This window comes from Onychomys torridus, chromosome 1 (assembly GCF_903995425.1).
Source record: "Onychomys torridus chromosome 1, mOncTor1.1, whole genome shotgun sequence".
Classification (NCBI taxonomy): Eukaryota; Metazoa; Chordata; class Mammalia; order Rodentia; family Cricetidae; genus Onychomys; species Onychomys torridus.
In genome coordinates, this window is record NC_050443.1 from 42,122,889 (window position 1) to 42,411,246 (window position 288,358).

At 42.9% G+C, this 288,358-nt stretch overlaps 1 protein-coding gene, 1 long non-coding RNA gene and 1 other non-coding gene across 4 annotated transcripts; 2 read left to right on the forward strand and 1 right to left on the reverse strand.

Moving 5' to 3' along the window:
• Positions 1-8,155: 8,155 nt before the first annotated feature.
• Atp10a (ATPase phospholipid transporting 10A (putative)) lies at positions 8,156-176,473 on the forward strand. Its single transcript, XM_036191110.1, is given in 22 exon segments — positions 8,156-8,908; positions 91,927-92,131; positions 124,513-124,598; positions 133,585-133,691; positions 134,053-134,184; positions 135,321-135,451; positions 137,024-137,276; positions 140,618-140,835; positions 142,273-142,467; positions 145,370-145,967; positions 151,225-151,328; positions 152,080-152,206; positions 155,716-155,900; positions 161,550-161,874; positions 164,226-164,302; positions 166,780-166,905; positions 171,124-171,324; positions 174,384-174,464; positions 174,551-174,655; positions 175,075-175,203; positions 175,205-175,263; positions 175,394-176,473. Coding segments are annotated over 22 exon segments (4,527 nt in total). The 5' UTR covers positions 8,156-8,444; the 3' UTR covers positions 176,013-176,473.
• On the forward strand, positions 68,146-68,250 carry LOC118576852. The gene has a single exon (XR_004944052.1). It is a non-coding gene; the product is annotated as a U6 spliceosomal RNA (small nuclear RNA).
• Positions 176,474-279,034: 102,561 nt separating the features above from the next.
• LOC118574459 lies at positions 279,035-283,555 on the reverse strand. Of its 2 annotated transcripts, XR_004943734.1 has the most exons (4): positions 283,475-283,555; positions 281,125-281,228; positions 279,429-279,599; positions 279,035-279,259 (listed from the first exon to the last, which is right to left on the reverse strand). It is a non-coding gene; the product is annotated as an uncharacterized LOC118574459 (long non-coding RNA). The 2 variants fall into 2 exon arrangements; XR_004943735.1 differs by lacking the exon at positions 279,035-279,259 and having other exon boundaries at positions 279,352-279,599.
• Positions 283,556-288,358: the final 4,803 nt, after the last annotated feature.

Below are 288,358 nucleotides of genomic sequence, written 5' to 3' on the forward strand. Positions count from 1 at the left end.
AAACTATATCAAAATGCCTTCTCACCCCAGTCAGAATGACAGCATTAAGGAAAAAAAAAATGTAGCTAATACTGGCAAAGATGTGGACAAAAGGGAACATTTACCCACTTGTGGGAATGTAAATTAGTCTGGTCACCATGGAAACTAGTATGGAGGTTTCTCAACAAACTATAGATAGATCTACCCCACAACGAAGCTATACCACTCTTGGGTATTTTCTTAAAGTTTCAAGTCAAGATCAGAGAGATGATGTGTACATCAGTATTTACTAGTGTTTGCCATTATTCACAATAACTGTGCTATGAAACCAAACAATAGAGAAATGGATAAAGAAAAAATTGGTTTATAAGAGAAGCTTTCAGCCATAAAGAAGGAAGACATTACGTTATTTGCAGCAAAATGGGTGCAACTGGAGACCATTACGTTAAGGGAATCATGCCAGTCTCAGAAAGACAAATATTCAACGCTTTCTCTTGTTTGTGATTCTTGAAAATAAAGTCTGTATGTATGACAGGAAAGTCAAAGTGAAGCTTCTGGAGAAAGAAAGGGGGCCAGTATGAAGTACCAGCATTAAAGGGAAGTTAGGGTACAGGGTGTCAGTAGCAAACAATTTACGCTTTATGAAAATACCATTGTGCCATGCAAGTGAGCATGAACAATGGTAAATTTTAAAATTACAAATTGAGATGGCATACATGTTCTTGATGTTTTTCATTTTAAAGAAAGCTGAATGTGGTAGAGGATTCTTGTAATCCTCCAACATAGGATGCACAGGCAGAAACTGTCCTGAGTTGTTCCAGGTCAACCCTTTTTTAGAAAGGGGGAGGGGAGGAAGAGCGATGGCTCCAAAGTTTAGTGTTGGCTGCTCATGAAGAGACAACCGGAATTCAGTTCCCAGAAACTGTATCAAGCAGCTCATAGCTGCCAGTAACTCCAGCTCCAGAGAATCTGATTCTCTCTTCTAGTTTCCAAGGCTATTTCCACACATGTGTACATGTCCACATACAGACACACAGAAACACACAGGCACACACACACATGCAGACACACACATACAAACAGACAGACACACACACACACACACAAATGCACATACAAATATACACACATACACACATAAATAAAAAATAAAAATTTAAAACTCACATTTCAATAACAAACATATCTGAAATGCAGAGTAATGATTTATTTACTTTCCTCTTGAAATGGAGAGTTTTCCTAATGTCATAACTTATTATTTCTTTTCTCTTTTTAAAAATTTATTCTTTAAGATACAGAGATGTTCCTCAGGGAGATAGTCTTTCCTCCTTTACTTGGAACTACATTTATCACAGACTGAATTTCCATATATAGAAAAATATGTTTCTGGGCTCTTTTTTTTTCCAGATGTATAATTCTGCCTAAAGAAATAATACCTTTATTAATAAAACATATACTAAGATATTCCCTTTATTTCATTATATATTGATAGTGGAATTTATGTTTCCATTTTTTGTGGCTTATCTTCTGAATATAGCATTTATCATGTGAACAACATATATTAGGTATCATTAGTTATGAATTCTAGCTATGATGTATGCAAATATACCATTCAGAAGATTAATATTGTTAAAATTAGTAAGTTTAATTATTAGTGGAATATCAGGTATATTATTTATACTTATATATTTTGCTCACATATTTATATAATTTTAATATAAATATTAGTTAAATATAACTTTATACCATATTTATAAAATATAAATATATATTTAAGTGATAATTAATGAAATCTATCAGCTTTATTTAGATGTCACCATTCACCCATATGTTTGTGTTTTGTAAATTTGTCATATATAGATTCCTGGGACAGCACCCCAGTTCTTACAATTAAATACAGACCAGCTCTATCACAAGGATGCTTTAAAGTAAGTATCTTTGTATAACTGCAGACGGGTCCATCCTACCCATCTCCATAATCACTGGCAATCAGCATGTTACTCTAATCTTTATTATTTGTTGTCTTAAGAATGAAATATTAATGAGATTACACATGTTGCCTCTAGAGATGGGTTTTCTTCACTCAGTATCCTTCTCTTGAGACCCATCCAAGCTGTGTGCATCAATAGCTTGATTTTGTAGCTGGCTAATTAATTCCATGGCATGCATACACTAGAATTTGCTGTCCACTAGCCTGTTGGAGGTATTTGATCTGTTTCTAGTTTCTGACTACCATGTTTTATGTGTGTAAGTTTTAATCTAGGATAAATTCCCAAGAGTGCAATGGTTCTATTCTACAGTAAGCATACTTTAGGTCATGAGAAATGATCACATATGAATAACAATATTCTTCTTAGTATTGCTAGTAATATCCTTGATCTCTAAAACAGTAATGTCCTGCATGTAGGCTTTTGAGAATTGTTTTCATCTGATGTTGGGTTTCAAGATTCTTTCATGTTGCTGCCTGTAGCTCCAGCTAATTTTTGCTGTGCAGTTTTTTTTAAATTTCATGAATACATTAACCACATCATTTTTATGAATAAAATGTACCACTTAGGAATGTTTTATTTATGTGTAAATTTCCTTTGTACATTTTCTTAGGAATGAGGATAATGAGTTTTGAGAATTTAATTTTCGAATGAACTATATCAAATACTAGCCAGGAAGTTCCAGCAATTTACACTCCCAGCAGCAGTGTTTAAGAGTCCTTCTAACCCATATTCTTTCAAGCATTCAGTATCAGTTAGGTTCTTAGTTCTTGTCAATGAACTATAACATTACTTTCCTGTTTCTAAGTAAATGTTGCTCATTTACCCTTCTTGTTCTTTGTCTGCAGAGCTTTGCTTCCCTGGCTCCCTAGTTTGTGGATGAAGCATCATCATCACAGCCTTCAGAGTCACATTCTAGTTCCTTTCAGTCCTTTCGAATATCCTGATGTATTCTACTGGTTTTGTTTCTCTGGGGAATTTGGAAGGTTTTTCATGTAACTTGTTTGAGACCCAGTTTCCAACCCTATTCTCTTTTCTCTTCTTTTCTTTCTTCCTTCCTTTCTTTTTTACTTGTTTTGAGTGTTTAGGGATAGGGTCTCACAGTTTAAGTCTTGAACTTGCTACAAATGGTCACTTAGCCCAAGCTGGCTTTGAACTGCTGGTTCTTCTGTGTCCATTTAGTGCCGGGATTTCAGGCATGTACCACCATGCCTTCTCCTCCTCCAACTTGAAATCCTCCTGCTGCTGTCACTCAAGTGCAGAGCTCATGGGTGTGTAACCTCTCTTCCTCACAGAAACTGTTCCTGAGGAATAGCAGTTGAAGGATGAGCTTCTTAAACTGTTTGGGGAGTTTCTATATCCACTCCCTAATCTATCAGAGGCAAAGATAGTAAGGCAGTGTTTCTCAATCTGTGGGTCTCAGTCCCTTTTTAAGGGGAGGCAGGGCTGAGTGACCCTTTCACAGGGTTTGCCTAAGACCATTGGAAAACACAGATACATTCACATTATGATTCATAACACTAACAAAATTACAGTTATGAAGTAACAACAAAAATAATTTTATGCTTGGGGGTTCCAAGCGTGAGGAACTGCATTAAAGGGTCACAGAGTTAGGAAAGTTGAGAAGCACCATGCTAAGGGCTCCATCACCAATAATGCAATAAGTATTGCTAGTTCATGTCATGAACTGTTTGCAGAGATAGAAAAATTATCTGACCTGATACCAACTGCTTATGAGAGGCAAGGAACTTAGCAACCCAAACACTTCCAAACATTTCTACCGTTCCTCATTTGTTCCTTTTCTTGTCAGCTTTGCTGATAAGGAGGAAAATCCCACTTGCATGAGTTTCTTCTATGCTGTCAGGTGTTCTTGAGAATCTGGTGATTTGACTGCAGTGCAGGGTCAGGCTCATGCAGATACAGAGCAGAAGTGACTAAATCTGGCAGCTCATGACAATCACCCAAGAAGTCTTTAAGAAACAGGGCATTTGTGCCAGCAGGCTCGTGTGACTAATTGCTCTAGTAGTGAGCCTCAAAATGTAATTCGGCAACAGTCAAAGCGCATTGGGTAACACTAATATGAAGCTAGTTTGGAGAGAAACTACCTGTAATTCTCCAGCTTGGATACTGGCCATGCCTTTTCAGGATGCTGCAACTCAGTGGCCTCATTATTTTTCCAGCTTCCCCAAAATAGCACAGGCCTACTTTCTCAAATTTTGAGCTTTCTCAAGGGACTGATTGGGAAAAAACAAAAACAAACCTGTGTTTATAAAAAGATCTTTGCTAACTTAACTCTATAATACGTAGTCATCTTTACCTATCTGTGGGGCACTAGTTTTAGGATCTGTCTCCTGTCTTCCACCTTTATGCAGATACCAAAGCCACAGATACTCAAATCCCTCATATTCAAAATTGTCTAGTAGTTACTTATAACCTATGCACACTCCCATATACTAAATCATCCTTAGATTTTTTTCTAATACCCAATATAGTTGAAATGCTGTATAAATCGTTAGACTATATTGTTCAGAGAATAACAGCAAAGAAAAATACCTGTACATGTTTAATGCAAATGCACTTTCCCCCAAATATTTTCTAGCTGTGATTGGTTGAATCCTTGAATGCAAAAGTTGACAGGGACAGGCTGGTATACTTTCAAACCAAATTTGCCCTGGTGAGATCCTAGTGGCCTGGGAGAGAGAGAATAGGATAATGGTGGTCCTGCTGTGAACTATTTAACCATTTGTGTTTTGCTTTTGTAAACTCCCTTATTGCTATGGAACTACTGGGATAAAGTGACCTTTCCTAGCTATATAATGGGAAACAGAAACAAGGGGGTGGGGTGGAGTGGGGTGTGTAAAACAATTGTCCTGTCTGGCTGTGGATTCCGTAGATAATTGTAATGTACACCGTGGATACCCACCTTTATAAACTCTGCCTTTAACCCCTTCACACAGCATGTTTGGCTCTAAGGATGCCGTCCTTTTGCTAGCAGTAAGAGTGAATTCATGTAATCTAATCTGAACTGAGACTAAGTCGAACACCACAATAGCCCCAACCTGCCACATCAGCAGATGGCAGCTCCATTTTCAGCAGTTTGGCCATATGCAGGTCTTTCCTTTATGTCCTAACTAACAGTAAATCCTCTGGCTCTAAGTAGCCCCTTTTCCCACTACATAAGCACCTGCCTAAGCCACTGTCCCCTCCGTGCACTGCAGTGGCGTGTTATATATATTGCCTTCCTTGCTTCTACTCTGGCCCTCGATTCACACAGCAAACAGAAAAATTGAAAACCTAAGTCAGTCCAATTCCATGGTTCCTCAGTGCTCAACACCTGCACCAGGATTCCCTTTTCATTCAGTATAAAAGTCAAAATTCTCACTAGGATTTGTACGCCTATGTAGTCTCATGTTTCTGCTGCCTCACTTAGCTGTAGACATGCAGGTCTCTGTGCTGAACCTAGACCCTTGTGGCCAGCTAGATGGGATGTCTGCATGGCTCTTAGCCTTTTGTTAGAAAGCCTCCTGATTTACCCATGCCCCAGCATGTCTATATCATCTTTGCAGGGATCACTACACTGGGATACTGTTGTGTTCCTGGAGAAGTTTCACTGACTCTAGCACAGGCTGGGGGAGTGGGGAAGGACAGTGGGCTTCTGAATGAATGACAGGCAGAGCTCTGTTTAGAGCTCACTTCCAGAGCTGTCCTGCTTTGGGGCCTTTGTGCAGACCGGTCATTCTCCTCTGCTGGCTCTTCCATACATCTTGCCTCATCCAGGTTTAACCTCCTGTTGACCCCCCTCTCTCACCTCTTCTTAACCCCTGCAGGGTTCCACCTATGACTCTTGGGAGGCTCTCAGGATTTCTTGTTGGTTGCCTTCTCTTTCTACTGGGATGTCAGTGGCCACAAGTGTGTTTGTTGACCTTGACAGTTTTTCTTTTCCTTTCTGCCGCCTACAACAATGCAGGGAAACAATGCCAGTGTTGAAAAGAGGCTTGCTGAACAAGATGGTTCCAGTGATCTGCCCAGGCCCCAGCAGTCTGCTGTCATTAAAAGTTCAGCCATATGGGTGCAAGCACAGTCTGTCTAGGCAGGCTAGAATCTAAGAAATAGTCTAGTGGGCAACATCTAAATTCAAAAGTCCTACAAAACCCGGGATCCTGTGTGTGTGTGTGTGTGTGTGTGTGTGTGTGTGTGTGTGTGTGTGTGTAGCCCTTCTGAGAGATGAGATGAGCTAAGGCCAACTGGAAATACTGAACTTGGATTGGTGAAGAGCATGGGAGAGAAGATTCCAGACTGGTGGGGCAGTATGACTCACAGAATCTTGGAACGTTAGCATGGAATGTAGACAGGAGGGACACGGTCAGTTCTGAGAAGGGTAAGGAGACCTCTCACCCTGGGGTGGGCAGGGACTAGCAGGGACAGAGTCAAACCAGCTGGTGCCAGTTCCCCTAGGGCCTCAAGGGACCTTTGCCTGAAGAGTTAGCATTTGACTTTGAAAGCAACGGGGGAATCCTAGGAGTTCCAGGGTAAGGACACAGGATGAAGTAACTACTTGGACAGTGTGAATTGGGTGAAGCAAGGTCTTTGGGAGGTGGTAAACCATCCTGAAGGCTTGAGGGTAGTCCTGGAATACCTGTAGAGACAAGAGACAGCCACGGAATGGGGGGAACAGGCGGGTCTTGAAATACCACTGAGTTGGATGATGAAACTGAAAACAAAGCCATAGGGGTTAAGGACTGGAAACCAGATAAAGGTGTGTCTGCTCACTCATTTGCTGCTAGTCCTTAGCCTAGAATGCTACTGGTCTACTGTAAGAGGTCTTTTGGGGAAATGCAGACACTTTATCCCAGTATTTTTCTGATCTTTTCTTTTCACCCTTAAAGTTGAACCTCTTACCGGAAGTGAGGGTGGGGGTATTTGATGGAAGAGGTTTTCTTTTTTTGGGGGGGGGTATCTGTTGCTTTATTTTCCTTATGCTGGATTCTAGTGAATAGTGTGGGTTATGGCAAGGATGAGACTCTCTTACTGCAGAGGAGGATGTAAATCAGGGAGCACAAAGTGGGAATCTTCCAAAGAGAGAGATAGGAGAAGATTTGAGTAAAGCCAGGACAGTGAAGGGTCAGCAGATACTCAGAGGAAGCACCCAGGGCCAGCAAATGCTGAGGTGGATGACACAATGGATCAAGGCAGCGAGAGAAAGGAGGGGCTCGCCTGTCACACACAGAAAGAGGTTAAAGGCTTCAAATCTGGACACAGAGTGCCCCAAAGTTACTTTTCATTTAGCCCCCCAGCCATGCTCCTCCTACCTCCCTCCAGACCACAATTATCCCTATTTCTCATCTCCGTATCTGCAAAGAGAGCCACATAGAGTGGAAACTGCGGCTCCTTACTTCACGGATAGGGTAGTCCCCCCAAAGTCAACTCCAATCTCCCAGTATTCACATACACAAACTCCTCTCTTTCATCAGTAGGAAAGGAGCCCTTTGCTCACATTTTCTCAGCTACCCACCAGCCTCCCTCACTGCTCAGTCTCTTTCTAATTCTCTAGATCAAAGCCCACACTTCAGAGTTGCCCTAGGGGATCTCAGACCTTGTCCACCAGGCAGGGAAACAATGACTCAAAAGACTCATTATAATCTTCCCGTCTTTGGAGAAAAAGAAAATGATCCTTATTTGGGGGGGTAAAGAAAGCTGATGGTGTTTCTAGAAAAAGAAAATATTTGATTCACCAAAAAATTATATTCAAAAGTAGGTGCGGGCTGGATAGCAGGGTAGGGAATTTTGTGAAAGGGCAGGAATAGTGACTTCATGGAGAGTTTTTAGGCGCCAATCCTCTCTTCAAAACGGAATTTGAAAACTGGAAAATTGGTATGCCTGGGACTCCTCTGGAGTTTAACTCCAAGTCCCAGACTAGAGGAGGTGCCTAAACCAGCTCTCCAGACACAATTTCCTGGTCCAGAATCAAGTCTGCCTGCTCCAAGGCAGAGCGCGCGAGGAGGGGATGGGGCATGGTGTGTCTCAATCCCGAAATCTCCCTCTCCTCTCAGTGTCAGAGTGCGTTTGTGAAACCTCTGGGACTGAACTGATGCTCCAGGGAAACGAAAGTAAAGCTTTCTAAAGTTTCCAGCGCGGGCTCTTTTTGTTTCCCGCTATCCGCCCAATCTGAATCTGGGCTCTGAGCTAGGGCGGGGCGCAGGAGCCACCTCGGCGGAAACCGCCCCAGGCCGCCCGGGTGGCGGGAGGGGACTTCGAGGGGCAGAGTGCCGGGCCCGCCCGCTCCCTCCCGCCGGGCTGGGACTGCAGACCTCGAAGCCAGGACGGGGCGCGCGGGCTGGGCGGGGCGCAGCACGCTGACCGCGGTCCCTGTGCGTTCCGCAGGAGGGGAGCCCGCGCCGCCGCGCCCGGGCAGCGGGCGATGATCACCTAGGAGGCTGGCGCGAGCGGCAGAGGAGCCGGGCGCGGCGACACGCGGCCATGGAGCGGGAGCCCGCGGCGGCCGAGGAGCACGCACTCCCGAGACGGCGGCGGCGTTCTCGACGAAGGCGCTGGGAGGACAGGACGCGCACGGTGCGCTCCAACCTGCTGCCGCCCCTGGGCACCGAGGACCCAGCGGCCGGAGCCCCCAAGGGGGGGCGGCTGCTAATACGCGGCTGCACCCAGCACCTGGCCGACAACCGCCTCAAGACCACCAAGTACACGCTGCTGTCCTTCTTGCCCAAGAACCTCTTCGAGCAGTTCCACCGCCTGGCCAACGTGTACTTCGTCTTCATCGCTCTGCTCAACTTTGTGCCAGCGGTGAACGCCTTCCAGCCGGGCCTGGCACTGGCGCCTGTACTCTTCATCCTGGCGGTCACAGCCATCAAGGACCTGTGGGAGGACTATAGCCGCCACCGCTCGGACCACGAAATCAACCACCTGGGCTGCCTTGTCTTCAGCAGGTGAGCCTCAGTGGTCCACTTTGGGGTCGAGCGCCTCTGGGGAAGTTGGTGCTGTGTGTAATGTGCGTGAGGCCAGGGTGGCCCAAGGAGCAGCCCGGGCCCTGTGAAGTCCTTCAAGTTCAAAGGTGCCTCAGCGCCCTAGATGCAGGGGCCACGCGGTGGGTCCTGTCCCAAACTGGCACTCCAACTTAGTTTCTAAGCCAGAACAAACTCATGATTGGCACATCTGGCAGCACCTGGGCAGCCTCATTCCCAAGTGCTCCTACCTTATGCTTAGACGTGTTCATCTGAAGTTCTTGCCTCAGCCTGGCCAACCACCATGGCATTTAACACACAGGAATCGGTCTTAGATAAGAGTTGTCTTGGGAAGAAAAGTTCTGATACACCTGGCACGGATCACACTGAAGGGCAGGGGCACAAACAACAGTCCATCCACTTATGTGAGCTGTGATCTGGCCACAAACAGGGTACCATTTCTGAGCCTCCTGGCTCCCTCTCCCCTGCCCCTCTGACTCCTCTCCCTCCCCTCTCTTTTCCTTTCTTTTCTACCTGCTCTCCTTCTCCCCAGAGCTTCTGAGATAGGTCTCTATGTAGCCCCACTGTTACTGAGCTGGTGGTGATGATCTTCCTACCTCAGTGCTGGGCTTAATAGCCACGAGCCACCACACTGATCAGTCTTCTTTCTCTGTGTAGCCCTGGCTGGCCTGGAACTCTGTAGACCAGGCTGGCCTCGAACTCAGAGAGCCCCCTGCCTCTGCCTCCCGAGAGCTGGGATTAAAGGCGTGTGCCACCACCAGGCTCTGGCCAGTTTTCTTTCTTTCTTTCTTTTTTGGTTTTTCGAGACAGGGTTTCTCTGTGTAGCTTTGAGCCTTTCCTGGGTCTCGCTCTGTAGACCAGGCTGGCCTCGAACTCACAGAGATCTGCCTGCCTCTGCCTCCCAAGTGCTGGGATTAAAGGCGTGCGCCACCACCGCCCGGCTTTTTTTTTTTTTTACCAGTTTTCTTAATAAGAATTTTGTTTCCAGATGAAAAGAGACCTTTGGGAACTGAGATGCTTCTAGGTTGGTGACAGAGGGTTACCTTCCAATGGAAGTCTCCTACTCTTCTGCTCTCAGAACCCTAAGGCTGGGATGGAAGCCAGGGTTTCCTGGTGCCCTTTATCCCCCACCTGGAAGTCCACATAGAGGTAGATCATCTTGGAGCACTCAGCTCAGCAGCTGGGACAACCCCGAGGAAAGAGATGTCGTAGCCTCCTTCTAAAGTTCATCATCTTCCTCTGGCTCACCTTGTTGGACATGGCTTCCTAGTTGGTTGACGTTCTCTGTGCTCTGCTTCTACCATGCCTGAAGGCACCCTAAGAAGCCCCTGCCTTTCAATTGCAAATTGTTGAACCTGTCTTTTGGGATAACTTAGAAGACAGGGAATCTCTTTCTCTACACGTGAGTTTTTGGTTTTTTTTTTTTTTTTTTTTTTGAGACAGGGTTTCTCTGTACAGGGTTTCTCTGTGTTGCTTTGGTCCTGGAACTCACTCTGTAGCCCAGGCTGGCCTCGAACTCACAGAGATCCACCTGCCTCTGCCTCCCGAGTGCTGGGATTAAAGGCATGCGCCACCACTGCCCGGCTACACTTGAGTTTTGATCTTTGGTTTTGATAAGGTTCTTGCTGTGTTGCTTAGGCTGACTCGAATCTTGACTCCCTGGGCAGTGGTTGAGGTTCAGAGAAGTTAAGTAACTAGCAGCTACTGCAGAATGGTGCTGGGGTGCAAACAGGCTTCTCATATTTCTATGCTTGTGCTTCTCAAACTTTTTATAAGAACCACTGGGGAGTTCGTTAAAGTATCAGATATCAAATGTGTTAGACTCAGCAGGTCTGGGAAGAGGCCCAGGAATGAGTGTGAAATAGCTAAAAGGGGTGACTCTTCCGTGATAGCCCACATTTGAGTAACACTCCTGGAGAGGTGCTCCTTGGCCAGTTACCAGACATGGTTTCGTGGGTGGCAAGGGCTGTGGAATTTCCTTTAGCAAGGGAGTAGGGAATCCTTTATACAAAAGCCCTCAGTGTCTCCAGCTCCTGGCAACGATGTCTGTCCTCGGCACATATGAGTCGGGGTTCTAACAAGTCTCTGAGTCTGTGTACATGGACTTCCTCCTTCCACCCAGCCTTTTCAGAAATACTTAAGCTTAGGAAATAGTTTATCTTTAGTTGACAACGTGCTGCCCATTTGTCATTTGGACCTCGAAAGCAGCCCTGTCTGATGGATGAAAAACACTGAGGCAGGGATCTGACACTGTAAGCCACACCCACCTAAGTTTTAGGATGCCAATTTGCTACTAACTGTCTAGTACAGCCTCCAGAGAGGCCTGTGATGTTCCCAGTACTCCCTGTCTCTCTAAGTTAAATTCTTGAATAGTTTCCCGTGGAATGAATAGCCGTCCCACCAGGGAAGGCCTCTGGGTAGTTAGTGGGTTTGAGAGAGGTGGTGGTTGCATGTGGGGGTCTCACCCCATGTCTCACCTCCCTCTCTGACCTTGTCATCATCCCAGTGCAGCCATTGCCAGTGGTTGGTTGTTTTTGGTTTGTTTGTTTTTTTTTAAATCAATTCCCAACTATGAGAAGGGCAGTTAATCTTATGCCTCACTTTGCTGCCTTGTCATGGGAAGACAGGTCAAATTCTTCCATTCCTAGAAACCTGGGATTGGTATTATCAGGCCCTTGGGGTGAAAGGAGGCTGAAGCTGGGTTCCATCCAGGGCTGCTGTTAAGGCCCCAAGAAAGGCCCAGGGCTAGGCTCCTGGCCCTGGTTTATAGAGTGGTTGCCAGGAGACACCTCTTAGAGAAGGCAGATCAGAGTTTGGGGTTGCTTGCTGGGCGGTGGTGGTACAGGCCTCTAATCCCAGCACTTAGGAGGCAGAGGCAGGCAGATTGCTGTGAGTTCAAGGCTAGCCTGGTCTACAGGACTAGTTCTAGGACAGCCAAGGCTACACAAAGGAACCCTGTCTCAAAACACACACACACACACACACACACACACACACACACACACACACACACACAGTTTATGGTTTCAGTGTAAGGACCAAAGGGATGTGACCAGAGAGCTGCAGTGAGGGTGGGGTACTGCAGGTATGGGATGGTGGAGATGGGGTACATATGCTGGCCAGGACACAGAGAGATCAAGAATTATAAGGCATATGGGGTGAGGATGGCCATGGGCTTTGGCTCATGGGTCACTGCACTGGGAGAGGCCAGGAAGAGACCTGTCAGGTCAGTCTGGCTAGAGCCTTTGTGAGCTTAGCAAATCACAGGTTACTGTGAAATGTGGCAGTCTGGCCTGTCTTGTGCCTCTTCTCGGTGCCATTGCTTCAGTAACCGTACATAGGGGAGGTATTTATTCAATTAGAGTAGCTTTGCTTGTTTGTTTGAGATGGACAGTCTCAGTCTGGAGCCTAGACTGGCCATGACTCCTGGCCTCAAGTAACCCCACTGCCTCAGTCACCTGAGGGACCCTGTCCTCAAAGGTGGATTAATGACGTGTTACTCTTTATATGGCCTTTTTTGGGGTTGCTTCCCAGTCACAGGCTCTTGAGTTCTTTGCTCTGAGGATCTTCTGTGGCGCTTGTCATGAGTGCAGCTTCCTAGGCAAAGCATTTTAAGCAGCCATTATCTGCCTACTTCTGAATACCTTTTGTCCTCCAGTGGATTGCAGACTCTATTTAGGAAGCTCCCTTGAGCCACACTCAGTAGCTGGAGAAATATCTGTCTCTAGGCCAGGGACTGAGAGTCCTGAGCTGGATAGCATCATCATTAGAGTGTCTTCTCGTAGGAGTCCAGGACAAGGGTCCCAGCACTGTATAGCTGATGGTAACCTACAGTAGGAAGTGTCCAGTGGGGATTATGTGGGAACCAATAACCATGCATGAAGCAGTCCCTATGTGAAGTGTGGAGTGATTTGCACCTTCACACATTTCTCCTGGGAACTTTAAATCAACTCCAGATGACTTGATGTCTACTATTGGAAATACTGTGTAAAGCGCTGTCCTTTTGTATTGTTTAGACAACAAGGACATGAAAGGGATACACCGACATATTTTACTTTTAGCTCAATGTTGGTTGAGGCCCTGGGTGTAGAATCTGCAGTATGGGGTGCTGGGTGTGCCACAGTAAGATGAGGTAAAGCAGCAGAAGGACCCAACCTTTCACTACTGTCTGGAAGGTGCTCAGTGTTAGTTTACTAAAAAGGGCCAGCTGAAGAGAGAGACCACAGTCAAAAAGAAAGAGGCTTTGCCTGACCTTAGGTAAGACCATGTTGATTCACAGAGAAGGGGCAGCTTGTTACCCATGTGTGTGGATGGCCAAAATGCCTACAGGGGAAGGTGGGAGGTGGTCTCTTCTTACGGGGCAGAAATAACTTCTGTAGTCTGCAAGGGATGCTGGGAAGTGTAGTCCTTCAGCAGGAAATGATCGTTGCTATGAGAGGATGTAAAAAAATGCAGGGCAGGGGTGCTATAACTATTTTCTGATGAGGAGGGTCCTTGTTGGAGTGAGTACTTCTGGGTCATGCAGTTGTGGGAGAGTCTTAGCTTGACCAGCTGTAATAGACCAGGTGATTGTGGTCCTATGTTCCTGATGAGACTTGGGAAATAGTTCTTAGAGGGCTGTAAGCAGATGATTGGCTTACAGAGTAAAACAGAGGTTTCCCAGGAAGGAGGGCTAGGGAGGAACAGAGGGGGGAGAAAGTGGGCATAGAGTTGATTCAGGGTGACAGCGACTGATTCCACGGCCAGGATCGTTGTACCAAAATTAGCTAACAGAAATAGCAGGGAGCTATAGAGCACCAAAGGAAGGGACCAGGATAAACAGGGGACTAATAAAGAATTGTTTCTGGCCCAGGGTAATAGGGATGAAGGTCCCTTTTAGGTAGAGTTTCTTCACAGCATCTGAAAGGTCTTTCTGCAGATGTATCAGGAATAAATGGAGTTGTTGTAGGGTGAGAACTAGTGGGAGAGCTGACATGGAACATTTTGTTTGGGTCTAGTCACCCTATATAGTTCAGGTATAGCTCAGTAAGTAAGACATTTAAAAGGCCAGATAAAAACTAGGTATGAGGATAAGAAGGAGGAAAACATGATCAAGGGGAAGAGACAGAGTAGGAGGGAACCAGAGGAATTTTTTCTGGTCCCTGTGTCTCTAGGCCCCATTTCAAATCAGTTAGGAGTTGTTGGCCTGCAGCAGCATTGTTTGAGGAGGGCATAGATCCCATCCCTGGCAGCAGTCAGATCTAGTCCTTTTTAATTTTGGAGTGTTGAAGGCTGCAGTCATGGAGTTGAGCTGGTGCAGAAGGATGTTAAGATGGTCGGAGCTCCTGAGACAGAGAGGCAAAGGAAGCTCCAGTTCAGCTACTTCAGTAGCAATGTCCATAGTGGCAAGAAGAGGGATGACCCGGATGGACCATGCCTCACTGGACCTCTTTTAGACTTCATTCAGATTGCTTTTAGGGGCTGAGGGCATTGGTCTCTTGGGAACAGCTTCAAGGTTGACAGAAGGGCAATGGGGGGGGCAGAAGTAAGGAGGGGGGCAGTGGTAAGAAGGGGGGCAGCGGTAAGGAGGGGGCCAGCGGTAAGGAGGGGGCAGAGGTAAGGAGGGGCAGAGGTAAGGAGGGGCAGAGGTAAGGAGGGGGAAGAGGTAAGGAGGGGCAGAGGTAAGGAGGGGCAGAGGTAAGGAGGGGCAGAGGTAAGGAGGGGCAGAGGTAAGGAGGGGGCAGCGGTAAGGAGGGGGCAGAGGTAAGGAGGGGGCAGAGGTAAGGAGGGGCAGAGGTAAGGAGGGGCAGCGGTAAGGAGGGGGCAGAGGTAAGGAGGGGGCAGAGGTAAGGAGGGGACAGAGGTAAGGAGGGGCAGCGGTAAGGAGGGACAGCGGTAAGAAGGAGGGGGAGAGCGGCTACAATGCCTCAGAAGAGGGTCCACCCCAGGGGTTATAATAAGACTCACTAGTTGTTGTAGATACATAACATAAGTCAGGAGGTAATAACTGTACATCTTCCAGGGGAATATGAGGAAAACGTGCACACCAAAATTAACGTAAGTTACTGGCTGGACCGTGTACCAGAGCTCTGTAGAAGGATAAGGTAACTGTCCTTCGCCGTTTGTTTACATCAGACTCCTGTGTAAGGAACAAGCACCTGGACACTTTGTAAAAGAAGTCAGTTAAAGTCAGCATCCAAGGAGTGAATCTGAACAGAAAGTGTCTATGTTGTATTCCTTGCTTTCACATATGATGAACTTCATATATTTGCTTTAAATATTATCAAATATGAACAATACCAGCTATTATTTAGTGAACAAAACCAGAAACAATTTGATAAGCTATTTTTTTTTAAATTTGGGACTGTTAATGACCATATCTAGTATTTGAAAACATGACAGTACATATGTTATGAACATCAAATTGTTATACCTGTATCCCAAAGTTATATAGTAAATTTATTTTATGTGTCAGGCTATGTAAAGAGACAATTTAATTCTAAGTTGTATTCCCCCAAAAGGAATGATTTTCAATTCCCAGTTTAAAAGTATTCTCCCAGAGATAGTGCCTACCTTTCTTCCTCAAGACTCCTTTCTAGGATACCCTAAGTTTCTACCGAAGTCAATAACTGCCATGTCAAAAGTAAATGATTCATTTTACAGTGTTTTCTAAAATTAACCCTACTAACAGAAGCTTTTAAAAATCTCTAAATTCCCATTCCATACACTCTGCCAACAGATGAAAGACGAGAGCAGTCGTTCATGTTCAAATCAGTAATAAATAATTTACAGTGTAGACTGAATTAACAGGGAAGGCTAAAGCCAACTCTTTTGTTCCTTGTGTCCATGTGACCCCTAGGTCCCCACGTACTGACAGCAGTAAGCATATTTCTTAACTTCATTCTATTTCAAAAGAGACATAATTTGTAAAGCAAAAAATAACAAAATGAAAGGAGCTTTAACAAGTATTGGCTTTGGGAATTTTTATTAGAAAACATCCACAAGCATCACTGCCAAAGCCTGTGCACGCCTTGAATCATTTATTACTCTACAGATAAAACCAACTCTCTTTGACACTACTTGGATACTCTGAAAACCTTCCCAGAGCTGTGAGTGTGATGACCAAGTATCTGGCATCCTCCTTTAATGAGGGAACATGGAGGGTTAGGGTGTAGTCCCTGAAATTAGCTTCAGCTAAAAGGAAGAATCGAATGCCAGGGTAAAGGGCATTACAAGTTGAACTATCACGCAGGTTCCATACCAGCCAGGTGGTGGCGTAGGTACAAGCCCTATTCACAGCATCCTCATCTGTCAGTTTGGGAGACACTGAGGGTGGAGTAATTGCTATTTGCCTGTCTGTAGTTTGAGAATTTAGGATGTGGGTGTAGATTCTGAGGTCCTTCATTGGACAAGAGAATCTGTCCATCTGCCATATGAGACATGAGGAGTAATTCATCTTTAGATAAGGAGGAGGTTTTATTTGAATTTTTTTCCCTGGTTTGGCCTACATGGCTGGAGCTTGTCAGATCTACACAGCTAGAGCTGGTCAGGCCTATGCAGCCAGAGGCATAAGCAGCAGACTTCTGGCAGGTCTTATTTCCCATGCATCCTTGTCCTGTAATGAGGCTATCAAGCAATGTACTCTGGTGGGATGGGGCTCCATCCAAGATAACTTGTGCTGCATCCAAGAGAACTGCTTGAACCTGGGAGTTTCCTGCCATGCAAGTGCATTGTAAATTTAATGCATTTTACTCAAGTATTTAATCTTTTATAACCACTTTTTAAAATATATCTGATTTTGAATATTATTTTACACTAAACAAACTTTAAATTTACTTTAAACTTGTTTTAGGCTTGACTTTGACAATATATACGGAATACTAAATGATGGGAGATAACAGAAAACTATATATATAATGGGAATAAAAATTGGTCTCCAAGCTCATCTATCCTCCCAAAGTTAGGAATGATAATTACCTGCTTAAGGACTACATTTCCCAGCTCCTCTTGATAAAGGGCACCTTCCATCTTTCCCAGTAGGCATTGTGGCCATTTGCACATGTGGGTGAAAAGATATTCCCTCATTGTGAATAAACATGGTCCTATCTAAGGTCAGACCAAGCCTCTCTTTCTTTTTTTTTTCTTTTTTTCTTTTGGTTTTTTGAGACAGGGTTTCTCTGTGTAGCTTTGCCCCTGTTTCCTGGAACTCACTTGGTAGCCCAGGCTGGCCTCGAACTCACAGAGATCTGCCTGGCTCTGAGTGCTGAGATTAAAGGCTTGCGCCGCCACCACCCAGCTCTTTTGTACTTCCATCCTCTACAGCTGCCTTTTGAAATCAATCTGACACTCTGGAGACAGTGTTCTCATCCTTTTGGCTGTGGGCAGCCAATATCGATAGTCACGAACCCCTGGTGCTTGGGCCCTATCTCTTCCTCATGCCTTACCTGACTTATAACATCCCTACACCCTATCCGAATTAATATTAATTTTCCTATTATAGGGGATTAAATCAAGTCTCAAATTCTAAGGCTTTGTTCTACAACTGAGATACACCTGTTTGACTTTGTCTTCAGTCTACTGACATACACTTTTCCCTGACTCTTCTTGGCTCCCTATGTGGATCTAAGTGTAGCCTTGGTATGTCTTCCTATCATCAGTTCGTTTGGAATTCTATCTTATCTATCTATCTATCATCTATCTATCTATCATCTATCTATCTATCTATCTATCTATCATCTATCAATCATCTATTCATCCTATCTATCAATCATCTATTCATCCATCCCCCTATCTATCTCAGGAATTGCCCTGCTTCAGTCCCTTTATTCTCTGTTGCTCTGGGGAGCCAGGGTTACCTCTAACCTGTGTTCCTCAATCTTCGTGGTTTGTTGTTTCAGGAGAATTGAGATGGCGATACTTTCCTAACCAAAGCCTCTGATTCTTTTTCTTTCCTTCCATGGTGCCCTGCCCTGTATCTTGCCTTCCGGCTGCTCTTCTGCCTTTGTGTGCCTGCCTTTCCCTTTCCAGCTGAGCCTGCCTCTTCTTCTCCAGAGCTTTGAGTCCCTGGGCCACAGTCCCCACCCCTACCCCCAAGCATACCTGCCTGAATTTACATTTTAAAAATGAGAAAATAGTGTGTAGTTTAGGGGAGGGGGTGAGGTAGACCTGGGATTGTATTCTTTTGACTGAGAGGAAGTAGCTTTGTCTTAATGGGCCTCAGTAAAGCCCTGATTCTCTTAGCTTTTTTATGGCAATTGAACTCCTAAGGTGTGGCAAAGCTGTTTACCCAACTCTAGTGTTATCCAGGGGAATAGTGTTAACAAGGAAACCGGGGTGTGGATTCAAAGCCTGCATGGCCTCTGAAGTGACTGTGGATGTGGCCAAAGTTTTGTCTGTCTTCCCACCTACCCTTCTCAGTTTTCAGAGACTGTGTAGAGCAGTGTGGTCTCCTAAGCATAATCCTCCGACCTCAGGTATGTAGCACTATCCAACTTTCAGTTATCATGATATTTCATCTGTAAACACTTTTTAAAAAAAGCTTGTTGTAAAAGTGAAACTACAAATACCATTATCCTTAAAATTGTTATTATCATCCTTAAAATTGTTATTATTTAAGTTACTAAGTTGCCCCGTCTGTGTTAGAATATCCACAGGTCTTATAGGTGGTTTCAATTTTCAATTTGTATGTTTGAGTCTGATCTGTATGAAGTCTATTGATTGCAATTAGCCGATACATTTTAAGTCTCTTTCAGTACGTAGATGTCTCTTATAGCCCCTCCCCCATCCGTTTCTCTTGTTTTGACCTCAGGATTTATTTTCAGCAGTTGGGCTATTTGTGTTCGTGCTGTAGGGCCTGTGGCTCGCACATTGCTGATGACACCTGTGGTTTTCTTAGCATGTTTCTATCATAACATCTATGAGTGGCAGGGTTGTTCTGGACACTTCCGAAGAGCTCCATCAGGCTCAGGTTTAAATTTGCTTTGGCCAAAACCACGTTCATAGGTGGTGTCTGCACTTCCTTTAGAGACACATGCTGTTTGCCTGTTGCTGTGTGACAGGACAATGCTTGGGACCATCCCTGCACCTCCTGAGTTGCTGGAGGGTGGAAATGGTGGTCATGTGATTCTCACTTCCAGGGAGTCCTTACTTTCTTTAAACTGTACAGCTCAAACAGTAAAAAAAAGAGACAGAGAAGTGCTTGGTGTTGTGCCTCTGTCCTCTTCCAACGAGAACCAGTTTGCTTGCTAAAGTTATTAACTTTACACTGAAATAATTTTAGACTCATGGGCAAGTTATAGAAATAGTGTAGAATCTTGTATACCCTCCTTCTCTTACTCCTCCTCCTCCTCCTCTTTCTTACTACCCTCCCTGTCTGTGTCCAGTCTGTGCCCCTCCCCCCATGTGGTGCTGAGTATTGAACCCGGGGCTTACTCTATCACTGAGCTTCTTCCTCAGGCCCCTTCATCCACTTTGAGCTAATGTTAATTAACATTTCCCCATGTCTCCAGCTTCACTACACAGGCCCACACTGGAAGCTAATATCTGTACAAAGCTGTGTGTTTGAATTTTTCTTCTTGGTGTTGGATGCTCCACCAGAAAGCTCTACTTCCAGCTTCAGAAACATTAATTAAACTACAATTTTTTTTTTTTTTTATCCCAGAACAGTTTTTCTACGGCTGCTTTAAGGAGTTTGGGTTGTGCATCCTCTGCTGTGGCACTTCGCTAACCTGTGTGATTTGCAGTGTTTGCTTTGTTAGGTGCCCTCTGCTTTTCTACATCACATTTACAAACAGGCCTACTTCTTCCTTTCCAAACTTGTGTCTTATATTTCTTTTTCCTGTTTCATTAGCTTGGCCAGAAGTCCAGGACAGTGTTGTATAAGAAATGTCAGGAATCGGCTTCTCATTGTCTTATTTCTGATCCTCCAGCAACTATTGTGTTTCATCATTAAGTATGGTGTGTGTGTGTGTGTGTGTGTGTGTCTGTCTGTCTGTCTGTCTGTATTTCATTGGGCACCAGATGTGCTCTGCATGTGTTAGGCAGGTGCTGTACCACTGAGTTAGAACTCTAGCTGTGGTTTTTATACAAAAATACACACACACACACACACACACACACACACACACACACACACACAGAGGATTAAGCTTAAGGAAGGCCTTTTGCACACAAAGCATGTGCTCCACTATTGAGCTATACTCCCAGCCCCCGCAGCCCTTTTTCACTATTCATAGTGGGGATACGAGGGAACTTCTGCAACACAGTAAATAGCATGTATAAAACCTGTGTCATACACACATTCACACACACATACACACACACACACATACACATTCTCACACACACACATTCTCACACACACACATTCACACACACATTCTCACACACACATTCTCACACACACATTCTCACACACACATTCACACACACATTCACACACACACATTCTCACACACACATACACATTCTCACACACACACATTCTCACACACACATTTACACACACACATTTGCCCACACACATTCACACACACACACACACACACACACACACACACACACACACACGGCACCAGAATGGAGGTGGTAGGTGTTGGATTTTTCTGTGCCTGTTGAGAAGATTATGCAGGCTTTGTCATTTATTCAATTAATATGATTTGTAGGTCACACTGCAAAAATATTTGCTTACGAACAACCCAGCATAAAAATGACCGTGTATATTAATACACTATCATTTTCCAAGTGCCCAAAATGTTTAAACTATAATTAGACAGTCCAATCCTCTGCCCATCTGTATTAAGAACAGTTCATTTCAACTGGATGGTGGTGGTACATGCCTTTAATCCCAGCACTCAGGGAGCAGAGGCAGGTGGATCTCTGTGAGTTCAAGGCCAGCCTGATCTACAGAGTGAGTTCCAGGATAGCCAAGAAAAGACAACAAAAAAAGAATTGTTCATCTCATGAAGTCCATGATGGAAGAACTGAAGGGGTGGAGTGGCTCTAGTGGCTGGCCGTGACTGCCGCCCGTAGACAGTGTTAGTGGCTGGCGCTAGATACTGCAGTGGCAGAAGAATCACGAGCCATGGTTACCTTCTTAGAGCTATATTACGAGAGAGAGAGAGAGAGAGAGAGAGAGAGAGAGAGAGAGAGAGAGAGAGAGAGAGAGAGATATGCAGAGACAGAGAGCCTGCGCGGAGGGAAAGTAGAGAGAGTACAGAGAGCGTGTGGGAGGGCATACAGCTTTTAGGCTGGATTGCTGTCGTAGGCTGATGACGTAATAAAGACAGAATCCTTAGAACCCTGTCTCTTAACACAGCGTTGAGGCTTGGTGGGCTGCCTGTAATTTCTCAGCTGAGGGTCCATCTGAGACTTCAAGCTGACTGTGGTTGCCCAGTGTGTACTTCATGGTGTGAGCCATTTTGAGGATCACACTTTTGCAATGTAGATGTTCCCAAGCATTTTCTTTATCCACAGGGATAAAGTGCTAATGTCTCAGTCTTCCTCAGCATGACTCATCAGGAATAAAAACCATCCTGAGCTGTCAATAACCACACATTTGATGTTCTTGCTTACAGGTCTGGGCACAGCGGCTTCCACCTTTTGGCTGCCCATCTTGAACCCCAGGCCAGACACACGCTAGAGTCTCCAATTTAGGTCTGAGCAGCTCCAGTAGCTGTGGGTGTACTGGGGCCTCTGCCCCAGCACTGCTTCTCTCTCTGCCTGGTGGTCTTTTCAACCTGACATCCTAGGGAGATATCACCTCTCTCTGCACTTGGGCTTTTCTTCAAGGGGAACTTTAAAACGGCTAATTCAGTCTTTTCTCAGACCATTCAGACTTTGTATTTCTCTCTGGAGGTTTGGTCATTGCACCTAACTCTTCTTTGTGTAGACTTGTTCATAATATGTCTTTTTTCCCAATAGTCTGAAAGTCATGTATCTTCTCTTATGAATTTTAAGTTTGTTAAATTTTGTTTTAGAATGTAAAATAGTGGTTTCTTTGTGACCTTTTAGAGACACATGTGATTAAACTTTGTCCTTACTTGTTCCTTGCCTCATGTCCTCCCCCTTCCTTTTGCTGGTCTCTCTCCTTTCCCTAAACAGTCCCAGCTGTCATGCCTTGCATATTCCATAACCCTCTTGTTCCCCCATTACCTTCCCCTGCAGGTCTATCCTTTCCACTGTTCCAGTTTCCTTCTCCCTTACAGCTAAAGAATACTTACATACTGCTTTTTTCTTTTTCCATTCATCTATTGGTGAACATCTAGGCTCCCTTGTTTTATTTTTTGTGAATAGAGCAGCAATAAACACAGATGTGCAGGTATCTGTATGCTGACTCAGAATTCTTTGGATGTATACCTAAGAGTAGGTAGCTGGATAGCACAGGTTCTCTCTTTGTCAACCTTTTGTGGGACCTGCATGTTGGTGTCCGTGGTGGCTGCATAGTTAACATCCCCCCAGTGGTATGTAAAGTTCCTTTTATCCCACATGCTCAGCAGCATTTGAAGTCATTCCTTTTGTTGATTCTGACCATGGTGAGATGGACTCCCAAAGCAGCTTTAATTTGTATCTCCCTGCTTACTGAAGACATGAGCACTTTTCAAATATCTATTGATCTTTTTATGTCTTTCTTTGAGATATGGTTATTCAGTTCATTAGCCCTTTCCTGAATGGACGATTTGGGGGAGGAAGGGGTATTAGTACTTAATCTTTTGAAGTCTTTATAGATTCTTAATATGTATTAGTCAGTTTTCTGTTGCTGTGATAAAACACCAGAGCCAAAAGCAACTTCAGAGAATGTTTATTTTAGCTTGTGGTTCCAGAGCAAGGGGAGCGGCAACGTCATGGCAGGGTAGAGGCATGGCAGCAAGCAGAAGGCATGGTGGCAGGAACTGAAACCTGGGAGATCACACCTTTAACTGTAAGAATGAGCAAGGACAGCCAACTGGAAGTGGGGTTAGATGATAAACTCGGAGCTTACCTGTTGAGACGAACTTCCTTCCAGCAACGCCAGACCTCCCTAACAAGCAAGACCAGGCACTTTTTACATCCTGTTTTGGTTTTATTTTATTATTTATTTTATTTATTATTATATTATTTATTTTATTATCCATGCAAGCATATAATGTGCTTAAATCAAATCCCTCCCCCATTTCCTCTCCTCCAACTACTTCCCTATTTCCTACCATTACTCCCATAGGATCCACTTACTGCTACCAGTGTAGTGTCGTTTGCTATACTCTGGGCAGGCTCTCAGGGGATGTTTCCCCGAAGAAAATTGATTCTGCCTCTCCCAACAGCCATCACTGGCCAACAGCTCCTCATCTAAGGGTGCGACTCCTTGCCTCTTTCCATGCTGGGAGTTTTGTCTGCCTTAGTCTTGAGTGTGCTGCCACAACTGTGGTCAATGAGAAGTGCAGTTGCCCTGTTGTGACTGGAAAACAGAGTTTCCATGTAGTCATCCACTGCCTTTGGCAGGTTCAGTCGTTCTGTCCTCCTCAGTGAGATGATCACTGAGCCTTGAGAGGAGACATGTTGTACACATGTCTCGTTTGCTGCCGAGCACTGTGCAGTCTCTTTTTCTGTGTATTTTGACAATTTGGGGCCTCTGTGTGAATCATCATCTCTTGAAGCAAGAAGTTTCTCTGATGACTGTTGAGAGATGCACTAGTATATTGATATAACAAGTTATTAGCAGTTTGTTTAAGACTATGTCTCTTTAGCAGAGTAATAGCAGTACCTTCTCTCTTAAGGTCTGTGATATGCCTGGCCTCAGATTCTTGGCCCCATTAGTAGTGGAGTGGGCCTTAAATCCAATTATAAAGTTGTTGGTCAGTTTCATAATGTTCATGCCGCTATTGCACCAGAGAGCATGTCTTGCCAGGGTGGTCATTATTATACTTACAGGTAGGTAAGTGAGCCTAACACCGTATAGCACTATGAAAACTAGCCTGTAGGCATGAAGCTTCTAGTTCAGTACCAGCCTGATTTCTCCACATTCTATAGCTTGAATGTGTGGTGTTTTCACAGTAGGGTCTTACCATCAAGTTTTTCAGTGTACTCAAGATCAATGGCACTAACCTGTAATTTGGGGGGTGGTCTATTGGATCCTACTGGCCAACGACTCCAAAAGAAGTAACCCGTTCCTGACATTTGGCTTTTTATTTGCTAGCCCATGGTGTCTCAGAGAGTGAACCCCCCAAGTAATAGGGTAACTTCACTTAAACCCTTTTAAAACGTGCGTTTCTCTCTCTGTATGTCTGTATGCAAATATATGTTAGGAAGATTCTTATACTAATAGGTTTCCATTAGGGTTTTTTAAGTCTTCAGTGTTAGTTATCTGGCCCCCATCTTTCCTCCACGCTGCCATCCCATCCTCCATCCTATGCAACCCTATCTACTCTGGTATTCCCCATTGCATGCCAGCTGCCTTCTATCTTCCCTCTCTTAAAAGCTCCCACCTACCATTTCTTACTAGTTTCCTGGCTTCTGTGGGTACTCCTAATTTAAACACGCATCTCCAAAGGTTCAAAGCTAGCATACATAGATGAGAGAACATACAATATCAGTCTTTCTGTGTCAGGGCTACCTCATTCAGAATCACTATTTCCAGCTCCATCCATTCATCTCTGAATTTCTTAACATCATTTTTCTTAACAACCATACAATGTTAAATTGTGTATATATACTACATTTTGATTATCATTCCTCAGTTGATGAACATCTAGGCTGTTTCCATTCCCTGGCTACTGGGAATAGAGAAGCCATGACCATGGATGAGGAGAAAAGTAGGGTGTAGAGTCTTTGCAGTATATAGCTGAATCATGGGACCTACTTCTAGCTTTCAGAAAACTCCACATTAATTTCCATAATCACTGGAGCAGCTTGGACTCTCACCAACAATGCCTGCTGCAGGATGTAGTCAGCCTCTTTTCTTGGGGCTATTTCATTTAAACAGAATTCATAGATTTAAAATAGTTGGTTTGAGTTAACTATTTATTTATGCATTCAGTCATTTGTTGATTTATTTATGTACTTATGTTTTAAGTTCAACCCAGTTAAACATGGTAGGCAAGCACCCTGCTACCTAGCTATATGCCTTCCCTGCCTAGTAAGTATTTTTGTAACTGATATCCTTGAGTCAACAGAAAACATTTGACTTCATAGTTCTTTTGGTATAACCTCCAGTCATTTCCTTTGGTCCTTATTTCAGGCTCATCTTACATATTTCCTACTCCATGACTGTATTAATAGATGGTCCTGTTATTTCTAATGCTTTTGTGGCTGAAGTTCCCATAGTCTAGCTTGATCCCATCATTCATTACAGTGACCATCACCTCTGCAGGTTCTGTCTTTCCTGATGAGAATTGTTAGGTGTTCTAGAGGGGCAACACTATCAGGTGTGTGGCCAGTATTTCATTATCACAGTGACTTCATAGTTCCTGGGACTTGATGCTCATTAGCTATGACTGCTGAACATGCTACACTTACTGTTCTTGTGACAGTCTCACCCTCAAAGACCATGCAGGCAGATGTTGAAAAGTATTTGTAGAAGAACATCTGGAGACAAAGCTTACTCACACATCTGGATTCCTTGGCTAGGGGAGATTGAAATGGTGGGACCTACAGGCTCTTGCCCTTCCCAGTTTGTTGGCTAACTTCTTCCTGTTGAGTTGCGGGAACAGGGAGCCAGAAGGCTTATTTGTCTATTTGTCCAAGACCTCTTTGCTATATATAGCTGAGAGAAAGAACTTACAGGAAAAATGCAGATGCTGTTTTTAGTTCTACATTTTTAGAACACCCATAGCCTTCTATGTTTACTTGTTTTGCATTTTGCTGAAGAACAGTTCTTATACATTGCCCCCCACAAATCCTCTGGCCACTCTTCCACTGGAGAAACTATATTTTGGAATACTTTGAAGGTCAAATTGGTTTTACATGGTAATGAGGAGTTATTTTACTTATTTTAAGGTAGCCAGTGATAATTAAAATCTCTATGAAGTGTAACCCTTGTCATAAAGGTAGGTGCTGGGCAGCTGCTGCTTAACACAGCCACTCTCCTCATTGAAACCTCAGGAGTGATACTGTCTAATCATAGTGCAGATAGAGGTCCCTCCAGGTACTGTGAGGAATAAGGGCTTGAACACGGAATGGGTAGAGAAGATCACCTGACAGGCAGGTGGGCGTTTGAAGAGGCCAGTGTATCTCATTATTGCTGCACTGCAATTTCCTTATTACTAAGACCTTTACATCACAGTGTGACTGGTCTTCAACGCTTCAACATGATGTAGATGTTCTTCCAGCCAAGACAAAGCTATTATCATTAGCTTATGTAATTTATCATGAGTACAGTACAGAGTGTGGATAGCACACAATTCCAAGATGACCTTGGGGACTGCACATAATCCCAGGATGACCATGGGGACTGCACACAAAATCTTTTCAAAAAAAATAAAATTAAGGCATTGTTTGGATTAAGAAGTTAATGATGTTGTGTTAGTAAATATACCTTTTTTTTCCCCACAATTTCACTTTTATAGTCCTGGAGGATGTGGAGCTCACTATGTAGTCAGTCCAGGCTGGCCTGGAACTCATAGTAATCTCTCTGCCTCAGCCTAATTGCTTTTGTTTTAAAAAACATTACATGATTTTAATTCACTGACCCACTTAATGATGCCTTTGAGATGGTCTTTTTAAACATTTATTTATGAGAGAGAGAGAGAGAGGAGAGAGGACAGCTTGCCTGTTGGTTTTCTCCTACCTCTTTCTACCATGTGGAATCTGTGGACTTGGGCATTGAATTCAGTGGCTGCTACCTGTATCAGCTGAGCCACCTTCTGGCTCTGGAAAAATAAAAATAAAAATAAATATATATATATGCCTGTGAACAATTATAAAGTTCAAAACCCTAAAATAGATCTCTGGTTTCTTAAAGGATTATAAATCAGGACCAGCCTTGCAGACAGAGAGCTTCCTCATAAAGATGCTGTGGGAAGCCTCAGGGAAGACATGCCTACTCAGGGGACCTGCAGCCTTTTCCATAGTAAGGAGAGGCCAGCAGCTCAGAGACTGGCCTTATTTGTAATTCAGTATTAGGCTTGAAGCATGTGTGAACTGGAGGGCTTTCCTAGAAGGTCCTTGGGGTAAGAACAGTTTTGGGAGGGTGAGCTGAGTGCCCAAGCCCCACAGGGAAACTTCCCAGCCTGCTTTTCTTCTCTGAGCAGTATTCCTCAGGGAGAAATCACAGCCTGTAAAAGAATTTGGCACTAGAGGAGTTAATGAGATGGCGGGAATCCCAAAGTGTCACATTTTGAATGGAGTCATTTGTAAGGTTTTAAACATAACAGTTTTTTGTTTGTTTTGTTTTGTCTTTTTTTGAGACAAGGTCTTGCTGTGTAGACTTGGCTATCCTGAAACACCCCCCAAGCTTTTGTTTGTTTAGATCAGGGTCTCAATATGTTGCACTGGTGGCCTCTTGATTCTTTTTCTCCACCTCCCGGGTGTGTTTACAGATGTGTGTGGCTAGGTCCAGTATTCCTATTTGTTTGTTTGTTTTTCTCCTTGCTGTACAGGGGACTAAACCCAGGACCTGGTACATACCCTGCACGTGCTCTAGCAGCTGAGCTCCATGCCTGCCCTGATTTCACTACGGTTAGCCATTTGTGTTTGGGCTTCTAGAAATGACTGTCAGGAACAGCACATTCAGGAGTTACATTTCGGTTCCTGGTAAGAGTCTTTGTCACATGGCCTGATGGACGTTGGTGGCAAGCAGTGTGTCTCACTGATGCTAAGAGGTGAGCTTTACCATTGTATCCCGGCTCTCTTTCCACATGCCTTTCCCATGACTGTCCACATTAAGCAAGCTGGCCAGCTGGCCAAGTGAGCCACAGTGACTCAGGAGGGAGGAGGGCAGAAGCCTTCTGGTCGGCTTCAGCCCAGATCCCAGCATTTGTTCTGCAGTCCAGTTCTCCAAACTCCTAAGTACATGGAAGAACAGTCTGGAGACTTCTAACTATTGCCAAGTCAGAAGGCGTGGCCGCATCCTTCTCTGGACTTTTCTCTCCATGGCTCAGTCAGAAATTTTACCAGACACTGCTAGGGTCTTTTCCTGCTGGAAAAAAAAAAAATTAATGTCGCTTCACTGACAAAATCCCAGACCTACACCTCAGTTGTCTACATCACACAGTGGCTCAAAAAAAAAAAAAAAATCTACTGACTCAGGTAATTAAAAACAATCTGAGGGAGAGAGTACAGGAAGAGAGTAGGCTACACAGAGGAGTCTGCTGCTCCCAGGGGCCGCCCTGGGATGTACCCTGAACAAACTTGGCATTTTACACAGAGCTGAACTTTTCTCCAAATGTTTTATGTAGAGAATACACAGAGGAAACATTTCAGGATGTGGGTTTGGGCAAAGATCTTTTGGTAAATGGCTCCCAAAGTGGGGCAACAAAAGTAAAAATGGACAAATAGGGTTGTATGAAGTCTGAAAGCTTCCACACAGCAAAATAGCAGTGAACAAAGTGAAAAGGCCGTATGTAGAATGGGAGGAAATTACTGCATAGTCGTTCTCCTCCGAACAGTCTTCAAGATTATATATGTGGCATTCATTTAGTAAACAATGGTGCTTTATTAAACTCTGATTTTATTGCATGTATCTTGTCCCTCAGATCTGTTTTGTAGAAACGTAAGTAATAACACTTCGTATTATAATGATTATTGCTCTCATTTTATTTACTTTTTTTTTCCATGACAGATGTGTAAGGTTTTTTTTTTGTCTGTTTTTTTGGCTTATATTTCTCAATACTACTCTCACTGAACAATTTTTACTTATAATTTGTTTTATGGGGGAGTATACTGGGGATTGAACTCAGGGTCTCAAATGTGTGTCAGGTAAACACTCTGCCTAGCCCTATAATCTATCTACCTTCCTTCCTTCCTTCCTTCCTTCCTTCCTTCCTTCCTTCCTTCCTTCCTTCCTCCCTCCCTCCCTCCCTCCCTCCCTCTTTTCCTCCCTCCTTTCCTCCATGCCTCCCTCCTTTCTTTCTCCTTTCCTTACTCCCCCCCACCTTTCTCAATAATTGCTTTTGCATAGAAAAGTCTGATTCATGGTTGGGATCGCATGACGTTGGTTTGTAATTGGTTGGGGTGTGCATCTGCGTGTGCATGTGTGTGTGCGGGCATGCGCATGCACGCACTCAGGATCAGTAGGTTCCTCCTATACAGGCTGTGTGTAGTTGGTGGTGTGTGCTAAGGGCCAGCATGTCCCCCCTCTACAGTGTGCAGTTGGAGGTATGTGCTCAGGGCCAGGAAGTTGCTGTTGTACAGGCTGTAGTTGGTGTGTGCTGGGCCCTGTAGAGGCGAGTGTTTCCTTACACAGGAGGAGAGAACGCTGGCTGTGTTTACACTCACTGCTTACTCTGTCAACCTCCCTGTTTTCTATTTTCCCCATTCAGCTTCCTCTTCTGGTGATTTCTCACTGAAGTGCCTGCTCCTGCACAGCAGCAAATGCTTCCTAATGCACCAAGGGAGTTAGAGAAAAGAGCTCTGAGTGGAAGCACATGTCTGTAATACCCAGCTCTATTCCCAGCTCCTGCCTGTGGTGACATCTTAAATCAGCTCCTTTGTACCATGACTTTTCATTTTGCCACTGATGCTGTGACATCTGGGACATTGCTGGCCTTGATAGCACTGCCCTTCCCAGGGCTCACGAGTTACTAGAGAGCAAACAGCTCTTTTGAGAACATGCTTTAGGGATGCAGACATAGGATCTGAGTTCATCCCTGGCCACCTTCATCAGGCTCTCTTTACTACCCCAGGTCAGGCACTACAAAATTAGATATGGGCCACATGCCTGGAGCCGGTTGGCATACAGGCCACCCCTAGACTCATTTGTTCTGCCTCTCTTGTCTGTTTACAGGGAAGTGATAACAGTGCCTTCCTCTCTGACCACCATGGCATGGGGGAGTAGGCCTCCTCCTCTTCAGAGTCACCCTGAGTTAAAAACTGTCTAACCTCATGGTTGATCGATGGACTGATTTCGAAAGTGCTGGAAATCAAATCCAGAGGCTTTCTTGTGCTAGGCAGGTGCTTTACCTCCTGTGTTCTCAGTGGCAGTTGCCTCCTTTCTGTCGAATCACCACACTTGAAAAATAAAAGGATGTACGTGTTAAAAGTGATTCTGGGTTCTGGTGGTGGCGCACACCTTTAATCCCGGCACTTGGGAGGCTGATCTCTGTGAGTTCGAGGCCAGCCTGGGCTGCAGAGTTCCAGGAAAGGCGCAAAGCTACACAGAGAAACCCTGTCTCAAAAAGAAAAAAAAAAGTGATTCTGGGCTGGAGAGATGGTTCAACAAGTACTTGACCAGCGATCATGAGGACTGGAGTTCGCATCCTTAGAATGCACCTGTAAAAGATGCCTGTAATCCCAGGGTGTCAGAGGGGGAGACGGAGAGTCTCAGGAGCAAGCTATCCAGTTGCTCAAACTGTGAGCCCTGAATTAAGTGAGAAACTCTGCTTCAATGTATAAGGAAGAGACCAGTTGAAATCTCAACCTTGATCCTCTACATACTCAACTATACATGCATGTACACCACACAGGCACACAAATACACAAAGACAAAATGAAAACAACAACCAAATGATCAGTTTTTCTTTTAAAGTTTCACTTCTCTGTGTGTGTGTGTTGTGTGTTGTGTATGCACATGCTGTGGTGCATGTTTGGAGATCAATGGAGGAAGAGCCTTCCTTAGAGTAGGCAATTCAGCTCCATTGAGGTCCGATAGAAAAGTGCTCACTCTGAAGGAGGAGCTTCCTCCTCAGTAAATCCCTCCAGGAGATACCCTCTCAGACCCTCCTGCCCAGAGGCCTGTCTAGTAGTTGATTCCAGAGCCAATCAAGTTGATAGCCAAGATTAAGCATCACATCCTCTCATCCTATAACTCATAATGTTCACACACAGGACTTGTCATTGCCACTGAGAGTCTGAGTCCTTTGAGTATGCTTTTTATTATGCTTTCCTTTAAAAGTTAATTCACTATAGAAGATACATAAACAGCACTTACTGTTTTATTATTTTTAATGGAAGTATATTCACATTGCTGTGTGACATCTCCACTATCCATCTCCAGAACATTTTCCAAGTGAAAGCCTGTACCCATTAAATGCTGGCAGCTCATTCCCACCTCTCCTGGTCCCTGTTAACTAAACTACCTTCTACTTTATATCTTTGTGACTATTGAAATACCTTGTGTAGGTGAAATCATACAGTGTCCACATTTTTTGTTACTGGATTATTTCATTTATTTAGCATAATGTCTGTGTTGTACATGTGTTAGCATTTGCTTCCTTAAGGCCAAGTAGTATTTCATTTTATGGATGTACCACATTGTCTGTCTACTTAGCTGAGTTGAGCAAAGCTGCTACTGATTTTTGACTCGTTATCAGTGCTGCTGTGTACATGCAATGCAAGCATCTCCTTGATTATCTATGCTTTTCATGCATGCAGACATTTTACTTGGATTTGGTTTTGATGTGATTTTCAGGGGTCATAGCTAGGATAGTGTGAGCAAGTTGCTTGTCAATACCAAGGGGACAGAGACACAGCTTCACACTGCCACCCTTATTGGTCTCTAATGTCTTCTAATCTTTTAGAGACTTTGACTTGGGCCAAACTGGAGCATATGGCTTTCATGCTGGAAGGAGTTTAAGGATTAACCAGTTGTGATGAGACAGGACTGAGAATTTTACTTCAGTATGTGCTTCAGCACAAGGATTAAGAGAAAGAGAAACACTTGGAAGAAGTGAGATACACTCAGGTTTGGGGTATGTGCTTCCTAAGAGAGAACAGGAGGGAAGATCTAGCCAGTTGTGAGTACACGCTTCTGCAAGAAGAGGAAGCCATAATTGTCTTTCCACTGGTGACTCTCAGGTTGTATCTCAAAGGGTTGTTAAGAAACCCCTTTTTCCCTCTGTCTCTCTGTCTCTCTGTCTCTGTCTCTCTGTCTCTGTCTCTCTCTCTGTCTCTGTCTCTCTCTCTCTCTCTCTCTCTCTCACACACACACACACACACACACACACACACACACACAGACAGGCAGACAGACAAAACCTTAGAACCAGGCCAAGGTACTCTTTGCTCTAAGATGCCAGTAGAAGGGATGGTCACACACAGAGGGAACGGCAATACTCAGTGTCACAACTTATGCGTGCATTACTTTGTATGGATAAACAGAGGAGGTGGGGATCCATGGGGTGAGGGCTTTTAGAGGAATGTTGGAAGCAGTTGTGTAACTTGGGAGTCTGGAGGGACCACAGGCTTTAGGAATGTGCTATTCCTGCGATGCAGGATACATTTGGCAGATCAATGCACAGAGAGGCATACCCACCTGCTGTCCTGAGAACCTCCATCTGTCTATGTGGAGCTAATTGTGAGCCACCATGTGGTTGCTGGGAATTGAACTCAGGACCTCTGAAAGAACAGCCAGTGCTCTTAACCTCTGAGCCATCTCTCCAGCCCCATAATTCATTTTTAAAAAGTATTTTATTTTAAATTTTGTATGTGTGTACATGTGAAAACTAGTGCCCACAGAGGTTAGCTGTTTAGGATACTCCTGGAGCTGGAACTGCAGGTGATTGTGAGCCACCCTTAGGCCCAAGGTGGACTTTGTTGTCTTCTTCTCTCACTCTCCACCTTGCTTTTCGAGACAGAGTGGGTCATTAAACCCAGAGTTCTCTGGCTGGCCAGAATCATCCCAGTGTGGGTGGTTTGAATGAGAACAGTCCGCTGTAGGATCAATGTTTGACTCCTTGGACCTCCGCTGATGAAACTGTTTGGGAAGGATTAGCAGCTGCGGCCTTCTTGGAGTCACTGGAGGAGGGGTTTGAAGCTTCAAAAGCCCACGTCATTCTCTGTTAGCTCTCTCTGTTTTGTGCTTGTGTCACAAGATGTGATCTCTCAGCTACTGCCTGCTGCAGTGTTCCTCGCTGTGATGGTCATGGACTCGAACCCTCTAAAACTGTAAGCCCCAAACAAACTCTTTCTTCCGTAAGTTGCCTTGGTCATAGTGGTTGATCACGCCAACAGAAGAGTAACTGAGACAACCAGTCTTCTGCCCCGCCATGCTGAGGTGACAGGTACATATCATCACGGTTACATGGGTGCTGGGGATCTGAACCCAGGTTCTCCTGCTCTCATAGCAAGTGCTGAGCCGTTTCTCCAGGCCAGTTTTCCACCCTACTTAAGTTGCCCGTCTTGAACTGAAGAGCATTCTCCAATCTCTGAATCTTAACATCTGTGGAGCTGCAATCCTTGGAAGCTTCAGCACTCCAGTGTGGGCTGGGGTGGTGATACTTGGAATGCAACTGACCCAGCCCAGACTGAGGTAGATAGCTGAGGGCTGGACCTATTATTGCTGTCAGTTCACCACAAAAAAATATGAAAGCAGAGACTTTTGGTGCTAGAACAAGATGGTATCAATTCACTTTAACCCGCCCCTCCCTGTAAGTACAACTTGACCTTGGAAGTAATTCAACCGTCTACAATAAAAAGCCAAGGGATGTCAGGGGAGCTGTAGGACCTGGGGACAACTGTCCAGGCTTCTGTTTTCACTCCAGGTGTATCCAGCCTGGGCACAGGAGGTCAGAACCAGAACCACTTGCTGGTGTAGACAAAAAGCTTTCACAGTGCATCTTACAGAAGGATTGAGTGGTGGCCCCATGGAGATCCAGGACACTTCATGTCACATTCCACAGCTAGGGCACCAGCTGGGTAGGATGACACCCTTGTCCTTCCTTGTCCCACCCTTGCCTTCTTCGGGGAACTATCTCACATCTTGGCTGCTTTCAAATTGTATTCTTCCTTTGGTTAAGGTTGAATTTTGAGTAGCTGTCACTATCTTCTTGTGTTTTACTGTTTTTAAATTTTTAAACCACATTTTAGTGTGCATCTGTGTGTGTGTGTACACGCACATGTGTGAATGAATGTTCATGCTCCTGCATACTCTACAGAGGTCAAGGACAACTTACTTGTTGTTCCTGTGGGTTCCAGAGTTCAAAATCAGCTTTCAGGCAGCTCCATAACCCCTGAGCCATCCCACAGACTCCGGTATGTTACCTTAATGAACAAGTCAAATCACTATAGTCTTGAGAAATGTGCTAATGCACACACTCAACACTGGTTATTATCCCTGTGTTGATTTAGAAATGGCACAGCCCTTTCCTTTGGATACTGGAGTTGTAACTGCAAATAAGGGAGGGCAATATGAACCACCACTGGTACCAGGTACACATCTTACACACTTACTAGGAGACACAGAACTCATTGAGAAATACTACCGTGCTATAGGATATTCCTGAAAGGTAAAGCTTATGGGTAGACAGACCTACACTTGAAGATGGATGTGTACTGCACACAGGGCAGGGTGAGGAAGTTCTCAGTGTGGATGTTTCTGAAACAATGCTGATAACAAGCGTGAGAAAGGCTGCTTTAGTTGGGGCAATAACCCTCTGTAGTAATTCCCGTCTTTCTCTTGTTTGTTCAGGGAAACAGTTTAAGGACATTCCACAGACAGTACTATTATCAAGATCCACAATTCTTAGAAAGATGCCTCTCCCCCAAACCCCTAAGGGCCTTTATTGCAAAGTGACTTTAAAGATGCTTGACATCAAGTTAACAGCCATAATAACGCTGTGAACTTGCCAGATTTTGGAACTTGCCTGCTTAGTAGTTGAATGAGAGGAATTAAAAACTTTTTTTGAAGTTGAATGGTAACAGGTGTTCAATTAATTTAAAAAAACCTCCATCCTGGACTGGAGTTGAAAAGGATAGCTGGGAGAGCTAAGCCAAGCCCTGAGGTTGTGATTTGGACACTATACAGTCAGGTGAGGAGAGGCCTCGTGGATTTTTCACACTAAAATGTGGCTAGGAGGTCACACAAGAGAGTGGCTTTTAGGTATATGACTGTCACCATCACTTGGTTGGATATACAGTGGACCCCTTCCATGTCACAGTCCAGCACCTATACCCTGAAGGAAACTGATGGCTAGGCAGATGACTAATGTTCCAGTATCTTCTTCCTGGGTTTGTAGGCAGGGTGATGAACAGTATGTTCCCCAAGCCTCTTGGACTCTTTCATAGAGTAATTCGGACTTTGATTTTTGAGTATGTGAGTTGTGAATTGCAAAAACGTCCAACTGTAGTTGAATCTCCTTAGTCCAAAAATGCCAAAGCATAACCCAAAATCCCTTTCCCCTTGAGATGCTGACAATGCAGGAGGCTAGTCTCAAACCTGAGCTCAAATGCTTTTCCTCTCAACCACACCAGTGCTGTGATTGCAAGCATGAGCTGTGGAAATACTGGGAGTAGACAATTTTTTTTTTTCTTTTCAAGTCAGGGTTTCTCTGTGTAGCTTTTGGAGCCTGTCCTGGAACTTGCTCTGTAGACCAGGGTGGCCTCAAACTCACAGAGATCTGCCTGCCTCTGCCTCTTGAGTGCTGTGATTAAAGGCGTGTGCCACCACTACCCGGCAGGAGTAGACAATTTACAATTGATCTCATTTAACAGACTCATCGTGGTCAAAGTGAAGGTGACTAAAATATTGAATAAAATAACCTCCAGGTTGTGTGTTTTTGGGGAATTAGAAATACCTTTGGAGTTCACACTTGGGTGCTATGCTGGTTAGTTTTGTTTGTCAACTTGACACAACCCAGAATCACCCCAAAAGAGCAACCTCAATTGAAGATATACCTCAACTCTATTGCTCTGTTGCCATCCATGTCCATGACAGGCTGATGTGGGAGGGCCTGGCCCACTGTTGGTAGCACCATCCCTTGGGCCTAGGTTGTGTACGAAAGCTAGCTGAGGGGTTGGAGAGGTGGCTCAGCGGTTAAGAGCACTGGCTATTGGTTGTAGTATTAAGGCAACTCCACGTAGTTAAAAGAGAGGTTTATTTTGTGGGGTAACTTACAAGTGAAGGGATAGTTTACAGGGTCCAGGAAAGGTGTGTCGCAGTCCTGCCGTCTTCTCTGGAAAACTCTGCTCGGTCTACCTCCAGTGTCCAGGATCCAGGAACCAAGAGAGCCAGCACATCCGGGTCTTGGGTCTTAAGGGCTCCTGTCCTGGCCCCACCTTGTAGGCGTGACAGTTACTGAAGCCTCAGTGGGGGTAGTACTTCCAGATCAAAGCTGGAACAGCTACCCACTACATCTGGCTGCTCTTCCATAGGTCCCTGGTTTTATGTCCAGCATCTATATGGCAGCTCACAACTGTAACTCTAGTTCTAGGGCATCTTTTGCCTTCTTCTGGATTCTGCACGCACATGCTGCATAGACATATATGCAGGTAAAATACTCATACACATAAAGTAAACTGAAGAAATAGACTTTCTACAAAAGAAAGAAATCTCGCTGGGTATGAGCCAGTAAGCAAGCCAGGAGGCAGCTTCCTCCACGGTTTCTGCCCTGCTTTTCCTCAGTGACAAACTGACATGGAAGTATAAGCTAAATGAACCTTTTCCTCTTCATGTTGCTTTTGCTCAGAGTGTTTACCACACCCATAGAAATCAAATTAGGATGGGTTGGGGATTTAGCTCAGTGGTAGAGCGCTTGCCTAGCAAGCGCAAGGCCCTGGGTTCGATCCTCAGCTCAAAAAAAAAAAAAAAAAAAAGAAATCAAATTAGGATGGATGGCATTCCCAAGATATAGCACAATAGTGTAGTGGCTACACACACATAAATTCCCACTTCTGGTTCCAAGCAGTCTAGGTAAAGGATACTCTGCTGTATCACAGTTTCTGTTAGGTGAATCGGGTCCAGTGAGTTAACCTCTGGAAAACCTGTGTGTCTGGATGGGTACACGTGTAAAGTGCTTTTCCCTGTGGTTAACTGCTTCTGTCAAGTGAGGTAGAGTCCTGGTAGCTCTAGATGAGGAACACGGTAGGTCTGCACTCTTACATGTACAAATCATAGTGATGCCTGTCTCTGTGGCCTCTGGGATCCTTTCCTTGGCTTTCTTTTTCTGTGGTTAACTATTGCAGGCTCTTAGTACCCTTTTCTTACTTCCCTTAGCCACCTTTATGCTATTTCTGTATATTTGAGTTTGGTTTATTTTTTAAATTCTACTTAGGAGTGAAATTATATGGTATTTGTCTTCCTGTGTCTGGCTTCATTCACAGGCTCATCTATTTTGTAACAAATATCAGGATTTCCTTCTTTTTTGATAGTAGATACATATTTATAGCATACCACGTGATGTTTTGACAAAACATTTTTCCATCTTTTTAAAGGCTGAGTAGTAGTTCACTATGCACAGAAGCCACACTTTCTCTCTTATCAATTGATGTTCACGTAGGTTCTTTTCATATTTTGGCAACCATGGATGGTACTGCATTGAAATGGGGAAGAGCAGGGTGTATAACAGACAACATGTGGGATTATAGCCAATATTTTAGTAATAATGTGTTATATAATGGAAATTTGTTAACAGAGCATATCATATTTGGGGAACAAAGCATAACAATAACAAAATGGGAATGCTGGATATGTTAATCTGCCTGTTGCTAGTGAAATCATCTTACTGTGTAGATGCATTATGTTGGATACTTTAGATATATATTTTGAGGTATTGGTGATTGAACCCTGGGCCTTCACATGCTAAGCAAGTTCTCTATCATTGAGGCACATTTCCAACCCCCTATTTACTTTATTCCAACATAGTTTCTCTGTGTTGCCCAGCTTGGCCTTGAATTTACAATCTTCCTCTTGGAGTCTGCTCAGTACCTGGGATTGCAGTCATCTACCACTGTACCTGGTGTATAATAATAATAATAATAATAATAATAATAATAATAACGAAATAAATATTTTGCTTGCTCCATGGGCTTATATAAAGGCGAGTCCCTGGCCTTTGTCATTGGGAATCTTAGAGACTGAGAGGGTGACAAATGGATGCGTTGATGGCCTTACCAGACAAGTGGGCCCTGCTCTCCTCTGATTCAAACTTTGCAGCGTTACCTCTGTTCCAGGGTTGCTGAGGGGAAGAGCACCCACGAGCCAGTGCTTGGAACGTGCTAGGACAATCCTGATGTTGAGATGGCATTGTGTTCATAACTGCTCAGTACATAGGCATAAATAAGACTGTCTGTGAGAACAGGAGGCCAGTAATTTTGGCTACTCTGCTGCGGAACATGTTCTGGGGAAGGGCGGTCTGTGCTGGGCCTTGGAGAAGTTCCAGTGCCTGAACAGGTAGGCAGGTCATGGTTGCAGTACATCCATATGTGGTGGCCTGGCTTCTGTGTTCCCACAATTATGCCTTATTTTGATGCTGGGCCTGTTACTTGTGTGGTCAGGAGCTTAGTATTTGCCAAATGAGACCCATTAAGTAAAAAATGGTCCAGAAAACCTATCAAAAGGAAGTTCAAAAGGGAAGAGAATTGACAAAGAGAAATGGTTCACAAAAAGGACCACAAGGAGATCTACCTGGGACAGAGAGAACAGGAGGAGGACAGGAAATGGGAAGGGATGATAAGGTAGAGTATAGAAGCCCCCTCCTATTTGCAGGCACATGTTCCAAGGCTCATAGCTGATACTTGAAATACAGGTAGTGCACAACCCTGTGTGTCCTGCATTTCTCCTATACACATATAACTATGATAAGCTTTCACCATTTCATGTAATGGACCATGCCACAGCTTGTCAGTCAGAGCTTTCAAGAGGACACAAGCTCTGTGATGTCACAAGCATGTGATCTGATGATTGACCCAATTGCTAAGTGACTAACATGGGTCAGCTCTGTAGAATGGACATATGGAGTGGGGCAATTGTTAGATATCATTTTACTCAGAATGGCATCTGATTTGAAATTTGGGAATTATTACTATAATTTTCATTAATTTTTTTTGGGCTGCAGTTGATGAGTAATAAGACAGAAGCAGATGAGGTTTAATTTCTGCATGTCCTTGCTAATGCTTACTCGACTTCCTGACTATAGGTATCCTCTGAGATATAAATTAATTCTTTATTGTGACTGATTTTTGCCATGCTAATGATATTGAGCACCCCATTATTTACAAGTCTGGCTACTGCCGACTTGTATACTTTGGAGGAATACCTACTCATTTCCCCCTTTTAATTTACTTAGTTGTAATTTTATTTTAGTAAATATAAGTCCCAGTTTAGATATGACTTGAAAAATACTTTCCTGGACTAATAGTATAGCTCAGTTGGTAGAGTCCCAGCCTAACATGCTGCTAGCCTGGGTTCAATCCCTAGTACTGAAGAAACGAGGTATAGTGGCACAGGCTTGGGAAGTAGAGTCAGGAAAATCAAAAGTTCAAGGTCCTCCTTATCTACATAGCAAGTCAAAGTCAACTTAGGATACTAAGATGGAGTTTCAAAAAAAAAAGAAAGAAAGAAAGAAAGAAAGAAAGAAAGAAAGAAAGAAAGAAAGAAAGAAAAGAAAAACTTTCATATTGCATGAATTGTCTTTTTTTTTCTTTCATGGAGTCTCATGAATTTGCTGTGTAGCCTAGGCTGCCCACTTTCAGCCTCCAGAGTGCTGAAATTATAGACAACACGCCTTCATGTCTTGCAGATAGTGTACAATTTTAAAATATTTTTATTAATTGATTTTTTTTAGTGAATGAAGATGATATGCAGCTTGACATTTTGAAGTAGGTATACATTGTGTAATAGTTAGCATCACATAATCGGTAACTATTTTTTTACATTGAAATTGCTAACAACAGAGTTTAAGTGTTTGCTCTCCCCTAAAATAATCTGAATTAGCCAGGTAACAGCATATATATATTTTTCTCAACTTCAAGGGAAGATGAAAGTTTGGCAGATGTGGTCTTTGTCAAATGACTGATTCTGTCCAGTTAGTTTCTAGTACTGTGCTTCCCCTGCTGGTTGCTAAGTGACATCACTGCAGCATCAGTGGTCCCATCTTTTGTTCATTTGCTTTGCTCCCTTAGGCACATGGGTAATGTCACTTGTGAACGATCTGCAGCTTCAAACTTTGCTGTGCTGTGCCTCAGCAAGGTGTGATCCAGGGCTTCTGCTGGAGTGAGGCCTGTGGTCTGGGTGGGGAAGTGTAGCACACAGATTCCCATCTACTGAAGAATGTGAGCCCTAGGGATGCCTTACAGCCACAGAAATTGTCTCTGTTCTGGAGGCCGAACCTCTGCAAGCCATTGTTGGAAGGACCCTGCCCTCAGAAGGTGCTCGGAAGAAACCATCTCTGTCTATTGGGTGTATCACTAGTTCAAGGTTCACTCACACTCGGCTGTTTTCTTTCTATGGGAATCCCTGTGTCTACATTATTCTTCTTGTTGGATTAAGGCTGACCATTAAGGATTAATCCATTATGACCTCATCTTAGAAACGCACATCTGCAGAGACCTTGTTTCCAAATAAGGTCACATTCTGATGTTCCAGATGAACATCAGTTATTGAGGGGCCATAAACAGCACAGCACAGTCACCATAGACTGTTATTGACACTTGAAAATCTCTACAGTGGGTCTTTTCTTTCTTTACCTTCTTTTTTTTCTTTCTTTTCCTTCCTTCCTTCCTTCCTCCCTCCCTCCTTCTTTCTATCCCTCCCTCCCTCCCTCCCTCCCTCCCTCCCTCCTTCTCCTCCTTTCTCTTTCAGTATTCCCTTTGGTAGAAAATAATGAATTATCAATGGCAGGTGGTTGGATGGTTATTTAGAAATACATGACATTGCTATTTTGTATACATACACAAGGATTTGTGAGTGCAGGCTACCTGGACCCAACCACTGGAACATCCTGAGAGTTCCAGAAACTCAGAAAAATGCCAGGCAGTTGTGGCACACACCTTTAATCGCAGCACTCAGGAATCAGAGCCAGGTGGATCTCTGTGAATTTGAGGCCATTCTGGTCTACAGGACAGGCATCAAAACTACATAGAGAAACAAAACAAAACACCCAGAAACTCAGAAATGGTATATTTGTTCAGTAGAGTCTATAATAACTATCATTGATTCAAGTATTTTGAGGATCTTGCACAGCACGCATGAGTCATTTAAACTTGATGGAAAACTTTCATATTTGCACCCAGAATGCTGTTTTGGATTGTCCTGATGTGGCCCCTCCCCATTAGAAATTGCTTTCCCTGAACATATTTATTGAGTAGATTAACTGTGCATGGATAAAGTCATCATTTAGTTCTGGGCAAGTATAAACACACAGAACCCATTAGAGTTATAATAATTGTCCAACAATGTCCAACTGCAGTGTGGAGAACCTTGTAAGGGAGGAGTCCCTCAGAGTCCTGAATACCCCAAACCACACACAGCTTTGGGATTAGAGAGGGCGTGTGCAGATGATCCAGATGGCTAGACACAGTGGAGGGGCTGCTGAGCCCAGTGTACACTCTGTCTGCTGAATGTGTGCTGGGGAAGGCGGGGTGGGTGTTTGGTGTTTGGTATGCATTGCATTGCAGATTCCTTCCTCATCCCAAATATAGTTTGGGTTTTGAATAATGTAGATGAAGTACAATCTGCTTCAATTCTAGGCTGCATTCTGGAAAGTACTGAGAGCTTCCTCAGAGCAGTATTAGCTCAGCTAACTGCTTCTCTGGTTTCATTGACCATTCTAGGAAGTGAATATTCTTACGTTTGAAGTATTGATTCTTGAGATCTCATTAGATAACATACTTACTTAGAGCTACTTGTGTCTGTTAAAAGGGTCTGATGGCAAAAATGGAAAGGAGTAAACCATGCTAAGGCTCCATTTCTTCATGGCACAGTGCAGATGTAGGAAAACGGTTGTCAGATTAGAGTTGGGACAAAAGACTCCAGGATCAAGTGAGAAAAGAAAGGAAAGGATCCTGTAGGCTGCTTCCTAGAGATGATGTCACAGGGAGAGAAACAGGAATTGCTGGAAAGAAGAAGCTGTGTCTGCAAAGCTGATTGATTAGAACTGCAGTGATGTGGAGGGGTTGGAATGTTGCAGGTCCAGCAACAAGTGACAGCTCATCATGAGCTATTCTTAGCCCCCCAAAGCCATTCTTTACTTACCTCCATGTTAGTCCTAACCCTACTGTGACTAACAGATACAAATCCTTTGTAATGCATAAACAGATCTCTGGTTTCTACCAAACAAAGGGTAAAGAATGCTGTCAGATGCCATCTAAGGGTTTTTCTCTGCTTTGCTATAACCCACCTACCCAATATACCCACCAAAGTATTTAAAATGTGTCTTGACTTATGGCTGTCTTTGTTCCATAAAACTTGTTTATATAAAAACTTCATTAAACTGCTTCCATGTTCCAAGCATAACATGAAATTTGGAATGATCTAAATCTGTGTTCCCTGGCCATGGCTATTCATATTTGGCTCCAGAATAAACTATCTCTTATTCCATTTGAGGTGAGAGTTGTGTTTGTATATAGACTGGAGGGGTCCTTCAGGGCAGTTCTTAGAGGAATCCCAAGGGCCAGTTCTGAAATCTCTAAGATTTTCAACTCAGTATGGTTTTCTTTAGAATTATAAATAATTATTACCCAAGCCAGGTTCTGACACTGGAAATGATGTAGCGCTGGATAGTATTTTGTTTGTTTGTTTTTGAGAAAGGATTTCTCTGCCTCCCAAGTGCTGGGATTAAAGGTGTGAGCCACCACCGCCCACTCTCTAGCAAACCATGTCATTTTGGAAGGTTTGTGACACTAAAGGGTCAGCCAGAACTTTCCATGATCACCTCGTAGGACAACTAGGTGTACTGCATGTGAGGGGCAGGAGAGGAGGACAAGGAGGGGGCTCAGGCTGCACACACACTCTTGCTGAGTTCTCCTGTGTCTGTCTGCCTCAAGCCTCATCTCTGTTGACCCAGCTGGGCTTCTGAGTTTTCTAGTCTTGCCCAAGCAGCCTTTCGCCTTTCACTTTCCTGGACCCCTGTACCACTGTCTTGTTCCTAACTGTGATAAGGCGTCTTGTTGGCCTCCAACCTGTCCTCACTGCTCCTACTTCCACAATGGAGGCCAACACACACGACCCTTCAGCCAGAGTGAGGGCTGGAGACAGAGAACACATCCCAGTACTCCTAGGAAGCTGCCAGGCCCATCTCATCTCCCTGGAATGAGACCCAAGCTTTTGTTTGGTCTACAGGATGTGGAACCTGACTGCCTGCTGCCTCTCTCCTTGCTGCTCACCCCACCACACTGCGTCCTCTTTATTGTGTGTGCTACTCCAAGACCAGCTCCATTTTAGAGTCCTGTGTGGCTATTTTCTGGAACCTTCCCCCAGCTCTTGCTTGACTCCCACTGCATTTCCATGTATCTCAATGTCTTGTCCTCAGAGGGACCTTCCTTTCTTACGTAATCTCTGCCTTTCTCGGTTTTATTTATCTTTATAGCACATACCACTACCCTGCCCTTTTACAGATTTGTGCACTTGGCTGATTCCCAAACCTCTCTCAGTGTAAGAATGTAAACTCACAGGAGCAAGAACTTTGTTTTGTGTGTGACTGCATGCCTGGTTGCTATAATAGAGAAACACCTGCCACATAAAAGATGGTATGTGTGTGTGTATGTGGGGGGATGTATGTATTTGAAAAACTAATAATAGTATGCTCAGTATTTATTCGTTCCTATATTTAATAATTTTAAAAAATGTGCGCATACAAGGGGCATGAGTGTGTGCGTGTGTGTGTGCGCACATGTGTGTATATGTGTGTGTGCATGTGTGTGTATGTGTGTGCGCATGCGTGCATGTGTGTGTGTGTGTGTGTGTGTGTGTGTGTGTGTGTACAAGGGGCGTGCATGCGCGCGCACGTGTGTGTGTGTGTGTGTCCATGTATGTATGTGTGTGTGTGCGTATGTGCATGCATGCCTGTGTGCGTGTGTGGTGTTTGCATGCTGTATATCTGTGTGAAGTGCAGAGGATAAGTTTTAGTTCCCCCATTTATCCACTTGGATCCAGGGATCCAACTCAGGTCATTTGGGTCATTTGGCTTCCCTGCAGGCGTCTGTACCCCTTAGCCATCTTGCTGGCCTCCATATTTGTTTTTTGCTGGGTTTCTTGTTTTGGTTCATATTTAAGCTATAGCTGATGCTATCTATGTACCTAATGTAAATTTAGGGGCACTGAGTGTGAAGTCCTCCTAGTCGCTGATCTGTCTGCGCACACTGGTAGAGGTGTCATCATCATTGGTGGCATTACTCTGTTGCCATGAGGACCTGTGAACCAGCATCTCTCCTTTCCATCAACAGATTTGATCAGATGTCATAATTTTTTCTTCTGTGGAAAGGCACATTTCACCGTGTCCTCTTGTAGTACAACAAGCAAAACTGGAAAGGCAAGAACGCACTAGTAGGCTCCATCTTCCCCTTTCCTATGCCTGTTTCTTCAGGCAGATTGGAGTTGCAGTACCCACAGCTCCATCCTCTTTTACAGATCACCAGAATGGTCTATGTTGATCATAGCTTTGCAGTCGGGGTTGCTTGCTACAACCAGCCATAGAAAGATCTACTTTTGTTGTTATTTGTTTTTTGAGACAGAGTCTGGACATGTAGCTGAAGTCGGCCCTGAATTCACAATGCTCCTGCCTCAGTCCTTTAAGTACTGGGATCATAGATATTCTACCACATCCTATAAGCCCTAGCTTTTGACTAAACAGTTCCATTGCCAATCTATCTTTGGAAAATAATTTTTAATGTAATCAAATATTCAAGTATCAAAATAGCTCATTTTTAAAGCAGCAAAAAATAGATGCTATGGAGCATTCATTTGTTGGGATGTCTTCTCATTATTAAATTACATTTAAATACTTTTTAATTACAAAGAGATGGCTTGAGATTGAATATGATAATACAAGTGATATTAAATCAGGATATTAATTTCTCTAGACACTGCTTTTGGCTGCATCCTGTTCGTTCTGGGTGTCACATTCTGCATTCATCTTTAACGTATCAAAATTTCTGTTGTTGGTTCTCCTCTGATTCACTGGTTATTTAATATGCCCATATAGTAGTGCTTTCCGCAAAGTTGCTATTGCTCTTGCTGTCTTTTATAAATCTATTTCAATAAAGAAGGTACAGGTGTGGCATTTGCCTAGTAAACTTAATGAGGCTGCTTTAATGCTCAGCGTGTACCGTGGGCTGCAGTGCTGCATGTGCCCTTTCGTGAAGGTGAATCTGCTGCTGTTGGGAGGAACAGTCGATAGCTGGACCAGGCTGACTGGCTTATAATATTGGTCATTCTGTTTCCTTGTTGAGTTCCTGCCGATTGGTCATTTTTAAAATTGGAAGTGGAGGTGTGAGAACTTCAGTTATTGTTGGAGTACTCCCCTGGTGATTTTGCCATTTGTTTCGTGTCTTGGAGTTTATTTGGTGCATTTGGTCTGTAATTATCATGACCTCATAATAGAGTGGCTCTTTATCATTACATAGTGGCCTTTGTCTCCATTATCAGTTTTCACTTTCACAGGGATGGTGTAGCTAACTTTGTGCATGTTGTATATGTTTTCAACCATGTGCCTTTAATTTATTTGATTTTGAAATACTGTCTTTTTTATACTGAACATATAGATGCATGATTTTTTTGTCTGTTTGTTTTTTTTGTTGTTTTTTTTTTTTTTCAAGACAGGGTTTCTCTATGTAGCTTAACTTTGGAGCCTGTCCTGGAACTCTCTGTAGACCAGGCTGGCCTTGAACTCACAGAGATACACGTGCCTCTGCCTCCCGAGTGCTGGGATTAAAGGCGTGCGTCACCACCGCCTGGTGCATGACGTTTTTTTACTCTCTGCTTTTTATCAGCATTTGATTCATTTATACAAAATGTGTGTATTAAAAACGTGGAATTTAAGTGTGCTGCCATTTAAGCTTTTGGCTTCCGTTTTGCCATGTGTTTCTGCTCATCTGTTTCCCTTTTCTTGCCTCATTTTGCTAAACACATGATTCCTAGAATACCATTTTAACCCCTTGTTATTTATTTTTTGAGTAATTTTCTTAGTGATGACTTCGAGAATTATAACTAACATCTTATTAATGTGTAGCAATGTAGTTGAGATTAATGCTGCTTGGATTGTAGTTCTGTGAAAGACTTTGCTCCTGGAAGCTCTGCATGCCAGTCCTCCGATTGGTCTGTCTTGTTGTATACATCTTTACACCTCTAGGCTTGCTGGCATGGACTTCTAAGTATCGCTTCCTACTGTTCTTAAAAGCTACATTTCTAGTCTTCTGTGTATGTAGCAAACAGTTCCTGGTGGTCAGTAGCTCTTTATGTTCAAATGACCGTCCTGTAAGCTTTCATTTTATTCCGAGAACCTCTTTCCTACTGCTTGTTGAAGCAAAGGTCTACCAGTGGCAATTTCTCAAGTTTTCTTTTTCTTTTATTTTCTTTCTTTTTTTGGGGGGTTTTTCAAGACAGGGTTTCTCTGTGTAGCTTTGAGCCTTTCCTGGAACTCACTTGGTAGCCCAGGCTGGCCTCGAACTCACAGAGATCCTCCTGGCTCTGCTTCCCGAGTGCTGGGATTAAAGGCGTGCACCACCACCACCCGGCTTTCAATTATTCCTTTATCCTTCTATAGTTGTATCTGGATGTAGACTTACATCCTACATTCCTACAGTTTTTCTTTCAGTATTTTGAAAATGCCACTCAGTTCCCTTTTGTCTTCCATTATTTCTGATCAAAAATATGCTGTTACACTTCTTGGTGCCCCTTGAAGAGGAAGATCGATTTCTCATGCTTTTAAAAGATTCTGGTACTGAAAGAGCAAGGTACCGAAGCTGTGAAGTACATCCATTCAGATGTTTTGTTTTTTACTTTCTCTTAGGTTGTCCACTGAGCTCTGAGAATTTCACATTTTCATTCCTTCAGACCTGTGTTCCTCCCAGAACTCTTAAATGTTCATGCATCTGTATGCACGATGGTATCGCATATACTTCCAGGGTTCTGTAGATGGATGGATTGCTCTCTGCAGCCTCAGACAATGGCTGGGACTATGTACTGGCTCTTCCCCATCAGGAATCAGCTGCTTTCCAACTACAGAACTTCCCCTTGGTTCCTTTCTATATTTTTGTCTCCTCACTGATACATTCTATTTCAGCAGATGTGACTCTCATGCTTCTTTTTAGCTCCTCAGACTTTTAATTCTTTAAACATAATTGTTTTGCCTAGTAAATTCAGCTCTGAGCTTGCCCATAGACTGTTTTTCCTATATGAGTTATACTTTATTGTTTATTTTCATATCTTATTAATGTTTTATTTTCCTTTTTTTTGTGGGGGGTAGGACAGGGTCCCATTATCTGGCCCAGCCTAACAGGCTTCTCAACCTCTGAAATTGTGGGAATTACAACAGTAGGGCATAATTCCTGGTTTTGTGATTTTTCTTTGTGGAAAATACGTTTAGGGCCAGTCTGTGTGGTGTATGCTTTTAAAGCCAGCATACTCAAAAACAGAGTTAGGTGGATTTCTGTGAGTTTGAGTCCAACCTGGTTTACATAATAAGTTGCAGCCCAGTGCTACACACAGTACATCTCTCTCTCTCTCTCTCTCTCTCTCTCTCTCTCTCTCTCTTTCTTTCTCAGAAAGGAAGGAAGGAAGGAAGGAAGGAAGGAAGGAAGGAAGGAAGGAAGGAAGGAAGGAAAGAGAAAAGAAAAAAGAGAGGGAGGGAAGGAAGAAAAGAGAAAGAGGAAAATAAAACGAAGGAACATTTAAATAAAGTGATATCTCGATTCTGGATACAGATTCTGGAAAGAGAACTCTTCTCTTTCCTGGGGGTTTGCTGTTCCTTTGTTGGCAGCCTAATGACTTTTCTGAACAAGTGGTAAGGATTCTGTATTCTCTCTCTTGTTACACAGCCACTGAAGACCCCACTTGGCTAGCACAGTGGTCTGAAAGGAACTGATGTCTGAAAGACAAACAAAAAACTGTTGAGATTTAAGAAAAGAGGACAGCCGAGGAAATTTTCACTTACATGGTTTAGTGAGCCTTTCCCTTTGAAAGCAGGAAGTACTGGCTTTGGAGCCTATGTGCACATACAAATCAATTTGCTTTGCTGCAAGGCTTTGGTTATTGGGTGCCAACAAACTGCAGCCCTTGTTTTTATCCATGAACTTTTGTTGGAATGCGCCTTTGCCTCTTCCTTCTGCAGAGAGAGTGGTGAACAGGTGCAATAGAAAGGCTTGAGTTCCTTACAGAAAAGTCTGTAATCCCTCATACACAACCAAGTGAATTGATGTTTAAATTACTTTTGTTTATGTGTTTTTTTTCCCCCTGATACAGGGTCTTGTTGTGTAGCCCAGGCTGGCTTCAAAACCTCTCTGCATCCCTTGAATCTGTGATCATACTGCCTCATCCCTGCCTCAGCCTCTGAGAATGGGAATTACAGATGTGCACCATCACTCCCACTGTTTGTTCGTATAGGAATGAATGGGAAATGTGTTAACTTAATTTGCATATGGTTACATTCAAGAATGAATTCATCAGAACATTTTTGATATGGAAATGTTTTGTTTTCCTTATGGAAATTAAGATCAACAGAAGCTGAATTAATTTGAGTAATGTTTTCTATGCTCTGCATATATTACAATTCTTTTTGAAAGCTCATGTGTGGAAACAAGTTGGTTTAGCAATATAAATTTTAACATTTGAACTACAATATGGTAGATTTTGAATCTCAAAGCAGGAGGAATGCCTAGTTAGAGACCTCAATACCACAGAAAAGTGCCAATTTATAGGGGGCATGAAGAGGCTCAAGCTTTCTGTCATCAATTGTGTGAACTTAAGTAGGCAACTCCACCTTCTGACCTTCAGTTTTTTCTTTTATTAGATTGGTAAAATACAACTCTTGTGAAAAATAGGGAGATAACCTGGTCATTAAAAGCACTTGCTACAGGCTAGAGATGGTTCAGAGGTTAAGCACACTGGCACCTCTTCCAGAGGTCCTGAGTTTAATTCCCAGCAACCACATGGTAGTTCACAACCGTCTATAATGAGATCTGGTGTCCTCTTCTGTAGGTAACAGGCTTTCATTCTTTATGGCTGAGTGACATTTCACACACTCTCCACTTTCTTTATCCACTCATCTGCCATGGACAGCTTGGTTAATTCTGTATCTTGGCAATTGTGAATAGTAGTGGAGTGAACAAGGGAAGGCAGGTGTCTCTTTGATATGCAGATTTCATTTCTTTTGGACATATGCCCAGAAGTGGGAATGTGGGATCATATGGCAAATCTATTTTGAGTGGTTTTATTGGGGGAGGGCACCCATACTTTTCTCATTGTGGTTACACTAATGTACATTCTCAACAACAGTATATAAGACATATTTCTCACCTCCTCCCCAGCATTTATTTATGTACTTGTTTGTTTTGATAATAGCCATTTTGACTGGACTTAGACGGCATCACTTTCTGGTTTGATTTGCATTTACTAGGTGGCTAATAGTATTGAACATTTTTCATCTCCGTTGGTTATTTGTATTTTAGGGAATTTCAGATCACTTGCCTATATTTTTGGTTGGATTACTTGTTTTGCTAAATTGTTTGAGCTCCTTAAGAATCCTGGATATTAACCCTCTGTCAAGTGGGAGGTAGTAGGACTCTGCCTATCCTGTTGATGTCTTTTCAGCCTCTCCTCCCTCGGCTGTGCAGGAACATTTCAGTCTCATGGAATCTCATTTGTCAGTTTGTTACTGTTGTTTACTGTGTTCTAGGATCCTACCCAGAAAATGTGAGCCGCCATCAAGATGCTGAATTCTTTCACCTTACTTTTTTTTTTTTTTTTTTAAAGAATTTTAGGTTTTGCATTTAGGTCTTTGAAGACATTCATACATATAAAATATATATTAATGAATCCTATTAATTCAAAATCAATACAGAATTTCTAAACTTAGGCCCCATTTTTAAGGTTTTGGAATTTAAAAACTGTGCTCTAATATGTTAAAAATATTATTTCCATAAATAGCTAGTTAACGTCTTTATGTTTGCACATTGCAGAAGCATCAGGAATGCTCATGGAGGCTCAATAGTTCATAACTTCATGGATGTGGAGTTTGTGACCATAGATGGAAAGTTAAGTGCAGGAAGAGGATCTCACAGGAACCTGACTTGTTTTTATTTTAACTTGAAGTAGCAATTCAGTTTGATTAGCATTGATTTACCACAGTCAAACATCTGTTAAGCCTGCAATCTCAGGGTCTAGGAGCTGTAGGGCAGCCTAGGCTAGAGTGAGCCGGTCTCAAAATGAACAGAACAGACAAACCATATTCAGCTGTGAGCGGATGATACACCATAGAAAGCTTAAAGTGTGTGTGTGGAAGGCAGCGAGAGTGAGAGAGAAAAAGTGTCAGTGGGAGCTGGAGAGAGCACTGTGGTTCCCAGTTGATGGGAGGCAGACCCGGGATTTGTTTCCAGGGCTGCTTTAGGTGGTCATTGTCCGCTGGGTATGAAACATCACCCCTGGGTTCCTCTAGAAGTTGGAATATTGTATACCTCTCACAGCTGTATTGGGTGATAGACAAAGATCATTCTGGCACTCTGATCCTTAGGTCAGCAAGGACAGGGCAGAACACAGGTCATGTAAATAAAATTCACACAGTTTCGCACAGCTATAATGCAGGTTAAAATTATAATGTGTTACTGAAATCAGTATTATTGATGGTGACTTGTTTTGGCAGCAGTTCCCAGCTTCAGACTTACCATCACACAATGTGAATTATAGTGTATGATTATTCCATGAAATAATCTCTACCATTGACTCCACCCCTGTCTTGGTGTATATGTATCTTTGTATCCCTCTCAATTCACTATGATTGTATTTCCTATGTCATAAAATACTCTGCAGAAATGTGGGTTTTTTTGCCCCCTGAGACAGGGTTTCTTTATATAACCCTGGATGTTCTGTCACTTGTTTTGTAGACCAGGCTGGCCTTGAACTCAGAGATCTGCCTGCCTCTGCCTCCTCAGTGCTAGGATTAAAGGTGTGCACCACTACAGTCAGCTAGAAATGTAATATTTTTAAAAAGACTACAAAGTTTCTGTTTAAAAGACTTTCACCATTACTTCATGACTGGCTAAGTGTTAGTCATGGTGGCCATACTCGATGACAAATTTGTGTGTGTGTGTGTGTGTGTGTGTGTGTCTGTGTGTGTGTGTGTGTGTGTGTGTGTGTGTGTGTCTGTGTGTCTTTGTACCAATGTAGGTATGTTTATGTGTGCATGTGTATGTGCCTATGCATGTGAGTGTATATGCCTGTGCACTATGGCGCATGTGGAGGCATATGGCACATGTCTGAAGACAACTTCCAGGAAGTCAGCCCTCTTCTACCTTGCTGAGGAAGGGTCTCTTGTTTTTGCTGCTGCCTTGCATCCTGCAAGCTTCTAAATTTGATCATCTGTCTCTGACCCTCACCATAGTAGTGCTAGGATTACAGGTACATGCCACTGTACCCAGTTTTTTATGTGGTTCCAGGGATCAAGTCTGGGTTGTCAGGCTTGCATGGCTAATGCTGAGCCATCTCCCTGGCCTTAAAATCTTCATGCTTTCTTGTTTAGTCCAAGCAAAGCTTACTCCCTTCAATATTCAATGTCCGAATGTTGAAATATCTAGAAGGCCCCTCCACCTCGGGACCTTTCACTAGCCTCTGAATCAAGTCTTTGCCTCCAAGACAAACAAGGTATTGTCTTCTATTTGTCTCCAGGCAGGGAGAGTGAACACTGCTCCTTTAAGGTTATTAGTCATATTTTGTTTTGTTTTGTTTTTTCTTTTAAAACACAACTGTTTGTTTGTCCTCTTAAATTATGAATTAACATTTTGGAAGGTGGTAATAATCAAACCTAAAGCTTTGTACATGCTGGACAAGCACCCATCCACTAAGCCACACCTCCAGTTCTGGGTTTTCAAACATGTTCCTTTTTGCTGTTGTGTTTTAATGTGTAAGTGGTGTAAATGTGTGGAAACAATACATCCAAGTTTCCCATGTCATCATTACCACCACTAAGTATATTTTTGACACACTTGATTATGCTCAAGCCTTCTATTCCTTCCCTTTTGGTACCTAAAAAAACCAAAAACTTGAAATATTCTTTGAACCTCTGAGGGATCCTTTTGTAGTTAGTTTGCTTTCTGTTGCTGTGATAAAAACACTCTGACCAAAGACAGTTTAGCAGAGGAAAGGGATTATCTGGCTCACATTTCCAGGAACTCTGGCTCTCATATGCTTCTGCTCAGCTTTTTTTATGGCTCAGGACTACCTGCCTAGGGGCAGTACTCATTCGGCCCCTCCAACATCAATTAGCAACCATGAAAATACTGCACTGATGTGCCCATGGGCCAGTATTATCCAGGCAATCCCCAGACTAAGGCTCTCAGAGATGACTTTTGGCTGTGTCAAGCTGACAGACACTCACTAGGAGAGATCCTATATCCGTCCTCCTGATCCTTACAGGAGAGTGAACACAGGACATGTGAACTCATGCATTCGAGGGAAGTTCTCTGTATTCCTAGCACCACCAACTTCTTTCTGTCTCATTATTTCATGTCGTAATTTGCCACCTTTTTTTGATGGTACTAGTAATTGAGCCTAGGAGTTTGAACATGTTAAGCAAGTGCTCTACCAATGAGGTACATGCTAACTCTGAACATCCCTCTCTCCCATTCTGAAACACAGAAATAGGGTCTGTAGTCTAGACTAATGCTGACCTCATTGTGTAGACCTAGGCTAGTCTGGATTTCTCCGATCCTCAAGCTTCAACCTCTTGAGTGCTGGGATTGCAGACATGAGCCATTAGCCTGGATCTCATCACACACACACCCTTTAAAGTTATATTTCCCCTTTCATGTAATGAATTATTCCACAAAGCATTTATTAAACTTTCTCTCCTGCATTAGTTAAAAATTCTTTCCTTCTGTTGTCTTAATCATTGCACATAAGTTTGTAAAACTTTTTTTTAAAAACTCTAGCCACTGATGTTGTCACACACAACTTGAAAATACATTTATAAACTTTGTAACGCATGATGGTGAAAATCTTATTACCGACATTGGGTCTATCTATTTTGAAGTATTGATTTTTCCACATGAAATAGCCACTGTCAAGTCTCCCTCCAGGTCTGATTTGATTCTCCCACACAAGGAGAACTGCCATCAACCTGGGGGAGAGAAGTGAGTGTTTCCACTCAGGGCTGTATTCAGGTTTTGCATTCTCCAATCCCTTTAAGCCATTCCGAAAGCACCTCCATTTTCTTCTTGTGGTCTTACGATTGTACCTTGTGAATTTCCTCACACTTGCTTTCCTGTTTAGGCCATAAGCACATGGCTGTAATGCTAGGTAAACATATTTCTTTATCTGCAACAGGGCTGTGTTATGAGCATGGGTCATGGTCATTTTCTGAGTGTGGATACTGCACATAAGCTTTAGAGTTATTTGTTTGATTTTTGTCATTTTGTTGTGAAGGGATTACTGTCCTTGGACCCCTTCAGAACCTTCTACTGAAGTTTGGAGCTAGTTGTTGCTGACGCATAAGAAGTTAGTCTGTGAATCAGGCTGTTCTTTTCTTTTCTTTTTTTTAAATTATGATCATTGTTCTACTTGCTATACTTTAAAAATTTGCCTCTATAATTTGTTATGTTCCTTAACTGTTTTCTATTTTTAGTTGTTTAACATTAATTTACTGGTTTTATTAATATTTTCTCCTATATAAGACTAATACTATATTTTTCAAGTTTAAAAATTGGTTTGAGTTTGCTGTAGCCCCATCTCTCATAGAGATTATTTTATGTATATTTTTATAAAGTAAGGTTAAGTTGGCCATTTAGAATTATCCTTAGAGGCACTGGAGATGTAGCCCAACAGGTAAAATACTTGCCTAGTTTGAACAAAGCCATAAGCTAACCTCAGCTTCCCATAAACCAGGAATGATAGCACATGCCTATAATACCAGCACTTGGGAGGCAGAGGCAGAAGATTCAGTAGCTCCAGCTCACCATGGGCTGGCTACGAAAAGACCTCACCTTCAACCTAGGATGTATGTGACCTTATGTAATATTGTTCTTTTAAAGATGGCTTTTACGAAATTAAAGAGCCACTTGGTGATGTAATATATGGGTTATTTGCTCTTCAAGGCAGCTGTTAGGTCTGGGGTCTAGAACGTCCCGTGTTTTGAGAGCTTGTTCCCCAGTGGGTGCCACTGTTTTGAGAAGCTGTGGAGACTTTAGGAGGTGTGGCCTGGCTGGTAGAAATAGGCCACTAATGGAAGCCTTTGTAAGATAATAGTCCTGCCTCTGACTTCCTTGGGGCTCAGGGGTGTGAGGAACTTCTATGCTTCTGCCATGTCTAACTTTCCCACCGTCATAGACTGAAGTCTTCCCGAAACCAGGAGCCCAAATTAGTCATTTCTCCTTTAAAATGTTGGAGATTTGATCACAGTAACAGCAGTAACTAATTCAATGTGTGTAGTGTATAGTGTTTGTATGCATACATGTGCTCAAGAACATGTGTCTCCCAGGTCTTTAAATAGAAGTTCGGTTAACTAGAACAATGAAATTACTTTCGAGTGGGAAAGAGAAATGAACGCATCTGTGTGTGCTGTCTATAGGAATGTACTGTACAAGTAGAATGTCAGTCACAGTCATCACCACAGCGCAAGATATCCTGGAGATTTGTGGGCACATTCAGTCTCAACAAGAGTGTCATCTCAGAGATGAGAAGTCTGACCCCAGGAGAGCTAAAAAACCGTGTACCAGCTGTAAAGGATGAGCTGACTGTGGACGTCACTGTCCTCTTAAATCTAGTGGTGGCTGCTATTCTGCAGCTGTGAAGTGGGTAGACAGGCAGTTCAGAGAAAGGAAGTGTAAGGAGCTTGTGTGCATCTGGCCAGCTGTTGTCTGTTCTCACATGTAGGTTACTGTAATTAGTTCATAGACACTTTTGTTGTTGTTGTTATTATTATTATTATTATTATTTTATTTTATTTTATTTTATTTTTGGTTTTTGAGACAGGGTTTTGCTGTGTAGTTTTGGTGCTTGTGGATCTCGCTCTGAAGACCAGGCTGGCCTCAAACTCACAAAGATCCATCTGGCTCTGCCTCCCAAGTATTGGGATTAAAGGCGTGCGCCACCACTGCGCGATCTATAGATACTTTTGTAACATGAAGTAGGCCAAGTGAGATTTTATTTCCAACCATTGGTAGTGTTTTTCTTCTTTTTCTCTTTTTTCATTCAGAATACTAGCTTATTCTTTGAACAATCTTCCTAATAGTGGAATTTGATTTTTCCAATTTATTTCAATTGATTATGGATCAGTTTATGAGACAGGTCCTCATGTAACATAGGCTGGTCTCTAACTTACTATGCAGCCAGTGATGACCTTGAACTCTTGACCACTGTTCCTTCACTTCTGCATTGCTGAAATTGTAGGATTCTACTACCATGCCTGGCTTTTAAATTTATTATAGACTGCTGTACATACACTTGTGGTATCATGTAATGTTTCAGTACACATGCACATTGGGTAATGTTGACTTACTTTCCAGTTGTGTGCAGATTTGCATGGTTAAAGAAAAGAGTAGAGGAAAATTTAGATTATAGGGAGTGCATTGTGTAGATGAAGTAAATTATAAATTTCAGGCAGGTTTTTAAAAAATCAAATTCTGTTATGAAATTCTAGCAAGGGCATATATTTTGAGTATTCTGAAACATGAACAGCAGGAGGAATTCAGCCTCCATTCTTCTACTAGGCCTTTGGGGTTCACTCACCCCCAGTGAGATGTCTTCAAGTGTGGCAATTGTAGATATGTTGAGACAGAGTTAAACAAATGCTAAATAAACAAAAGTAACACACCTTAAGATAATATTCCACAGCATCAGATCTGTGACCCATTGATACTAAGGAACTAGAACATCAACTGTGACCATGGTTAGTCTTTTACTTTTTTCAAATTGGACTAGCAGACTTGCAGCATTTTGAGAAAATGTTAAATACATTTTTACTGTTTTAAAAAAATACACAGGTTTTGAATTCTCTGCTTTTTGTTATTCTATCATCAACAGAAATTAGAATTTTTGCTTCCTATGCAACCTGCTTTATTCTCTAGGAAATATGCAAAGGGAACATCAAAGCCTGTGGCTTTGTTTCGGTCTCCATCCTTTTCTACTTTTGTTTTAAAAGCAAAGTAAGAAAGCCATATGAGTTTTATTTCATTCTCAATTTTCATTGCTTTGCAAATTCTCACCAACTACAATTATTTCAAACACTAAAATTTAAATGTATTGCTAGTAAAGAAATCAGTAGATGTTGCTTGAGTCATTTTTCTGATTTTCCCATAAATACATTTTAAAGGTAGTTCAGGTCATTTGCCATGAACTTATTTTTTACATCATTTTTTTTCCTTTTGTGAAAACTTTTCCACAATATGTGACCCTAAATTAAGTCTTGGATTCTCCTCTTGGAAAGGTAAAGTTTCCATAGATCTTCATTCAAGTTGGAACTAATACAAGTCAAAACAAAAGGTATTACTCCATTTAAAGCAGAAATATATCAGCCTAAGCCAGCCAGCCAGTTCCTGTTTCCCCTAAAATGGCTAGGAAATGAAAGAAGTCTGCTGTTTAACATGTCTGACAATTTTTTTTCCTTGGGAAAATCCATCTTTCATATATGCACTTTACTCACTTAAATTCAACAATGTTTCTTTCTTTTTTTCTTTTTTCCCCCCAAATATATTCAAGTTTGTTTTTAGCTTGTATTTCTGTAATAACCAGTAGAAATAATCCAATGTTTTGGGCATGATCTTTGTCTTTGATGAAGCTGATATATTTAAATTCACGTCCCTGGGGCATACCAGACAAGCACTTTATAACTGAGCCACACCCTCAATCCAAAATGTTCTCTCTTACTGACTGGTCATGGAAAGTTTTGAACTGGTGGGAGGTTCTGAGGGAAATAAGGACCCGGGAGGGTGTGTGACCTTGAGAGTCCAGCTGGTGTGGTACAGCAGCCTTGGCTCCTTGGTGGAGGCACTGTATGTTTGCAAAAGCCAGTTCACCCTGGGAGATGGGCCTATGTAGTGGCAGTAATGGCTGAGTTTCCCAACAAATTAGACATCTGGGTATGGAGATCTTCACAAGTATCTTTTTGATAACCATTTTTAGATGATTTTATCCCTTGTTGACAGCTTGTCATTGTGCTCCAGAGCCCCATGGGATAGACCTTCTATGGGGGCGTGGGTTAGAACCCCAGACTAGCTAGTGCCACCTTGACCCTTGTGTAGAATGAGAAAGCTGTGTACATATACAAAGAGAAATGTGCCTAGAACATGTGGATATCCTGCCTGTGGTAAAAACTCTTGCACAGTCACCTGACCTGAGGTTGGAAGTCATATTAATTGTTTAGGGCACTGCTAACCTCCCTTAGTCAGTCCCCTAAAACCAGACTCTGTGGGGGCATCTACCTCTGGCCTTGGTGTTTGTACAGGAGAATTGGGTTTTATAGCATTAAACCTCTGTGTGCCCTGTGGCTTAGGTAAGGGAATGCTAGAGGGTTAAGAGAGTGGAGGAGGGCATTCTGTCCAATTAAGCAGAACTAAACTATCTGGAACTCAGTTGTAGCATTATTTTCTTTAACAGGACATTCTGGTCCCTGGAGAGAACTTCCTTACAAACTCATTGTTCACAAACCAGATGCATATTTCTAGTTTCAAAGGCACATTGTGTACATGCAAAAGAAATACAAATAGTTGTGCATACTGTCATCTGTTTTCAACATTGGTCCCAGACAAGACAGACTTCATATACTGTGTGATGATATGGCAGGCTCCATCTTTATCTCCTCAGCTGGAAAATGAAAAAGAATTTTTCACCTTGCTTTAGACACAAAATGAGTTCTCAAACTAGAAAGAATGGAGCTGAAGGCAGTGTTCACTAGCCTGTTTGAACTAACTGGTTCCAGTCAAGCCAGATTTACAACTTGGAAATCCCCAAGGATCACAAGGAAATGGATACTTCACAGAGTCCCACTTACCACAGATAGTGATGATGAAGGACAAATGGGTTTGGATCCAGGTCCCATGGTGTTGATCATCGGCCATTGTCAGGGAAACTAGGTAGATGGCACCCTCTCCAACCTGGTACTCTGTGTTCCCTGGCACCCTGCAGATTCTCTCAGAGGTCTTTTAAACCTGCTTGAAAAGATTAACTTTACTACTTTCCTTCCTGCAGGTTTGCCCTTAATAAGTTACTTCCATTTTTGTAAGTCTAGAAATGTCTTTGTCTTTCACTTGATTTTCAAATACATTTTCCTTAGGTGAATTATAGGATTGATGATTTTCTTTCATTAAAATTTTTTTCAGTCTGTTTTTTTTTTTTTTTTTTTTTTTTGCTTCATGGTTTCTCATGATGTTTGGTCATCACCTATATCTCTTGTATATCATTTCTTGTAAATCATTATTTACTTGTTTGTTTACAATTTAGTCGTCAATTTTTTGGCAGTTTTGTGAGCCTGGTCTAGTCTCTGCTCCCTCCCTCTCCTGGCCTGGGATTCATTGGACATTCAGAATTTGTGGCTGTAAGTTTTTCATCTTACTTGGGAAAATTTGAAACTGACTTAATTAGTCCCACCCTGGTTTCTATTTACAGCTGCATTGCCCCACAGCTTACTGATGCTCTTTTCTCAGTCTGTTTCATATGGGATCTCATGTTGCTTCTTCAGGTTCAGGAACTCTCTACTTTCTTAAGGTTATATAATCTGTTACTCTCATCCATCTTTATTGTTGTTTTTAATCCTTTCCCTCCATTTCCTCTACATTCTCGAATCTTCCCTCTGACTTTTTGGACATGTGGACATACCAGCTGTTTTGTTAGCTCATTTTTACCATCTGTGTCATTTGGGGGGCTTTCTCACGTGTGATTTTCCTGCTTCTTTGCATGCCTGTCTTTTTTTTTTAAAGAGTCTCCCATGGAATTGTGGCCATGTCTTGAGTGGTTTTAGATGAGATTGTGTGCATTCAAGGTGGTGTGGCTGTAGACTTCCAAGTGGTTTTAGGATCAGTTCGTTTGCTCAGTTTGGTTTTCTGAAGAACTTCTTTTCACTTATCCTAGGTGGGATCCAAATATCCCTTTCCCAAGGGCTTTCTTTTCCCCACCACTGAGATGATATCCACCTGAGCACCTGTCAACCTGGGAACTGAGAGGTTTTTCTCCCCTGGCTGCTGAGAACTAGGGCTGTTTTAGCAGTGCTGAACTCAGGCAGTGGTCTCTCACTCCTGCCCTTCCCTCTGGCTGTGGCGGCTCCTCTCTTCTTTCCTCATGTTTCCTCATAAATACTTGGGCAACGTTCCAGGAGGACCCTCTGAAGACTCCTAGACTGTACTTTCTGGGGCTCCATCCTGCAAATTCTGGCTCCCTTGTTCTCTCTGAACCAGAAGCTCTGTGGTTTCCACATCGGGGACCAGGGCACTGTCAGGCTCCCTGTCTAATGCTGCATACAGCATGGAAACTGTAAGCAATGAATCTGGCCCGACAATGCTCTGCCCTTGCCCTTACCATAGGATCATTGTCTACGTTTCTACAGTTTAGTGTCTGAAACTCATTAAAATGTGTCACTTGTTTGATGTAGGTAGGTAGATCCTGAGTTTTAATGGCATCTTAGTCAGAAGTAGTGCTGTGGTCACTGCTGAAAAATAATTCATGCTGATTTGGGGATGTCACTCACTTTTTAGAGTCCTTGCAGCATGTTTAAACCCCTAGCTTTAATCCCTAGATTGAGTAAAACCTACTTTGGTGGCATATACCAGTAATCCTATCACTCTGAAGTAGAAGTAGGAGGACCAGAAGTTCAAGGTCATCCTCAGCTAGTAATGAGTTGGAGGAGATCCCTTCATGGAAAAAAAGTGGAGAGAATTATGCTTTGTTTTTTTCCAAAAAAAAAGTTCAGAGATTAATAATGTATTTGGCTGCCAAGAGAAAATAATACTAAGTAGTGTGTTCCTCTATGTTGAAAGAAAAATAAAGACAACCACCGAAGTAAACTAAATAAATAAATGAATGAATTTTGCTTTGATTTAGAGTGGAACAAATTGAGTATTTTTTCCCTCTGTTCTTGAATCAGGTTGATTGTAGATAATTAGGACTTTGATACCATCAGCAAAACATTCTTACAGGCTCTGGAACAAATGTAAAGTGTTCCAGGGAAAGGCCTTGTGGGTGTGCTCAGGGCACCTTGGCTATTTTCCCTCACTTTGAATGAAAAGAGAAATGTATTTATTTTTATAGTAATATTTCCTTCGAGTGATTGTGCGGCAGTGGAACAGAGCGCTGCCCATTACAAAGCAGAAGCAAACAGTTTTGTTCCGGGTACAAAGCGTGATATCAAACTACAGAAGTTCTCTGTGGCAGGCGAGAAGCTGAGTGCTGGTTCCTGTTTCCTGCATTGTTGTTTTTGAGTGTGATTGATACCCCAGTCTTCGCCAGAGAATACTCAGAAACTAAGAAAGCAGCTTTAAAAAAGACACTAGTATGAAAAATGAGTTTGGTTTTAACTCCTAGCTTTCACTTGTAGAGAGCCAAGCCCAGGCCATAGCTTCCAGCCTTGCTCTTATGAAACATTCACTCTGCCTCCTAATTGCATTGCTATAATATTAATATACATATTTAAAAATATTTTACTAATTATTTAATTATTTCATAGAATGTGTTTGATCAGACTCACCCCAACTCCTCCCTGTTTCTCCTTTATGTGCCCCTCAATTTCATGTGTTTTCTTTTAAAAAAGAAAATTAGTATCCCACTGGATTCAATTTGTGCTGTCCATATGTATACTTATGGATGTGGGACCATCTACTGAGATTGATGAATTAATAAGTAAGTAAGTAAGCAAATAAATAAATAAATCTGACTCTCATTTCCCTAGATGTCATCAAATGTCCATAACTCCTCAGTTAGGGGCTGGAGCTCATGGAATCTTGTTTTGTTTCATGCTAGAATACTGACCAGCTTGATCTTATGAAGGTTTTGGGTAGGTTAACTGAAGCTGCTGTAAATTAGTGAGGGTAATGGTTTTGTCATACCCAGAAGACACTCTTTCATTCTGGTCCTCCTCAGCCACTTGCCCTTATAATTTTTCTGCCCCCTCCTTCGTGATGGTCTTTGAGTCATTGAGCTGAGGGTGTGATATAGATGCACCGTTTGTGGCTGACACTTACTCTTTTCTCTCTGACTAGGGTATTTCTGGGCTAACCACTGTTGACTGCATTGATGAACTTCTCTGATGAAGTTTGAGAGCTGCACTAGCCTATGGACAGAGAGATAGGACTTTAGTGAACACTTGAATACCGGGACCATTTAGCTAAATACTAGTAGAGGGTTCATGCCGACCTGTGAGCTCTAAAATTATGTGTTATTGGCCAGACTTGCAGTACCAGGTATGTGTTTCCCCCGCTGTGGAGTAGGCTTTAATTCAATCAGGAAGTGGTTTGATCCACATTTGTTCCACTATTATTCCCACAGACACTGCTTGCCATGCTGGCGATCATTAGAGTTCACAGAGTTCACAATGGGGTGAGACTGTGGGTGATTCCCGCCCACAGCATAGCACCTCCCTAATTATGTTCTGATTCATTTCAGAAAGGAACAAGTGCTAAAGGAGGCTGTGAGAATTAAGTGCTGAGTGAGACTCTAGCATCCATGTGAGGCTGTGTGTCCACTGGGGCTATAGCACTCAGCCTGCCTACAAAACTTCCAGTAGCAGGCCTGTGTTTCCTCTGGCATGTCTCATTGCTTATGTAGTCACTGAAAGCAGGCCAGGTCCAGCCAGGGATGGCAGATGGGGTATCAGGTGGGTTAGATTGTTCTATGCATGTTGGGATGTCAGGACAACCACCACAGGTTACAGATGGTATCTCCCCATGATCTCACGAGTGCTTTTTTATTTCCTTTCTTCTAACTTTTCACATCGCTTTCCACCTATAGTTCTGCCACAAACGCTTTAAAAATAGCTTAAGTTGCCGGGTGGTGGTGGCGCATGCCTTTAATCCCAGCACTCGGGAGGCAGAGCTAGGCGGATCTTTGTGAGTTCGAGGCCAGCTTGGTCTCCAAAGCGAGTTCCAGGAAAGGCGCAAAGCTACAGAGAAACCCTGTCTTGAAAAAACAAAACAAGCAAACAAACAAACAAACAAACAAACAAAAAACAAAGAAAATAGCTTAAGTCCTAGGCCAGCTAGGGCTTCATAGTGAGACTGTCTCTGAATAAAAAAGTAAGTAAAAATAATAGAGTGTACACCATCTCCAAGGGATGCTTATCTTCTGCTGGGCCAGAGATAGCCAATGTGTAAAGCCAGAGGAATTCCTGAATTGTGGTGTCTCCATAGTGGCAGAGGTACTGGAGATCTCCCAGCATGCCTCACAATGCTGCTTTATGTCTTTTCCTTGTCTTTACCTCAGATTTCTTTCTTAGTTCTGTCTTCTCCTCTCTTCTTCCAACTGTGTCTTTTGCTTTGAGGAATTCTTTATTCTTGGTGGCAAGTTCCGGTCTGTAAGCAAAGAGTGTTCCCGTCTCAGAGGTTCCCTTATTTTTAGAGGCAGTGATCATTTTCAGAATGTCTCTTTCTACCTAGGAGAGTGTTCTGGATTGGACAGAGTAGCCTCCTTGAGCTGGTCTACTCACACCTGCTTCCCTATGACTTCTGTTTGCCATATTCCTGTTGTTGGAAAGGTAACTTCTAAGTATTTATGGGCTTTAATAAATACTGTGACACAAAGTCTTGCTAAGGCATCCTCCAGGCAGGCGGGTAGGTTATGAGCTTTGCCTGATGGTACCATTCCAGACGCCATTAAAAGGTACAGCTTGGGGCTCAGTGAGTAAAGGTGCTTGCCACCATAACTGATGAACAGAATTTGATCTCTGGGGCACAGTGGAAGGAGAGAATTTACTCCTGCAATGTGTACTCTGACCTCCACATGCACATTGTAGCACATCCATGCCCTCCTCCCCATATAAATAAACAAAATGTAATAAAAACATTTTTAAAGGCACAGCTTACTGGGCTTGTGAATGTGGCCCAGAGTACATGCCAGGCCTGTACAAGGCCTGGGGTTCCTTTCCCAGTCCTGCCATGATTAAATAAGTAAATATGGGCACCTTAGTTACAGTACGTTATGGCTAACTGACATTGTGACTGGGTCAGATGAGCATTGCGCCATCTGCACAGTGAGGCGGGGTAGTAGGGAGGATGCAGGTTGCCTTCTGCTTAGCATTCATGGAATTTACTGTTTCTTCACACTCTCACCTCCCTGACTTCCATGGTCACCACTGGACTTGCAGAGATTCAGAATCAGGTCATGCCTAGCCTTGTTCATGTGCTCCGAGTTGCTTACTCTGTGTTCTGTGTGCTTTAAACACATCCAGTTGATTTTGTGGTTGTTATAGGCAGCTATGCGGAAAACACAGTTGGACATAGGATCTGAGTTTGGTTTGGTCACTGTTTGCTTTAGCCAACTTCAATCAATGTATATTTTTAGCATTTGTGGAACAGCCAGTATACCCAAGACCCTATTGGCATCACTATGTTTTTAAAAATAAGTACATAAGAATTGTTTCTTAGAACATCTCTGAGATGTTCTAAATCATCAAAGAAATCATGTAAGAGACAAGTATAACCATCGAACTATGCCTCTGACCTCAGACTGCATTCATTGTACGTGCTGAGCATTGCAGGCACCTCAGGTTCCTTTGGAAGTACCAAGCTCCCATGAGGTGGGGGGGGACGCCCCCTATGGAACGGACCCTCAGCAGCTCCATTGTTCCTTATAACAGCTGGCCTATGCAGTGACCAGGATCTAGGTCCTTGGGTCTTCTGGCAGCAGATCATAGAAGAAGGTTTGGGGTGTGGAAGATCTTTGAGGATTTCTTCCTTTTCTATCACCATCTCCTCCCTCACAGTGCTGTGGATGGACCACAGAGAGTGATAGAGGAATCTCTCTCAGCCATCTTCTCTCATCTGATGACTCGACTTCTATGTGTGCCTGTCCTGAGAATTGAACTCAGGGCCTAACAGATGCTAAGCACTAATTCTGCTATTTTGTTACAGTCCCTGCGGATAATAGTGATTGTTTTAAAGACTTGTCTTCAAGATAAATGGCACTCTTTCTGTTGTTATTTTAAAAAGGGAATGGAAAGCCTCAGGATTAATTTTTCTGCCCCGTACTTTGTCCGCTGTGTCCTGATGCAGCTAAAGTGCCTGTCTTCTCTCGCGTGGGTGATTTGTCACAGCTTCCCGTGGTGGTGGAGGAGGAGCCCACCTTCTCTTTGGGTGATGAGCCCTGATCTTATCACCTGGTGTCTGGCTGCAGTGAAGAGGTGAAACTAAGAAAGGCCACAGGAAAGAGGGCCACCTGTTTCTTTCCTGTGTCTCATTGGTCCTCTGACTGGGAACTTTTGGGCAGGAAGCCTTCTTCAGTTACATGGTGTGGTTCCAGATGAGATGATTACAGATGGAATGTGGGGCGGAGGCCCCTCCCGGCCAGCCTTCCTTGCTGGAAAGCCTGTTCACAGGCACAGGCTGTACATACAGAATGTGAAGGACTTTGGAGTTTTCCCCAGAAGAAAAAGAAAAAGAATGAAAAGGAAGCATTTAAAACACAAATATCATTCTTGTATTACTTTAAATGAACTTTATTGCACACACAAAAAAGAAAAACTTGATTCTTGTCTAAATTTCCCACATGTTCCCTCTTAAAAGTGCATAGCAACTTTCTGGTGAAGTGCATGGATTTCTTCAGTTAATCTTTGACACTTCTTGTGAGTTTTCTCTTGTGTTTTAAAAGGAAGTGCATTCCTGAGGAAAATAAGAATGAAAAGCATGCTTTCCATCCCCTCCCACACCAAGTCTCCCTGAAGCTTTCACCCCTAGACACATGCTGTCTTCTATGCCCAGCTCTCCAGCTCTTCTCCACCTGGTACGCTTTGGGCCCTTTGTCGCCCTACTCTTGGCTGACTTTTCCAGTTTTTCTCCATCCCCACCATCCGACATGCAGCATGGAAGCCTCTGCAAAACACAGGGAACACTTGCAGCCATCAAGTATCCTCTTCCTACGGTTGCCTAGCTTCAGCTTGGGCCTTATGGTCTCTTGTTTTCTATTAGGGTTTTACTGCTCACTCAAGATCTTCATGTCTTCATAGTTATTTGAGGGCCCTTTTCAAAACCTGAGAGGTTTTATGTGTGACTGGAGTACTGAGGTCAAGCTTCACCTTCCACATTCAGGAAGCTTATTTGAATTCCCCCCAAAGTTGCACAATATTTGTCATATAAATGGAGTAAAGATGCAGGCTGGTCACCTAGTGGGTGAAAACGGTGATGAGTTGAGAGCCAGTGGTCACTTATGTGGACTCAACCGGAGGAGAGCTGCGGATGTGTTGAAGCAATCCTTTCTTACTATCTGCCACTCCACGATGCCTTGCAAGGTAGCAAAGCCACAGTGAACCTGACAGAAGCAAATGCCACATGGAGAATGAGCCTCAGGACTGGATGGCACTTTTGATTGCGAGGAGGCGTTGTCATGTTGTTGTCATTTGCATAATTAAGAGCTGTGCTTATTGTGCATGGTGGGGACAGAGTTAAATCAGAGGGAGCATGTCCTCAGTCTCTTGATGTGTTTGGCATATGTGACAGTAAGATGATATGCTTTACATACTTTTCCTTTAAAAAGTTAATAATGTTCCACCATGGAACAGTGCCTTCTGTACACTGTAAGGGGCTGTTTGTAACAATTGGGGAAACTGCTTCAGCAAATAGGAGCTGGGCCTGCCATAATGGCCTCTAGTTGCCAGCCTCCAGTCTAGAGAGATTGTGGAGGTTAGAGGTCTACCTTCCTTCTGTCTTTTACTTTTCTAATTTTTTTTTTTTCTGAACTGGGTCTAGTATTGTAGTCCAGGTGGCCTTGGAACTTGCCATGTAGCTCATGCCTGTCTTAAAACTCAAGACCTACCCTCCTCAGCTTCTGAGTACTGGGATTATAGATATGATCTGTCACATTCTGAATGTGTCCTCTCTTCTCTCTGTCTTTCTAAGTAAAAGTAGGTCCTTGTTTCAATGGAAGAAACTGTAAAGTGTTCAATAATCTCCAGGTTTAAAATGCATTTGAGACAGAAAGTTGTCAGGCCTTCTTTTGTAAAACTTGGGTTAAGCATTTTTCTTTTAAGACAACTGTTTCTTAGTATCTGCAGAGTTTCGTTCAAGGACCCTGATCCCAACCCCAGGTACCCCAATCCACAGAAACTGAAGTTGTTTCTGTGTATATTAAAATATTCCTAGGAGACTTATAACTATAGCTAATGCAATATGGAGTAGCACCAGGTAAAAACTCGGTTCTGGGAAAGCACACTAACACAATGCCTTCCAGTAGGCATCAGCCATGTCTTCTCAAGTGTACAGTACAGATTTATCTAAATCGTGCTTATGGTTCATGTTAGGTACAATAATGGCTCCCAAGATGTGCACATCCAGGTTTTTAGGAGCTGTGAGTGTCTTGGTTTGCATGGCAGAAAGAAGGAAGATATTAATGAAATAACTATCTGTAAGAAGATTGTTTTGGATGTCCTGGTTAGGCCAGTGGTCCTGAAAGCATGGAAGAGAAAAGCAGCTCAAGGAGAGACCTAACACTGGTGCATGTTAGGGAGCAGAGGTGTCCTTTAGGAAAGGGGAGAGACATAGAAAATCTGCCGGAGCACCCAGAACCCCGTTGGGATCTTGAATTCACTCATCTGTTGAGATTCTGGCCCATAGACTATAGACGGGTCATTTGTATGGTTTTGGCTACTGAGTTTATGGAAATCTGGTACGGCAGCAAGGAAGGCCAATGATAAACATTGAAGAGCTCCTTCAGGGATTCAAGCAGCAGCTCAAGGGTTCACAGCCCAGCAGCATGCTCCCTGTAGCATGGAGCAGCCCCAAGAGCCTTAGATGATGGGTGCATGCCATTTTCAGAGTGCACTTTGTAGTTTCTGTGCTGTTTTCCAAGAAGGAAAGTATCCAGATGGAGAGGTCCCAAACAGTTCTGGCCCAAGCAACGTTTTGCTAACAATACCGGAAGATAGTTTTACCAAGCCTTCCAAGTGAACAAGAGCAGTTTTGTGTTTTCTGTTGAACCTTGTGGACCATATGACCTAGTCATGTGGAGCACATGTCCTCTTTGTTCGTAAGAGTTCTGATGAGACCCTTCACTTTGGAGTACCAGGAAGTGTCCAGCCTTCTGCCCAGTGCTGGCAACCAGCTATTTAGTGACCTGGATTGATTTTGTGTCATCCATTAGGTAAGCAAAATAAGGTTTAGAAGTAAGTATGGGGCTTTTATCTGGGGAGCTATGACTTGCCTCTTGCCCTATTGTGTGGAGAACAGACAGAACAGACCAGCCTAGTTGAAGATGCAGTAACCTCAGGGAGCTGCAGAGAACAGAAAGGTGTGTTTTTCCCAGAAGCAGTTGTTCCCAACCAGATTGGATAAGTATCACTATGGGTAAATTTATGTCTGATAAATAGAAGCTCAGATATTGGCATTGCTGCCGGGGAGTTGAACAGGAGTGGGCCTCTTCAGAGTGGGTTTGTGCATCTTGGATGCTCACAAACTTCTTCATGCTATGCAACATACACCAAGCCATATTATCTGTGATGCAGACATGAACTATCTTCATTACCTGTTTTGCATTTGAGGATGCTTAGTTCAAGACTTAGTGGGCTGTGCAGCTCATGCTTTCCCATGCCAGGTTTAACCCAGAGAAATACTTCTATGTACTATGACTCTGGTTTCTGCTTTACAGTCTTTACTTGGGGCATGAGTTGCTATCAAATGAATGCCCTGCTCGTTAAAAGAATGCATTTAAATTCCATAATGTACTGGCCACAGTGTGGATTAATGCATACTTTCATGAAGACCGTGCATGTAGTCCTATATCCCTGGGGTCACCTAACTATTCTCTCTTTTAAGGTTAGTTATTTAAACTGGGACAAGTTTCCTTCCACCCAGTGCAGACTCAAGTCCAAGGTCACTATGAATAGATCTCCCCAGGCGGGCAGGACCAGTAACTCACTCTCCCATTACTTATTCTAGTCAGTTCAGGAATACTCTCATTTGTTAGCACACTTTCCCATGACCTTAGGTCCCACTGCCATCCTGTGTGTGTGTGTGTGTGTGTGTGTGTGTGTGTGTACTCGCACACACTGTCGGTGGCAATGTAGATTAGTTTTAGAGATTGGCAGGGCTATTTCTCAAAGGCGTACAATGGTGCTCTCTCTGGTATAACATGTTCCAAAATTGGAATAATGCAGGGAAGAATAGGATGACCTAAGTGTGAGGATGATACACCTTTTTAAGAATTATACATGTTCTGTCTCAACTTAAAAAATAAATAAGAATAAAAGAAGACAAAATAGAATTATAATATGACCCAGTCATCCCACTTTGGGGTGTATGTTCAAAACATGGAAATCAGTGTATGCAAGAGACATCTGCACCAGCCTGTTAGGGCACCATTGACAAGAACCAAGGTATGGAATCCGTCAGCAGCCCATGAGTGGGTGAAGAAAATGTGCTAGATATTCATGATGTCATGTTATTCTACTTTAAAAGGTCCTGTTCTTTGCAGCAACAAGCAAGGATGAGCCCAGAGGAGAATGTGCTAAGTGAAATAAGTAAGACACAGAAGGAAAATTCCCCTACTCGTACAGTCTCATGTATGTGGAATCAAAACTATGGAGCTCATGGCAGCAGAGAGTTGTATAAAAGTTAATAGAAGCTGAGGGCTGAGGGAGAGATGGTGGACAAAATTGTTAGAAAGAATCCACTATTACTATTAAGGTGATGGATATGTTAATTAGCTCGATCCTTTCATTCCACGTGGCACACATATATCACATTGTTGCATACTCTATAATTAATATAATAAGTTGGAGAAGTGGAGAGAGAGGGAAGGACACAGAGAGAGAGGAGAGAGAGAAAGGAAGGAAGAGTTGTCTGGTTGTGAAATTGTTGGAGGTCAGAATAAGCACAGAAAGAGTTCATGTGTCCAGGACTTCAAAAGTCTGAGAAGGTTATAGGAGCCCAAGATTCTATAGAGACTGCAGTGACGATCTGTTCTGTAAAATTTCAGTGTGTTCTCTGCCAGGGTTCTTTTTTTTTTTTACAATTTTTTTTTTAAATGAAAATTTTTCACTCAGTAATGTAATTGTTGCACCTGTGAGTGCCCTTTACATTTTCCCTGCCCCTGCGATGGTCTTATCTTCCTACTCAGGACCCAGGGAGCTCAATGTCTTACTGACAAGAATTTTTTTTTTTTTTTAATCTCTACAAAGTATTAGAGGTGACTTATTTAGTAAGTGTCCTGATTTAAAGACTTCTCAATGCAAATCTTTATGGCAACATCACATTAAACTGTAAATGGACAGGACGCCTTGTCAGGCAAAACTGTCAAACTGGCTGGATTCTCAGCAGCATGGCTGAGCATCAGTCCTTGAGCATGAAGAAGTGTTGCTGATCTTTTTTGTGGTTGACTTGTGTGTTGGGAGAGAGTCAGAAAGTGAGGAACTAGGGCTCAGAACTTGGAGTTTGTTTATGAACCTGCCCTTCCAGTTGTTCTGGATCAAACCCACTCACATTGCTGCTCCTGAGCCATGTCTTTTCGGGGAGTTTTACTTTTATTTCCTTACAGAGCGTGTTGATGTCACTTTGTTGAATGTTTTGTTTTGTTCTTGTTTTAAACAGAAGTTTTCTAAACTTTTGTGGTTCATCTCAAGTTGCTGGCTACCTAAGACTTGCTCAGCTCTCCCCTGTAAAGGATGGGAATATTTTTCCTTCAGGTGGAGCCAGTTGAAGGTGAGGCAACTTGCTGGTCCAAATGTAGCTTCCAGGTGGGATTATTCTTTCTGGCTTGTAGATCTAAGGGGACACACCAGATCTAAGAGGGGATTTGGCAGACTGTCAGGATGTCCTGGGGGCTGGACTGTGCCCCCACACTGCTAAGCATGTTCTCTGGCCATAGGAACCTGGAATCTCTTGAGCCAGATTGCAATCTAGCACTCCACAGGCAGAAGAAAGGCTCCTTTTTCTGCTGGTGATTTGAAGCTCCCCTTTGTTTTGATGTGCCCTGGTCATTCTGTCTGTAGACTGTCCAGACGGGCTGGAAGGCCATCTGATACCCTCACCCTCCATACCTTTTGATACTCAAGTGTCCTCCTGTGACATGTCACTCCTATGGGCCTTTTTTTCTACAGCAGATGACCTATACAGCTATCTTGAAGGGTCTTGGGGGAGCCTCCAGGCTTCTGGCCAGAGGTAGAGTGCTGGCCGCGCCTGTTGCCCTTCTCTCCACAGGAGGACATGGGCTTGATCTGGGTGTGGCCCTTACTGGGACTCAAGCCTGGAAGCAGGAAGGACACATTGTTCCAGGTGCTTCCAGCGTACAGTTTGCCCCAGAGAGGCTGGAATTTTTTTTTTAATTGGCTTTGGGGTTCAGTTCTTCCACTAGGCAGGACTGTTGTGGCCAAGTGCACCCACTGTGGGTGCCATAGACAAGTCCTGTCATTAGGTTATGTGTTGTCTGTCAGTGACAAGAAGAGGGAGGCAGCCTGCTAGGGGCCTTCCCTTGCCTTGTTAAGAACTCCAAATTTGTGGTCCAACAGACCTTGTAGGGGACAGAGGTCAAGCGCATCACAGCAAAGTCTCATACTCATTCTCCATAGAAACCTGTTGTGGCAGAGGGTGATCTTTCTGGACAGCAGACTTCCAGTTTGATAGAAGTCACTGGAGAGTGTGACCTAGACATGGAACCAATGCCCAGGGTGAAATGTGAGGCCTGGCTATGCTGTACAGTACAGAAGGGGTTCCTTTAGCCCCCTGTTTCCTGCCAGAAGACAGGAGCCACTTGTTATGGCTGCCAAGTACTTGTGGGTCATCTGCCCTAGGCAGCATACCTTGGTAGAGCCTAAGGTCCCACTTCCAGTTGTCAAATGCTAATGAGTCAGGTGCTAGACCAGACTGAAGACATCTCAATTCTGTAAGGGAGTCTTTAAAATAGTAATTTAAAATAAAAATAACAGCACAAACTTGAAAAGTAGGAGCAAGTGAAAGAAGGACTTGAGTTGAGGATAACAGAATCTTTGAAAGGTGTGTGCGCGGGTGTGGGAGGGTCCAGAGCCTGGATCCCAGCACTGCTGGTCAGGGCTCCTCCTCCTCCAGGGCTGGTCAGGGCTCCTCCTCCTCCAGGGCTGGTCAGGGCTCCTCCTCCTCCAGGGCTGGTCAGGGCTCCTCCTCCTCCTCCAGGGCTGGTCTAGTGGCACAAGGAGCCCAGAGACTTGTATTTTCTGAATCTTTTTCTGAAAACAAAACAAAACACTTACAATGTTCTATAATGTACAAGAATCTAGAGGACATGATGAGGTAATCTGACTATAGACAAACACTGCTTACATAGACTAGTTCAAGATCTATTCTCTATAGGACCAAAATTTTTCAGATTTTTTTCCCCCAGACTTGGATGTTTACATATACATAATGAATTGCACTGGGCTAGGACACAAGTCTAAGCAGGGATGTCATTATCATTTGTCTCTCTTGTAAGCACCGTGTACACAGCACAAAGGTAATTTCATGCAACGTTCTCAGCATACTTTCATTTTGGTAAAAACAGTTCTCTTGTAGCATCAGCTGGACACTCAGCCCCTTTTTTCTGTTCTGATTAAGGTACCTAGTATCAGTGTAGAACATAAAAAACCTGTACAGGGATAGGCACAATGGGGTGGCCAGGGACTGGAGGTAGCGGGGAGAAGAACTACCCTAGGAGGGTAGTTCTAGAAGTAAGGGTGCTTGCCTCCAAGACTGAGGTTCAATTCTAGGGAGAACCCACATGGTAGAGAGATCTCACTTCTCTCTCTCTCTCTCTCTCTCTCTCTCTCTCTCTCTCACTCACACACACACACACACACACACACACACACACACACAATAAATGTAATTATAGGTTTGAGACTATCTAGCTGCTGGTCAACGTATGCAAGGTTTCAAACAGACTGCACGAATAAGTTTGGTTATCTGTTGCACAGCATGGTAGGTGACTACAGTTAATATCTATTTCGAGATTGCTGAGTAGATTTAAAATCCCCCCCCCCCATAGAGACACGAAGATGTGTGGTGGTAGTTATGTTAAGTAGCTTGATCTGATCATTGCACTGTGTGTATAAAAATGTCACATGATTAATGTTACTCATCATTTAAAAATCTGAAACATAAACAGCTAAAGAATGTTTCTCAAGCTGTAGGTAGAGAGAAAACTGCCCAGTAGGAACTCAGATTCCTGCTGCCACTGCCTTCTTCAGCCACAAATTGTCCCTCTGCCTGGCCAGTCAGTCCCAGAGGAAGCAGGTAGGTTTGGGTTAAAGCATACCTGTCCAGGATGCAGGTGGCTATAACCATCTGCTAATGCCCTTCTGACTGTGACGGTCACTTGTAGATGGATCCGTTAGTACAGGCCATGTCCCCCAGTGCCCATGGGGTGACTCCTTCCTGGTGACTCATCTGCAAGGCATTTGTGCATATATAAAAGCATCACAGGCCCCCAGTGGAGCCTTCCATGTTCCACATATAGCGTAGACACAGAGTCACTGCGAGATCTATGACTTAACACAGATGCTGAGCCCATGTGGATGAGCTCTGAAGCACTATTGTCACGTGCCCAGTTCTCCCCAGGGCACATTATCAACCAGAGCTCTGGAATGAAGGACTAGAATAATAACTGAAAAATGTTTCCGGCTAAAAATTCTAGCGGTAGTACCTATCGCAGCACACTGTGGGAACGAACGCAGCTCCTGGCAGTAAGAGAGGAGAGTAACAGAAAACTGGATTTAGAAATCTAGTTCAGTGGCCATTCATTGTGATAAAAGCAGCCAGAAGTCCCAGAACACCCAGGCAATTCCTACTCTTGTTTTCAAGTCTTCACTTCTAAGTCACTGGGGAGAACTGAGAGGGGAATCTGTCTGCACAGCAGTCTGCAGTGAAGGCCCCAAAAGTCGTCATGATTGTATTTTCAAACAGACTGCGGGAGCGTGAGGAGAGGCAGAGTACGGGCCCCAAGTTGAGGTCAGGTAGAAGGAGTTGGTATGTGCTGCACTCTTCCTACGGAAATACAGCTAGTAAGAGTGCATGGCAGATTTCCAAGGAGCTGAGAGCGGGGGTGTTGAACATATTCACCATAAAGAAATGATTATTTTTGAGGTTATGGATAAGCTGTTTTTTCCAATTGTTGGATCATTACAAATGTATACATAAATTAGAATATTATATTGTGGCATTGTAAAATGGAGCCACATTATAAGTCATTTGAAATATTAGAATTAATAAAATAAAAAATGGAGCTGAAGGTGACTGGCAAGGCCATGTGGCCCTCTGTGGAAATGTCCTGAGGGGTTCCATGCAAGGCTCTGTCGTGTAGGTCCCATGTGTTTTGACATAGTAGGGGCTCCTGGTTGAGTCATTCCCTCAGAAGAGCCCAGGAGGAGGGAATAGCTTGTCTTTTTGTTTGGAGGACAGGGTTGTGCTATGTAGTCCAGACTGGCTTTGAACTCATGATCTGTCAGCCTCGTCTCCTGAGTGCTACAATTACAGGTGGGTACCATCACACCTGGCTTGTCTTTGCATTCCTGAGTGGTGACCTAAAACAGTGATACCTAACCACTTCTAACCCACCTACTTTCTCCAAGTAAGGGGAAATGTAGTTTTCCAAAGTTAAAGGCAAGAACAACAGCTTAGCCCCATGCATTTCTCAGCTTTTTTTCGAGTCGGATAACCTAAAATTAGAAGATGGGAGTTAATTTATTTGGGGGCTTTCAATGGCTCCTAGCTGGGTGCTGAATTATCCTCCTTTGACTTTCAGTGTCTTGATCTTTGGAAGGACAACACCACTTTTGAGAGGTCACAGTGAGAATGAAGTAGGAACCATGAATCTGCAGTAGCCATCTTGGGGTTCCCAGCTCATGGCCCCTAGTTTCAGAAGATGGCCACCAGCAGAGAGGGAACACAAAGTTTGTTGTGAATTCCAGTACCATTGCTTATTCTCTGCATATAATTGGTGGGCTCAATTTCTTTAGCTTGCTGTTGCTTCCCTTACTTTACTGAGGAAAGCTGGGAGGTGACCTCAAGCTTAAATCACAGGGGTGTCCTGTCACCCCGCAAGTGGTATCAGAAGGAATTGCATCCTAGTAGCCCGTTTCAAGTCATATGTAACAACCTTTCTTTCTGCTCCAGTGCCTGCACCCACCAAGATGTGCTGTGTTTATTTATGGTCCCAGAGTGATCATAATTGTGTAGCCTGCCTTGATTTAGCACATTTTCAGTAAATATATTACCAGGAGATAGTGCTCTGGTGGCATTTTTAGAAAGCCTTTTTGTTAAAAGAGGTTGTGTTTATGATGTCTAATTCTGCATCTTGGTGAGAAGGTAGAACCTAGACTGGTGTTATTTGGGGTGGGTTGAAAGGGGTGTCCCCCATCCCCGTGAGAGACAGCAGGAAGCCTCAGAAAAGCACCTCCATCACTGATCCAGGCTGCTCCCTTTGTGTGTGGGACAGCCCATTTTCCCTCTGGCTGGCAGCCTTCTTCTAAGGCAGAGGAAAGGAAGGGTCCCTATTATCATGAAGTCCTGTAACATAAAGTTCTGCTTTGGAGGAAGCAGGGTCTCTGGGGAAAATGGTGGTGTAAACTAACCATTCTCCCCCTTCCCTGGCACACCTGGGACCCATGTGTCCAATTGTCTGGGCCAGACCTTGCCTTCATGCAGGTGTGTGGGCAGCACCAGTCAGATTTATTGGTTGTAGACACTCGGGACAAACACACGAGGGGGAGCTGTGGTTTCACTCGTGAGAAGTAGAGCCTGCAGAGGTTAGGGGACCCTCACATGGACAGGTTCCAGGAAGGGTGGCTAACCCACTTTGTCCCTGGGCGGATTCCCCTACTTGTCGTGCCAGAGTCTGCCCGACAAACCTAGAGGAAGCTCTAGCTGTGTGTTCTTGGGAAGCTACTTCGTCTTGGTTTGGGAAAGAACCTGGCATTGTGTTAGAAAGCAGCCAGAGCCTGGACATGATAAGCAAGAACAATAACTGTTGACACATGGCTCCTGGCAGCTTCAGGAGAGTGTGGAGTCAGACAATGGAACTCACACCTAGGGAAGCCAAAGCTCCCGAGAATGTTTACAAAAATGCAGTGAGCACTTCGAAGGGGAAGCAGTGAAAGTGCTCTGGACAGAAAGGAACAAAAACGGTGCTCAAGAATAAATGCAACAGTTACAGTGCTGAGTGGGCCCACGTAAGGAGAGGAAGAGGCCTTGAGTGAGCTCAGTCCTGAGTGAGTGTGTGTTGTTGACACGGGCACAGCCATGTCCAGGACTGGAGAGCCTCAGACCCATGGAGAAAAAATGGCAACACCTTCTTCGGGGGGTGGGGTGGGGGGGGGTGGGGGGGTGAGGGGGTGGGTGAGGCTCAGAAGGCAAAGCCTTCCCATCTAGCCCAAGTGCGGGTGTTGCAGTGCATGCAGAAAATGTCCACCATAGCTTTCTCCTCCTGGGACGTTTATGGTCTGCAAACCACTTCTCCCTGGAGACTGCTTCTACAGAGATGAGCTAAACCTGCCTCCTTGAGCCCCCTGTATGTAGTAACCCTGCTTCCTTGTTTTTCTGAATGTAATAACCCTCTCTCCTTGATCCACCTGTATGTAATAATCCTACTTCCTGCTTGTTTTTCTATATGTAATAACTCTGCCTTCTTGTTCTGCTGTGTGCAATAACCCAGCCTCACTTGTTCAACTCTATAAGAAACACACCAAGCTTCCAGCGAGCTATGGTTTCTCCGGCAGAGAACACAGACCATCCAATCCCAGCTTTTCAATCTCTTCACTCTCTCACTGCTCCTGTCTGGTCCAAGCCTCTGGAAGTGGCGCAAGAACTCAGTAGACATCTATAAAGAGAAACTACATTTGTTTTCTTACAGTATTAGGGAATCCAGTATCAGGTTGTGCACCTTGAGACTATATTTCCCATTCCAGACTATATTCAGCCACATCCCATTCAATGACAAAGTGTATTTTAAGGAAGTGAAGAGGTATAAGACCATGCAGCATTTTCCTTGGCCCTGAATTGGAATCCACAGAGATGTCTTGTCACCCCAGAAATGGCATCAGGAGGAATTGTATCCTAGTAGCATGTTTCAGTTGATCTTTGACAATCCTTTTACTGGATCCAGTGTCTGTACCCAGCAAGATATGATAGTGTTTCTTTACGGACCCTGAGTGATCATGATTTAAGACATTTGTAATAAATACATTACCAGGAAATAATTGATGTGGTAACATTTTTAGAAAGTTTTTATTGTTGTTGTTGAAGAGAGGTTACATTTATGATGTCTAATTCTTGATTGTGTGGAGAAGGTGGCTCGCCTAGATTGTGGTTGGTGGATTGGAAGTGGGTGCTTCTGGTGAGGAACAGCATCAAGCCCGTACATATGCTATGTGGTTCCAGCTGGAAGGTTATTTAAAACACAAAGATGTTTAAAACACAAAGAACGATTTTTTTTTTTTTTGCACCACATAATTGGAACCAGTGTGACTCACAAATATTCCAAAGCAAGCAACATAGAAGTTTATCCGTCACATGCTCCGACTCTCAAGGGCACAACCTTGGGGCTTCTCTTACCCAAAGGGATTGTGGGGGACCTCAGTCAGTATGCAGGAAAGTTCTTCCCAATTCCCAGGGTAGTGGTGGAGCTGATCAGATAGCCTGTTTGGACAAACAAGTGTGGTGTTGACATGAAAACACAGAGAAACTACTAGAACACTGTAGACAGACAAGCCCACATCATTCTATACGGAGCAGAGGGTCATTTCCATTCACTGGGGAAAGGATGGCTTCATAACTAGCATTAAAAGGACTGGTTGGTAGGAGAAATGTGTTGGGCACTGTTGTGGTTTCAGTGTGAAATATGTCCTCCATAGGTTTGAGTGTTCGAACTCCTGGTCTTCAGCTGATGGTGCTGCTTTTGAACCTTTACTAGGCGGACCCTCACTGGAGAAAGTAGGCTACTGTGGGGCAGGCCCTGAAGGTTCTTAGTTCAGCCCCACTTTCTGTCTGCATCCAGACTGTGGGCACAACGTTACCTTACACACCTCAGGCCCCAGCTGCCCGTCTTTCCCCACCATCATGACCACACCCCTTTTCAAACCATGGGTGAAAGGAAAAACAAAAAACAAAACCTTTCTTCCTTTAGTTACTACTTCCTGTCAGGTATCTGTTGCTCACGTTGTAGCATAAAAGTATCACATGGTTTGAACATTTAAATGTGTTTAAGGCAAATACTCTGTACTCACCTCACAGTAAAGGAAACTAGGAACCACCATGAACAGTCCACTTGGCAGCAGATGCTTCCAGAGTTGGGCCCAGAGACATCAGCTGCATTTAATGGTTTACCAATGTAAGACCATGAGTCATGCCACAAGCACAAAGTACAAGAGAAGAGTGTGGGGTGTGCAGGGAGAGAGGCGGGGGAGAGATCATAGTTTGATAGAAAAATATCCACAAGGGAAAAAACAGAGAAAGACGTCTAGTTCATATGCAAATGCTTCCACAGGTCAGCTGGTCAAAAAAGAGAAGAAAGAAAAAAGAGTCACCAACATGATGAGAAGTAGCTTGTAGCTCAGAGCAGAAGCCACCACCTCCATGGTCCTGCTGCCACTGTTTGTAGATTGGCCTTGGCTGCAGCTTCTCCTCAACAAGCCTCCTAGGCTGGTCTCAAACTGAGATCCTCCTGCTTCCATATCCTTCAGTAAATCCAACCAGCATACACCATCACAACAGGCCAAGTGGAGCTCGGGCCTGAGTTGGGGCCTGCAAGGCCACAGGCAAGAGGCTTTTTCGTGAATTCGTACCACGAACGTTGAGTGCCAGATGTAGACGAATTTCTTAACAGTCTTTATTAATAAAAACAAACCCAGTGCCAGTTATTGGGGCGAATGCTGGAAGATCAGAGAAGCAGAACAAGCCACAGCCACCTCACCTTGCCAATTCCTTAGCTGATCCTGTTTCCTCAGACTGAAAGCCTCTGAATCCTCATCTGAGTGAATCTCAGCTGAACTGCTGCTAAAAGCCTAAAAGCTTAACAAGACTCTAGTTCCTGGTTTTCACGCCTTATATACCTTTCTGCTTCCTGCCATCACTTCCTGGGATTAAAGCGGTGTGTCACCAAGCCTGGCTATTTCCAGTGTGGCTCTGAACTCACAGAGATCCAGATGGATCTCTGCTTCCAGAGTACTTGGATTAAAGGTGTGTGCCACCATTTTCTGGCCTCTATGTCTGTATTGTGGCTGTTCTGTTCTCTGACCCTAGATAAATTTATTAAAGTGTACAATACATTGGGGGACACATTATCACCACATTTCCCCCTTTTTGTCTAAAATTTTAAAAAGCTTATAAGTAATGCAAGAAAAACTATATCCAACAAATATATACATTATACACAGTCAAGAATTACATAACCATGTCTAGTCCATTAGCATTTGACAGATTCAGACAAAAAACTCCATTATGTATATATTAGCATAGCGACAGCAAGGTGGTAAGCTAAGGCTAGTTGTGGCTATTTGCTATTTCTCTGATCTCTTTGGCGATTACCCCTGTATTTGGCTCTGTGCTTCCTATTTAATAAGATTGTTTAGAAATACGTCTACATTCAGTGTCACATTGGAGTGCATAACTGTGTTCTTTAAGCAATTCGGACTGCCCTCTTCTTGGACTGGGAAACTTGGCCTCCTAGCTTGCTCCCCAAGAAGCCAAGGACTCTCATGTCTGCTCAAGCTATGTCAAGCTATGCTGTGACATTGTGTAGAGCTTTCTGCCTTCACCCTGGAGTAGCAAGTATTTCCAATTATTTTGTTTTTTGAGTCATGGTCTTGCCCTGTAGATTAAGCTGGGCTCAGACTCAATAGCCTCCTGCCTCAGTTTCTCCATTGACTGTAGATGTGTGTTTCCATGCTCAGCTTTTCATTCATCTTGGTGTATTGCTTTTATAACACATGCAATAGAAAATAATTTAGGAAATGTGGTTTTTGTAGTTGGAGAGCTTCTCTCTGGGTGCCACCAAGCCCCCGCGGTCCCACAACCCACGTATAAAATAATCACTCAGCCGCTTATATTACTTATAAACTGTATGGCCGTGGCAGGCTTCTTGTAATCTACTTCTTCTATCTTAAATTAATCCATTTCTATTAGTCTATACTTCGCCATTTGGTCTGTGGCTTACCAGTACCTTACGTCTTTCTTGTCATGGTGGTGGCTGGCAGCGTCTCTCTGCCCCAGCCTTCACTTTCCAGAATTCTCCTCTTCCTTGTTCCGCCTACCCTATCCTTCCTGCCTGGCTATTGGCCAATCAGCACTTTATTTATTTTAACAAATCAGATCAACACATTTGACATACAGAACATCCCACAGCAGGTTTTATTCTGTATTTTTATTTATTTATCTTTAATTGGCATGTAAAAGCTGTACCTATTTGTGGGGTACCATCTGATGTTTTGATAATGAATATATTGTGTTCATAGAGAGTATATGGGTCTCCTTATGAACTTATCACTTCTTTGTGGTGAAAAGTTTAGTCCATTCTCCTAGCATTCTTGAAGTATGCGTCACTGTTATCCAGAGTCATGCAGCTATGCAATAGAAGACAGAATTTATTTCTCTTTCCTAACTGTAGCTTAGCACGTGTCTACCAAACTCTCCCTCCTCCAACCTCCCTACTGACTTGGGTCCACTGCTCTCCTCTCTGAGCTCCCTACCTTTCTCATCTGGTGGTGGCCATTTTTTTTTCTCCTCTCCACCTCTGTGAGATCTACTTTTAAAGATTCCATGTAAGATCAGAAAGTACATTTCATGCTGACGGTTTAAACAATGGTATTTTTAGCAGTTCTAAAGAGCCACTCCAAGCATTGTCTTTGACTGCCTCTGAGCTCATGTTGGATTCTGAATCAGTTAGTGCCTGGTGCTGAAAGAGCAGATGTTTGAGCTGTGGTAGAAGGAAGAGCCATCCTGGGTGTTACACAACACATTTGGCTCAGGTTTTTGCTTTGGCATTTGCCCATTCTGTTTCAGTGATGAGTTCTCACCTACATGATTTTTAAAATATGTTGCTCCTGTAAATATTTACTTAATAATTCATTTTCCAGAGTGTTTGTGTTGGGTGATTCAATGCAAGACCTCTCACGCAGGGCTGATTCTGATGTCCAGGGGACATTTGGCGAGTTCTACAGTTGGCTCCTCTAGTTAGAGGGAAGGGAGCTGGCATCTCTTAAGTGCTTGGGTGCTACTCAGTGTCCTGTGATGTGCAGACAGATTTCTGCAGCCAGTTACTATCTGGCTCCCAGCTACTGGGGAGGTCAAGGCAGGACCATAGCAAGTTCAAAAAGCTAGCCTGGGTAATTTAATGAAACTCTGTTACAAAATAAAAAGTAGAAAGACAGGCTACATTTCAGCAGTAGACTACCAGTCTAAGATGTATGAGTCCTGAGCGCAATATATCCAGTACTGGGAGTCGGGGACGGGGTGGGTGGGGTGTGTGGGTGAGGGTGGGTTGAGGGTGGGGTAGAGTGGGAGTAGAACTACCTGGCTCAGAACATCAGCAGTGCTGAAGCTGTGGAGCCTTTTAAAGCTGCTATGTCTTATTCTGGGCTTCCTGTTTCTCTGTCTATTGAGGAATGAGAATATATAGCATTCAGGCAATTTTAATAGTATAAATTTCTGTTTCTTTCTGACTCTATCTCTTTATTTCTGCTTCTTTGTTTCTTGGTTTTTCTCTTTTAAACATAGGTCCACATGCACATATACACACTTGTTTATTTGCCCATCATCTGAAAATAAATCCCATAAAAGGATTTTCTACTCCAAACACAGGAGGCCTGTTCACTAGTTACTTTATGAGGCTCACAGACAAGGATGAAATAGAGCAAAGACAGCTTTATTTGGGAGCAGATTAAAGTTGCAAATTGGGAGCACAATTTCAAGGAGACCAAACCAGCATCCATTTAGAGGTGTTGTGGCTATGGGCTTCATCAGGTCCGCAGGAGGAGCTGCGTGCTGATGGGGTGGTTGTACATTCTGTAGATCTATGAGAACTCAGCATCCAGGATGGACTGCGCTTGGCAGCCATTCTCACACCCTGCACTGCGTTGTCAGGCTCTGGACGATTGCTCCCTGTGATCTGAATTCCATTTCTGACATGTCTGATGTCTCCTGTCAGTAAATCTCTATGACAGTAATGGCTTTTTGTAAGTGTTCATCCCCACGCACATTCTGCAGCCATTTGGCTTTCTTTTTTTTTTTTTTTTAAATTTACATTTTTGTGTGTGTGTGTGTGTGTGTGTGTGTGTCAAAGGCTTGTTTTATTTGCTTAAAAATGATTATGCAGTGCCCTGTCAGTGAGCCGAAGGGCCAGTCTGTTTCAGGGTGCTTGGGAGGCCTGAGGGCAGCGGTTTGCCTGGTGAGCTCAGTTCTGTGCGCTTTCCCATTTCTTCAGTGCATCTTCCGTGGGTCTTACTAGATCCCTCCTCTTTTTTAACGTCTAAATTTGCATGTGTGTGATACACTTTGGAGACTATAAAATGCACCTGCCTGCTTATAAAACAGGACACATCCAGGTATGTGTGGCCAACTGCATTTTTGTTGGTCTACCGAATGTAACCACTTTAATGGTAATGCCCAACTTAACCCTGTATGTCTTAGCAGGAAATACAAGCTGACAGAGACCAGAAACCTCTGTGATGTCCATAAGAGATCCCTGCTTTTACATGGATTGTGATGAAAGAGAAAGAAAAGACACTAGTCATGTAGTCCCATGATTATGTTGAAATTGTACTTGTGTGCTTTATTTCATTGAACCCTGTGAGCAACTGCAGTGTCTTTGTCATAAACAATGTGCTAGCTAGCTTTTGTTTTAATTCCATGCTAGATGTCAAATGTAAGATGTAACTCATGGGGTTGGGAATTTAGCTCAGTGGTAGAGCGCTTGCCTAGCAAGCACAAGGCCCTGGGTTCGATCCTCAGCTTAAAAAAAAAAAAAAAAACCAAGATGTAACTCATGGCTCATTTGTGGTGTTTCTGACTTTATTAGCTAAAATGAAACCCTTACTTCAAAGGCAATATTGGGGAAAAGTCACACACAAAGCAGCCTGCAAGGTAAAGCCCAGCATGACTATGGCCTATTTAGTTTCCTGGTGGTGCCAAGAGAAGGTAAAGTGTGCAGGGTGGGAGTAAAGAGTTCTGGGGAGCCTGGTGGGAAGGGACAGGCTTGCTGGGAGACTGAACTAGCTCAGGAAGCTGAGGCATTCAGAACCCAGGGCCTGACACCAGCTCAGATGAGAATGTGTGTGCACCTGGGCTTTGTGACCTTAAGTAAAAGCAGGAGGCAGATGGGAGGAGAGGCATTGTTAGCAATAATTGATCGCTCCAAAGTCAGAAGCTTAGTAGGTTTATAAATATATCCCACAAAAGGATCGTATGAGACTATGTAAAGTGGCTTTGTGCCACACAGGACACAAATCTGTCTGTGGCTTCTTTCTGCAGTGAGATGTGATTTGTCTTAGGAGCAAGCAGTGCTCAGAGCTGCCACTCAGCCTAAAGCCAGAAAAAAAACAAGCTTTCCACCTCAGTGAGAACAACACCAGAGGGAGGTGCCCAGAGTCAGAGGCCACAGCAGAGCACCGTCCTTCTGTAACCACGGCTCAGATGGTTCTGGACACATGCGGTCCCAGGAATCATGGCTAATCTCTCAGTCTGCTCAGGCCTATTTAGGGCACATGTGCCAGTTCATAGCACAGCTATAATTTGGTGTCTTTTGACCTTGGATGAGGTCCCTCTGATGGTTTACAAATTTTGGCAGAAGGACTAGAAACTGCTGCTCTGTGCCTCCCAAACACTGCAGTGTCTGCTCCAGCTGCCTTTGTTCTTTAGCATGCATAACAAAATGTATTCTCAGACCACACCAGTCTCTGGCTGCACAATTTCAAATGGACAGGGCACTTAGAGGTTCTTGCATAGCGTTTTTCCAAAGTCTTTGTGAGATGTCCCTTTTTTAGGCCACCAGATCAGATGTGCTTTCAAGGTCAAACGTCCCTTGCCATTGTGGATCCCAATGTAACATGGGCTTTTAATATTGGACTGCTCAGTCTCTTTAGGGTCCATTTCTCTAACCAAAAGTTGGAATTTACTGGTAGGACCAAGAGAGAGCTTCCCAAGATGCAGGCTGGAGAGTACACTGTGTGGTGGCTTCCGCATGGTGTGGAGGGAGCTGTCTACTATATAAACCATCTAGACCAGCTGGTGCTGGCTGTAGACCACAAATAAAAGCACTGGCTGCTCTGGAGTACCCATGACCCTTGCACAGAGGGCTGTTTCTGAAGAACAGTTGTGTCTTTCCAGAGACTAAACAGGCTGAGGCATTGGAGTGCTGAGTAAGTCTCTGGGGAGATGAATGCATGCCAGGAATGTTTACAAAGATGACCCTCTGTGTCCATGGGTGAGCCGCTGGGAGTTACAGTTTCCAAAAGCGAGAGGATGTGGCAGTTCCATGCACACATTCCAGGATTGTTTTCCATCTGCATTCCCTAAGCTGGGTTTCCAGGCAGAAAGCACAGCACTAGAGTCCCTTGCTTTCAGTGGCCACTAAGCATGGGTGGGTACTGTAGAACCCTGCACTCACTTTCCAAATGTGGGCTTATCCCTCACCCATTGGGCTTCATTTGATGGTGTAGTGCTTCCCAGCTGCCCACAACCCTGGCCTCAGTGTGAACTTGCCTTTGGTCTTTCATTGCTCTGGTCTGGGGCTGTCCTCTCAGCAACCCCCAACCCTGGGCTCAAGGCTCACCTCTGCCTGTCTTCCCCAGGCATCCTGACAGTCTCACATACATGCCTGGATATTTGTAACCCCATTCAGTGTTTATGAGCATTCTCAGAAGTGTGGGCAGCATCCCATTGCAAAAGCTCATTACAAAACTTGAATGACTGTCATGTTATGAATTTAGACTGACTACCAAGTCAGAAGTGAGTGTGCTTTTTATTCTTACATCTTCCCATGTAGCCTAGAAAAACACTTAGAAATGAAGCCATTATATCCATAAATTCAGAGACCAGGTTAAATACAGGGATAGTGACAAGTCAAATAATTATGACTATTCATTTACATGCAACAGCAATAGGCCACCAAGATGTTAATTGGTTGTGAGAGACACCAGAGTCTGTCTCTCCCCACCCTACCCCCCAAAAACCAACCAAACTAAAAAACAAAACCAAAATCAAAACTTTATCCTTTGCTCTGTGAGCAAAGAATGAGCCAATAGCCTAAATGTAAATCTCCCGTTGAGAGCAACCCATTGAAGTAGGATAGTTGGGTAGTCTCTCATTTCTGTATTAGTTACTTCGCTCATTCCGGTAATAAACACCTGATAGGAATATTATGAGGAAGAAGGAGTTTATTTTGGCTTCCAGTTTGAGAGTATAGTCTACCCTGGCAGCAAAAGGACAGCGTTAGGGCAGCTGATCACATTGTGTCCACAGTCAGGAGGCACAGAGAGATGAATGCTGGGGCCGCTTTCTGCCTCTTTCATCTTACTCAGGCTGTGACTGCAGTCCATGGCATGGCGTCAGCCACACTCAAGGAGGGCCTTCCCTCCTACGTCTCTGTAGTGCCCCCACAGACATCCAGGCCTGTGTCTCCCAGCTAATTCTAAACCCAGTCACATTGACGATGGAGATGAGCCATCTCTCTCTCTCTTTTTTAAATATAGTTTCTTTCGTGTTCCCATTCTAGAAGTAGAACTTCTCTACTTTAGAGAGATGAGTAAATGCGCAGTAGAGATCCCTCCACCATGCAGACTCTGGAGAGCCATGAGAATCATACACTGGATGGAAATCCTTATGTATACATCTCTAATCAATACTTAAACCTGTAATTTATAAAGAACTACAAAGCAGGGCTGGAGAGATGGCTCAGCCGTTAAAGGCTAGGCTCACAACCAAAAATATAAAGAACTACAAAGCAGTAATATCAATTTACTGGCCTAAAGTAAAAGTGCTTTGTAGCTGGATAGATCAATTACTATAAATTCTGTACTACTTAATAATCTTAAAAGCAAGATTTCTATGAATAAAGTAGTTTTAACCAAGCTTAAACCAGTGGTCAAAATGATGAATTAGGAGACCGTGTTCTATTTTTCCTTTAATGAAATTGGTCATCTTAATTCTTATACAGTTTTCCTTCATTCCAGAGTGTCTCAAGTTAGACAATTAATGTTCAGAAGAGAACAGCAAGGTAGCATGTGCCCGATTATAAAGGGTTAACAAATTTTCTTCAGAAGAAAACTTCAGAAGCCTCAGATTCCCTCATATCTGTTTAACACCATCTTTCCAGCTGAGCAAACAGAGGCTGGGAAGTGATGTTGCAGGGACTCAGGTGATTTGTGGCTGGCCAGGCTTCTACACTATTCTTAGGGTGGCAGTGCTTTGCCTCTGACCTTAGGCCTGGCTCTTTTGAGCATAAGACACTTGTACTATTTTCTTCTTTGTTTCCTATTTTTATTCCTATTTTTCTTATTTAATTTTTCCTTACAATTTCATACATGAGTACTACATTTACTTCATTTCCACCCCTCCCTCTCTTCTTCCAACTCCTTCTGTGCCCCCTCAAATGCATCACCTCCTCTTCATTATTGTCGCATCTGTACATGCACACAAACACAGAACCAAACCAAAACACTGAACAGCAAAACCCCTACTGAGTCCATCTAGCCTTGTTCCTATGTGCATGTGTGTAGGGATGACCACTTGGGGTTGAATAACCTATCGAAGAGCTCACCACTGAAGAAAATTGATTCTCTTTCAGCTGTCACTGATTGTTGCTCTTCATCTTCGGGTGAGGCCTTGTAAGATTTCTCTTGTCTTCATTGGCTTGTCCACTGGTGTTGTCATTATGCAGGTCCTGTTTAGGCATTCATATTGTTGAGATGTAATGGGTGCAACTCCCTTGTCATGCTTAGAAGACCCTGTTTTGTAGCAGGTGTCTTGGCCCTCTGGCTTACTGTCTTCCCCCTTCTCTTTTCCACTTTCCCCTGAACCTTATGTGTAAGGATTGCATTGCAGATATATCATCTGGGGCTGAACACCCCGCAGTCACTTATTCTCTGCCATTTGATGAGTTGCCGTCTCCGTAGTAGTCTCCACTTGTTGCAAAAAGAAGCTTCTTGGATTAGGAGTGACTATCTATGGGTACAAGAGGAAGTATTTAGAATAGCTAGAAATTGTTTTGGATTAGAAAAGTGTCAGTAGGTTGTCATCTAGAGTCTATGGCCTCTCCAGCCACTGTTAGTTGATAAGTCTCAAGACCTAGACACATACATTTTCTCTCCCTCTCTGAACTCTTCTTGGGTTGATGGTCTCAGGCTAGTTCCTTCATGAATCCTAAGCTGAGAACTCAGCTAAGGGAAGAGCTGGCTATCATCCTCTGGAGGGACCATGATTTATGGTGTGTGACTGTATGCCTGCTCATACTCCAAGGGTGTGCGCTATCAAAGCCTTTTGTTTGTATGTCATTTCACCCTCCGGTGGACCATCCTCCCTTTTCATGAGGTAGCTCTTTCTCAGGCGTAGATATTGTAGAATAAAGTGCTGGGGAGATTTCTTGTTTACTGCTTGGTTTATATAGACTATGGGGTTTCCAGGGAGAGAAGACAGGAGAAGAAAGAGGAAGAACATAGAGAAGAAAGAGAGGGAGGAGGGCTAGAGGGCCCTGGCCTTTGGTGTAGGAATTAGAGATGACGTGTTGTTTTTTATGACTGTGTAATAATAAATGTCACACATATAAGCTGCTAAACACTACACAAACATGATCTCATACTTTCTACTGCCTGCAGGGATTAGCTGGATCCTCTGCTCTGAGTCTTGCCAGGCAGACAGTATTAACTGTCTTCACATAGGAGGTTTTAAGGCACAGATACTGCCCATTGGCCTTGAACCTCCTACTTTCCACAACTATGAGCTGAATAAGCCTTTGGGGTTTATATCCAGTCTGTGGTATTCACTCATAGCAACAAAAAAACTGATTAAGACAGTCTAAGGTATCTGATTATCATTCTGGCTGACGGGTGAGAGCTTCATCCTCAGTTCCTGGACATTGGTCCCTTCTTTTCCTTCTTATACATCCTTGTCTCTGATACCAGGCATGAACTCACAATACTCATATGTCTAGGTCCACCTCCCATTGGAAGTTGTCCCATGGGTCAACTTACAACACGAGGATTGATCACCTGGCTTCCTTGGGTATATCTGACTCCACAGAAGCCATGCATGATCCTGTGTACCAGTGTTACCAGTCTTACGGTCACCTTGGAATCTGCTGCTACATAGGGGTAAAATCTGTCCTTAAAAAGAATTCAATATGTTATTCTTTTTTAAAAAAAAGTATCACTTCTAAAATTACTATAAGCTCATCTGCTATGTTGAGGACTATGGTTGCTGTAAACCCTCTCTATTTAGCTTTCTTCTTTTATTTTTTTGTGGGTTAGGATCAAACCCAGGACTTCATGCGTGCTTGAAACATTCTTTACCACTGAGCTACATCACCAGTCCAGCTCTGTAGCTGTAGAAAGTGCAGCCCATGCATCTCAGGTGATCCTGATTCCTGGAAAGAGTGGCTTTCTGTGGGTGGGCTAGACGGAAGTCATCTGCAGACATGGAGTGCTATGGCCCCGAGATGTACGCTGTGGAGGAAAATGGTTGAACGTGTAACCACTTGAGCACTGAGCAGAAGTGTGAGGGAAGTGGAGGTAGAGCTCAAGAAGAGTGCTTCTAAGAGGTCCCTGTGCATCAGATGGATTTATTTCTGCCTCCTCTATAGTACTTTTCCTGTGCCCTGGTGTGGAGCCGTAGAGCACAAGCATGTGGGTAAATCACACACTGTGTTTTCTCCACCCAATCTGCTTCTTCTGCTCACCCTTTTTGACAGTTGAGCCTGAGAACTGCTCCTAACAAGAGACATAATGCTCAAGGTCATGAGGGAGGTAGTCATGCAATGCTGAACAGTGGGAGTGCTTTCCCACAGAGGCATCATCAGGCCATCTGGTTCTTGTGGGACCATTGTGGTTGTCCACACATAGTCACACAACTTGGGCTAGTCACACCATGTGGCGTCTTGATGCATTCGAGAGACACAGTGACCATGGGTGTGTGAATCTGCTGCCAGAGGAACCAGCTTTACTGTAAATATTATTTATAACCAGTGTGCTCTAAAATTATCAGGAAGAGGTCGGAAGGTTTAGCTCAGTAGTAGAACAGCTGTGGGCTTGGTTTCCCAGCACTAGGGTAAGAAAATAAAAACACATAACATGTAGTGGAGAAAGTACACAGGCCAGTGATGTCATTACCTACCATCTAATGTCGTATCCTGTATATGGTTGTCTGTGGTGTGCTAAGTGCAGCTTGCAGCCCAGCAGTTTTGTTTGTGGCAGCATCACTGCACACCTGAAGTTCTGCACTACATCCTGGTGCTACAACAGCTATCGTGTCATCATGTGATGGTGTCCATTTAGCTCACTGTTGCAGAGGGCTGGCATTGAGCTGACCTTGTTGAAATAGTTCTCTGCTGTGTTAATCTATGTGGGCTGCCAAAGCCAAGGATTCAGAGCTAAGTCCTCCAGAGGCATATATCCTTGATCTGTAAATGGCCTTCTCACCAGTGTTCTCATATTGTCTTGTGTGGCTATATCTGCTCTCTCTTCCCTTGTTGTAAGGATACAACTCAGACTAGAATAGTACCTCACCACACCTCCTTTACTCAATTCCTTCTAGATAGAAACACCCTTTCTTCAAATGTAGTCCGAGGTAGTAGGGGTTAGGACTTCAACATACCAATTCAGTGGAACACAGTTCAGTCCATAATATTAGGAAAGACTGATAAGAAATATGTAGCATCTCTTACTCTCCCCATAAGTGGAGGTTGTATGCTTAAGTATGTAGACATTTATCATGAAAAGACTACAACTTGCATTTTATGAGGGATCCTTGGTCTATGGCATCAATATGATGCCCTTTGTACTGTTTGTTTACCAATGATTTCCAGTATTGGGTTTCTTGGGGTCTGCTCAAGACAAGAATTCCTGCACCTGCAGGGCTTTTTCCTTGGAGCCTTATTTTTTTAGGCATCCTGAAGAGGGGCTGCTGTTCTTGCTTATTGAGCTGTCCTGTGGCTCATTGAAGACTGGCCTTAGGCTTCTTCTTGGTGCCCCTGTTGGCTAGTTCTGTTGGGAAATCTCCTTCAGATGCACATGCCCCTCTATTTTTCTGTTCTAAATAAAAGTGAGCTCTAATGGGGAGGCCAAGCTAAGTTTTTTGAGTTTGATACTGTGTACAAACCCACAAAAGATGGTGCTGCTGAGTTTCTCTGCCTCCTGTCATCACTGTCCTGGAATGGATCCCCAGACCACCACACCTGGGGGTCCCATTGGATCAAAGCCTTGCCCATGGACCTTAGGACATCTACTGTGATAGGAAAAAAAAAATGCCTTTCAAAGTGACTGGCTCTTTAAATTGCTTTGCACTTTCTGTAGGAATGGTGTTGATGAAGAAGAGAAATTAAAGGCAGATGCTTCTAATGATATAAGCTCAGGGTCTGAGCTTTGGAAAAATCATTGTAAATGCGTTTAACATATTTAACATGTTTGGTAATACAAGGTCATATTTCTCCAAGTTTGGAAGCAGTCAGACTGGTAATTAGCAAGCAAGATAGGTGATAGAGTGTCACTTCTGTGCCTTATCTCAGAGCTACCCACTTCTGGGGGTTGAGAGGGGAATCTTAGAGTTACCAGTGGGCCATATAGTTCCCTGGGCTAAACATAATATGTCTACATGATCATTACAGTGGATCTAGATGGAATCCCCTTTTGCTGTGTGGGGTGTATGGTGTCAACTATGTGGGCTTCATTGCCACAGCCCACAGGGTACTCTCTAGTGCTTGTGTCTTTCACTTAGCATTTATAGTCAATGATAGAGGCTGCATTTAGATCTTATTTTATGACTGCCAGTGCTGTACTTTGTATATATTTGGTTTGGTGGATCTTGAATTAGTAAAACACAAGAAAATAGAAGCTTCAAATAGAAGAAGAGTCAGGAGTGGTGGTGTGTACCCGCAGTTCCAGCTACTTGAGTTTCTGAAGTAGGGTCCTTTGAGCCCAGAAGTTTAGGGCCAGCTTGCGCAAAACAGCCTCTGTATCAAAAGATAGAGACATAGACAGACAGACAGACAGACAGATGAGAGGACAGAAAGGAAAGTGAACCAGGGAAGAAGCTGAAGGTGGTACTGGTAGCAGGCAGCCCTTGAAGTTTGTGGCGATTTCCTCCAATCCATCATAGAATCTAAGACAGTTGAAAATATCCACAGTCAGCTCTCCACACTCTATACTTAATGTCCAAAAGGCCCAAACCACCTTCAAGAAACTATTAAAAAACAACCTGTGTGTTGGATTAGTGGGTTTGTTTTCCCCGTGGCCATGTGAGGGACTTAGCCAGCAGGTTCTGAGGGCTGCTGAGGTTGGTGACTGTAGCTTGTGTCTTGGGCTTCACCTTGAGGTCTGGAGGCTGGATCTGGTCTCATATCCATTTTGCAGACTGGACAATGAGATGTGGCATTGCTTAGCAATCATGCCCAGGCCCTGCAGGAGCTCTAGTGCCAGCAATTTTCAGCACCCATTGCCACTAGACAGCTGCAATGTAATTCTAGTTTCACAGGGTTTAAAGTTTTTAAATTATGTTCTTTTTTATTTCAGGCAAATAAATATAAAGATCAGCATTTCAATTAAGTTACACTTTTGAAATAAAAAAAAAAATTGTGACACACAACAAAACCTGCCATTGTAAGCAGTTTTTTTTTTTCTTCTTTTGGTTTTTCGAGACAGGGTTTCTCTGTAGCTTTGGAGGCTGTCCTAGAACTCGCTTTGTAGACCAGGCTGGCCTTGAACTCACAGAGATCCACCTGCCTCTGCCTCCCAAGTGCTGGGATTACAGGTGTGAGCCACCACCACCCAGCTCATTGTAAGCATTTTAAGTATGTAATTTGGTAGCAATTTTGATGCTTTTGATAGTTAATGAGACTGTATAGTTCAACCATCATTCCTAAACTTTACCATCACCAGGTAGAAACTGTATCCGTGAAGACATTCGTTTTGTTCTTCCTCCTCTAGCCTTCCATAACTTCAGTCTCTTCTTCTGCACATGGACCTATTCTGGGTCCTTCTTGAGTGGAGGCATTGCATAGTCTGTCTGTGAATCTTCACCTCACTTAGCACATCTTCAGGGTTTACCTGCGTTCTAGCTTTTTTTCTTAAGGACTGGGTAGTATTCCACTGTGTGTGTGCTGTATTTGTCTACCTGTCTCTCTGTGGGAGGAGGGGCTGATTCCATGTTGAAGCTGATGGCATACATAATGAACATAGATAGTCTGTTTGAATCCTTACTTTCTTTTCTTTGGGAGCACACGTCTGGGAGTGGTCATTTTAACTATTTTCAAGTGATGAAGCCATTGGCATTTATGGTATCCACAGTGTGGAGTGCCTAAACTATTGTCTAGCTCCTGAACGTTTTGTGGGCCCAGAAACAGCCCCCTTGCTCATTAAGCAGTCAGTTTTCATCTCCCTACTTCCAGCCACAGTTGCCTGGAGTCTGTATTCTGTCCCTATAGTTATATCTATTCTGGCCATTTCAAATAGAGTTATATGCATATATAGCCTTAATCTTGTTTTTGAAAATAACCTTTTATTGTGATAAAGTAGAAATAACTTTTTTTTGAGCTGAGGATTGAACCTAGGGCCTTGTGCTTGCTAGGCAAGCACTCTACCACTGAGCTAAATCCCCAACCCTACACATAACTTTTAATTGACACTTAAATACTTATCAGCCAAATTCAGCATGATTGGATCTTGCCAACCATGTTCATCAAAATCTCTTACCAGGGAAGAAAAGAAGTATGTGATTCGATACTGGAAACAAATCCGAGTGGGCGACTTCGTCCGTCTTCACTGCAATGAGATCATACCTGCGGACATTCTGCTTCTGTCCTCCAGTGACCCTGATGGGTTGTGCCACATCGAGACTGCCAACCTGGATGGAGAGACCAACCTGAAGCGACGGCAAGTGGTCCGTGGCTTCTCAGAGCTCGTAAGTGATCTGCACTCCCAGAGCGCCCCTGGGGTCTGTCTCCGCTGCAAGCCTCTGTCGTTGGGCTGGGCCACTTTTTCTAGTAGCCAGGAACTGAGGGTCTGACAGCTCTTCCGGGCCTACGCCCATAGGGACGGGGCTCTTTCTGACTGTGATTTCTAGTGTACACTTAATAAGTTTCTCAGAATGCTATTTAGTCTTTGAAGAATTGTGAGTGAACATTCTGAAACAGTCAACATTTCCTGAGTCATTTTGCTAGGTCACCAAATAGCAGCATAGCAGAGTCACAGTCTGTTCCCACGCAGGTTGGGAACATTATCTCCTCAAGTGACTTTCTCAGTTCAGCCTCAGGGCTTCCAAAGTTGAGTTCTGTCTCAGATGCGTGAACCAATAACTAAGAGTAGGATTGAGTGACCAGTAGGTAGGGAGGTTTTACCCATAAACAGGCTAGGAAATGCAGAGTCCCCAAGGGGCTTTCCCACAGGTGTTCTTTAAAAAAAAGGGTTTCCCCTTCTACGTCTGTGTAAAGACATTCAGTGCTAACACCAGGTGAAATAATGAAACACAGTCCCCAGACATCAGGAAGTGTCTGAAAGGAAGTGAGGAAGCCTCCTCCTGACCCCACCTACCCTATCCTGCATTGCTTGTCTGAGTCATTCCTTCAGGTCTGGACATTTCATGTACAGAGGCTGCTTTGAAAAGTGACCCAAGGAAGTGAGTCCCTGCATTTGAGGGAGGATGTCATTGAGGATTTCTTCTGCCACTTTGGGTCATCCCAGCCATTTAACAATAGAGTTCTTTGGGGCCTAGAATCAGGGCCATGGGGTTGGCTGTAGCTTTGACTTGGTTATGGATCATTAATGGTTCCACATGAAGGTACTGCAGGCATTGCAAGTGAAGTGATTCTTGATCAGGATCGCTGAGGGGCTAGGAGCCCTGCCTCCTAATCTTGCCATGTCCTGCAACTCACGGCACTCACCATTACTGGCGGAGATGCCTCTTCACACTCTCAGAAGGCCACAAAGGGAGATGGTGAGACCGGTGGCTGGAGGTCTTGAGGCAGCTGCCACCATGGATGCCACTTGGTTACAAGCCTTTGCCTTACTGCCTTGCCCTTTCTTATTTCCATTGCAATTTACTCATTCATCTTTGACTAGGAAAAAACAAACACAAAACACAAGACAAAAAAAAAAAAAAAAACCCACCTGATTTTCTACCAAATATATTTTGTGGAACAATGAACTTCAAAATTACTTGTATGTAGGGGTGCATGTTTATAATTCCAAGCTGCTCTAGGAACTGAGGCAGAAGGTGGAAAGCTCAAAGCCCAGATGGGCTATGTAAAGAGACATTGCTAAAAACAAAACAACAATAACAGCAACAACAAAACTGGAACAAAGGATGTGATATAGATGCACAAACACAGGCAAAGTACTACATATGTGTGTATGTTTACATATATGCATACATTTGTCTGTTTAAAATGGAGCGCCGTCATCCCAGGCCAGGAAAGCTGCAGGGCTTGTTTTTTAGGGGCTTCATGCAGTTCCTGACCTTGCCTGATGACTATGCTTTCCTGAATTTGGTAGTTGGGTGGGTCCATGTGCAGGACAGTCTTGGCAGTGAGTCAGCCTTGTAGCTAGATTTCCCCACCTGGCCCACTGTGTCCCAGAACACGACACCTCTGCCTTCCTTCCAATGGACAAGGGTGTGTGTGTGGGGAAACTTACATTGCAACGTTGATAGCTGTAAGGGATACAAGTCCCCTTCCAGTTTTCACAGTCTCACCAGGAGGCAAGAAGAGGCGCGATGGCAAACAAAGACCAATACTGAAGTACAGCAATGTGTAGGGGATGAGGCTGACCTAAGTGAGCATGTGTGAGTACCCGAGGTTGAGGGAAAGAAGATGCTATGCAGAATCAGGGGTAGAGTGTTCATGTTTGGCAGGGTGGGAGGGATCATCACAAGACTGACTCCTTAGTTAACTCCCAAGGATTTATTCATTTCGTATTGTTTACTCTTCATCTTCTGAACTCACCTAACCCCTGCTTCTCAACCCTACTGTGACGCGTCAGAGCTTCATTGTGCTTTGTATAGACAAGTCAGATGTAAGTGGGATGCTTAAAATTCAAAGATGGTATGATGGATAATCTCGTTAATTTGATAGGATTTAGAATCACCATGGAAACAAATCTCCGGGGGATGTCTGTGAGGGATTATGTGGTTCATTGAGGCGGGAGACTCACCTTAACTGTGGACAATACCATCCCATGGCCTGGGATTCTGGACCAACTAAGGAGGAGAATGCAAACTGAGCACAGGCATCCGACGTGCTCCACTTCCTGACTGTGTATACAGCATGACCAGCTGCCTCACGTGTGTGCTGTCATGAGTGTCATGACTGTCACGGTAGACTGTATCTGTAGAAGTGCAGAAATAAACCCTCAAGCCGCTTTCTGTCAGGAAAACTGACACATACAAATGACTGTTCTCCATCACCCTCTAGGGCAGTGGTTCTCAACGTGTGGGCTGGGACCCTTTTGACAAACCTCCATCTCCAAAAACTTTGTAACAAAACTACAGTTATGAAGTAGCAACAAAAATAATTTTGTAGTTGGGGGTCACCACAACATGAGGAACTGTACTAAAGGGTCACAGCCTTAGGAAGGTTGAGAACCATTGTTCTCAGGAGACCTGAGGAAGCAAATAGAATTGAGTCACAATTTAGTGAAGCTGGGTCAGACTAACAACTAAATAACTGACTTTTTTAGTTACGGCTTCTTTGATAACAGTAAAGTTCTTCAAGCTGTATGCACATTTTGATTGTCATATTGATGTATTTTTTCATGTTTAGAATTACTATTTATATACTATACTAATGAAATTTATGTATTTATTTCCCATATGCAAAGTAAAAAGCCATAAATCTTTGGCTTCTAAATGCCCAACAGCTGACAAACCAAGCCTCTCATGGCAGCATTACAATGTAAATTCTCATTTAAGTGTCTTTTTTTTTCTATTAAGTATTAGAAAGATGAAGAATGGACCATGGTCTGGATCCTGATGCGTGTAAGATTCAAAGCAATATTTTACTAGCTTTATAGATGGTCAAGTGGAGGAAGCAGACTGCAGGAAAACTTAGAGAGGATTTTATGTTTGTACTTCTTTAAGAATAACAGATGACAGGGGATGACTATGTCATCAGTCCAGTCTGGAGATAAATCATACCACGATTACATCAGAGAAAGTCTCTTGAGGATATTTATGTGTTCTTGTGGTGTAGTAATGGAGCACAGGATGCCCACTCACTGAGCAGATGTTCTGCCTTGGACCTGCACCTCCAGCACAGATGTGAAGCAACCTTAATGTGAGATTAGGCGCCATAGCTGCTGTAAGCAGTAGGTCTGAGATAGACATGCCTTCTGCTCAGGGGACTGCCATAGCTTAGGGGAGGGAGCTGTGATTTTAGAACTTGCTGTGCGTCTATCACAGGGGGTCACTGAGAGCTGCCAAGCTTTGGAATTTGCTGGATGCCAGGGTAGTCCCTGATCCTTGGCCACTGGGGATGTACACTCGGTGTGTTGCTCAGGTGGACAGCCCTGGCAACTGCAGTGGACTGTAATGAAGATGGGTAGATGCCTTCTAGACAGTTGCCCCAAGAGCCCTAGCCTTTGAGTATGAGAGGCTAGGTGAGGTTGTAGGGAGAAGCAGCCTAACCTGGGACAAAGCCTACAAGTTTTTGCTTTTCATTGCCCTGAACTCACTCACTCACTCGCTCGCTCGCTCGCTCGCTCGCAGGCAGTCCTTTACTCCTCTATCTTCCACCAGCGCCCTCTACTGACAAAATAGAAGTTAGCACCTCTCCTAGACACTCTCATACATCTTGGATAAAGTGTTCATGTGTTTAGATACGAGTGAGCGGCTCATGCCCTGCCAGGCCTACTAATTTAAAGAAACAGGACTAACCCATGCCCACTAGCTGATGCTCCTGTTAGGGTCTGAGGTTGGAAAGTACCCATCCTCAGCTGTCAAGGGATGCTTCCAGAAAGAGGGGCTTGCACCTAATCTGAAAGCAAGAGTGAAGGTTAACATACTAGTTCTTTGGTACAGTCACACAGACCTACACACCCCCTAACTGGTGGAAATGTGTTTATTTAATGAAGAGTATTGGATAAAACTGTACGTAGTTGAGGGGATATAAGACAGGCAGGAAGTGATGGGCATATCCCACTCAGACCTCAGGTCAGGATCCAGACTGGGTGGATGGCTCCACCATCAAGCCTCTGTGAAAGGAAACTTGGAGTTTTTGACTTAAAAAGAAAGGCTTGGTTTAAAGCTTGGGGTTGAATAACAGCAAGAATTCAGGAAGGAGCCCCAGTGCTAAACATTGCATTCAGAGTTGTGAGTCACATTTATTCTGCTCTCTTAGGTGCCAGACCTTAACATGCCTTTGCAGTTGAGGTACAGTAAACACTCTTTTAAAAAATTTACAAAGAGGAGGGTCTGCAAGAGCGTGAATTGTTGAATCCAAGATTGCAAAAAGCACAGGGACAAATAGCCAAACGAATGGAAGCACATGAATTATGAACCAAAGGCTGTGGAGCCCCCAGCTGGATCAGGCCCTCTGGATAAGTGAGACAATTGAATAGCTTGATCTGCTTGGGAGGCATCCAGGCTGTGGGACCAGGACCTGTCCTTAGTGCCTGAGCTGGCTGTTTGAAACCTTGGGCTTACACAGGGACACCTTGCTCAGCCTGGAAGGAGGGGACAGGACCTGCCTGTACTGAATCCACCAGGTTTAAATGAGTCCCCAGGGGAGCCTTGATCCTGGAGGACATGGGAATGGAGGGGAGGGTCTGGGAAGAAGGTGGGGGTGGGTGCGGGAGGGGGGAGGACAGGGAAACCCATGGCTGATGTATAAAATTTAAAACACATAATAATAAGGGAAAAAAAAGAAAAAAAATTTACATATTTTAAAAAGAATCCTATGAACTAATGAGATTATCTTCTCACTGTGTTACCAGTGCAAAATAGATAAGGGCAAAGGCAGATGTTCTGCCTGCCATCTTCCACCCTGCTAGTCTAGCTGGAGCTGGAGCAAGGGGCTTCTGTCTGAACTGTCAGGGAGAGGTCGAAAGCATCCAGGTTTTGGCTGTGTTCACCCATCAACATTCAGGCCTGCAGGTCTGGCCTGAAGCTGTGTCCGCCCCACCATGGCCCAGGGAAGAAGTTCTAAGTCACCTGTAATATTTGCATGGACAGCTCTGTAGAATCAGGCATTTTCTAAGCATCTCAACCGATATACAGCACTCCCCTTTGCAAATTTTGATTCCTTCACCAGCTATTTATTTATTGAGCATCTGTTACGCATCAAAGCCACATTAGTCAAAACTGGGAGCTTTTTCTTCTCCTGGTACTCATATCATCTCTGTAAATAAGTGAACTGTGTGGAAGGTTGAAGTGGGAAGTGGTAGGTGTAAATAACAAAACAGAAATAGGGTCACAGAACGCCAGGTGGGTGCTGGAGTTGAGGGCAGGCCAGTAGTCTCCAGGGCAGTCCAGAGGCTGAGTTTCTGTTGGAGAAGAGCCCTCCATGCGTGGTTTCTTTGCCAGTTGATTTACTGAAGGAATGTGTTCTGAAGGTTGTTCTTGAGTGGATCTGTCCCTGTTGATTCTTAGCTGCTACTCATGAATGGGTGTGAGCGCATATGTTTTTGTGTGTGTCCGTACACAAGAATATGTGTACATAGGGATGTACAAATATGAGTGCATAGTACAAGTAATGTCTTGCTTCATTGGTATACAATTTTACATTGTTTTATTTCAATTATTCTTTTTAGAGAGAGGATCTGGCTGTGTAGCTCAGATCGACTTCAAGTTTGTCTTTTCCTGCTTTAGCTTTTTGTAGTGCTGGGATTACAAGCACGCACCGGCACGCCTGACTTGTGATACTTTTAAGTTTACAGAATTGAATTTCTGTAATTTTCTGTACTGATAACATTGTGTTCCAGAAGCAGCAGATTTCTCAGACAATGTTCTGAGGAACGGTGCCTCCAGTCTTGTCATTGACATGGCTGTGAGTACAGGCCTCAGGTCAGCGTGCCCAGATTGTCCATCCACTGCAGAGTGGACTAAAGAACACTCTGTCCGTTGCTGAAGGGCCCAGCCTGGTATCGTTTGTCTCCTGGTTGTTTTGTGAGCAGAGTGCCCGGGGGCTGCAGCTTCCCGGTGTCCACAGAACACAGCAGAGAGCAGCTCACTGTTTTTTAGCGATAGCCATTCTGTTTCTGAGATCTCCAAGCCCGCCTCTGCATTTCCCCATGTTTAGTTTGTGTGTGGCCTCCAGAAGGAATGCTGTGTGTCAGCTCTCATATTGGTGACAGTGCATCCTGGAGTCTCACCCATCCAAAGCTGGAGGAGATGGAAGCTATGGGAGGCAGGGGCACATTTATCTTTCCTGATGATGGGAATATAAACCAGACCTTACAAGCTATGAGACTGACTTCAGAAAACACAGTCACTGACTAGAGTGTGGATGGAACCATGATTTCTAAGATCAAAATTGGATTTAATCGTGAGAATTTAATAAATTCAGAACCTTTCACTTTATGTATGCTAACGAGTGACTCATGTGCTGAAAAGTGACTTAAGACCCCCTTGAGAGACTTAACTGAGCTGAGAATGGGACAAAACCAAGCTTCTCTAGCTTGTCATATCCAGTAAAACATTTTTCAGTCACTCAGTGTACACGTCAGAATGCCTTACCCCCCCCCCCACTTTTCCTCACCTAAAAAAAGGCCAAGAAATGTGGGTGTCACTGACTGTGATGAGAAATGTTCTCCCCCAGGCTCCAAATATCGGTTACTTAGGGACATCAAGACAAAGGCCCATCAGTCAGGACCTGGCCCAGAGCCATGTAAGGATACTCGGTCTCTGTCTCTGTCTCTCTGTCCCTCAGTCCACCCTTCCACCCCTCCCCCTCACTGTTCTTGCTAGTGGGTACTTAGCATGTATGAAGCCCTGAGATCAACAGCCAATAATCCTATGAGCCTCCCACCCCAAAGATTCAACTAGGCAAACATGTCTAATTGAAACTTTGTCTTTGAGTTGAAAGAACAAATAATTGTTACTCACCTAGACTGACTGACTTTCATCAGTGGCACCTGTCATGGGCGGAAAGTAAGCCTTCATTTGTGTAGTAAGAAGGGCTAACTTAGGTCAACTTCAAAGCCTTACAGATCTAGGTTTGTTTTGGACAAAACCTCAAATAGTTGGTTGGTTTGCTCATCCGGCTTTTATCAAGCATGAGAAGCCTTGACCACCAGGCAGGAAATTCTCCAGGGCAGACGCTGAAGCCTGTCTTTGCCTTGGCTCATGGAGAACCTGTGGACTGTGGACTATTGTCATTTCACTTGGAAAGCCTGGGAAGGGGTTATGCGGGGTCAGGTTCTGAGGCTAAAGTCAGACTGTCTGTCCCAGCATCAAAATCAGAAGGTCCTCCACTTTTTTACGGGGTGGGGTGGGGTGGGGAGAGAATCTGGAGTTCAGTGCCATCCTCAGTTACATAGTGAGTCTGAGGCTGGCCTGGGCTCCTTTTCTCTCACTAGAACAAATGTCTCAGATAACCAACTGATGAGACAAAGTGACCTATTTTGGTTCAGAGCTCGGCAGGTGGCAGTGCAGCGGTGGTTCAGCAGATGTGGCAGCACAGACTGAACAAAACCACTCACCTGTGGCCAGGAAGGAAAGAGGAGAGGAAGGGGTTGATAGTCCTACTGTTCCCTCATGACCTAACTCCATCCCACTGGCCTGGAGTCTTAGAGATGCTATCAGGACCCAATGGCACAGTGCAGGAGACCAAGCTGGTCACGTTCAGGGGATACTTACTGTCTACACTGTGGCATCTTCTTGTGAAGCGGCAGGAGGCCTTCGCCCTCTAGCAGTGCCAGCTCTACTCCCTTCACCCACTGTGTGCTGCACCCTTTTTCAGTATAAGAAAATAGATTTAGGGGAATCCTGCAGAAGAGGAGGAGAGGGGATTGTGGGAGCCAGAGGGGTAAAGGACACCACAGGAAAGCTCACAGAGCCAACTAGCCTGAGCTCATGGCGACTTGCAGAGACTGATCTGACAGCCCAGGGAGACTGCATGGCACTGACCTAGGCTCTCTGCATATGTGTTTGCAGTTGTGCAGCTTGGTCCTCTTGTGGGACTCCTGCGATGGGAATAAGGGCTATCTCCGACCCTTTTACAGGCTTTTGGGACCCTACTTTTCATACTAGGTCGCCTTGCCCAGCCTCGATGCATGAGGAGGTGCTTAGTCTTGCTGCAGCTTGATATGCCATGTTTTGTTGATACTCATGGGAGACCTGCCCTTTTTCCTAAAGAGAAATGCAGGAAGAGTTGATTGGAGGGTGGGAGCAGAGGAGGTTGTGGCGGGAATGGGAGGAGAGGAGTGGGGCGGGAGCTGGGGCTGGGACATAAAAATAAATAATTAAATAAATTTATTAAAAATAAAATGTAATTATAAAAAAGAAGATAGAAAATACATTTTTCATGTAATATATTCTAATTATGGTTCCCCTCCTCCTGTTCCTTCCAGTTCCTTCCCACTTCCCCTCTCACCCAGACCCACACCCTTTCTGTCTCTTTGTAGAAAAAAACCCAGGAAACTACAGAACAATACTAAAATACAATAAGCTAAAACAAAAACAATACTAAAATACAATAAACTAAAACAAAAACAATACTAAAATACAATAAACTAAAACAAAAACAATACTAAAATACAATAAACTAAAACAAAAACAAACAAATTTGGATAGGATAAAACAAACAGAAGAAAACGACCTGAAGAAAAAGCAAAGAACCACATACAGACATAGAGACACATGTTTGCACACATAGGAATCCCAAACAAACCCAAAACAGGAAGCCATAATCTCTAGAGGCAAATGCATAGATGTAAGGTGTCGATGACCCTCTGGGCTCGTACAGCTTCCAGGCCTCAGGGCCTAGCACTGCTCAGTCATCTCTGCTCCTTTTCAGTTTCAGTCTGGAGGAGCCCGGGAGTGAAGACATCTGCTGACATCTGTCAGCTGCAGGCTCTAAGAGCTGTCCCAGCTGTAGCCTTGGGTGGAGTGGCTGAAATCTCCTACACGTATTTGCTTAGACAACTAAAAGCAAGAGTCACCCATTCTGGAACTTAAACCCAAATTTCTTTTTCACAGCTTTGGAGACAGGAAGTCAGGGATCAGAATCCATACTTGGTAGGATTGGATCTTTTGCTTGTGAGTAGCCACGTCCTCACTGTGTCTTCATGGGGTCTTTCCTCTGTGACCTCATGTCCTCTCCGTATAAGGACAACAGTCACAGTGGGTCTGGGCCTGTTCTAACACTTCATTTTATCTCATTCACATCGTCAAAGCCTTGTTCCATATCATGGTTATAAGTTCTGCATAGGAATTTGAAAGGGGCGGAACTCAACTGTCGCAGTGCATTTTGACAGAGAACTTTACTCTTCATCATTTACGCTGGTCATTCCTGTAAACTCTTAGAGCTGGTTCCAGTTTGCTCTGCTCTCAGAGGAGGAAAGTTCTTTTTCTTGATGAGTTTCTGGCTGGAAATTTCAGTAGTCTTAGAGGAGAGTCTTGGCATAGTCATAGATGTCTGCAGGTTCCCAGGAAGCTGATTGTCAGTGTATGGTACTATTTCCAAAATCCGTAATGACAGGGCATCAGGAGGAACCAGGATTTTACTGCAGGGCAACTTTCAGAACTTCTGGTGTGTGTGTGTGTGTGTGTGTGTGTGTGTGTGTACATGTATATATATATGTGTGTGTGTGTGTACATGTACATATATATATGTGTGTGTGTACACATGTATATATATGTGTGTGTGTGTATACATGTATATACACGTGTGTGTGTGTCAGATGTATAAGTAAAGCTATTAGTAGCCAGGACAGACACTCTTTTTCATCACATATTTTCTGTAGAAATGGTGAGAGAAAGCCTTTCAAACCCTGGCTAAAATCTGCTATTGATTGTAGAATTCCCTTGAAGGAAAATGAATTTCCATCGGAAGAGATACCTTGTGTTTTCCTAGTTGATGTTTGTTTTACATCATAAAAAGAGCCATGTGTTGGTTTGCTTTGTTCCCACGGTTAATGAAAAAATAGCAAAGATCTGCTGAGAGTCAGTAGACTCCTGACCTGGTATTGGAGGTAGGCAAGGTGCTGCTGGGCTCAAGGAGTGGGCACATCTGTGGCGTAGGCCCCACTGCCCAGTCATAAGCCTGTGTTTATAAGCCCAGATTTGTGAAATAAGAGCATTAGGAAACATGAGCATTGTTTTAAACAAAAGGAACAAATTTCCTCTGATTATACCATTCATCCAATGTCCACAGTTAACTGTGGCATGAGCAGCTGGGAAGAGTTTAGTGTTTACTCTAAACTCGGCTGTTTCTTGACTGACAACATTCTATTAATGGCCTGGTCACTTCACAATCAGGCTAGCTTCTGCATGTGGAGTCCCACTTAACCCTCTTGTGTTCAGAGTCACCTTGCCTGTAATAGTGGTCACTGTTTGCTGGTACACACCAGCTACTGCTAGTGTGATCAGAACATGTCTGACCCAGGGAGCTCCTTGACTATATGTAGGAGCCCTCTAGCTCTTTATAAGTCAACAGTAATAGACCTTCCATGCACTGCTGTGAGGTGCGTTGTGTTCCGGGTTCTAAAGCGTCCATTCCTGAGCCTGTTTGTGGTTGTTTCCTTGTCTTACAAGCAAGGGGCTAGGTTTACAGAGGTTAAGTGGCACTTGTTAGTCACATAGCAAGCCCAGGCTTAGTCACATAGTAAACTTGGAGGCTTCAAAGACTCTCCGCCACATGTGCTTTCTGCTTGTTCTCTGTGTTATTTCTTTATACATACACATTTGCCATTTCTGTCCTGCACTTTGAACACAGAGAGCCTGGCTGGGCTCCTCAGTTGCCATCTCAAGAGTGCTACATCATGCCATGCAGTCTGAGTTTCTGCAGTCAGTCCATGCTTTGCAGCAGCTGCTGCCAGACTGTCATGCTCAGTTAATAGCCCTGACCTTGGAACTCTGGCTCAAGAGCTTCAGTGGAAAGAGCTCTCTGGTGAAGTAGAGGAACGACTCTCTAGACCAGAGCAGGTGGAAGGTGATTTGATTACTATGAACAAATCTGACTGCAATACGCTGCAGAGCAGAACAGCCTGTCTAAGGGAGCTGTGCATGCCAAGAATTCAGGAAGAGCCAAGTGTCTGTCTGTGCATGTACATATCTTTACACACAAACACAACACACACATCAGGGGCTCACTTAGGGGCCACTGATTTGTCGAAGGAGTTTCACTAGGTTATTTCTAAAATGTTTTCTATGGTCAATGCATTGTGACTTGGTGCCTCGCTCAGTTATGGTTCTGGTCCCCAACCTGGCTGTGCTTCAGTGCTTTGGCAGAGGCAGTGTGAGCCTTATGCAGTTGAGCACACCTAGTGAGCTCCAGGGTTGCAGAAGAGTGAGGCCTGGATTCAGGGAGTCTGCTTCCCTGATGGATGTGGGAAGTGGGCCTCTGTGTATCCTCCTGTTAAGGTAAACAGAGTCATCTGTAAAACAAGGTTACCTCATGGGGCAGGAGCCATAAGGGAACCCCCTGAACTTGAAGGGGGTTGAATGATTGAGGTGCACCATGTGGCCTGTTCCCAGCACACTACACATTCAGGAACGGTGGATGTAGGTGTCAGTTGGGCAGACCAGGATGCTAAGTACCTGGGCCTCACAGTGAGCAATGATATGCGTTGCTGCTCTTAGGGCTGTAATATGCCAGGTCACCAGTAGAGGTGTGGCCATGGTGTGGATGATGACCCCTGCTGGGTGTTTCACTTCCCACCGTTCATCTCTAGCTAGCCTGAGGAGTGATAGAACAGAGGAGGGTGGTGTCAAGTAGAAGCCTCTGGAAGCAGGCCAGAGTATCCACATGTAGCTCCAAGAGGCTTCTTCCCTCTCTCAGATTCATGGAACACTTTGGAAACTGCAAAAACAAAAACCAAAGGGCAAACCCTTTTTTTCTTGAGGTATGAAACCTGAGTTGTTAGGCAGACCTGGTTCTGACCAACACCTCCTTATATTGCTGAGACCAGAAGAGCAGGAAGCAAAGGGCTTTGGGCTCCTGGCCTACCCTTTACACCACAGGGTTTCCTTGTGGGCAGAGGGAATGTCTGTGCCTTCAGGGCCTAGCACTGGGCACTCGACTCCCCTTTTCAGAGCTGTCGAAGAAAACCCCTTGTTTCAGGACAGAGGAGTTGGGTCAGTGGACTGGAAGCTGCTGCAGCCCCAGCCTTTATGATGTGCATGTAATGTTACATCTTCTGTGGCCCCTGTCTGTCTGTCTTTCTGCCTCTTCCTGTGAGTTCACTGAAGAGCATGGTGTTGGCAGAGCTTAAGGAGGAGCCTGGCTGAATGGCACTTGGAGACAGGTGGGCTGGTTTAGCCATCATAGTAACGCGTGAGACCTGTCTCCCTACACCAGCTGTGTTTTAATCTCTCTGGGCCTCTGTTTTAATACCTGCAAAATGGGGGTGTCATGTTTTTGCCTCCCACCCTTAACATGGTACCTGCGAGCATTGAGCACTCCTGTCATGGAAAGGCTGTTTTTCAAAGGACCTGCCCACTGACTGCTGCAAGGAGAATGAATCGGTACGTGCAGGTGAAGTGACAGAAATGTAAAGAAGAATCTGCCCTGTCAGCAAACATCACTGGCTGTGTGGGGCAGGTTGTGGTGCTTGAGACAAAGGGACTCCATTCTAGGAGCAAAAACAGAATCCCGAAAATCCAGGTACTGAGTGAGTCCCGACCAGGGCTGTGGGTCCCTGCTCAGTAGGATTCCTGAGGAGGAGATGGTTGAACCACACTGGACCCACCGTTGCTTAGGAAGAATCCAAGAGTGTCTTGGCTCTTGTGCATAGGGCGGGACAGAATCTTTGCAGTGAGGGTCATCTTGACAGAAGTGGGTTCCACCAAATAGCAACCCCTCTATCCTTGCCTTCCTGCTCTTTCCATTATTCACTTAGACACTTTTGTTAAAACACACACACACACACACACACACACACACACACACACACACACACACATACACAACCCCTAAATCATCTTTTACAAAAACGTGCTTTGGAAAAGCTTTGTATAAATACGTTTTCAAAGTTGTCTTTCTATACAAGCGTCTTTAGGGGTGATTTATTCATGTATCTTATTAATTGATCCATGTAGGAAGAGCTCATTGCTGTCTGACTATATTCTATGAAGTCAGAGGAGCCTGCTTGCTGGGGTGAATCATCTCACAGCTGATGGTGCAGAATCAGTTTTTGCTGTGCTGCTGTGTCCTGGTCACTGGCCTGGAGCCAACATTCCATCCAGTTTCCTTAGAGAGGACTGGCGCACACAGCGGCAGTGTCTGACTTGGGTGTCCACTCAAGTGCACTTATGCGGTTAACCCTCACCTGCATGTCACTGGTGTCCAGTGGTGTTTTTCCTGGAGACACTCTGAGAAGTTAAAGGGGAGGAGGACTTCTGTAACTCTAGCTGAGGGTCCTAGTAGAAGGACCATTCTGCCTCAGATGCCTTCAGAGGGCCACTGTGATCCCACCAGTCCTTCCACCCTGTCCCTAAATGGCTCAGCAGTGAAAAGGGGCAGGATGGCGCACTGACTAGGAGGAATTGGAGCTAGGCAGCAAGCCTAGTGGGTGGGGCTGAAGCCTGGCTACAACATGGCTCTGAGATTGTGACCAAGTCAGTTCTTGTCTTCCTGATCCAGGACTTTTGGCGTGAACAGACAAGGTCTCCCGAGGCCCCTCCCGCCCTCCTCTACCGTATTGTATGGAAAAAGGCAGTGGATGGTGTGAGGTCGGAAGAAACAGAATGAGTGTGCAGCTGTGCCCCTCTCGCCACAACCTTCCAACCTCTGTGATCACTATGTGCTCACCACCTGGCTCTGAGTTTGCCTGGAGCAGCCTGCAGGTGTGAGAGCTTGAGACTTGGCTCTATTTAACAATGCAGCCAACACGCCAGAATATAATGTCTGCCAGGCAGTGGTGGTGCACGCCTTTAATTCTGGCACTTGGGAGGCAGAGCCAGGTGGATCTCTATGAGTTCGAGGCCAGCCTGGTCTACAGAGCGAGTTCCAGGACAGACACCAAGACTACACAGAGAAACCCTGTCTCGAAAAACCAAAACCAAAACAAACAAACAAAAAGTGGGGGGGAATATAATGGCTATAATGTCCACTTGTGAGAGAGACACAGCCAAAGGCATGTTCCTTTCCTCATCCCACATTCACAGGTCTAGCTTCCTCAGGAAAGGATAGACTCAGACTCCAGAAGGTGAAGGTTTCAGTTGAACCCAGGCCCCAATGTTACAATATAACAAATGTATCCAGTCCTTCTGTAGGAAGGCACTAGAATTCTCTGGGATGGGAGATGATCCTCTTTTCCTATTGCTGTGATAAAATATTCCGGCAAAAGAAACTGAAGGAGACATTTATTCAGCTCATAGTTCCAAGTCAATCCATCCTGACAGGGAAGTCGTATTAGGTCTCCAGTCAGAAGAAATCAATGCATGTGTGCATGCTAGTGCTCAGTTCACATTCTCCATTCTTTAATCACCCTGGATCTACTGCCTTGGGAACGGTGCCAGTCCCAGTAGGCAGGTCTCCTGACTTCAGTTAATCAAGATAATCCTGCACAGACACGGCAGTCAGAGCCCCATCTCTGTCTAGTGGACAGTTTACCCCAACTCAGCTACCTTGGGTCTGGATTGAGCTCCTGGTGCTACTGCAATGCTGTGAGTGGCTGCGAGAGGGTGACTGAGCACTTTTTCAGGAGAAAGAGCCAGAGTGCTATCAAGTGTGTTAGCAACACCGAGGGCTCTGGTAGCACTGAGCTCTTGTGCTCAAGGTAGGGATTGAATCTTGCTAGTTTGGACACCTTATCAGGTCCTCTGTCACTGAAGGAAGGTCCAGGTACCTCTTTCCCAGAAACTGCCCCTGGGTCCTAGTAAGCCCCACCCACCCACGTTCTGCTTGTATATGCCCTTATGTGGGCTGGGCCTTCCACAAGAACTTGTCTTCTCTGTAACTCTTATCAGGACTTGACTTATCAACATCCTGTGAGTACTCACCCCATTGAAGGACTTCAGCCTCCTACACGGCATGCTCAGCCTCAGAGCCAGGGACGAAGAATCAATTTGCTGCCAGTCAGAGGACTGGCACGTGAAAGCCCTGAGGTTCCAGTTGGGTTTTTCTGGTTGTTTTGCCCTTTGCCCTCACGGTTAAGCAGTGGTGTCCAGACTTTTCTGTCATGTATCCCAATCTGGGAACAGTGCTTGAATGTGGGTTGGGTTGCAACGAATGTGTTTATTTCCTTATAAATTTGATTGTGCATGTTAGGTTAAGCCATTTATGAATTTTCTGTCATTCTTGGAATCTCACCCAGGTCCTTACATACAGGAGACAAACTGGACCACTGACATGCATGCCCAACCTCCTTACTGGTTTATAGGTGAAAACACTAGTGTACAGCTTGAGAATCCCTAGGAAAATCCAAAATTCTCCAGAATCCAAAACTTTTTGGTGATGTCACTAACACCATGAGTAGAAAATCACATTTCATGAAATTTTTGTTTTTTGAACCGAACTATTTTTAAAACTTTTACAAAAGTACATTTAGGCTATATGAAATGTAATGAACTTCATGTTTAGACTTGGGTCCCCCCTCAAGATATAATCATAATATATATGCTAATTTCCCAGTATAAAAAGAAGTCCAAACTGAACACTTGTAATTTGCCATCTTTTATGTTCATTATGAAGGTAAAAAGGAGAAGGATTTAAGGATAAGGTTTAGAATAAGTGTCAGCAGAAATCCTGCCCCCCACCCCAGTTCCTGCTCCCTCCCTGATAATTGGGCTGACACCAGGTGTGTGCACTTCCCCTTTATAGCCTCTTGGGTGGATGTGCTGGCAATGGTTCCCATCAGGAACACCTTAGCAGATCCTACTTGTACACCGGCGTGACCAGGGGACTGGGACAGTCAGCACCCCAGTGCTAAGAATCTGGACCAAGCAGACCTCTGTCTTTGTCTCTGAACACAGTAGGCCTCAAGCTTGCCTCCTTCTTGTGCCTTGGTTTCCTACTTTTTCTTCTGCTTTGGTCTAGATGATTCAGTGGAGTTTACATGATGGATGTAGGTGTATAGGGGAGCTCCCTGTTAGCTCTGTGTTCAACAGGACTAAAATACCCCTGTCCTGAGGATCAAGCCAGGACCACTCTCACCCCATAGAAAATGCATGGGAACCTTGGAAGCAGTGAGAGCCTAGACTGTGTGGAGTTGATTCTGATCCCCTGGTAACAAAGAGCTTTCATTTGCTCATTTTAATCCTCACAAGGGTTAGGAATTTGGCAAGAATGAGTGTGACTAGCCAGGTGAGCTCTGTTTTAATCATCTGGTGCAGGAAAGGCCACCATCACCTGCTTGGCTCCAGTGCTGATCTTAGCAGGGTGTGTTGTGTGGGCTGTGGCTGAAAGGTGCAGAAGAGTGTCTGAAGACACCAGCCCAGATAGTGAGCCCTCTTCCTGAACTTCCCAAATGGGACACTGCAGGGTCTGAAAAACACAAGGAAGCAGAGTGATGAACCGGGTGGGAGAGCGGTGAGGGGTGGGGGTCGGGGGAGCGTTACCTTCCTGCTTGTCCCTAAGTGGGTCCAGTTACATGTTCTCTGCGGCCCAGTTGCCTTGTATGTACAACGTGCTTCCTGTGCTGTCCTCAGGATCGGAGGCAGATTATGGTACAGTGTGCTGTAGTTGATTATCACTCCAGAATGTTCTGCTGAAAAACCTGACCAGTTTGATATATTGATGCTATTTGGAGGTGGGGCCTCTAGGAAGTAATCAGAACTAGATGAGGTTGTAAGGTGGAAGCCCCCATGTGACATTAGGGGCTTTATAAGAAGAGGGAGTTTCAGTTCCTAGTTCTTATCTTTAAAGCTGTTTTATTGAGGTGTGGTTGATACAAAGCAGACTGCCCATAGTGAAAGTTTTCCCACATAATGTCCTATAGCATATTATGAAGTAGTAAGAAGGTTCTCATCAGATGTGGGTGCTATGATGTAGGACTTTCCAGTCTCTTACCCAGTGTGTGGTGTTTGCAATCAACAGGGGCATTGCTTTTGCTCAGTAAAAAAGCAGTAGAGTTATCAATAGTTGTCAGCTAGGTGTTGTGTATTATGGATGTTTCTAAGGACAGAATGAGAACTAAACAGACAAAGACTGGAAGATGGGGAGTTTACATGGCTTGGGAGGAAGGATGAGTCAATGAAAGCAGACTGAAGGAGGATATGGGTCTTTGATTATACAGTTCAGGAATAGGGAAAGATGGAGTGTTCCAGACGTGGGTCCTGGAAGTGAAGTGTGTTGTCCTCAAACTCTAACCTAGCCATCTGCTGTCACCTGGAATAAGTCAGCTTTACCAGTTGCTAATATTCTGAACCTAACAATCAGATGTTATAACTAGAGTTAAAAAAAGATACCTAGTTCCACTGAAAATAATTTAGTTCAAGACTTATATACACATGTAGTTTAAACTTTGGGGAAGTAAACCAGGACTCTAAGCAGATAATTTTTCAGCACTGTGCACTACGTGGAATTGAAAAGAAACTGTGTTCTTATAAACACAATCTCCCTAAGATGAAGCTAGCCTCCATCAGTCAGATGGCAGCGTCACTCCTTTTAGCCAGCCCTTTTAATTTCCTAGTAAGAATTTCTCGCTAAAATAAAAGGAAAACTAGTGTATCACTAGGTCACACACACACACACACACACCACTAGTTTCAAGTTCTTATCTTTAAACCTGTTTTATTGTGGTGAGGTTGATACATAGCAGACTACCCAGAGTGAAAGTGTGCAAGTGCATGCATGAGCCTCTGCAAAAGTGGGGAACCCCATAGCGGCCAGACACTCATCACCCTAAAGTGAGGTGAAACGCTCTCCCACTCCTTCCTGAGTCCCCAAGCCGTTAGTCTTTTTTCGGTCACGTGAGACTGTTAAGGGTATTCTAGAGAGTTAGAAATGCACTTTGTAAATTTTGGGCCTGGCTTTTTTTCACTCAATACTTATGTACTTGGCAAGGAGAAATGGTCCATCAGTGTGTCTGCTTGAATTGTGGTGTCATAGATAATGTATGATTTGTGACACTGTCATTTTAAATGTACAGTTTAATGATGAAAATTTCCTTCAAGATATTGTGCAGTGTTACCACATTTTTTTTCCTAAAACATATTGTACTAGTAAGTTTTAAAAAGCAACGGTCTGTTTCACCATCCTCTAATCCCTGGTAATCTACCTGCTTCTGTCCCTATACATTTACCTGGGATAAACAGAATGATAGGAAAGAGGGTTGGCTTAGCTTTTTCAATCTCCCGTGTTCCACTTAGGACAGTATTCTCAAGCAGCATTCTGTTACATGAATATACACATTTTGTTTCCTGTATCCTCTTGATAGTTGCCTATTCTTTTTTTGTTTGTTTTTTTGGAGACAAGGTTTTTCTGCAGATCCCTGGCTTCCCTGGAACTCATTCTGTAGACTAGGCTGGCCTCAAACTCAGAGATCTGCCTGCCTTTGCCTCTGCTGGGATGAAAGGAGTATGTCACCACCACCTACCCCTTTAGCTATTCTTAATGGTGCTACAATGATTGCTGGTGTACAGACATCTTTTTGAGTTCCTCGTTTCAATAACTTTTGGCTTAACAAAGAGTGGAACAGCTAAGTCACCTGTGGTCCTATGTTCAGCCTTTAACAACTCCCTGTTTACTCTCATTTGTGATGCCCAGAAGCTCCAGTTCCTCCACATCCTTGCTGACACTGACTTTACTCTTATGGTAGCTGTTCTCATGGATAAGAGATTTCATCAGTGATTTTTATTTTCCCAATGCTGGATACATCCAGTTGATTTTTGTCTATTTGCTCATTCCAATTCTTTACTTGGTTTGCTTTTTAATTTTTTTTTTTAAAAGCAGGGTTTCATTATGCAGCTTGCAATAGTCTGTAACTGACAATGTTACCAGACTGGTCTTGAGTTTACGGCTGTCTTCCTACCTTCTCAGTGCTAGAGTTAAAGATATGAGCATTCAGGTTTTCATTGACGTTTTTTTGTTTTGGTTTTATTTGTCTATTCTCACATTAAATTCTCACCAGACATATGACTATAGTCTTCTGAAGGCTACCCCCAGATATTGTCCTGAACAATTCTCTTCATTCTAATGACAACATCTCTTCATGTACCAGGGTTCTTATTATTTACAAAGTTCTTTTGCCCATTTGTTGTTTGTGCATTTGCTATTATATTTTAAAGACCATCATAACATACTTCAGGAATATTCAACATCTGTTCTACTAATAGTTCTATGGTTCTAGGTCACTGATCCACATTGGATTATTTGTTATGTGTGCGTGATGTAAGGCTCCAAATGCATTGTTTTTGTTTTTGTGTGTAGTATAGGTGTGTGTTCATGCTGGTGTATATGCCTGTGTGCGCTAGAGGTAAATACGGTGTATCTCCTAAATCACTCTGCATATTATTATTATTATTATTATTATTATTATTATTATTATTATTATTTTTGAGACAAGGTCATCTCCCCAGTTCTTTGATTTCTTTTGTTTGAGATAGGGTCTCACTGTGTAGAACTGGCTGGTCCAGAACTCATTGCATATCTGGATGGCCTTGAATTTATAGTGATCTATGCCTCTGCCTCCTGAGTGTGGGGTAAATATTCTTTCACATGTGGAAACTCAGTTGACCTGGCAGCATTTGGTGGAATACTCTTTTTTTTTCCCCATCCCCTGAAACTATTTGTGGTTGCAGATCTGCCAAGTAGGTGCTGGGAGTTGAACTGGGGTCTCCCACAAGTGCAGCAAGCTCTTTTATCTGTTGAGCCACCTCTCCAGTCCTTTATTACTGATAGGTTTCATTTTCGTTTGCTTGTTTTACATGGGGAGAGGCGTGTGCAACCTCTGTTTGTCCTGCCTGATGCATTTTCTCTTCCTTTACCATTCTTTCTTCAATTTTCATGCTTACACTACAGATTACCGGCTTCACCCTTGCCCAGCATCAGTGTGGATTTACTTCTGTACTCTCCCAGACATGCAAGAATGCTCTAACTCCTCTTATTTTCCTGTTCTGAGCCCGCACATTCATGCCTGTGGTCGAAAGTGTCTGCAAGCCCCTGAACTGCCATCACTAGTCCACTCAAGACACCCTCACGACCCACAGTCACCATTTTGTGGATCCCCTGTCAGTGTCTTAGCTCTCAACACCTTTGTTTAGTATTTTTTGGTCATGAACCACAGTAGCAACTTTTCTCAGACCTTTTGTATGTTTATGTATTATTATTATTATTACTACGTGTGAATGATGTGTGTCACAGCACATGTGTGGAAACCCAAGGATGACTTTTGGAGCTGTTTTCTTGCTCCACCTTGCCGTCGGCTTCAGGGATCGAGCTTGGGTTCCCAGGCCTGGGCTGCAGGTGACTTTGTCCACTGAGCCATGTCCCCAGCCCTGCTTCCTTTCTGGTTATTTGGTTTCTTTTCCTTGGTTCTCAGGATTTTGTTGTTTTATTACTATTTTGAGATGGAGTCTCAAAGTGCTGTTCCTAGTTTCAATGGCTACTCCCATTTTTAACCGTGTATCCTGGAGGCACAGGCATGAGCTGCAGACCTGACTGGCCTTCTGCATTTTGCTGTCATCTGCCTGGGAACAGTCTCGTCCATTTATCTTTATTCAATGTTGCATCTCCTGTGCCTGATAATCGTCATGCTTCATCCTCAGCGTTTTAAATTGGAACTTGGGAACTCTCAAACTGCTTGGCCACATTTTAGCTTCTGGCACTTCTGAAATTTCAATTTTATCATGTTGAATTTGATGGAGGAGCTAGCATTGATAAAGATGAACATAGCAAATGAGCTTATTTGAAAGTGTCATGTTCCTGTTTCTATCTCAGTTTTCACTGATTTTGTGTGTGTGTGTGTGTGTGTGTGTGTGTGTGTGTGTGTGTGTGTGTGTGTTGGTTTATCTACTTTTCTGTACTCTTATTTTTGACTCTTATCTTTGATTATGCCTCTGAGTTGTATTTGGAAGTTTGATTTCTACAATAATTTGAGGACTTGGACAACATGCATGTATGTACATATGTGAGCATGTTTATTTATCTACTTGGGAAGGGACTCTGCTCTTTCCAGGTGCTCTAACTATGTGGAATCACCATAATCCGAATTTAGATTTGAGATTTCTTTTTTGGGGGTTGGGGGGAGATTTATTTATTTATTATGTATACAGTGCTCTGTCTGCATGTATACCTGCAAGCCAGAAGAGGGCGCCAGATCTCATTACAGATGGTTGTGAGCCACCATGTGGTTGCTGGGAATTGAACTCAGGATCCCTGGAAGAGCAGCCAGTGCTCTTAACCCCTCAGCCATCTCTCCAGGCCCGGTTTGAGATTCTCCTGGCTTCCCAGTTGACTCTCAGCTGGGTAGCAATTTGCACTAAGTTAACTCAATGCTGTAAGGTGCCTGTGGTGCGGTCCATGCTGGCAATCTTCCTTTCAGTTCCCTCATTCTCTGGGGGTGTAGTTCTTCATGGCCTCCTGAAAACCATGGCTATTCATCAGTTCCTTCTCTTTATAGGTCCAGGCACGATAGGAGTTCACAAAGATGTCCACATCCCAGTCCTCTGAACCTTTTAATATATCAAGTTGATGACAGGAAAAATAGAGGTTGAGAATGAGATTAAATGATCGGTCAGCTTCCTCCAGGATGCAGAGATGGTCCCAGATGATCCTTGTGAACACAGTGTAGCCACACAGGAGAAAGGAACGTGTTATCAAAGTGACAGCACACGAGAAAGTTTCAAGCTTCTCAGTGCTGATTTGAAAATGCGTCGAGGCCAGTAACCAGGGATGGTGGCGGCTTGAAGCTGGAAAAAAATCTAGAATGGATTCTCTGCCGGAACCTCCTCTGCCTTAGAGCCTGTGTCTTTACTTCAGCCTGCAGAGCATCAAGGTCCTAGATTTGGTCGTTTTCTGGGGTCCAGTCTGGTTATTTGTTACACTGACAGAAAAAGTGAATACCAGCCCCCTAGGCTATAGCATTTGTTCTGCTAGTCTTATTCAAGGTTTTATCCTCTACGTTCATAATTTGTAAACCTCTCAGATAAAGGGTCCCTGGAAAGCCCAGACCTCAGCTCTTGAGTCTCTGCCTTTTGTGGGTCCTGGCTTGATGCCTCTTCACCTTTTGTTAACGTTGGTCTTTGGGATATGTGACTTTAGCACTCTGTCCCAGCATGTCCTTGTGTGGAGCTGGAGCTCTGCTCTCCATGGCCCAGGCCTGCAGTACTAATCTGTCTTGAATTTGATGGAGGAGCTAGTCTGTTTAGAGTGTCACATTCCAGCTGACATTTAGTCATGCAATCATTCTCCGGGTGAGGATAAGAATGCCTTAGCTGGCCTTCACTTTGTATTCCTCATGCTAATTTTCCTCAGAAAGCATGCAAGAGGAATCCTCCTATTGCTTTCTTATGAGTAAACCCACGGCCTGAGCTGTTTTCTACTTCAAGGTATCTGTCTCTCTGTCTCCGTGCTGGAAATTGTACTTTCAGTTCACTTATTCTCTTGGGTACAGTTTTTCACGGTCTCATTCAAAAGAAAACAAAACAAAAACCATAGGTGTTCATCAGGCCCATCCCAGCAGGACGGCCTTTTCTCTCAGCAGGCTGTGTGCTCAGTGGTCTCTGAGACACCCAGCTCCCAGCGAGGGCTCATGTCACTTCTCCAGTGTTAGCGACGGAAAAGGCACAAAGTAGTTGGTGGCTGTGAGACAGACACCAAAGTAGAGCCTGGACTTGTGCCCTGGCTGTGCAGATTAGCTCTGCAGCGTCACTGCTGCAGCATGCATCCTGGGGTGGCACCATGTTGGAATAAGTACAGCCTCTTTCAAGCTAGCTGTCTTAAAGAACAGCCCTCATTTCAGTGCCCTGTGAAGCAGCATGCATTACCTGCTTTCTAAAAGCACAGTCAGCCTTCGATGCACTTAAACATATTTGATAAAAGGTAATGTGGGGTTCGGCTGATGACTGGCCCACTAAAGCAGCATGAAGTAGTTGTGGCCAAGAGGGAAAGAAAGGTTTTGATTTTGAGAATTCAGGCTCAAGCACAGCACTCGGAGCCTTTTGAATTTTGCCACCATCTAAATGAAGCTTCTAGGGTTCTGGGCTGTGAACCAGCCAGGAGGCAAGGGAACAAAGGATGAAAAGGTGGGAGGAGAGGGGAGGGAAAGGCTCTTACACACTCAGAGCCGAATTAGGGAGGGAAAGGCTGGCTTTCTACTCTCAAAGAAATGGCCCTTTAGTCTCTAATGCTTGGGTTTATGCCAAGAAAATTTGCAGTTAGAAGAGAAATGTGTAACAGCTCAGACTGCCTTCCCCAATACTTACCAGAGAAGCTTTGGCCTTCATGGAAGCTACCTATGCTATGGACATGTGTGAAGTTGTTCCTGAAGCTGGACACCATGGGTGTCCTGAGCTGTTCTCGTAGTCTCTGCTTTGTTACCCTGGAAACAATGACAGGAAATAGTGAGATGCGCACAGAACTGGCGTATATCAGGTTACCTGCTGGCTTTGTTAGATTGCTGTGCCAACCTACTTATGTGTGAGTGTATACATAGCATGATCCCAACAACTGTACATTAAATCTAAATGGGTCCTTTTTAATATTTGTATTTGGGCATAAACTATTATTGTAAACACTTAACCTGTGAGCTGGAGAATGATCATTGACTTTTTTCCCCCTTATGTTTGAAGTAGTCTACGCCCAGCAAAATATATGCCATTTGAACATGTACTCATTTATCAAATGGGCTTGAACCCCCACTGCATGCCAGAGGTACACAGCGGCCTGGACTGACGACTTCCCTAACAAGTTGAAGATTTTGACTTGTCAAAACAATGCTGGCAGAGAAGTTCACTCACTCATCTGTATTGGACCACTGGCCTCCTGTGAATTCCCACAACACTGCTAGGCTTGTGTGGAGCACAGATTGGATTCCAAGTGCAGAACTAGAGTGGGGGTAATTACTCCATCAGTTTGGATTAAAATGCTCGCCTAAATTAGTTCTGTAGTTTTCACACACTGTCAAGAGATACAGAGCAAGATTAGAGGCTGCGGAGAAATCATTTTACATTTTTGTGAGATGAAACATGCTTGGTCTTGTAAAAGAAAAGACTGATATTTGGAACTCTGGGGAAGCTCTCATAGCCTCTTAGCACTCATACCTAACATGGTGCCAGGTGAAGCCCGTCTTCTGTTTGCAAACAGCAGTCAACAGGGGTTCTAGCTCACTGACCCCCCTGAGCCCCACATAAAGTAAAGGCAGAAGTGTACGGTACATGAGTTCTTTCTAGAATAAGCAGGCATTACCTCTTGACCATGTCTGAGCATCAGCTCACAGTGTACGGAGTTCCTGTTCTCAGGGGACCTGCAGTCTAGGGAAGGAGACGCAGGTCTTCTCAGCCTTTCCCAGTGAAGCAGGAGGCTGACGGTGTCTCCGTGTCTCTCCGTGTGTATTCCTGGGTTGGGGAGTGTTGTGCAAGCTCCAAACATGGCCCTTGCCTGCTATCTTCAGGATACTATTAGGGCCTTCTTAAAAGACAGCATCCTGAGTGCCGAGGCTAGCCATTTAGTAGAGGGAGGGCAAAGAAGGCAACACAGGCAGACTTGAACCTCAGCGGGGCTATCCTTATCCCTGGGGCAGGAATGAGGGCCTGGCAGATGGTCAGGACAGTGACTCTGGCAGAGCCTTGCCACTGTGTTGGAAGGTAGTTTGGTTTCTACAAGATAGCAGAAAAATTCTGTATTCAGGCTAGCCTGGCCTAAGCCTGTGGCAAGTGGTAAAACCTAATAATACAGAAAGTCAGGCAGAGGCACTATACCAGGAGAGAACATTTTGGGACTGATGTCCAGAGGTGGCATTAAGACTGGTGGTGGAGGGAGAACCCGGAATTCCTTTTGGCCTAGGAGTATTTGACAGATGACACGGAGGGTGTTTTTAGGATAGGGTCCAGATGCAGCAGTTGGAAGGGTTTCCATGTACCTATGCAGAGATAGGCATGGCTCTGGCTAGCTCAAAAGTGGTGTTGCTCACAGCATGTCCTCTTATCAGGCCCTGCAGGGCCAATGTCATGAAAAGACCATGACAGAAGACCTCATTCTCCATTCTACCTGGGAGTTAGACAGGCTTCCTGTAGGCAACGCAATAGCAGAAGCCCACATGTGCACCTGTGTGGTCCACTTACCTCATAAGCTGAAACCATAGACTGGCCTATTAGACTTCCATGAACTGGAAATGTCTTTCCAGACGCCATGGCTACTCTTGTAAGATGAAGGAAATTTTCTTTGCTTTAATTGAATTGTTATGAGTAATTTGATTAATGCAAGTGTGAAATGCCTTCTTACTTTGGTGCCTGTGGGGAATTAGTTCCAAGGTTCCCCAGCCTCACCCTGAGGTTAAAAAATTCTGCAGGTGCTCATGTCCCTTGTGAGAAATAGCACACATTTACATAGTGCATATATAGCTCCTGCTGAATACTTCAAATCGTCTCTAGGTAACTTATAAGTCTTAAAGTGTAAGCATTATATAAATGGTTATGCTATGTTGTGGCAGAAAAGGATTATCCAAGTGTAGTTTTTTCCTGTATATTTTCAGTTCTGTCTTGGCTGTGGTTGGTTGACTGTGTGTGAATGGAGCCAGAGATACACACACACACACACACACACACACACACACACACACACACACACACACTCCCACCATTTCTACTGCAAGGCTGGTAACAGATTCACATCTGTAAATAGAAGAATTCATTCAACTAATTCCTGGAGTAATGCCTGAAGTGGTGTGCCTCCTTGTGTGGATGAGAGGGGCCAAGGCATCTGAAACAGACACCTGTTCTACCTGTGGGGAGGTGGATGGAGTATTAGGAGGATACCCTGCTTTGGGGCTTTGGGTGTCTTTGCTCCCAAGGCTCATACAGTTTGCAGAATTGCAAGTTCATGAGAAGGGCTGGCAGGCTCTCAGCTGCATCACCATGCTGCCTCTTCCTTCCCAACTAATAAGGCCCACCTGTATTTTTTGATGTATTGAAACCTCGGAGCTAGCTGAAGAACAATAGATGCTTGGAGCAAGATACATAGCAAATGCTATACAGTGGGGGGATCTCTCCCTGTAGTCAGCTACACTTAATCCCAGAATATCACCCAACTGCTGAAGGCCGCAGCTTCGATCCAAGGCTGGTCTGTATATGTGAGCATCACTCTTGTAGATATTACTGCTTCTGTAATAGCAAGCTGTAGCTGGAGACCTTCTCTCCAGCCCATGCCAAGCCCTGTTAGTCCGACAACCCACTTATAAAATAAACACACATATGCTAATATTATTTAAACTGCTTGGCCATTAGCTCAGGCCTACCATTGTCTAGCTCTTACTCTTATATTCAGCCCATTTCTATTAATCTATACTTTGCCACGTGGCTTGTGGCTTACCAGTACCTCACATCTCGCTTGTCATGGCAGTGGCTGGCAGTTCCCTCTCACTCAGCCTTCCACCTCCCAGAATTCTCTTCTCTCTTGTCCTGCCTGGCTACTGGCCAATTAGCATTTTATTTATACTGAGCGATATTCACAGCACTTCCCTCTCCCCTTTTTTTAAGGAAGGTTTTAACTTTTACACAGCAAAATTACATATAACAAAACAATTATCAAGCAAGAATTACAGTTACAATGTCTAGTCTAATTGTTTTGGCAAAATTATTCTATCTATCCTATATTCATGAGTCTAAGGTTTCATATCTAACTTATCTTTTATAATAACTAAGGAAAATTATAGCTATCTCTAGTCTTCAACTAGATCAAAGACCTCAGAAGGATATATTACCTGAAAAATGGGAGAAGGATGTAAAGTTGGGGCATCTGTCTTCAGCCCACAGGTCTAGAGTCTCTCAGTCACTTTTCTCAGTGTCCTGTAGAATGTCTGGCAGTTTCCTCTGCAAAGCAGGAACCTGAAGGACCATTTTGTCAAGCAAAGTTTAGTGGTCACCTTTCTATGGGTCCTGCATGTCCAGTCGATCAAGCAGTCCAGGCAAGAACAGTTTCTTGCCCAAATGGCTATTTTTGCCAAGAAGAAGATAAACTATAATGGAGTGTCTTCAATGCCCATCCTCCTCTCTGAAGTAAGTCAGTGCTGTGAGGAGCAGACATGTCTCACTATCCAGAAAGTCTAAATTTTTAAAAATATTTTAAATGCCATATTCTGTAGGTCTTTGAAGTATTTGAAAATTACCTGTCTATCTGAAATATATCTATGTATACCTAGAAGACTTAACTAACATGGCTATGAGTATGATTATCATAGATGACTAATTATTAATCTATTTTTAAATTATCAATTACAATTTTAAATGAGCTGTACAAACATAATACCTTAAAAAGAGTAGAAATATACACACAGTATAACAAAATTAACTTTAAGTTTGTATCAATAAACTAAAATCCAGTGCAATGTAAAATATTTTAAACAAGTTGCTCTTTAAAAGTAGATTCAATAATCTACCCTTTCATCCTATCATATCTAATATCATATCCCCTTTTCTTCTTTAGAAAGAGATCGCATTTATAATCAATTTGTTTTAAATAAAAATATTGGTTTTTCTCTGTCCCACACCAGAGGGCTCTTCTGATTTGGGACACAAGCATCTCTTAACCTTTTTTTTTTTTTTTTTTAAACAATATGCCTGGGTTTCGAGAAGGAGTGAGCCAATTCCATCTCCAAAGCTAGCTGGGAATTTGGGCGTAGTTTTTCTTACTACTTCCTGCTGGAGGGGGGCGCTGTATTTTATGGGGACATAAAGAAAATTTTAGGATTATGGAGTAGTCCGTGAGGGTAAACCTCTGAGCCAGTTGCCTTGAAACTGTTTTGGATGTTGGATCATCAGGGCCATGGTTTCATTGGAGACCTTTCTGGGGGTCTTGGCTGGTCAAACCTGATGTATCTTAATCTGGGACAAAGCCATAGCCTCTGGCTTTCTATGGAAACAAAAGCGGAGATTTTTCCAAAGCAACATATCCTTATATCCAAATTTTGAAGTCAAGATGTCTTTAAAATATACAGATTGGCTTAACTCTGCTGCCTTTACAATCAAATATCTCTCTTTAGTTAAAAATCCCAAAGACGACACAATCCAGATTCTCTGTATAATATCCATCTTTATGTGGCTTATTTTTCATACTACCTTTAATGTCTCTTTAAAGACTTTATTTTTAAAAACTATCTGTTTATATAACTGCATATATATTTTCTCTCTCTTTAAGCCTACATACATTTTTACACACATTGTAAAGCATTTAAAGTCTTGTTCCATCTGAATCTGTCTTATTATTAATCTACTGTTTTAAACTGCAGCATTACTAGGGCTAAAGTAGCAGCTTTGGCTACTGGCTCCGCCCACCTCAGCTTCCCAATATGGCGGTGGTACGTTTACTGGGAGCCACCATCAACTCTCAGAAACAGTGCTTCTAGGCTTTTATCAACGCAGTGTGTAGCCCAGAAACCTCTTTATTTTTATTTTTTTTTTATTCTTTTATTTTTTGTACTAGCAAAGACTAAATCCACCACGCAGCGTAATGTGCTGCTTGTAGACGCCTCATTTCCGCCACACGGCTGGTCAAATGCACCGGCCAGGAACCTGCCAACTTGAGAGAGAAAACTAGGAAGCTGTTTTTAGCTCTGTTTTGAATTGCTTATTAAATATTCTCAGGTTTAAGGTGGAAACTCAAGCTGTTGGGCACCATTTGTAGCTGGAGACCTTCTCTCCAGCCTGTGCTCGAGCCCTGTTCTAAAACCCACTTATAAAATAAACACACAGATGCTTATATTATTTAAACTGTTTGGCCATTAGCTCAGGCCTACCATTGTCTAGCTCTTACTCTTATATTCAGCCCATTTCTATTAATCTATACTTTGCCACGTGGCTTGTGGCTTACCAGTACCTCACATCTCCTTTGCCATGGCTGAAGCTGGCAGTTCCCTCTCACCCAGCCTTCCACCTCCCAGAATTCTCTTCTCTCTTGTCCTGCCTATACTTCCTGCCTGACTACTGGCCAATCAGCATTTTATTTATACAGAGCAATATCCACAGCAGCAAGCCACCATCAAAGTAGCATCCTTCCTTTAGGGAAATGCTATAGAATCTACTGCACAGCTTCTGGTGATTCAGATGTAGCGTGGTCTCATGTTATGGCAGCATCAGTGTTCCACGAGTATCCATCTCAGACAAAATTAAGTGCCTCAGAAGCCAAGGCAGCTTCAGTTACTGCAAGGCCTCTGTGACCTTTGTCACCACACTTAAGGATCACAAACTCTAAGTAGTGTAAAAAACTGAGGGGCCTGGAGAGATGGCTTAGCAGTTTACAGCATGCACTGCTCTTGCAGAAGACCCAAGTCCAGTTCTCAACACCCACATTAGGCTGTAACTCTAACTCCAAGAGATCTGAAGCTCTCTTCTGGCATGAGAAGGTATCTGTACTCCTGAGTACACACCCACACAGACACATAACTAAAAATAAAATATACTTTTAAAAACTTCTCCCTCAGCAGAGTTCTGAAAGAGCGCTGCACATGGCACAACACCTGACATTTGTGTGTTATCACTTACTTCTGGGTTGATCATGATGACCTTGATGTTAGATGATGGGACTTTCAAAATTAATTTTCCCTGGCTGTGAGTGTGGCTCTGGACAAAGCAGGTGATTAGTGTAATCAAGGCTTTGGGCTCACTCCCTAGAACAAAATTAAAAGCAAACAAAACTAATTAAAAACTAAAAGCAAAAGCTGTAGATCCAGGCAAAAATACCTACATACTCATCTGCTGGCTGCATAGGCACATAGGGTCTCAGAGGCTGGACAATTGCCTAGATTTTCTCATAGGCTAGATAGGCATGCTAGGGTCTCACAGAGGCCAGGCAGGTGCCCTGCCATTGAGCTCAATCTCCAGGGTGAAACATTTTAAATGAGAAACTGGAAGTGGCTTTAGTGTGGTTTGGTGAGGCTGCCACAGACTAAGGATTGAACCAACACACACTTATTTTGGAAACCGAAAGTCTGAGTTGAAAGTACCAGCAGTTTGCTGTCTTCTAAGACCTCTCTCTTGGCCGTCTTCTCCCTGTAGACTCATGGCTACCCTTCCTACCCTCACCACATGTGCCTATATCATACCTGCTTCTCATTATAAGGACAACAGTTCTGTTGGATTAGCCCTATCCTCATGACCTCATTTTAGCTTAATTAATTCTCTAAAGGTACTGTCTCTAAACACAAGCACATTCTATATTCTTGGAGGTTATGACCCCAACATAGGCATTCTGTGCAATAGAGAAGTACAGTTCAGCCTGTAACAGATTCTGAAGGTTTCTCCAGTTCTAAAAGTCTTCCTCAGTTCCAAATGAAGCCAGACATCTGTGCCCTGGGCATGCATGTTTCCCAAGGAACACAGCTGGGGCAGAACATTACAGATGCCGTGATGAAGCCCGAGGGATGGAGTATCCTACTGTTTCCAAGCTGTGCATATCATATTTTTTCTTAGTGAGAATGAATAATAAACAGAGATGGAATGTTTTAAGTCATACCTTCCTTGTATGCCAGAAATCATCCTGGCATTTTGCAGAGGCCACTCCCTTCCTGGCCATCTTGTATGCTGTATCTGCCACTGTTTGCTATGGAAAAAGCAATCCATGGGTTTTAAGATAATTCACGCAGCTTTAAATAAACACTGGACACTGAAGCAGAGCCCCACTCCTCAAATGGAATGCAAGGCTATTTCGGTCAAGGAGAGAGACTTATAGTAACTAAGAGACTTTAAGAAAAGCCTTTGTAGAAGGCATTCTAATGACTGGAGGCAGGGCTCAGTGTCAGAACACCCTTGGAGCACATGCAATGCCAGAGGTTCAAGCCCCAGCATTGCAAAATGAATAAAAATTTAAGTATTTCAAAATCAGCTGTTGTACTGTGGCTAGTATTGCCAGGTGAGTCCTCCTTAATGTACACAGGACACATTGGGAAACTGTAAGGTGTGACTTCTGAGTGGCTGCCTCTAGGCTATATTGTGTGCAGGGAGATACATTGTTGTGATAAAATACAAGTTATCTGGACTGATGCCAACAGGAGCTGTAACCTGTGATGTCTCAGCCTGCTTTTTCCTTGATATACGAGAGCAAAAACAGCTCAATGGTTTATTGTTTTGTGACACTTGACAGAGAAAATCTAATAAACCTGACCAGAAGGCTGATTTTAAGAAAAGAAAGAAAAGAAAAAAAAAATTCCTTGGTTTTACTGGGTTCTTTAAGGCTTGTTTACTCCATTTTTCTCCTTTATTGTCTTGTCCCTTCCTCTCCTTCTGACCCCTTGAAAGGAGCCAGACATCGTTACATCCATCTAAATATCTCCTTTACAGTGAACTGTCATTTCTTTTTGAGCAGAATCATAATGCAGTTGCTGAACTGTGGGCTCACATATTTGGCTATTTAAATTCTTTCCAGCATAGGTCAATGAAGACTCTTTAAAGAACATCAAGGAAATGGGATTTTAGCATAAATTCCTATGTTCAAAGAGAAATTGCTTCTTTAAATTGCTATGGAGACATAGAAAGGAGCTTATGTGTGTCAAGAAACCCCACTTATCCCTTTTCCTTAGCTGGTGCCACCTTTGCTATTATCTCAGTCTTTAATTTTGCATTAGAACTAACTAATCATTTCATCTCACTAATCAAAACAAGTCCACTAGTTAAAACAGTTAGTTATTGTTCATTATAAAAATAAGACAGCATGCATTAAGTACTAGAATATGGCATCCTGCAGAGACTCATAGCCAGAATCTATGATGGTTGCTCTGCCGTGAGTTCCAGACAGATGGACAAGAGCCTTTAGACCACAATGACCAGAGCTTAGATTTCTCTAATGCAGCAGTTCTCAATCTGTTGGTCATTATCCCCTTGGGGATCAAATGACCCTTTCACAGGGGTTACTTAAGACCATTAGAAAACAGAGATATTGTCATTAAGCATCATAACAGTAGCAAACTTGCAATTATGAAGTAACACCAAATGTAATTTTATGGTTGCGGCATCACCACAACATGAAGAACTGTATTAAAGGGTCCCAGTATTAGAAAGGTTAAGAACCATGCTCTAATGTGTATGTGCTATTATTTCAGGTCTCTGAATTCAATCCTTTGACGTTCACCAGCGTAATTGAGTGTGAGAAGCCAAACAATGACCTGAGTCGGTTTCGTGGCTGCATGTGAGTATCTTGCATTTTGAAAGTTTTCTTATTTTTCTTTCATTAAAACACGGGCACACACAGAAACACAGATTAATAACATGCTCTTAGATATTCTTTGCCACATACATTGCTTTGGGCTGATCTTGGAACTAGTTTGTAAGGTCAGTGGGAACTTGTCAAAAGCACTGGATTATAAAGGAGTGTCTGATTTTTCCCTCTGAGAGATTGAGGAGCATGACAAGGGACAAGAGGCTTATGGCTGTTACACATGGCCTCAAAACAATGGAAGTCAGAGGCCAGAGGCCATGCAGAAAGAGCCTGGGTAGAATGTATTCCATCTTGGTCATTCAGCCATTGCAACCCTTTATTGAGTACTTGCTGTGCTCTGGTCCCAGCCAGTGTACTGAAAGCAGTAAGTTATTGCCTTCATGTTTATTTCTTCTAATTAGGATAAAAGAGATTGGTGTGTGCAGTAGCTCAGCTTCCTTCTTTGTTCCTAAGCAGAAAGACCAAAGGTAGATAAATGGCCCATGAGCTGTGATACTTGTTGAAGCCAGGTCATTGGTACGTGGAGCACAGGAGGTCACTATGCCATTCGGTCTGCTCTTATGTTTTGTTTGGAAATGTTCCTGATCATAGCAATGTTGCTAGTGTGGGGAAAGCAGTGGGTGAGAGCAGCATGTACATGCAATGGCTGAACTGCATGGTGGAGCTGTGAGAAATGGTTTCCTGCAGAAGGAAGCGGGTGGTAAGGATCAAAGAACACTAGGTTCAGGCTACCATCGCATGCTGCAAGTGGACCCTTTCTGTGAGAGCAGCACTCACAGACTTAGCTCCTTGGGCACCCGTGTGATGGCACTGTCCAGAGCGGTTTCCCCTCATAAATGGACTCCTGAAAATGAGCATTGTCTCTAAGAATTCTGTGCAAGTCCCTGACTTGCTGATAGTATCCAGCACTACAGCCTACACCCAACCCAGACTCACAGGGACACTGTGGTGTAGTAGCAAAAGCTTTATAGTAAAATGTGAAGAACATTTGTGACCTGGAGATGAAGCAGCCACTCACTGGACTTGCCCTGATGATCAGAACTTGAAAGTAGTTAGATCACCTCTTTAAAAACCAGTGAGGTTAAACTCCTAAAGGGAAGTGTTCATGCTCAACTACCACACACCCAGTCTGCTGTGTGTTTTCTGGTCTTCTAGCCCATTTTCTTCTGGCCTGATTAACCAGCTGCTAGTAGTTCAACCTGCAGCACCACCCAGGTTGAATTTCCAGGCCAGTCAGCTGCAAGAGCAGGTACCAGGTGCGTAAGGAGTCTTGACGTTCAGTAATGCTAAAGGAGGTGAAGGCAATCTCTAAGGAACACGTTCTGTGTGCTTTCTTTCCATGGGGTAATTTCATGTTGCCAACTCAATAAAGAAAGAATAGAGGTTGGCTCCTTTCACAAAGGCTTTTGTCCTAACCCCTGGGCTCTGTTCCCTTTGCCTCTTGCTGAGTCTAAAGGAGGCATCTGAGTGACACAGCACTCACAGATATATTCATTGCCTGCTGTAGGTGTAGGTTCATGTTAAAGAAGACTGAATCTTTCATCAGCCACTTTCCATACCTTCCCTGAGGCCTTTCCAGAAATGAACTACCTTTTGAGTCCTCATAGCAGTGAAGTTGGCAGGTTCCAGAGATCATACTTTCTAGACAACCTTGAGTCCCTGGTGCGGTGAGCATAATCTTAGGACAGCCCTCAGGTCATCGTGGGAAGTTCATTTAATGCACACAAGGTTTTCAGAATGGTTAGTGCCTGCTAAATGTTGACCACTGCCATTCTGGCAACTGCTGTTAACATCACTACTACAGGGTAATACAGAGCAACAGGTGAGATGGGTCAGGAGATCGGAGATGGACCCTAGGAGAGAGGTTAGTTCACAAAGTGGCTAGAACTGTCTTGTCTGTGTTGTGTGTATCAGAAAGAACAATAGGTGACAGGAAGGTGGGTTTGAGTTTTCCTGAGTTTGAGGGGATGACAAATGAGTAGCGCAGAATGACTGATTGATAGGAAAATGTAGGTCAGCAATTGTGTTATCCTGTTCTTGGTTACTTTACTGTGATGAAATAACTGAGGCTGGGTGCTTATAAAGATGTTTATGTAACAGTTTTAAAGGCTGAAAGTACAACATGGTTCACACTCTGGGGAGGAACCCCAGCTACATGTCTCCATAGTAAATGGACTCTCGTGGGGCAAAATGGACCCCTCCACCAGTGCTCACTTTGGGTGGTTCTTTGGAGGTGGGCTGTAGGCAGCAGCATCCTAGAATATTTCCTGCAACTCTGAGACACTGCAGAGTGAGAAGCTCCACTCCAGCCAGTCACACTGAAGCTGATCTTGGGAATAATAAAAGGGAGGGTATGGATGCAGGTAAGCAGATATCACCAGGGGACCCAAGTTGAGGGTATACCTTCCTCAGAGGCAGGCCTGATTGTGCTGAATTCCTGATCCTTCCCCTGAGAAGGGAAGCCTGAGCCTACCCTAGTCCTAATCCTTGTATTAGGGGCTAGTTCACCAAGTACATCAGCTACAGGGCCGGTTCCTTGGTCTGGGACTCAGGTGTTCCTGTTATCTTCCCAGGGCGGCCTCACTTCAGCATCGATGGGACTGAAGCTACTGTCCCGGGAGCCATGGCTTAACTCCAATCCCATTGCCATGCATGCCTGTAGATTTTGCTCTTTTATGGACCAGCTAATCCAAACCCGGATCTATAGCTATTATCACTCAGAAAATGTACCCCAGGGTTTTAGCTCCCACCCTTTGCCAGAGCTCGTAGTTGTAGGAACATTATCCTGCATTTCTGAGCTCTGGCCTAATTCTGTAGGTAGTATGACCACTCCTTCAGCCTCAGGTTGACTTGAGAAGCCAGGGAAGGAACCTGTATAAAGAACCATGTGATTTAAAAGCCATTGTGTAGAGAGGGTGGTATTTGCCTTAGTGTGTGATTCCCTTGATAGGAAATACAGGACTATTTGTGGTGATAGAACAGGAATCAGAGGTTATCAGGGCTCGAAGAAAGCAGTATAGCCTAGAGAGGGGAACGACTGGTCATGGTACAGGGTTTCTTTGTGGGTGGAGGAAACAGTTTTGAATTAGTTGCTGGTGATCTGACAGCTCTGAATATATAAAGATGGAGCTTTGTCCTTTAAATGAATGGATATTGCAGTACATGAAGTACTTTGCAGGTTAAGCATCAGAGGCTTCATAATTCAAGTGCCCTTCAGTTCGCTGTGTTCTTTAAATCTGTCCCTATAGTTCAGCTCTCATGAGATCCTCAGAGGCTGAAAATACCAGCATTCTCCACCATTTGCAGTGATTTCCAATGTTCTCTCACTAGCATAAGTCTGAGTCTTGCCTATCCCTAGTGTTTGGGGGTCCCACAGAACCCAAAAGGTGTCAGATCCCTTGGAGCAGGAATCACAGGTAGTTTTGAGCAGCCTTGACCTGTGGGCTGAGGAACAAACTCAGGTTCCCTAGAAAAGTAGTAAGCAGGCTTGACCATGGAACCACCTCCTCAGTCCACGTGTGATGATCTTTGAGACCATACTGGCACTTTTCCATAAGAGATAAAGAGACTTGGTGTGTGGTTAGTTGTCTGATATGAAATTCATTTCACATTGTAAAGCCAGTTGACTACCCCTCCATTCAAATCTTCCTCTTTTTGCGTCTATATTTGGGTGCTTTGATGTTGGATACATTTATAATTTCTATATTTTCTTGTTGTGTTGCTTTAAAAAATATAATAGAGTTTTTGTTTGCTTGCTTTTTGTGTGTCTTGGGCAGTTTTGTGCCTCAAGTCTATTTGTCCCATGCAGGTGTGGCTAGCTACTCTGCTCTCTCAGTTACCATTCTTGCCCCCAAGTAAGCATCCACAGAGCTGTCCTGCCTGCATGTCACAGAGCTGGATACAATATCACAGCATCTGCCCCTGGGAAATGCAGCCTGCTACTAGGGCAGCTGCCTCACCCTCATGAACGACCAGTGCAGGGACTGTTGTTACCTCATGTCTTAGTTACTATTCTGTTATTGTAAGAGACAGCATAACCAAGGCAACTGGTAAGAAATCATTTCATTGGGACTTGATTACAGTCTTAGAAGGCTGCCCATTTTCATCATGGTGGGGAGGATGGTGGCATGCAGGCATGCATGCATGCAAGCAGTCAGGCACTAGAGCGGTAGTTAAGAGCTCACATCTTGATCCTCAGGCAAGAGGAAGAAAGAGAGTGAGACCACATACTTCCTCCAACCAGGTCATGTCTCCTAAACCTTCCTGAACAGTCCACCAACTGAGACCAAGCTTTCAAATCTATGAGCCTATAGGAACCATTCTCATTCAAAGCACCCCCTCTCCCCCATCCCCTAGGAGACAGAGCAGCAGGATCATTACTAACTATTGAAATGTTTCAGTTCCTTCTCCTCTTCCGGCTAATGTTGAGAGTGAGATTTGTGTGAAAAATATCCTAGAGCTTCAGTGGCAATGAGCAAACTTTAAGGCGAACTGTAATCATATCAACTAGACTCATCAGTGTTTGGGGTGCTTTCATTACCTTAATGGGCATAATCATCCCTTCAGAAAATGGAACATTCGCACAAAGCAGTTTGGTAATTTTCACATGTATTTAAGTTAGACAAACAAAAACCTGAACAATGTGTTATATCAAAGGAAAGTCTGCCTATGGTTCAGCAGTTCCAGACATTATCTATCAATTAGCTATCATTATATCCTTCTTGCCGGTGCCAGTCACTGTGCTTGTAGGTGCAGATGGAGTTCTCAGATTTATGGAAGTAGCAGTACAGTTACCTGTACAGGGATGGAGGGGCCCAGGAACCTTTCAGGCATGGTATAGATACGGGATCAAAAGCACTTGTATTGTCACTGTGACAAGGCCCATGGACTCAAGGGCAGGAATAGCCACTAGGTAGAATTCTGTTTGGTCAAGGGACAAAGTCAATCAATGCTCCCTGACTACGAAGTTGCAGGAAGTTGACTCCCTACCCTCTGTTGCTTCCATCTACTCCTCTGGTATATATAGATAGTCACACCCAATAGATCCAACCAAAAGCCAATGTTGGGGCAGTAGTCAAAATTTACCAAGTACTAAAGGGGACAACAGGGTACAAAATGTAATAAGACATGAGGATCCTGGCTTGAGGCCTAGAAGCTTAGTAGAGAGGATGTACATGGAGGCTGTAAAACGGAACCCACCCTGTAAAGGAGACCTCCTCTATGCTAAAACTAACATAAGGAGGGAACATTTCTGTGGTGTGGTGCCCAGAGCAGGAAGCCTGCAAAGGAAGCACATAGACTGCAAAGCTTACTCCCAGAGGAGCACAGTGCTCATGCATACACATAGGTGTGTGCATGTCCTGAGATGAGGATGACAGGGCCAACAATGCTGGCCTGAAGGCTCCTGCAGAGAAATTTGTAAAACCTGAACCAGGGCAGTGCTTGAGACATGATAGAAAAAAATTCTTAGGGTTACAAAATTTGTAATATTTTGTAATAAGTTATAATATTGAGAACTGATCACTGAGATGATACAAAAGCAAGACAGGAGTTCACATCACACATTTGTGGAAAGGCTGTTATAGAGCTACAGCAGGCAGGATACATTGAGGGCCCTGGTGTCTGTGTGCTATAGATTAGCTACCCTGGGGAAGCAGTTGACTTGAAGTCCATGCAAGCTGCTGCTCCTGGCTCTGCAGGGCTCACTGGGCATTACCTGAGCATCAAAGCCTTGTCCCACTGTGTCTGTGCAGATGGATGGCTTTCTACCCCTATACCTGGCCCTTGTCTGCATGTATGTGGTAGCCAGTACTCACCTTTCCTCACACACTACACTCAGATGAACGTTCCCAACAGCAAATGAGTTAGAGAGAGTTAGAGATAGAGATAGAAAAGCTGAATTAGACATTTTTCTGCTGAGCACTGCTGTTTCTCAGGGTCACTAGATCTTATCAGTCAGTTCTTCATAAAGTTTTGCTTCCAGAGTTTTCATTTAGAAGAGCATATTTAGACAAGTCATGAAGGCCGAGGACTAGAACTTGATGAGTGCATTCAAGTAGCCCAGATTAAACGTTAAAGGGTACGCTTGATTGCCAAGGACAGAGAACTATAGAAGGGCAGGATTGAAGACAGAGGTTTATTGTTCAATCTGGAGCCTGGAAAGCTGAGGCTAATGTGTCGGTGGGTTGATATCTTATAATCTTTCTCTGTTTGGCTTGTGGCTGGCCAGCTTGTCCCCATGTCTTCCCGTTGCATCCCTCTGTGTATGTGTATCCTAATCTCTTCTTAGAAGGTCACCAGTCAGATTGTGTTGGAGACTGTCCTAATGACCTCACTTAATTTCTTTCTTAAAGACCCTGTCATATCTTGAGGTCCTGGAGATTGAGACTTCAACACATAGATTCTAGGGACAACATAGTTGGGTTTATAACCAAGAAGCAGGTGTTGATGGCAGCTTGGGCTCTCCTCTTGAGCATCTTTGTAACTGAGTTACATGCCTGTGTGTTCTACTGTTGATGAGAGCACTCAGCCCCAGAAGTTCAGGGCAGCCCAGCAGCTACTAAGTACTGGGCCCACTGGGTGATCTCTTCTCCAGTCTTCCTTCCACCTTTGATATGGGCTCTTTTCTCACAGGAGTGTGTCTGTGCTCCCACATCAGCTGCCTATTCATGCAACCATGATCCTTACATAGGCCAGTTCAACCTCTGGTGATAAGTTCTCTTCCCAGTTGGTTTGATTTGAAGACATACTCTAGGAGTCAAGAGTATTGCTCACTTGTAAGTTGCACTTGCCTAGCATTTTGAAGACCTGGCTTTAATCCCCAGTATAACACACACAGAGATACACACACAGGAAGTGTATTTGAGAGAGAGACAGGCAGAGACAGAGAGAGTGAAGGACAATCCTTAGATCCTCAGTACCATGGAAGTTATTATAGAAGTCTTCACTGTGAATACCATAGATTTTTAAGTCCCTTATATTAAAAAAATAGCATAATGTTTGCTTATTAACTATAGTAACTCTAAGTGATATGACCTATAAAAACAGTACAGTGTAAATAGTTGTTTTTGTATTTTACAGGAGATGACAAGAAAAACAAATCTATCTGTTCACTACAGACATTTCGTCATCCCCAGTGTCACCCACCTGTAGCTGGTTGAATCTGCAGGTGCAAAGCTAACAGATATGGAGGGCTGGAGGTAGTTGCATATCATATCAAAGAAGGTTGAATCTGAAATGCTGTTCTTGTTTTTGCTGAGTTCATCTTGTTCCTAGAAAGCATGACAGGTGATTATTCTTCACAGCTGCCCAGAGAAGTCTTTTCTATGTCCAGCTGTCCCTAGAGAAACAGCCACATGAGAGATAGAGCATAGGAGTTTTCTCCCTGGGACGGTAATGAGGCAAGGCTTTGTCTGTAGCTGTCCAGTCTCTCTCTCTCTCTCTCTCTCTCTCTCTCTCTCTCTCTCTCTCTCTCTCTCTCTCTCTCTCGTTTTTCGAGACAGGGTTTCTCTGTGTAGCTTTGCGCCTTTCCTGGAACTCACTTGGTAGCCCAGGCTGGCCTCGAACTCACAGAGATCCGTCTGCCTCTGCCTCCTAAGTGCTGGGATTATAGGTGTGCGCCACCACCACCTGGCTGTGTCCAGTCTCTTAATGCTTAGCTTCAGTCTTGAGCCTCTGTGTTGGATTTGCTGGTGTGAGCCATCAGCACAGGGATGATTGGATAGTCCCTTGAGTGTCCCTTTCTACATGCTCTGCAGAAAAACTGGCACTGTGGTGATTTATGTTAATTACCATAAATTTAAATGCAGCAAGCATTTTAGTCTTGATTTTGTTTAGAGTCTCTTCTTCAATGGAAAATGTATTTATGTCTGCAGCTCACGTGTGTCTCTCTGTAAGAGCATTGCCAAGCAGAGGCATTTGGAGTGAGGGTGGGGAGAAGGATGCCTATGGTGGGTATGGGAAGGTGGCAGGTGGCTCATATATTGGGCTTCTGGGTCTGTCCCAGCATAGTGCTAATGTAAACTCAGTTGGCCAGCACTGGTCACTGGGCCAAGAGGATACGTTTTAAAGTAAATGGCTTCAACTTGGACATGACTTCTGGATCTGTACAGCACTGAAACAATTTGCACCATGCATAGGTTGAAATGCACCTCAAATTGAATATGTTAATATCTTAATAACTTTATAAAAATAGATGTAAAGTGTTACCAAAATTAGGGTTGAAGAGGTGGCTCAGTGGATAAGAGAACTGGTAAACATGAGGACCCGAGTTCAAATCCCTAGCACCCATGTAAAAATCAGGTGTGAGCACACATAGCTGTGACACTAGTGCTGGGGGCAGAGGCTGAGAACACAAACAGTATGAGAGCTGCATGTGCTGAAAGACAAGCTCTAGGTTCAGTGACAGACCCCGTCTTAAGGAAATAAGACTGAGTGATAGAGCAGGATACCTCATGTCCTCCTCTGGCCTCTGTGTTGGTACCTATACACATACGTTGGCATACATGCATGTATCACAAGCACAGACACAGATACACACACACACACACACACACACACACACACACACACACACACACACACTGTTGTCTAAATTCATGCCATCCGTTCTCAAGGCATTTGTGTTTTGTGATAACTGAACAGTGTTAGCATTTCTGGCACAGTAGATGTAAGAGCAGTCACCCAGCAAGACTTGTCAGCTTACCTCTGCAGTCAATCCCCAGTTAGTCCCATGCAAAGCAGATAAATAGCAGCTCGTCTGGACTTCTTCTGTGTTGTGTGTTCAGTTACTAGCTAACTGAGCAGCTTCCTCTCAGCTGCTGTGGAGACCCACAAGGACAAGAACCTATGCTGGAGCCTTCTGGACCCTTCCCTGTCCAGCAGCCACGTTTCCCTGGGTCTTTCTGGAAGTACTTGTGCAGCCCTGTGACATGCAATGGTCCATGTTCCTCCACAGCATCCACAGCAATGGGGAGAAGGCTGGACTGCATAAGGAAAACCTGCTGCTTCGAGGGTGCACCATCAGGAACACAGAAGCAGTGGCTGGCATTGTCATCTACGCAGGTAGGCACACGCTAAACCTTAGAATGTGTGCTACCGCACTGTGCTGGATGCTCCCGAGTTTTCTACACCCATTTTAGAAAACTGGGTAATTTAGAAAAACAGAAAAGTGTAAAAACCAGGATTGTTAATTAATAGTACCTCAATCCAATAGAGTTTTTGGTGGTTTTTTTTTTTTTTTTAATTTTTAGCATATTTCTTTCCATTCATTTCACAGTTGTTATAATGGCCTATTCATTCTGCATCTTATTTTGACCAAAGTTCTTAGAGAGCTGTAATCCACCACAATTGCTTTGTGGGATCCAGTCATTGGCTCCTGTCTTTAGGAGACTGGTACTCCATACCCCTCCATCCTCCTCTCCAGGACATGAAACCAAAGCCCTGCTGAACAATAGTGGGCCCCGCTACAAGCGCAGCCAGCTTGAGAGGCAGATGAACTGTGATGTCCTCTGGTGTGTCCTTCTCCTCGTTTGTATGTCTCTATTTTCAGCGGTTGGTAAGTCTCCAAAGATGAGTCCCCAGGGAAGTAGACTGCTGGACAGTCTACAGGCAACATGGGGGAGGCTATCCTGATTCCACTAGACCTAGCACAAGGTCAAACACACCATTTTCACTGACTTGGATTCCAGGAGTGTCTGCATCAGCATCAGTGTGGCCACATTGAAGTGAAGGAGCTACGCAGAGTAATGCTCCTTTCCAAGTTAAAGACTGCTTGGATGGAGGATGAATCCCATCATGTTAGAAGTAATGAATCCAGGGATGAGTCAGCAATAGTGATGAACCAAGCTTACAATAGGAGAGGCACACATATACCAATGTGGCTGTATGAAAAGAGAAAACAATGATTTGTATCCTAAAGGCAAGAGAAAACAATGATTTGTATCCTAAAGGGGCCCAAACGTTTTACATAAGCTTCACAAGAATGTGTTTTGAGGCTCCAGGGATTGGCTTCTGCCTTGTCTCTGCTCAGCTGGCAGCATGTACCAGATAGGTATAACATGGTCTTGAAGTGTGGTCTCAAGAGGTTTTAAAGACAGAGCCACATATGACACCAAAAGGTTTCTGTAACCAGAGAGGTGTGAGACTTAGTTCAGGAAGTAGCATGTATAACCCTAAAGTCTGATCTCCAAGAAAGAACCATGTTGGCAGTATTGAGGTCCTCCTGCTTTTTAACCAAGCAGCTCATGACTCTGTTTTTGTGGCACCCAAATGCTAAAATCCTTCTTCCAGCACACAGGCAATTTCTATATAATGACCAGTGTGGTGCCATTCACCATCATCAACAGGAAACCTTGAGGTGTGCTCGGTGGCTTGCTAAGTTGTTCAGGTTGGCCTAGGATGTTTGATCCTCCTACCATAGCTTCCCAAGTGATGTGATTACAGGTGTGTGGTACCACACACAGTTTAAGAAACTCTCAATGTGAGCAAAACATGAAGCGTGCACTCTTCCCAGCTCTGTACCCGTGGGTCCGAGAATACTATGTGCTATGCTTTCTTCTATGGCAAAGAAAGCTGGTAAACCAAACATAACCGTGTACAGTGACAGTCTTAAATTTGTCTTAATTTTCCCAAGCAGCACTCCTTCTTTCCTTTCCTGTCAGATGAATGATGCCTCTCTTTGAACACGTACAGGACATGGACTGTGGGTACGGCGCTATCAAGAGAAAAAAGCACTGTTTGATGTTCCTGAGTCTGATGGCAGCTCTTTATCCCCAGCCACCGCTGCGGTTTACTCATTTTTGACAATGATAATAGTTCTGCAGGTAACAATACTAAGTACTATGTGGTAATTACTCTGCTTTCCTCGCGGGAATTCAAAAGTCTTGCTAAGAATTTCCTCGAAACTTTGCATCTTGAAGAATCACAAATACATGTTGCCTTTTGTTCCTTTGGTGATTTTCAAGTTGACGCTCTCCTTTGCTTTTTCTTAAAGTGATGCTTGAGCATTGAGTTTTTGCCAAAGTTTCCTTATTTTATTATTGGTATTATTACCATTATCATAATTATTAGCCTGTGATTGAAGAAAGGGCCTCACACATGCTAGGGAAAAGTGTCTAACCGTTAGACTATATATACCCTTAGTTCTATTTACTGTTTTAAAATTTTTTTTATCTGGGAGTAATTTTTAGATTTACTGAAAAATTTCAGACACCAATGGAGAACATCCACATGAATCCCTCACTACTTTCCCAGGCACAAGTATGTTATATTGATGTTGTACTCCATAAAAACTAGGAAACCAACACGAACACTTTGCTATGAGCCAAACTCCAAGCTACTTCATTCACAGCATCTCTGCAGATGAGGCTCTCTCCTGGGATTGCACGTGGATCAGCATTGGTTTTCAGTAGCAGTAGTGTGCATTCAAGCACCTCCTTGTCTGCAACTGAGAGGCAGCACCCGGGAAGGTCTGTTAAAGAGGAAGGATAAGCCCAGAGCTCTAAGGGGGCAGTGAGGGTCACCACCAACCCCTCTGAGAACAGAGTAACCAGAGGATATGTCCAGCCTTGCCCGAGAAATCACTGCCTCTTATCACAAGTGCTTCCTACAGTGAGAAAACAGTCTCATTTAACATTCCAGAGTAGTCTTTATTGTAAATGCAGATTTTGTTCTAGCCTTGAGTTAGGATAATATTTGATGTCTTATTAGCATAATTAATTTACCAAGAGAACGCAGTTAGTCATAATGTAATATTCCGGGCTCATAAATGTTAGTTCAGTGCTGTGATTCTACAAATAAACACTCGTTTCCAGAAGGTTAGTCTTGAATGATCGAACCATAACTGGGTACTCTTCTCAAGCCGTCTTCCCTTTGCTCTCTATTGCACAAGATCACAAAAATCGACCTGCAAGACATAAAAGCAGCCACTGGAACAACTGTTTTCATTTCATGGCTGCCCCCTAGACTGGACACATCCCTGGGTGATGGACAGCTCCTGTCACCAGGGCCCAGGGGAAACCTGAGGGAGAGTGCTGCTGTGGTTAGAGGTGACTTTGCTCATGAGTACTCTGACTGTGCCTCTCTTCTTCTCTCCTCTCTTCCTTTCCTAGCCCCTCTCAAGCACAACTTAGTCTCCAGGCCATCGTTGTCCTTCCAGACATAGGAGTGGATTTCCGCTCTGCAATCGCACCAGCCTAGGCTATTCTAGTTTAAGCTCTTTGCCAGTACTCTAATCCTTTTCCAATAGTGACTTTAAGCCAACCCATTTAAGCTCTTAAAGGTACAGTACAGCTCCTGCTTCCTTGGTCATTTGTCCTTTGATTTGAGTCAATTGGATTAACTCCACTGCTTTCTGGTCCTCCTAGTCATTCATTCTGTGTGCCTTTGTCTTCTAGGTTTTGATCCCGATTTCCTTATATGTTTCCATTGAAATTGTTAAGGTGTGCCAAGTATACTTCATTAACCAAGATATAGAACTGTATGATGAAGAGACAGATTCACAGCTGCAGTGCCGAGCTCTGAACATCACAGAAGACTTAGGGCAGATACAATACATCTTCTCAGACAAGACTGGCACTTTAACTGAGAACAAGATGGTCTTTCGAAGATGCACTGTATCTGGCATAGAATATTCTCATGATGCCAATGGTGAGTGTGAGGACAGAGGCCTCCAGTCTGGGCTGGATGAGAAAGCGGCTCTCTCCAATGCTGCATGGGCAGGAGGGAGGAGAAACCGTCCACAAGTTACAGGACTTGCTGGTTTTCAAGGAAGGATAAATCCTTGGCAATCACTTGGGAGCCTGGTGCTATTTATAGAGTGAGCTGACATTGCCCTGCTCGATGCTGTGTCTGGAATGATACGCATCTGTTTTGGCTCATTTTTCTGTCAGGCAAGCGCAGCAGCCGGGCAGAGCACCCTTGGAGTGCTAGTTTCCGCAGTGCCTTTACTTTGTCCCACAGAGGGACAGAGAGATTTTTCTGTGGTCACTCAGCTCTCTTCCAGCTATCAGCTGAGAATTCTCAGATGGGCAGTGTGTACTTTATGCTGCATTCTTAGCCTTGGAACACAGTGTCCATTGGAGCCTGAGAGAAATGAGTCTCTTCACTTCTGGTTACTCAGGCAGCCCCGCCTCTTGTCTCTGCTTTCCTTATCCTTTGCTGCCTCCTTCCTTGCTAAAGGAAGACTCAGGGAAAGCCATCAGCTTTCTAAACCCCTTGCCCAGAGAAAAAAACATGATGAGGATGCCTGCAAAACAGCCATATTTCTAGAGTAATAGCAATGTTAAAGCCCTCTTGCTTTGCAAACAGAATTCCCTTCTTTCCAATAAGCATAACAGAGTGAAGGGTGAAAGGGGGGGGGGCAGTGAATGACCACATCTGTAGCTGCTGAGCTGCCTCTCCAGCACCTAAGAATTACCTTGATGGCCAGTGTCTTCTTCTGCATACAGAAGACTTAGGAATATGCCTGTTCTTTAACATTTTATTTGCACCCCAAATAAACGGCTACTGGTGTTTTCCATGCCTTTACCCATGTGCCCTGTCTATTCTCCTAACCTGATTCCCCTGTCCATACCTCACACTGTAACCCTCTTGCCTACCCATCCCCTTTCCTACTGCTCAGCTTTGTGACTGGAGACTACTCCCAGGCATTGTGTTTACAGCAGCCTGTAAAGCTGGAACTCAGTTTCAGATAGCCACGAGCAGGTTTGAGATCTCTTGCACAGCAGTGCCTTAAGTCAATGCTAATGTTTCCTCTTGGTGAGGTGATGGATATATTAATTAGCTTCATGTGCATGAATAGTACACGTTATACATATATGAGAACAAAACTTCTATACCCTATAGATATGTACCGTTCTGATTTGTCAATCAAAGATAATATTAATAGCACAATTAACAAAATAAAGTTGCAATCAGAGACTCCATAGGACAGAATCATAGAAGTCAAATGCTAAAGGGTTCTGTCACCTCCAGAGGACACAATAAAGCATTTGAGGAATGAAACAATCTTCATGTATCTTCATGACATGAAGTGCAGAAGTGCCAGCACTGGATACATATCATCTTCAGTTGGTTCAGCCCATGGGTTGACACTCACTGTGAATACAAATCTGAACAGTGGGCCCCGGCTCACATGCCAGAGCCAGCCACAGAGACTATGGGCCTATTCTTCTCTCACTTCACGGCCCGATAACTTACAGCTAGCTGGCTGCAGGCCTAGGACTGGGCTTCTCTGAGGCCGCTAAAGTCACAAACAACCTCAGTCCACAGTACAACAGCAGTGGCTCCTGCCTGGCTCCACAGCCTCAGAGAGAAGGAAGGGGCCTGAGGGTTACAGGTTGTCTGTCTCCAAGCTGGAGCCAACTCAACACATGGTGCCAGAAAGTGGGCACAATTACATGCCCAGATTTTGCTCCTCCCTGCCATCCAGCTAGCACACTGGGACTTATGTCACCAGAAAACAGATGGGATATTGGCATCCTGCTGTGGAGAAGTACTTAGCTTGATGACAGTGGCAGGTGACTTCTTCCTTATCCCTGTTTTTCTCATTGCCGAAGGAAGGCCTGATGATTAATAGAACAGAATTGCTCATAGGGCTGACTGCAGGGGACCCACCCCCACCTCTTTCCTCAGGGATAAGAGATTTAGATAGAAATACAGAGGGGAGAGAGACAGACAGAAACACAGAATAGTCTCGGGAGGGCCTGGATCCTAATCCAGCAGCCCCTTCTGATTCTTCTAAAGGGCTTTTTAAAGGAATGGCAAGGGGTGGAACAAAAGACCTCCCGTTAGTTCAGCCAAGTGCAGACCCTTCCAAACACCTGGTAACCATGCTCATGGTCAATCCATCTCCTTTATGCAGCCCTGCCGGGTAAAGCAAGCTCAGATCTCACTAGGAAACCTCTGTGGGCTCCCACAGCTGACTAATAATACCACAGGCACCCTCTTCTTTGGGCATCTCTCCAAAGTCCACTGATATTAGGCTGCCCTAATGCTTCTGCCAAGTGCCATGCTGGCATTTGAACTTCTGGCTAAATACTTGGTTTGAAGGAGTAATCCTGCAGAGGTTCCTTGTTGCTCACCCATAACTCAGAGAGTCACCCTAACCTGGCAAACCTGGGAAGATTTTTTGAGAGCCACTGGCAAGAAACCGTGGTGTGAGCTCCACTTCATGCCATTTTTCCAAGCACTCATGTGGATGTGGGGATCCTAACAGGGTAGTGGTTCCCATTGACTGAAGCTTAGGACCACAGTCAAGACCCTTGTGGACAGAGCCTTATTGGCTGAGCCCAGTCCTAGCTGCATGTAGCCACCTGTGCAGTCTCACGGGAGTGAACCTTGCTGATCTACAGCACTTCACAGTCCAGGGGAACAGGGAGACAGCTCCCTCACCCACATGGTCACGTGCAAGACAGCTACAGTGGAACATAGCCTCCATTTCACATGGAGAATGCCCTGGCCACCCCGGGGCAGGGAATCTTTCCAGGAACCCTGTTGTGTTGGCAGGCCTGCAGTCTGCCCTGCCTTTTACCAGACCCAAACATATCTAAGCTATACTGGAAGAGAAGACCAGTTGGGAGTCCACAGTGTAGCCACTGTGCCAAGCTTTGGAATCCCTTGGACCTGGGTGCCACCTTCGTCTTCCTTCTCCTGGGCTGTAGAACCTTAATAAGTTCCTTAAGTTCTCTGACGTGGGACTTGGTGTTCCTACCTGTGGAAGATTCTGACATTAAACACTATGTTAAAGCCAAAAAGTTCCGCTTTCTTCGGGTGTGCCCACTCAGGAAGTTCGTGGAGAGTGCAGGTAAGTAGGGATGTGGCAGGAACTTTCTAAAGCCCCTCATCAGTGAAACAGTCACTAAGTACAGCCTTACCATTAGAGAGTGAGGATGGGGTGTCCCCTGGGACAGACGATCATAGAACCTCCAACACCCTGAATTGATGAAGTCTCCCCCATGATGTCTTATACTGTGTTCCTGTCCCCATAGCCCAGCGACTGGCCAGGTACCAAGAGGCAGACTCAGAAGAGGAGGAAGTGGTGCCCAAGGTGGGCACAGTAACCCACCGTGGCAGCACTGGGAGCCATCAGAGCATCCGAATGAATCACAAGAGCCCAAGTATCAAATCCCACCGGCGCTCAGGCAGTCGGGTTGAGGCCAAGAGAGCCAGTATGAGGTCTAAGCACACTGCCTTCAGCAGCCCCATGGTGAGTACAGGCCGTGTGTGGCCCTCCTGGAGGGATGGCAGCCTGTCATCCTGCTTCCTTCCCACTCTCCATTGTCTCTGATAATCAAAATTCTCTCTTTTTAATCACTCAGATAAGCTCAGGCTTGGCTGTGCTCCACAAGCAGAAGCTCTCTGGCCAACCCCTCTCTCTACCATTGTATCTTTCTTAAAACACTTATTTTGCCTCTTTGCCATGGTGTCTGCTGCTGGGTGGTTGCCAAGAGAGCCACCTAAAGAGGGTGACAAAGAGGAAGCCTAGCCAAATGAAATGAACAAAACATCGGAACAAGATGACATGTGTGAAAAGGCAGAGCCAATTACCTGCCCCATAAAGTTTTAATTAGATGAGCACAAAGCAGATTTCTCTCTTGTCTTGTCAGTGGCGAATGTGTTTATGGACCACTGTCATTAGGCAGAGAAATTTCTAGAAGTGAGTAACAGGCCCTGACAAGATCCTTTGACTTCTGCAGTGTTTTCAGAACAGACAGGAAATTATTTGTGCTCATTTGGGATGGTCTTATTCTTTTAACACTTTTAGACCCATATAGAAGCTACCATTTAAGTACAGGAATCTAGAATTGTGGATGTTAATCTTTGGGTTCATATCTGTCACGTGGAAAAGAAGGAAGGCTCTGGGAGGGAAGAGGAAGACTTCTTTGGAACATGTTTTCCTTCCAGCATTCTGTAATATATATCAAGGAATGTTCAAGCTTTCTGACCTAGCAATTTAGTCCCTCAGTCAATAATTACTATAACAAGTTTACCAATATGTTACTCATCCTAGCAGGATGATGAAAGTTAAATATGTAGTGAGAAAGGGTACACAGATAATTACGGTATGTCCATCTACTTTGAGGATTTTTCCCCCTCAAGACAGGGTTTCTTTGTGTAGTTTTGGTGCCTGTTCTGGATCTTGTTCCATAGACCAGGCTGGCCTCGAACTCACAGAGATCCAGAGATCCACTTAGCTCTGCCTCCCGAGTGATGGGCTTTGAGAGAAAACTGTCAATTTTCATATAAAACATATTGATTATGTAAAATATTTTAATTAGTTAAATGTAAAGAGGTGATGTCTCAAGGGAATGTAGAAACATGATTTTCAAAAGGCAGATGTTTTCTTGAGGGGCACTGAAATAAACAGACTGCTTGAATTTTTCTAGACTAATAGTATATCTTATTTTTATCTCCTAAGAAGTATATTCACATATAATAATAATATGTCCATTTATTTAACTTTGTAAGTATTTTATACAATTGAAGTTACATATAATCTACAATTGCAAAATGATATGTCTATAATGCAGTAAAATTCTATTCATACCTTGTAATAAATTCAAGTGTACTTAAATAGTTAAGTACCAAAGCACTTGGCAGGTTACTGGGTCACACTCACTATGCAGCTCTATTTTCTTCGCAGGAGAAAGACATTACTCCTGACCCCAAGCTGTTGGAGAAGGTGAGCGAGTGTGACAGGTGCCTCGCCATTTCAAGGCACCAGGAGCAGCCTCTGGCCCACCTCTCACCCGAGCTCTCTGACGTTTTTGACTTCTTCATTGCCCTTACCATCTGCAATACAGTAGTTGTCACATCTCCAGATCAGCCACGACAAAAGGCAAGTTCTGCAATATCCATGAGACCCCAAAGTGTCCTTGACTCTCTCTGAGGCCTGCATTGTGACTCTTGGCTGAAGGTAGTAAGCATGCTTCACTTTCCTGCAGGAAGATGCTCATGGGTGGTACCTCAGGCTTAGTGGGATGCAACAGGGACAAAGTGGCCATCAAGCTGCAGTAGGTGCAGGGACAGTTTGTCAGATACGTTTTGAGCTCAGAATGGAAAGGGTATACACAGAGACCATGTGTAGACACATGACTTTGAGAAGCCCTACTTCCGCTGGCTCTTCAGACCCTGCTGACCTTGGGCAGGGTCAGAAGGATGGTTAGCCAGTGACTTTGCCAGAGTCTCAGGCTTCCAGAATCATGTAAGAGGGATGATAAAGATGGCTGGGGAACAGATTCTGGGACAAGATTTATGAACTTTCAATCCTCACTCGAAGCTTTAGACATGTTATTCTCATTACTGTGCTCGGATATGTCATCTGGCCCATAGAGCAGTGGTGAGGATTTATGGGAAGGGCTCAGAGTCAAGTTTGGGTACACAGACAATATAAGGTGATAGTAATAAATACATTTATCATTGTCCCCCAAGGTGAAGTGGATGAGAGCGATTCAGTCAGAGATTATTTAGGGTTTTGGAAACAGCAGTACCCAAGTTGTAGTTTGCTTTGGGCTAGCATTAAGATTCTCTTTGGAGAGCGGTTTACATGAAAACGGCTCCTATGTAACACAAGTGTTCCTCGGAGAATTGTCCTCATGAGTCAGGCAGCCTAATGGATGCCTGTGAGCCACGTTGTTCATATCAGGCAAGAAATGGATGGAAATGTTGTTCATGGCTGAGTGTGTGCCTCAGACCTTCCCTCCACCAGCCTTCTGACTCAGCTCTTCCAGCAGCTTCTACTGGTGTGTTAATGTGGGGTGAGCAAGATGTGGACCAATGCTCCCACTCTGGCAGTATATCAGAAAGCATTTGCTACTTAGCTATGCTCTTAATTCTTGGTGATTCAATCTGTGAGGCCCCACAGGACCTGGAAGATCCCAAGTGGGCAGTTCTGTACAGTCCAGACCACAAGTATGTACTGCCAGCTCCGAGCAGAAGCTGATTCCTACTGTGCTACAAGCTTCCTAAACATCCCTCACCTGGCCTTGTGAACTTTTATCACAAAGCAATAAAGCCCTCTGCCATGCACATCCCTGGAGAGCTGAGTGTTTCCTAGGTTACCCTCTGCCTGAGAGATAAAAGCAATACAGCAGTTGTTAAATAAGCAAGAGACTCCAAGGTAACTAAGGCATGTTTTGAAAGTCATCACATGTGCTGTCAGTTCCACAGAGGGAACAGAATATTTAATCACCCACCTTTGAACTGAAAATGAACATGTTTCTGGATGCATTTCTGTTCCTGCATCTGGAATGGGGGTAGGAAATGCCACCTTCAGGAGCATTTGGAGCCACCAGGTGCTGCATGGTGAAGCCTATCCCCCATTCAGACGTATAGTATATTTAGTCATTCTAATGGACATGGAGTGTGGTTCCAAGGAAGAAAGTAGGCTTAGCATGTGTGAGGTTCCTGGATTCAGTTCCTGGGACCAAAAGAATCAAATAAAAATAGAGACACTATAGGACCAAAGGGAAAATGCTCTTGTCATAATTTAGGCCAGTGCCTCACTTTTCCTAATGCCTGGTTTAGCCAGTTGTGGTGGCACACGCTGGTAGGATTTGCTGAGAGAGGCGGAGGCAGGAGCATCACGAGTTCAAGGCCAGCCTAATGTCTGGTTTAGCTGGAAATTACTATGGTAATTCATAGCTTTGGCCCTCAAGGATCAGTTATATAGTTTTAAGAATCCTTACAACTTAGTTTTGGGTTGTTTTAACATTTGCTTTTCCCCCCATCTTGTTTTCCTTGTCTCCTCTTCTTCTTTTTCTTTCTTTGAGAATTTCTTACAATGTATTTTTATTATATTAACCCCTCCTCCAGCTCCTTCCATAGCCACCCCACTTCCCTACCCACTCAATTGTTGGATGTCTTTCCGCTACCCCATTTTAAAACTGATCAAGTACAATTTTTGCTGCCCATGTACTGATGGAGGTCTGGCCATCACTGGAGCGTGGTCAACTTAGCAGGGGCCACACCTTTAAAAGTGACTTTCCCTCACCTCTCTGGGAAGCTATCAATGGGCAGCAGCTCCTTAGCTAGGGGTGGGACTTCATGGGATTTAGTCTGACTGCAGCTTATATGTATTTCAGTTTTCTGTTATTCCATCATTTGCTCTTTAAAAAAAGTGTGGCTCCAATGCTCTGTTGTTAAACTTTTGAACCTTTAACAATATTATGCACACAACTCCTTTTTCTTTTCTTATGCTTGTTAAGACTTTTTAGTGATTTGGATCATGAATCAGTCTATTATTTGCTGAGAAAGATTCTTTTGGGTTAGACATATGACTTGTATATATAAACTTTTTTTTTTTTTTTTTTTTTTTGGTTTTTCAAGACAGAGTTTCTCTGTGTAGCTTTGAGCCTTTCCTGGAACTCACTTGGTAGCCCAAGCTGACCTCAAACTCACAAAGATCCGCCTGGCTCTGCCTCCCGAGTGCTGGGACTAAAGGCGTGCGCCACCACCCGGCCTTATATAAACATTTTTATGGATACAAGCCAGAAGAATAATCTCTTAAGTAGCCAAGACTGTGAATTAGTGATTCTCCTGCCTCTGCCTCCCGAATACTGGGATTACAGGCTGGGCTCATTATGCTAGTCCTGAAGTGGCTTTCTTACTGGGGCATGGGTGAAGGAGACAGACCCAGTTTTATGCCGGGCATCAGTGAGCCACTTGCTCCTCTGAGGCACTTATGAAGAGTGAGGGGTCAGTAGGATTTTTCTCACTTGACTGAGCAGCTTCCCCTACAGGTGAGGGTGAGGTTTGAGCTAAAGTCCCCAGTGAAGACCATTGAAGATTTCCTTCGGAGGTTCACGCCCAGCCGCCTGGCTTCCGGCTGCAGCAGTATCGGGAGCCTGACCACCAGTAAGTCAAGCCACAAACCTGGATCTGGTTTCCTGCCCAGCCTGTCTCAGGACAACATGCTTCTCAGGCTGGAGGAGAAGCTAGACCAAGTAGCACCAGCGATTGCCAGCAATGGCTATAGCAGCCAGGCGGCCCAGGCGGAAGGTTGGACCGCAGAATGCACTCCAGAGAAGTGCCCTGGGGAGCAGGCGAAGCAGCAGGAACGGGAGCTGCGCTATGAGGCCGAGAGCCCGGATGAGGCTGCACTGGTGTATGCAGCCAGAGCCTACAGCTGCACGCTGGTGGACCGACTTCACGACCAGGTGTCCGTGGAGCTGCCTCACCTAGGCAGACTCACCTTCGAGCTGCTGCATACGCTCGGCTTTGACTCCACCCGCAAAAGGATGTCAGTGGTGATCCGACACCCGCTGACTGACGAGATCAACGTCTACACCAAGGGGGCCGATTCAGTGGTCATGGATCTTTTGCTGCCGTGCTCCTCAGGTAACCAGCCTCCTCCTCTCCTACAGCACCCCAGAGTCAGGAAGGGCATTTTGAGAAATCCCACTCAGCTGAGTAAAGTTTCATTAATCTTTTCTGGAGTTCAGGCCCTTTGAGAGAATCCCAGGGTTCTAAATACCAAGGTTTTACACTGGTGTGCCTGTAGGGGGCTTTTGCCCTTTGACCCAGCCCTCTTAGGCCCTCTAGCATAGTAGAGTTGGAGATCACTTGGGAAGCATCACACTTTCAATATATCAGCAATGAAGATCGGGACACTTTAGATGAGAAGTTCTGGAAGTTTCCTTCTTGCTGTAGATCTGGGGCAGCTTTGAGTTCTAGGCCACGGTGGTCAGCCTATTGTAAGGCTGTGTAAGAGTAGACTGTGGTCACAAGAAATGGGCCTGCCAGCCTCTTTCCTCCACTCTCAATGGGTCAAGCAGCCTCTTGTCAGTCTCTCTCTATTGCTTATGAGTTAAAATGTGGTTTTAAAACCACAATGCAATTGATCATCAAAAGAGGTTGCAACTGTGTCCAGCTAGAAATGCTCCTGACCTTCAGAAGGAAAGCAAAAGCCATATTGTAAAGCCAGTTTAGTTTTCCCTCTGCTAGCGAACCAGTGAGAACCAAGGAGTGAAATCACCTCTGGGAGTCAGGAGGAAGGTGGAGGCTGAATGTTGCTTGTGGTACAAGTGTTCGAGTCCAGGCTCAGCTGCTTTACCGCTGTAGTCTTCCTAACTTGTCATAGTTTGCAATCAGCTTGAGTACCACCTACCGTGAGACTGTTTAAAGAGTTCTTGATGCCCATAACAGCAAACTTGGGGCAGGATGCTATTAATGAAGTGACCTTTCCATTCCCAGATAAACTTTATTCTTATTCTTGAGTCTGATTTACATCTACATGAAAGAAAGCACAGAGAAGGCAGTTATCTGAGCAGATTTCCTTCTACTCCTATGATCACCTCTGTCCTGTTTTATAATGGCAATAATTAAAGGCAGGGTGATGGAGGGTCCTATCTGAAGGAAAAGGGACTGTATGGAGAAAGGCATGTGGTGGGAGTGGAGGGGAGATTAGAGAGGCAGGGGGACAGTGATCGGGATGATGCACTTTATATATGCATGGACTTGTCAAAGAATGAACTCATTGGCATGGGGGGTGGGGGAAAGGACAGCTGAAGCAGCCTGTCCTATCCTTGATGGAGGGCAGTAAGCCCTGCAGAGCTGTTTAAGGAAACATACTCCATGGAAGAGGCCACAGCTATGCCACATGTATGCTCTGTGCCAGTACGTGCGTATTTTCAGATGTTTAGAACATCTCAACTGTATAGACAAACCATAAAGAAATTGAATACTAACTCTTGCAACACCACCTGCTAGTCAACTTTACATCACTACAACAAAACACTTGAGCAAATCAATCTATAAAGAGAAGGTTATTTCAGCTCAGTTTAGAGATTTCAGTACACTGTTGGTTGACCTTCTCACTCTTAGGATTGTGATGAGGGTGTCATTGTAGGCTTAACTTAGTGGAACAAACCTCTTATCTCATGGCTAGGAAGCAAAAGTGGAAGGGGGTGCAGTCCAAGTCCTACTGACCTCTTTGAAAGCATATCCCTGGTGATATAATGACCTTCCATCAAGCTTCTGTCTGTGGACAACATCCACCCTGCTCCAAAATAGGGGGCCACGCCTTTAATACATGCCCCTTTGGAGCATTCAAACTTCATCACCATTGTTTTAAAAAGACATTTTAGTGCCCACAAGTACTAAGGATATCTCAAAAAGAGATGTCATTAAATAAAGTAAACACGATGGACTGTTTGCTGTCTTATTCCTCGTTTTCCCCTAATATGCCATAGGGAAAGGAGCATTATCTGGGGCACTGTCAGGACATTCATTAGTGGGTGAGGAGGGAACCGGCAGAGGACTAGGGATGGTGGCTGCTAAGTGTGCCTAAGGATTTTCTTATGCAGCATTGCAAGGTAGGAGACAATCTACCCTTTACAAGACCTATCCAGAACCAACTGGATAGGACAAGGTTGGGGAGCCTACACCCTCCTTTGGGGAGACTTAAAGCCCATTCCATTCAGTCATGTAGCCCTAACACAGGGTTGGCCACACCCGTGTGCCTTGTTCTTCTCTGCTCCCCACTGTGGGCCTAAGGAAGAAACTTGCCATCTCCCGTTAGCAGCAGATATGAAGAGCAGAGCTCAAAATCTCTTACCTCCTGGAAGGCCCGGGGAACGACAATTATATCTCATATTCTCAAGTGCTGCATAGCAAGTAGGGCAAATAAAAATAATTTGTTAGTGTGCATTTGCACCTTCCTCTGGGAAATACAGCAATTGGTTTGGATAGGAAAAATGTATGAGTGTAATGGGCAAGTTAAGACTGAGACAGTGTAGACACTGGTAAAAGCAGCTGTAGCATAGCACTGGGGACACTGTGAACTCGCCCACCTGGACACGTGGCCATGAAAAAGTGAGGCAGGTGTGGAGAAGAGCAGACTTGGTACAGATGGCTAGGTGCAATCAAGAAGCACCACGTAGTGGCCATGCCATGCCACTTGCGCACAGATGGTGATATTGGGAGGGTACACAGGTCTCATAGCTAGGTGTAACCCACCCACTTTCTTCAAAGAGCTCACAGTACTCTACCAAAAGCATCATGAACTAGCTGAGCAATAGTGAATATGACAGTGTGGGAGGGGCCAGGTGGCATTATCAGCACATAGCCAAGTCTTTGTCTTGCCTGCCATGATGGGAAGCTGTATAGTGCTGGGTACAAAGCACTACTCTATCCCTGTCTTCACAGACCTCTGTTCAAACACCAGGTCCAGATGTCCTGGCTCTGTGACCCTGGATGAGTCATTCACTTTCTGTGTGTCAAAGCCTACGTCTCAGGAAGCCCTATACACACTGGCTCAGTGCCTGGTATGACGTGGACTGGCAGCGTAAGCGGGGCCCCCTTCCCGCTCCTCTGTCTGCTCTCTTCAAAAGTCTCTTGCCTGTGGTTTGGGGGAGTCACCACTTTGTAGAGTCTGCTCTGCCCTTTTCCTTAGATTAAGAACGACTGTGGGTTCACTGTAGCCCACTGTCCAGCAAGGGCTCACATGCTGCTACCCAGTACATAGGTAAATGATTTGTTGTTGTTGTTTTCATGAATGAGTGGAGAATCACCTTCCCCTTGTTTCCTGCCTTAATAAAGCCCAATTCTTTATTAGGAAAATATAATTTCCAAAGTATAATAGAAATGACACGTAGCACTTTGTAAAACCACACATTGAGATCAAGAAGAGAAACTGCATACTCCCCTTGGGGCCTCTTAGTGTTGTAAGCAGCAGCAACCGCCGCATTTTCCCAGTGTCTGGCTGCTTGCAGCTCTCTTAGCCCTGCTGTGTGTGGAAGTTGGTAAGCATGCATACCATCTTTCCACACTGGCCAGAGCTGTCACTCTGGTACTATGTCTGCCTCTCCAGGGCCCGCCCTGGTGCAGTCTCAGCATCCTTCTGTATGGAGCCCTCAGTGAAGGTACTGGCAGCTTGCTTCCACTTCTGGGTACACTAGTTCCATTACCTAAGGAGCTGAACACCAGACACAGAATCCCTTCCATTGGTAGGTAGGTAACACAGGACATGGATTGCTGTAGAATATCAGAAAGAAGAGGCTTTTGCATGACTGACCTCACATGCCCTGAGAATGTTATGACAAGTTTGACTGCCTTATACTGATATGTCATCATATCAGTGATGGTGTGAGTCAGCACCCCCTCCCAGCCTTGGTCCCAGATAGGGGCAAAATAATGGGGGATGCACACCCTGTTCCACACTGCAATCTCCTTAGACTCCCCAGATCCTTGGTAATGGTCCTTGTGCAGCTTGAGTTTTTCCCAACATCTTGTATCTTCCACCAGACTGCAGATCAATCCCAGCATTCATAGAAACAAGTCCTCCAAGCTCCAGTACTATGTCTTTTCTCTGGCTCCCCTACCTTGGTGCTGTAGGTATCTCTCATAGGAAGCTGCTTGACAATGTAGAAAAGATTTCTAAAGAGTGGTGTAGTCTTGTGTCCTGTGTCTGGGGTGAGGGCAGGCCAGTGAGCAGTTTTTGCTGGGTAGGGAAGTTGCTCTTTTCTACCAGGCCCTGTGTAGATAGTCCTTCCATATCTCAATGTTCATCCACCCTAGAAATGGATGCCTATGGCCAGCCCTATCTCCATCTATTCCAAACCTTGAATGACCTAACCTACTTAAATTCAAGTTGGCTTTGAGGGAGGGTGTTTGTTTGTTTGTTAGTTTTTCAACAACTGTGGTTGATCAGTCACTGCCCTACTTGCCTCTTTTACTGATCCATCTACCCCTTCCTCTCTAGAGACAATAGAAGAGCTTGGTGGTTTGTATTTTAATTTTCAAAGTTTAAACAGTGACCAGAGACCCAGGAAGCTATCAAGAGTGATGACATATCAATATAAGACAGTCAAAGTTAAGATGTCTTTGAACTTATCTTTCAGTAAATTTAAATACTGAAATAATCCAGGACAACTCTTTGTGTTCATTAATGACCATAAGAGGCCACCTTTAAGTAATTAGCCTGCCAAAACATTTCAATGCCATAAGGTTACTGTTTGTTTATGTTCTTCTTCATACATGAGGGTAATTCTTACCCCAATTGTCAGCCTCCTAAATGCTTTGTCAATCTGTTGAATTGCTGGCCAGGTCCAGCTCGTCATGAGGTGGGTCTAGATGTCTCATGGCTCAGGATTGTCAGAGTAAGAACATACAATATATAGAATGTTCAGTTACACTTAAATTTCTAATATAATATAGAGCATATGTGTGTGTGTGTGTGTGTGTGTGTGTGTGTGTGTGTGTGTGTGTTTAGTAAAAGTATGACTTATCTACTACCATTTGGACATCTTTTACCAACAGTGGGGGGTGTTGTGAAGAGAGAAATGAGACTTTGTCTGGGTTCAGTTTTTCATAAATAAGTGTGTATACCCGCCTCTATTAAGTAGACTGTATTAAAACATGCCAAGTCACTTTTGATGAAGTTTCGTTCTCCTGTGCTTCTCAAACAAGGAATTTTAGAAACAAGCCCAAACTTGTGCTTTGGTGAGTTATTTTATGACAGTAACAGCTGGCTGGCTTTTAGTTCTGTGACATTGGCACACCATTTGTAATCAGTGTGACAGGCAACAGGCAGGCAGACCCTCACTGCGGCACTCAGCTGGGCCACTCTCACTGGTTCTGCTCGTATCTGACCTAGATGATGCCAGAGGAAGGCACCAGAAGAGGATCCGGAGTAAAACACAGAATTACCTCAACCTTTATGCAGTGGAAGGCCTGCGTACTCTGTGCATTGCTAAGAGGGTGAGTGAGGGCCCCTCAGGAGGGTGAGTGAGATGCATGTTCAGGAGGGTGAGGGAGGGGTCCTACAGGAGGGTGAGGGAGGGCCCCTTCAGGAGGGTGAGTGAGATGCATGTTCAGGAGGGCGAGGGAGGGGACATACAGGAGGGTGAGCGAGATGCATGTTCAGGAGGGTGAGTGAGGGCCCCTCAGGAGGGTGAGCGAGATGCATGTTCAGGAGGGTGAGGGAGGGGTCCTACAGGAGGGTGAGGGAGGGCCCCTTCAGGAGGGTGAGTGAGATGCATGTTCAGGAGGGTGAGGGAGGGGTCCTACAGGAGGGTGAGGGAGGGCCCCTTCAGGAGGGTGAGTGAGATGCATGTTCAGGAGGGCGAGGGAGGGGACATACAGGAGGGTGAGCGAGATGCATGTTCAGGAGGGTGAGTGAGGGCCCCTCAGGAGGGTGAGCGAGATGCATGTTCAGGAGGGTGAGGGAGGGGTCCTACAGGAGGGTGAGGGAGGGCCCCTTCAGGAGGGTGAGTGAGATGCATGTTCAGGAGGGTGAGGGAGGGGACCTACAGGAGGGTGAGTGAGGGCCTCTTTAGGAGGGTGAGCGAGATGCATGTTCAGGAGGGTGAGGGAGGGGTCCTACAGGAGGGTGAGTGACAAGCTGCTTCAGGAGGGTGAGGGAGGGGCATCTTCATGAGGGCACACATTGGCAACTGCCCATCCCAGGCACAGCACCCAGTGTAGCGCTCAACAGTGTGTGTCTCCATAGGTTCTGAGCAAAGAAGAGTATGCTTGCTGGTTGCAGAGCCACATAGAAGCAGAGGCATCTGTGGAAGGCCGTGAAGAGCTCCTCTTCCAGTCTGCAGTTCGCCTGGAGACGAACTTGCACCTGCTGGGTAATTAGCTTTCCAGATGCCTATTGTACAGAGGAGTGCTGTTTGCAGGAGTGAATAGTGACATGGCTGGTTCCCTGGCTCTGGACTGTGTTGAGCTTGTCTGGGGAACCACCTGGCTTTTAGCTAGCTTGTTCCCAGGATGGAAGGAACATTTTCTGCATGCTGTGTCCATGGAGCTCATAGGTGCCAGGCACTCCAGGTTCGCTGTCTTCATGCCTCCTTTAAACCTCACTTTCCAACAAAAATGGCGATAAGGAACAGGCCTTTTGACAATAGCCATTTGGAAAGATTTCAAGCCCCTGGCAGTCTACATGAACATTCATGGAAATGCTGAGTTTTGCATCTTATAAATTATTTCAGATTCATTTGGGATGAAAAGAAAATGGTTCATATTTCCTTCTTCATCCCTATTTACATCTAATAAAATCTAATTAGTTATTAGGAAGACATTAAGGTACTTATTACTTGGGTACCTATTTTAGTATTTAATTTTTCAATATTTGAACATCTCATTAAAATAGTGAGTACATTCAGTTGAGTATCCCATGGCTGTGTGTGTGATGTGTGCTCACTAGCTGTGTAATGTACGTACACCTCATTTTGTGAAATATTGGTCAGAATCCGCTGGGATTGCATAAAGCTCCAGAGAGTTCATCTTTTCTTATTTAACAAAGGATGCATTCCCTTGTCCTCATTTCTGGGCAGAGGGATTAGGAAATCTATATTCCTACTTATACAGATCCCTTAATAGTAGTTACTGATAATATTTAATAGCATGATGTGCTCTAGACAGAATACCACTACACACTTTGTCCACAGTGTCTGACAGACCACACCTTACTCAGAAAGCCACAGGATTGGAACCCAGAGACTTAGTGAATGCTATCTCTGATAAATTAAATGAAACCCCTCAAGCAATTTCTGCCTATTTCACACCACTGATTTGATTACTGAATTGGAACTGCTCTCATAAGGATACCCCTGTCTTCAGAAAGCCAACAACAGCCAGACAAGATGATGCACACCTGTAATTCCAAGATGTAGGAGGTACAGGCAGTAGGATATGAGTTTGGGACCATCCTAGGCTACACAGGGTAGTGGGGGCAGTCTCAAAAAAAGGAAAAAAACAATAAAACAACATAAAAACCCAGAAAGGGCTTCTCTGGAATGTTCCTTATTGATGACCATAGTGGTAAGAGACAGGGTGCTGAGCTTATTCTTCTGGACCACCTGTCTATTTTCTTTGATCCCAGGCACTCCCCCTTCATGGTTGAGGTGGTGAGGTGGTGTTTCTCCTGGACAGTGCTAACTTCTCAGATGGAGTGAAGTTTGCTGCCTGGACCACCCTTGTGGTAGGGCCTGGACCCACTCTAAAGCACTGCAGATGGTATCTCTTCCCTTTCCGAGTCATGAAAGCACAGCTGTGAGCAGCTTCACTGCCCCTCCCCACCATCCTCCTCAGCGTGGAGTCCTGGCTTGCTTATCAAGTCCAGGCTCTGCTACTTACTGGCCACGGAAGCTTGGACACATTCCTCAGTCTTTGCCTCCAAGTGTTCTTATCTGCTCTGGGGGTGGGGGTTGGGGGAAGGTGGGAGGAGGAGACGGCAGGAAGCAGGGAGTGTGGTTTGGCCAAGGGCTCTTGTACTCAGCCACTGGCATGCTGATGAACCCACACCTGAGATGGCCTGGCTGGTCTTTTTTCTACAAATTGTCTCTAGAAGAGAGGCCTCTGCCACTTCCCAGTCTTTGTGCCATGTCTCTGTTAACATACGTCAAGTCAGAACAGCCCTTGAAGAACTTATTTTCACACTAAAGGTGAAATCAACTCACCTTTTGATCTTTTGTGTGAACTTATGGTAATAGGCAAAATCCAACAGTCGTTACCCACTTTCCACCTCCGAGCACCTAGAAAATTGGTGTTTGAAGTGATGGAGCCTAAGCTTGAAAAAGGGCCACCTAGCACAGCTTCATCAAGGGGCAAGGAGTTCTGGAAGTTTCCCGAGACCTCACTGAGCAGTTTATATCTTTAATATTCTAAGCCAAATTTCTCTTTCTAAATCTTTTTATTTAGGTGGTTATGTTAAACAACCTAAGAGAACCACAAATAACGTTTTAGCAGGAAGGGTCACCTTCATACTGTGTTCTTAAACTGCTCTTTCTGGGTAAGGAAAAAATAATTCAGCTGTATCATTCTGCTCATTTACCCCAGAATTCTTGCTGGTTCCTCTAAATGTCATCTGAAACCACTCATTTCTTTCCCCTTCTATCAAAATCCACCTGGCACATGGTTATTCTAACATGGGTACATGGTAGAGTTCAGAACTGAACTGGCGTTTCCATGCATCATGGTCCTCAGGACCCCTCCTCCTGCCCCTTCCTGGACTCATCTAAACATAATCCCCTTCCAAAGACCCCGCCTCCTAACACTGTCACACTGGGAATTAGGACTTCCATTTTCAATCTGAAAGCATTGGTGGCAGCTGGGGACACAGACCTGCAGTTCATTAGCAGTGCCCCAGCACAGGGAGCTTGAAGTAGGAATGGCGAGGAGCCTCGGCCAGGGCTGTAGCTTAAGAAGTCATGGGATACAGTTCAATTTTCGAGACAGGAAAGCAGAAAGCATCTTACCAGAGTGTCCTCAGATGAGAAATGAGGGCAGACTTGGGCACATTTTAGCACTGAATACAGGTTGATTATTCTTCATCCAAAATTCTTAGGCTAGGAAGTGTTTGGGTTTTGAGAGTTTGTGCTTTCTTGTACATGCACAATGATAAATCTGGGGACTATGACCTTGCATTTTGTATACCTTCCACCTTATGCATAGCCTGAAGGCAATTGCAGACCCTTCAGACCCTTGTGTTTTGACTATTATCTATCACATGAGATCATGTTAGATCTAAAAGTTTTCTGGAGTATTTCAGATTTCATCTTTTTGTGGTTAGAGATGTTCAACCTGTTGCATATTTTCAATGAAGTCATGATGATGTTGCTTAGAAAATGAATGAGTCTTTCTCCCCACCATTAGTTTGGATAACAAATGGTTGACATTGAATTTCACGCGTGGAAACTTTCTGGAGGATAGGAGATGGGTAACTACTAAGACTTTCCTTTTAATCCCTTGGGCATATAACGATTTCCTCCCTCCATAGTCTCTGTTCTCAGAGTATATGAAAAGTTAGCTGCTTGTTAGCCAGAAAGATTTCAAGGTACACTTTGGTGGGTGTACATAATAGTGTTTGGTGACTCACACTTGTTCCTCCTACATATTCTTGACTGAGTCATGGCAACAGCTATGGTAAGCGTCCAGCACAGTCCTGGAATGATGAATCATTTTAGCTTGCTTCCAGAGGGACGTTTTGCCCCTTAGTGTCATCTGGCAAGTGAGCCCCAAGAAAGTCTTAGGTATTTGGTAGCGCCACGTCTATCTTTGGTATGTTTGGTACATGGCATTTGTATGCCATCAGGAATTGTGAAGAGGGACTCACTGGAGCTGTCATACATTTAACCAGGTGCCACTGGAATAGAAGACCGCCTTCAGGATGGGGTTCCTGAAACCATCGCTAAGTTACGCCAAGCCGGCCTGCAGATTTGGGTCCTCACAGGTGACAAACAAGAAACAGCCATTAACATTGCATATGCCTGCAAACTGCTGGACCATGAAGAGCACGTCATCACACTGAATGCTGAGTCTCAGGTATATAGATTCCAGAGAGGCTGTGCCCTGTTCAAGGATGACCTCATATCTTGTAGGATTCTACGACAGAGCTCTGTCAGCAGGCCACTGAGGCTTCCACCTCTGGTGGCCACAGTGAGGAGCATGTTTACCCACTGCATTCCCTCTTAGCATGTGTACTGTTTCTGAGACTTGGGACATTCTTATCATCGTCTTGTGAGATGTAGACTTTTCTGGGAATTCTTTTTTTTAAATATTTTATATTTTGAGATTATAATGTAATTACATCTTTTCTTTCTTCCTTTTCCTCCCTCCAAACCCTCATTTTACCCCCTTCCTTGCCCTCTTTCAAATTCAGGACCTCTTTTTTCATTAATTGTTGTCACATACACATTTCTCCTGCTCTCAGCATTCCTTAGTTGTCTGTAGTTAATTTTGTAGGATGAGGTCTTCAGGGCTTACTTCCATCTGTGTTAACTTATCTTTTGTTGTCCTTTGGAGCTCATGTTTAGGCAGTCCTATTGAGAAAACTTCATGGATGTAGCTCCTGATAATTCCAGGAGAAACAATCTCACAGCAAACTTTCTGTTCCTCCTGTTCTTATGATTGGTTTGCCCCCTTTTGCCTATACTCCCCAAACCTTCAGTTCCAGAGTTGTATTGTAAATGTATCCATTGATTGGCCGTGGTTTTCTGTAATGGTCTCTGGCTGTTGCAAAGAGAAGTTTCCTCCATGAAGGATGAGGACTACACTTATCAGGCTAGACCCTAGAAAAGGATGTCTTCTGGATGGAGAGGTTGGATCTGGGATTTCTTAATACCAAAGGAATGTACATCTGGGTTTTATTAGTGCCAAGTTCAACTTCTTTTTCCATATCACTGGATTTTTTTTCATGAGGTCTTATGTGTCTAGGATATGGAGCCAAGGCAGTGATCTATTTAGCATGAACTCCTCTGGTTTCCTCAACTGCTTCTGGGCACTTCTTTTGTTCACTCACATTTGTTTGGTTAAATCCACAAGTATGCAAAGGGTGTCTACTCCCAGCACCTCCCTGATCTAAGATCTGGTTCCTCCCATGAGTTCCACTTGAAATCTCTTCAGGCTACCCACAAGCTTCTTGGTGAAGCCCAAGACTCCCTCTGTGTAGATCCTCTCCTCAGGCTTCTTTAGGAGCTAAAAGCCATGATAACATCGATGGGTTGCTTTGGGATTAATGCTTTTGTATACTGGTTTAATAAAACTCTGACTGGCCAGTAGCCAGGCAGGAAGTATAAGCGGGATAAGCAGACAAGGAGAATTCTGGGAAGAGGAAGGCTGAGTCAGGAGATGCCAGCCCGCCATCCAGGGAGCAGCAGTAATGACACACAGGTAAAGCCATGGAAAACATGATGACACATAGATTAACAGAAATGGGCTGTGTTTAAGTGCAAGAGCTAGTCTGTACTAGGCCTGAGGTAATGGCTGAGCAGTTTTAATTAATATAGGCCTCTGTGTGTTTACTCGGGTCTGAGCAGCTGTGGACCGGATGGGACACAGGAAAACTAAGATTTTTCTGTGTCCCACCTGGTCTTTGTGTCCCACTCTGTGTGCCATTACATTCTGTTCCCTGGACAGTGGGCTGGCATCTCCTGACTCAGCCTTCCTCTTTCCAGAATTCTCCTTGTCTGCTTATCCCACCTATACTTCTTGCCTGGCTACTGGCCAATCAGTGTTTTATTAAACCAATGTACAAAAGCAATATCCCACAGCAATAGGTAATCATGGACTCCTTCTGAGTGCCATACCCAGGTCATCAGCTGTCCAGACCTCAGGACCCTGTCCCTGAGAGCCACATATTCTCTTTACTGTCATGATATTTGTGGAATTTCAGTGACACTTCCTCTCTTATTTATGACACTGGTGTTTTGTGTCTGTTCTTTGATTGCTTTTGATGCCAGCCTATCAGTTATATCAACTCTTCAAGAACAAGGTTTGGGCTGCTTTGATTTCTTTTCTCTGTTGGTTTATTTTCAGTTTTATTGATGATGATCGGGGTCATTTTCTTCCTCCTCTTTATCTTCATCTTGCTTTTATTTCCCTGTTCCCAAACATTTTTTCTTTTCTAATACAAGCAAAACATTTGTACCTCACAATTTTTGAAACATGTTTTCAGCTATATACAACTCAATATATTTTTATAAATATTTCTGATGTTTACTTTCGAATCTGTGGATTATTTCAAAGTGCTTTGTTTCATTTCCAAATACTTGGAGGTTGTCTTGTCACCTTTCTGTTACTGATTCCTAGTTTTATTCCATTTTGGTTAAATAATATTTCAATTCATCAAACTTTGTTAGCTTTTCAGTAACCAAAGGAATGTTCTATATTGAGATTGTATTGTATTAGGGGCAGCTGCTCTCTTCTCCAAAGTCAATGTCCTTCAGCTGATAAATGGGATGGTTCAGTTTTTATGTCTTAAGTCAGGAGACAGGACTTCCTCCTCAGTCTCCTTGGCTTGCTCACCTCTTCCCTTGTATCCAAAGCCATTGCTTTAGAGCAGGTCCACTGACGACAAACACTGTCTCTTTACTCAGGAAATGGCTTAACTGCGTTTCCTTCTGGACCCATATCTTCACTGAATACGGAAGACTGAAATGGCAATTATTTTCTTCCAGTACTCTAAGCATATTCCACTTCCTTCCAGATACATGGTTTCTAGTGAAGTCGGTGCAGTCCTTGAACCCCTGCTGCCTAATAACCAATGACTGGTTTTGTGTGGCTGCTCCTGGGAATTTTTTCTTTGCCATTTTTCTTAAGCAGTTTGATCACATGTTTGTGTTTGTTTCAAGCTGACTGAATTCTATCTGTTATTGTCTCTTTACTACTAAGCCTGTATAGTGATGATTTTAGAAAATAAACTCCATATATAGAATGGTTTTATATTTACAAAAATGTTTGGAAAAGTCTTTGGAGCATTCCCATATCATACCCAATTTCTCCCAATTAGCATCTTACAGGAGCATAGAGCATTTGTTATACCTACAAACTAACATTAACACATGATCTAACAAAAGCTCTTGCTATGTAGATTGTCTTACCTGACACCTGCCATCCTGTTTCAGAATTTCACATTACATCTGTTTGACAAAACTCTCTTGAATGTTCCTGACTTGTGACAGTTTTTCAGACTATCTTTGTCTTTTGTGTCCTTGGAGTTTTGAAGAAAACTGATAAAACTGTTTATAGACTGGTTTGATCTTAGATTCACTTGATATTGTTATTATAACTAGAATAAAGCTATGAATGTTGTGTGGAGGGCATGAGGTATCATTATTTTATCACATTGTATAATCATGCCATCATGTTGTTGATGACCTGGTGTTTGCCACTTGTATTCATTTTATGAGGACTACAGCACACTCCCCCCCCCCACCTGTTTCTTTATTATACTCTTTGGAGATAAGTCCCTGTGAACTCACACTTAAGGAGTGTGATGCTGCAGTCTACCTCCTGAAGGACAAAGATTCTACATAAAGTATTTAGAATTACATTCAAACTTCTACATAATCTTTCTGTATATGGCTTACAATCTTCCCCAAAAGCTGTTTTGCTATTGATTTCCAGAATGCTAATGCTTGCTTGAAGCTTTTCTCTGCTGGCTGCTTTAATGTCCCTGTTAGACTAATCCAGTGTCAAAGTCACCTTCTGTCCTTTGTGCTTTTACGCAGGAGCTAGGATGTCCTGGTTCTTCTGGCACTGTGAGCTTCTGTCATGTGCTTTATGGGTATTCTGTTATGACTCTCACCTTTTTTAAACTTCTGGAGTATGGAGTGTTAGAAGCAGGCTATCTACCATGTTGGATTTGGAGCTCAGGCTCTGCTCAGCCTCTGGTGTGTGGTTGACTCACCCTTGGTCTGCTTCCAGTGCCAGCTTTGAATACACATATTTCTCTTTGGAAGTCAGTTTAGAGCAGGGGTGGTGGCTGTGCCAGAGTATCATTCTCAGAGTGTTGCTGTCCCCTCAGGATTATGCCCAAGTGTTCACATCATATAGTGAACCCATGAATTCATAAATAGTATTTTAGAGCCAGCTAAGGCATCTCTTTTACCATCTTTCTAATACTTCCTAGTTTCTCAAGAGTCCCCTTTTCTGTCCTCTGGTGAGAAGGCCAAGGTGTATGTTACTCCTTTCTACTTCCTGTTTTCCTCTTCCTCCACCTGCATGTGGAGCCCAGGCATGTCAGGGCAGAGAAGAAAGGCAGTCATTATACTGCTATCTTGACACCGCAGTGCCTGAGACAAGAGGCAGGTTCCACTCCTTCTGAATCTTCATCCCTACATGGCCCTGTTTGCTGCCAGCATAGCAGAACCCATGTGACGGGGTCTAGGAGAAGACAGGAAAGTAAAGCAAGCAAACAAACGAAGCAGAGGTTTCCCAGTGTCTTATTTGAGCATCGAGAGTGCTATTCCTCCCTGGTACAGCCAGAGCCCAGGTTTCTCCCAGAGCTGCTGCTCTCTGGCATCCACTTTCAATTCTTGGAGACCTTGGGCCATGCCAGAGGCTTCCAGGGTGAAAATGGAACATTTGTCACCCTTTGGGGTCCTTTCCCTATCCGAATGCTAGTTTTCTTCCAGAGTTCACAAACAGCTGCTCTGTGCCCCTGGCCAGATACAGGATCTGCATCAGGGGAGAGACTGGATGGGGTGAGCCTGCTTCGTTTCCCCAAGAATTAGCTACGTCAGTGCTTTGTAGTAGGACCAGGTACCTCATGAGGTTTCTACATCCACGTTCTTCTCAAGTCTTCCCCAGTTACCAGCATGTCCCCCTCCGGCAGAGGTTTCTATCTCCATTCACAAGTGGATGTTCCCATATGTGACTGGTGGCAGTGTTCATATCCAGGGGCTTGCCTTTCCTTCCAAGTCTTCCTAGGGGCACTGGCAACCTCTTTTCAGACTTATTATTTTTCTGAATGTAACAGAACAATAAAGTATTGATTGGACACAGCTGGTTGTCCACAGCATACTGCAAGGAACCAGGCTCTAGTGGGTTGTCTGTATGCAGAAGGACAGGAGCCTTTCAGACTTCTCTATGTGTGTTTATGCTTGGGAATGAGCTCCCTCTTTGGTTTCTGGTTCCTGCCCTTGAAGCCTATTACTATCCAGGTTTTCCTTCTCTCTGAAACTCAGATCCAGTTTGGGAAGGGCATGGATAATGTAATTGGACCTTTTTTTCTTTCACAAGTGGAAATGGAGAATTTAGAGAGAACATTAAAAATTATATTTATTGACTGATCCATAAAAGGCTTTGAAAGAGATTTGTGCACCACCATTGATGGATCAGTATGAGGCAGGAAGGTTTAGGTAAAGGACCTACAGAACTGTAGAGACACACAGGTTGAACCTTTGGCCTGAGCATGTAAGGTAGAGGAGTAATGCGCCCACACCTATGAAGGTGAACATGCTCCATATCAACTTCAGCACAGCTGCATTGGCAAAAAAGTATAATCCAGTGGAAGCTGAGTTTTTTTCTCTTCTATGCAGGAAGTCCTCCTCTCCAGCTGAACTTCCTTTTCTGGAAGTCTAAAGAGCCATTCATGACAGCCACATGCCCTAAAAGGACATCAACTTGGGGCATTGAGGCAGATAACCAGGGTCAGTAACATTACTGAAATACATTGCTTGTCAATTTCAGGAAGCATGTGCAGCTCTCCTGGACCAATGCCTCCAGTATGTGCAGTCCAGAATCTTCCAAAGCACTCCTGAGAATACTGAAAGCAATATGAGCGTGGGGTTCTCTTTCAACCCAGCCTCCACATCCACTAGCTCCAGCCCCAGCCCAAGCCTTGTGATTGATGGGAGAAGTCTGGCCTATGCCCTTGACAAAAGCTTGGAGGACAAATTTCTCTTCCTTGCCAAGCAGTGTCGCTCTGTCCTCTGCTGCCGGTCAACCCCTTTGCAGAAGAGCATGGTGGTGAAGCTGGTCAGAAGCAAGCTCAAGGCCATGACCCTGGCCATAGGCAAGTATCTAGGCCAATACTATAGGGCCTGACCCTACAGCTGTCTTCTTCAACTTCTCCCTCTCAGTGTGGCCTGAATTTCTGATCCTCTTCCATCTAACAACACTATGAAACAAGAGAAGCCATATTCACTTGTTTCCACTTACAGTATTCTACCCAATGTGGTAGAGTGGAACATTCCAGACATAAAGCATACATCAGCTAGCTCTCTCTCTCTCTCTCTCTCTCTCTCTCTCTCTCTCTCTCTCTCTCTCTTCCTCCCCCACAATAAAGCTCTAAAAGGTAACCATGGCTCATGACTCCAACACTCTCCTCCATCGATTTAACCAACAGGCAGAGCACTGTATACATAATAAATAAATATTTTAAAAAAACATACATCAAAGAGCCATAAGATAAGGTAGCAGACATAAGTGCTATTACAAGATCAGCAACTGCTAACATTAGATGACAAGCTGGAATGTAGGCCAATGCTTAGGAGACAGGACTTTAGATACCTACCTGTCCCACACAGTTCAGCCATAGTGATGGCCTTGTGTTCCACATGTTGACATAGCAAAGGACTTTTTCAAGGGCTTGAGAGCTTTGAGTTGTCACATTCCTCTTGGGGTCAAGGTTTTATAATGTTCTAGGGACCCAGGCTGTACCAACCAGAAGCCTCAGTTACTCTTCTCAGCTGAATTTGTTGACTGTTCTGAGACAAGCATCTCATTAAATAAATCCATTTCAAGACAGTACAACTTTGTATCATTTAAAGACAGTATCTAACCTTATTTTTCTTGTGGGCACCCTTAGCTGAAGAACTTTCTAGATTCCCCTCCAATGACAGGGTGTTGGTCACTTAACACATTCTTAGGGAATCATCTCTTCCAATTTCTGAATTGGCTATAATCTCTAGCATCCATTCAGCCACTTCCTGGTGAGGGCCAGGAAGGCAGTAACTCTCATAACACCAATTATAAATATAACCCACTTCTAGGAAGTAATTGGCTCATTGATAAAGTATCTTTACCAATTAGTCAGTCACCTATAATGACAGTATCTTTTGCAGAAAGTCTGGGGTATTACCTGTTATCACCATGGGTACTTTATCTGCTACGAGAAGTCAGCATTAAACGTGAGACTCTGGTAGCCATAGTCTGCACACCCTAAGAGTTATGGAGATCCTTAGTATCCACTAAGGAGAATACACATATGGACGAGGACACATGCTTAGGAGACATGAGCAGAGTGTTCACCATGGCTCCCCTGGTCCAGGCTGAGGGAAGATAGCATCTCCCTTAGAATGTCATGTCGTTTCTTGGACCACATGTTCCAGTCTTAGGAACCCAGCAATTTAGACTCAGAGAGTCCTATTGTGCATGATAATTCATTTTGAATAGGGGCATTATAGGACGCTATTGTTTCACAAAATTTTAATTCAACAAATACTAATTGATCATCCATTGAGTTTAGCCCAATAAAGAACAATAAAAATCACCTGGGGCACACCTGGGAACCCAAGCACTGAGGAAGTTGAGACAAAAAGATTACAAATTTAGGGTCAGCCTTAGGGATACAGAATAAGCTCAAGGCCATCACAACAAACTCAGACCCTGTCCCAAATAAAAAGTAAAATAAAACAAAGAAAAATAAAAAGTAAAAAGAGGGGCTGGGGATATAGGTCAGTGGCGGAATATTTGTCTGGCATTCAAAATCCCTAGGTTTGGTTTCTAATATGGGGGCAAAGTGGAAATAAAAGGGATAAATTATAACCACATTGTGAGTCACTCTGACTTTTGTATATCTACATCTGTTGTTTTTATAGCTTGGCATGTCTGCTATGTCTTGAGCTATTCTAAGCCTAATTCCAAGAATGGCTACTATTGTCCCAAATTATAATGGCTATGTCAGTGTTTTGACATCCCAAAGATGTCAAGGTCTCTGACTTTCTAACATTCACCAGTCAACAGCTTGATGGTTCAATGGACATGTTCTTTGCTAGCCTCAAGGAGCCAAAAAGTACATATTGGTTAACTCCCTGAGGTAATCAATGTGCACAAAATGCTGAGCAGAACTTAACCTGTTTGATTTCATAAGAAAATTGCTAAGGTGAGTGTGAGTTGGAGAGGTCCTGGTGTCCAGCTGGAGGGGATGAATAACGGCAATACTGATGAGGATGATGATATTATTGTGCCATCACATTAAGGGCCTTTTTCTAAGCATATCCTGACAGTATAGAACCCAGTGAATAAAATGGTGGCTCAGTGCTGGGACAGCTTGATATGACTGGCAGGTCCATGTTGTACTGTGCCTGATTCTGCTCTGCATGTCTCAAAATCAATGATTCTTCCTGCCTGTGTTGTTTCCAGGTGATGGGGCCAATGATGTCAGCATGATTCAGGTGGCAGATGTAGGCGTGGGGATCTCAGGCCAGGAAGGCATGCAGGTAAAAGACCAATTGGGCTGTCCTGTAGGACCAAATGGCCCTCATTGGCCTCTTATTCCATCATAGCACAAGTTATCCCAGCCTGTCTCTGGGCTTTAATGAAGCTGAAGGATTTGCCTTCGGTATGGGCCAGTGCTCACCTTCTGCTAAGCCAGTAGTAGAAGGTAAAGTGGACAGTCGTTCTGTTAATGAAGCCACATGCAATAAACGTCTTTGCCTCTGTCAACACAAGTATATTTGAAGAAAGAAATCCTGACTCCAAGAGGCAAGGTGAGTCATTGCCTCCCCTGGCCCATCCCAGGAGGCATTTCTGTTTACTCTTGTTCAACAGTAACTATACTCTGTAAAAGCTGCCTTGTGACACTGTTGGGACCTGAGCTCACTCTGAAGATGGAATGTAGCCATCCTGACTCCCATGGAAGTTCCGTCTGTGCTTTGCATTTGTCTCTGTGTCAGCTCTGAATGTTCCAAAAATTGAAAACACTAGTTAATTTAAAATATTCTAGATATAGTATTACAACTTCTAACACTTGAGCAAGTTTGAGTCACATTTTTTTAAACTTTAGTTAAGCTTTTAGGGAACAATTTATTCAGTGAGTTTTTAAAATCATAATGCTAATCACCATTTATTCACTGGTTGGATCACTCATTCAATCAAAAACTATTTATGGAACACTCCCTATGTGCTTGGCTGTACAGAGAACATTCATTTTTCTGGTTTGGTATTAAACTGCAGTTGGAGAGTAGGGCCCCTACTGGAAGTACAGTACAGTTGCCCTTCAGTATCCAGGGAGAGCTGCTTCAACCCCAACATCCACAGATGTGTAAGTCTCCCACATAAACTGGTATATTTGCATAAATCCTACACACACCCATCTATATACTTTATATAATCACTAGATGATTTCTTATACACAATGCAATGGAAACACTATGTAAATAGTAGTTGAGCTGTGTTGTTTGGAACAATTTCTATATTTTCAATATAGTTTTTACTGAATATTTGACATCCACAGTTGTTTGAGTCTGCAGATTCTATTCCCACAAATAATAAAAGGCTAACTTATACGCGTAATGGAACACCCAATTCTGAACCAAATGCATTATATGCTTTTTGATTCTTCAGTCATTTATCCCATTATCCATTCTTTCAAAAATCAATGAGACTGCACTATTGCCTGGCATAGACTTAGAAACAGACACCATTAGACATAGTCACCATCCACAGTGGAGTTAGCTTAGACACTCACTCAAAGAAGAGAGTTATTAAATAGGAAGGAAGGACACAGCTCAGGAGTGGGGTGCTTACCTAGCACACACATTGTGATCTCAGGTGCTGAAAAACAAATAGATTAGTATACCACAGTGTGGACTTTGGGGCTGTCTTTGGAAACACCCCCAAATGCTGAGAATTCCTGAGAAAGCTCACCTGGCTATCCAGCCATCTGCCTTTCCTGCCCACCCCAAATCCAGTGCAGACACAGAGCCTGTTCCTACGTAGAAATAGCCTCTGCCAATGCTTTCAGCTTCTCCAGCTGACCTGTTAGAGACGGGGTGGTGGAAACTGTTTGCTTTGTACCCACCTGTCAGAGCTCGGTGCCAGGGACTGTTCCACAATATGGTAGACCAGAGGAGGCCACATAGACTGAGTGTCTCAAGCACAGAAGCTCTGTTGTGCCTTCCAGCTCCTGGCCTGAGGTGGCTGTCAGACAGTGGCTGGGTTGGTGACCTCTGACCTATCCTGACATACCCATAGGGACTCAGTCCATATTTCTCACATCTGTGCTATACAAGAAGAGATCAGGATAGTATCCTCTCATTTTTCACAATAACATACAAGCAACAGGGTCATCACAAGAGGTCTGGCCATCTTGCATCATACATCCTCCATTACATATAACTTGAAGTGTGGGGTTGGGGATTTAGCTTGGGTAGCAAGCGCAAAACCCTGGGTTCGATCCTCAGCTCCAAAAAACAAAACAAAAAACAAAAAACCTGCAGTGCAACGACTATTCAATTTCCTGGGAGAGCAGTCCAAAACACAACTCCCAGAATGTCGGGATGTCTGTCCGATAAACATCAGTGGGTCATTGTTAGCTCATCTTTGAGATCTGGGTATAGTATAGAAATAAGTACCACTGGGGCTGGAGAAAGGTGAGGGAAATTCCATGCATCTCTAGGTTTTGAGGCTCAATAGGAAACAATATTAGAAGGGAAAAATTGAAGTCTTTTTAAAACTCATTAATCATATATCTCGTGTTAGAGGCCTTAAACGGTTCTAGAAAGTGGCATCCCTGAGAAACAGTGCTTATTGAGTGGTTTTTCTTTTTAACTGAAGGAATTAACAAGACAAAGCCACACTTAGCACTGTGTTTGAAGCGGGATGTTTTTCCTCCCATGTTTGTTTGCCTTGCCTTTGTTCTTCTCTGCCAAGTGGTCGGGCATCAGCAGTGATGCGATTTGCTTTCCTTTTCAAGGCTGTGATGGCAAGCGACTTTGCAGTGCCAAGATTCCGGTACCTGGAGAGACTGTTAATCGTGCATGGACACTGGTGCTACTCCAGACTGGCCAACATGGTGCTGTATTTCTTCTACAAAAACACAGTAGGTATTTGGCATGGGTCTTTAGCATTTTTCAATTAAAAGGCATACAATAACTGCTTTTGCATTGTATCAACTGCAGACTCAGTCAAGAAAAGAGGGACGTAGAAGGCCTCTGTGACAACCCTACCCCCAACACCCCCTAAAGGCTTACAATTTGTCAGATCGATGCCTGCATAAGGCCTGAAGACAACTAGGGTCTCCTGTCCACTCCATTCTTTGTGTGAATGTCTGTGATAGTATCCTGGTCTTGTGCCCTTTAATATCTGAAAACAAACTCATGGGAAATGAAAACAGCTGCATCTTTAAGGACGGAAGGTCTTATAAACAGCAGGCAACACAAAGAAGTTCATATATGACTGTATAAAGTAGCATAATGACAAGGCCAGCAATTTGTCATGGATTCAATAGATAGTAAGTTGCTAAAACTATATCTCTATCTGACCTCTGATTCTGTTCTTAAGTTCTCTACATCCTTGTGTTTCTTAGGAGTGTTCCTAAGGTGTTCCTTAGGAATAGTGTGTCCACAGTGGGATACTGATTTCTCTGCTGTAGGCAAGGAAGGTTAAAGCAGAAGTGTGTTCAGTGGCCTCGCAATCAGAAAATCACTTGATCTTGCTATATAGTTCAGACATTGAATGGTGTCTATCAGAGACACACTCACACCAGCTCTTGTACAAATCCCCAAGTGAGGCCTTGAACCTGGTAAGAAAGGGCCTTTCACACTCTCCTAGGCTTAGGGCAGATACACACTCTGCTAGCTAGCTTAATTGGTAGCTCCGTTTAAATGAAGATTCCTAGGCCAGATGCACTGTGAACATTTGTGTCTCTTCAAGGGGCTGTGAGTACAGGGCCCTTCCTGATCTCTCCCACGTAGTCCTCATGTTTAATCTCAGTTCTTTCATACTCCATAGGCCTGAGGAATGGCCCATAGGATCATCACAAAACTCTGACTCATTTGTAAGATTTCTAGACACTCTCCTGAGGGGCTGCTGGTTTGGGCTCTGCCTCTGGTGACTTGAGGCTGAGTGAACCAACAAGGAGAGAAACTACACTCCTGGGGAAAATGGCCTTCTAAGCTTGACCCATAAGTCTCACTGTCTAGACACCAGAACTATCTTGTGATCTACTGAAAAGATTCAAATAAATTAAAAGTTTTTTTTTTTTTAATTCCATATGAAAACCTCTAAGCTGATATCAGTACAGCTTTTTCTTGTGTTCTTAATGGTTCATTCTGGAGGCTGACACATCCTTTCCCATTCCTAACCTCTCCCACCCACTCACTTGCCTCATTTCCAAAGTGTCTTCTAACAAATGAATACAGATGCTTGCAACCAATCAGGAAATGGCTAATTGAGTAGATTTGGAAATCAATTCAGATTAAGCTCCACCTGGGACCATATCCAAAAACATTGTTCTGTTTCTGCCCTTGTGAGTTCTTTTCTCCTTTCTTTATACCCCAGTATTGAATAGCCAGCATGGTGAGGCCTCAGATACCCAGAACCTAGAGGCTCCCACCTTCTCTCTCCAGGAGTGAATGGCCCCTTTGGAGTAGGTTAGACTGGAGTACAGCCTCATTTCTTTCAGTCCTCAGTGCTCAGAGTAGGGTTATGTTGTGTTGATAACAACCCATCACAAGTTGAAATACTACAAATGAAAAATATATCTAGTACATTTAGGTCAACTACTGTCACAGCGTTGTTCAGAGCACACTGGAGCATTGTTGCCTTGTGACCAGCTAACTGGGAGCTTCTGCTCAAAGCCGCTGTCCAGCATTTCCTGAGAGAATAAAGCCCAGGCAAAGGTCCAAATCTAAATTCAAAGTTTTGCAGAAGGCATATTGCTTTCACATCATCATCTTAAACTTGAAAAATCCTAGATTTTTCATAAGTTGAGGACCATGTCTGTTTGACTTCTATGGGTTATAATTTTTTTTTCATCCCCCAAAACAGAACTATGAATTAAGGTAGCTCATCTCTGTAATTCCCAGTTCATGGCTGTCAAACTGAGAAGGTAGTGAGAGCAACATACTCCAAGCTTTCTAACATTTTAGAGGTAAACAGAGGCTAACGTGGCAGTCTGCCATGTTAATCTGTCCTTGTTGGAGAGCACAGGAGGAGCAGGAGCTGCCTGCCTGGTTTTCCTCATGTAAGATGCAGGGCTTTGTTAAGAGCATCCATCCACGTGAGCAGTTCAAGGGTAATCACGCCCCACAGGAGAGAGTCATTAATTTTAAGAATAAATTGGCCTTTCCAATAAAGAGCAGAGAAGAACAGTTTCTATAGTAACAGAGGCTCAGGAAGAAAGCTCTTTGGTACTATGAGGGGGGCTCTCAATTATCTAAGGATTTTTCTTCCTGTTCCCTTTGACTCCATTTGCTCTACTATGACTCAGAAGGCTGAGCCCACAGTGGTGGGTGAGTAAGAGTGAGCTGTGGGCGGAAGGCAGGGGAGCAAATCAATGAAGTCTGTCAGTGGCTGGTGTGGAGGGGGACATTGCATATTAGGAAACTTAAGTCATAGATGAAAGCAGTACTTGGGGGGATTTAGTCATAGCTTCCACCCACATGGATGAGCATTTTTTTTTCTGATCCTCAGAAGCCATTTTTAAGGCAAGAAACCAAGGTTAAGTTAAGAGAGGTAAAGTTAAGAGCCAGAGGCATAAAGCAACTCATTCAAGGGTCATGGAGAGCTGTAGCTCCAGAACCCAGAGGCAGCCCTCACTGTGCCCAGTGGAACATTCCTCCTCTTTACCACATCTCCTTTGGAGACTGGCCCCTAGCACCTTAGGCCAAGATCCATTTGTGTTAGATGTATTACTCATACTCTGACCACTTTCATATCTCAAACCTTAGTTTTCTGTAAATGTTAAGAGCAGCTTGAGCTTGAGTCTCAAAGGAAAGGAGGACATCAAACTAGGAAGAGTATGCCTCTGAGAATAGCCACAGTATTCCAGGGATCTCACGAATGCTTTGAAGACATCAACACCCACCCTGGGTAGCTCTCACAGGTATGGCCGTGGCATAGACGGGGGCCCTGAAGTAAAGAGGGTGATATGATCTATGCCAAATTACACAGTGAGTGTGAAAATACATTGCGTGCTAGTTTTGTATCACTCTAATGAAATAAATAAGTTATATGGGGAAAGTTTTTGTTTGGGGTTTTTGGTTTTGTTTTGTTTATTTGTTTAGATAATGATGTCAGATGTTTCACCCGTAGACTTGGCCCCATTTTCTTTGGGTCTATGAGGAGGCAACACACCAAGATTGGGACAAAGCTACTTAGGGCATGGTTTGCAGAGAGCCAGAGAATTGGGTTACCAACATTCTGTTTAAGGACATGACCTCATTGACGTAACTTCCTCTCACTAGGCCCTGCCTCTTTCAGCTTCCACTACCTCCAAATAGCTCTATAAGCTGGGAAAGAAGCCTTAACTCAGGGGCCTCTGGGAGGCGTTCAAGAGCTGAACCACAGTGTTTTACAACCCTCATCACACTGCCATATTTCCCATATAAATGCACTCCGGCCACTGGAACTCTCAGCGGCTGAAAGCAGAAAGACATTCTGGCTAACTCCCACAGCCGCCACCGAGCAGGGGGTTGACGCTCTCTGCTTCTCACTTGCTTGCCTTTGCTCTTGTGCTCATGTGTGTCTTCCTCTTATGGAAGGTGTTGATGAGTTTTCACTGTTCCTTTCCAAAAACAAGGCAGAGATGGGAGGACCATAACAGGGTTAGCCTGGGCTACATAGTTAAGGCTTGTCCCCTCACCCCATCTCACCCCAAAAAAGAGAGGAAGAAAGAAAATGGGGGGATGGGTTACAGATGTATCCTAGGGTGGGTATTTGGGAAGACAGAAAAAAGGAAGGCCCCAGGGAAGAAGCCACAGGCCTTCTTAAGATGTAAGCCATCCTGAGCCCCAGTCATATCTTGATCCGTTTCACACCGACCATCTCCAACTCTTCTGGAACAAAATCTCATCCCTCCTTGGGATGCTCTTGGGAATACCAAATTCCTGCTACTGGTCTCTTGAGAACAGCGGACTGTGGTAGAAGGGGATTGTGAGCAGGCCTGGCAACGACAAGGCTGAAGGCTTTCGGGAGAAATCACTGCCTGACTACTTAACTACACAAAGTCTCTGTGGGGATATTGAGTCCTTCAGATGAGTTTCTGCAGGGACAGCTAAAAAATAACCTGTTCTTATGCCTCCCTTCTCTGTTGCAGATGTTTGTGGGCCTCTTGTTTTGGTTCCAGTTTTACTGTGGCTTTTCTGCATCTGCCATGATTGATCAGTGGTATCTGATTTTCTTTAATCTGCTCTTCTCATCGCTTCCCCAGCTCGTGACTGGGGTGCTGGATAAAGACATTCCAGCCGACATGCTGCTGAGAGAGCCCCAGCTTTATAAGAGTGGCCAGAACATGGAGGTAAGCACCCTGCTGTCTCTGCCTCCACCCCCTCCCCTTTCACCTCCCAGAAAGTGAAATTATCCCCAAATCCTTACCAATAGACACTCCAGAAAACTGTTGCAATTGTAGAATGGACACTGTATGTTAGACTCTGGAATACATTGTGTTAGCTTTGCATTGCAATAATAAAATACCCGAGACAATTAACTTGTAAGAGGAAAAGCTTTTTTGCCCACCTGGTTATGGCAGTTGCAGTCTAGGATCAGGCAATCCCATTTGGGCTTCTGGTAGGAGTGCCTGATTGTCATGAAAATGGTGAGAACGACATACTGGAGCAAACTGCTCATGTCCAAAGCCAGGAAGTAACCAGGACCTCACCTTCACCTCAGCAGCACCCCCCTATGACTTAGGGACCTCCTACTAAGCTCCACTTCCTAAAGGTTCCCTCACCTCCCTCAAGTACCACTCTGGGAACCAAGCTTCAATACAAAAGCCTTTGGGGGACATTCTAAATGAACGCCTTTGCATTCATAAAATATGTTGAATGAAAACCCTCTCTACCTCAGCTATTTCCAGGTTCCCAAGAAAAGTCTACATCAAACGTGATAATCAATTTCCCTAAAGCAAGCAAAAACAAAGAAAAACAAAGTGTCACGTACTTTCAACACAAATTAAGACAACAAACTCAAAGGGAACCCACTGAATGAGCAGACAGATGTAAATGTATGCTTACACCAGCAATCCACACATTTGCAAACTGAAGGCCAGCTGTCCCACCAGCCCTTGCAGTAAACCATGTATGCTTCTCTTTGGCCAGTGTAGTTGTTCTGTGTGTGGAAAGAATGCAGCATCCTATCTCCGCCACATTATGTCTAATTCAGAATGTATTTGCTTCAAGTTACCTTCCTATAGCTGCTTTGCTGACACTGAGTTCCCAGAGGAGCAGGCTTCACAGCTCAGGAGACAGGTCATGAGGAGACAATTGGTTCTCTGGCTGGTACCTGTGGTCTTGACAGGATTCTCACCCTAGCCAGCTTACTGTCCTCAGCCAGCCATGAGACAAGACACTGTAAGCTTGTCACATGGATGAGGTAACCAATGAGAATGTCACCAGTGCTTTCCTTAAGTGGTGGTAAATGTTCTCTCTGAATCCTGTGTGTATCTTGAAAGCCATTGAGGACTTACTAGGGTGCTCCTGAAGGGATGATGGGATCCTGGTTGCTTCTTCTTTAAATACAGATTTCTGTTATCCAGATAATGAAACATTCATTTGTCTGTATCAAGGCCATTTTTGCCGTTGGTGTAGAGTTGTCATAGTGTGCTTGGCATTGATATAGCAAAATACCTAAGTTGGTGGTAGTTACGTCTCTGTTGTTGCAACAAAGCACCATGATCAAGGCAGCTTATAAGAGAGTGTATTGGGGGCTTAAAGTTTCAGAGGGTGAGTCCATAGCAACCATGGTGGGGAGCATGGTGGCAGGCAGGCAGGCATACCTCCTCCATGGCCACACCTCCCAATCCTTCCCAAGTAGTTCCACCAATTGGGGAACCAAGCATTCAAATATATGAACCTATGAGGACCATTCTCATTCAAACCAATAAAGTCAGGCTATTTAAATAAAGGTAGTTTTCTGGAGGTCCAAGGTTGAAGAGTTGCATCTGATGGTTTTGATGTTGATGGAGCTTGAAAGCATGGCATGGCCTGGCAGTCATAAGGATGTGTCTCTTTTAGTCTCTTTCATGTAAATCAGTCATGGGGGCTCCAATGGTTTATCTTAAGTATTTTCCAAAGGCTCCACAAGTTCCCACTCTCAATATTTTACAATGAGGACTAAGCATTAGTGAATCAACCCTTGGGGACAAACTGAAACCACATCAAAACCAGAGTAATAATTTTTTTGTTTACCATCATGAGGGGTTGGAGAGATGGCTTGGTGGTTAAGAGCACTTCCTGCTCTAGGCAGTGCATACACATCCTGCACATATGCAGACAAAAAAAAAAAAAAACACAAAACAACAAAAAAAAATACAACTCATATACTTAAAAGAAAAATAAGTAAATCTAAAACTCCATTAGGAAACATCCATCATCAAACTTTAAAAGTTAAAGCTCATTGTTAAGAGTCTTTCTAAAGGACTCATCATAAAACCTTTTCAAAATGGAAGACAAGGAGGGGCCAGGCCACGGGAGTCCAGATTTGGGGGTGGGGCAGATCAGGGGGTAGGCCCAATATTTCAGCTGTTCCTTCCTGAGGAAAAGTTCCTTTGTAAAGCTTAGTGAGCAGTCTTGTGGTGTCCTACCCTGCCCCCCTTGCACACCACCACCAGGGAATTTCATGAGTAGTGACTATATTGACATCATTTCTACCCTTCCTTTTTCTCTACTCAGCTCCCCCCATCTTTCCTCTGGACTCCCTCTCAAATTTATGGCCTCTGCTGACATATAAGTATAGGGCTCATGTTCTGGGTTCAAAAGCTGCCAGTGATTCAGCTGTCTACAGCTCTATGAGCCTTCCTGATTTGGTTTCTCATCCACCATGTTGGAGCCTTGCTCTCCTCAGGTCCTGAAACAATACATTTTCCTCTAGTGCTTGACCTAAGTATTTAAGATATCACATGATCAAGAATATATAGCAAGCTTTCTTGTCAGACTATGTTTGGATCGCCAGCCCCTGGACAGTGACACAGAGACTTATTATTAATTACGAAAGCTTGGCTTCTAGCTTAGGCTTGTTTCCAACTAGCTCTTATAAATTAATTTAACCATATTTTTTAAACTATGTTCTGCCACGTGGCTCAGTAACCTCTTCTCAGTACGGCATATCCGACTTGTCCATGTCTGCTGGTGAAATCCAAGTGTCTAGATTCCTCCTCCTCTTCCTCTCCCTAGAAACCCCACCTATTCTCTTTCCTAGCTATGGGCTGCTCAGCTCTTTATTAAACCAGTCAGAAGGTGCCTTTGCAAAGACAAGTGTCTTTGTACACTTCACAGTGTACAAAAAGATTATCCTATAGCAAGAATGCCTTGGAGGGGACAAGCCCTTCTCTGTAAATCCTGTCTTGTTTCTGTGTCCCAGGAATACCGGCCACAAGCATTCTGGTTAAACATGGTGGACGCCGCCTTCCAGAGCCTGGTGTGCTTTTACATTCCTTACCTGGTAAGTGAACTCAGCACAGGCTTTTTCCTCAGCTGCCTCCAGGCACCTACAGACCACACAACTTTGCCCTTGTGCTTGTTTTTCAGGCCTACTATGACTCCGATGTGGATGTATTTACCTGGGGGACCCCTGTCACAGCAATAGCACTGTTCACCTTCCTGCTGCACCTGGGTATTGAAACTAAAACCTGGGTGAGAGCCACGAGCAAAGTCACACTCCAAAAGGGACCCATGTTGTGGGCCGCAAACTTCCCAGCAGCTGTTGTACACATGCAGGGGGCTGCAAAGCTTCCCTAGCTGTGTGATAAGATGTAAAATGATGCCTTCTTTCCTGGGAAAAGGGACACCCCACCACCCACCATCCTGAACAGTAATTCATCTACCTGCCTTCCTGGCCTCCTTCACTGCTCTGCCCCTGCCTTGCCTGCTCCTCTTCCCTTTACAGTCCTGTCCCAGCCTGGGTTCTACTAAGACCAGCCAGACACTCATAACAAGAGTCTTCACTAAGAACTGGAAGACACACCCCTAGCCATCCCCCATAAACCCATGTTGTTGTCATGGTTGACACTCTTAAAGTGAAGTAAAAGCCCTTTCTCTCTGGTTGCTTTCAGACCTGGCTCAACTGGTTAGCCTGTGGCTTCAGTACCTTTTTGTTCTTCTCTGTGGCTCTGATTTACAACATGTCCTGTGCAACATGCTATCCTCCATCCAACCCTTACTGGACCATGCAGACATTACTGGAGTGACCCTCTGTTCTACCTGACTTGTCTCCTGGCTCCTGTAGCTGCCCTGCTGCCCAGGTGAGTATCAGTTGGTGCCTCCTGCTGACAAGCAAGTGCAGCCTACCTGCTGTGCACGGGCTTGTGTGAGTCTCCTGAAGCTCAGTCACGGCCCTTTAGAATCTGAATCTTTTTCATATGTTCTTTCTAGATTGTTTTTCAAAGCCCTCCAGGGGAGCCTTTTCCCTACCCAGCTCCAGCGGGGACGCCAGTCATCCAAGAAATCTCGCAGCAAATTCAGTGCTCCCAAAGAGACTTCTCCTCAGGGACAACCACCTGGAGACTCAGAAACTGAGCTTTCAGAAAGGAAGACCATGGCACCTTTTGAGTCCCTTCCCAGGGATTGTGCCCGTCAAGCTCCCCAGCTCACACAGCAGCTGGCCTGCTCCCCAGAGGCCAGCGGGGAGCCCAGTGCAGTGGATATGAACATGCCATTAAGAGAGAACACCTTGCTGGAAGGACTGGGCACTCCAGCTTCAGGGCCCTCCTTGCCGGGGGAGGCTGTCTCAGAAGACTGCCCTGGGGACTCCAGGAAGAAACCCACCAGTGCTAGCCAGACAGCCTCTTTATCGTCACTGTTCAATCTGCCCAGCTTTGGCACACTCAGCTGGATCTCTTCCCTGTCGCTGGCCAGTGGGCTGGGAAGTGTCTTGCAATTGTCCAGAAGTAGTTTACAGATAGAAAAGCAGGATGGTGAATTCCTGCCCAGCCCCCCACAGACAGATCAGGAACTGCACAGCTTACAGGGACAAGTCACAGGCTACTTCTAGTATCACCCTCAAAGGGTCACAGCCAATTGTGGTGTCAAAGAAATCCTTGAAATAGCCTTTTTATTCTGTAACAGATGTTAATGTTATTTATGTTTATTATTTGCACAGAAGAGTTCTAGGAAGATGTATTTTTTAAATGTTTCCAAGACAAATATAGGAAACCCGAGGTACCAAAAAAGAAAGTTTATTTTTTAAATTTCTAAGTAGAGTATACTGATGAAAAACTAAGAGCATATATCTTTATCTATCTGTATATAAAGTTTAAAGAAGAGTGACACTTGAAAAGTGTGTCTAGATTTATTTTTTTCATCTCATTTTGTAAGGAAAAGCAATGTGCTTTGTTTCCTCAGCACATGTAGCCCTGGCTTTCTGCAAGCAGGCATAAACATGTGACTAGTCCATTGACCCCTAGGGTGGCTCTGATGGGGATGGACACAGGACCAGGAGGAAAGAAGGCAGAGGAGAGGGGAGGGGAGGGGAGGAGAGGGGAGGGTGTGTGACCTTTGAGGCAAATTCCTCCATTGGCTTCCAATGCTACCAACAGCAAAAGGAAAGCGAAAAGTCAAGAAAAACTCATGTGAAGTTCCTGCCAACATTCAGTTCCGTACAGGCATTTCATAACGTTCACTTCATAGGTCTGACAGCTCCAATGTCATGTGTGTTTCTTGCTACAATCCTCACAAGCAATAAATAACCTCCACCTTGCAAAGAGAGTGTCTGGTAGCCACTGTTGTGTGACAATGCTGGCGTATGACCTAAGTGGATGTGTTCTGAACGCTGTGCGGTCACTTCTCTATGCAAGTCCTTTTAGACACTGAAGACAATGGTACTGTGATGTATAGGCCAGGATCACAGAGTGACCTGTTACCCTTGGCTCCTTGCACCAGGCCATGGGCAAGAGCCAGACGCCACTAACCAAAATCTTAGACATTTTGAGTAATTACCTTCAGGCTTTTGTCTGATGAGCTATCATATGTCCTCATCTGAAAGGGAAAAGAGGGAGAGAAATGATTAAAACTTTTAATGACAAACTCTGCTACTTCAATGACAGTGTTAACTCATCCTCCTTGTAGTGCCCACCCTGTCCCACACTTGGCATAGGAAGTAAGCAGTGTGTGTCTCGGGCTCCTCCACTGGGTATCTGTCCCTTCAGACTACAATGCAGAGTAGCAGAGGATAAAGACATGGGGGAGAACTGCCCACTGAATATGGTTCTTGTCAAGTATCAGAATGTCCCTCATTCCTCAGAGTGGTAGCTCCCTGTACCAGTTCCAGAGGAGATGGGGCTTTAGGGGTCTTGGTCTCAACAACTCTGATGCTATTCTCTATAGATGTCCTCACAGAACTCTAAGTTGGAAGCTTCCATCTCTACATAGATGCACTGAGAGGTGGGGGCTTTGGGGGGATATGTCCAGGACACAAGGGCTCTATCTTGAATGGATTAACACTGTGATCAAAAGGGGCTTTCAAGACTACATTTGTTCTCTTGCCCTTCAAGAACCACCACTGTGATTATGCATCAAGATGGCTCTCACCAGACACAGGCACCTTAACATTGGACTCCTAGCACCGGGAACTGGAAAGGAGCACATTTCTGTTCTTTACAAATTAGCCAGACTTACGTATTCTGTTCTTGAAGCGTAAAACCAGCCAAAGCATAAGATTTGTCACCTTATCTCTTCCCTTAGTTTTGGGGTTCAGTCTTGTAAGACTGCCTCTGTTCTTGGTGCTGCATTTCCTCCAGTCAGGTAAGACTATAGTCCCACATCCAAAGGAGAGACTTCTATTTACATTCTAAGCAGCCCTAGTGTCTATAACCTCACATATAAAGGTTTCACAGCAGTTCCCAAACCAGTTACTGGTAAACTGTGTGGGAGGTATCCTTTCTGCAGTGCTGTGTCCCTAGACACAGCCTGACTTGCTCTGATGAGGATGGTGAGAAGATGAAGTCATACAAGGCAGGGGGGGAGAAGGAGAGAGAGGAGAGACACAGGCACATATACAGAGCAAACAGTCACACGCACACACACACACAGAAGCTGGGGTCAAGTGGGCTAGGCTCTCTGATGGAGAAGTGTCGTCACTCAGAAGTGCAGTATGTTTATCTTATAGAGTTGAACAGAGAGGCAGTGTCACTGCATACAGAGAAACAAGGAGGCAGGGTTTATGATGTACAGCTGGATCAAGGAGACAGATTTAGGTAATCTTAGTAGGAACAGTCTCTGTAGGGGAGCAGCCTGGATGCTGTAAACATCCAGGGAGCAGGAAGCTATGGTGGACATTTTCGCCAAACACTACTAACATTCAAGACAGAAGGGTCTGATGCTAGGGTCCTTGACGTTTCTATATCCATGTCAATAACGTGCATTCACTTGAGACTTTGTTCACAACACAGGAGCAAAGGCAACAGCTGTCCTAACCTCACCGTGTCCCCCTTGTGTCACCTCCCCATCCCTGGTGCCACCTTTTCTGCTCTTGGGAGCCACACATCTGAAAAGTACTAAGTTGGTAAGATGTGTCATTAGCAGAAGACCACAAGAACACAAGCACGTATATCTGAGTGCCTGTGACTTCAAAATGACCCAGTGTCCAGACAGCCTGCACTCACAGCCTTGCTTCTTTCCAGAAGACATCTTCCTCTGAGGATAGGGTTTCTTGGCAAGTAGAAGGATCTGGGCATTAGCTTCAGAAACTTGCATAGCAAAAACATGTTAGAGAAACAAATACTGTGGAAGGTGTGGCAGTTAGCTGCTTATGGGATGAGGAATGCTCATGACATTTCCTGTAATCTGTTCCAGCCAGCCACATTTATCTCAAAGCAACGTAGTATGGGGGAAAGTCACGATCCTTTCCAAAATGTGTCACATGAAAGACATTGCCAAATCGTGACAAAAGGTGAAAATTTGAATATTTCAAAAACAGTATCTAGTGGCAGGTGAGATACTGGAATCAGCATTATTCGTACATGACTGGGTGAGATACCTGGAAATTCAAATGAACAAAAACAGGCTTTTGCTAATCTAAGGAGGAAGTATATCAGCTCACTATACAGGAGCATGGCTGTTCTTGAGGACTTGCCCTACTTTGGATGTCAGAGTAGCTGAACCAGTGAATGACCAACGTACAGTGTGTCTACTTGCTTCCAAATCAAAACCAACTAATTTGGACTTCTCAGAGGGCAGGTACTATGTCATTTTGGCCTTTTATGTCTGGCACTGCACAGAATCTAACATCTTGAATGCATTCAGCAAATATTGGGTGAGTAGAAGAATCAACCTATTAATAAAAATGAAAGACATTCCAATTAAAATTGCAGTCAAGAAAAATTACTTGTTATAACTCATTGCTTGTTTAATAGTGTCCAGATTTTCTGGCTGATGCAGTGTATGAATTTTTAAATGAATTACTGGAATGGCAGAAACTATTTGCCAAAAACCTGGATGGATTGAGCACTCCCATATTTTAATGAGAACACCCTACCTGGGAAGAAGCTTGAATCCACCCCTTCTCTTTGACCAGATAATCCCACTTTGGGGGACTAATTTTTTTACATATGTACATGTGTGTATGAAATGCTTGTGTGTATATACATGTTCACACATCTATAGCACATGTGTATGCAGCTGCACAGACATAGTTGTGGAAGTGTATCTGTAGGTTCAAGGTTGACATGGGGTATCTCTATTGTTCTCAACCTTATGTAATGCAGCAGAATCTCTCACTGAACCTTTAACTTCCCATTTGGGCTAGTCTGCTGTCCAGCTCTGAGGATTCCCCCATCTCCATGTGTGTGTACTGCCAGGGCCTACACTCTGACAGGACTTTTACATGAGTTCTGCAGATCTGAACTTGAATCCTTGTGCTTGCACAAGTGCTGTACCTGATGCACCATCTCCCAACCCAACCTTGGGAACTATATCTGAAGAAAATATCCAGTCATGTTCATTTAAGATGATCCTAATAATTAGTGGTACAAACTTGGAAACCTTTTGGATTGTCAGTGAAATAATTTCAGGAAATATCAGTGACATCACAGGACCAAAACATGGAATCCATTGAGAGAAGTGGTGTGAAAGGTCTTCTGCCCGCCGTGTTAGAGACCAAGCACTGCATGACTAATTTTTAAATCAAGAAGCAGATGTGGCAGTGGGCATATGGCCCTTAGAACCTAAGTATGAAACAATTAGAGCTGGGGGATGCACACTTAAAACCAGTGTGTGTGTGTGTGTGTGTGTGTGTGTGTGTGTGTGTGTGTGTGTGGTTGTTGTTGTTGTTGTTGTTCTGCACGCAGGGTCACACAGAGGAATTTAGTGAAATTAAATGAGTAGCAAGGAAAACAAGTCATGAATGTGGGAAAGGAACTAGTGGTGATAGGAAGGGGGTATGAGGAGAGGGAGGCAGACTAAGAGAGCATGGATTACAGTAATCAGAATATACTGAATACGTGTGTGATATTATCAAAGAATAAAGTCAATGCATTTAAAGTTTAAATCCTTGGGGTATGGTGTTGCATGTCTATGATCCGAGCTATTCAGGACACTGAGGCAGGAAGATTTTAAGCTGAGACCAACTGGAGCTGTATAGAGACACTCCATCTCAGAAAAAAGAGGGAGGCTAAAGAAAAAATTAGAGACTACTCAATAATGACTACTCTTTGTTGTGGTAGCGCCCATACTACTATTACCCATTTATCATGTTCGAGCGAGGGGCTGTGGATCGAAAAACAGAGACAAAAGACAGCGGGTCATTGGTGCCAGGGGATGCTGAATGCCGTTTATTGAAGAAGGGAGGGAACCTTAAATATAGGCTTACAGCACAATGGAGGAACCCTGGAGGGCAGAAGTTCGCTACTGAATGTTCTACATTCTTGCATCTAAGCTGTTTACACCAAATGCAGGATACATAAAGAACTTCCCTTAAGTATTCAGGAGGGTGGAGACTGGCAGGGAATCAGCATAGGGAGGACATCAAGGTCAAGGTCAGGCAAGCAGGGCAGCAGTTACCCAACTTGGGAGTTCCAGGGCCCTACAACTCTTTATTTGACATGTTTGTGGGCCTGCTCATCAAATTAATGGACTCTGGTGGGTTTCTACCTCCATAAGCATAGGGTTTTAGAGCTGCATCCTTGAAAACAGTATAATGTTTCCACAGAAGAGATGTGTCACAAAACTGATCTATGTTCGGTTACAGATCCAAATGGTAACCCCAAACTGTCAACTCTTCTTTGGAACCCTTTTTCCGGTTGAAAAAGTAGTCCAAGTCAACAACATAAAATGTTACTTTATTTTATTATTCTATCACAGACCATCCTATATAGAAAAATAAAGAATAGTGAAAAGTTGAGGGTCTGGGTGTAAAGAATATGATGGTAGAGGATTTGTCTGATATTCATGGGATCCTGGGTTCCATACCGACACCACAAATAACAATAAAATATGAGGTTCCATTCTAGATAATGTGCCACCCAGGTCCAGCCCTTGCTGCTCAAGTTGCTTTCCCAGCACATTTCAGGCTTCAATTGAGTTTACATAGGTATACCAAGACCTCACTCTCGGCCTCCATTCTGAGCAGCACAGGAAGCCTGGTAGGAAAAACTGAGCTTTTCATCATGGCGTCATCATGTTTCTCCACCCAATTCTGCTTTTTCCATGCTCTCTCCAGTTGTTCCAAGGGTATTCCAGTAAACCACCTATATTTGAACCTGTTTCCATCAACTTGCTGGGGTTCTTAACCTAACACAGTGTTGAATCAAGAAATAATTTCCTCAGGAGAAAAACAAGGTATGGCTCCTTATAACTGATTATCATTGCACACATATAAGAATAGTTATAGGAAATATAGTTGAACCAGTGTAATGATGGACATTTGTAATCTTGACACTCAGCAAACTGAGGCAGGAGGATCACAACTTTAGATCAGTGCTTCTCAGCCTTCGAAATGATGCAACCCTTCAATACAGTTCCTCATGTTATGATGATCTCCACCCATAAAATTATTTTCATTGCTCCTTCATAATTGTAATTTTGTTACTGTTATGAATTGTAAGGTAAAAATCTGTGTTTTCTGATGGTCTCAGGCAACCCCTGTGAGAAAGTCATTCACCATAAAGGGGTCATGACACAAAGGGGTCACAATCCACAGGTTGAGAACCCTTAGCCTAGATAAATATACATATGCTTGAAACTATGAATATGAATCTTACTGTAGGGCTGAAAAGATTGCTCAGTGGCTAAGCATACCTGGGTTTAATTCCCAGCTTTACATGGCAGCTCACAAATGTCTGTAAGTCCATAGCTAGGGATCTGGTGCTCTCTTCTGACCGTCTTGGGTAACAGACATGCACATAGTGCACATACATATATGGAGGGAAAACACGCATACTGTAAAATAAATAAAGTAAAATAAAGTCTGATTGTGCCACATCTGTCCATCTTAAGATCTCTCAGTATAATTTTGTGTTGAAATTGGTCCCCAATATCCTGCATATATTGCTTAAAGCAAACCAACCTTCTTTTCATGGTTTTTTAAAGCAGACAGTACTTGAGTGATGAGTTCCCAGTGGCCACTCTGTTTTCAAGGCCTGCAGCAGTCCATCATCACAGATCACACCTGTCTCAGCTCCATGCTCTAGCCTGCCTCCGCTCAAGGTGCTTTTTCTCCCTCATACCCAGCACTGCAGTCCAGTTTTCATGCTGAGCTGTATCACTTTCCTCCTTATCCCGAACCATTCTTGTCAACATTCCCAGAGCATTAGCTCTTTTTCGGGTAGAGCCTGAATTCTTCAGAGTAGCGTAATTCTCCCAAGACATGTGTTGAATAATTACCTAATGAATCATTGCTAATTCAAATTAGCTGCGCTGTCCACACCATTCCTTTCTCACCCTGCCTAGGGCATGCTCCAGTTCTCATCATGCAGTTCCGTCTTTCCTACGTTGTAGGTGGAAGCATGCTATGGTTTGAATTTTGATTGTCTGCCGAAGCAAGTCCAAAGGTGGGGGTACTTTCAGGCAGGTGGGGCCTAGTGGGAGGACCTTAGACCATTGGGACATGCCCTAGAAGGAGACTGTAGGAACACAGGCTCTATTTTCTTTGGCTTCCTGTTTCATGAAGGGAGCTCCACCATGTGCTCCCACACCAGCTCTCCAGTACCCCCATCAGCGACTCAAGCAGTGGGTCCTCTGATCTTAGCTGTCACTTGTACTTTCCTAAGAGGTGCAGTTTTCTGTCATTACCACTGTAGACATCAGGACCAGGCTCCCTAGCAGATCTCTAAGGTATTTCCAGGTGTCTGCCTTAGACCCAGGTCACCTCGCTGGTTCTTTCCCATTCTGAGGCTTCTAATGTTCTAGACTGAACCATAGATAGCCTCTGTGAGTTTTTAACCCGGTGACTGTCAACCAGACTTAAAATCCCCTTCAGTAAATATATGTACTCTGCATAGTCTCTGATTTCATATTGAAACATCCTCAGTACCATGATTACATTTTCCTAAGTTAAATATCAAGCTCTAGCAGTCACCAAATGACAGAATATTTGGAATGAGACTTAAAGACAAACTTGTGAATGTAGAGTCAACTGAAAATTAAAATTAAAAATATTATTGTACAAAAAGTACAGCTTAAAAAAAAACTAAGCCTCAGTTAACTTATATAGATCTCCTTATAAAGACTGGCCGAAAAGGGAGCAGCCAACAAGGAGCAGCAGACAGCTGCATAGAACAGAAATAACAGGCTGTGCTTGGTGGGGCTTGCCTCTAATCCCAGATTTTAGGAAGCTGAGACAGGACCATAATTTTGAGGACAGCCTGGGCTATGTGGTGACACTGTATCTTGAAAACAAAAAAAAAACAAAAAACAAAAAACAAAACAAAACAAAAATTGAGAGGAGGGGAAAGAAGGAAGGGAAGGAATGGCAAGACAGTTTCTTTTTTTCTAATTTTTTACATTTATTTTTATTTTATGTGCATTGGTATTTTGCCCACATGTATGTCTGTGTGAGGGTTTCAGGTCCCCTGGAACTGGAGTTACAGACAGTTGTGAACTGCTATGTGGGTGCTGGGAATTCAACCCTGGTCCTTTGGAAGAACAGCCAGGGCTCTTAACCTCTGAGCCATCTGTCCAGCAAGACAGTTTCCTAAGCCAATTAAGTCAACATTCACATGGAAATCAGTGGCTGAGAAATTTTAATAAAGGTGATTTCCAAATGAATTTTAAAAAGACAAATGCACAGTCCCGTGAAGAATGATAGTACAGGTAAAGAGTGTTGGAAAATAATTTGAAAGCAGTATGTGCAGGAAGTGACATCAGGGCTGGACAAAGTGGGCGATGCAGAAAGGTACCTTACATGGTAAAGGGGTCAGTCTCTCAGGGGAGGGAGGGTATAATAGTCCTGAATGACCTATCCCGAATAACAGAGCTTCTGTTATTTAATATGTGAAACTGGAACTTCTGGAGGGAAGAAACATAATCACAAACAGAGGCAGATTATCTCTCAGCAATTCACAGAACAGGTAGAAAGTAAGGAGAGGGTTTGGAGGACAAACAACTTGCTTCTGCACTCAACACTGGAGAATACAGACCCTAGTTGAAGTGTGTGTGGCATAGTGTGGCCAGGGCTACAGCTAGAGAGTGGCTAGCCTTTGGAAGCAAGATCAGGTAGTCCAAGCCAGGCCAAGGGAGGTAGACTAGGCAGTGTGCAGAAGGAAGCAGAGAGAGAACCTCCAGAGAAGAGCAATCAGAGGTCTGGGGTCTGTGGCTCTCACTGGCTGGGAGGTGACCTCGCCTGCACCATGACTGCATGAAGGGACTCAGAGACTTCCTAGGCCTCAAGTCTAATCAGCCTTTCGTATAGTGTTCCTACCCCACTCAGTACTGCCTTGTGGTTTCTCCTTTGACCTGTTTTTCTTTTCTCTACAAAATAATGTCCTTAACCCATTCCCATTCCCTGACAGTTTACCAGCTACTTCAGCATGCACCCTGCCATTGCAGCAAAGCACATCTAGAGCAGACATGTCACACTCAAGGGCCTGCACATTTGTGGATGAGAACTTGGCACCACCAGCTTAGTTTCCTTTTGACTTTGATGAATTGCTGGCTTGCAATGGTGTGAGCAGACTGTAAGGACGACAGTCACCCCTGCTGGCCTTCCTCCAGCCCATCATTTGGTCTTATTCAGAAGGGAGATCTCTGGTGAGGTCCCTTCGCTCTGCATGGTGTGGACCTCTCTGGTGCGTAGTCAATAATTACACACGTTTAGACCACTGCAGAGGATCTGCCTGCCATAGTTCTTTTCCATATCAATTTAGCGAGGTCTAACATGGCAGCTGCTGTTTTTCACTAAATGAATCCCTTCTTGTGTTTGTACTTAAAGGCATGAAAACTCTTTCGAACAGTTTGCACTTGCTTTCTACCTGACTCAGGGTCAGTGTTTGAGATAATGGAAGTGACAGGTACAATTATATTGCTGTTGCCTTTTTCTGGCCTCCATTAATAGGAGCGTAGCTGCAAGTCTTCTTCACTGGCAAGTTGATGGGATAGCTCAGACACCAGATGGATAAAACCCTCCTCAACCAAGCCCAGTCCCAACCAGTACACAGCATGCCTCCAGCTTTGCCAAAGAAAATAGTGAATTACCTGAGCTGTGTGCACATGGCCATACATAGTGGATCCTGTGAGTTTAGTCAGTATTCCCATCCAAGGCAAATTTTAGACTACACATAGGTGTAGCTGAAGTTTTCTCCAATCCTGCCTGGCCCACGGTCAGGACAAATCTCTCTTACAAGCCAGTCCTGCAGCGGCTCAGACCCAACCAAATAAACACACAGAGACTTATATTGCTTACAAACTGTATGGCTGTGACAAGCTTCTTGCTATCTAGTTCTTCTATCTTAAATTATCCCATTTCTATTAATCTATACTTTGCCACATGGCTTGTGGCTTACTGGTACTTTACATCCTGCTCCTCATCATGGCGGCTGGCAGCATCTCCTCCTCTCTTCCCCCAATTCTCCTCTCTGCTAGTCCTGCGTATACTTCCTGCCTGGCTATTGGCCGATCAGTATTTTATTTATCAATCAATCATCCACAGCACATAGGTTTGCTTTGCAACCAGGATTTTCAGTCTCTTTGGTTCTTGGTTAAACTAGCACACAATCTCCCAAGTCTTTGTCGAGTTGAAGTGCTTTCTGGTTCTCATCTTTCTCCACCCTTTGTGGCCCAGGGAAAGGAGAAGGAAGCAGCTTTGCTTAGAACAGCTACACTCTTAATGTCTCTGTCATCTTTCAGCAAGGCCATCTTCTCAAACAACCCCAGAAAATTAGTGTTTTGTTTTGTTGGTTTTGTTTTTTAACCAGAGGAATTATTATTTCTAGGCTCATTGTTTGATTTAGAAAGAGCTTTCTTTTAGTTTTACATATTTTGTATTTTTGCTTTTCTAAGGTAAAGGACAAAAAATTAATAGGCAATATACACTAGTCTGGCTTCTCCATCAAATTATATATATGAAATGAAATGTAAAGCTGTGTTAGGCATAGTGCTATTATGCCTTTAGAATAGAACCATAGATCTTTAAAAGACTTGGCTAGGCCCCAATGGTGTGGTTGTAGAAGAACTGACTCCACTCCTCACCTGAAAGAGGAGATTCCAGCAGCTGGGACTTACCAAATCAGCTACCTCACAGACCCACATCCAGGGCTTTGTATTGGCCCACCCCAACATCTACTCCATCTATGACCTACCAGAGGGTGTGGTCCTTCAGAACCATAGCTGCAGGAACTCCACGTCTCAGGGTAACAGCAGGATATCCAAGGGTAGTTTTGGTGAGCGTCCAGTATTGATTGTGTACTAGAAGCCAGAGGCCTTGAACCAAACCAACAACTCTTTGCAATGAACATTTGCAAGTAAAGCTGAATGGACAAAAGGGTGTACCGTGTGACACACTGCAGCACCCAATGCCAGTAAGACAAATGAATAGGTAGATGTTGGAAGGTAGAAATGGTGAAGGAGCAAAGTGTTTCATTTGTTTGTTTTGTTTTGTTTTTAATTAATACTTTTAAAATTTTCTTTTGGAAGGATGCTACCGGGGTGAGGGGAGGATATAGAGGGACTGGGAAAGGAGTTAGATTGGGGTGTATAATATGAAATTCCCAAAGAATCAATAAAAAATTATGTTAATAAGAAAAAGACCTGGCCAAGACACTATGAATAAAATGAAGGCGGGGATGCTGTCTACCTCAGCTGTCTGATTGGAGTGATTCAGCTATTCATCATAGGATAGACACCTGAGGCCTCTACACAAATCATCTGGATTCTTTCTCTTAGTAGGCCCCACTTGTAAAGAAAAGCTTAGGACCTAGGATAAAGAACTAGTGCTCTTGTCTTCTAGGTGTAGTTGGCCACAGTGACTACTATGGACAAGTTTTCAGACTCCAAGTTAGGGAGAACATTTGAGCTGAGGAACAAGACAGGTCTGACCCATTATCCAGCAACCCAGAGGAAACATAATGTGAGCTTTCCTGTTCCACAATGTACCTAGCATATCATGAGACTAGATGCCTCATGGTCAGGTACACTAAGTCAACAGCTTTGACACAGGGTCTCAGGTTAGGGGATGGATATCAAGCATTGTTATCACCTTTTTATATGTCTAATGGAAGTGATTGTCCAGGAAATAGGCAACTTCTTTTTCCTGCATAATCTTAAACTGAAAGATTATAATGATGATAGCCAGGCCTGTCTCCCTCAGGACCTTCCAGTGTAGATAACTTCAGAACTGCTAAATCTCATGAAGTTGAAAGGCATCCCAGCCAGGCTTCTGCGGAAGGGCTGAGAATCCCAGTAGAAAATGTATTTCACACCAGAGAGAAGCATTCATGTCTACCTACCTCCCTTATTCAAACACAGAGAAAAGACATCTCAGTGTTTTACTATTTGTGAGATTTGTGATTGTGGCAGCCTTACCAAAGATGGCAAGGAATGTTTTTCAAGTTCTTCCCTTGTTATAGTCACAGAGGGCAGAGCAAGCCCTTCAAACACAGTTGTGGCCTCACATCTCTGCTCATTGTGGAGCCACACTCACCTGTACTGAGAAGGCTGAAGATGTCCTCCAGCCACTGAGCCCACTTCCTTGTTCTCGGTCCCCCTTGCATGAACTGAGCTCCAAGAGGACACCCATGTAGTTTAGAAGTGAAGAGAGCATGGTGTGCTCAATGAAGTCACTTCTGCCAGGAATGCTTGCTTTCTCGCTGCCATTAACAGCACCTGATTGGCTATTTCACAAGAGAGGGAGCTGGACCCAGCAGATACCCAGGAAGCCCTATGTAGTCTGGTTTTTGTTTATAATTTTCCACACAGAAGTTGCTGCCAAAATATGTGGTAGATCTGGCTCTCCCGCTCACCCTCAACGCCTATAGGAAAGCTGGGTGTACTGGGAAATCAGCCTGCAGGTCTTTCCCCTCCTCATTCATGGCTCAACTCACACAAAGCACGTTCCACTGGCAGATGGTCTGAGAATTTATCTCCCTATAAAATTAGCATGGCAAGAAATGTGTCTGCCCTGACTTGGAAGCTCAGAATAACCCAGGTGGCCATAAATCTCTGTCCTGCGTTATGGCTCACAGGAGTGGGAAACACATCAAACTTGAACTTCTCAGAGGAAAGTCCAGCTATATTTAGCCTCTGCCTTCTCTCTGAGAAAACAACATTCTTCCAGCTTGCAGGCTCTGGGAGAGCTGCCCTGAGCCCTTCAACTAGCTTCCCTCGAAACTCTCCGAGGCCAGACCTTGTACCCATGTGCTTGCTTTATGTCCTCCAGTACCACTACCTCCTCATGGCAGAGCTTGTTCATTTTTTACTTGTGTGCTGTCTTCCACTTACCCCCCCTCCCCTTTTCCCACTGAGAAAACCGTATTCTTCATGGTTAATTAAGGGTGGTTTTCACGATTGTCATAACTCATTTTCATCTTTGATATTTAATAACAGTGTCATCTCATAGCCCAGAACATATATAGTTCTTGGAATCTATTTAAAATAGATAGATAGATAGATAGATAGATAGATAGATAGATAGATAGATAAACATACAAATTCTACTGGCTTCCTTGTTTGCTGGGTTTTCTCAGCATGCATTATTAAATTGTGCATTTTAAAGTAGCTTTTCTAAAAGAAGGTTCCTTATGGTTTACATCCTGCAATTTTTGAATTTTAAAAAGATTATCCCAAGGCCCCTCTCTCTGGGTTTCTTATTGAATCATGCCCTGGAAACAAACCATGACATTTTATTGCTGAGGATGACACACATTGATTTGTTGTTTCTAAGGAAATCTAATATTACAACGTAAAATTTCACTGTGTGAACAAAGGGACTGAATTTTTAGCTACCCCTAAAAATACAGCTGTCTGGCTATCCCAGAAGTGTCTGTGCTCTCAAGCACTGTCGGCTGGGGAACCTGTGTTCACAAAGCAGAATGTGTTTGGGGGCTCTGGGGAAGAGTCACTGTCCCCCAAATCTTCCCCTGGTAAATGTTCACAGGGGCTGTCCTGTGATCCTCACAAGCACATTGCACCTGTTGTGGACAGGCGATGGGGTTAAGAACGCACCGGAGCATTTGGTGTTGTCTAGTGTGCACATTAAAATAAGGCAAAGCCCCTGAGCTGCTTTGATTTCCCCATTGCTGTGCTCTGAGCCCCCGGAACACCACTCCCGACACTGGATGAAAAATCGTGCCTCTGCCAGCCATGAAGTGTGAGGCTCTGAGCTATTTTTAGCTTGGTTTTCTCAGAGGGCTGGCCACGTGGGGCTGCCCTGTCTGAAGCTTCCCTGCTGGTATGTGGAGGAAGCAGTACAGACCCACCCCTCCCCCTCCAGTACCTTCCCTCCTCTCTTCTCTCCCTTTGCTCTGGCTAAGAATCTACCAGAGAAGAGTACCCCAGCCTGAGGCGCCAGAGAAATCTCTTTGAATAAGGATATCATTTCTGAGATAATTTCCCCATGTTTTCTTGAATATATATAGCATTTATTTTGATTACCATTAAAAAATTGCCTTATATTTTTAGCTTACTCAGCATAGCAGAGTGAAAAAGTGTTGTGGATGGAGTGTCCCAGAGATGAGGTGCATATGGACCTCTAGAGTGTTTTTCTCAACTCTCACCAGTTCTGATTTGAATATGAAATGTCCCCAAGGGTTCATGGGTTTGAACACTCAATCTCCTAATAGTGGTGCTATTTGGAGAGGTTGTGGAAACTTTAGGATGTGGGATCAAGATAGACGAGGATGACTGGAGAAGGGAGGTGCTTATGGGTTATATCCCTGCTCATTCTGGTCCAAACTCTAATTCCTAATCTGCTGAAATTCAAGGAGTCCTAGTGACACTCGCCATCCTCTTTGAACTCTACCATATCCTTCCTGACATGATGGATGCTACTACCTGGGAAACCATGATGAACTAACCATGCATCAGTCTTTCTCCTGGTCAGCACTTCTGGCAATAGTAAGAAGAAAAATGTAGTACATCATTCCATCACCCCAACACATGCACACGTGCACACACCTAGCATGGGGAGGTTAATTTACACCTTTAACTAGATGATTTAAAATGGACAAGATAGGGACTTGGTCCTCTTGAGTCAGAGGCACAAGCTTTGTGTTTGAGGCAGTTTGGTTATTCCTGTAGGTGAGAATGGGGTCTGACAAGGCAACTAGGTATGATGGTTTTATGCCTGTCTACATTCAGTCCTTCTTCCTCCACGGTCTAAGTATTGTTCACCATAAGCATTCATTCCTCTGCATGGTTGTACTAATGGATTCTCCTTGTCCCTCACAGTAGCCGGTTGAGAATGTGCAAACATCACCCATTTTGCAAATGGGGGATGCTAAGAGCTATCAAGTGTAATGAATGTGCTCAACCCAAACCGTCAGTATATAATTTGAACCCATGCAGGCTTGTCTCTGAGTCTTCACCATCATACAGTGCTGGAGAGCCTTATGAGTTTCCATGTGCCAGTTGCAAGTATTAATCTTATTTGAATATAGACATATGAAGTATCATTCTCAAGTGTGAAAAAAGAAACTTAAAATACATAAACTATTTCTCATGGGATGCATTGCTTCTTTTACTTTTTCTTATTTTTTGCGGTTATGATATAATTACATCATTTCTCCCTTCCCTTTCCTCCCTCCAAACCCTACCATATACCCCAGCTAGCTCTCTTTCAAATTCATGGCCTTCTTTTTCATTAATTGTTGTTGTTGTTTGGTGGTGGTGGTGGTGGTGGTGGTGGTGGTGGTGGTGGTGGTGGTGGTAGTGGTATGTGCCTGTCTTCCTAAATACACAAATACAACCTGCTCACTCTGTATGTTACTTGTATGTCTATTTCCAGGTCTAGAGAACCAATTGGGGTGCCTTTCCCTGGGGAAAACTATTTCAAGTCCTGCTCTAAGCGTTCACATTACTTCTAAATCAAGGTTCCTATAGCATGACTGTTTAAATAACTTTATTCACTCACTCCTAGTTTGACCCAAACAAAGGAACAGGAAGGAATGTGCCACTTTGGAAGGTCAGGGCCTCAGGGGAGAGTGATTTTCTCGCAGGACTCCAGAAAGTTTGCATAGAGATCTCTGAACAGCTGTAAACCTCCCTAAGGTGAGGCACAGCACATGTGGAGGACATTTTATGGAATCATTTCTAGAAATTTTCCTAGAATAATTGCACTATGCTCCTGTATTTATTCTATCAACGTAGAAGTCGGACAAGCTGACTTGTTTCTTTTTCCCAAATGTCCTGTCTAGACATCCCTTTGGGTCTGCTTCGTCTCCAGCCTTGTTCTCATTCTCGTACAGCTCCACCTTGCATTCACCACAACTGCTAAGACAGCTCCTGGCTCTGGGTGGGGAGGCCTATGGGACCTCAGGAAAGCAAAGGGCTATCAAACTTCCCAGAGGTGTTCCAAGACTGTGTGTCCTCTGTTGATTAGGCTCCAGGTCCTGCTGCCTCACTGCTTAAGTCAGGCCTGTGAAAGTGGGGGTTCTGGTCCTCTGGGATAGAGCAGCCTCTGGCAGAGTTTGAGGTCCATGCCAAAGCCAGCTGCAGGATCACTTGGGAGAAGCAATTAGGCCAGGGCTTGCAGGTTGGATGCACTGCTGGAGTGCTGTGGATATTGTTCTGTATAAATAAAATGCTGATTGGCCAGTAGCTAGGCAGGAAGTATATGTGGGACAAGAGAGAAGAGAATTCTGGGAGGTGGAAGGCTGGGTCAGAGAGAGCTGCCAGCCACCGCCATGGGAAGTAAGATGTAAGGTACAGGTAAGCCACAAGCCATGTGGCTAGTTATAGATAAATAGAAGTGGGTTAATTTAAGATAGAAGAAGTAGATAACAAGAATCCTGCCATGGCCATACAGTTTATAAGTAATATAAGCATCTGAGTGATTATTTTATATGAGGGTTGTGGGACCGCAGGGGCTTGGTGGCACCTGGAGAGAAGCTCTCAACTACACTGGAGTGCATCTTTCTTTGATGATCATTCCTTCCTAGACTCATCTTCTTTTTAAAGTTATTATTATTGTTGTTATCATTATCCTCAGTTGTTGTATTTCTATGCTGTGTCGGGAGTGAAGCACATGTGCCCTGCATGCACATGGAGGTCGAAGGGCAACTTTGTGTAGTCTGTCTTCATCTTCCACCTTTACATGAGTTCTGAGGATTGAAGTCAGGTCTCCAGACTTGCACAACTAGTGCTTTTACTCACTGAATTATCTTGCTATTCCTCAGATTCATGTTTCTAAGCATATGAAATAATATACATTATATGACACTGGAAACCAAGAATGTTGTAATAGTAAAATATCTTCTTAAAGACATATAAAATTGATACACAGCAACAAATGTGCCTCATTAAAAAACTAAATAATCTAGCTCTTGGTTTATTAACTGTTGCAATTTTGTACAGATAATATTTCATGATAATTACAACCACCATAATATGATTGGTCATGATTGACTGCCAGTGGAACAGAGTACCCAGAATTTGGGGTTTCCAGACAAAATGCTGGATGACTGGTTACATTTAAATTTCAAAGGAACAATGAATAATTTTGGTATAAAACACTATTCATTTTTATACAATTCAAATTTAACTAGGCAGTAGCTTAATATCCACATCTATAATGAAAGAAACACTAAATATATGTTAGAGATTAGTGAAGAGGAAAGTGTCTATCCAAATTGATGGACACTTCTTCCCCATGTTGGTCAGAAAACCATCACTCTCTAGTTATGTATAGATGACAATTCTCAGCTTACAGGGCATCCAGTTTTATGTGTAGAAGACATTTCATGGGCTTAAAACCCTATTTACATACTAGGTAAGCCTCAGCAGGGCTTTGTTAGTATTCTAGGCTGCTGAGGCCCACTGGACCTCTGACCAATGTCTAATCTTCTCATTGGCAGTCACAGAAAGCTTTCCCTGTCATCTCTGGGTCTGTTTTATTTGTGCTACCAAACACACTCTATCAAGCTAAAGTTCTCTCTACTAGGCTGTAAACCCACAGAGACTGGGATTAGGCCATCCTGCTCACTGTTGTATTACTGCTGAATAGTTCCCTGAACATGAATATGTGGTAATTGGTGAATGGACAAATAAGGTAACAAGAATCACACTCTACATATATTCCTGGCTGTGGCTGTGCTCCTCATTTGTGGGTAAACATACCCAGAGAAATAAAACAGAGCATTTGCAAATCACAGTGAGAAATTAATTTTGTGAATTGGAAACTTCAGAGCCATGGCAAGCTTCTTGGGAAGGAGGGATGTGTTCCTAGTGTTAATTCTAGAAGGAATATTTTGGGTATTTTAGCAGAGTAAGTGGGAACAAGGAATACAGCCTGATGACTCTATAAGTCTTGCTGCCTGTTAAAATCTGTTTCAAGCTCATTTCCATGTACAAAATTTGTCTTACAGATTCATTTTCTCATTTCTTCTAAAAATCCTACTAAAATTTAAAGAAGTTTCCATAATGCTTCATGTAACATCCTCCCTTAATTTGGAAGACAAGAAATCTACGTTCCAGGACAAGACCTGAAGTTTCAGTCCCTCTGGAATGGAGAGGGCTGAGCTAGGAGATGTCTTACTTTTCCAGCAGTTACTGGCCAGAATTTCTTTTCATTTCTTTAAACTCTCAATGAATAGAATAACTTTAAGTAATATAATACTCATCTGAGCCTCATACAAGGAACATAGATGACTGAACATGGTAGAAAATTAGCTCTCAGGAAGTATCCAAGCTCCTTATTGAATATAAAGTGAGTAGGACATCTAGATGTGGTCATATGTGTGTCCTATGGCTAGTGTGAAATCACATTTCCATTTCACCTAAGCAAACAGGTCACACATCTGAATCACACTCAACCACTTTCCTCCCCTACTGCTTCTGGCTCTAATCTCATCCTGTCCTGGCTGAAATACTATTGACTCAGCCTCAAAATGTGAACAGATTCTACTGCTTTCTCCAGTGGCTAACTCCTTCATTGCCTGTCCTAGGACTACACTCCATGGGCATGCTAGTTTTCCTTGACAGATAGCAGGCCTGCTTGCACAAGGAAGCTGCTTCTATGTAGACGTTAGCTAGGCCTTCTAGTCTTTGGGCCCTTGTAGCTGGAGTTTTCTCTGGTCCTGCCTGGCCCACAGCTGCTCCGACCCAACCAAGTAAACATACAGAGATTTATATACTTATAAACTGTATGGCCGTGGCAGGCTTCTTGCAAACTGTTCTTATATCTTAAATCAACCCGTTTCTATTAATCTATAAGTTGCCATGTGGCTTGTGGCTTACCGGAATCTTAACATCTTCTCATGGCTGTGGCTGTCAGCGTCTCTCTGCCTTAGTCTTCCACTTCCCAGAATTCTCTTCTCTGCTTGTCCCACCTATACTTCCTGCCTGGCTACTGGCCAATCAGCATTTTATTTATACACAGCGATAGCCACAGCAGGCCCTTCCTTCTGGACTTCATGGGATCCCCTATAACTCATCCATCATTCCACCTGCCACTGATCAACTTTAGAGAGGCCACCCTTCAGTAAACTCTATAATTAACCTTCAAACAAGCTTATTGGTGCTTGTTTCTATCATGTGACAGAAAAGGAAGGGATCTGTGTACTGTTCACTTTGGCACGGCCAGTGCCAAAAACAGTACCTAGCTCACCCAGAAAACTAATAACCACCTTGAAGTGAACGTGTGAATAAATGAATGGCAATCCAGACTCACCAATACTATTCCAGGTTATTTCAAGGAGGTTAAATACCAAACTAGCCAAGCAGCTGAGTAGAAGATCACACCAAGGTCAGGGTGACTGTTCAGACCACATACATTCTCTTGTTTTCTCTTTCACACATGTAAAAAAAAATGTCTCTAGGTTCCTGGATAAGTAAGTCATTGTCCAGGGAGAAGTTGACAAGTTAGTGGAAGTACTTTCCTTCAAGCCAGAGCTACATGGCCCTCTGTTTTCATAGGAGTCTCAGCTCCACAGTTAGGTTCTTCCATGTGTCCCTCCTGTGTGGTGTGGGGCCAGGGACACGAGCATCTATAAAGTGACTGGAGGCTATAGAGCTCAGCGTCTAGCCAAGGCCAGCTCAAGTTCAACAATTTGGGGAAGCCAGAAATCCTTTGTCACATGAATGGGCCACATCTTAATTGAGATCCCATTTGGGCTAGGGATACAGTGACAGAATGCCCACAGAGAAAGTGTCTGGCTTTGACCCCTAGCACCACAGAAAATGAAAAGATTCCATTTCTGAAACTAGTTTTTTTGCAACAGGCTTGCTGAAGATGAGTTGCCGGTCAGTTTCCTGTTTGTTCAAGGATCATTTCTGGGCCTTGAATCTGATGTAGGATAGCCAAAGATTGGCTGATGGAATAAGATGTCCCAGCATATACACAGAAATATCTCTGTTAACACAAAGAACAGCTATCAAGCAGGCAGCACAGAGAACATTGTGTCCCTTTGGAATCTATAGGGAAAAGGCCCATGTGAGGAGGTGGCAGAGGAGTGCACTTTCAGAGCTTGAGGCATCAGGGCACATTTTACCCAGAGCCAAGCTACTGCCAGAGCGGAAGATGAGCAGAGTTGCTCTCTGTTGCTCTTAGGAGCTCTGGCAGGGGCATGCGTGGGATCTCAGTGTATGAAAAGGAAATTGACGGAACATCAGCCTAAGGCATTCTGTGAAACAGCAGAGGCTCTTATCATCTTACTTTTCCTTCCTGTTGCCATGATCAAATACCCTGACAACAGCAATTTAAAGGAGAAATGATTTACTTGGCTCACACCTTCAGCTTAAAATCCATCATCATGAGGAAGCCAAAGCTGCAGAAACTTAAAGTTAGCTCGTCACATTACATTTCCAGTCCAGAGCAGAGAACAGGGATTCATTCGTGCATGTTTGCACTCCATCTAATTTGTCCACTCTGGTACAGGTGAGGATCCCTTATCTAGACTAGTGCTGCCCACAGTGGGTAGGGCTTTATACCATGACTAATGAAATAAATGTAACTCCCCCTTCCCACCACAGACGTGTTCACGGGTCAGCTTGATTTAGACAGTTCCTTATGGACAGTTTCTTCCTAGGTGACTCTATATTGTGTCAGACAACTGAAACTAGCCATCAGAAGTATGTTCTCCCTACCTCACCAAAAAAGCAAAAGTGTTACGTGAGCATTTTTTCCAGAAAGCTGAAAAAACAAAACAAAATCCAGAAGTTCAAGAAAACCTCAGCACACATTTATAATTTTATGAGGCCTGTCTCCCTCATCCCTGCATGAGACATCGCACTTAACCATGTTCCATAGCTGATGCTGTCTCATCACTATCAAGGAGCCATATCAGTTCACTGCATTATGAGGACACCTCAACCCCCACACTGAGTCTATCCTATCCCTATAGCTCCAGGACATACCCTGTCACAGTGCAGTAAGGTGGTTGGCTCCTGCCCAACCCTGCAAAGGTACACAGCACCAGTAAGTTCGTGTCTCCAGCTCCCCATTCCCCTGGCCTATCGGCCTTTGCAGGACCAGGTGCACTCTGCTTGCTGACAGCTGGGCTGCTGTATAGAGTACCTGAACTCATCTGGCCACAGGTCTGGAAAGCAGAGTTGTTGTTACCATTAGGGTGGTCTATTCAAACGGAAAATAAGATGTTACAAACTAGACAGAGATGGGATAGGCTTGCAGGGAGCAGGGTTAAGTAAGGCACAGGTCAGGCTGTGTGGGGTAAGGGTACCTCCTCAAAGGTGCTGAAATAGTTTTTAGGGAAGATATAAATGACAAGATCAACATTTTTTTTTTTTTGACTCAAGGAAAGCAAAACCACTCTCCCTTCATTCGGGTGAACAAGGTGCATCATTATATGCACATATGGTGTTCACTCATGGAGCCTGTGTTTAAGAGCAAAAGGTTAGCAAGGCAGTGGGTAGGGAGCTGTGGAAAAAAGGAACAAATAGTTTACCCTTTGCTGTGAACCTGTGAAAAGTGCACATGTTTTATACATGAATATACACACTCCGACCAAAAGCTAACACCCAAAAGTAAGAGAAAACGTGGGATATTTTAATAGCTGAATAATATTTCATTGTGGAAACATACTACATTTCATTATCTATCCATAAGTTGATGGACATCTAGGCTGTTTCCATTTCCTGGCTGTTGGAAATAGAGCAGTGATGAACATGGATGAGCAGCTATCTACAGATAAAGACATATAGAGTCCAAGAGCGGTATAGCCGAGTCATGTGGTAGATATACTTACTTAATGAGCTCTTTGAGGAAACTCCACAGTTTTTCAAATTATTTTGCAAATTACACATGCAAATGAAAGTAAATACTGAAAAGTAAATAAAATATTGAAATCTAGTTGAAAGTAATAAGGTCCTCTGAGAGTGGCTAGCAAATCTAGGGCTCAACTCTTTTGGTGGGGTTCACAAATCAGCATATTTGGAGCTTTACACTGGGCTATTTGGGTCCTATAATAACAGAGTACCCAGTCTTCAGTTGAAGAGGAAATCTCTATCTGGTTGGACACGTGGTCCTGAACACACCTGGGGCAAGGGCTGGGGGATCTTTCCATCCTCATTTGGCACACACCTAGTGTCACACCAGCTCACTTCTGCTTCCCACAGCCAGTGTTCAGGCCTCCTGAATCCATTTCTCCTGTTGCTTTGGGAAAGGTCCTCCAGTGGTCACTGCACTCTCCCCACCCCTGCTTTCTAGGGCTCTCAGTGGTGGATTCTGGGATGGTTGTACTTTTCCCTGGCATCTCTCTCTGTTCTTAGTGTGGCTTCACTCTCTTCCTCTGAACATCAGATGTTTTTCATCACCTCGATTCATTACTTTAATATAATGTCCTGTGGTTCAGGGGAAGAACCAAGCTAAATGCAGTTATTTAATCCACTGAGTAGAATTAGATTTACTTTTCACTTCCATACTGTCCCTTGCCGACATGTCCTTTGCAAAAGAAGTCTCCTTACCTGGACCTTCCTACATTCTATCTCTGATACTTCAATTATTTCTCTTTCTTTTATATTCTAGTCTCTTTCTTTGTTATTTTCTTTTTCATGTTATAAACATGCTTATTTTTAGCTCTAATTTCTCCTTATGAAAGTGATAAATTTCTTCAAGTCCTTACCTCTTTCTCTTCATTAAATTTAGCTTCTCTGATCTTTCTTATGAGATAGGCCTTCAGTGTGCAGAGACAATAACAACACATTCCCCAACTCACAGCCCAGTCACATTAGGAATCAACAGTGGGGGGGGGGGTATAGCAGAGAATACTGTGTTTAAAGGGCCCCAGAAGAGATGCAGTGTGTTGGTTCTGAGGGGGCAAAGGCACAGCTCCACACAACCAGCCCCAGTCTTCTGAGCTTTCTTGGTCTTTTAGGGACCTTAGGCAAACCCAGGATTCATGACTTTGAATCAGGGGAAAAAGTCAGGAGTACCCAATATGAATCAGAGTCAGAATTTTATTAAAAACAGGAGGAAAGGTGCTCAGGGCAAATATGCATACCTGAGAGTATATGTATGTCCTTCTCAAAGGAACCTCAGTTGATTAAAAGACATTTTTGTTTGTTTGTTTGTTTTGAGACAGGGTTTCTCTGTGTAGCTTTGCACCTTTCCTGGAGCTCGCTTTGGAGACCAGGCTGGCCTCCAACTCACAGAGATCCGCCTGCTTCTGCCTCCCGAGTGCTGGGATTAAAGGCGTGCGCCACCACCACCCGGCCTAAAAGACATTTTAAACATAGACTTTTAAGCATAAGAATTAAGGATAAAGAGCTGTTTGGAGAAAGATAACTGCACCTGAGTATGAGTATGGGCTTCTCAATGGAACATCTTAGTTAGATGTCTTGGTGTTAGCCATGCATACCATTTTGGTAACTTTCAAGTTAGATTGAAACTTGACTCAAAAACTCTTTCTTCTCCTCCTTTCTCTCTTGACATGGGAGACTCTAGGGTGCCTTTGGGCATGACTTGGATTAGAATCTGATAAGGTAAAATGATAAGCCACAGGAACTATACAAGGTGTTTCTACTGATATTCTAAACTTTAGATGGAAAAGTCCTTAAGCAAATATTGCTAGTAGTTAGGGACCAGACTCCGGAATGAGGAATTGTTTCTTTTCCTATATCCTCATAATTTTCCAGGTCTCTATCCTGCCTCTGGTGCATAAAATGAGGCGAGATGGCTTGGATGGAAGGATAAAGTCAGGGCATTTTTGTTAATAGCAAGAAAATGAAGAGATTTCTTAACCAAGCAGTTTGTGAAATGTTCTTTGAAGATGGGTCTTCTATGTTTGGCAACACCTCCACTGCCGAATGCATGTGGACTGTTGTCTCCAACATTGCCAACAGTCTCTCAGTGGCCTCTTAAATTCTCCTTAAGAACCCCAGTCCCTAGCAGATATCAAGGTTGGCTTAAATCTCTCCTGGGAATACTCATCTCCTCTGAGTCCACAGGCTATATGTACTTTTATGGGTAGATAGCTCTGTGTATGAGTGTGTTGTTATAGCATATAGTTGTGTATTTATTTTCCTCGGTTTGTGGTATATTCTTCTAAAGACAATGAAAGACCACAGTCAGATCTCCTCCTTGCCACTTACTGGAAGAAGCAACGTGTTTTCTGGCCAATGTTGTTAACATGTGTCTGCCTTGAACTGCAACTGCCTTGGTATCCTTCTTGGCTGGGTCTACCCTTTTCATGTCCCACTTGGTGTCAGTAGCAGATAGCTGAGTCCTAACCTCAATACCCCACCGTCACACTAGCTTGACTCATGGCAAGTTTTGAAGGAAGGCTCTTGTCCCCAATGCCTGAATGTGCAGTACTGGTGCCAACTGGACTTTGCTAATGTGGGTCTTCATCCTTTTACCACCTCACCTCCTCCCCATCCACAAAAGCCTAAGTTAAGAATTAGAGTTCTCACCCTTAAATACCTCTAGTTTGGGGGCTGGCAAAATAGCACCATGCAAAAGGCATTTTCTATGTAAGCATATTGACCTGACTTTGATCTCTGGAATCCAAATAGAGAAGGAGAAGGAGAGCCTGCTCCACCAAATTGTCTCCTGACCTCTACATTCATTCTGTGCCATGCATACCCACATGTATACCATGCACATGTGCACACACATACATATATGCTAATAAAATAAGAAAACATTAAGTTTCTTCTATAGCTTTTATTACCACAGTTGTCTAGTTTGTCACTCAATCCAATTCTACCTGTCTGAAGCTGAAGTTATCCTGTTCCCACCCGGCTCCTGAGGCCCTCAGACCCAAGCAAATACACAGAGACTTATATTATTTATAAACTGTATTGTCTAATGGCTCAGGCTTCTTGCTAGCTGTCCTTATATCTTAAATTAATCCATTTCTGTAAATCTATACTTTGCTATATGGCTCATGGCTTACTGGTACTTTATATCCTGCTCCCCATGGTAGTGGCTGGCAGTGTCTCTCCACCTCCTTCCACTTCCCAGAGTTCTCCTCTCTCCATGTCCCACCTATACTATCCTTCCTTCCTGGCTACTGACATTTTATTTATCAATCAATCAAAGCAACATATATTTACAGCATATAGGACATCCCCCAGGACCTGTCATGAATTAACTGATTTCTATATGAAGACAATGGAAACTCCTTTGGCTCAGGACACTGCCTTTGTTGAGTGATAGAGTTACTAAGTAGATAATATTGAAGCTCATCATGGTGCTGGACTGTACACAGCATTGAACCAAATGGCCAATCACCACAGTGAATCAAGGTCTCATGATGTGGGTGAGAGCATATAGGAGTATTTGCTGGATCTAGTTGTTGAATAATGCTCCTGATCCACAACACTGATTATTGCAAATAGCCCTGGACTTGGCACTGAGTGTGACTGTTCTTGAATGGGCATTGATGCCTTTTTAAATGAGGTTCACAGTTTCAACAAAAGAAAGGAGAGTTGGCCCTTTAAGGATAATATGAATGCCTGTTTACATTAGAAAGGGGTTGAGTAGACTTTATGACTTGACAGACTGTCACTGTCATGAGAAACTATGACTCCTTCATTCAGCAATGGTCCATCTTTCACACTGTAGTAGTTTGAATGTAATTGGCCCCCATAAGGCCATTGGGTGTGACATTTTTAGGTGTGGACTTATTTGAGTAGGTGTGGCCTTGCTGGAAGAAGTGTGTCACTGTGGGGGTAGGCTTTGTGGTCTCCTATGCTCAAGTTATGACCAGTATGGACACAGACTCTTGCTGCCTGTGGATCAAGATGTAGAACTATCAGCTTCTTCTCCAGCACTATGTCTGCCTGCATGCCATCATGAAAATAATGGACTAGACCTCTGAAACTGTTAAGTCACCAAAATTAAATGTTTCCTTTATAAGAGTTGTGAGGTCATGGTGTCTCTTCACAACAATAGAAACCCTAAGACAGAAATTGGTACCATGGACTGGGGTATTTCTGGTATAGGCCTGACAACGTTTTTGTTGGGAAGAATTTGGGCTCTGGAACTTTGGGTTAGGAAACCAGTGGAATGCTTTAAGCACTGCTTAATAGGCCATACTAGTAGAAGCATGGAAAATTTGAACTGTGTCGGGGGGTCTGGCTCAAGAGGTTTCAGAAGGGAAGAATTTTATTATGTTGCCTAGAGACTGTCCTTATGATATTTTGGTGAAGAAAGTGGTTGCTTTTTGCCCTTGTCCAAAGAGTCCTGAGATTAATGTAAAGAGATTTGAATTAATTCTGCTGGCAGAGGAAACCTCAAAACAGTCTAGTATAGACTCTGTCGTGTAGGTATTAGTGTTAACTCTGATTAAGATTTATAATGAAAAGGAGCAAGCTGAGAAAATAAAAATACAAAATGTACAGATTGAGAAAAGGGCACCAGGAAGTGGAATAGAGCTAAATCCTGTGTTCAAGGAGGTAAATGAGTTAAAATATAGAATAAAGGCAGTGGTGACCTAAGGGCAAGATCCCACCCAGCTAAGTTTCCAGCTTTTGAAAAGGAATTTAAAAAAAGCTTAGAGCTAGGGGTGGTGGTGCCCACCTTTAATCCTAGCACTCCAGAGGCAGAGGCTGGTAGATTTCTGAGTTTGAAGTCAGTCTGGTCTATAGAACAAGTTCCGGGACAGCCAAAGCTTAGTGAAGGAAACCATGGAAAACAGAAAGCTAGTTAAGATGGAATTGAACAAGGGGACCACAAGATGAGTGATATTGTTCTTCCACATGTTCCCTGCAGCTATGTGCCACCTTGTTACAGGTCTAAAAACAAGGTTGATGACTATGGTCTGGAGCCCCTGTAACTGTGAGTGGAAATAATCCTTTTCTCTTCATAGGCTGATAATTGTTCAAGTTACTTTGCTTGGGAGACAGGTGGGCTGAAGAAAAAAAAAAAACAATACATATAGAAGAAAAAAAACTGGGATCATGTGGGCTGTGCACTCTAATGGAGATGTGCATCAGAAGCCTGGAAACTCAGTATGTTTACTTTATACTTCTGAACTGAAGAGGTGGAGTTATTGTATACAGCCAAAGGAGAAGACAGGTTTATCTAATCTCAGTAGGAGGATTTTAGGGGAGCAGTCTCAGGTTGGAAACATCTGGGACAAGGAAGCTGTGGTCAATACTTTCTATACACACTGTCAACATCCACATGGGGGAAAAGGTGTTCTGTGGGGTCTGTGGCATTGGGGTCCTTGATGTGTCTATGCTCATGTCAATACACATTCACCAAAGGCGTCATACATTTTCCACATATTACCTCAGTTATGTTGTTTTAGCATAAAACTAGTATACTAACAGAGTCTAGAAGTTTCTCTAGAAGCTTTCTAGGGACAGAGATTTGCTGGGAAATGGAACAAACATGGAGCTTTATTTGAAATCTGAGTATCCAGAAACTGATTCCAGAGTACCAGTGCTTGGCTAGTGATACACAGATTCTGGAAACAGCAGCCATATGACTTTCCAGATGCTCAAGGGCACCGGATGCCCTCCAGTAATGTTAAAGTAAGAATCTGTCAGATTTCTATTCAGAAAAACAAAAAATTCCAACAACAAAAAAGTAATCTCTGCAATCCTCCCTAAGGAGCCTGTCCCTCCAGGTGATGGAGGGATGTCCTGTCACAAAGTCACAACAATCAACAACAAGCATATGTAAGTGCAAAGGGGATCCTTTTGATGTCCTGACCCAAGTCAGTACCTTCCCTGCCTCCTATCTTTCCTTAGTGGGCACATAGCTAGATAGGGGCTGGTGTTGGGAAACTCCTGTTTAATTTTGTCTAACCCCAAATCAACATCCCATTAAATATTGCAAGGCCCAGATGACCTTCTTAGCCAGCATTTCTGTCTGTCTGTAACCCATTTCTTGCCCACTTGCCCACTGGTGCCTCCACTTTGAAAGTCAGACTCAACAAATGTGTGCATTGCCTCAGGATAGCAAACCGCATCCTCTGCCTTCACCAAGTGAGCCACTACGTTGATCAGAGACTATCTCCCCAGTTTAGAATCCTTCTGAAATGAGTTCTGTCCTCAACATGAAAATTCTAAATGTTTACACTTTACTTATTCTGGGATTTTAAACCAAAAAGAAAAATAGTGAAGCATGAAAGGGTATTGTTTTGGCAATAAAGCTTCAGGACCTGTTCCATTCCAATGATCCTGGACCAGCAAAGCTCAATCATTTTATAAAAGCCAAGATAAATCCACTGCAGCCTTATAATCTATTTATAAGGGTATCTGTGCTTTTTTTTTTGTTTTCTTCTATTATTATAAAGTCATCTTTATTCTAAGCCTGTATAATACCAAGAAATGCTCACCTGCCGGCTCCTTAGTTCTGGATACTGTGCCTCTGTGGGAGGAAGGCACAGGCAGGCTGAATGCAGCCTTGCCGTGGGGTGCAAGATTGAATGGAACTGAAGACAGAGGAAGGATGACATCATCTCACCAAGCTGTCCTTTGTTCCAAGGAAAGAAGGTTAGAGGTCCTCCTATTATCCATCCCCAGTCTCTGCCCTTGTGAGCAGGACTTGCCCATCTTCATTGTTTTCTTTCTCCCTGCTGCCTGCATTCGTGTCTGGATTATAATGTGTTAGTGATTAATTTCAAGTTACCAATAATTCAGTGGTGTACCATTAAGAAAAGACATAAAAGCATTTCTCCTTGGAGTCATTTAACCAAGAGTGAATCAAGATTTGAATTCTCTACTTCCTGCTCCCCATGTCTTCCATTCTGTCTGTCTGTTATATGAGCCTGAATCTGTGCCTGCCTGAAGGCTGCATTATGAATCTGTTTGTCCCTGTGTATCTCTCTGTGTGTCTGTCCCTATATGTGTCTTTCCATTGTATGAACTGTGTGTCTGTCTGTCTTCTGTCTGTGTGATTGTGTATGGCTGTCTCTGTCCACAACAAATGGCTTCACTTTGTCTTTATTGAACAGTATAGAAAGTGTCACATGAGGAAGGGATGAACTTCTTTACAGAAATCCTTAACAGTTTTACAGGGAGCTAAGTCACTAGCTTCAACTGACCTAGATAACACATATCATTGTTTATCAACCGTTATCCACAAATGGATGCTTTCAACCTTCATGGTAGATTTTAGGAAGTTGCTTTCAATTTCTGTATTTGCTGCTTTCAGTAAACGATACACATGCATTACCCAGGTCAGGGGCATGGAAGAGTACATAATTTAAGATTGCAGCTATGCATTAGCTTAGGTTGTAAGAGTTGATTATATGGGTAACTTAAGTCAAGTAAGTGTAGTTGGAATTTCCTGGGTCTCACCTGGCCCACTGTCTGGACAAATCTCTCCCACCCTCGGTCCTACAGCTGCTTATAAAAAAATTACTCAGAAGCTTACATTAATTACAAACTGTTTGCCTATGGATCAGGTTATTATTAACTGGCTCTTACAAATTAACTCAACCCATTTCTATTAATCTATGTTTCGCCATGTGTTCCATGGCTTTACCTGTGCTCCATCACATCTTGCTTCCCCAGGTGGCTCCAGGTGGCTCCTCTGACTCTGCCTTCTCCTCCCTGTGTCTCTGCTTGGATTTCCCACCTGCCTCTAGGCTGCCTTGACATAGGCCAAAGCAGCTTACTTATTAACCAATGGTAGCAATAAATATTCACAGCATACACAAAGACCATCCCACAGCAAGTAAGACTGATTGTACATTGTCTTCTTAAAGCAGGTTAAACATCCAGGTTGAACACATAGTAGGAAAGTGATCTTAAGTCTCAAGTGGTCTCAAGTTATATTATAAATTTTGGCTGTGAGGACCACCAAAAGTTCCCATCTCTTAGAAATCAAGAGATCTTTGCAGAATTCTGCTTCACTACACACTCCTCTTTTTCCTTCTTCACTAGTCTATACTGTCGGCCTGATGGTCATAGGGGAGGGGAGACTTTGCTTCCACCTTGCAGTTGAGTCAAGGATGCTGCTTCTCAGGCCCTTGAACATGGTGCCTCCATCACAGATTTCTGCTTCCTTTCCTTCCTGCCCACTCCTCCCTTCTCTGTCCTTCCCCTCCTCAGAATCCTAATTTTCTTCTGATGTCTCACAGAAATGATTATATTAAATTTTAGTCTGTCTTTTCTCATTATAATAATAATATTTGTTATCATCAAAAAATAGTATCTGTGAGGTAGAATGGGTTTCTTATGGACAATTCTTTGTGTGTGGAGCCTCAAACCAGCTAGAAGACAAAATATTGAAAGCCACACAGTGAGAAAGACACTGACTTAGCTCTTTCTTCTAAACCCGGGACACCTAACTGTGGACTACAGAGTCTGCGAAGGCAGTCCCAAAGTAACCTCAGATTAGTTATCACACCATGCCTTCTGCAGATGGAAGGGAGGGGAAGTGCTATGGACATCTGCTGTTACTGTTAACATAAAACCAGCTCACCCTGTTGTACTGGTAGCGTTTGCCATCATGTATGTTTTCTCAATAGACACCTGAAGCCAACCCCCAGCAGAAGTTCATGGAGGTGTGTTTTTGATTTTCTTTTTAACTCAGAAAGACTTCTAAATAGCTATGAGTTCTGTGAAAGGGCTGCATGCTGCACAGCATCATTTCCTAAAACGTAGTGCGTGTTCTGTTGCTGCTGCTGGGAGTAGTTTGAGAGGCTACACAGGTGCTGTGTTTTGTTGAAGTGGAGTTGCTGTTTGGGATAACATAGTATAGGTTGGTTGGTTTTCTGAAAAAGCATATTCAAATTAGAAAGTAGTTGATGTAAAGAAAAGGTGGCTAGGTAGGAGGGTTGGCCAGTTTGGGGGAAATGCTATTTGCAGGAATGGGGGGCTTCTGTCTAAGTGGCCATTGCTGTTGGGATATTAATGGAGAGTTGTTAAAATGAATGTGTTGCCAAGCATGCACACATTTTTTTTTTGTGTGTGTGTATGTGTTTGGTGTGGCATAGCCACATCTGCAGGCTCTTGAAGCTTTGTCAAGGAGACTGCTATGGACATAAGCAAAATACTCATGGTGTGATTATCACAAAGGTCAATGAGCTGAGACAGGACCTGCATCTTAAAGGTGCCCTTTATTTAGGGAGCCAGTGATCTGAGAAAGTAGCAGATTAACATCCTCGAAATATTTCCTTCCAGCTCATCTCTAGCCAGCAGACTTTATAGGAACCAGAGGGTTGGGGAAAACAAAGGTATTTATTCTCAAGTTTAGTCTTTCCCCTCTGGCCAGGTGACCAGGCACATTTCAGCCCCTTTCCTTGTTGTCCCCTGCACTTACCTTTCATTCTCTGGCCGTCTGGGCTCAGTCGCTTCTCAAAATGCTTAGTCTAGTTAGTGTCTGCTGTTATCAACCTTGCACTCTTCAGGGACATCTGGACTGAGACAGAGTTGGTTAAGATGAGGTTGCAGTGCACCAAGGAACATCCTCATCCAATGACCATGTGAAGGGCAGTGACTGACACAAACATAAAATATCTGACTATGGATTAGAATACCATGGGGAGCCACAGATGCACAGGGAGAAAATAGATGAAAAGATGTAGGAGGAAATCGGCCATCTGGAATCCAAGGGGAGAGGCTTAGAAAAAAAAAAAAAAACCCAGCTTGTCTGACACCTTGATCATCAACTTTTTAAACTTTCTATTACCCAACTGTAAATAGCAAACAGTCAGCCCACATGCCTGAGAGTGCATGCTATACAACACTTGGGTGACAGTCAACTTTTGACATGGCCTCTGACTTCAGCACTAGAGTCTAGGATGCACATGTGACTTCTGATTGCAGCCATAGAGTCTTGGAGATATGTGTGGCCTCTAACTTCAGTGAGACTCTCCCAGGCCTTCTCTGATCCTAATGTTAAAGGAATTAACTGTCTTGAAGACAATTACAGATAGATTCCATTTTGGGGGGTAACTTTGGAAATTAATAGTTATTTATTTATTTATTTATTTATTTATTTATTTATTTACCACAGAAAGGGAAGCCCCTCTTAGGATTTAAATTACTACATGAGGGGCTGGGGATTAGCTCAGTGGTAGAGTGATTGCCTCGCAAGCGCAGGGCCCTGGGTTCTGTCCTTAGCTCTGGAAAAATAAAACAAACAAACAAAAAAAACAAATTACTACATGAAAAGGTGTGGGCATCTGGGCTCCATTGAGACACAAGAAAGCAAAGTTACTCTTTCTTTATTAAAAGAAGAGAATTTTATTCTTGGCTCTAGGTAGAGACCTCACATTTTAAGTTACCCCAAATATTATATACTATAGATGTTTTGAAAAGTTATTTTATTTGAGCTTTATTTATTACCTGGTGAGGAATTTAATTCCCAGGAAAGTTGTTCTACCTGAAGGCATGTTAAGGACAGGGGAGGACTAATTAAGTTTTTAATGAGATGATAACAACAAAAATAAGACAATAACGTTGGAGAGACAGCTCAGATGTTAAGAGCACTTGGTACATTTCCAGAGTGCTAGGATTTGGTTCTCATCACTCATATGGCATCTCACAATTGTCTGTTGCTCCAAGAAATCTGATTCTGTCTTCTGGCCTCTGAGGGCACCAAGCATGCATGTGGCATATATACATACATACTGGCAAACCCTCACATACATGAAAGTAAAGAAGTCTTTAAGACAATATAGTTTTAACATATTTTGTGTTGGTTGGAATAGTCCTTGGAAAAAGTACAATGTTACCCCTGAAATTAGTATCACCTATTTCATGCTGAAGTTGAACATTTCCTCAAAATTATGTCACTCCCATGAATCAGAAAGAGAATAGCTGCCTGATCAAAGTATTTTTGTATGATTTGTTAGTATTATGTTTCTAGTTACTATAATTAAATTCTGTTGATTTCCAATAGTTCAGACAAAGAAGGCATTACCACTCACAACAGCACTGGTGGGTAAGGTCTAGCTACTCACTCTCTCCATCTTTAGATTTTTGATACTTGGAGTAGTTAAACAGAGAATGTTACTCATTATGAAATAAAATAAGGACTTCAGATGTTTGTTCTCTTCTGAAAGCTCTGGGACAGGCCCATGTGTTGACCACAGAAATGAACGTCACTGAAACTGTGAACCAACCCATCTGAGACAGCTCCTAGGAGTTTCCAGCATACCCCATGACTCTCCATTGCCTTTCTTCTCCCCTGCATCTTTTTGACCATAAATAAGTTCCTGAGTCCATAGAGCACCAGGGCCCATATGGTGTTTTCCATGCTTAAGAATGTCTCCTCTAGAAATAATCTTGATCTGAGGATGCAGCAGTTGTCATCCTCCTCTGTGCAGGCAAAGGAAGGAAAGAAGGAAGAAATTAGATGGTAACTAGTCCACAGTGGGTTAATTGCAAACCAGGACCTTTTGGATTGCTTAACCCCACTTCTACCAGTGGTCTATGAGGCTTTACTTTGATGCTTAGTTACCTAAACTGGAAGGCAGCCCTTATTGTGAGTCTGCAACGCTCCCCTCAGATATTCTGCTGCTACTTTGGTTGCTCCCAAATTACCATTCCATCATTCAGCGATTGCATTTCCAGAATTGTTTGCCCCTTGTGCTTGACTGAAGAGGGGAATCCCTTCCTGGCATTGGTCACAACAACAGGCTGTAGTAGCAAACCAGCTGATCCCAAGGAGGTATACAGAGCTCCAGCAAGATCACAAAGCAGAAACACCCACTGCTGTACCCTGAATGACAGGGTAGGCCAAACAAAACAGATTTCTGGGAAAACTGACTCCAGGATGCCCGTGCTAATACGTGTGTATACCTCTGTGTTCCCTTAGCAACCCTGAGTCAAGTTGGGGATTGAGTAGAAGATAATTACACCTTCTCATCCTACACACAGCACAATCTCTCCAACTCCCATCTCTGAGAGGCTATTGCTGAATGACGTATTTTAACTCTGTGATCTCAATGCCAGCCTGGCCTTCTAGGCCCTTTGCTATGCTCTTTTACCTCCCTCCCAGTGAGCTAAAGCCCACCAACAATGACAATCCTGACAATCCTGCCCCTTCCTCAGGCTTTACTGTCTTTTCCTTCTGCACCCAGTGTTACCAGCAAGAAGCCTTTTAATTCTCAATGCAAGGTTCACATCAAGAATGAATTGTTAGGATCTTGCACTATTATGTCTCTGGAGGCAGCTTCAAGCACCATCCGGGTGTAAAAGGAAATAATTGTACAGCACAAAACTTGTGAAGAGATACTACCATCCCCTGTGAATGCTTTAGATAGTAACTGCCCATGTCACAAAGGACTCACAGAAATTGTGCTTAAAGGTCTACCATACTTCATTGTGCCTTGTGCCTGCACTAGCCTGGGTCCACAATATAGGCTCAGCTCTTGTGAGTCTCTGCAAAATGTGCGTCATTCCTGAATCACATATAAAACTATTTACAGTTGTTACTCACTTTGCACTTTTCTGTATTTTCCTTCAGCCTTCCTTCAGCCTCTCCACTCCTCTTATGGCTTGCCACTTTCCCACTTTGAATGCCTGTTTTTGTTCCCTCTTTACTCTTTCTTCACAAACCTTGATGACCTTTATGTCTCAGTTGTAGCTGCCTGTCCCATCAATGACATTAAATTTCTAGTCCCTTTAACAAGTGCTCAGCACAGGTTTCCCACGAGCTGACGACAGGGTATCAAGTGCCCTGTGACTGACTGATGATCTTCTCTCACTACTGAGCAGTGCATCTTAACAAGATTCATCTTTAGCCAGTACTCTTAGAATGTGAGCATTCCTGGATCTTTTCCTGGGACAGACATAGGAAGCTAAGCTCATTAGTATAGTCTCACTAGCTGCCTGGTGATGCCTATTATCCCTGTGTGTACATGGAAGCATCACCTATGAGTCAGGAGAGCATTTGCCCCTCCACTTTCATGATCAAGGACTAGAGATTTGCATTGCAAATCACACTCCTCAATGATAACTTCAATCTAATTTCTACTCTGAACTTCACACAGAAGTAGAAATGGGATGGGACATTCACAAATACCTGCTTGTATTAATTGTTTATCAAGTCCACTTTACTGACAATAAAGCCAAAGCCCCATGAGTTTAGCTTAATCTTCAGTCACAAAGCATGGGCAATGGCCCAATTAAGGCTCAATATCATGCATTTTTGTTTCCAAACTCTTCCCTTCTAAGCTGAACTGTTTTCTTGCCCATGGTCCATTCATCAGGGACAGTAGAAATATCACTAAGAAAGATTTATCCAGACTCACTGTCAAGGCTCCAAGCAGAATAGAAGGGGGACATTTGAAGAATGAAGATCTTGGGACTAGGTTTAATTCCTGGGTACCAGTTGTCACTGGATTGACAAGACAGGGGAGGAAACCAATCTTGCTTAGCAGCTGCCGAGAGTGTCTGCTGCTGATTGGAGGTCAAAAATGGACAGAAGCCAACACAGGAGATGGCTGGTCTTCCTGAGCAAGCACTTCTGAAGTTTCAGATAAACCTGAAGCCAGCTACAGATTCTCAGGGCCCAAATATAGAAATATCTCCCTCATGTTAGTAAATAAGTGCTGGAAAGAAACCACAGGAGCTGAGAGTGCATGTATGTGTGAGGAAATCACTATGGCCTGAGGTCCAGGACAGAGAAGTCATATACTAACAGGACTGAGATGCTTACTTGCCTAGCTGGGGTCAACCCTAATGGATTCATGGCTTATACATCTTATCTAGCTTCTAGACATTTGTCCTAAAGGGTGAGACTTGGCTTGAGCACCAGGCATGCAGTGAAGTCTGGGCAGGTTCTCATTTAGACTGGGCAATTTCTATGTGAGACAGGGTCACTTAGCATAGTATCCTCAAGGTAGATCCATATTGTAGTATGCATCAGAATTCCATTCCTCTTTAAAGATAAATAATACAGCTGTCTGTGAACAGATGCCATTCTTCTTCTCCATTTTTCCACAGGCAGATATTAGGATTATTTCTACCTTTTATCTATTGTGAACAATGCTGAGATGAATGTGAGTATGCTCACATTTCTTCAGGGTCACCATTTCAATTCCTTTGGGTATATACTCAGAATCGGCATTACTAGAGAATATAGCAATTCTGTTTTGTTTAAGGTCCTTCCATACTGTCTCAAAGAGTGGCCATATCACTTTATATTCTCACTGACATTATACTGGGTGCTGATCTCACCAAATCTGCACTAATATTTCATATTTTATAGTGTCCATGAATAAGGTACATTTAAAAAATATCTAAATTAGTAAAAGGATGGAAACACTCATTTTAAGGGCAAAGAATATAGACAGTTGGGTTGTGGGATGGACATGTAATCCTTCCTCACCCAAGCTATGCGTGTTCTCTAGACATTCTTGCCTATGTGTTTGTAGATTGGACTTTGGCCCATTCCACAAGATGGAACTCATTCCTGACACTGCTTGGGTGACCAAAAATGAGGGACGGGATAGCCCAGAAGCCTAGGGCAAAACCAAATACTACTGGTCTTAAGAAGGAAAACAAAAGTGGTGATAAAATGACTACTAATGATGTTCTGCTATACTCACAAATCAGTGCCTTACTCAGCAATGATTTGAGAAGCTACCTCCTGCAACAGATGGGAACAATTACTGAGACCAACAGCCAGACATTACACACAGAGAAAGACCTTGGAGCACACATGCTGTGGGATAATGCTTTTGTACACTAGTTTAATAAAATGCTGATTGGTCAGTAGCCAGGCAGGAAGTATAGGTGGGGCAAGCAGACTAAAGGAATGCTGGGAAAAGGAAGAGCAGAGTCAGGAGTCGCCACCCAGACACAGAGGAAGCAAGATGACAAGGCAGAACTGAGAAAAGGTACCAAGCCACATGGGTAAATATAAATAAGAATTATGCATTAATTTAAGTGTAAGAGCTAGTCAATAGTTAGCCTGAGCTAATGGCCAAGCAGTTATAAATAATATTAAGCCTCTGTGTGATTATTTTATAAAAGGCTGCAGGACTGTGGGTGAGAGATTTGTACTGACTGCCAGCCAGCAGGGACATAGGATAACTTCCAGCTACATACAGAGTTCTAAATGTGATGTCTTTGTCAATTTTCTCTCCTCGGAGCTTAGGGAGTCTCTTGGAAAAGGAGGCAGAAAGAGTATAAGATCCAGATGAAATAGAGGACTGGAAGAACAAATCCCTCTCAGTCAACTAACAAAGCTCATAGGAGCTCACAGAGACTAAAGCAGCAAGCACAGGGCCTGCACAGGTCTGCACTGGGTGTTCTTCTTATATATTCTAGCTTTCAGTTTATTATTTTTATGAGACCTCAGAATATATGACCAAGTGGGTCTCTGATTCTAATGCCTTCTCTTGGCTCTTTTCCTTCTGTTAGTTTGCCTTGACTAACTTTGATGTGATAGTTTTTGTTTTATCTTAGTATAGTTCATTTTGCTAAAAATATTATGATGTGTTTAATAAAGTTTTTCATCCCCAGCATGCCTTGGACATAACCACCAACTACCCAGAGACAGTGAACCTCTAAGTCCTTTCCATTCATCACACTGGCCTTCCAAATGGAGCAGAGAAACATTTCATCCTCTCTGCTTCATGAAATTGGCTGTGGACTCCCAGATGAACCACTTTTCATTACTGGTGTCCATCTCCATGGCTGCCCAAGTCCCCATGTGCACATATAAATCGCCTTCTAAGCAAGAATGTTTCCAAGGTCTCACAGGCAAGTTAGTGAAGGCAGAAACATGTGCTAAGAATAATCATCCCAAGAGGAATAACGAGCTTGGAGAATGTGCAGAGCACAGCCCCAGTGAGCACTGGAAGATGTCTCTCTCTGTCCCACATGGTTAGTGGGTCTTGTCTTGGCTTTGGGGGATAATTTTCAAATCAAGCTAAAGAGGTTCAGGGAAATGTTTGGAACAGAGTGCCAGCTGCAGTTGCATCTCATTCCCACTCAAGATGATCCTTCCAACTATTACAAAATCCTCTCATTTTGTATGGGAGAGCAGCTGATATACCCAGCAGAGTCTTGGTCATGGACTGCAGTAGACAGGTGCAGGTCAAGAAACTAGGTTGGGAAAATTCTTCTAATATGAAAGGAGAAACCAAGCTAGGAGAAGGAAAATATAAAACCAGACAGGAAGGTCATTAAATCTAAGAGGAACGCATAATGATGGGCATGCACAAAACTAGAGTGAAGCAAAAGGCCTGGGATATGAAGTCAGTATGTTTCAATGAAAGAGGTATAGTGGGGCCTGGGGTTAGGGAAATCCTGTAGGAGAACAGGCAGGGACTACTGAATGGACAAGACACTCTGTGAATGTAACTCAATGGAATGGATACTGCAAGGGCAGTGTGTGAGTGTGTGTGTATATACACTTGTTTGCATTGTTCATGTTTGTGTATACATGTGTATGTACATACGAGTGTAGATGTGAATAGATAATAGGAGTACATGATTGTGTATGAATGTGCATCTGATATTAAGTGTATCTGAGTGTGTTTGGGTTGTGCTTGAATATGTGTGTCAGCATGTGTCTGATTCAGTGTATGAATGTACCTGTGAGGGAAGGAAGAGTGTATGTAGTGTGCAATGAGAGGTGTGGAGGCTGGCCTGAATTACAAAGCAAGCTTGTGGGTTGGTGTCATTTCAGAATAATTTAAGACAGTTCATAGTCCCACCCACCTGTGACACCTATGAACCACAACAATGACCAGTGTTGCACGAAATCTAATTGGTATTATAATAAAAAACCTGGAGCCAGATATCAGGGTAAAAGCTAAAAGATCAGAGAAGCAGAGCAACCGGCCACTAGTTCTTACCTCTAGGAAATCCTCAGCCTAAAGAGAGTGAGTTCCCGTTTCTTCATGCCTTATATACCTTTCTCTGCCCAGACATCTCTTCCTGGGATTAAATGCATGTGTTCTTCCAAATACTGGGATGAAAGGTGAGTGCCACCACTGCCTGACTCTGTTACCAGTGTGGCCTTGAACTCACAGAGATCCAAGTGGATCTCTGCCTCCTGAGTGATAGGATTAAGGGTGTGTGTGTATCCACTCCCTGACCTCTATGTCTGATCTAGTGGCTGGCCCTGTCCTCTGATCCTCATGCAAGTTTATTAGGGTACACAATATATCACCACAACTAGCATGGCAAGATACCCAAAAAGGTACAAGTGGTACTCATTTGTTGGTGGTAACTGACAGCTGTTTAATTGTACTTAAGTCCTACTCAATAGTATAGAAATCATGCCTGATATCAGAAACTTAGCTAATTTCCTGGGCCTAATGAGGTCATGGATCTTAGAAGAGAATCTACTACCAACACTTTGCTTGACCAGCAAAATTCCTAACCGCATTCTAAATTTTATCCTCATACCCACAGATAAAACTATTATCTGTCATCATAGGAGCTTCTCTTTACAACAAATGGCAACCACTACAGAAAACTACAATTGAATACAACCCAGAGTTTAATGGATTGTGGGGAGCCCATCCCTAAGAAAAATACCTGCAGCACAGCTTCTGCATGTATGGCTCAGGGAACATTGTGGAAAAGGGGCAGAAAGATGGTTATAGCCAGAATGCCAGGAAGTCTGCTGTGCAACAGTCTGTTCTAGAAATGGCTGCATAAGCAAGCTAGAAACAATGGCAATATAAATAGATGTGGTAACATGGAAGAGGGGAAACCTCAAGGGGTCTCACTGGTATACAAAGAGCTAAAGGCAACTAATGACTGCTGAGAAAGTGATAATTAGCCTTTCCCATGGATAGGTCCCCTAATTGATTATCCAATAAAAAGTGGTCATTCCAGAAACCATACATACACATAAAACAAAAACAGTCACCAGGTTGTATTTAGATATTTGTGTAGAGGTGTGTGCGTGTAACAATAATAATAAAAAAGAGGCTATCATTTTGAGAGTGAGATGTGATGGAATAAGTTGGAGGGAGGGGACTTGGGCTGGAGGAAGGAAAGGGAAGGAAGAGTGTTATAATTATATTATAATTAAATATATAATATTATAAATGAATATATATATATCATATTGTGATTGTTTGAATATGAATGGCCCCCATATACTCATGTGATCAAACATTTGGCCCATAGAGAATGGCATTATTAGGATGTATGGCCTTATTGGAGTAGGTGTGGCTGTGTTGGAAGAAGTGTGGAGAAAGCATGTCTCTGTCGGAGTGGCCTAAGCTATGCCAAGTGTGGCACACAGTCTCCTTCTGCTGCCTGTGGATGAAGATGTAGAATTCTCAGCTTCTTCTTTAGCAAGTCTGCCTGTATGCCGCCATGTTTCCTGCCATGATGATAATGGACTAATGTAGGGACCTGGCCCCCGTTTTGGGTAGCTGTTGCCTTGCTTGCTGACCTTGACCTTGATGTGTTCCCTATGCTAATCCCCTGCCAGTTTCCACCCTCCTGAATGCTTATGGGAGGTTCTTTGTTTGTGTATCTTGCATATTGGGCATTCATAGCTTAGATGCAAGAATGTAGAACATGGGTAGTGAACTTCTGCCCTCTGGGGTTCTCTCATTGTGCTGTAAACCTGTATTTAAGGCCTCCTCCCTCCTTCAATAAACGGCATTTAGCATTCTGCTGAGGCAAATGACCTGCTGTCTCTTGTCTCTGTTTTTTGATCCATAGCCCCTTGCTCTGACATGGTGAACGGGTGGCGGTAGCATGGGCGTTACCACTACAGACTAAATCTCTGAAACTGTAAGCCAGCCTCAACTAAATGTTTTCCTTTATAAGAGTTGCTGTGTTCACACACACACACACACACACACACACACACACACACACACACACACTTGAGTTGACCTTAAAACAGACAATCTGTATCTGAGTAGGTAATATTACCTACTCAAAGTTTGATTGCTTACAATTTTACATGCCTCCTTGCTATGGATATCGCTCTGTGTAAATAAAGTTCTGATTGGCCAGTGGCCAGGCAGGAAGTATAGGCGGGACAAGAGAGAAGAGAATTCTGGAAAGTAGGTTGGAGAGAGACACCGCCTACCGCCGCCATGAGAAGCAACATGTAAAGACACTGGTAAGCCACAAGCCATGTGGCAAAGTATAGACTAACAGAAATGGGTTAATTTAAGATAGAAGAAGTAGATAACAAGCAGCCTGCCACGGCCATACAGTTTGTAAGCAATATAAGTTTCTGTATGCTTTCTTGGTTGGGTCTGAGCGACTGTGGGACTGGCGGGTAAGAGAGATTTGTCCTGACTGTGGGCCAGGTAGAAAAACTCTAACTACACCTCCTTATCAAAATTAGAAATTTTATGTACTAGTATGACATTTTTTCATGTTTATGATTTCCTTTGCTCATATTATTCATTTTTATTTTGGTGCATAAAACATATGTTTGAGTTATGTTAATACTGGGTGAGTATTTAAGCACAAATATTTCTCAGTATGAGTACATATGTGCAGGTTATCATCCTTTTCTAGGACTATAATAGCTTAGGTCATTGTGTTTAATGAATTATAGGATGCCGCAAACTACTCCAAGTATGCGTTCATTCACTTAAAAACATGAATATTATAGAAGCTAGTAGGTATCAATTGTGAGATTGATTATTCACTTTCACTTTATTCTTCCCTCATACAATACACCCCAATAGCAGCCTTCCTTCTATCCCCTCCTCCCCGTCTTCCACCCCTAGGTCCACTGCTCCATTTCACTTTGGAAAAGAGCTGGCTCTCCAGTGATATCAGCCAGGGATGGCATAACAAGACGCAGTAAGACTAGGCATAAACCCTTATATCAAGGCTGAAGAAGGCAAACTAGTAGGAAGAAAAGGGTCCCATAGCAGGCAAAACAGTCAGACACACCTCCTCTCCCACTGTTAGGAGTCCAATAAAAACCCTAAGCTAAATAATCACATCATGTATGCAGAAGGCCTATTGTAGACCCATGCAGGCTCCTTGATTGTTGCTTCAGTCTCTATGAATCCCTATAAGCTCTGCTTAGTTGATTCTGTGGGTGTGTTCTCCTGGTGTCCTCAACCCCTCTGGCTCCTACAATCCTTCTTCTTAATCTTTTGTGGAGTTTCCCAAGCTCCACCTAATGTTTGCCTGTAGGTCTCTGGATCTACTCCCATCAGCTGCTCAAGCCAGCACTGACTTGCTGAGCTAGGCACTGATCTGGAAATATAGCAGAATATCATTAGGAATCAGCACTATCTAATTCTCTCTGGCTCCCACCCAGAAAGAATCCCAACATCCCACTATTCAAACTTGTATATGTAGTCTCTTCTCACACTGGATAAGGACTGATTGGTGTGACCTCTAAAGTATGGCAGAAGTGATGGATTGTATAACACCTTGGACTCTTCCATAAAAATGCATGTTAGAGTCCACCTGGACTGCTATGTAGGGAAGACACTTAAAAAGGGCTGTAAATACATGGGTACAATTGTGTCACAAATGTTTTGGGAGTAACCAACCATTTTTACTGAATTTAAGATCCACTCCATGAGATGGAATCCATTCCTAAGAGTGTTTCTCCAGTGTCCAAGAATCTGAGACTAGATAGGCCATGGACCTAGGGGAAAATAAAAAATTATTTTTCAGCTAAAGGAATATAGCAATAAGCACCTAATGACATTCCACTATATTCATAGACCAATGACTCACTCAGTGGTCAACATCAGAAAAACTTCCTCTTGCAGTAGCTGGAAACTAAGACAGAGACTCATAACTGGACAGTGCACAGAAAGTGAGAGATTTTGGAATATTCAGTCCTAAATGGGATGTCTTCATCAAATCCCTCCCCTCAGGTCTCATAGAGCTATGTGGAAGCAGAGGTAGAAAGATTGTAAGAGCCAGAGGGAATGGATAACACACCAAGGATACAGTGTCATCCAGACACAACTGGACTGATGCACACATACAGGATGCACAGGACCTACACAGATTCAGGTGACATGGGTTCCCAGTACTGAGATGGGGAAGTGGACACAAGCTCCTATCTGTAACCAAGAAGCTATCTATAATTGACATCTTCCAGCAAAAGAAAAATTAGTTTTCTCCAATGGAGTCTCAATGGAGACATTTAAGAGTAGATCCCATACACATAAGTAGATGGAAAGACACAGCCATACAGATACAAAAAGTACAACAGTGTACCAAATAGACAAGACCAGGAAAGAAAACCCCCATTGCTTGTCATAGTTAAGATATTAAGTATACAGAACAAAAAAAAAGAGTATTGAAATCTGCAAGAGAAAACACAGTCACATACAAACAAAAACTCAACAGAATAATAGCTGATTTCACAATGGAAACTTTGAAAGCCAGAGTCGTCAGAAGCAGTGAATTCCAAGAACTAAAAGACTGTGACTGAGAACTTAGATTGATATATGAAGCAAAAGTATTTGCCACTGTTAAAGGATAAAGAGATACTTCCCATGATATAAACAGCCTAAGATTTTTTCTATAACCCACAGACCAAACATAACAAAAATGCAGGTAGCCATATTTTGGGCTGAAGAGAAGAATAAGCATAGTCAAGAGAATGTAGAAGGAAAACAAATAAAGCCATCATTACTACAAAGTACCACTACACAAACAAAAACATCAAAAATTAACAACACAATGGCTGCAATAAACATACATTCTTCAATAACTTTAAATATTAATGGCCTCAATTCTCTAATCATGTGACACAGACTGGTTAACTGGATCAAGAAACAAAATCTGTTTACTAATCTTCTTAAAAAACGTATCTTAGTGGTAAAAGATAGGCAGTACCATAGAGTAAAAAGATGGAAAAAAATACTCCAATTAAATGTAACCAGGAAGAAAGCAAGCATTGTTATTCTCACATCTGAGAAAATGGACTTTAAAACTAAAAGTAATCCAAAAGGATAAAGAAGGACAAATCATGCTACTAAAGGGAGCATTATAAGACATTGCATGCACCAACACACATGCACCAAACTCTAGGGCACCCGAATTCACAAAAAGCATAATAACGGAATTAACTAACTCCATAAAAGAAGGTAATTTCAGTACCCCACTTTTTTCAATAGATAGGTCATCTGAACAAAAAATGAGCATAAAAATACAATAATTAAAAGACAATATACACAAAAATGGACCTAACATATCTATAGAATATTCTAAACAAACACCAAAGAGTACATGTTCTACTCAGAAGCACATAGAAGCTTCTTTAAAATGGAACATCTCCTAGGACACAAAATAAATCTTAAATTTAGGGAAATTCAAACAACTCATTGTATTATAACTGACTACAGTGCAATAAAACTTAGCCTAGGTTGTTCATGTGGATCTCATCCATTTCTCTGTCATTGGGAGATCCCTGTGTCTTTCCTAGGGTCCCGTTTTCTAGGTAGCCTCCCTGGAGTTGTGTAGCAGTCTAGTCATCTTTGTTTTACATCTACTATCCTACTATGAGTGAGTACATACCATGTTCGTCCTTCTGAGCCTGGGTTACCTCACTCAGGATGATTTTTTTCTAGATCCATCCATTTGCCTGCAAACCTCATGATGTCATTGTTTTTCTCTGCTGAGTAGTACTCCATTGTGTATATGTACCATATTTTCTTTATCCATTCTTCAGTTGAAGTCATCTAGGTTGTTTCCAGGTTCTGGCTATTACAAACAATGCTGATATGAACATAGCTTAGCAAATGCCCTTGTGGTATGATTGAGAATTCATTGGGTATATGCCCAAGAGTGCTATAGCTGGGTCTTGGGGGAGATGAATTCCCAGTTTTCTAAGAAAGTGCCATATTGAAATGGATAAGATCTACCTGAACAACCTGGACATGAGGTGGGGGGGTACTGAAGGGCAAGGTTCGAGGGAAAGAGAGCTTAAGGGAGTGGGAGATCACAGCTGGATCAAGAACAGAAAGGGAGAACAAGGAATAAGAGACCATGGTAAATGAAGACCACATGAGAATAGGAAGAAGCAAAGTGCTAGAGAGGTTCCCAGAAATCCACAAAGATACCTCCACTGTAGACTACTGGCAATGGTTGAGAGAAAGCCCAAACTGACCTAGTCTAGTGATTGGATAGCCAAACACCCTAACTGGTGTGCTCTCATCCAATAACTGATGGAAGTGGATGCAGAAATCCTTGGCCAGGCCCCAGGTAGAGCTCCAGGAGTCCAATTGTTGAGAAAGAGGACTGTAAGAGAGTGAATTGTTGAGACCAAGATTGGAAAAGCACAGGGACAAACAGCCAAACTAATGGAAGCACATGAATTATGAACCAAAAGCTGTGGAGCCCCCAACTGGATCAGGCCCTCTGGATAAGTGAGATAATTGAATAACTTGAACTGTTTGGGAGGCACCCAGGTAGTGGGACCCAGACCTGTGCTTAGTGCATGAGCTGGCTGTTTGGAACCTTGGGCTTACACAGGGACACTTTGCCCAGCCTGAAAGGAGGGGACTGGACCTGCCTGTACTTAATCTACCAGGTTGAGCTGAATCCCCAGGGTAGTCTTGGCCCTGGAGGAGATGGGAATGGAGGGGAGGGACTGGGGGGAAAGCGGGGGCAGGGGAAGGAGGGGGGAGGACAGGGGAACCCATGGCTTATATGTAAAATTAAAACACAAATATAATAAAAAAAGAAAAAGAAAGATATAAGAACTAGATAGCAAGAAGCCTGTCACGGCCATACAGATTATAAGTAATATAAGCGACTGAATGATTATTTTATATGTGGGTTGTGGGACCATGGGGGCTTGGTGGCACCTGGAGAGATCTCCTACTACAACAGACATCTCTGCCTAGGAAACAGATTTTAATAGAAAACATGATGCTGAACTGCATGCTCAGGTCTTACCCTTTCCTGGAAAGCAGATCTCAGTGGTGAAGGCTTGCCATTGGCATTTTGATCTGCGCATTCCCACATCAGCCCCTTCCTGAATCCCCAGGTTTGCTGCCTGGTGTGTATATTCAGGGTGATGTATGCTCTGGCTGTTGGATATAGCATAGCACTGAGCTCTGGACTTGTGCCTCCTCAGCTTTCCAGACATGCCTAGAATTCATGTGGATGGGAAATAAAGCTCCCAAAGAAATAGCACTTTATATATGCACTCTCATCCTCATATCAATTCCAGGTCCAGCACTGCTGCGCATATATTCCTAGGAGGCTATAGACCCCGCTAAATTCACACGTCCTGGAAGCAGCTGGACCTTGTTTTGTCTTACCACAGAGGCATCCATCTCTAGGTCTATGACTGATTCAGTTGCTATAAGCTGGGCTTCTGGAAGGAGTGCAAACAGCCAGTTGCTGGGTGGATGTTGCTATACCCAGGGACTTCTGGAAGGAGAGTGAACTATTTAACTGAGTTGGTGTTTAACTTTTTCCTCTAGTGTGCAGCACACCTTCCAGTACCATGAACACTAGTTAGTAGGGGTGAAGGCTCTATATATGCACCAGCTCAGCTTTTCTGTGTTTAAAGAGATACGTAACTGTTGTCTTCAGCATTAGGGCTCCACCATAAGGTTGTGAAGAGCAACCCTAGCCTCAGAAATAGCCTGAATTGGTTTGGGTTTCCATGAAGCCTCTTTGGCTACCAACTTAAATACATGTAACCCATTCCTGGCAACTACTAATTCATGTGTTTGGGGCTAGCTCCTAAAATTAGAGTGATGGCAATTTACAGAAGAGAGGTTGGGGAGAACTGTGTAGAGTGAATGATAGAAACAAGAGAGTAGATGAAAGCCAGGGACAACAGAGACTGCCAGATTCTCAGAATACTCTCAACTTAACTGGAAAGCAGAGTCTGTGCAGAGGGGGGCTGGAGGTGGTTGGCAAATGTTCTTTCTGTCCTAATTCCAAGTATTTGATGTGCTTTGGTGAATTAAGATGACTATAGGGGGCATTTAAATGCCTGCAACTTTCTGGATTATATATTTGAGAGGAAGTATTTAGAATTCTGATAATATTTTTTATACTCTGCCTTGGAAATATACTTTTGGGAATGTATTTTGCTACATTTTTTGAAAGATTATTTACATTAGGACAATCTATAAGTAGTTCAATGATAGAAACATCTTCATCCATCCAAATGAAAGAACACTATGTAGCCAAAAGTTGGCTTGAAGGAGTAATAGAGTTGGCAGAGTTCACATGGATAGTGACCTTTCCTCCTTTCTGGCATGTGGTTCTGGCATTTTTATTAATGGTATGCCCTTTGAAAAGTTCTTGCCACTTTAACCACATTGTAACTAAAGAAAGTGGATTATAATCCCCATATGCTCTGTAACTGGTAGTAGGCTGACATATGTCTAATGGTCAGCATATTTTGTGAGAACTGCTCAGATTTGTAGTACTTCTCAGTTTCCAGTGCTCACACTGTGACCAACTTCAAGCCATAAATCAAGTTTTGAATTCAGGTTTCAAATGATAAGAACACAGTTGGCCATGTGAAACTGATTTAGCACACATTTGGGCGGACTTAACACGGTATAAACAAGTAATCCACAAGAACTAAATCTCTGTCTTGGGAGATTTCCATGATTTGATCAAATGGTGAATGTATGTTGTCTTAATTAGGGTTTCCATTGCTGCTATGAAATACCATGACTAAAAAGCAAACTGGGGAGAAAAGGGTTTATTTGGCTTACACATCCATATCTCTGTTCATCATCAAAGGAAATCAGGACAAGAACTCAAGCAGGGCAGGAACCTGGAAATAGGAACTGATGTAGAGGCCATGGAGGGCTGCTACTTTCTGGTTTGCTCCCTATGGCTTACCAAGCCTGCTATCTTATAGAGCTCAGGATTACCAGCCCAGGGATGGGATGGCACCACCCACAAAAGGCTGCCCCCCCCATCAATCACTAATTAAGCAAATGCCCTACAGCTGGATTTCATGGAGGTATTTTCTCAATTGAGGTTCCTTCCTTTCGAGTAACCATAGCTTGTGTCAAGTTGACATAAAACAAGCCATCACAGATGTCTTGAGCTGAGCAGCCTCAAACACAGAGCACTCTAGCTCCTAGGTCTGCTTCATATTCCTGAGAGATCATCAGATTCTCATCATGTGTTGTGTGACAATATTTTTCATATGGAGAAGCAATGCATATGTTTACTCACCCCAAAGAGGGCACTCACGACCAAAGTATGGATACTACCAAAGTCTAACTTGGTGAATCAATGAGTTTTATGGGGTTACTTACAGGAACATAAATGACTCAAAGCCAGCTCCATCCCCAAAGCCTGATCCAGCTCAGGTGACAACCTACCAAAGCTGGGAAAGCTGCAGCACACTGCACAGCCTGTTGGTAGCTCAATAGGTTAGAAAGTGACTCAGTTGGTCTAAACCTCTTCTAGGCAACTTCACTGGTCTCTGCTTCTTCCAGGTGGCTGGTCTGGTCTCAGAATCTTCTTTGCAACTTGACTTGTCTGAGAGGGAGCAGTCTAGTGAATCTAGTCAGTTTTAGGAACTTCCTGCAGTATTTTTGAGTTGTTTACCTTCTGGCTTAAGGAGCTTCTTTGAAGGGTGGGTTATTTCAATATCAGAGGAAACTGCTACACAATACTATGTTGGAAAGCAAATTCCTTCTAAGAGATTAACTGGGAGGTCCCAGTAACAAGCACTAAATGTGAATACTGATATTCATGGAGAAAATGCTATTAATCATGTTTCCACATCTGTTGCTATGGTCTTATGTGACACTGGCCTTTCTTTTATGAAAATGTCAACAATTTTGGTGTTTAAGGAATGGTGGGTGAAAGATGGAAAGGATCACAAAAGAAGTTGTGATGGAAACTGTGAAAGATTCTAGAGGGAAAGGGAGAGTGCTGACAGAAACGTGATGTTATGGGTCTGGCGTAGCTCAGAGAGTCACCATGACCATAAATAAATTTTAGTAAGAAGAGAATTTTTAATTAGCTACTGTTGTCCATTGTGGGGCCAAGACTGCAGCTGAGAGTGCTCCCAGCATGCAGCCTGAAGGGCTGAGCATGAGCAGGGAAAACATGGCTCTGGAAGGCCTTTCCCTCCCCTCATTCCATCCACCTTGCTAAACTGTTAGATTACATTCCCAAAGCTAGCAACCAAGCTCTAGTCCCTTATTTGGCCACTTCCTCCTCTTGAGGCTGACCATCAAGGCCCAACTAGCAAAGTATTGAAGTTCAACAATCAAAAGTCCCCTTTTGACTACGCTAATTAACATGCCCAATCAAAACAACCAACTCATCCTAACTTGGGTTTCCCCTTTCCCTTTATAAACTGCCATTTGCCTGAGGGCCAAGTCTGCCTCGTCTCTCTTCAGAGGCAGTCCTTTGTCCCTCTGGGACAAAAGTTCCCTTACCTCTTCTTTGTTCATTTCCCCTTCTCCCTTGTCCTTTGTCTCCTGTCCTTATCTCTTATCCCCTTCCCATTGTCCCTCTGGGGCAAATAAAGCTCCTTTGTGCTGAGAACTTGTTCTTGGGGTGTCACAACCCCAAGCCATATCAGCCCAAGGCTTATAGGAAAACCCCACAAAGTTACTTGTATTCTGCCTATGTGGAGGCAGGATCTAATTTTAACATACATGTCTTGCAGTTGTCCTCCTCATCATTTTTGAGCAGAGTAAGCAAAATTGGTTGCTAAAGCAGAAATAGCAGTCTTATGACCTACTATTTTGCTAGAACAGCCAATTTTATAAGATCAGTCAATTTAAGAATCATCTTTAATGTCTTGCCAAAAGGGGAACTGGGCTGTTAGAATGGCCTGTATAGGCTAGGGGTGTCAGAGACTTTTTTTTTTTTTTTTTGCTTTTTGGTCTCTCAAGCATAAGTCCAAATTTTAAATATAATATTAACCATCATAGTGCAAAGAAAATCTTTCTAGGATGTATAACTAGATTCACCCATGAAAGAAGAACTGTCATCAAATGGACAAAAGAAAAGAGGAAACTCATTAAGCAGACAAAACACTGACGTTTTCTTTTGTTCTTGTTTAATCAACCATAGATAGCAACCTCTCTGGGGACAAGGCCCCATTTAATGTACAATCTCTTCTTCAGTTCTTAATTTACAAGGACACTGTGCTAAATAAACACCCTTCACAAAGAAAAAAGAAAGAAAAGGCCCAAAGAGCTGGAAGGATGTTCACTTTGGGGATGTGACTAGCATAGTAAAACTCAGATAAGACATTACAGTCTACAAGGCCGGGAGAGTAGAGTCAAAGATTCAGCAGAAGCCAGATCACAGAGTTCATATATGACATAGTAAATAATTGTATTTTTATTTAGAGATTTTGGGGATTTTGTTTATTCTGAAGAGGTAAAGAAGCACTGCAGTATAATAAGAGGGTTGGGGAGAATAAGATGACATCAGCAAGATGGCAGAAAAAGGAGATCTGCAGGCCTAGTCTCCCAAAAGAAACACTGATCGAGTTGCTGCACACAGACAGGAACACCTTCAGGAAGATTCTGTGACTCAGCAAAGAGGATGTGGCGCCTTGTCAGAGGACAGAAACGAGAGTCAGATTGCATTGGAAAAAGAATCAATGTGGGCCAGGGGCGGTGGCACCTCTGCAATCTCAGCACAAATCCTACTTTTTCAAAGCATCTGTGACCAATGAGAGGACTCAAGTGAACAGGTGAATGAAGCAGGGGACCAATTCTGGACCTAGGTATGAACATTAAGAAAATACATTAAATAGTCAGCAGTTTGGAAAACAGCTTCAGAAACATGGAGTAAGAAATTAACTAATGGAATCAAGAATCTGAAAAAAAAAATGAAACAGAAATCCTGGAAGTGAAGCAGCCAAGGTTTTTAAAAGCCACAGCATCAACAGATAAGGCCAAGGAGATGAATAAATATAGCAGGGAACGATAAAGGAAAAAGTAAAAATGAGTATGACCAAAACTTCCACAAACTTGGATATCTTCAAGTGACTTAAGAATACAGGGGGCTTCCATAAGTCCCAAAGACAGAGTTTACTGAATGAAATTATAGAAAATTTCCCAAACCTAGAGAAAGACACTGGTATTTAAATATAAGAACCACCCAGGATCTCTAGATAGGAACTCTCCAGACCATATCACAGTCAGAGTTCAAAAATACAAAGCAAAGGTGGTTACGTACTTGGTGTTAGAGCATTTGCTTAGCATGCACAAGGCTGTAGATTTAATTCCTGGCCCCACCCCACCCCAAGAAAATGGTAAAGCAAAGCTAATGAAAGTCACTGTATATTAACACATGGAGACATCAAACAAGAAGCTGTAACATTTGTAAATACTTATTGACCAAATGTTGGTGCTTCCTGTGTCATAAAATAAATGCTAAAAGTTATGAATGGTCAGATGAATACTGACATAATAATAATTGGAGACTTCAGTATGCCACTCCTGCCTTTGGGTAGGTTTTCCAAACTTAAAATCAATGAAGACAATTCAAACAAAACAATACCACAGATCAACCTGACTTAACAGATATCTACAGAATATTCTATCCAATAGATATGGAACACACATTATCCTTCTGGCCTATGGAAACTTCTATAAAGTAGAACATTACAGATCCTAAAGCAATCCTAAAGGACTCTGAGATCTTTATATTTCATCTTGTACAAGAATCAAATAAAAATGCATCAAAGACCTTAATAAGGGAACCAAAGCTTTGAATGTGCTAGAGGAAAATGTAGGTAAAGTACTTCAAGATGCTAGTTCAGGCAAGGACTTGATGAAAAGGCTCTTACAACTCAGGAAGTAATCCCATGTGCTGGCAAATGGTATTGGTTGAAACTGTAAAGCATCAGCACAGCAAATGTAAAAAGAGATTACAGAATGGAAGAAAGGCTTTGCCAATGAATCATGAAAAAGAGGGGTCATATCTAGACTATACAAATAAATATCTATACAAATAAATATCAAATAAATAAATAAATATCTATACAAATAAATATCAAAAAGCTATCCTCAGTAATCCAATCAGCAAATGGACCAATGAACTGAATGCAGTTCTCAAGAGAAGAAACACAAATGGCCAAAAAATATTGAAAAAACACACTAAAAATAACACATTATATTGGCCATCATTAAGAAAACAAACTTCATAAGCCGGTAAGAATGTGTGGAAGGAGGAATCCTTGTATAATATATACACTGTTGAGGGGAATATAAATTGGTACAGCCATTAAAGAATTTGCAGCCACTTTGGAAGTATAGAGTTTTCTTTAAAAACTAAAAATATAACTACCATATGACCATTGCTAGGATATACCTAAGGACTGTAAGTCATACCACAAAGAGATTTTCTCATCCATATTCATTTTAGCACTATTCATAATAACCAAGAAGTGGGCCAGCCTATATGTCCATCAAGAAATAAATGGATAAAGAAAAGATGTTATTAATATACTCTGGAATTTAATTCAGCCATAAATGAAAAGGAAATCATGATATTTGCAGAAGAACAGACAGAAGTGGAAATTCTTATGATAAAATAAGCCGAACTCAGAAAGATGTTTCTCCTCATTCAAAGAACTTAAAATTTAATTTATATATAAATACATATTTTAGATATTATATGTATACATACATATTTATATATATCAATACATATATATGGAATTTATGACCTATTTTTAGCATGATGACAAAAGTTCATTTAGCAGATGAAAAATCACATTCCATTTTGAACTTGAATAATATTCCCTTGTACACATATGCCACATTTTGTGGATTCCTCCACTGAAGGATACCCAGTTGACTCTCACTACTGTATTTTGTAAAATGTTCTTTCAAACATAGGTATACAAATGTCAGCTTAAGTCCCCGCTTTAAATTCTTTAGGATATATCCCAAGAAGTGGAATCACTAGGTCATATCACAAGTCTATGCTTAAGGTATGGGGAGAATCACAACTTTTAAAGCAAGTAACAGAGAGTATGGTAAAATACCTAAATATTCTAATTTTAATAAATACACAAATTTGAACAAAGGCTTCCCTTTTACTTCAAGTAAACAGAATTTTAATTGCCAGGAACTTCATCTTACTGGATCCCTGCATAACCCTTGCTAAAGGCCTACACAAAGTGGGCCAGGTCTGCAGAGAATTTTCGAGGCTAATGGACAAAGAATTATAAGAACCAATATCACAGGTGACAGAATCATTCCTCATAGCTGCCAAATACAGCAACTTATAAATTCCAGAGGGATTTTATTAATAGGAATTAAAGGTGGTAAACTTCACACCCTGGCCCAAATACGCTAACTCAGGAAGAAATTGCCATGTCTTGGGACAAAGATTGCACTTCAGTGTGTCAAACTTGACATCTTCTAATCAAACTAACAAGGAGCACAGCCAATCAGATACCTGGACATCAGGCTCTTCTTTGTTTTTCACTTTCTTCCTTAATTGTCTTTTAGATCATTATAATTTTTCAAAGTTGTGCCAGATTCTAAGGAAAGTTTAATAAAATAGGGTGTGAAGTCAGAAGAAGAGAAGGTGGGTGGGGCAGAGGAAGAAGAGGAGTAGGAAACAAGGAAGGGACAAAAAGAAGGGGACTTGAAGAGGGGGGCAGAGAGGGATGAGGAGTAGGTGGTGAGTGAGGTGGTTAATGCATATTTGTCTGGATCACTGATCGATCAGTGGGACAGAAATACACGGAACAACTGGCCCGTCCTTTCCATTGACCTGCCCAAGGACCTAGAGCATGCAGATAGCAGAGCAAGGCCAGGAGTGTCTAGGAAACCAGTCAGCCAGCTCTGCTCTAGCTGCCTAAGGGAGGTGACAGCTTCACTCTGGACATTAGGCACAGGGCTTTTCAAAGCTCAGGACTCAATCTGAGACTCTAGGATTTTTTTGAGACAGGGTCTGTCTTAGGGTTACTGTTGCTGTGATAGCACACTATAACCAAAGCAATTTGGGGAGGAAAGGGTTTATTTGGCTTATGCTTCCACATCATGGTTCATCATCAAAGGGAGTCATGACAGGAACTCTAGCAGGGCAGGAACCTGGAGGCAGAGGCTGATGCAGAGCCCATGGAGGAGAGCTGTTTATTGGCTTGCTCCTTGTGGCTTGTTCAGTCGTTTTTCTTATAGAACCCAAAATTACTAGCCCAGTGATGGTACTACCCATAATCATTAAGAAAATTCTCTGCAGGCTTGCCTGCACCCTGATCTCCTGGAGGCATGATCTTAAATGAGGTTCTCTCCTCTCAGATGACTTCAGCTTCTGTCAAGTTGATACAAAACTATTGAAGACAGGGTCTCTCTATTATGTAGCTCTGGCTGTCTTGGAAATGCCTACGTATACCAAGCTGGCCTCAAACTCACAGAGAACCACCAACCTCAGCCTCCCAATACTGGTGTTAAAGATATATGCCACCATACCCGCCTTATAGAATATAGGCTTTGGAAACATCTTCTAGATAGATTGACTGTGGTGATGGTCTGTGAAGCTATGTATCTTCATCCCATTGAGTCATAGCTAACAACAGAAAGCATGAAGCAAGCCCTTAGTGACTGAAAAGATTGATTACTCTAGAGCTCCAGCCTCTATTGTCCCAGGTGACAGTTAACCACCAGCACCCACATGATCTTCCTCTGCAGTATCTATGCATATGCCATTGCCCACCTCATGCCAGGAAGACAGTTGCTACAGTCCTGGGAAGAAGCTTCTGTTTGCACAGATGTTATGTCACATAGACAAGCCATTTACATACAACCCTTCTTACTGTATGAATTCAGCATCATAAAGCCACATGGCTCCCTTCAACAGTCAGACACATGTTAGCCTAAATGTTCTGTTACCCTTGTCTCCTCAAATCTCACGTGCCCATCAGCCTTGATAACCATCACAGGGTGGAAGGTGAGATCCAGAACAGCAGCCATAGCTTATCCACATGTCACTGGTGGCAGGAGACAATAGAGGTGCTGTCAGTTCAATTATGTTCCAACCATGCCTCCTCTTCCCCAAGTGACTACTTTGACTATGACTTTTAGCTCTTCTCACAAACAGCCTGGCTCTTGTGCTATATGGAAGCCTTTCACTTCTTTACTGTCCCAGGTCAAATAACATTGCTCAATGTGCTTTCAAGAGAGGTCATCTATCTGATATTATTGTCTAGAGTTTCAGTGTCCTTGGGAAAGACACCCATGTGTCAAACGAATCACATACTTGGGCACATGTACTTCACTCGCAATCATTTCAATGACTTTGCATATTACTTTAGTGACAAATTAGGTTTCAAATTACCAGAAATGTAGTTGCAGTCTCCTCATTAGATTCAGACTTGGAAGCAAGTGATCTTTGCTTTTTTCTCTCATTTATTCATTCTTCCATGTATGTATTGCATCTAACTGTGTGATCCCATAGCACCTCTATATTAGATGCAGCAGTAGAGGTAGCTCATCTGAACAACTTCCCTGCCATGCTAATTAATAGCATGTATGAAAACACGGTGATAAGGGGTTGAGCAGAGGAGGAACATTTAGAATAAGGCATATTTTACTTTGCTGAAACAAGGATCCATCAGGATCTCTGATGATTTCATTACAAGCTCTGGAAGCCTATACAACTTCTACAACTTCCCTCAACTTGAGACCATGAGATTGGGACATTTTGGAAAGATATTTACAATACTTCCTAAAAACTCTAAAAATATTTACAATACAATACTGTTTCTGGACCATTCTAAGGTGCCTACAGAGTCTTTATTTTCCAAGGTACTGAATTCATATTATTAGAAAGAATATCATTATATTCACAAAGAAGAAAATACTAAGATGACCTATTTTTATGATTTTATTTTTGAGGGATTATAATGTATAATTTTCCCCTTTTCTTTTCTTCCTTCAAACGCTACCATATACACCTAATTGTACTCCTTCAAATTTATGGCCTCTTTTCCCATCATTTGATGTTACACAGACATACAGACACACACACACACACACACACACACACACACTCACACTCACACACAATAAACATATATCTATCTATCTATCTGTCTGTCTATCTATCTATCTATCTATCTATCTATCTATCTATCTATCTATCTATTCTCCTAAATGCATGAGTAAAACCTGCTCAGTGTGTAATGTTACTTTTATGTATGTTGTCATAGATGACCATTTAGTATTGGATAACCAATTAAGAACTATTTCTCCCACTCTCAGTATTTCAAAGTTATTTGTAATCTGTTGTGTAGTTTCTGGTCTTTCCCCCTTCCACTTAAACATGTATATTGTTGTTTTCCTTATTTAGCCCATGTTTAGGCAGTTCTGTTGATGAGACATTATGAGTTTAATTTCTGAGATTACTAAGAGACACAAAAAAATCACAGCAAAATCTCTGTTCCTTTGGCTCTTACAATCTTTCTGCCCCCTCTTCTTCAGTGATCCCTGAGCCTTACGTGCAGGGATTGTTTTGTAGATGTGCTCATTGGGATTGGGCTCCACACCTCTGCCATTTGATTGTTTGTGGTTTTCTGTAATGGTCTCTGTTGCAAAGATACATTTCCTTGATGAAGGGTGATTGTAGGTAATACCTTATATCTCTGGATATAAGGACAAATATTTAGAATATAGTCACCTAAATTGATTATTGTAGGTTCTCCTATGTTCTGTGAATTCTCTAGTCTTGAATAGTTGGCTAGGTTTCCAATACCAGGCATGATTTCCCATTTCTTCAGTGAGCTAATCTTAATTAGAAACTTGTTGGTTACAAATCTTCTATGCATACCCCTTCTTCACTACGGTTTTAATGCAAATGGCCCTCATAGGCTTATATATTTGAATACTTGGTCCTCAGTGGATGGAACTCTTTGGGAAGGATTGGGAAGTATGTTCTTGTGCTAGTGGATCAAGAGGTAAGTTCTCATCTACTGCTACAGCACCACAATTGCCTGATTGCTGCCATACTCCCCATCATGATGGTCATGGACTTGTTCTCTGGAACTGTAAGCCCCAAATTAAATGGTTTCCTTTATAAGTTGCCTTAGTTATGGTGTTTCTTCACAGTAATGGAAAACTAAGGTATGCATCCTTAGGGTTATCATACAATGTTTGTTTCTGTTGTGGTTCATACACACTATACCTGGGTAGAACTGTGGTTGTTTTCCTTTTTTGGAAGCTTGCATGGTTCCATGAAAGCTAGTCCTTAGAGAGGGGACTTTCAGGTCAGTTTCATTTCAGGGGCCTCTGAAGTGCATGATGTCATCGGTAATAGGAAATTACCTTCTACCTCTAGTGGGCATGAGTTCTTGGTCAGGGTTGTTTGAGGGACTCCCATGACATTGCAGGTTATTGCTCAGATGATCTATTTCTTTACAACACAAGCATATCTATTTTTTTAAAGACAAGCATCAAAGCTGGTGCTTAGATTCCAGGTATGCACAGATTTCTCTTTTTAATATTTCCCCCCAACCATGAAGATAATATATTTTTCCAAAAATGGAAGAGTAGGTAACTTAGACCAATTTCTGCTCTGAGAAAAAGAAAAATATCTGGAGAATGTCAAAAATTATCACCTGAAGAGTATCTCAGAGCCAACCGCAGAGTAAAGCACTTTGAATGAGAGCCAGAAAAGAAAGCTGAAATCTCAGAGAAAATTTCCCCCACTATTCCTCTACAAATATACAGCAGGAAACTTGAAATTGGGTTACTTGGAACTGCAATCAATGCAAGGCAATCTGCATGCATGTGAAATTTGTACCCCAAATACCAGCACTCTCAAGGGGAGAGTGACATGAACATAACCCATGTTTAGACTTACAACCTGGCTTTGCCCATCTGTGTGGCCAGAACACTTTAGGCTTTCTACTTGAGCAGTCCTAACTTCTTGATGGCTTTCCTCCTTCCCTCCCTCCCTCTCTCCTTACGTCCCTCCGTTCTTTCCTCCCTCCTTCCCTCCCTTCCATCATTCCTTTCTTCCTTTCCCTCTTATTATGTGTGTATATGTGCATATGTAGTGTATTAATATGTACATGATTGTGTACACACTGCATGTGTGCATTTGTGCTCAGGTGTATGCATGTTAGAAATGGATGTCAGTTGTCTTATCTCCCACTATCACTCTTCATTTTTGGAGTATCTCACTGAAATTGGAACTGACTGATTTAACAGCAGTAGCTGACCAGTAACTTCTAAGGATCTCCTTGTCTCTTCCTCCTCAATGCTATGATTACAAGCATGTGCTACCATGTCCAGATTTACTTCCAGTCCTTGTATGTGTACATGCTTTATCAAGAATTTTAGAGTGGTTGCTCTCTCCTGCTTATTTGGTCCAGTCAGCATAATTTCATCAATATAATGTGTCATTGTGATGCCTTGTAGTAGAGATGAATGATCAAGATTCCTGTGAGCTATGTTGTGAAACCAATCATGGATAATTAATATACTCTTGAGGTAGAGCAGCAAAGGTGTGCTCATCAGATTGTACTTGCCAGAGTTCGACATCCTTAGCTTCATGTGCTTCATCACATACATCTCCATCCCAAGTTATCCTCTTTTCTAATCAATGTTTTCACTTTAACTGATGACATCTTTTGATACTGGGATTTATAATTGCATTATAAATTATCCAGTCACATGATGACAGATTGGGTCTGGTTTTTGACAATTTTAGCTCTATATTTCTGCTGCAAAGAAGATTCTCAGGACACATTTAGAAGTTTCAAGATTATTTATTCACATCTGAAGCTGGGGAAAATTTGTCTCTGAGCTCATACTTTTCTGATGTTACTCTATCCAGAAATTTTATGTGCAATAAACCCTCATAATCATATTTCTTGTTTTTACAAAAAATGTTTAAAACCTTTATAGAGATAATTACTACCCTCCTCATGCCTAATGAATCATGAGTACTAGAGTTCTTTTCCTCACATAGTTCTTGAAATAATTCACACCATTAACTCTGAGTGTATTTCATCCTACCAAAAGAGTCTTTATCAACTTTAGGAATTGAAGAGCTAGATCCAGATACTATCAAGCCCAGGAGAAAAACTCATTCTTCGATTCCTTTTCTCTAAAACCACTCTTAGGAGCAACATGATTTATTTTAGACAGGGTTCTTAATGGGAACAGAATCAATAATGTGTATATATTCTCGTCTTCCACTTTGCCCTTTCTGGAAATTCTTTCACAGACTCACCCAGAGGTATATGTGTACCTTAGTTGATTCCAGAGCCCATCAAGTTAATCAAATTTTTGTGGTGAGACATTCCAGAATTTGCTCTTTAGCAATTTTGAAATTTGTTTTATTATCAACTACACCATACCATATGACAGATTTCAAAATATTACTCTTCTTGCCTAAACAAAACTTTGGACCCTTAGATCAACATTCCCCATCAATAACTCAATCAAGGATAGAAATCATTTTATGCTCCTTTATATGAGTTCAAAATGTATAGCTTCCATATATGTTGTTTGTTTCTTTGTTTTTTCCATACCTGGATTATTTGGAAGTTTTGTTATTTATTGAGGCAGGGCCTTGGTATGTAATCTATGCTTGACTTGAACTCTAAATTTTCCTATCTCAGACTCCAAAATGCTGGGGTTACAGGCATGCACCAGCATATCTGGCCTTATTTTGATTTTTAAAGGCCCATATTTTATGGATATGAAATTCAGAATTTTCCCATTTCATTGATTACAAGAAAAATAAAATATCTGCAAACCTACAAACAAATTAAAAGACCCTAAGCTCAAACTCGATAAGGCCTCACTCCCTTTGCATATGACTTGGCCTGTATGCCTCCTAGCCTTTCAACCTCTCCAGCTTTCCAGTCCTCTAATTCTTTTGCTCTCCTCTGTGCTTCTGGGCACAGTAGTCCTACTCCCAACTTGTGGGTGATGTTAGTTATTTTAAAATGTTACTGTTATCTTCTACCTCACTCCTGCCCAGTATTTAGCGCCTTACCTAGATTTATGGCAATCTGTGGAAAACAAGCTTGGCTTTGTGATTAGCATTATGTCAGTTATTCTTTGCAGCTGTAATAAAACATTATGACCACAAGTGACCCAAAGAAAATGTTTCATTTGGCTTATGGTTCTAAAGGAGAGTCCATAATGACAGAAGAGGATTAATGTACCCTTGAGGTAGAACTGTGAAGGTGTACTGCTGGCCTTGCCAGAGTTCAACATCCCCAGCCTCATCAGCATCCTTCCAAATGTCTCAGACTCTTTTCTAATCAATGTTTTCACTTTAACTGTTGACATCCTTTGATACTGGGATTTACATCTGCCTTGTAAATCAGTGCATCACACCATGACCATGACGGCTTGGTTCTGTTTTTTGATCATTTCAGCTCTATGACTGCTGGAAAGAAGGTTCTCAGGACACATTTCAAATGTCATAAGGTAGCTAGAGCAGAAAGCTGAGAGATCACATCTTCCACCATAAACATGAAGCAGAGAAAGAAAACTTGAAATAGAGCAGTGGTATAAACTCCCCAAACCCACCCATACTGATGTATTTCCTCCAGCAAGCCATACCTCCTAAAGGTTCAATAACTTCCCCAAACAGCACCAGCAACTGAAGATAAAATGTTCAGATACCCAAGCCTATGAGGGGCACTTCTCACTCAAACCACCATCAGCAAGAAACCCACTTTGGTTCAATGTGGAGGCTACTGGGCATCATCTGCATGATATAGTTCCACACTTTAGATCCTCAAAATTCAGGAGCTGTTTGTTTGGTGGGGCAGGGCAGAAGGAAAGAATTTGAGTACATGCTAACATTGCCTAGTTGTTGAATCATTGTCCAGCGTAGACAAGAGGAGTGGTGATCCTAAACCAAGATCTCAGTTCCAACTGCATTTTCCCCTCAATTTTACAGTGGGACATGGGCCTGAGTGATGCCGATAGGGCTGTGGTACCATAGAGTGGCTCAGTATTGCAGACTGCTGTAATGTTTGTGGTAATTCACATCAACCCATGACTTCTGAAGTTTTCCATCCTTGTAGCTTGAAACATTATTATTAATTGTAGTCACCATGGCATGCCATATATTCAACCAAAACTGAATTCTTTGACCAACACCTTCCCACCCTCTGGCATGGGAAGATAAGAGACTCACATCCTGATCATTAACCATCCTTCTGGAAGTATCGAACATCGGTTTAGCTATTGGTCTTGAGAGATATGTTACTTCAAGAGACACACACACCCTAATGCCTACCATACAATCTACCTCACAATTGTTTCCCCGTCACTCGTTTATGAACTGCATGACTAGAATCTGCATTTATGTGGTTATTCTCAATCACCAAAGAACAAAATTATAACATAGTTTAAAGATTGTAATTGCCATTTTTAAAGATGTGTGTGCACGCATGTGTCATATTGTGTGTGTGTGTGTGTGTGTGTGTGTGTGTGTGTGTGTGTGTGATTTATGTGAGTGCTCACAGAAGTTAGGAGAGGGCATCAAATCTAGAACTGGAGTAAAAAGTGATTGTGAGTTACCCATTTTAGGTGCTGGCACTGAGCCATCTCTCTAGCCCCTGCCAATTTTTTTTTTTAATTTATTAATTTATTTTTTATTTTTAGCATGCTAGCAAACAAACATAGTCCCCTGAACATAGTCAGCATGTGATCTACCACTGAGCTACACCTTTTTTACAGGCTTGAGTTTTAATTTTAGTACTAGGCAACATTTCATTCCCCAAAGTAAAAATAAATGCTCCAATGGTCTGAGCATAAGACATTGGTTCTAAAGCTGAAAAAAAAAAAAGGTTAAATATCAAACAGCATAGTGATCATTTCAAAGTTACTTACCTTCTAGTTTGAGGATAGGAAAAGAGAATAGAAAAATTGCTACTATATTAACATCATTCTACTTCAATCTCTCTCTACTTCAATCTCTCTCTCTCTCCCCTCCCCCCCCCCCCCCCCCCCTGTGTGTGTGTGTGTGTGTGTGTGTGTGTGTGTGTGTGTGTGTGTAACTCAGCAGAAGTAGTTTTATTACTAGTGTGTCTGTGGAAGTTGGCCTGCATGGGAAGTTTCACTGTGTCCTCACAAGTTATCACCAGAAGGACAGATAGCAACTTACCATCATTCATTGCACTGAGACTGGTGTATCTTTGGGCCTTTTGGGTCATAGTACAGGTGTTTAATTTAAAGGGGTGGGCTCCTATGATACTTATTTGTCACGTCTAAATAATCTTACATTTTGATTGGAACAATTACTATCATTTTCATGCCATTGATAAGGAAATTGAACAATATACAGAGAGCCCAGCTGGACATCCATTTCTGTATTCTAAGCAGCAAGGAAAAACTTAGACATGATGCTACTGGCAATAGCTACAAATTAACATTATGTGCAGGTTATGGTGACCAGTTCTGAGTAGAAACCTGACTTCCAGAAGTGAACATCCTTGGCAATGAAAATATGGTGGTTTTCCAAATAATTCTGAGATAGATCTTGCTGGACATTATTGGCCTATTCTGAAGCACGCTTTAAATATGAGTCTTGACTTCAGCCCCTGAGCTTCAAGAATATAAGGGGGTTCCTCTAATCAGTCACTAGTATCCCTGGAGGCTATCAAAACTGTGTTCTCAGGAGACTAATTGTTCCTCGAAATCTTTTCTGTGTGAACCAAGGAACTAAATTTTTAATCTTAAATGAAGATTTCAAAGGCACCTCTCTTGATAAAGGCACATGTCCACTGCCTGGGTTGAGCCCCTCTGCTCTCCTGTATCGTAATGAGGAGTCAAAAGGCACTTGGATGCATTGGCTACCTTTCCCAGATGCCTGTCAGCGTTCACATCTGTATATGAAGCTCCAGACTCTGCCTCTTCCCAGAAGACTGGCAGCTGCAGCAAAGACACCATTTCTTCAACCCCCCCTGGGTAAATGTTCAACAAGGTCCACATAGAATCCCCTTTTGTAGTACCCCCAAATGTCTTTTCTTCCCACCTAGCTAAAGCATGTGTGTACACAGTGCCAATGTCACTTAAAATGAGAAAGGTTCTGAGATGTGCTCTCAAGAAACTAGCATGAGGTAGAGGAGGCCGAGTAGAACTCAGGGCCAGGGAAGACATTCGTTCACTTCTAATAATGCCACTTCCATTCTCTCGATAACTCAGGTGCCTCCACACTTGGTTACACAGGAAGCAATTTAGTAGTTCTCATCCTTCTAGGAGGCTGAAGCCCCAGGAGATGGCGGTGCCAGGCCCTGCTTCCTCCCTGAAGATGACCACTTTTCAGAAGCACACCATGGACTGCCGGCTTCTGTAGATCCTCTACAGACTGGCAGATTGCATTTACCACTAAAGTACCATCTCTCTATTATGGCTGTCAAAGTAAATAATAAATGAGAGAGTCCCCAAAACATTAATTAACTAAATACAAAAATAGCATTGCTCGGGGAATATGTACACATAGTAAAGCATGTGTGTATCCAAGAAGGCTGAGGCAAGGGAAGTTTATATGAGCAGCGCCAGACTCACTCATGTTGCTTGGAAACAGCATTCATTGGTTGCTGAGACCTGAGCAAGGAGTTGGTGTCAGCTCATTGGTGGAGCACTGTTGCTGTGCAAGTGTTCCGTGAAAAGATTCTTTCTGAATTGCTACAGTCTTACAGAATGCTAAAGATAAACTTTGTTACAGAAATCAGTGCATTCCTGGAAGACAGAGGACATGCAAAGGATGGATGGAGAGGTGGAAGAATTTCTTGCTGGGTTTTAGAAATTCCTTAAGGCAGCATTTATCTGAGGCTGGCAGTCTGGGTTCCTTACATTGTTTCCTAACTCTGACTTTCTCTGGGTTGGACAAGACTGATTTCATGTTTTACAAGTTTTCGATAGCCCACAGTTATTAACACTGTCAGATCAAATGAAACGCTTTCCATGTTACAGCACAGCCCTCTTGTCTGCCTTTGTCTCTGCAGTGACGCCCAGGGCTTCAGAAGGTGCCCATCTCCCTTGGCCAGAGCTTTTGCCTCCTTCCTAGACACCACAGCCTAAATCCTCCGCACTTGCTGGATTCTGTTCCATGAACTGCCCTCCAGTGTGCCAGTCTGGTTTTGTGGCTGAATTACAACGAAGACTCTCTCCTTGAGGAAGCTTTAGGCATCCCCTCTGAACTGTCCATTCAGCCACCTCTGCCCTGTGCTGGCTGAACCCAGCTTTAACAAAGAAGATGCTCTTACTCTCAATTACTAATCCAACTCCTCTTAGAATCCTCCAGCCCTTGCCTCCTCCTGTGCCCATTAGCTAAAGCGTCTTAATTGTTCATACTGTATTTGACAGTTAAGTCAGTTTTGCTTGTTTCTCCTGTGTTGCAATGGTCTTCATTCCTGTGGCAATAAGGAAAACACAAACATAATAGTGACCCAGAGAAAACAAACCAACAAAGAACAATCAAAAAATTCTGTCATAATCACTGAACACTTTTAACTACAGAGGTTTCCAACTTTTTAAAGAATTAAAAGGAAACTAGGTATGGGGGCACACGCCTTTAAGCCCAGCTGTCAGGAGTCAGAAGCAGGCATATCTCTGTGAGTTCAAAGCCAGACTTGTCTACACAGTGAGTTCCAGGACAGTCAGGGCTATTACACAGGGGGAAAAAACCTATCTTGAAAATCAATAAACAGAGAAATACATAAATATTAATAAAAAGGAACTATTTACCTATAGACACATATTTTTATCTCTCCTGCCATATACACACATATTCTCTCTCTCTCTCTCTCTCTCTCTCTCTCTCTCTCTCTCTCTCAGTCTTTCTGTCTCTTGCACACATACACACACATGGACACACGGGGACACACACACACACACACACACACACACACACACACACACACTCAATCTACTCCTGGAAGCAGGACATCGAAGTGAGTGCCTACATACTACCCTCATTCAGCACCTTCTTCTTTCCTCATGAGACCTCTGGGCTTCCTGTCCAAGCAGAGATGCTTTAAAGCCCTTGACAAGCTCTTCATTATGAAGAGATCACAATGGCCTGTCCCCAAGCTTGTGTCTTTCCCATCCTGGACCAATAGTCTGCTGAATAAATAATTGCATATGACAATGTCAAGTGACAACAGCAGATTACATTCTGTACCACTCTACAGAACACTGCCCATCAATTTGCATGGTTCCTGTCACTCAGCCTTCTGCAGTCAGATCCACACTTGTTCTTCAGGTCTGAACTAATCATTTCCACAAAATGCCATATTCTTAGAGCATGAATAAAAGCCACAAAGAAGTCTGCTGTAAGACGATTTACCTGTTCTTCTGGGGAAAGGAATGATGGGCAAGTACTAGAAACTTTGTCAAGGCAGGGTCACTGTGCCCTGCTAGCACCATGCCTTGTTCTTTATACTCAAACTTCAGATGTTTGAAATGCTAGATTTACCGAAGAATTTAACAAAATGTTAAAACAACAACAACAGCAATAAAAAGACATCATTTTTTTGGCTGGGAAAAATTCATTGTGTCATTATTAGTTCATACTTTTAAATAGATGTACAGTTTTTCTATTCTGTCAATATTTGTCTGATATTGTGTTGTTCATCAGATTTCTATCACTGTGACAAAATACTTGAGATAATCAACTTATGAGAAAAAGATTTAGTTTAGCCTTCAGTTTTGGAGGTTTCAGACCATGGCCATTTGGCCAATTATTCTTGGCCCTGTAGAGAGGGTGCATAAGGCAGAAGATGCTTCTCACATCATCATGGTCAGGAAGCAAAGAGAATAAGCAGAAGGGCTTTCAGTCTCCATGTTCTCTGACTGGCATGTCCCTAGGGAACTAGATTCTCACTGGGCACACCCTCTGAAAAGTTCTTCCACCTCAAAGCAAGAGCTTAGAGGCCAATCCTTCAACATGTGGACTTTGGGGGCACATAATCTAAACTGCATCAATGGAGATTCAAGACTATTTCTAATGTTTTGCTATTACACAAATGCCTCAAGGACTTGCACTGTACTTGCATCATTTCATACATTTGCAAATGCACCTGCAGGCTAATGTCAAAGTGGGATCACACTGTGGTATAAGGCCCAGCTCCTCTCCATGAAGCTGGTTGCTCTTTACACTCTGTGGACATGCCAGCTTCCCGTAATGTATTTTTCAGTGTGAAGCATAATTAAACTCTGACTACAAATCTGACCAGTAAGAAGTAATATCCTGTAGCTTGTGGGAGAGTATCTTTTTCTTTAATGTTACTTGTTTTCCTACTTGTATGTAGCCTTTTTAATGACTCACCTTTGAACACCACCTAACATTTTCTCCCTGAAGATGTTTGCACTGTCCCCACTCCCTGCCTTCCTCTTTCTTCCCCATGTCCTGTTCTGTGTTGTGTGCTTTGCCTTCTCGGTTTAACTATTCTCTGGAAGATACCCTCCAAGACAAGGTGTTTTAAAACAGCTCTTATATTTTATCTTGGTCAATTTATGGTTTTATTTGTAAATTTCAAGTTTTTAGATTTCCTGAAAAGCATAAGGTATTGATCTAAACCTTTTTTCTAGCTTTCTCCTGCTTTCCTAATTTCATTTTTAAGTCTGTATTTCTCTTCCATTGTGCCCTCAGTATGTGCTCCCCTGTTCGGCTCATCTGCTGCATATGCATGCCTCACTAGGTCACAGTGGTAATTGCAGTAGCTTGAAAGCAAGCCATCTCCAAACTAATGTTGACTGATACTGTTCTCTCTTCATACCTTTTTACATATTTTAAAGCTATTTACCCATTTTTCCTATATAACTTTAAAATTAGCTTATGGAAATTCTAAATAATATCCTATTGATATTAGAAAAAATAGATTTTATATAATGTTGTTTCCTCCTATTGTATGAACCTTTCCTGGGGAGACTAGTGACAGACAACAGAAATTATTTCACCCAAATATACCTTAGTCAACCAATGAGTTTAATTACAGTATTTCCAGGAGCAATGATGAGGTGTTGTCTACAGGAATATGGGGTACACCAGTGAAGAAAATCCTTTCCCTTCACTCTTTCTGTCCCTCTCTTCCTTCCTCTCTCCATTCTTAGAAATTATTAAGTAGGTATAGATCCTCAGGGACGGGCAGGGCCTTTGAGTCTCTCTCCACCCTACATTATAAAATGCTCAATGGTCCTCATCTTGTGCAGTTCTTTAATTATAGCTGGAGCTTAGAGGCACCAGCACATTGCTCACAGGGGTCAGAGCTCCACAACACCTCTCTCACCATGAAATGATACACAGCTGTCTTTCATATAATTGATTGGTTTCTTGTTTCTAGAACAATGTTAAATAATGTTCTTGATGAAAAATGAATTTGTACTCTTCCTTTTATCTTAAGATGAAAAACAATGGGTATATGTGTATGTGCTGTGCTCATGTATATGTATGTTCTCCAGGTGTCCATGGAAGAGGGCATTAGATCCCCTGGAGCTAGAATTACAGACATTGTAAGTTGCCTGTTGGGAGTGCTGGGAACTAAACTCTAGTCCTCTGCAAGAGCAGCAAGAGACATTTTCTATTGAGGGCTACCTTAACTATATTTCATGGGTTCTAATATTTAGTAGGTTACAGTTTACGTAGACAGTTTCCTGAGGAATCTTCTTTGTCATCCTTTTCATTTAAGTATTATAAGCAGAACACAGTTTTTTATGGATTATTCATATATAATACCTCCTAGGTCATCATTGGTTATATTTCAAGAATTTCAAATAAATGTTAATGTCAGAAAAATAAAATAAAAATGCATTAGTAATTTTTTCCTGTTTCTGTAGTAAAACACTCTGATGGAAAGCATCTTAAGGAAGAAGTGGGTTACTTTGGCTTTTGGTTCCAGAGGAAGGGAGTGGAGTCCAGCATGGTGGGGACGGCATGGGATGGTAGCAGGTGCTGGCAGCTGATACAGTACATTTCCATTTTCACACAGGAGGCAGAGGAAGCAAACAGCAATGGGAACAAATGATGTGCATGCTCCCAAAGGGCTGCACCTCTTAACGATTCCATAACCTCCACAAACCACACCAACAATGGGTAACCGAGTGTTTGAACGTTTCTTGTTTAAACCACCACACAACAAAAATGCCCACAATGTGCACTAGGAGAGGTATATCATATGAAATAGCAAAATAATAATAATAATAATAATAATAATAATAATAATAATAATAAATGAAAAAACCACCCACAATGGATATTTCTTATATGCAACATTAGAAAATGGATGTGATGATTAAATTTTATATGTTAAGTGCTCCAGCCCTCTGATACCAAATCACAAGGCTTTCAGGCTTTCAGAAGTACATGAACTGGTAGTTAGACTTCTGAGCTACACATAAGCCAGTTCCTCACAATATCCATCTGTCTGTCATCTATCCAACCACCTGTCACCATCCCCCCCTCCATCTATCAATCAGTTGCTCTACTGATTTTGTTTTTCTGGAGAATCCTGACTAATAAAGCAGAATTAAAACTTTCAAAAAAAGACATTTTTCTGATTCCTTCTTTTACTATTAAGTAAAAGGCAAAAGGTATCATGAGGTTATTTTAATAAATGGAATTTTCTGTCTCCACACTTTCTTTCTCAATCTTCCTATATCTATTTCATGATATTTTAGTATTGCAATCATGAAGTTTCTGATATCTGCTTCTTTATATCTGCTACTATAGTAATCTTTTTAAGAGTAAGCGAGGGCCTTATTAAGATTACAATTCTGCACACTAAATTGGTTCTGTGATTAATACATCAAGTATTGCGGATAAACCAAACACAACAGGAAATAAAACTGAGCGAGATTACTCAGAATCCCTGTTGCTCTTTGGGCTTCTCTTCCCGCTGAGCATCTTGGAGTAGCAGTGCTCTACCTGGGCTGCACTTGTGACCCTCCTGAGTTAAGGGACAGCAGGACGCATAAATGTTAGCCTAGAAGTAGCTTGTGAGATCCAGCCAGCGGCTTCCAGCCGACATACTTCTGTTTCCAGCTCAAGAGACAGACTTAGGAACCCTAGTGGCCCAACTATGGGCAGTCATGTACCCAGAGATATGAATGGCCCATTGAGGAGCACAGTGCTGTGCACAACGGTCTCAGGATTCCAGATTATTACATTTGAGGCTGAACTCATTTAAACATCTCTACTGTCAATTCCTCCTTGAGGACTGGTTGGAATCATATAAGGCCATGTAAAGACAGAGTACAACCCCGGTGGTTCACACTGTTCTGGAAACGTCTACACCCATTCTCTGTAGTCTCTCTGACTCCCTGAATTCATGTCCTTGACTAAGAGATGAGACCGATAATTGATATAAATTTATACAGGCGACTCGATCTGTAGATGTTAGTTTTAAAGCAGCTTCAGGTCCACAGCAAAAGCGGGAGGAGCAGAGATTATCACACTCACCAAATGTTCTCTGCCTTGTCCCCTAAAACCCCCATGCACCAAAGTCCCTGAGTTGGCACATTGGTTTCTTTTCTTTTGGGGGTGGGGTGGGATTCGAGATAGGGTTTCTCTGTGTAGCTTTGGAGCCTGGCCTGGAACTCACTCTGTAGCCCAGGCTGGCCTGGAACTCACAGAGATTTGCCTGCCTCTGCCTCCCCAGTGCTGGGTTTAAAGGCGTGTGCCACCACTGCCTGGCTGGTTCCTTTTCTGGTCCCTGAGTCAAAATACCTAGCAGAAGCACTTTGAGGAAGAGTTTGTTTTTGCTTGCAGTTTGAAGGGGCGTCATGACTATGAAAGCAAAACTCCAGGAGTCTGGGGCAGCTTATCACGAGGTGTCTGGAGTCAGGAAGCTGAGCAGACCACATGCTGGTGCTCTACTTGATTTCTTCTTTTTGTTTGGTCTCAGGAACCTGGGGCCATGGGGTGGGACTGCTCACAATCAAGGTGGGTCCCTAGGATGTCAATTTTCTGTAAATCTTCTGGCAAACACCCCTGAAGATGTGTTTCTATCCTAAACTTAGTCAGGTTCATAGCGCAAAAACATTTCGTCCAAAAGAACCTCATGTCAGGAGCTTGGGGCAGTTGGCCATATTGCATCCACAGTAAGGAAAAAGGTGGTGCCAAATGCTTGCGCTTCGCATATTTTCCCCATTGTGTTCTATCCGGGATAGTAGTTCATGGCATGGTGGATCTTTTTGGGTGGCTCTATCCCACCTCAATGAATTTAAGAAAAATATATCTGAAAAGTTGGAGCTTGGAGTCTCTCATAAAAGAGAATGTGTGATATTTTAAAAATGTAATTCTCTATTGAGTCTCTGGAAATTTCACATCATGCACCCCAATCCTGCTCACTTCCTAGTTGCTCCGCATCTGCCACTTAACCCTGAATATGCTTCCCCAAAATTAATTAAAAACAAAATATAAAATGAACAAAAAACCCCACCCTACTTCTCCACCTTTCCAATACCTCTTCATTCATCTTAGTAGAACCGAAAGTTGTAGTGTGTCACACAGTATACCCCTTTTGTCCAGTCAGGCCCATCAGCAAAATGTTCATTGCATGGGTCATTGGTCTGGTTCAAGGCCTCCGGCACACCATCATCACTGGGCCCTCATCAAAACTTCTCTTAGATATCCTGTTGTTGCCCCAGTCATGGAGATTCTGTGGAATAAGCCCCTTTAGACACTAAAGCAGGTCATAGATAGGGCAGATGTTAGGGTGGGCCAACCCAAGGCCTAGGATGTGGGTCTGGGTGGTAGCTGAGCTGGTCAGTTTGGGCCACTAGGACCACCCCCTTAGGCAAGGGGCAGAGCAAGCTCTTTTAGGCCCATGCCATGAGGGCCAGCTCTCTCACACCTGTGGTAAGGGGTGGGGCCATCTCTCCTGAATGCAGGGGTCAGCTCCCATGGGTACTTGGCTCCAGCTCTCCTACTGCAGTGTCCAGCAAGGGGCAGGGCCAGTTACACTGGGGCCACTGAGGGGCAGGGCTGACTCAGCAGGGCCCTAGGATTTCAATATGCGTGGTTCCAATGATACGAGCCATCTACATCAGGCAAAACCACGGCTGCTTTTGGGCCATGGACCCAGTCACAGCCCATGGCAGCAGCCAAGGCCTGGCCCTGTGTGGCTGCTCAGGCCACTCAGATTGACATGGCCTCCATGTCAGCAAGGCTCTCAGACATCAACATAGCCCCAGGTGGTGGCCCAGACCCCTGGCATTGACACTGCCTTCAATGGTATCACAGGCCATAGACAACAACACAGACCCTGGCTGTGGTAGGGCCATGGACCCAGTCATGGCCCTTGGCAACAGCCCTGGCCCAGATGACACCATGTCCCCAGCAGCAGCATGGTCCTTGGACACCAACATGACCACAGGATATTGCCTAGACCCTGGGCATCCATGTGCCTTTTGGTGGTACAACAGGCCACAGACATCACAGTCCCTGAGTGTGATAGGATCATGGATCCAGACATAGTCCCCAGCAGCATCCTAGACTCAGATGTCATCATGGACCTAGGTGGCAGAGTAGGCCACTCAGATCAATGTGGTCCCTGTGGCAATGTGGCCCTTGCACACCAACATTGCCCCAGGTGGCTGCCTAGACCCCTGGCATCAGCATTGCCTTAGGTTATATCAGGAGCTACAGACATCATCTCAGACCCTGGCTGTGGTAGGACCACAGACCCAGACATGGCCCTTGGCAGTAGCCCTGGCCTCAATGACACCATGGCCCCATGTGGCAGAACAGGCCATTCAGATTGGCATGGCCCTCCCTGGTAGCGGCATGACCCTCAGGTGCTAATGTGGCTGGGGTTTAGATATTACCTTGACCCCAGGTGGCAATGCAGGCCTCTCTGATTGGTAGGGCTCTAGCCGCAGTGTATCCCTTGGACACCAACATGGCCCCAGGTGGCAGCCCAGACCCCTGGCATTGGCATAGGCTTTTTAATACCAGGAGCCAGGGATACCAACCCAGACCCTGCCTGAGGTAGGGCCATAGACCCAGACATGGCCCCACGCTGTAGCCCAGGCTTGGATGTCACCATGGCCCAGGAATGGCAGCACAGGCTATCCAGATTGGCATGACCCTAGTAGAAGCATGGCTCTTGGAGACCAACATGGACTCAGGTGTTTGACCACACCCTGGTCATCCACACTGAAGATTTGGACATCAACCCCGATACTGGCTGCTGCAGGGCCATGGACCCAGACATGCCCCGTTCCCCAGCAGTAGCCTAGGTCTAGATGTCATCATGTTCTCCAGTAGTATAGGCCATTCAAATCAGCATGGCTCAGGCAGCTGCATGGCCCTTGGACACCAAAATGGCCACAGGTGGCAGCCCACACCTTGGGTGGGCATCCTGGTGGCATTGATAGCAATATGGGTCATGGACATCAACACAGACACCAGCTGTCACAAACCCAGATATGGCCCTGATGTCACCCTGGTGGCAGGGAGGCAAACAGGCTGCCAGTATCAGCCCATTCCTCACAGTTCTTCAGAACTGCCTCTTACCACAGCACATGAACCATCTGCTTCTCTCTCCCATTTCACCACCAAATAATTGCTCATCATAATGGTACCTTGTGGTGCTGGGTGGGCATGTGGGTGCTTTAGGCAGGCTGAACTGTGAGGACCTGGGCTGTCCTGTGTGTGTTTTCTCTTGCCCCAGGTTGCTTCAGGAAGGCATATGATGTTTGTCTTTCTGGTTCTGGTTTACCTCACTCAATATGATTTTTTTTTCTAGTTCCAACAATTTCTCTGCAAACTTCATGACTTTATTTTTCTCTACAGCCAAATAGCATTCCAGAGTATGTCTGTACCATATTTTTATTATCCATTCGTCTGTTGCAGAGCATTTAGATTGCTCCCATTTTCTAGTTATGGTGAACAGAGCAGGTATGAACATGACTGAGCAAGCATCTGTGGAGCAGGAAATCAAGTCATTTGAGCATATGCCAAAGAGTGGCATAGCTGGGTTGGATGGTAGATTTGGTTTTAGCTTTTTGAGAATTCTTTGCCCTGATTTCCACAGTGGCTGTACCAGTGTCATCCCACCAACAGTAACTAAGGGTTCTCATTCCCTACACTACTGCCAACATTTGTTGTTCGGTTGATCTTTCCTGACTAAGGTAAGAGAAAAGCTTAAAGTTTGATTTTTGTTTTTGTTTTGCATTTCTCTAACTGCTAGGGATGATGAACATTTGAAATATATTTATTAGATATTTCTTCTTTTGAGAATTCTCTGTGAAGGTCCATTTTTTGAATGGGCCATTTGGTTTTATTATTATTAATGTTATTTTGTTTGTTCTTTGCATATTCTGGATATTAATTTTCTGTTAGATATATAGCTTGTAGGCTTCCTCTTTATCTTGTTGATTATTTCTTTAACTGTGCAGAAGCGTGTAGTTAATGCATTCCAACTTGGCAATGGTTTGCCTTAATTCTTGGGCAGATGGAGTTCTCCTCAGGAAATCCTATCTTTATTTTATGATTTTTATAGCAAATACTTTCTATGTCTTTGTCATAGAAGTCCTATACCAATCATTTTCACATTTGGTATTTTCATTTCCCCAGAGATTTTATATACCTCATTCATTGGGTTTCTTTATAGTTATCAATTTGTCCTGAATGTTCCAATCCCTCCACGTTGTTCCCTGTAGCTGAAGTTTTCTCAGGTCCTGCCCAGCCCCACAGACCCCACAGCTGCTTATAAAATAATCACTCAGAAGCTTATATTAATTAAAATTGCTCGGCCATTAGCTCACGTTTCCTACTGACTGGCTCTTACACTTAAACTCAGCTCATTTCTGTTAATCTATATGTTGCCACATTTTCTGTGGCTTTACCTGTGTGCCATTACATGCTGCTCCTTGGACAGCAGACTGGCGTCTCCTGACTCAGCCTTCCTCTTCCCAGAATTCTCCTTGTCTGCTTCTCTTGCCTTTACTTCCTGCCTGGCTACTGGCCAATCCGTGTTTTATTTATCAACCAATCAGAGCAACACATTCATAGCATACAGAGCACCATTACCCATCAGTCCCCACGCCCTGGTATCCTTTTTCCACGTAAGGCTTTTACTGGTGAGACTTTCCACTGAGTTTTTTTTCTTTGAGCTGAGGATCGAACCCAGGGCCTTGTGCTTGCTAGGCAAGCATTCTACCACTGAGCTAAATCCCCAACCCTTTTTGTTTTGACTTGTTGAAGATTCTTCCCAGCTTTTTTTTTTTTTAAGTATTTTCACCTTTTTGTTGAGTTCTATTTTCATATTATGAATTGTCTTTCTTATTTCATTCAGCTATTTGTTTGGATCCTTTTGTTCTTCATTCAGGAGTTTGTTTCTATTCCCTTGAAATTCATACAAGAATTTTTTGTGTGTGTGTTCTTGATTTGGTGGAACATATTTACAATCATTATTTTGAAATATTTGTCTGGAGTTTCATTGTAGTTGCTCTCATTTTGGACCATTACAAATGGACTGGTAATTTTTGGAAGAGATGTATTATCTTGTCATTTCATTTTAGGACTTCTCCATTTTGTTGTATCTTTTGATGTGAGTTTCTATATTGAATAGGTATTTGGATTTCTGCTTGCTTTTATATCAGTTTGGCTGGATTGGAATTAGCTATGTGATGCTTGAAGTTCAATCATAGATCCAGTATTGATACTGACTGATAGTGATTTGTAGGTGGGCTTTCTGAGGGAATCCCAGTTTATCTAGGGGAAAGCGTGGCTTCTGGCATCACCAGAAGCCTTCTGTGTGCGTTGGCAGAAAGGAGATAGGGTGCCAGGGTTAGCAGAGGTGTATAGCTGCTGGCCTGAAGAAACCATGTGGGTCCTGAGATAATGGGGGTTAGGTGTTGGAGGGAGACAGGGTGGGGTCCTTGATCTGTGCAGCAGGTAGGCTCTCCACACAGATATAGAGACAGCAGGGTTAGGTTGTTTGGAAGGAAGTGGAAGTATACCTTGCAGCATTTCTCATTTATTTTGCTGATTATTTCATCTCTGTTGCTGATTTTTTTCATCTATTTTACTCAGTTTCTTCCCTGTGCTGTTGGCACTCTCTCCAGGTCCTGAAATAATCTCCTTCCATTACTCACCATATTGTTTGTATTTGTCAGTTTTGATGTTACTGGAACATTCATCCTGCTTTTTATCCATTCAGTATCTTGAACAAAGGAGCAGGGAAGCCACAGTCTCTAGAGAAGTCATGCCACCTTGCTTCTCAATGCTTCTGGAGTGTCTGTATTGCAGTCTGTGCATCTATTGGTTTGGATATATCTTCCGGGCTTAGTTTTGGATCTTGTTAGTGAGCAGCCTGCTCTTGAGGGCTCAATCCCCAGGAGCACTCAGAGAGGAGAAACACAGCCCAAAGAGAAGAAACACACTGCAGTAGCAGCAATGTTACCAAGACTGTGCAAGACAAATATGTATACTTAAAAACAGTTAAAGCCCACTAACATATAGCTAATTACCTTAAAACAGAAGATGGCAAAACTGATGTAGTGTGCTATGAAGTTAATGATTTAGCGTAAACGTGGAAATAGGAAATTGATGAGGTAGAGAAGACCAGGTCAAGCAGAGATGGTGAGAGCAGAAGCAAAGTTAAACCAATGAAAAGACAAAGATGAGGACTATAGAAGAAGGCCACAATGAAGAAAAAAGATCAGAGATTTGCAAAACACAAAACCAAGAAATTCCAAAAGGTATTTTACAACAATGAGAAAGCTTGTAATCAAAATTAGATTAATGTAAAAATGTGAATAAATACAAAACATAATAAAAATTCTAAGATAAAATCAAAATATGAGCAAAAATATATCAGAAAAAAATGGAAAAACGCAATGTCCCCCAAGGAAAAATAAGGATTGTCAAATATACAAATGTAAGAAAGGGAATAAAAAAATTGAAAACCAAAGCTTTTGTTAATACAATAAAGTAAAAATTCAGTTTTAGGGGAATCTTTTCTATAACACTCTAGAAGAAATTCAATATAATCCAACATGCTTCTCATCTCGATGATGAACATTTTAGGTCAGTCATAGATATATTAACCTGATTGAGCTGTATGCAAAATATTTCTGGTGCCCCATTAGTATATATACTATTTTACATTTTTAGGTTATCAGCTAATAAATAAATTTTATTAAAATATTTTTATGCTTTGCAATTTTCATATCTATATACAATGCACTACATCTTAATCACACACATATATTCACTTCTTCTTCCACTCTCTCCTCACTTCATATCCTATATATGCATATTTTTATAAACTACTAAGTCCAATTAGTGCTGCTCATATGTGTATGGGTGTGGAAATCATCTAATGGGGAAAACTATCATCAGGCACCCACCAAAGAAAGGTGATTCTCCACTCCCTAGTAGCCATCAAGTGCAAACAGCTTCTCTGTTAGGGGTGGGGACTCATGAGCTTTACCCTCTGTCTAGACTTCATTTATTTCCTCAAACCCCATCTGAAGGCTGTGATGTAGCCATTGCATCACCCATCTTCATGAGATCAAGCTAATATACCTCCATCCTGACATCCTCAGCTCCTACTGTGCATCAAGGAAAAAAATTTCCCATTTAGTTACCGAGAAAGTTTATATCATGTTTTACCTGCATAATCTATAGGGATGTGTGAGATGAAATTATGTATTTTCTATATTAGTGACTGATTAGTCTTGAGATCATAATGCTGACAGGGATTTACACAAACATTACATTTTTTTTTACACAAACAACACAAAAATTACTTGTCTACTACTGCTTATTTGGGAATGCAAAGATAAATAATACTTCCATGAATCTTCCTCTTCTCACAGTGAGAGCAGTCACAGTGTCAAGTTACTTCAGACAGGCACGCCTCAGTATCCAGGTGTCCCAGCATCAGAGGATGCATGGGAAATAGGAAATGATAAGGGGAGAAAAGTGCAAGGGATGAAATTTGGCATTCATAAGAACAGAACAACAACAACAACAACAAGCCCCAACATCTTTCACTTGGATGTGATTACACATGAATATGCTAAATGCACTGGATGGTTAGGGAAAATCTGCATCTCAGGAAACCCAGAACAGAAAGCCCTTCTCTCCTAGGCCAGATTCTATTCTACAGACCTCTGATACAAAGCAGGATTCTGATATTTGAGTTAAATCCCACATAGAGGGATTAATGGGGTTAGGAAATACAGAAATGGAGATAAGGGAGAGGATTCGGGACACTGAAGAAGAAGAGCCTAGGGTCTGAATGAAATTTATGAAAGCAATGTTAACGATGACAAGTAGACTTCACCATCTCAGACCTCCAGGAACCACTCAAACACTGCACTGAGTTCCGGCCAATAGTTTTAGGGCTGCTTAAGTGTGGTAATACCATCCTAGAATTAGTCTCATAATGCTTCCCACCTTAACTAGGCTCTTCTGCTTACTATAGATAGACATCTAGACTGTAAAAAAGTAAAAAAACAAACAACAACAACAAAAACAAAATATTTGCAGAATGGTGTAGTAGAATATTTTAAGGTGTGTTACTTTTGTTCATGCTGCATGGCATGAATAGAGTTGGCCCAGAGTCCATGTATTGAATATCTGGTGTGAATACCATGATTCGATTAGGCATCTGTACCTGAATCTTTGGCTGTGGGCTCAAAAGGCATTGCCTGGTCAGCTCCATGGCTGGGCAATTTCCCCTTAAATAACATCCACTTTTTTTATGTTTATTTATCAATAAATTCATTCTGTTGTTGGAGGTTTTTGCTCTCTTTTTTTGGGGGGGGGAGTGCGACCCAGCTCCCAAATAAAGTACACATGGAGGCTTATTCTTATTTATGAATGCCCAGACTTAGCTTGGCTTAGTTTCTTGCCAGCTTTCTTTAACTTTAAATTAACCCATCTATCTTTTGCCTCTGGGCTTTTCCTTTTCTCTTACTTCTGTAAATCTTACACTTTCTCCATGACTTGCTGTTTGTGTAGCTGTGTGGTTGGCCTCTGATATCCTTTTCCTTCTCTGGCTGCTAGGTCTCTCCTCCCAGATTTCTCCCTCTATATATTCTCTATGCCTGCCAGCCCCATCTATCCTTTCTCCTGCCCTGATATTGGTCCGTTATTTAATAGACCATCAGGTGTTTTACACAGGCACAATAACACAGCTTCACAGAGTTAAACAAATATAGCATAAGCAAAAGCAACACACCTTAAAATATTCCACTACATCATTGTGCAGATATTTTGTCTATCCACTATTCAATTTTATTCAGCCAACATTTATTCAGATTTATTATTATGTGCCTAATACTGTGTGCTCTATACTGGATATAGCGATAAGATACATGTTCAAGGACTGGGGAGATGGCTTCATTGATGAAGTGCTTGCCAGACAAGCATAAGTACCCAAGTTTGGGTTCCCAGCACCAACAAAATAATCTGGGTCTAATGTTGCATGTCTGTAATCCTAGTACTGAAGAAATAGGAAGGAGGAACTTAGAGCTCACTGGCCAGCCAGCCTAGCCTCATTGGTAAGCTTCAGGTTCAGTGAGAGATCTTACCTCAAAAATCAAGTCAGGGAATGATTGAAGAAAACTCTTGATATAGACCTCTTCCTCCATAAGAATGCAAAAATATGTGCAGCTATACTTGCATGTGCACACACACATGAACATATACCACATACACAGTGAAAAGACATGTTTCTAATACCAGGTTAATAATTTATGACAAACACAGATATTCTCTTATAGTTGAGATTAATAATTTTCAACAGCATTTGAGATACGGGATAAGCCTATAAGTCATATAAAAGAGTGTTCAATCACCTTTCCCCACTATGTGGGATTTTTCTGCTGTTTGACTAGGAATGTGTTATGTTTCTTAAGCAGTAGAACAGAAAAAGTGTTAAAAATCACTAGTTTAGGTACCAAGGCCAAGAAACTAAAATGTCTATCAGACAGGGTAAGATATATATCTGTGATATACTATGAAAGAGCTTTCCAAAATTTTGGACCAGAAGTATTTTTCCAAGGATTCTCTTTAAGGTCTCATATGAGTTCTAGCCAAGGGCTGTGTAAAGCACAAACATTGGAAGTTAGCTATGGTCCATCATCACTGTACACAGAAGTCAAGAGCAGCTTCATGCAGGAGCTAGAGTGCTCAGGTCTACATGAGCAGTAACATGTAGTGGGACTTAGACTTGGAGCAGAGGACTACCAAGAACTTGGTGGCATGGGTTCCCCTGGTGATTTTGTGCCCTCCTGGGATCAATTTCTTCAACTCTAACTAAAGATCTTTCAGAGGCACTACCAGGTCTCTTCCAGCTCCTTGAGCTTAGGATTCCAATTTCCCCACTATCTACAGCTATGCCTGAAGCCTACTCCATTCTGTTATTGCTGCTCAAGCATTCTCTCTCTCTCTCTGTCTCTGTCTCTCTCTGTCTCTGTCTCTCTCTGTCTCTGTCTCTCTGTCTCTCTCTCTGTCTCTGTCTCTCTCTCTTTGTCTCTCTGTCTCTGTCTCTGTCTCTGTCTCTCTCTCTCTCTCTCTCTCACACACACACACACACACACACACACACACACACACCAAGAAGGTGGCCATATCTTCACTGCCCTGGATGTATCCAAACTGTACCGATGGGTTGCCTACCCTTCTACCCTACCTTAATTTGTCTCCTTAGTGATTTCAGCAGTTTGATGCATCTATCCTCTCGCTGGCAAGTGTGATGAAATAGCCCCTGGTTGGGAGAAAATACAAAGGAAGAGGGATTTTAGAATAGAGTGCCTTGCCTTCCCACTTAGTCATCCTTGGCACTCTTTTCTCTCAGTCATTCTAGAATTACTTCCCACTGGAAGCATGTGCTGCCAAAGTCAGTGAAGGTTTGCTTTGTACCACAAGAAAGACAGTGGGAACACAATCATCCTGCATTCTCGGGAGAAGATACTGAAGCGCTGTGAGGCTGCACGGCCTGCAGAAAAGGCTCTGTTCAACTGCTGTGTAGTATACTTTCCCTGGCAAAATCAGAAGGTGCCTCTCCAACACAGGGACAGAAAGGTCTATGGCAATGCCACCCAAGTGTGCATTATAATAAATGCAAACAGAAATGTAACAGTCTATGTAGTATGTATAGAGCACAATGTTATATGTGGGTAGCATGCTGACATCCAAAAGCCTCCAAAAGAATTTAGCATGAGCAAAGAAACCTGCCAATTATCACCTGCCATGGATAGCTCTTAACATTTATTGCTATAATTTTCAGAAAAGGTCCCCAGGTGCCAGTCTCTCTTCCTTAAACTTTTGGTAATCTTAGTCAATACATATAAAATACGTGCCTCAGCATGCTGAGTTTTCAGAAAACAAAATATAATCAATCTGAGATTATCTCCCTCTTGTAATACTTTTTAATGATTATGTAATTTACTATTGTTTGGAGGTACTTGATGCTGAAACCAGGCAACTATGAAAGCAAAGAATGCATTCTTCTGCTAAACCACATGCCGAGAAGTGTTAAAACAAGTTCATCCCCTAATTAAATCATAGTGACTATAAATAGTAGTTTGAAAATTGAGTTTTTAAATTTGCTTTCTTTCTGAAAGTCTAGGGACCACTAACCTGATAGACAACATTCATCTTGGAGCTATATGTTTGGCTTTTGGATTATAAATTATGGAAGGCAGGAAGATTTTATGATGTTTAATCAGCAAGGAGAGATAACTTTTTCACAGAAAGTCATCTCTATGGCTCACTAGCTTTTTCTTTACCAACCTGGGTTTCTTTTGTGATGATATTAATGGTTAAAATAGCATCTTATTTCATTTATCTCTATATAATTTTCATCCACATGTGTTACTTAGTTCCCTTAAAATATACACATCTACATCTAAGTGTCTAAAAAGATAGATACCTATTAACCCAGATTGGGACCCCTGGGCTCAGCTGTATTCTCAAAGTCAATGCTCGCTAGGATTAGGGAGAAGGAGATGGCTGGAGAGTGGAGCCATATAATCTTGCAGCCAGAGGCAATCCCTGAGCATTACAGAAAAAACTACAAGGTATGACGACAAAGCAAGTAGAACAGTGGGGTTTCCAACCATTACCTTACATACCAGGAATTGCCAAAGGAGGCCTTTGGTGCTCAAGGAAGGAGCAAAAATATAAAAGAAAACAAGTTTCCAAGCTTCATGTAGGAAGGGGGCAGTAATATCTGCATGACAGCTGAGGAGACAGATGCTTCAAGCTCTTTGTATTATAAAGGATGTACAGCAATGTATTTCTGAGACTAGTCTTTTCAAATACATGGGAGGTAAAGAGAAGTCACAGTTGGAGACTGGCTGGACCCATTTATTTAGGAGCTTTTATATTAATCTGGACTCCCTAGAGAAACCAAAATTGACAGAATGACTACATATTATAAAATGTTATTAGATTAGCTTGCACAATAGAGGCTGGATAATCCAATAGCCATCTATACACTAGAGAAGCTAAGGATGCAGTACCTGCTTAGTCCATGAGGCTGCTGGATGCCTCAGTCATCTCAATCTGGTGATGAAGATCTACAGGATTCATGGAGAGCCTCTGGTTTCTAGTCTGCATTGCAAGACCACAGAAGCTGGATGAAAGATAGCATCAGTGTTGGTAATGACAAAAGATAAACACACTCACCATCAAGAGCTGAAGGCAAGCAGGCCAGCAACATTGCTTTTTCTTGGACCTCTTCACATTTAGACCACCAACTCTCGGGGAGGATCTTCCTCAGGTCCTCAGGAGGACCTTCCTGGAAATGTCATCTCAAACCCTCCCATAGATGTGCATTTTAGTTGATTCCATATCTATTCAAGTTGACAACCAGGATTAACCATCATGGGTCCAACCCTTGTCAACTCAAAGTCCAGCCACATTTCCCTATGTCATGCTTAATTTCCAGATGAAGACAATCTCATAATTCTGTCTAACATGCTATAATTATCTGATGTGAGACCAAATAAATAATATTCTTTCCCCATATTAGAAGGCAAAAATCTATATTCCTCTAAAAATAGAGGAATGTTTAGCCTTTCAATATTTTATAATTTAAATATGATAACAGATTCATAACACTTAACTGCTAATACTGTCTCAATTGATGTTACACTATGTGATAAATAAATGAAATTAAATGCAAATATCTGCTTAATATGTGGTATATCTTCACAAACATAGTCTTAACAAAATAAGACAGGAACATGATAATCACAATCCTTGTTTCTGTAACTGTCACATGGCCTGAGCTTGTCTTTATAGCTATGTATTCCCTACTAACCATTCTGTATGACTTCCACCTCAGCAAGCACCTCATAGGTTCTTGGTTCTTCACTGAGAAGTGTGACCTACACCTTCATTCCTGAAGGGTCTAGGTTATTTATCAATATGCCTGAATGTTAGATTCTCCCATTGTCCTCAGTCATAGGGTATAGTAACAGCAAGAGGCACCCTAAAGCATCTCCTGCACTACACACTTATTCTTGCTTCCAATGTGGAGCAGCATTCCAGTCGTATCTCGGTAGTCTGAATTGGCAGGTTAATAGTCACAATTAACCATCATTAAACCGTTGCTAGGTTTGGGGCTAAGGTCTAATCAGACCAAGTCCACCTGCTTCAGCCTCTTTCTCACAGCTTCTGTGAGAAATAATGGCCAGCTTGTCTGTGAATTGAAAGCATCCTAACAGACTTACCAGGTGGCTGAATTCCAGAATAACTAACTCCTTAACTCTCATTTCCTTGAAGATATTTACAAACTAAGGCTACCAGATGCCAAGATATTAGAGAGCTGAGATGGTACACCCTCCACCTGTATGATGGATACATCTTAACTAAATGTGCTTCTTCATCACTTCCTCCACATCTTCTAAGTCCTATGTTATCAAAAATCCTTCCTCCCTTCCTGGCAATACAAGATACCCCTTTCCATCTCCTGAGGTCAGAGACAGCCTGAATACAAAGCAGGTCTGTTGACTACTCAACCACGCACCATGAAACTTCTGCCTTCTTCTGAAACCTTTAAGAGACTCATGTTCTGTCACAGACCTGTGTGCTTCTCAGCACTCTTGCCATGTTATTGTCTATTGGTCCGTGGTGTTAATAACTCTTCTAATAAACATCTTACCTGTCTTAGTTTGCTTTCTGTTACCATGATAAACACCATGATTAAAGCCAGGTACAGTTAGGAAAGGGTTTATTACAACTTATAGGTTAGAGTCCATCATCATGAAAAGACAAGACAAGAACTCAAGCAGGAATCTTGAAGCAGAAACTGTAGCAACAACCATGGAGGAATGCTTACTGGCTTGCAATTTGTGGATCACTCATCATGCTCTTTTGTACAACTCAGGATCACCTGAGAAGGCTGGGTCCTACATCAATCAGCAAACAAGAAAATGGTCTCAAAGGGTTGCCTAAAGGCCATAGAATCGATGCCTCAAGTGAGGTTCCCTCTTCTCAGATGACTCTAGCTGATGTAGAGTCAACAAAAAATTGTTGTCTACAAAAGTCTACAAAAAAAATTAGTCAGCATATTACTCAAAGGGATAATTTGCTTTAGTCCCCCCCTTGAACCTCAAACCAGAGACCTTTTATTCACTTACTATATTAAGAACTTAAAAATGATACTCAACCTGAAAAGCAGATCCTCCTGTTAATTGAGAACTGCCATTTTTGTTGTGAAATGCTAATTCTCTCAGAGGCATCATGTAATACCAGTATGAGAGGCTGAGATAAGAGAAGTGCAAGTTCAAGGACAGGCCACACTTTATAGCAAAATTCTCTATCAAAAACAAAACAACAAACAAACAATAACATGGTAGACATCTCTAAAGGAAAAGGGATTTTCTTTTTCTGTGAGAGGTGACTTAAAGATGTAAAACTCTACCAGGAACCTTCATTTTGGTTGTAAGAACTGATGATACAGCAACATATGGAATTTCTATGTGGAAATGATATTTTCAATTAGCTAAAACAAATACACCAAGAAAGAACATTCATTTAGATAACTTTGAGGCAATATTTTTGTGAAAACACAAATTTCTGCCATTTTAGTCCTTAGAAACAGAGCTTTTATTTGTTTTCTGTTGCAGTGGTGTCTGTAGATTCTCATTTAGTTAGGACACTGGTCCTCTGTATTGGAAAGAACTTTTCAGTTGCATCTTACTGTAAGTGCTGGTACTGGATTCTCAGAGGCCCTGCTTTGTCCTCTCCCTGCAGTCCTAGATGAATTTTTCACCAGTCAACTACAAAAATTGGCTCTATTTTTCTAAATGGTTAAATTGTATAGTTGCGAATTCTTTAGATATGAAAGGTGTTAATAAAAGAAAATATGAAATAATACAAAAGTTTTGAAGCTGTGTGACAATTTCTTACAAAATAAAATATGCATTTATCATATTTCCTGGAAATTTTAAGCATTAGTGTTTATCTAAATGTGCTAAAACTCTTGTCCATAAAAAATCTACACATGAACATTTGTAGAAGTTTTAGTCATGATTAAAGCTAAAGTCATTAAAGATGCCCATTAATAGGTGAATACATATACTTCAGGAGATACAGAGAATGGGATCTTACTTGCACTAAGAAGAGCTATTATAACTTCTGGGAAAGTGCTGAACTGTAATTTACCTCTGTGTGATGTGAGAGAAAAGAATTCAGATTAAACATATCAATTTTATCCCAAGGAGAAAAAGAGAAGAAGTGCTTTGTAAACTAATAAAGGTAGTGACAGAACAGAAAAAAGAAAGTGCAGAGAAAAGGAGAAGGGATCTAAGAAGTGAAATAAGACAAATCAAAACCATCTCCAGCCATATAACTCCCAGGTGGAGTATAGGAAGCCAAAGCATCATTCAGACAGTAAGTCAGGCAGCCTTGTCCAAAAAAATTAGTGGTTCAGTTACTTCCACAAGCCTCATAATCAGTTGTGAGTTTGGTGAGACAGTGATTCCTCTGACATACAGGTTAATAGGAGAGCAGAATCCTATTTGCTATTCTATGAGTCAGAGGGCAGTAGCCAGATGTAATCTTAAGAGGGAGCTTGTGGTTTCAAAATTGGTTATATTAGTTATATATGTGTATGTGATAACAATAATCCAAGAGAAAGAAGCTATCACTTTGGGGGGACATGGGAAGGGGTTAAAGGGAAAGTGCCTGGAAGAAGCTGAGGGAAGGGAAGAAAGGGGGAAGTGATGCAATTGTATTTTACTTTAAAATGTTTTTTTAAATAGCAAAAAAAAAAATAAATAAAAATTAAAGTTAGTTTGCTTGCAGACCTGAGAACAGGAAACAATTACAAGTCCAGAAGCCTGAATTTTTTCTGCCATAATTGCAGGGTGAGAAAGAGCTCCAGGGGGCAGAATTGAAGAGTGGGAAGGCCAGATTCTGACAAACCAAAAATTACATGTGCCAGACACCTTGGCTCAGGCAGTGGATACAGAAAGGCAGTCCTACCATCTGTGGCCAAGAGAAAACCTCAGCCACTGAAAATAACTCTGGCATTTAATAGCTTGAATTTGAGGTCAGTGGCTAAATCAACCCATATTGCCAGCTCTCTGCCACCCACTGCTGTAGAGTCCCAAGACTCCGAATCTCCTCACAATACTTAGCATCTACAGCTATGTTCCTCTAGTTGGGTGAATAACACTAAATGGGGTTTGAAAGCACAGAGAAAAGTCATTCACCTATTCTGTTTCTAGAGTTGTGGTTGCTCCTCCCTTCTACAATGGATGTAGGCAACACCTCCTAACTAGAACACGAGACACACAGGGCACAGGATTTGAGTCTCAAGAAGATAGGAGAACATGTCTACCCCACAGACAGGAAAGTTTAGGGTGGCTAATAGAGGCCCCCTAGTATACACAGAAGGACAGTGACAAAAGTGAAAACAGCTTGGATGGACATCAGGAATAGAAATTCACAAGTTTCTATGTAACTCATAGAAAGAGCACAAGTTCTATGGATCCCCTGCATGCATATAACTGGACATTTCCAATTTTAAGGGCACCTTCCTCCCCAAAATAAAATGTCAGCTTCAAAGTTTATCCTTCTTTTGGCCCAGTTTTTTTTGTGCATTTAACAATATCTTTATGGTATTATGTTTTTTAAAAGCCCACATTCTACAGACTCCTGCCACACTGCTCATATCAGGTCTAGTGAAGCTAGAGGGTGTGGGACCCTTGCCCTAGCAAAATGTTCACATCTTTGTATGTATCCTGGTTTGGTGAAGCCAGAGGGAATATGACCCCTGTCTTGGCATGCACTTCTACGGAACTTCCAATGCTCCAGCTGGTAGAGAATTTGGGATCCCTGGACCCAAGTGCATATTCCCATCACACTGCATTCATTTCAACTGGCAAGGAGTGAAGACACTTCCTTCACCCAAAGCACATACTTAGCACCCTGTGGGCACCCCAGTAGATGACTTGCTCTTGGTATTTCTGCTTGTGTACCCCAGATCATAAGAGTAGAGGATTGTTAACCCCCACCCTGGATAGGGTTTCTATTGTTGTGATAAAGCACCATGTCCAATAGCCACTTCTAAGGGAAGAGTTTATTTGGCTTGCACTTACATATCGCAGCTTGAAAGAAGTCAGGGCAGGAACTCAAACAGAGCAGGAAGCTGAAGACAGGAGCTGAACAGAAGCCATGGAAGAGTGCTGTTTACTGCCTGGCTCTACTCCACAGCTGCTGCTGTTCTTAGTGGTCATTGCATGGTCCCAGCATCTCCACACTGCTAGGGTCTTCTTAAACAGGGTTCTACTTTCACCCACAGCCTCTCCTGGGCTCTCTTTCTGGCACCAAGTCTTAATTTATCTATATGATCTCTTTAATCCTGGGCCTTCAGCTTCTGAGGCTGCACCTTGACCAAAGGCCACTCCTGGCCTCTCACAGTGCTTAACCTCAGCTGTTCTCAATGACTCCTTCATGACTTCAAAGTCAGTACCACCTAGGAGACTCTTACACATGACCACATTCAGCTGTCAGCATGAGGTACAACCTTGGCTGCCTGTGGAACACTGCCTTAGTGTGTTAACTCTAAGGAAACGCTCCCAAGAAGACTTCACCTCAATGATGCTGGTCTCTTTTTAATCACCAATAAAATTTCAGCTCCAGCTCACCAGCAAAGGTTTCAGTTTATTGTTAATGATCTCTTGTTAATCACAGCTGATACTTCAGCCCCAGTTGACCAGGACCCTGATTCTTAATTCAAAATATGCAATGGCCCTGACAGAGTTTTTAAGTGACTCTCAAACTTCTCTCTGGAACCTCACAAGCCAGGCCTCCATAGCCTGCAATTCACCCAACTCTCTTATTTTTCAAGCTCCCACAAATCAGCGTATACAACTTTGAACACTCAATGGCTTTTCTAGCTGAAAGTTCCTAAGCCCTTCCATAGTTCTCCCAAAAACACATAGGCAGGTCTGCCACAGCAATAACCTACTCTCTTGTTACCAATTTCTGTCTTAGGGTGGGATGAGCAAGCCAGTAAGCAGCACTCCTCTATGGCTTCTACATTATCTCCTGCCTCTAGCTAGATTCCTGTCTTGTTTGAGCTCTCACCCAGACTCCTTTGAAAAACAGTGATGTGGAAGTGTAAGCAAATAAACCCTTTCATCCCCAAGTTGCTTTGGTCATGGTGTTTCATTACAGCAATGTTAACCCTGAGACAGAAATGATTTCCTGAATTAATTTGAAGAGAACACAGACAAAAATGAATTAAATAAGAGCCAATTTGAGATATGAAAATAGAATTCAACAAAGAGATAGAAATACTAAATAAAGAAAATCCAAGTTAAAATTGATACTAGAAGTAAGAATTTCAATAAGTCAAATGAAAAGATCATTTGAAATCTTCGCTAGTAGAATATATTATGTGGAAGACAAAGTATCAGGACTTGAAGACAAGGTATATAAATGAGATGAGTCAATAATAATCAATGATAAATATGAAATATTAATAGGACATAGGAAATATTTGAGACACCAGATCTGTGAATGATGGACATAGAAGAATTCCACATCAAAGGCATAGAAAATATTTTTAATAAAGTCAGAAAAAATTTCTTAAGTGAAGGGAAGATGATGCCTACCCAGGTACAAGAGGTGTATATAATATCAAACATATAGTAACAGAAAAGAAAACATATTATAGTAAAAATACTAGATATACAGATTTTAAAAAGTGTATTGACAGTGGCAAGAAAGACATATCATGTTATATATTAAGGTAATCCCACCAGAAACAAACCAGCTTATTGTTCAGTGCAAACTCTATAGAAAGCAAGAAGGTACAGAAGAATATAATTCAAGTTATCAAAGCCCATAGCAGCCAATCCACACTATCATATCCAGCAAAACAGTCACAATAAGGAGAACAACATCTTTCCATGATGAAGGCAGATTAAAGCAATTCATGTGCACCAAGCCAACTCTACTGGGATGCTAGAAAGAATACTGTAGATTTGTTGAGAAGGTTAACACATGAAAGAACATACAGAAGGCAAAAATAATCCACAACACATGTTAAGCAAATGAGGAAACGAAACCACTCAATGTTATAAAATCAGCAAAATGACAGGAATTAATATACACCATTCATTAATAATTCTTAATACTAATTCCTGAGTCAAAACCCACAAAACGGCAGATTGGATCAGAAAAAAGCATCTCTCTTTTTGCTGCCTTCAAGAAACTCACTTTATCACCAAGTTTAGACATTACCTTAGGGTAAAAGGATAAATGTGGTGGTTTGAGAAATGCTTTCCATAGGCTCAGGTAATTGAACACTTGGTCTTCAAGGGCTGGTGACTATTTTGGGGGAAGGGGGACTAGGAAACCTCAGGAGGTAAATATCTGCTGAAGAAAATACTTCATAGGAGTCAGGGAATAGGCCTTGAGAGTTTATAGCTTTGTCCTATTTCCTGTTCATCCTCCCCACAGCTTCCTGCTCTGACTTTCCTGCTACCACAATTGACCATCATTATGGATTCACCCTCTGGAACCATAAACCTAAATAAACTCGACCTCCTATGAGATGCTTTGGTCATGGTATTTAAATGTTTTATAATTATAAAACATAATCACAAAATTAATTTAATTTATATATTTTAATTAACTTAAGTACACCATTTCCCCCTCACTCTCCTCCCTCCAACAACTCCAACATTGCCCTGATAACTCCCAAATTCATTACATCTTAGTGTTTATTATTGTTATGTATATATAAAAAATAAATATGTATATGCAATCTGTTGAGTTCATTTTGTGTTTTATTTTGTTTTTTGTTTGTTTTGCATTTGTTAAAGGGCTGACAACTTTACTCAGGCATTTTTTTATTACCTTCAGCTCTTCACCTAGAGAAGGGACCCCCATGTGATTTTCCCCATCCACGTTGACTTGTTAAGTGGTGTCATTGTTCAGTCTTTTTTAAGCAGCCATATTTTTGAAATTTCATGCATATGTCTCCCCTGTCAAATCTAGAAGTTGAAGTCTTGCAGCAGACTCCCTGCTCCTCTGGCCCTTACAACCTTTCTGCCCACTCTTCTGCAATGCTCTTGAAACCTAGGTGTAAGGGTTGCATTGCAGCTATATCAGTTATGGATGGGCATCCCACAATCAGTTGTTCTTTGCATTTCAATTAGTTGTGGTTTTTTAATAATAATTTCTGTCTGCTATTAAAGAAATTGTTTTGATGACAGGTGAGAGCTATGCATATCTGTGAGTATAAGAATAAATATTCAGAATGCAGTTAGGAATTATTCTTGTTTAGGAAAGTGGCAGTAGCTGCTACTCCAAGATACATGACCTAACTGGTTGGCTAAGTTCCCAGTAGCAGGTATGATTTCATTCCTCTTGATCAGTCATTAAGTCCAATGTGACAACTATTGGTTACCATCAAGATACAAGTGTGACTACAAATATCTTGTTGTGTTATTATTATCCAAATAATGTGATTCTTTGTGATGTTTTCAAGTATCCTTAGCATTATTTATTCCCCCTCTCCCTTCTCCTTCTGTCTGGGCCTTCCTCCATCTTCTCCACTAAAGCTTCCTCTCCCTATTTTTTCCCTTTCTCCATCAATTTTACCTACACCTGCCATTCCCCTCTTTAGTAGTGCTTCTCAACATTCCACAGTGATCCTCCTTCATCTTTATGGTTTCTGTGGTTAATCTAGATTATATACAAATTTCTGAAGACTCAGAACTAGGCACGCATGAAAGAGATTGTTGTGCTTCTTTTTCTGGATCTAGATTACCTCACTCAAAGCATTAGTTTATAGTTCTATTCACTAATCTGTGAATTTCATGAATTCATTTTCTTTCATAGCTGAATAGTATTTTGTATAGAAGTACCATATTGCCATTATCCACTCATTTGTTAAAGGACATTTCATTTGTTTCCATTCCTTGGCTCTTATAAACAGGGAAGTTATGAACATAGCTGAGCAAGTATTTGTAAAGCAAGATGTCAGTCCCTTGGGCATATGCAAAGAAGTGGTATAGGTAAGTCATATGGACCTGTGAAGGAAGGGACAAACTCAACCATCAGAAAAATGTCTGGTCTTTCTTTCACTAGCTTGATGATTTCTTCTGTTCCTGCCAGTCTCTTTAATGGTGGTCACTAAGTCACACTCTTGATTTCCTCCCTTGATAATGCATTTTCATCCTCTACCATATAGCTAGGCTGAGAATTTTCCAAGTCTTTCTATTGGTTTCCTTTTAACTTGATGTTCTAAGCCATCCCTTTTCTCTCTTTGTAAGCAGTTGAATAGTCACACAAGCTGGACTTGGTGTATACCTGTAATCTTAGCAACTGGGAGACTGAAGTGGGAGAATCAGGGGTTCCAGGCTAGCCTGAGTTAATAGCAAGCTTGAGACCAGATTGAGCTACACAAGGAGGTCCTTTATCAAACACATTTTCTACTACATAATATATTCTAACTCATTGCATTTTTCTGCATTCTAGAAAGTCCTAGGACATGACACTATGCACTCAAGTTCTTTACAATTTTGTAAATATAATAGTACTTATTCTAGTTTCCAATTTTTGTATTGATCTTTTTTCTTTTGTTGTACCTAGCTATTTTGTAAAAACAAAAACAACCACAAGGTTTATTTACCTCACAATTCTGTAGGATGAAAGTTGAGAGGTTAGCCTCTTATGAATGTCTTCTAGCTATATCAAACATAGCAGATAGCAGCATGGTGGGAGTCCATGGAGAAAAGATCTCATAGTGAGAAAATGATTCAGAAGCTATGCTTGTTATTTTTATTTCATGCTTCTATTTGGAAAATTAACTAGGTCCAATTGGTGCTACATTAATCTGTTTGAAGGCTATTACCCTCAACGACCTAACCATATACAAGTCCAATTCCATAAACATGGAATCATAATTTATTTAAATCATTTATTTTTCTTTCACATTTTGTACTTTGAAGCCCACAAAACTTATGTATGTGTTGTCAGATTTACAACTGTATCTCTTGGTTTGAGTAATTGTTAGTTATCATATTTTTAATTTTGGTTTCCATGTGTTCACTGTGGACATATAGAAAAAATACAGTTAACTTTAGCATGTTCATCTTGTATCTTATAACGTTGATGAACTCCTTCATCAAGTCTAGGAGTTTCCGTATACTTTCTGAATATACGTAATGTCTTCTGGAAACAGGTCTGTTTATTTCTGTGTGTGCCTTCTCTTCCCTGATCTTTCCTTATGCTGCCTAGCATTGCCTGTATTTTTCAGAACAGAATGGATGGAAATGGACATTTTTACCTAGTTTTTAGTTTCCAGAGAATTCATTCAGTCTGCACTGTTATATATAAGAATTAGCCATGAGGTTTGTAGATGTTTATCAACAAGTTGAGGAAGCTCCTTTTATTTTTAAGGGCTTTTATGGGAAAAAAGGTTGAATTTTGTCAAATACTCATTCTGCATCAACTGACACAATTTTATACATTTCTATCTTTAACTCATTAATATGATAACTTTTAAATATTAATCAACACTTGCTTGGTCATTGTTTATGACTGCTTCCTTATTACTTTTAGATATTGCTGAATTATATTTGCTAAATGTAAATAGATTTTTGTATTTATATTCATGAGGGCAATTAGCCTACCACGGGGTTTTCATATTATCTTTGTCTTATTTTGGTAGCAGTATAATACCATACTTACAATTTGAGTTGATAGATATTCTTAAAGAGATCATATAGAATTGGTATTTGCTTACTAAGTACTCCTTTTAGTGGAACTAGCCTCTGATCAGTTGGAATCTTCAGCTCACCCCTGCAGGATCCAGAAAGCCCCATTTCTCCATTTCTTTCTTTCTTCCTTTCTTTCTTCCTTCCTTCCTTCCTTTCTTCCTTCCTTCCTTCCTTTTTCTTTCTTTCTTTCTTTCTTTCTTTCTTTCTTTCTTTCTTTCTTTCTTCTCTCTCTCTCTCTCTCTCTCTCTCTCTCTGTCTCTGTATCTGTCTCTCTGTCTCTCTGTCTCTCTGTCTCTCTGTCTCTCTGTCTCTCTCTCTCTCTCTCTCTCTCTCTCTCTCTGTCTCTCTCTCTCTCTCCAAACCCTGCCAGCTCAGAGAGTTTCTAAACAAAGGAAAGGCACCAAAAGCCCAGTTCTGCATTCTTGGTGACTATTGCAGCTTCTTTTCCTGAAGTTGCCAGCTGCCCAAGTCCCCCACCTAAAAGTGCTCAGCTTTTGACCATGCTCAGGGACAAACGTAGCTTGTGGCAGACAAGTCATCAACCCTCACCTACAACCTGTAATGAACATCTATCTCCCTGCCACAGTTGGAGGATGCAGCTTCTCTGACCTCCATCTCTCAGACTGGAGAACCATCCTGGAGTTGCTTTGCTTAAATAAACCTGTTGTTAAAAGTTTTTCAATTCAGCTTGATTTGGCTTGCTGTGTGCCATGGAGAAATCTATAATGGGGGGTGAGGCAGAAAACCTATTAGCTCCATCTGGAGATTTGTTTTTTTGCAGAGCTTTAAGTGGTAAAGCTACTCAAATGATCTAGTCCTAGTAGGTGATTTGGGGTTCTTTTATATAGCTCATTGTACCAAAGCTGTAAAAATGTCTATAAACTTTTTTCCAGTACATATTCCCTTATTAACTTTGTTTAAAAACTTTTTATATTTTAGAATCTCATGCCTGAATAATGTATTTTATCATCTTCACCCCTTCCTCCCACCTTCATGTCTTCTGATTTCCCCCTCGAAATCATGACTTCTTCAATTATTATTCACATGTGTACATGTGCACGTGCACACACCCAAGTCTAATTAATGTTGTCCATATGTGCATGTGTTTAGATCTGACTACTTAGGATTGGATTCCAATCCTCCAACTCATTGATTTTTTTGCAGTTTTTCATCCACTGGAGGGGCTGTGTGAAATTTTTTCCACCCACTCTGGCATATTGACTGGTGTGGTCACTGTGCAGGTCTTGTTGAGGTAACCATATTGTTGGAATTCATAGGTATAACATACCTGTCAGGTCTAGAAAACACTATTTCTCATTAGTCAGCCAGGTCTCTGGCTCTTACAATCTTTCTGACCTCCCCTCAGAAATGTTCTCTGGGTCTTAGGTCTGGGGATGTGTTGCAGATGTATCAGTTGGGACTGTGTACCCCACAACCAGCTATTTCTGTATTTTAACTAGTTGTGTCTTTCTGTAATGGTTTCCACCTGCTCTAGAATGAAATTTCCTTGATGAAGGGTAAGAGCTACATTTACATGCAGGAATAAGCATCAGTATTGAGAATGTAGTTAAGAATTATACTGCTTAGTAAAGTGCCAGTAGTAAGTTCTCCTCTGAGATCCATGATTTCACTAGTGAGCTTCAGGCAGTTGGCTAGATTTCCAGTACCACCTCTGATTTCCTTCCTATTGAGCAGGCCTGAAGTCTGATTAGAAAACTGTTGGTTACTGCCAATCTGAGTGCCACCCTTACACTTTTAGGGATATGTTACCATACTGGCCATTGCTGTGGTTCACAGCTGTTAGGTAGGTAGGACTTTTGCTTGTTTCTCTCCATTGGCAGCTTGCATAGCACTTTTCAGACTGTGAAAGCTAGTTCTCAGGGAGGAGCCAGAGCCAGATCAAATCTTTAAAGTCCTTTGTTCAAAGTGCATGATGTCATCAGCAATATAAACTTACCTTCAACTTCTGGGAGGCAGCCCAAGCAGCAGCAGTAGCTTATATTGTGAATCTCTTGCACTCACCTGACCAACAACTTGTAAAGAGGTTGCTTACATCAGGCAAGGGAGTTTCTGCCACATAGTCCATGACTCTTGCTAGAGGCATTATTTCCCCAAGTAGAACTGCTTTATTGAAACTATATATACTTTAGTTGCATATAACTGTATACGTACACTTAACATGTATTATATGTAATTTAAGTACATATAAAACAATATGATTTCCTATGGCTTTTTTTTAACAGATCCTCAATGTTACTTATCTCTCATCTCTATATGTATTGATTACCCTATCCTTTTTCAAACTGAACCTCATACCCAATTTCCCCCACTTCCCTTTTCATAAGACTTGTTTCCCAGTATTCCCCTTTCTAGTGTCCCACCAATCATGTGTTACTTTCTTGATTTCTACAATTACTCCATGTTATATGTCCACATCTGAAGATTTAAAGCAAGCAACCACAGACAAGAGAGAACATGTGGTATTTCTCTTTCTCAGTTACTTTACTCAGTGTGATACTTTCTAGTTCCATGTAGTCACCTGCAAATGTCATGATTTAATTTTCCTTTACTTCTGAATAGTATGACAATGTGTTTTGACCACTTTTTCATTATCCACTCATCAGTTGAAGGACATTTGTCTCCATTTCTTAGCTATTGTGAGTAGAGTAGCAATGGACATGGCTAAGCAAGCATCTGTAGAGCAGGATGTTGAATCCTTTGAGCATCAGGAGTGGGATTGGTGGGTCATATGGTAATAATAATTTTTTAGACTTTTGAGAATTCTCCACACTGATTTTTCAGAATAGTGACCCCAGTTTGCAATCCCACCAACAGTCAGTGAGGGCTTCTCTATCCCCACATTTTCTCAGGACTTGTTGTTTATTGCTTTGTTGAACTTAGCCATTCTAACTGGGATAAGATTTTTAAGATAGTATCTTTAATTTTTTGAGAATTTTGTACATGAATACAGTGCATTTTTATTGAATCTCCCTTACCAGCCCCAATTCCTTCCAGATCTACCCTAACTCCTCCCAGCTTTGTGCTTTTTTGTTTTTTTAACTCACCGTGTCCCATTTGTGCTGCTGATGTATTTGTGGGTGTGGGGTCATCCACTGGACATTGTCAGTTACCAGGATCCATACCCTTAAAGAGAATGACTCTCTCCCCTAGAAGCTATAAATGGTGAATAGCTCTTCAGCAAGCTGTGGGGACTCATGAGTCCCTCGAACTCTGTGTTAGAGTGCTGACTAGTTTTATCCCGTTCAGATTTTATGCAAAGAACCACAGCTGCCATGAGTTAATGAGTATAGCAGTCCTGTTGTGTACAGAAGACATTGTTTTGCTCTGGTCACCCCAACATCTGGCTATTACAATCTTTCTGACATCTCTTCTAAGAAGCTCCTTAGGCTTTGGAGTTCAGCTGTGATATTGATGTGCCGTTTCTGGTTGATCATGCCACACTTACTCTCTTCAGTTTGACTAGTTATGAGTGTGTGTTAACCACTGTCCACTGAACAAAGAAACCATGTGTATAGAGATATACATTTAGAGCACTTTGATGCTATATCCATTTAGCAAAATAATTGTAGTAGATTCACTCCTGTGGCCTATGAATTCCATCACCATGAGTTCTGGATGGATTTACAGTTACCTCACTCAGGATGATTTTTTTCTAGATCCATCCACTTGCCTGCAAACCTCATAATGTCATTGTTTTTCTTTGCTGAGTAGTACTCCATTATGTATATGTACCATATTTTCTTTATCCATTCTTCAGTTGAAGGGCATCTAGGTTGTTTCCAGGTTCTGGGTATTACAAACAATGCTGATATTAACCATAGCTGAGCAAATGCCCTTGAGGTATGATTGAGCATTCCTTGGGTATATGCCCAAGAGTGCTACAGCTGGGTCTTGGGGAAGATGGATTCCCAATTTTCTAAGGAAGCACCATATTGTTTTCCAAAGTGGCTGCGACATCTGTCACCCCATTGATCGCCAGGGTTGATTTCGCTGATCTGGCTGGCTAGGCGGGTGTCCCCTTCCTCTCTCACTGCTCCATGTGCATCCCTCCTGAAGCTGAGCGCTCGGTGGAAGAGGAGGACCTTCCCTGAATAGAAGAGGACTGGTCTTCGGTCAAGGGTAGCTGCGCTCCCCTGATAGAACCTCCAAACAATCTCTCAAGACTTTTTTGTTGTTGTTTGTTTTCTTAGTCTTAGTTATTCTGGCTGAGGTTAGATGAAATCACAAAGTAGTTTTAGTTTTCATTCCCTAAGGATGATGGACAAATTTTAAAATATTTCTTAGCCAGTTGTATCTGTTCTTCTGAAAACTCCCTACTTCATTCCATAGCCCAGTTTTTAGTTGGGTTGTTTGATTCTTTGTGATGTTTAATTTTTTGCTTTTTAAAAGTATATTGTAGACACTAATCTTTTATGTGCACATTCTTTAGACTGCCTTTATAGTATATTAATAATTTCCTTTGCAGTACTGAAGCATTTTAATTTCATAAAGTCATACTTGTTGACGTTGGGTTTAGTACCTGGGCAACCAGAATCTTATTCAGACAGTCTTTACATGGGTCTGTATCCTGAAAGTACTACCTCATCTTTTTTGTAGAATTTTCAGAGTTTTGGGTCTAAAATTAAGATCTTTGATCCATTTGGAATTAGTTTGAATGCAAGGAGAGAAAAAGGATCATTTCATTCTTCTAAATATGGATATATAGTTTTCCTGGCACAATTTGTTAAAGACACTGGCTCTTTTCCAGCGTTGGAGTCTTTGTCAAAAGTCAGTAGGCTGTATGCACATTAACTTCCGTCTGGTTCCTCAATTGTATTATATAGTGTCTTTTCTTGTTTCAGTACCATGCTGTTTTCACTACTACGGCTCTCTAGTATAACTTGAAACCAGGAATGGTGATGTCTCTGGCAGCATTTCTGTTGTTCAGGGTTGTTTTGGCTATCTAAGGTCTTTATGAATTTATCTATATTAATGTTATCTATATGAATTTTAAGGTAGTTACTTCAATGTCTGTGAAGAGTGATGTTAGAATTTTGATGACGATTACATTGATAGCTCTTGGTAGGGTGACCATTTTCACAGTATTAACCCTCCTAATCCATGAGCATGGGAAATCCCCATCTTCTGGTGTCATCCTCAGTTTATTTTTGTGGTTTTCACTGTCCATGTCTTTCATTTCCTTGGATAGTTTTTTTCCAAAGTATATTCTTAGGCTGATGGAGTTCTTGGTACCTGATTTGTTTCTTGGTACATTTTTCTTTGTAATAAAGGGAAGGCTTCTGATTGGGGTATGCTAATTTTGGAACCTGCCAGTATTCTGAATGTGTTTCTTTGGGTCTAGCAGCTTTCCGGTGGAGTCTATGGGAAGTCTTATGTGTACAATCATGTCATTTGCAGAGAGGGATACTTGACTACTTCCTTTCCTATTGGTTTCACTTTTGTTTACTTGTCATATTGCTCTAGCTAGGACTTGGTGATAGTTTGTTTTGTGTCAACTTGATACAAACTAGAGTCATTTGGGAAGAGGAACCTCAACTGAGAAAGTGCCCCCTCCAGACTGGCCTGTGGACAAGCTTGTGGCACGTTTTCTAAATTGGTTATTGATATGGGGGGGGGGGCAGCCCATTGTGATTAGTGCCATATCTAGGCAGTGGTCCTGGGTGCTCTAAGAAAGGAGGATCAGCAGGCTATGAGGAGTAAGCCAGTAAGCAGCACCTCTTCATGGTCTCTGAAACAGTTTCTGCCTCTAGGTTCCTTACTGGAGTTCCTGCCCTGACTTTACAGGATGATGGGATGACTATAACCGCCCCCCCCCACACACACACACACACACACTTGCTTTGGGTTGTAGTGTTTTACCTCGGTAATAGAAAGCCTAACTAGGATAGATTTCTAGCGTTATGTTGAATAGGAGTAGCTAAAGTCAACACCCTTGGCTTGTTCTTAATATTAGGGGAAATGCTTCAACCTTTTCTCCATTTAATTTCATGGCAACTACAGGTTTGTTACATATGGCTTTTAATATATTGAGATATGTTTCTTCCCTTCCTACTCTTATCAGGGATTTTATCTTGGAGAAAGGTTGGATTTTGTAAAAGGACTTTTCTGCTTCAGTTAAAATGACCATATGAGGCCACCTGACTCAGATAGGTGAAAGAAATAGGCCAGCCTGGGTCCTTGCAGTCTGTTCAGGCTGTATATGAGGCCACTTGGCTCAGGTGGGTGAAAGACAGCCACAGACCACCAACATAGATGCCATTATGATGTGCAAATATATGGTAGAAAAATGGGAGAGAAAGAGAACTAGAGTGACTCATATGCTATGGGAAGAGGCAGAGTTGAAGAGATAAGAGTAGTGAAGAACAGGCAGATATGAGTGTCCTGCTTACCACCTAATCCTAGGGTGATGTCTGGGCCTGGGCTGCTGCCAAGGGTCATGTCTGGGTCCATGGTCTTACTGCAGCCAGGGTCTGTGTTGATATCCATGGCCCGTGTTGCCACCAAAGGCCATAATGATGCCCAGGGTCTAGTTAACCACCTGAGTCCAGGTTGGTGACAGAGAGCCATGCTGCCCTTGGGGCCATGCTGATCTGAGTGACCTGTGCTGCCCCCTACGGCCATGGTGACATCTGAGCCATAGGCTATCACATAGGGCCGTGTCTGGGTCCATAGCCCTACTGTAGCTAGTGTCTGTTGATGTCTGTGGCTCCTGTTTCCATTGAAGACCATGCCAATGCTAAGGGTCTGGGCTGACACCTGGGCTTTGTTGGTGTCCAAGAGCCATATTGCCACTAGGGTCATACTGATCTAAGTGTCCTGCACTGCCACCCAGGGCTATGGTGACATCCAGGCCTGGGCTACAGGAGAAGCCAAGTTTGGGCTCATGGCCCTGTAGTAGCCAGGGTCTGAGTTGATGTCCATGGCTTCTGTTACCACTGAAAATTCAGATGCCCAGGGTTCTGGTCAGCCACCTGAAACCATGTTGGTGTCTGAGGGCCATATGACTGCAGGGGCCATACTGATCTGGGTGATCTGCATTACCACTAGGGGCCATGGTGATGTCCAGGCCTGAGTTGTTGTCTATAGTTATGTCTGGTCTGTGGTCCTGCTGCAACTGGGATCTGTGTTGATATCCATATCACATGTTATCATTGGGGGATCACAGGAGCCATGCAGGTTGAAATCTGAGGGCCATGCTGAGTCAGCCCCATCCTTCACTTGCCCTGGGATAGATATCTATCCCTGGCACTGCCCCTCACTGGACACTGCAGCAGGAGAGCTGGTCCCACTCCTCATGGGAAGCTGCCTTCCCCACATTTAGGCTACCCCTCACCACAGGAATGAGAGAGCTGGCTTTGATGGCATAGGTGTAAGAGAGCTGGCTCTGCCTCTCACCTGAGAGGGGCAGTACTGGTGGCCTGAGCTGACCAGTACAGCTACTACCCAGGCCCACATTTTGCCCTTTGGGTTCACCCACCCTCTCACATCTACCCCATCTATGACCTACAAGAACAAATAAATGCATTGGTCCTGTGGAACCATGGCCATGGGATCTTCATGACTTGGGACAATGGCAAGATATCCTAGATGAGTTCCAATGAGGATCCAGTGATAATGCTGTTCCAGAGGCCAGAGGCCTTGAACCAGACCAATGAATCATTGTAATGAACATTGCAGGGCTGAGGGATGGATATGGTGGGACTAGGAGGTATTAGTGAAATTATTAAGGCCACTCCACATAGTTAAAAGGGAGGTTTATTTTGTGGGGTAACTTACAAATGAAGGGGTAGGTTGCAGGGTCTGGCAAAGGTACAGTGCAGTCCAGTGGTGTTCTCTGGAGAACTCTGCTCGGTCTACCTCCAGTGTCCAGGGTCCCGGAACCAAGAGCGAGACCTCCTCTTGATCCTCAGTCTTCCACTCCCTCCTCTGCCCTGCCTTGTGGGCGTGATCATTACCGAAGCCTCAATGGGGGTTGGAACTTCCAGGCCAATGCTGGGACGGCTATCCACTACAAGGAGGTGAGTGGAATTAGGGTGCATGATGTGAAATTCCCAAAGAATCATTAAAGAATTGTTCTTTAAAATGACCATAAGATTTGTGGCCAGTCGAGCTGGAACTCTCATCTAATAACTCATGGAAGTGAATGCAGAGATCCTCAGCCAGGCCCCAAGTGGAGCTCCAGGTGTCCAATTGATGAGAAAGAGGAGGGACTGTAAGAGCACGAATTGTTGAGCCCAAGATTGGAAAAGCACAGGGACAGATAGCCAAATGAATGGAAGCACATGAATTATGAACCAAAGGCTGTGGATCCCCCAGCTGGATCAGGCCTTCTGGATAAGTGAGACAATTGAATAGCTTGAACTGTTTGGGAGGCATCCAGGCTGTGGGACCGGGACCTGTCCTCAGTGCATGAGCTGGCTGTTTGGAACCTTGGGCTTACACAGGGACACTTTGCTCAGCCTGGAAGGAGGGGGATGGACCTGTCTGTACTGAATCCACCAGATTGAATTGAATCCTCAGGGGAGTCTTGGCCCTGGAGGAGATGGGAATGGAGGAGAGGGGATGGGGGGAAGGTGGGGGTGGGGGCAGGAGGGGGAGGACAGGGGAACCCATGGCTGATGTGTAAAATTAAAACACAAACATAATAAAAAAAGGTACAAAAAATAATATGATGAACAACAACAACAAAAAAAAAGATTTGTGTCCTTAAGTCTATTTATGAGGCAAATTATGTTTATTTGTATGTAAATGTTGAAACACTTCTGTATCTCTGGAATAAAGACAACTTGATTATGGTCAGTGATTTCTTGAATGTGTTCTTTATTGAGAAATTTTGAGTTTATGTTCATTAGGGAGATTGACCTGATTACACAGCAAGAGAATATATAGATGGGATGTTGTAAGCAATGCTGGGGAATGATAGCTCCATCTGGTCAATTGGATTTATCAGATCAAGTCAAATATCCACAAATTGAATTAGTCACCTGCTTGATAGTAGGCAAACATTGCAATGGTCTCTTGAGAGACATACATTACAAATGCTTTTTAAGCCCTAACATGACTACATTATTAAGAATCATGAGTATTTGAGATTGGTTTTGATAAATTTTGTACTGTGTGAAACTTGGAGGTTATAGCTGAGGAGATTTATCATTATCATGACATGTTTTTACCAGAATCTAATAACACCATGGATCCTAGACAAAAATGCCTAGCCCCTTAGAGTTGCTGTTGAATTCATTGAAAACCAAAAAATAAAAAAAGAAAAATAAGTAAAGAAAAAACAAACAAACAAACAAAAACTAAAGAAACTCCATCAATTTGACAGTGCATGACATTACGTGCTCCTTAGTATAGGCAGAGAGGCTGTCTGGTATGATTATAATACATAAACTAATGATATTGTTTCAGAGATGTTTTTTCTGGGAATACCTTAACCATGGAACCCCAAGATCACTTCAGATCTTATTTCTATCCAGATTCCAAAAAATAAATAAAGCTTATATCACATGAGTGTGGTTAATGCTTTACATTCTGGTTTAGTTCACCATATAAAGTCATTCAAAGGAGTTTTTGTAGACCTTAGATTACCTGTTAGACAATATAATTCAACTAGGATCCCATCCAGGTCTTGTCTACCATAATTCAGCTGCAAATATTTAGGGATAAAACAGGTAGTTGTTGCTTTCAGTCATGATCAAATCATTGGGCATTTGCTAACTCACTTAATGGTTACATGCATCCATGCTGAGCCCTACTCCTGTAGTCTTCTTTATGTGAAACAGTGAAAGCTAATTGGACAACTCTGGAGCCAGAGCACAGATGTAAGCTTATGTTCTTAATGATAGAAGTGGTATGCTAATTTCTTTATGCTCACTCTCAGATATCCACTTGGGAGTCTTACAATCATGACTGTTACTAATTACACACACACACACACACACACACACACACACACACACACACATATGTATACACGTTTGTATGTATAATACATATATATGTGTGCACAGATGCACATGTAAGTGTGTGTGTACTACTGGGGATTGAGATTGTTCCTAGGACCTCACAGATACTGCACAAATACTCTGAGATGTATCCCCAGCCTCATGACCATAATTTCTCATCATGCATAATTCTTCCTGTCTTCATGCTGTTAGGCTGCTTTGTCAAGTCATTAGATATCATCCCTGGGCACAAGGAGAGGCTAACTCCACTGGATTTAGAGGAATCTGCCTATTCTAAGAGTCTACATTTCCTTTCATATCCACATATCATGGCAGATATTCTAAGACACAAACAGAGAAATATCAACGAAGAAAATTTTAAAAAGAAAAAACTCAAAGAGGGAGGAGAAGGAAAAATACATGAGGGAAAAGAGAAGGAGGGGCAGCTACAGAGTCTGAAGGAGGAGGAAGAGTAGGAAAAGAAAGATGGCATTAGGATAGACATTGACTTGAGAGGAAGTTGTACTGTTACCAGGGTGTGGAGGGAGGTGAACGGTCAGGGAGACAACCATGTTTAGATTCAGCTCTGGGTGTGCCCTGCCAGACAGTGTGCAGATCAGGGTTCACCACAACCCACAATCAAAACAGTAGACAAATATGTCCTGCCTTGTCCAGATGCCATTCGCAGTGTGACCCAAATGAAACAGAGAAGATAGATGAGGTTCTTTCCTCTTCAGTTACATGTTCCTATGCCTTGGCTTGCTGCCTAGATCTCAAAAGTAGGTCATCTTTGATAAAGCTATGTGGCTCACAGAGAAGGAGAGTCCTGTGTGTGCTCCAGGGGCCCAAAACATAGCTGTAGGAGTCCTCCATCCAGACCAGAAAACACTACCCTAATATGGTCATAAGGACTGCCCTAAAACCCCAGAAAAGAAACTCATCATTGTTGGTGGAAGTGTGAGTAGTGCAGTCACTGTGGAGAACAAAACTAAAGCTTGCACCACCATGTGATCACAGTTAGTCTGTGGGGTAAGACGTGTGGACTCCGCCAAGACCATGACATTCCTTCTTTCGTTTGCTGTTTTGGGCCTACGTGCCTACGCCACATGTACTGTCTCCTTATATTATTTACTTTTCTGTTGCTGTGATAATACTCCATGACCCAGGCAACCTAGAGAAGGAAAGATTTTTTTTGGGCTTACAGAGAAGTTCAGTCACATGTCCAGTTGTTTTCTCCCTTTTTGTTTTCACCTTCTCAGTTGCCAAATGTGGACCTGAAAATGAGAGACTGAGTAGACTCCAAGCACTGTCTTGTAAAGTGGAAGATCAGTGTATTTTTATATCAAACTTAGGAGGCAAAGCCAGACTTCCAAGGTGGGTTTTACTTTTAATTTGGACAACTGTTTGACATAATATATGCACTGGTTTCTAGAAAGAACTTACCGGTTTTTCCAGCTGTGTGCCTCTAACACTAGCCAGCTGACACTGTGATGGCTGGACAACTTATATGACTTTGCAGTGACCAAGACTTGGTGAAATACAGATCCCCACAGGGACAGGAACAATGGATTTACAGATACTAAATAAGCTGCTGCCAGCAGGAACCTGTAATAGCTAGAAGCAAAGAGACATCAACCTGCTTGGGCATGCATGCAATAAATTTGTTATGGTCCAATTTCATTATGAGGTACACTTGGAGTTCATCAGTTACAGATAAGCAAGAAACATTAGGCCCTTAGATCCCCTAGCTAACATCTAGTGCCTATTTGCTCCAGAATTCTGAGAGTTGGAAAGATTCAGGAATTCTGCTAAATAACTGAGTCCACAATAAGAAAAGGGAGTGGTCTCAAGGCCCAAATTATTCATTAGATAAAGCTTTGTGCCCTAAGCCAAGTGGATGGGAGAATATGGCAATATACAAGTCCCAGCCTATGGGAAAAGAGGACAGAAATTTCTCATGATGGGAGATTTCTAAATGAGCATCTCATGCTAAACAAGCACACCAGACATTTTGCCTTCTCTCTATGGCAATGTCACTTTCTACAGAATGCTATATTAAAACTGCTTCATTTTAATAGTCTCTTGAGTTGGTTATTATAGAGTAAGATTCTTATTTCCTATAGTTGTAAGGTTGGAGACTTGGACTATGTTGGGCCATGAAGCTTGTTATGTCTGTCCACTATCTCCTAGCTTGTTTTTCTTTGAGAAATAATATTCTTTCCCTTCTCCAGACTCCTTTGCTCCATGATTTTTGTCTGTTCTTGTTTCTGCCACAGAAAGTTCTGGGAACTCTTATTTTTCTTTTTACTTCAGTTACAATGACATAAACAGGCGAAGGAAATACATTTATTTCCAGGTTCCTATATTATTGTTTTCCTGTTCTGTATACTCTAGATTATTGATACTACTACTACCAATATGACCACTAGTATTAAAAAAGACTGCTGATAGTCAGTCTATGTATAGAAAACCCCTCTGTCTAAAATCATCTTACAATAGTAATTTTGGCATCATAGTTTTAACAGATCTTCCTTGGCTGAATTCCATTGGGCCTTGTAGACATCAATCTAATGGTGTTTTACTATGTATTTCTGGTTTTCCTCTCTGCTATTTTCACTCATCCAAAACCAAAAGCAAGCCTATGATAGACAATGGTAGATCATTCCCTCAACTTTTTGAAACAGAACAACTATTGTTGACTGTCTTGTGTTTTCCATAATTTTTTTGTTGGGGGGGCTTATAAAGCCCCATCATTTACTAGTATGTACACAAATAACATTATCCAAAGTCCTTAGTTTGGATTCAGTCTTCTTTTATTAAAGCACAGAACTATCCTCTAAGCTAAACAATTGCTGTCTTCATAAGACCTCTTGTGCCTTTTTATAGGCTTATGAATTATTGCTGTTCCTTCATAGAAGGAGATGGGCAAGGCCATTGAGCCCTCTTCTGAGTATTCATTCACTCTTCCCAGCCAGTTGTATGCAGTTCTACCCTAATGAAATGTGGCCTTGGGGTCCTGGGGAGGACTTAGAGTATATGGGCTGGAGAAGACTAGGAAGAGGGGATGCCATCTCTGTGGCCACAAGGAGGCCATATTAGGCAGTAGATTTTCTAGTGTGATTACTTTTAGGTCACTTACACTCTTGTCGGTAATACCTCACCCATGCTCTATAAGTAAGGTCCATATTGTCATTGGTTCTGTCGGTGAACATTGGTGAAATCAAACTGGTTCATCATTGGAAACTAATGGGGAGAGAAAAGACATTACATAATAAGTCCTCACCATCCCCAAGAAGAAAAGTCTCACAACAGATGCTAAATTTAGTTGTGAATGTTCCTATGTCTTAAAAAAGGTCTTAAGACCGGCCACACTAGTGGAAGCCCTGAACTGTGGACTGGTGGCTGTGGAGCCCCCATGGGACTGGACTAGGCCCTCTGGATATGGAAGATGGTTGTTTGGCTCAAACTGTTTGGAGGGCACCCAGGCAGTAAGATCGGGATCTGCCCCTGCTCTATGAGCAGGCTTCTGGAATCCAGTGTCCGTGGTGTTGCACTTTGCACAGCCTTGGTACAGTGGGAAGGGGCTTGGACCTGCCTAGGCTCAGTGTGTTGGGCTCTGCTGACTCCCCATGGGAGACCTTGATTTGGGGGATGTGGGGATGTGGGGTGGCTTGGGAAGGAGAGTTGGGAGAGAGAAAGGAGGGGGGGGTCTGTGGATAGCACATGGAGTGAGTAGAAAATTTTTTAATAAAGAAAAAAGGGGAAAAAAAGAGAATGGCAACAGAAAATATTAACTGTGACTAAAGTCTTCAGTTATTGTATATGTTAGCAAAAATCTTAAATAAAACAAGCATGCCTAATGTCAACATTTAAAAAAAAAACAAAGGTCTTAAGAAAGAAAACCAACAAATAAAATAAAATGTTAGATGCAAGAATGGAAATATTTTTAGTAAAAAGTATTTATGATAAAGTACGAAACAGTTGGAAGTTTTTCTAGAATGGATCAGAAAGCTGCAAAGTTGAAGCCAGTTATGATGATCTGGACAAACAATATAAGGTCCCTAAAAGATGATACTTCATGAATGATATTAAAATTTCTAGAGTCAAAGGGTTTGGGGATTTAGCTCAGTGGTAGACACTTGCCTAGCAAGCTCAAGGCCCTGGTTTCAGTCCTCAGCTCCAGAAAAAAAAAAAAAAGGAAAAAAAATTTCTAGAGTCCAAGTTCAATATGTTGTGGCCAAACATCTGCCTAAATCAACAGTTAAAGTTGTGCTTCTCATCTGTAATTATAAGAGCTGGGTTAACAAAAAGAAAAATGTATGTTTAAAGGAAGCTTATTTAAAAGTTTTGGGGTTTGGGTTTTGTCTAATTTTTTCAAAATACTATAGAATTGTTAGAAATACTAGACTGGTAAGTGACCTTTTGGGATTTTTCTTCCTTTTTTTCTTTTCTTTTCTTTTCTTTTCTTTTCTTTTTCCAAACAGGGTTTCTCTGTGTAGCTTTGGAACCCATCCTAGAACTCACTCTGTAGCCCAGGCTCTCCTCAAACTCACAGAGATCTACCTGCCTCTACCTCCTGAGAGCTGGGATTAAAGCCATGCACCACCACTGCCTGGACTGGGATTTCAATAGTCATGCGTGGAGGCCTATACCAATATAGTCAGAAAGATTAAAAAGAGACAATATTTTGCCTCATGCCTCCCAAGCTCTGCTAGAATCCAGGTCCTAGGAGAAACTGAAGTGAGAGAATTGCTATAATAGTGTATTTACTAATATATTTGCTTAGGAGACATTAAGTCACACAAGTAGAATTTCTTTAGCTAACAGAGCACTGTCTCCAAAACACTCCAAAGATAAGTAGTCTGCTGACCAGGTCTGTTAGGGATGAGAGAAATTCAGGGTGCTAGAATGGAAATGTTTATTCACCAGGATTGACTGGTCGTTGGAGTCCATTCCCGTAACAAAGAAGACAGGCCCAACTAACAACCAGCCATAGTTCCTGATTCCCATACTTGAGACATACTGTGGTGATATTGTGTTTCCCTAAAATATTGTATACCCTATTAAACTTATCTGGGGTCAGAGAACAGAACAGCCACTAGATATAGAGGCCAGAAAATGGTGGCACACACGCCTTTAATCCTCTGGATCTCTGTGAGTTCAAAGCCACACTGGAAACTGCTAGACATAGTAACAAGACCCTTTAATCCCAGGAAGTGATGGCAGAAAGCAGAAAGGTATATAAGATGTGAAGACCAGGAACTAGAGATGATTAAGCTTTTAGGCTTTTGAGAAGCAGTTCAGCTGAGAACCATTTGGATGAGGACTCAGAGGTTTCCAGTCTGAGGAAACAGGATCAGCTGAGGAACTGGCGAGGTGAGATAGCTGTGGCTTGTTTTGCTTCTCTGATCTTCCAGCATTCACCCCAATACCTGGCTTCAGGTTTGTTTTTATTAATAAGACTTTTTAAGATTCATGCTACAACGTACCTTTACAGAGCACCTCAAAGGAAGCAGTTTAGGGTCACAACCATCATTAGGTCTAGGCCTGCCATTAAGTCCCCTTCCTCTTATCTGGAAAAAAAAAATTATTCTGTCAGGTGGACAAGATGAACCTGGGAAACAGCTATTCAAATAATAACAACAGTGCTATAATTTAAAAAATTCTGACAATATGTAATGTCTCTGCTGCATAAATCCCCTATCTACCTAAGCAGCCAGACTTGCAATCTTTGTTTAAATTGTTCGAAGTGTAACATGGGTCAGTACCCAAAAGAGACAATGACATTATTTGTAAAGTGCACAAGGTTAAGTAAGGTATAGACAAGCTAATGAAACCTTCTGTTTGGGGTCAACTCTTATTCAGGCATTAGCTTCAAGTAGCCAGGTGCTTTATTCAGTAAAGATATTTTCCTTCATCTTTGTGTGTAGTGATTTCTCACTGAAGGCATACATTTCCACATCAAGGGAACTGTGGGGGAATTTCTGGAAATGCCCAGTAACTATGGGGATTCACCTGTTCTCTTATTTAGAGACCCACCCCATAAACTCTAAGTAGCATCCAGTCTACATCAAGGAGGGTTAATAGAAAGGAAAAACTTGCCCAGTGCTTCCTAGTTAATCACAAGCAGGCAAGGCCTTTGGCTCCTTCTCACAAAGGTGCATCAATTGGTCAAAGGAAGGCTCAAAGAACCAGACATTCTTCTCAAGCCCAAGTGACCTCTACGAAGGCAGGCTCACTTTAGTTCATTTACTGGAGAACCTGGGGCTCATTAAGGCTAAAACTTCATAAATACCTCCCACCTTCTAAAACTTGTATGCAAAGAAATGAAAATCTTTTAATCTCCCCTACCTGGCAAAATTTCTATGCAAATCTTTTAATCTCTCTCTTTTACTGAAACTATTGTTGACACAAAGGTCTGCCTACTGAATTCCCAGAACTTGATGTCATTGAGAAGTCATTCCTTTCCCCCTGACTCCATTTATGTTAATTGCTTTTAAAAAAACAGCCGGTCATGAAAGACTGTGAGGTCAGACATCAGCCAATGAGGAAAAGACACAGTAATTGCCTGTGTTTATGTTATTAGAGATGAAAGTCTCTAGTATGCTGGCTGAGTTTAAAAAAGAAAAAGAATGTAGAATAAAATGGAATTGTGAGAAATGTGGGTTTTTTGTTTGTTTGTTTGTTTGTTTGTTTTGTTTTGTTTTTCTATCAAAGCCCACCAAGGGCTGGATAGAAAAACTAAAGGAAATCCCTTTCCCAGTGTGCTCACTAGCTCAGTTTGTGTTATCGTTCATTGTTTGTGCAAAAAAAGAAATCGCCTTGCAGAATTAATTTTATTTTGTCATGTGTTTCTTTGTGGGAAACAATGAGTGTTTTCAACACCCAGAACCCATATAAATGCCAGTGTGATGGCTCCTCTGTAATTCCAGCCCCCAACATGGAGACAGAACAAGGTAAAATAAGCTAGCTAAGGAGATTAGTCAGATCAGCTAGCTCTGGATTTGATTGAGAGCACCTGCATCAATGACAAAGTTGGAAGAATGCAGGAACATTACTGATAACTTGGGCCCCCACATGCACACACATGAGGTCACACCCATGTGAACATGCATATATGTATGTACTACGCATGTATATATGTATGTACTACACACTACACACGCATGCATAGAACAAGGGCTGGCAGAAGAGCTATGGTTTAGCTTAGTGAAAAGCTCTGGGCTTGATCTCTGGCATTTAAAAAAACCAGAAAGCTAGAGAGAGAAGGGAGGGAGGGAGGGAAGATGTGGGAGAGGAAATCTCCTTGGCCCTGATTCCACCTCAGGCATTGGTAGGATGGGATGGAAGGTCTACAGTTTATACAATTGGTTGTGAAAAGTGAAAAGGAAAACCAGAACCCTCAAATCTGATCCATGTTAGTTTTGTTTTCTTTGATTGTGTTTTGTTTGCTTTAAAAATGGTCAACTGTCTCTTCACCACAGACTTACCTTCTGTTGTAATCAGCATTACCACTTACACACTTACACGGGACTCATAGGAAGCCTATTCTGCCTGTCTCCCATTGGCAGCAAAGTCTGCCCTGGGATTCTGAGGATGCAGAGTCTGAATTATTTATGTGCTCAGCAGAGCTGATGTGAGAACCATTGCCTCTCTGTGCTCATGGAAAGATTCATTCTTTGAATTAGTTGCTGCTGCTGGGTCAGAGCTACTCCTGAGACCAAACTCTTGATTAAGTGAAGAGAGGCAGAGAGGGTGTTGTGCTAATGACAGCATAAAGAAATTTTATCCTTCGGACTTTAATCTCTGAGATTAGACCAAAATGCTCAAACAATTGGCACATATTAGTGCTATGACTTTCCTAGAGTCTTTTAATGCTTCTTGTTTCCTATTTTTATCCCATTTTACTGTTAAATATATAATTTTCTTGGCCTACTTTTACACAAATCACATAAGACCAATATATGTTTATTAACTTCCTTTTCTGCCTGGAGAATAGCTGTGCTGACACTTCTGGTGATTTACAGACACAAACACAAATGGTTCTCTGCTTCCTGGCCACCAGGACACCCTGCTCTCCTTTCTAATGCAAATCTCCAGTGAAGCAAATTAAACACTGGGTTTAAATAAAGAATCCAATCAACCGTTTAGTTTTTCATTCAATGAAAGGTGCTAAACATTTTGGGGAGAGAGGCTTCTGGCTACAGTGAGTTTGAATGCACTACTCCTGTACCTTGGAAGTGGTAACTCAAATTTAAAGTTCACTGGAAAGTGCTCACTCAGGATGAGTTTTTCATAGCCTGCCTAGCTCATCACTACTGAAGAATGACTTTTCTTGTACAGAGCCTTGCTCACCTGTTGGAAGCAGCCTGGGTGCAATGTTCCTCTGAACAGAACAGACCTGGATGCCCCCTTGCTGGGACCATGCTTTCCTTCATTCTGTTCTGATTGCCATGCATCTAACATACCTGGCATGTGACAGTTGTTTTGTGATCATCAATGAAAGATTGAATATCTTCTTTTCAATTCTTTATTCACTAAAACAAGTACGTCATGGAATAAAAAGCAATAATGTATGGAGGCTCCCAACTGCAGATCCCAAGCTAGCCTTTCCAAATTCAAATACCTACACAGTCACTTGATACATGTGGGAGGTAAAGCATGCCACTTACCTGGCCTTTGCCTTGATTTTTTTCATGTATGAACTGTGGATAATGCCATGCATCTGCTGGTTTTGAAGGCTCTTCCTGTAACTAAGCTATCACTGGAAAAACTACTTGCAACCACTTGAAAAACGCCTACTAGAAGACTGGGAACTGCCAGTGTCGTGCTAGAATTTGCTGAATCTTTGTCTTAAAAATCCAGTTCTTATAATGATGTTTGAAGCCACCCCTAACATGTTCTTATCAAAAACAAAGCAAAATAGAAATTCAAGTGGTATATCTTCAGGAAAAAAACACTAAAGGGGAGATTTTGGAGGGAGGGGATCATCTCATATTTCAGATTAATTCACATCATGAAAGCAAGGTGACTGTTTTTGTCATCTCTCTATCACTGTGATAAAGCAAGTGAGGTGACCAACTTATTAAAAAGACAGGTTTATTTTGGCTAAGGAGTTCAGAGGTTTTAGTCCATCATTAACTGGTTTCATTATATTCAGTGCTATTATGACCAAAGGAAAACACAGCTGCACACTTCACAGTGGCTGGGAAGCAGAGAGAAAGGAAGGGCTGGGGTCCCAATATCTATTAAAGGACCTGACCTCAGTGACCTAAGTTCTACACAGTAGATCCAACCACTTATAGGATCTGCAACCTTCTTTAATTCATAGGCTTTCAGGGACATTTCAGTTTTCAATATATCATTATAATCATCATTTTATTGGCATTAATATCAATATTGGATACACTTTATAGGTTTTCTGTTTCGTGGTAATAGGTTTCTCCACTGACACAGTAAGCCAGATCTAGATGAATTGAAAAAGTAAAAGAACAGGTTTATTTGAGTAAAGTAACTCCCAGGTGACTCCTCTGGCCCCAGAGATCAAGGCTGTAGAAGTCAAAAGCCCAAAGAAGTCACAAGTCTGAGCTAAAGCAGGGAGCTTATATAGCCTGCAGGTGAGGGGCAATGAAGTGTCTGCCATAAACTGGGTTTGTGCCCAAGTATGATCAAAAACTGAGCACTTTATGTGGGGTCTTGGGCTGCTGGCCACTTCAGGGGAGGAGCTGTCATAGTTACCAAGAATGCAGAAATGGGCTTTTTGGTGCCATTTCTTTCTTAGAGATTCTCTGAGAGGACAGGGTTTGGACAGAGAGGAATGAGGCTTTCTGGATCAAGCAGAAGTGAGCTGGAGGTTTGGTTCCAGCCAAACAACATTCAGATTATATTTTACTTTAATAACTTATAAATTTAATACTTTAGCTCTTTGTTATTATTATTGATATTTGCTCCCTTTTCAAAAACTCCCTTTTAAAAATTTCCCATATAAAGAATTATTTATTGATATAGTTAATATATATATACCTGTGTGTGCCTGAGTGTATGTGTTCAGGTACATGCAGAGGCTGGACTGGAACATCAGATACCTTAGAAGTGGAGTTACAGGTGAGCTATCCCATGTAGATGATAAGAACTATGCCTGGATCTTCTGGAAGAGCAGCAAGTACTATTAGCTGCTGAGCCATCTAGCACCCAAGCTCACATTTTGAAATGTAAATTCTCCCTAAATTTATCTATCTCATTTCACAAAAGCCCCAGGTAAATGTTTTTAAAGAATATTAATAATGATGTAATTTTAAAATTCAAGGTGAAAATTCAAAGGAACAAGAATAGTTCAAAGACCTTTAAAGATCAACAAAAAAGGATTTCCTCTT